Source organism: Heloderma suspectum, chromosome 2 (genome assembly GCF_057233095.1).
Source record: "Heloderma suspectum isolate Gila_16-S chromosome 2, 16-S_ref, whole genome shotgun sequence".
Taxonomy (NCBI): domain Eukaryota; kingdom Metazoa; phylum Chordata; class Lepidosauria; order Squamata; family Helodermatidae; genus Heloderma; species Heloderma suspectum.
In genome coordinates this window covers 348,639,190-348,923,075 of record NC_139459.1, presented here as the reverse complement: position 1 = coordinate 348,923,075, position 283,886 = coordinate 348,639,190, and the positions used below count along the sequence as shown (strand labels likewise).

Genomic DNA, 283,886 nt, shown 5'->3' with positions numbered 1-283,886 from the left:
TGTCCCTCCCACCGGCAGGTCCGGCCGGCGGTTCGGCGGGTGTTCGAGCGGGGCGGGAGCGGCAGCCGGTCTTTCGACCGGCTGCCACCGCCGCCATTCCAATAAAAGAAAAAAAAAAAAGTCCCCTGATAGGCTACGTGATGATTCACGTAGCCTATCACGGCTAGATTTGCAAAGTCAGCCGGGATAGGCTACGTCAATCGTCACGTAGCCTATCACGGGTGACTTTAAAAAAAAAAGTGTGTACGGATAATGGCGGCCCCCATAGGGAGCCGCCATTCGTGTACGCGCTTTTTTTTTTTTTTTTTAAGTCACCCGTGATAGGCTACGTGACGATTGACGTAGCCTATCACGGCTGACTTTGCAGATCTAGCCGTGATAGGCTACGTGAATCGTCACGTAGCCTATCAGGGGGCTTTTTTTTTTTTTTTTAACTTTCGCGTTCGCGGCCGGGCGAGGCGGGAAGCCTCCCCCCCCGGCCTGAACTTCGCAGGGGGAGCAGCGAAGCGCCTCCCCCCCACCGCGAACAAGCTGCGAGAAAAGGTAAGTGACTTTCGTCCACCCCTAGTGATTGTGCCTTGAGAATTTCCTTTTTAAAAAACTCCCACTCATCTTGGACACTTTTTCTCGATAGAGTTGCATGCCATGGGACCTTACTGATCATTGTTCTGAGTTTATTAAAATCAGCTTTCCTAAAATCCAGGGTACGCATTTGGCTACACTCTGCTTTTGCTTCCTTTAGAACCAAGAACTCAAGTACAACACAGTCGCTTTCCCCCAGAGTTCCTGTAACTGCCTCTTTATCCATGAAGTCATCTCTGTTGGTTAGGATCAAGTCAAGGATAGGCAATCCTCTACTTCCTTCCTCTACTTTCTGTAGGAAGAAGTTATCCACCACACCAGTCAGGAATTTCCTGGAGGGGCCATGTTTTGCAGAATTTGTCTCCCAACAAATTGGGGAAATTGAAGTCCCTCATTACTATTACATCATGCATCCTTGAAACGCAAATAGCGTTGCCCTTATTTTCGCCGTAGTCTACGTAATCTTTACGTAGACTACAGCGACCAAATAAGGAACGTGAATGGCGGCTCCCTATGGGGGCCGCCACTAGCCGTACGTGCTTTTTTTTTTTTAAGTCACCCGTGATAGGCTATGTGACGATTTACGTAGCCTATCACGGCTGATTTTGCAAATCTAGCTGGGATAGGCTACGTTAATCGTCACGTAGCCTATCACGGGGGCGTTTTTGTTTTTTTTTACTTGTATTGGAATGGCGGCAGCGGCAGCCGGTCGAAAGATCAGCTGCCGCCCCCGCCCCTGACAAAGACCCAATGAACCGCCGCCGGGAGGGACATTCGGGAAAGGTAAGTCCCGTCCCGGGGGGGGGCAGGGGGGCGGAGAATTTCTCCCCGAAACTTCTTCGGGGGGCCGAACACATTGGCGCTCGGCCCCCCAAAGTTTCAGGGAGAAATTCTCCACCAACCCTAGCTGTTGCTCTTCTAGCTCCTGTACTTCGCTTTGCTGCTGTAGTTCCACCGTTCTGTCCAAGAACTCTTCGTGTTCTCTTATTCCCTGGAGGGTCGACAGTCGCCACTCCAGTCCTCTTATTTTTGCTTCCAGCAGTGTGATCAACTTGCAGTTGTTGCAAGTGTAGGCCATGTTGATTTCAGGCAAGAAAACAAACATTGCACACACCTTGCAGGTCACCACCATTGCAGAGTCTTGTCCTTCCATAGTCTGTTTTCCTTTTTGTGTCTAGCTTTCTGATTGTTCTAGAGTAGCCTGTGCCTGGCCCTTTCTCACTGGAGGTTAAAAACAGAGTCCCACTCTTTGCCTTTGTCCCCTTTGTCTCCTTTGTCTCTTCTGCCACAGCAAATCCCCTGGCCAACTCCTGTTTGCTCCCCCTGTTCGCTCGCTCTGATCACTCACTCTCTGGGAGCTTGCTGGCTTGTGTAGTCCCTGGACCAGCTGGAGCAGCTTCCTCTGCTCTGCTCATCTGGGAGGTGGGATACAGACTGAAGCTTCCTGCCCACACAGCTGCTGGGAGTACTCAGGCAACACACTCCCAATTCAGTTGGAGCTCTCAGGAGCACCTGGTGAGCTCACAACCACTCAGAAGGACAAAGGACAGCCCTCTGGGCTTCCTCCAGCTTCCTCCAGCCCACTTACTTCTTTGCCTTCTTTGTCTCCTTTGTCTCTTCTGACACTGCAAATCCCCTGGCCAACTCCTGTTTGCTCCCCCTGTTCGCTCACTCTGATCTCTCGCTCTCTGAGAGCTTGCTTGCTTCTGTAGCCCCTGGACCAGCTGGAGCAGCTTCCTCTGCTCTGCTCTGCTCTGCTCTGCTCAGCTGGGAGGCAGGAAACAGCCTCCCAGCTGAGGTCCCACTTTGGTGCCTCAGGAAGCGGGTCGCTTCCGCTTGGATCTGCCTCACCTCAGAAAATCAGATACTTCCTATAGCCCATAGACTATAATGGAGATATTAAGCCATGGCTACAAATTGAAATTCGCAGTCTTTGTTGCCTTTTCTAATGGGACAAAGCTAGGGATGGCCCAGGTATCCAGTTGGGGCTCAAAGCCTAGTGATTTCTCGCCAGCTCAGCCCCCCAGATGCCAGTCCGCAGATCCCCATGTTTGCCCAACTCGGGTTGTGCTGAGTCGGGCAAGCGCAAGGCTACCTGCTTCATCGCTGAACCACCATTTTGCGTAAAAGTGGTGGCTCGGCCTTTTTCCTAAATCACAATTTACACAAATGGAGGCCAGAAAGGCACCATTTACGCAAAATTACAGGTGTGAGTAGACTGTTTATGCCTGTAACTTTGCATAAGTGGCCTATTTACAGCCATCATTTGCATAAATGATGATTGAGGAAAAGGCCAAGCTGCCATTTTTACACACAGTGGTGGCTTAGCAAGGGAGTGGACAGCCACACGCTGCTCACCAGGTGCCTGTGGACCACCTGGTGGCCTTCCCTCGCCTGGCAAGCAGGGTCGGGCAGCCAGTGGCGGTCCCGGCGAGCAGCAACCTCATCTGCAAGTTACAGGAAAAGGAGAGTTTGGCATTGAGCTAGTTCATGCATGGAGATTTGGGGGTGTAGCTAACCTTGGCATTGCCACAGCCTACACGTGGCTTCCTGTTTCCTCTGCCCTGCTCTGCCTCCCTTTCTTTCTCTCTCTGCCTTCCTCCGTTGCCGGGAGCATGTGCGTGCTCTCTCTCCTAACTGAACACAAAGAAACGGACAGAACATACTCCTTTTGAAACTGCAAGCTGTGCCTGCATTATATGCAAGATTACTTGTGCGTAAAGCTGTTTTCTTTCTTAACTAAAAGAAGAGTGTTTTGTTGTTTTTAAGGTAGCCTCAGTGTGGATGTGGGGCTGGTAAACTGCTCATTCTGCTTGGCCTTCCTTTGCTAAACTGACTTTTGAATAAAAGGCTGCAATACCTTGGACTCGATGGTCTTATCGGCCCCTTCCAACCCCACTATTCTATGATTCTATGAATACGATATGAACCCAACACAGACCACTCTGCATCAATGAGAACTCTCCGATACCCATATGGGGCTATCACATGGGGCAGTAACGCACACCGTCCACTGATATATGACGGAATTTGTCTGTTGCTGTGGGAATGGGCCTATCTCTCAGTCCATCTGCAAAACAATGGTGCTGTCTTGGGTTGTCCTGAACTTCTCCCTTCCAGAAGACAGTGAACGATTCTGTGACAGTTTTCTTAGTGCTTAGCCAAGATGAGATATGCCCTGACCCTGGCACCAGCTTGTCTGGCAAAAGGGGGTTGTTGCGGGCGGATGGGGAGAGAAGAGGTGGCTCTGTGCCATTGGGCACCCCCCCCCCAGTGGCACCACCTGGCAGGGGAAGGGCCGGCAGAGCCCTCTTAAGCTCTGCGCCCCTCCCAACAGAAGCTTTCTCACTCTTGCGGCTGTCCTGGGCGAGAGAGACTCCACGGACGACAGCTCCTCAGTGACCTGCCTGCCTACCTCCTCCGGTGCTTAGGGCATGGCCTGCCTGGGACCTGCTCGTCCAGGCTCCCTTCCCGCAGCCGCCTGCCCTCAGGATGCCGTGGACGGCCCTGGCTGGCCCCGTCTTCGCTTGCTCCGGGGCTCGCCTCCCGCGCCCCTTCTCGTTCTCGTTGCTGCGCTGCGGAGGACACGGCAATCAGCTCCACCCGGTGCCTGGCAGCGGTGGCAGCTGGCGCTTGCCATGCCTCTTGGGGCGGCAGCACTCCCACCAGGCGGCGTGTGCAGCCCACAGCTTCTCCTGTGGCCGTCGCTTGCCCCTGGGCCGCGGCAGACGCAGCTACCGATTTGAGGCTCTGGCGGTCTCGGGTGCAAGCCCCTCGTTGACACCCAGCCCTGCCCAGGTCCGGACACACCAGCACTCTATTTCGGGCCTCTAAGCCTCGCCTGGGCCAGTTCCTTCAGGCCCCCGACCAAAGGTTTGGAGTTGGGTAGGGGGAGGGCGATTCCTGGTCAGCGCCCCTTGTAAGGCTTTTGGGCCTCTGAGGCCTCCTCTCCGGCCTGCGCGCCACCAGGGCACCAACCTCAAATTAGGGCCCAGGGTTCCCCTCCCTGTTCGGAGTGGTTCCATCTGGTTGCCGTTTTGACACACACACACTTCTTTTCAGTCAACGTCATGCCCCCATGGGACAGGGGGGTGGAAAGGGGAAGGTAAAGCTCCACGACCCCCCACAAAAAGGCCACAACATAGGCACGACTCTTGAGTCAGAGGATGATGCGAGCCCAGTCTTGGCTTCAATTCTTGCACGCCTGGAAGCAGCAGAACGTACTTCTGGCATCGTGCCCCCTCCCCCGGCCGGGCCTAGCAACACCACGGCAGTCCAGCCTAAACGGATGCATCAGCAGACGCAACATTCACTGTTGCTTTCCATGGCAGCGCGTCTGGACTCCATCGAGGCCTCCACCTCGTCTCTGCCGGCAGTGACGCAAGTAACATCGTCCGCCTTGTCGGCAGGGGACCTGGGTGCAGCTGCCCCAGATCCAGGTGAGGCGACCACAGCACCTCGCTTCACATGGCCAGGCGGCAGACCTATGGGGCCTTGGGGTTGGATGCCTTGGTTTACCCCGCAGGGATGGCCGTCCCCTCCACCTACTGCATGCCCGACCACCTCAGCCTCCGCAGCTAGTGTGGCCCAGCCAGGGGCTCCTGTCGGGGGTCCCAGTTCAATTCCTCATGCGGGCAGTTCCCCTCCCGCAGTGGGGCTTGGCACCGCCCCACACCGGTTACTGCAGGAGACACCTCCCTCACATCCACATCCACATCTCTACAGCAGCCCCATCCACTTAACTCCGCTTGTGCCAGCATCTAGCAAGGGCCTTTCGGATTAACCCAGGACCTCTTGCCCCGCCCGCCCGCTCAGACGCTACTGCAGGTGGCTGCAACAGATCCGTACGCTAATCTGGGCAGGGGAGCAATGCCCACTGGGGCAACTACTTCACCTATTGGCTTTCACCTGACGTTAGCCACCAAGGAGAAGATTTTGCAGGGGGAATTTATAGATGTTTTTTCCCTGTTATTTCGGGAGCCCGATTCCAGTGACAGGGAAAAGCCTCGCGATAAAGAACCCAAGCGTAGCAAAGGGCGGAAGGTGCCACGCACCTGGGCAAATTGGTTGCCCAGTTTCTTGATTTATGCCGGCATCCTCCAGCAGAGAGTCCCTGAGAGGGGGTGGGTCCTCACCAAATACTTGGATATAATCTATAGGGCCTACACGGAGTATGAAGGAGGCACATGGCTGGCCTATGAGGCCTTCCTCTGGAGGACCACCATTGACCCTTCCATGCGCTGGGACCTGAAGGACCAGGACCTTTGGCTCCAATTTATGACCCCTTCCAGACCGGGCTTCAGCGACAGATCTGACAGCGACCACATTCTTGCCAAGCTGTCTCCCACAATGGCCCCCAGGCCTATTGCGGGTCCAGGGGTTCAACACTGCTGGCTGTGCTGGGAATATAGCTCCAAGGGCTCCTGCTCCCGGAACCCATGCCATTTCCGCCACAAGTGCTCCCTTTGCGGCGGTCAGCACTCCTACACATCTTGCCCTAGAGCCAGGGGATGGAGGGGTCCCCTGAAGGAAGGCCAAGGCGGTAGGAAGCCCGGTGGCAGGCAACAACCCCCTCCTAAAGGGCACCAGCCTAGTTATGGTTGGGCCGCTCCTTCGGCTTTTAGGACGCGACCCTAACAGGGAGGACGCGATCTACTTGGAATGTGGCTTCACACTGGGTTTCAGGATCACTTTTCTGAGTCAGCGCAGGCCATATTTCACGAGCAATCAAAAATCCGTCTTTGCCATGCATCAAGAGAAAATCGACAAGGAGGTACTAGCGGGTCGGGTTATAGGCCCCTTTTCCACGCCCCCAATACCCAACCTTCGGATTTCCCCTCTGGGAATAGTGCCTAAAAAATCCCCCGGGCAGTTTAGGTTAATTCATAACCTCTCTTTCCCCAAAGGCCAGTCCATTATTGATGAGATTCCCGATTATCTGTGCTCTGTGTGGTATACCTGTTTCAATGAGGCGGTTGCCATGATCCGGGATCTTGGCCACGGGGTACTGACAGGCAAGTGCAATATAAAGTCCGCCTTTCGCATTCTGCCTATCAACCCAGCGGACTTCTATTTATTGGGATTTTGTTTTCAGGATAGGTTTTATATCAACCACGCCCTCCCAATGGGATGCTTCCTCTCTTGCTCCATGTTCGAGAGGTTCAGCACCTTTCTGGACTGGGCCGTGAGGGACAGGTCGGGTTTACAGAGTGTGGTCCATTATTTAGACGACTTCCTGTTCGCCGGGCGTAAAGACGGCAGTCAATGTTCTGACTTAATGCAAGCCTTTGTATCCCTTTCCTCTGACCTTGGTGTCCCTTTGGCTCACGAGAAGACAGAGGGCCCATCTGTTACTATAACATTCTTAGGGATTGAATTGGATACCCTTACAATGGGAGGCAGTGTTCACGCCTCCCTCGGGACAAACTTCTGGTCCTTCAGGCTAAGCTCCAGGCCATTTTACAGCTTCGTAAAGTCTCCCTCAGGGCCCTGCAAGAAGTGGTGGGGCATTTAAATTTTGTGTGTAGGGTCGTGGTCCCTGGCCGTGCCTTCCTGCACCGGCTATGTTGAGCAATGCGGGGCCTTTGGCTGCCACACCATCGAACCAGGGTCACTTCTGCCATGCACGTGGATCTGCGGGTATGGCTTAAATTTCTGCAGGATTTTAATGGTGTCTCCTTCTGGAGGCGGGAGCTGCTCCTCAAAGCCGACCTGCAGATTCATTCGGATGCCACCGGTGCCCTGGGTTTCGGACTCATATGGCAGGATCGGTGGTGCCTCGGGCAATGGCCAGAGAGTTGGGCTGCTGCTGGGATTTGTCAGGACCTCACCTTTCTGGAGTTCTTCCCTGTTTACATAGCTGTGTATATCTGGGCCGACCTAATGGCCAATTCGGTAGCCCTCTTTTGGTGCGACAACATGGCCACTGTGCACGTTATTAATTCACTGTCCTCCAGAAACCAAAGGGTCGTGACGTTGGTCAGAGCATTTATGCTGCAGTGTCTACATCACAACATCTGGTTCTGCGCACACCATGTACCGGGTTTGAGGAACCCAATTGCCGATGCTTTGTCGCGAAACCAGATCGACAGGTTCCAGGTATTAGCCCCGTGGGCACGTCCGCTACCAGACTCCATGCCTGCATGACTATGGGAGACTGGCATTCTGAAGCCAAGCACGCTATCCTGAATTCTATAGCTCCCAGCACTAGAGCTGCCTATGACAGAGCAGGTAGGGAGTTCCGCGCCTTCAGGAGCGGACTTCAGTTACAGGCAGCCATGGCAGCCGCTGTAAGTTTTTCACACAGGCACGTGATGGCTGTGGGGAGATGGCGCTCCAGAGCTTTCCGGTCGTACGTTCGCAATTTGTCTGCTCCTTCATGATGCTTTTTTTCTCTTCGCTTCCCCTAATGTTCTTATTCTTTAGATCATTGGATTCGACGTACGCCGGTACAGGTGCTCATATGTGGGCACAGTATGGTGTTTGGGTCTGCTAGAAGGGCTTCTGCGTTGGCCTTCGGATGCCAGCTTCAGTTACCCTGACAAGTTTCGATCCGTGGCTTGGCAGACAGGATATGCGGTGGGACACCCTCCTCCCCACCCTGTTTCACCAAGGTTTGGTCAGGTTTCCTGCGCAAGTCCTGGGGCTGCACCTGGGGGGGAACGACTTGGGCTGCAAGTTAGGAGAAGATCTGATCAAGCAGGCATTGGTCGATTTGCAGGTGATCCAGCATTGTTGGCCGGAGGTGAACATATTGTGGTCCTTGATGCTCCCACGGATCAATTAGAAGGCTCGGAATAACACTGCCATTGACCGGGCATGTCGGAAAGTTAACAGAGAAATGGCTCAGGGGCTATCTGAACATGCTGATGGGTTCATCACCTACCAGGAAATTCTTTGGACAAGGAGGGAGCTCTACAGGCAGGATGGTGTCCACCTGTCTAATGCAGGGAATGACATATTTCTGTCTCATCTGCAAAGGGGCCTGCAAGAAGTCCTTCAACGCAGGAGGGGAGAGTTTCAAAAGCAATAGGCTTGTTACTTCTGGTGGCAGCTCGGACGGGTAAAAGCAGAAAGAGATTAGGGATGGTGTGCATGCAGAGGCACCTTATGGTGACAGGTGATGCCTGAGGCCCACCGAACGGGTTGTGCAGCTTGGCCGGGGGAGAAGGGTTGCCTGGAAGACCAACTCTCCTCGCTCACCCAGGTGTTTGGGCGGCGGGAGGGGGTGACAGGGGAAGGTCTACCTCCCCCAGAAGGGGCAGTCTGGAAGGGTGGCAACATCGACGCCACCCCTCAGGCTGGGTGTGTTTTCGCCCAAGAAGTGCCAGCTAGTCGCTGGCACAGTCAGGTGCCCATCCTAGGTACCCCTTTGCAGATATTTTCAATAAATGTGGCCCAATTTTCAACCCAAGCCTTATTGTTTGTCTCTTCTTTAACCCACCTCCGCTTGCAAATGGCCTCCCTGATGAGGGCACTCTGTGGCGTTAGACATGAATTTGGGAAGATGAAGGTCTCCTCCACACCAAAAGTGCAGGGTGAGGAGGAATTATCCATGGAGTTCCCAGTTTCTTGTTAAGAACCCTTCAGCATATAGTAACTTTTAACAGCTAAGTTGAACTTTGCTGAACTGCTCCCTTGCTGATCCATGAAATAGGTCTGCACTGCTGAATTGCACAAACATGTTTGTTCCAGCAGCACAGAGAGCCACAGTGAGAGTCAATTATGTTGTAGGCGTCATTTTTGCCCCTTATGATTACCAAAACCATGGTGATTTCTTACAAAAGCTCAAGGGTTTTTTCCCCTAAGGATCACCCATGAAACAAATGCGAGAAACCTCAAATCAAGAGCAATACTTGGTAATTCTTCATACATGATGCCGGAAAAGCTAGTGCATAAATACCTCCTGTGTCCCTGAGAGCCTGGGGTAGGATTTAGGGAAGGTGGGGGGCTGCGCCAGCATGAGGTTTGATATCATCCCCTCCAGCTCTGAGGCCATGGCTGGACTCCACCTTCATTAGTAAAACTGTGCAGTCGTGCTCTTGTGAGAGAGTCTGGCTTCTAATGTGCTTGCTCTGAGACCAGTCTCAGCCTGTTGGTGTGTGCATGTGGGGGCAAGGAGACTGACAGATACAATAGCCGGCATTTCCAGCATGCTGTTGCTGCTGTGTCATTTTCTGCTGTCCCCTGTGGCCCATGGGTCTTCGAAGACAAAATGCCCACCATACCTGATAAGTGAGCGAAGAAGCCCATTGAATTATTACAAGCCAGGAGACTACCTGATTAGTGGGATCATATCTACAACAAATACTGTATTTCAACCATATGCTTTCTTCATGCCTCCTTCTAGCAGATTTGTAGTGTAAGTGATCACATGCCCAAATCTGAATTTATACTCTCCAGATTTTTATTTTTGGCAAGGATAGTGAGGCTCTCTCTCTCTCTCTCTCTCTCTCTCTTTCTCAAGTACTTGCCCCTGCTAATCCATCTTTCTATTATCCAGTTTTGTTTTGGTGAAAATTTTTTTGGGAGGATGCACAAATGCTCAGGCACCAAGTACAGGTGCCTTTGCAACAAGTGCAGCTTTTGAGGCTCCTTTTGATCTCTTCAGCCAGTACTGGCATCAGCACCTGACAGCCTTGGGCAGCTGCCCGCAGTGGTACCGCTAGGCTGGATCTCGGGACCAAAGTCCAGGGCCCTGCAGCCCAAAGGACTACCCAGAGAACAGCAGTCAACTGTGCATTACTGATACTGATTTTATTATTTTTACTGTCAAAATATATCATCTTTTCCCACAACACAATAGTGCTTACTCCCAACTAGATATGTTCAAAACAAGGGGAGCAGAAGAAAAACCCATTTTATTCCTGTAGTAATAATGATTCTACAGTTAAGGGAGTTTAAAATGTGAAACTGCACATGCCCAGAGTGTGTGTGTGTGTGTGTGTGTGTGTGTGTGTGTCTACACCAGCCTAACATCCTGCATTTAAAATGGGGCTTTCTGCTTCCATTTTAAATGCAGGATCACTCCTTCTCCCCCACCCCTTCCCCACTCCTTCTCCCCCGTAGCTGAGTCTTCCATTATCTTTCATTGATCTCACTCCTCTTCTTGCCGCTTTAGTTCTTTTGACAGAGGAAACTGAAGCGGAACACAACGGGGTAATTTGATAGCTCATTTTCTGCGATCTGTTTAAAAATGGGATAAAAGGCATTTAGTGCAGGAGATGCCTGGGACGAGCACTGCGTCATGTAAACAGCCCGCAAACCTCCATGAAGGAGCCATCTCAATCACAGGATAAGAGCCGGGTGTGAAGGAGCCCAGTGTGTGTGTGTTTAATCAGGATTCTGTTGTGAACTTAAACTTTCTATTTTTTATTTTTATTTTGCTTTTAAATATTCATGCACGTGCTAACATATCAATCAAATATACAAATTACTTTATTTATTTAAAATATTTTTTGTCCACCTTTCAGAGCAGAAGCCCTCCCAAGGCAGCTTACAACAATAAACAATAATATAAAAGTCTCCTTTCCACTGATTTAGTATAACTAAGAGGTATTAGAACATTAAACATATGTCTACATTTGGGACTATCTGATTTCACACCATTTCGTAAAGGGATTTCAGTAATTAAGAAACATACTCCACTTGTGTCTTTTCCTCCCTTCACATTCATAGCATTTGTTAGTTTTACCATAAGAGTTCTTTCTTCTTTTTTTTTTTTTTAATCTTTCTGCAATTTTCCAGAATAGGGCAGAATGTACGAGTCTGTTTTCCAGTGCATGTTTGGGAGGATTTGTGGAACAGAGGATATGCCTTCTCTCTTAGCAGCATTCACAGGGGTGGCCGCCACAGACTGCGGCAGGGAGCAAAAACCACCAAGATGTTGGCATCAGCATCTGATGAAGTGCTGCCATTGTCCACCAAAGCTTATGCAATAAAATACGTCTGTTAGTCTTGGCCTAGCTGGCTGGGGATTCTGGAAGTTGTACTCCGACACACATGAAGGGCACCTGGTGGGGGAAGGGTGCTTTAAGGCACTGCAAGACCCTTTGCTGTCCTCTCCCTTAACGTGAGCATCTGAGAAGACTGTCTTAAAAAGACACCTCGGTGGTAGGCTTGTTTGTTTGTTTGTAGCACTTATATCCTGCCCCTCAGCCAAAGAGGCTCCCGGATAACTTCCAAAGGTCAGTGGCGTGACAGCCCCTGATCTCGGACTTCCAATCTGAAGTTCAGACATGACACCCGAGGAATAAGGGGGGGGGAGGGCAAACCGAAGCTGTCTCCAGATGAGACGGAGCAGCAGTTAGCAGGTGGTTTGTCTGCTCGGCTGAGGGGCTTTCAACCTGCCCTGGAGGGGGTCGCACTCCCCTCGAAATATCAGGCGCGCAGTTTGGGATGCTCCTGGGTCCATCACGGTCACTTGAGGCCTTGGTGGCCAGGAGTGCTTTTTCTATCAGCTCAGATTGATACACCAGCTGCGACCTTATCTGGACTGAGAGAGCCGGGAGACAGTTACCCACACTCTGGTAACCTCCCAATTGGATTACTGCAACGTGTTGTACATGGAGCTACCTTTGAAGACTGTTCAGAAACATCAGGCCATCTTCAGGGGCCCTCCTCCAGGTGCCCCCACCAAATAAAGTGAGGCAGGTGGTACAGGAGAGAGGACCTTCCCAGTGGTGGCACCCCGCCTGTGGAATAAACTCACCAAAGAGGTTTGCCTGGCACCTACACTGTCATCTTTCCAGCACTAGGCAAATCACTTTCTTTCCTCCCAGGCATTTTAGGAGACGTAGTGCTAGGCTATTGTGGCTGTTTTATCGATTCCTGTGCTGTTGTATTTCATTCTTTTAATTACCTATATTGTATTTCATATTTTCAACTGTTTTAAAATGGCATTTTGGTGTTTTAACTGGTTGTAATCCAGCCAGAGAACATTAGTTATTGGGCAGATTAGAAACGTACTAAATAAAATTAAATCAATCAATAAATACAGGTACAATCCTGTGTGGATCAGCGGTCGCCTCTTGAGCCTGCGGGTGACCGCCTATCCAGTGCAGGGCAGGAGAAGTGGTGAGGAGCGAATCTCCTCCTCACACCCTCCGTCCTGCTTTCGTGGCTAGACAGATGATTTCGGGTGTCTAGCCACGGGACCTCAGGGCACAGGAAGCGGCAGCCAGATGACACATCGGATGTGTGGTACTGGCATTTCTGAGCTCCAGGAACACCCCATTTCTGCTGCTCTTACAAGCGCGGAGGATGGGGCCGATGCGCACTGCCTATGAGGCAGCGTGGGAGGGCGTGGGGGGTCAGTTCCCAGGAACCGGCCTATCCTATGGCCATCTAGCCGCTGACTAGCAGCCATAGGATTGTGCCCTAAATGTATATAAACACATTTTAAAGAGTATTTAAAGAAATGGTGAGGGTGAGTTTACTTCCTCTTCCTCTCCTGCTCACAGGGCAGTTGGATGGAATGGCCTCTGTGAGGAGAAGAGGGACAGAGTCCCTGCTTCATGAAGCAGTGGCAGCACCATGTGCAGAAGGCGATGATCCAATAATGCCAATTATTTTAAATAAGATCGAGTGGGACCTGCCACAAAACGTTGCAGTCTCTCCGCACTGCTTCTCAGGAGTTCTCCTGTCCAAAGTCCCAGGCGGCTTTGCTCTCCTCCAGGATACTCCACTCCACACACACACCCCACGCAACCTTTTCCCTTTTTCTTTTGAAACCAACGCGCAACATTATTTGCAGCTGAACATGCTCAGTCACCATTGGGCTGTTGTTTTCTGAGGGGTTGTCCTCTTGGGCTGCTAAAGAAAAGAGAAGAGATTTGTGGTAGTTTTGCAAACCTCTGTGTTTCTCCGAGCAGATGCACACCTCTTGTTTCTCAGTGGCCCTGTCTTGACCCTGCTGACGCTCACTGCCTGAGAGGGGTGCAGCCAGGTAACGGTCTCACTCCCCGCTCTGCTTTGGACAGACACACAACTGACGTTTCTTTCCCCACACCCTCCCAGCTGCCATTGCATGATTTGCAACTGCTTCAACATTGCTGATATGTTAGAACAACACTGATCTTAATTTTAAAAAAAATACTCCAAGCATGTGGACTTTCACCTTCTGAACTCTCTTAAACCACAGCACCATCATGAATTTTGGAATAAAGTATGGATTGCCTTTGCTAGCCTCATGCTGAACACATTGACTTGTGGATATGTGCAACGTTGTTGTAGAAAGGGATTGTTGTTGTTGTTCAGTCGTTCAGTCGTGTCCGACTCTTCATGACCACATGGACCATAGCACGCCAGGCCTTCCTGTCCTCCGCTCTCTCCCGGAGTGTGCTCAAGTCCATATTCATTGCATCAGTGATGCTATCTAGCCATCTCATCCTCTGCCGTCCCCTTCACCTTTTGCCTTCAGTCTTTCCCAGCATCAGGGTCTTTTCCAGAGAATTTTCTCTTCGCATTAGGTGGCCAAAATATTGGAGCTTCAGCTTCAGTATCTGTCCTTCCAATGAGCACTCAGGGTTGATTTCCTTTAGGATGGACTGATTTGACCTCCTTGCAGTCCAGGGAACTCGCAAGAGTCTTCTCCAGCACCACAGTTCGAAAGCATCAATTCTTCGGCACTCAGCCTTCCTTATAGTCCAGCTCTCACAGCCATACATTACTACTAGGAAAACCATAGCTTTGATTAGACGGACCTTTGTCGGCAAGGTGATGTCTCTGCTTCTTACTATGCTGTCTAGGTTTGCCATAGCTTTCCTCCCAAGGAGCAAACGTCTTTTAATTTCATGGCTACAGTCACCGTCTGCAGTGATCTTGGAGCCCAAGAAAATAAAATCTGTCACTGCTTCCATTTCTTCCCCTTCTTCCCCTTCCATATGCCAGGATGTGATGGGGCCAGATGCTATGATCTTACTTTTTTTAATGTTGAGTTTCAAACCAGCTTTTCCACTCTCCTCTTTCACCCTCAACAAGAGGCTCTTTAGATCCTCTTCACTTTCTGCCATTAGGGTGGTGTCATCTGCGTATCTGAGGTTGTTGATAATTCTCCTGGCAATCTTAATTCCAAGCTGTGATTCATCCAACCCGGCGTTTCTCATGATGTACTCTGCGTATAAGTTAAATAAGCAGGGCGACAATATGCAGCCTTGTCATACTCCTTTCCCAATTTTGAACCAATTGGTTGTTCCATGTCTGGTTCTTACTGTTGCTTCTTGACCCTCGTAGGATTTTGATCACCTTGCTGGCATGTGAAATGAGCGCAATTGTACGGTAGTTTGAACACTCTTTGGCGTTGCCGTTCTTTGGAACTGAATGCTTCCTAAGGCCCACTTGACTTCACTCTCTAGGATGTCCGGCTCAAGTTCAGTGACCACACTATCATGGCTATCAGGGACATTCAGATCTTTCCTGTATAGTTCTTCTGTGTATTCTTTCCACCTCTTCTCATCTGCTTCTGTTAGGTCCCTGCTTTCTTTGTCCTTTATCATGCCCGTCTTTGCACAAAACGTTCCCTTGAGATCTCCGATTTTCTTGAAGAAATCTCTAGTCTTTCCCATTCTGTTGTTTTCCTCGATTTCTTTGCACTGTTCATTTAAGAAGGCCTTCTTGTCCAGCTTACCTTGATTCATTGGTCTGACATTCCATGTTCCTAAACAATATTGTTCTTTACAGCATCGGATTTTCTTTTCACCACCAGACACATCCACAGCTGAGTGTCCTTTTGGCTTTGGCCCAGCTGCTTCACTCTTTCTGGCGCTACTTGGAAATTCCCTCTGCTCTTCCCCAGTAGTATATTGGACACCTTCCGACCTGAGGGGCTCATCTTCCGGCGTCATATCTTTTAGCCTTGTGATACGTTCCATGGGGTTTTCTTGGCAAGAATACTGGATTGGGTTGCCATTTCCTTCTCCAGTGGACCACATTTTGTCAGAACTCTCTGCCATGACCTGCCCGTCTTGGGTGGCCCTGCATGGCATAGCTTATGGCTTCACTGAGTTACGCAAGCCTGGGGATGTATGAAAGGCGGATTATGTTTATGGTTGGGGGAGAGGCGCTCCGTTCCTCCCCCCCCCCGAATCCTGGCCGGCCGGCTGTGCTCCGCAGGGATTCTGCGGAGCCGCTAGCCAGCTCCACCAGCAGCCAGACATCCGGCCGCTGGCTAGCAGGGACACAAATGGCGGCCGCCGTAGCCGCCGCCGTTTGCGTCCCTGCAGTCAGCCGTGATAGGCTACGTAAATGTTTATGTAGCCTATCACGGCTGACTTAAAAAAAAAAAAAACATGCGTACACAAATGGTGGCGGCCACAGATGCCACCATTTGCGTTCCTTATTTTGGCACGTCTTAGTCTACGTAAACATTTACGTAGACTAAGACAGCGAAAATAAGGAAAGCAAATAGCGTAGCGGATTAGTCTACATAAATGTTTACGTAGACTAAGACGTGCCAAAATAAGGAATGCAATTGGCGGCGGCCATGGCCGCCGCCATTTGCATACATGCGTTTTGTTTTGTTTTTTAAGTCAGCCATGATAGGCTACGTAAACATTTACGTAGCCTATCACAGTTTTTTTTTAAAAATCTAGCCGTGATAGGCTATGTAAATCTTTACATAGCCTATCACGTTTTGGGGGGGGGGTTAACTGGAAATGGCGGTGGCGGCAGCCGGTCAGAAGACCGGCCGCCACCACCGCCAAACCGCCGCCAGAGCCACTGCCGGAGCTGCCACCGCCAGGAAGATCCGCCCAAGGTAAGTCTCGTCCGGGAGGGGCAGGCCGTTCTGCCACCGATTTCGGGGGGCCGAATGCGCTGGCATTTGGCCTCCCCGAGATCCATGGCGGAATTTTCGTACATCCCTACGCAAGCCCCTTCGCCACAACAAGGCAGTGATCCATGAAGGGGGTAGAAAGGGATAACATATGCTTAAAGTAAACATAATAAAATTATTATTTCTAAAAAGTAATAAGAAATCAAGGCTGTTGCAGTGAACAGGGTAGCCCTGGTGCACCCCAGCCTGCTACTGCTCCCCTCAAGTGCTGTCCATTGGCAGCCCCTCAGTTGCAGGGCCCTGTACTTTGCCCTGCAGTCAGGCCCTGCTGTCACCATTGCCACCAGAGTTTGCTCGTAGAGGGAATTCTCTAGCTGCAGTTCAGTGTTCTGGGAATGCCAGGAGAAAGGGAGGTAATTCACCTGTGAAGGTTTGCAGCCTACAGAGGCAAAGGGGGGAAAGGCCAGGCTTGGAGACCAGAGCCTGAAGAGGGAGCAGGAAGAAAGAGCCTGGAGAAGTCTAAGAACAGCTAGGGTAAGGGAACTTGCGTCTTGCAGCTTTTATTTTCTTTTAAGGCCTTTTGCTCTAGAGATGGCGGAGAAATCCGCCACAAACTCCAATGAGGCCGGATTCTTTAAAATCCGCCCACCTGGAGTCCGTGGCAGAACAGACTACCCCCTGCCACCCCTCAAAATCCCCCCCAGACAGACTCTACCTGCCGCCGGCCGATCCGGTACATCTGCTGCTCCGCTCTGCGGCCGCAAATGGCATCCCATTAAATATTTACGTAAATATTTAATATTATTTACTTTATTATTTATATTATTAAATATTTATGTAAATATTTACATAGCCTATCATGGCTAAAGCAGGGACGCAAATGTGCCCTACGCCGGACACCATTTGTGGCCACAGCCCGGCAGCAAACAGAAGTCCAGCTGTGGACAGGCCCGGCCGGCAGCTCCGCGGACTCACCGCAGAGCGGAGCTGGCCAGGGAAGATTCCAGAGGGCGGGACGGATTGCCTCCCCCCCACCGCAGATGCCCCCCAGAACCTGGAGGTAAGTATTTCGTACATTCCTACTCAGCTCTATTGTGTAAATACCTTTAGTTGTGATTTGCTACCTTTAAATTTACCAGTTAACTCTTGTGGTTAAACCCTGTGTCTGGTGTGTCAGTCACTCCACACGTGCAGCCTAAACCCCACGTTACTGGAAAGCGGAAGGTAAAGGAAGGAAGGTGGGACTCTTGAAGCCAGAGATCCTTAAGGAGTTGCTCACGAGGTCCAGGTCATAAGGGGAACCCTGACACCATCACGTAACCACCATCACGTAACCACCAGGAGCAGTCCTGTAACATCTTCCTCTTTGTACATGAAGGAACGTTTTCCAGTCGGTTTACTGACAACCTTTTCAGGAGCGAGCAAGTGCAAGGAGGCTATTGCAGGACAACTGAATTTGGCAGATGGAGCATGCAGAGAAGAGCCTTCAGTGTTACGTTGACAGAGGGAGTGGAGGAGGATCCACGCTCAGGCAGTGATCCTTGTCCTGAGAATGGTGATGTGTTTTGGGGGGAGGTGAAGGGTCTCTGGTTCAGGTACTTCCTTGACGCTGCCAAACACATGGTGTATTTATCTATCTTTGGAGAGCTGGTCTGTTGTAGTAGGGTGTGGTGGCAGTGCTGGGACTAGGACTGAGAGACCCAGGTTCAAATCCTCACTCAGCCATGAAGTTCACTGGGTGACCTTGAGCCACTCATCCTCTCTTGGCCTAACCTACCGCACAGGATTATTGTGAGGATAACATGGGGCAGAGGGGGGACTCCCTGGAGTAAGGGTGGTGATATAAATGCAATTGAATAAATAAATGTCAGAGAGCACAGTGTGTTATATGGTGTAACTCCTGGTAGGTATCAGAGGAATTAGTTTCCCAGTTGCAATGCACCTTGGAAGAACAGAGTTTGCCCAAAGACAGAAACAAATTTCCTGGCTACTCCCCCTCTGTACTTTTTTTCTAGTTCAGAGGCTGACTGCTTCTTCTCATCTATGCTCCCACTCTTAAGTTACAAACCAACCAAAAGGGATGTCTCTCCTCCTCCACTGCCCCTCTTCATCCACTGAAGCTCTTCAACATACATTTTGATTGGATTTACAGTGCAATTATCCTCTGCATGCTTACTCAGATGTTAATCCCGCTCTGCCCATTCGGACTTACTGCCTAGCAAGTATGTTTAGGATTGCAAACCAGGATCTTGGAGCGCTTCTTTTGCACAGCATTCTCTTGCAGCGTAATACACATTTGCCCTGTTCTTCTTAAGAGACAAATGGTTGAGCACCTTGTCACAAGGAGATCTTTCTTTTGTACACAAAGGTTAGGAGCAGCTCTGGTGGTTTAGGCTCTAGAGATGAGTTAGCACAAGGGCCAAAAGAAACATGATGTGAAATATGTTGTGTTATTTGGCATTTAACGTGCACATTTTTAAAATATATAAATCACTGTGGAGTGCAATTAGCCTCAAGACTTATTGAATATGATGGGGACTGTAACCTTTCCACGATGTTGACAAAAGTTAACAAATGGAAGTATACTTTTAAGTGTAAAATCAAGGAAGTTGTATTTTAATAAATGATGCAGGAATTTGATATGTTATCACTGAAGAGAGGATTAAAATCAGGTGACGTCCATTTTGATTGCAGTATAGCAGGTATGAGTTACTGGCACCTCCTTCCCTTCTTGTTTGCCATTCGTGAGATCAACCAGAATCCGAGGCTCTTGTCCAATGTCACCCTGGGCTACAACGTCTACGAGAACTATTTCAGTGAAAGAATGACTTACGAGGCCATGGTAGACCTGCTGTCTGTCGGGCAGTATGTTCCAAACTTCAGCTGTGGAAGACAGAATAACCTGTTGGCAGTCCTTGAAGGGGCTGACTCTGAAGCCTCCAACAAGATTTCAACCATGCTGGGCATCTACAACATCCCACAGGTATGAATGGGGGTTAATGATGAAGGATGAGTCTGCTTCCACATTACAATCTCTCCAGAGAAGTCCAGAAAGGAACGCTGGGCTGGGCATCAGCAAGTAAGGCTGAAAAAAGGTAGTGGTTATTAAAAGAGCTCGCTGACCTGAGAGGGTTCCACCCTTAAAGGCGGCCTAGAAATAATTTGAGAGAGAGAGAGGGAGAGAGAGAGAATGGTTTGAGAGAGGTTACACTTGAGTCCCATTGCAATCACAACAAAATTTTCAGTGGGATCTAAGTCTGTATCCAACCTCAAAGGTTTAAGATTGTTGCAAAACATATATATATAATGATTCATTTAAAAACGTGCCAGTTTAAGACCAGAGTTAAAGCTCTCTCAAGTTGGCTGAAATGCCACACAGCCAGGAAATTAGACAATGAGTCTGATGCGTTACCCAAAGATGCCCCGTGATCAGAGATGATGTTGTGCAATGTCACAAATTGCATTTCTGCTTTCAGAAAGATGAGTAGCCCCTGTTTTTTTTCCTCCCACCACCTCTGCATTCCATCCTCACTCCTCCCAAATTATCTGAGAGTCAAACTGCTTGTTACTTTAAAGATGTAGCTAGTTTTTGTTTCTACTCAAGAGTAGCTCATGGAACTCATATGGATCTGTGCTGCCCCCAGCTCTGTATGGTATTGAAGTATGAGAAATGCATATGTTTATACTGTGGGTGGAGAGATCACAGATCTGCTAGCCCGGCCTGCTGTAGCTGGATCCTAGCAGCCTGAGATGAACTAATAGGGACTTTGCTTTAGGCAGGAGTCTTTCTTTACCTTTTGGCCCAGCCAGCAAAGAAACAGGAGGCTCAGAAGACCTGGGAGAGGAGACTCTGTTTTTACCAGGCTTCACCCCTTTTTATCCAGCATCCACCAACAATGCCCCACTGGACCCAGCCTTCATTTGTGGCAGCCTCCTTGTTTCCTATGGACTGAGAGTTATTGTTTCTTTCTGTGGACTTTTCTGTGTTGTTCCATTCAAAGAAACTGTTCAATAAAGAATTGTTTGTTGGATTTAAGGAGAGGCTTGAGTTGAACAGGCTGAAAAGTGTCTATATGCAGGGCACATAGGCATGGAGACAGCACAGGATCAGAACCCTAGAGTGGTAGGTAGGGAGCTTTAAGACTTTGCCCTATGCCTGCAATTTACCTTAAAACTGGATGCCTTTTTGGCCCTGTAAGTTGGAGGCATGGAGGGCTGATCCAGATTGGGAACACATTGGGAATGGGGAGGAGGATTAAAGTCTCAAGGGGGAGGGAGGATTAAAGTCTCCCTCCACCCCCAATGTTAGGGCCCAACCCTTGAAGTAATGTATATTCTTACCTTGAGAGGTCATATTCCAGAATGAAAGGAATAGGCCTTGCACATAGAAGTGCTCTGTAATGAAAACCTTGAAGTACTTGCAGCATTCTAGCTTCGGATGTGCATCACCAGGAAATCCCGCCCTTCTTGGGCTCACCCAAGTTCTGCGGCATACCCGACTTGGCTCGCATTTGCAGACTGAACTGCAAGTTTCCCCCCAAATCCGGAAACGTTTCTGGTACTTTTCGTATTTGTGCAAATAGAGATTTGCGCAAATGTCAGCCACAATTTCTCTCGTTTGCACAAATTGCAGCTGCAATTCATGCAAATTACACAAATCGTGGTTGATATTTGTGCAAATTACACGAATTGCAAGTGCAATTTGTGCGCCTCTCTCTTTGCACAATTTTTTTAAAAATACAGAAAATCCTCTTGCTGGCCTGACGTGTTGCAGATCAAGTTGGGCCAGCTAGCAGAAGACGAGCCGAAGTCCATGGGGCCTAGCTGATGAAATCTCGTCGACCTCCATCCCTCAAACAGATTCCTCCAGCATCCCTAATTCTAGCTTTGGAGTAGAACACAGCATGACCAACATAACTTTGCTCGCAGTTGCTGACAGCCTGACATAGGCTTTCATGGGGCCAAAAAACAATAATAAACTTTGAGCTGCTGCTCAAAACTTCAACAATCCAAGGAAAGCCACACCTGCTCAACAAGCCTGAATAACATATATCAGACATTTTCACCAAAATTGGAAAGAAATATATGCTATGCCAAGCCACATTTTGGAGTAAAAAAGGACAAATGTTTAGATCATGGATGCCCAATTTCACCTTATTTTTATAAGGAGTAGAATTCTGAAGCCTTAACTAAAGGGACAGTCCAGTGCCCATTTTATACAGGTCCTATATGTTATAATCTGGCCCCCAGTGCTCTCTAATGCAGTCGCAAAGCCTTTTCTGGTTGACATGGCCCCTTTTAAAAACTGCCCCCTTTTACCCTTGATCAGTCATTTCACCTCCACCCCCACTCCCATTTTTCCACAGTGTTTTTGCAGCTTTTTAAAATAAAACTGCTGGAACACATTTTCCCTGCTGAGACCTGAAAAGGGCTCCCATTCTCAGTGGGGAATTGCTCTTTTCTCCAGTCTGCTGCTGGTCAGAAGTAAGGAAATTTCTCTGCAGAGCACATGGGGTGGGCCCCAAGGAAGAATCTACAGAGTGATGTAGTCCTGCTTACTTCACACACCTGTCCTGCTTATCTCTGGGCAGACAGGCAGAAGCTTGTCTACTCTTGAGTAAGCTTTAAATGGGTAAGAAACTCATTTTGGCCCTGCCCACTCTGCCTTTGGCCCAGCAAAGTGGCTGTCTAATAAGGCTTTACAAGTAGCTGAGGAAAGAAGGGAAGTGAAAGCAAGGGAGAAAGGGGAAGATATACCCAACTGAATGCAGAGTTCCAGAGAATAACAAGGAGAGACAAGAAGGCCTTCTTAAATGAACAATGCAAAGAAATCAAGGAAAACAACAGAATGGGAAAGACTAGAGATCTCTTCAAGAAAATTGGAGATATCAAGGGAACATTTTGTGCAAAGATGGGCAGGATAAAGGACAAAGAAGGCAGGGAACTAACAGAAGCAGATGAGATTAAGAAGAGGTGGAAAGAATACACAGAAGAACTATACAGGAAAGATCTTAATGTCCCTGATAGCCATGATAGTGCGGTCACTGAACTTGAGCTGGACATCCTAGAGAGTGAAGTCAAGTGGGCCTTAGGAAGCATTACTAACAACAAAGCTAGCGGAGATGACAGTATTGCAGCTGAGCTATTTAAAATCCTAAAAGATGATGCTGTTAAAGTGCTGCACTCAATATGCCAACAAATTTGGAACACTCAACAATGGCCACAAGACTGGAAAAGGTCAGTTTACATTCCAATTACGAAGAAGGGCAATGCCAAAGAGTGTTCAAACTACTGTGCAATTGCGCTCATTTCACATGCCAGCAAGGTTATGCTCAAAATCCTACAAGCTAAGTTTCAGCAGTATGCGAACTGAGAACTACTGGAAGTACAAGCTGGGTTTTGAAGAGGCAGAGGAACTAGAGATCAAATGGCCAACATTCGCTGGATCATGGAGAAACCAAGAGAATTCCAGAAAAACGTCTATTTCTGCTTCATTGACTACGCTAAAGCCTTGGATTGTGTGGATCACAACAAACTGTGGCAAATTCTTAAAGAGATGGGAGTACCAGACCACCTTACCTGTCTCCTGAGAAACCTGTATGAGGGTCAAGAAGCAACAGTAAGAACCGGACATGGAACAACCGAGTGGTTCAAAATTGGGAAAGGAGTACGACAAGGCTGCATATTGTCGCCCTGCTTATTTAACTTAAATGCAGAGAACATCATGAGAAATGCCGGGTTGGATGAATCACAGCTCGGAATTAAGATTGCCGGGACAATTATCAACAACCTCAGATACGCAGATGATACCACCCTAATGGCAGAAAGCGAAGAGGATCTAAAGAGCCTCTTGTTGAGGGTGAAAGAGGAGAGTGCAAAAGCTGGTTTGAAATTCAACATTAAAAAAACGAAGATCATGGCATCTGGCCCCATCACTTCCTGGCATATAGAAGGGGAAGAAATGGAAGCAGTGACAGATTTTATTTTCTTGGGCTCCAAGATCACTGCAGACGGTGACTGTAGCCATGAAATTAAAAGACGCTTGCTCCTTGGGAGGAAAGCTATGGCAAACCTAGACAGCATAGTAAGAAGCAGAAACATCACCTTGCCGACAAAGGTCCGTCTAATCAAAGCTATGGTTTTCCCAGTAGTAATGTATGGCTGTGAGAGCGGGACTATCAGGAAGGCTGAGTGCCGAAGAATTGATGCTTTCGAACTGTGGTGCTGGAGAAGACTCTTGCGAGTCCCCTGGACTGCAAGGAGGTCAAATCAGTCAATCCTAAAGGAAATCAACCCTGAGTGCTCATTGGAAGGACAGATACTGAAGCTGAAGCTCCAATATTTTGGCCACCTAATGCGAAGAGAAAATTCTCTGGAAAAGACCCTGATGCTGGGAAAGACTGAAGGCAAAAGGAGAAGGGGACGGCAGAGGATGAGATGGCTAGATAGCATCACTGATGCAATGAATATGGACTTGAGCACGCTCCGGGAGAGAGCACAGGACAAGAAGGCCTGGCATGCTATGGTCCATGGGGTCACGAAGAGTCGGACACGACTGAACGACTGAACAACAATGATGGAATACGAGAACTTTCCCAGATTGGAATTCCGCCCTGAGACTAGGGATGTCAGAGAATTTCGCCACAAATCTCGGGGAGGCCGAATGCCAGTGCATTCAGCCACCCGAAATCGGTGGCAAAACGGTCTGCCCCCCCCCCTCCGGGGCGGGACTTACCTTGGGCAAATCTTCCTGGCAGCAGCAGCTCCGGCGGCGGTTCGGCGGCAGCGGCAGCTGCGGCGGCCAGTCTTCCAACCGGCTGCCGCCGCCGCCATTTCCAGTAAAACAAAAAACAAAAACAAAACGTGATAGGCTACATAAAGATTTACATACCCTATCACGGCTAGATTTTTAAAAAATACCGTGATAGGCTATGTAAATGTTTACGTAGCCTATCACGGCTGAGTGCGTTCCCCTTATTTTCGCTATTTGCGTTCCCCTTATTTTCGCCGTAGTCTACATAAATGTTTACGTAGACAAGACGTGTCAAAATAAGGAACGCAAATGGTGGCGCCCATGGGCGCCGCCATTTGCATACGCACGGTTTTGGTTTTGGTTTTTTACTCAGCCGTGATAGGCTACGTAAACATTTATGTAGCCTATCACGACTGACTGCAGGGATGCAAACGGCGGCGGCTATGGCCGCCGCCATTTGCAGACCCAGCCAGCCAGGATTCGCGGCGGGAGGGATGGGGCGCCTCCCCCCCCAGCCAGAATTTTGGGGGGAGGGACGGGGCGCCTCCCCCCTACCTCGAATCACATTTCGTCAAAAGGTAAGTGACTTTTGTACATCCCTACCTGAGACTGAAAAGGATTCTCTTCCTCTGATACAGGACAACACCTCTACAGGGTGTCCAAGGACTGCCATAGTTATAGTGCATATGAATATGTCACTTGGTATTGTGATTTTAGGGTACCTCATATGAATTATATCCATACATCCCATATCTCTTTTAATTTGGAAGGTGTAATCCTGTGTAAATTACTCAGATATCCAGACTTAGATATGGATATCTAAATAAAGGGGCTGGTGTTGCAAGGGAATGGAAGTAGAAACAGGCGTGAGCAGAGAGACAGAGTGTTTGCTAAATGTCATACAACAGGCCAAAAAGTGACTCTCAGCCTGAGAGAAAGAAACATTTGAAGTATTTTAAAATGTTTTATGATAGCAAAGTCACAGGAAATGGATGAGTTATTAATATTTTTTACATTAACAAATACCTTTTTCTCTTCCTTAAACTAGAACATGAAATACCAATCTCGTCCTCTTCTTATAGGTCAGTTATGGGTTTGTCAGTCAAGTTCCTAAGGATAAACATAAGTTCCCATTTTCCTACCGGATGATACCAAAACAAGAACCTCCTTACCTGGGGATTGTCAAACTGCTCCTGCATTTCAGATGGACATGGATCGGTCTCATTGCTGCAGACAATGACAGTGGAGAAAGGTTCATGAGCTCTTTTGCACCTGTACTCGTAAAGAATGGAATTTGCATTGCCTTCTCCGAAAGCATTGTCATGCAGAACTTGGACAGAAGTTTCAACTTGATTTTGGCCTTAGTGGTCACTCAGGTCAATGTAGTTGTTTGTCAAGTGGACTCTCATTCTGTATTCGTGCTAGCAACACAGATAACAGTAGTTGAAAAGTACAAAAAATCAACTGTGGGGAAGGTCTGGATTGCAACAGCTCTGCAGGACCTCAGTGTGAGATTGCTTTACAGAATGGTGGATCTCCAGCACACTCATGTTTCTTTGTCCTTCACAGTCAAGACTAAAGAAAGCACACGCTATGACAATTTTGATGATTTTTTCTCTGCTATCGATCAGTTTGGGGAGACAGCATTTCATTGTTTCTCTTCCAGGCATGTGCTGTCTGTGAAAGTCTGGGAAAGATGCACAGAAAAAGAGGACAGGGAGAACCTGCCCCAGGAGGTGATTGAAAGTATCCTGTCTCAAGACACCTATAGTATTTACAACTCCATCCAGGCTGTGGCACAGAGTTTAGATGCTGCATATTCATCCCGACCGAATGGAATGGGGATGATGGGTGGAAACAGGCTGGGACTCCAAGGGCCACAGTCATGGCAGGTACTCCTTCTCCTTCACATTGAAAACATGTCATTTATTTATTACATTAACAGAACACCTTTCCCTAAGGAGCTCAAAACACATGGTTCTCCTCCCCATTTTTATCCTTACAAGAACCCTGTGAGGTAGGTTAGGCTGAGAGCTGGTGACTGGCCCAAAGCCACCAAGTGGATCACTGCAGATTTGAATGCAGGTTGGGGCAGGGATTTGTGGTCCAACAGGTGTCCCAATCAGCAATCCTCCCATTGTGAGTGTTTGCCCTTGAGAAAAGGTGGTCAGGACCAAATGGCAGTTCTGCTCCTCAATAATCCATCTACCAGAGCTAGCCAGGGGAATTTCAGATGTAGTGTTGGAATCCTCTAAGCTGATTGTGTTGGCTCACTTTGACATTCATACAGTAGCTGTCCTTTGGGGAGCGGTTTAGGACTTTTTGGCTGTCTTAGATGATATCAGGATTACTCATGTAGGAGGATACATTCTGGATCTCATTTCTGGACTAGATGGGATGATGGTCATGTGGGGATGGAGGTACAGAATGTGGTCTGTTTGTCATGCCTGTTTGGGTTTTGAAACTTCACAAAGAACTTCGAAGACTGACAAGACTTACAATTGCCCAACTTTGCCTAATAATAAGACCACCTTCTGCTGTCAGAATTCTCTTTGGGATGCAAAATTGAGCTTATATGACCCATACTCTTGTGTTTCTCCACAATGGCAAAACAGAAAAGGGAAACCCAAGAGACTATTGTGAATGTAAACAATGAAAATATTCATAGCCACAATGAGCCTGGAAGAATCACTGGAAATTAGAGCTCCAAGTGGGCAGAGCCAAGATGGAGAGCAGGATTTCCTGTTTCCTAAATCTGTGTGTGTTTTCTATATCATTTTAGCTTCACCCTTTCCTGAGAAACTTCCGCCTTCACAATATTTCCACAAATGGAGCTTATTTGGATGAGGATGGGGAGCTGGCAGCCGACTTTGATATTGTGAACTGGGTGATGTTTCCCAACAAGTCCAGTGCTGGCGTGAAAGCTGGGAGTATAGAGAGAGAGGCTTCCCCAAATCTAATGTTCTCCGTTGATCAGAATGCCATTGTGTGGCCCAAGTCGTTCAATCAGGTAGGAGAAACCACTAGTTCCCTTTGGTTCCCTTTAATACCTCTTTCTAGGCAATCCTGCTCAGTGATGTATTGGGTTTAATGGACGTGTCTCCCAGGTAGGTGAGTACAGTATTGCAGATCTAACCTCTATTCGTTTGTTGAGTTTTATGCATAATACTTAAAGAATGTGATTCCTATCCAGTTAGCTGATAGTGATATCATAGGGAATGTGCATAGAAACAGGATTTCTGTCCCATTACTTTACAAATAGAAAGGGGAATGGCTTCATTTTAAGGACCTCCAAAGATAGACAGAGGTTCAGAGTTATCTTTCTCTGGATTGGATGGCCAGTTCCTATAGCTGAAGAGTGGGGTGCGGTGAAACTCTTGGGTCTCAGCAGCAACAGGACAAATGCGCATTATTAAACGGAGGCTTTTGCAGTCTGTCGCCAATGGCAAGGCATGGACCTAAGCAGCCAGCTGGACCAGTTTGGGCTGGGCAAAATAAGCAGTAGATAAGCTAGAGAGCCACAGTATCCTGCACCGTTTAGGACCCATCTTTTCTTGGTTTGTGTGAGGATGAGCAAGATCCTAAGGTTTGTCTCTCCCCGTGAGAGATCAGCTGGATCTCTTGTCATTGAACCTGGATTGACTAAGGCTGGATCTACACAGAAGCGGTATGAGAAGCACTTTCCGGCTATATTCAGATTTTCATGAAATCGGTGTTGGCCAGCAGTGGCACATGAAGCAAGACAAGCAGAGTACACAGTACCTAAAAACCCACTTTCATAGGTCAAACTGCACTTTAATCCCCCTTATTTGGGGGTTAGATGGGTGGAGTTCAGTGAGTAGAACTGAACGTTATTAACTGTGTAAGTGCTGCTCAGAGAATGAGAGAGGTTTGTTCCCTGCCCCTCTCCATGCTCCCCTGCTCAGGGAAGTTCAATGGAAGCACTGAATTCAGCCCACACCTTTCCCCTTTCATCCACCACTGGGAAATTGTGAAAGATTTAAGCAGAGCTCCTGCCTTGTTCTGAATGGGGAAAACAGGTTACCTTTGTGAATTGGTAAAGCAAACTAATTTGCTATTGTGAACACTTGAAACACTGCTACAGCGCTATTCTGAATGGGGAAAACAGGCTATTTTTGTGAATGGGTAAAGCAGACTAATTTGCTATTGTGAATGCTTGAAACACTGCTTCTACGCTATTCTGAATGGGGAAAACAGGCTATTTTTGTGAATGGGTAAAGCAAACTAATTTGCTATTGTGAATGCTTGAAACACTGCTTCTGCGCTATTCTGAATGGGGAAAACAGGCTATTTTTGTGAATGGGTAAAGCAAACTAATTTGCTATTGTGAATGCTTGAAACACTGCTTCTGCGCTATTCTGAATGGGGAAAACAGGCTATTTTTGTGAATGGGTAAAGCAGACTAATTTGCTATTGTGAACACTTGAAACACTGCTACTGCGCTATTCTGAATGGGGAAAACAGGCTATTTTTGTGAATGGGTAAAGCAAACTAATTTGCTATTGTGAATGCTTGAAACACTGCTTCTGCGCTATTCTGAATGGGGAAAACAGGCTATTTTTGTGAATGGGTAAAGCAAACTAATTTGCTATTGTGAATGCTTGAAACACCGCCTCTGTGCTATTCTGAATGGGGAAAACAGGCTATTTTTGTGTATGGGTAAAGCAGGGGTGAAATGGGTGAAAGAGTGCTACTTTATTTATTTATTTATTTATTTATTAAATTTATTAATCGCCCATCTGACTGGTCACCCAGCCACTCTGGGCGATGTACAACTCACCATAAAACAATTTAAAACAATAAAATTTTACCATAATTTTTTTTTTTTTTAAATACCCTAACCCACCCCAAATGCCTGCCTGAACAACCACGTTTTTAATGCACGACGGAAGCTCATTAAAGAGGGGGCATGAATACTGCGCTATTCTAGGAGGCCGAGTCTCTCTCTCCCCCCTTGCCCAGGTGGCTTTGGATAGGCTGCTCACCCCCCCCACACACACACACACACATTTCCAAGCCAGCAGATGTAACAGGTGGTGATGAAGCAGCAGCTGTGATAGCAGCCAAAGGCTTGGCACCAGAGGAAGCAGGAAGGCAAGGACAGCAGGAGGAAAAGGGAGAAGCCAAGGACACACAAAAGCTTTGTTCTTAGGCAGCCGCTTGCTGGGGCGAGGCTGGAGCCTAAAACACAGAAGATTTAAAATCTCCTGTAATCCAAGGTTAAAACGTCTCCTGCTAGAAATTAGGGGAGGCTCCACAAACACACGAGCACATGCGCGCGCGCGCACATACATGCACACACAGACACGGACACAGAGAGGAGGTCCTGTTCTCTTTCATTATCACCCTTTTATAAAAAATAACACCTCTGATAAAACATAATGAAGAGATATTAGAAGTATTAAGAATATATTTAAAATGAGTCATGCAGTAAGAAAAAACCCATGGCCAGCACTGTCTTAAAAAGTCTAATTGTTCTTTAAGTTTAGGGCCTAGAAGCCCATGGGACCAAAAGCCCATCTGAAGTGGCACACATGATTCTCTTCAAAAGGCTCTCTCTTTCATTCTCCTTCTAGACCCCATCTTCAACTCTTTTCCCACACCATCCAAAAACTTACCAATCTCCTGGTTTTTCATAACTACAAAATATTACCTCTACAGTCTGAGAGTAGTTGTATATGATGGCTTCCTTGTTTTGGCTTCCTATTTTGGTTCCATCTTCTCTAGGCACCAACTGAAGGAAAACATGTCCTTAGCCATGCAAGCCAAATATACAAGCAGACATGTTTTGAGAAACACAAAGCAGGAGAAAGTTCAAATCATTCAATTCATGACTCATCATGGCATCACATAGGCCAACGTCCACTGGTATGAAGCATGTACCACTTATATTTATCCATTCAGGATGCAGTCCTATGGAGACAGACATCAGCCTCCAAACATCTATGCCAATGCAGGGCAACCAGAGCCCAGAGGGGATCCTCTCCTACGTGCTCCAGCCACCCTGCATTTTCTGCTAGATGTTCGATTTTCCACGTCTAGCTGGGGTCATCACAGCAGGAGGGGGGGAGGCTGTGTTGCACATTAGAAGCCGTGAAAAGAGGCTTCCACGGTCTCCTCCCCTCCCTGCCCCCAGCACCGCACCCTTTTTGCCCGTTCTAAATGCAGAGAACATGCCGGCACGGAAAGAACTGCATCTGCTATGTGGGGGAGGGGGAGAGGAGTGCAGTTCCCAGAAAACAAAAAATCCTATGACTCTTCAGACAATGTCTAGTGGCCATAGGACTGCTCCCTTACTGATTTCCATCCTTCCCCATGCGGGAGGGTAAGGTGACGCCTCAGTGTCAGTTTTCTGAATCTAATCACTTATTCAACCTATTAGTGGGACGAGACTTTGCCATGAGTTCTGCACTGCTTATTTGAGCGGTGTGACTCAAGCTTCAGCACCAATTCATTATCTGACGATGGTCCAATGCATTTGACCAGTGGCCTTCTTTGGGGCAATGTGGACATGGGTGTCAGGGTGGACACTGAGCCCATAGAATCCCAGAGTAGTTCTGATTCGGAGGAAGAGCAGTCGCTCCTGGGAGAGGAGCGCGCCCCTTTTTTCCAGGGCCTGCAGCTGACAGAGATTCCTCCCACCAACATTCCTAGATTAGAAGCAGTCCAGGGAGTGACCCAGCACCAATAGCAGACTGGTTGGATGCGCGGCGCAGATGCAGAGAGCAGCGCCAAATGGAGAGCGCGGAAAGGAGGCGTAGCGCCCGGTTGGCGCTCAAAGAACGGTTGCGCCCAGAGGATCCAAGGGAAAAGGGGAGGGATTCTCCCTAGTCCTTATATTCAGGGGTCTGCCAGTAATTGCCTTTCAAAAGGGGACCAACTGTTCCAAATTAGGGCATAGGGATGCTGCTGCTCAGATCTAGTTGCTACCTGTAGAGTTGTAAGTTGTAAAAGAAGAATAAAGCTTTGAAAAAAATCCCTTTGTCTGCGTCTGGACTTGGCTACTGGATTAGACTGAGAGAGCCCTCCAAGGAGCCCTTGCCAATGGGTGACCTGGCAGACATTATTTACTTTAACTTCTAAAATCCCTCATCCAAGGCTCCTGAGAAAATTTAGCAGTCACAAAATGTTAAGTGGAGAGGTCCGCTTATGGATTTGTAACTGCAGAGTAGGAATGAATAGTCAATTCTCGCAATGGAGAATGTAAAAAGCGGTGTCCCACAAAGACCTGTACAGTCCAGTGCTTTTAACTCATGAATAAATGATCTGGAACTAGGAGCAAGCAGTGAGGTGGCCAAGTTTGCTGAGGACACCAAATTCTTAAAGATGGTTAAAACCAACAGGGATGCTTGTTTTAGCAAACATCCCTGTTTTTTAAAAGGATCTCTCCAAACCAGGAGAATTGGCATTAAAATGGCAAATGCAGTTCCATGTGATGAACAAATGTAAAGTGATGCACAGCAAATGATCCCAACTTTACATATGCTGTGATGGGATCTGAACTAGTTGTCCTTCTATGGCTGGTTCAGGCTCAGCTTAGGTCAAATTATGGGGCAACTACAAGTTAGCAGACAGGCAAAAGGGTCTAAATCAGGTGATTCCTAACTGACAGATTTTGCTTGATGTGCCTTCTCTTTATGGTTAGACCATGCCCTTTTCTAGATGCACTGAAAGTTGCTGGCCTGGATACACCAAGCTGATTAAGGAAGGAGAGCTGGTCTGCTGCTACGATTGTGTCCCATGTACAGAAGGAACGATCTCCACTCGGGAAGGTTGGTGATTCCATAGCAAGAAGCTGCCCTTATGGAATAAAACAAACATCCACTGACACATGTTCTGGGAAGATTTGAGAGGAGTGGTTCAGCAGTTATTAAGCTTTCCCTGCCGCATGAAAGCCTCTGGCAGCAACTGCTGACAAAGTTATGTCGGGCATTCTCAGTCTCACTCTGAAGCTAGAATGCTGCCCATGTTTTCAGAGGCATTCTATTACAAAGGGCTACTGTGTGCCATGATTATTTCTGTAGTTTGGGAATGTGACCTCTCAAGGTGAGACTACTCATTACTACATGGATTGGGACCCTAGCTGGTGGAGGGGGTAGGGAGACTAACCCTATCCCCCCTGCTCTTGTCCCAATCTGGATCAGCACCCTCCCTGATGTCTCCAATTTAGATTGCAAAAATGGCATCCATTTGTAAGGTAAATTGCAGACGTAGGGCAAAAGTTAGACCCCTACCCACCACTCTAGGATCCTGATCCAGATGTGGTCCCATGAGCTTGATTTTGAGTTAAGAAAAAGGGGGGGGGGAAACCCTACCTACTTCTTTAAAGTAACGTGCAGTTAGAGCCTCGGGGAATTTAGTGGGGCAGGGCATGTGTAGAATAAACTGGGGAGCGGGGGGGAAGGATCAGGGCCTCACACCACTTTCTGAAAGCAGAAACGCAACACAGGGACCCTAATCCTTGCTCTTATTTCAGAGTGGTGAGAAAAGGACAAGCAAGGATCACGTCTCACACTACAGGTAAATTCACACATTACACTGAATGTGCATTCACATTCTGTGCACACTTATAAGAATGGTTATGAAAATCTAGCCCCGCTCAGTCATTCTTGTCATGTGTAAGCTCTACACATGAGGAAATCATTTATGTTGCCTCAGGCCGCATGGAGGAATGGCAGGATAGGAATACAAAATTAATAAGAAGGTCATTAAGATTTTTAATAAGAACCAAATTTCACCAGACCCTGTGCACAACAGCCACATTGTATTCTGGGGACAAAGGTAATAGGAATATTTATCTGAACTAATCCACAATTCAGTTTTTAATCTTCTGTTAACTGAGGCTGCCTTATGCTGAGCAAGACCATTGGACTGTCATTGGACCAACATTGTCTATATTGACTGGCAGAGACTCTCCATTGCCCCAGTCCTTCTATCTGGGATCCTTCTAAAGTGGTGATGCTCAGACTGAACCTGCAACCTTCAGAAGGAAGGACATATCCCCTTCCACTGCATGCAAGGAAAGTCCTGCTGGTTCCCATCAATGGGCCATTTTGTCTACCTTCCCATTTCCCACAGTGGCCAACCAGGCACCTCTCAGAAACCCATAAGTAGGACATGAAGGCAAGAGTCCTTTTCTGTTGTTGCTTCCAGCAGCCAACATTCAATGGCTCTGTACCTGAAGGTTGCATGCAGCCATTCTAATTACAAGCCACTGACAGACCTACCCTCCATCCATTTATCTAATTCCTTTTTTAAAGCTAGAACCATCACCTCATATTGTGGCACTGAATTTGGAAATGTGGCCTTCTTCGATCCCTAATACTAGGGATGTACGAAAGTCACTTACCGTTTCGCGGATCTGCTTCGCGGTGGGTGGGGAGGCACTCCGTCCCTCCCTCCAGAATCCTCGACGGGGGGGGACGCGCTCCGTCCCTCCCCCCGGAGTCATGCCCGGCCAGCTCTGCTCCGCAGGGATTCCGCGGAGCCTCCGGCAGGCTCTGCCCACAGCTGACATCCGGCCGCTGGGCAGCAGGGACGCAAATGGCAGTGGCCGTAGCCGCCGCCGTTTGCATCCCTGTACTTAACTGTGATAAGCTACGTAAATATTTACCTAGCCTATCACGGCAAAGTAAAAAAAAACATGTACGCAAATGGCGGCGGCTACAGCAGGCGCCATTTGCGTTCGCTATTTTTCGCCGTTCTAGCCTACGTAAATATTTACAGACTACAACGGCTAAAAATAGCGAATGCAAAAGGCGGCTGCCGTAGTCGCCGCCATTTGCGTACGCTGTGCCCAGCCGTGGCTGGCCAGGAGACCAGCCGCACCGCTGCCACCACGCCGCCTCCGCTGCCGCACCCGCCACCCACTCGCCGCCGCACCCGCCACCCCCCCGCCGCCGCACCCGCCACGCCCACCACCACACGTGCTGCCCCCACCGCCGCTAATTTGCTATTGTGAATGCTTGAAACACTGCTTCTGCGCTATTCTGAATGGGGAAAACAGGCTATTTTTGTGAATGGGTAAAGCAGACTAATTTGCTATTGTGAACACTTGAAACACTGCTACTGCGCTATTCTGAATGGGGAAAACAGGCTATTTTTGTGAATGGGTAAAGCAAACTAATTTGCTATTGTGAATGCTTGAAACACTGCTTCTGCGCTATTCTGAATGGGGAAAACAGGCTATTTTTGTGAATGGGTAAAGCAAACTAATTTGCTATTGTGAATGCTTGAAACACCGCCTCTGTGCTATTCTGAATGGGGAAAACAGGCTATTTTTGTGTATGGGTAAAGCAGGGGTGAAATGGGTGAAAGAGTGCTACTTTATTTATTTATTTATTTATTAAATTTATTAATCGCCCATCTGACTGGTCACCCAGCCACTCTGGGCGATGTACAACTCACCATAAAACAATTTAAAACAATAAAATTTTACCATAATTTTTTTTTTTTTTAAATACCCTAACCCACCCCAAATGCCTGCCTGAACAACCACGTTTTTAATGCACGACGGAAGCTCATTAAAGAGGGGGCATGAATACTGCGCTATTCTAGGAGGCCGAGTCTCTCTCTCCCCCCTTGCCCAGGTGGCTTTGGATAGGCTGCTCACCCCCCCCACACACACACACACACATTTCCAAGCCAGCAGATGTAACAGGTGGTGATGAAGCAGCAGCTGTGATAGCAGCCAAAGGCTTGGCACCAGAGGAAGCAGGAAGGCAAGGACAGCAGGAGGAAAAGGGAGAAGCCAAGGACACACAAAAGCTTTGTTCTTAGGCAGCCGCTTGCTGGGGCGAGGCTGGAGCCTAAAACACAGAAGATTTAAAATCTCCTGTAATCCAAGGTTAAAACGTCTCCTGCTAGAAATTAGGGGAGGCTCCACAAACACACGAGCACATGCGCGCGCGCGCACATACATGCACACACAGACACGGACACAGAGAGGAGGTCCTGTTCTCTTTCATTATCACCCTTTTATAAAAAATAACACCTCTGATAAAACATAATGAAGAGATATTAGAAGTATTAAGAATATATTTAAAATGAGTCATGCAGTAAGAAAAAACCCATGGCCAGCACTGTCTTAAAAAGTCTAATTGTTCTTTAAGTTTAGGGCCTAGAAGCCCATGGGACCAAAAGCCCATCTGAAGTGGCACACATGATTCTCTTCAAAAGGCTCTCTCTTTCATTCTCCTTCTAGACCCCATCTTCAACTCTTTTCCCACACCATCCAAAAACTTACCAATCTCCTGGTTTTTCATAACTACAAAATATTACCTCTACAGTCTGAGAGTAGTTGTATATGATGGCTTCCTTGTTTTGGCTTCCTATTTTGGTTCCATCTTCTCTAGGCACCAACTGAAGGAAAACATGTCCTTAGCCATGCAAGCCAAATATACAAGCAGACATGTTTTGAGAAACACAAAGCAGGAGAAAGTTCAAATCATTCAATTCATGACTCATCATGGCATCACATAGGCCAACGTCCACTGGTATGAAGCATGTACCACTTATATTTATCCATTCAGGGTGCAGTCCTATGGAGACAGACATCAGCCTCCAAACATCTATGCCAATGCAGGGCAACCAGAGCCCAGAGGGGATCCTCTCCTACGTGCTCCAGCCACCCTGCATTTTCTGCTAGATGTTCGATTTTCCACGTCTAGCTGGGGTCATCACAGCAGGAGGGGGGGAGGCTGTGTTGCACATTAGAAGCCGTGAAAAGAGGCTTCCACGGTCTCCTCCCCTCCCTGCCCCCAGCACCGCACCCTTTTTGCCCGTTCTAAATGCAGAGAACATGCCGGCACGGAAAGAACTGCATCTGCTATGTGGGGGAGGGGGAGAGGAGTGCAGTTCCCAGAAAACAAAAAATCCTATGACTCTTCAGACAATGTCTAGTGGCCATAGGACTGCTCCCTTACTGATTTCCATCCTTCCCCATGCGGGAGGGTAAGGTGACGCCTCAGTGTCAGTTTTCTGAATCTAATCACTTATTCAACCTATTAGTGGGACGAGACTTTGCCATGAGTTCTGCACTGCTTATTTGAGCGGTGTGACTCAAGCTTCAGCACCAATTCATTATCTGACGATGGTCCAATGCATTTGACCAGTGGCCTTCTTTGGGGCAATGTGGACATGGGTGTCAGGGTGGACACTGAGCCCATAGAATCCCAGAGTAGTTCTGATTCGGAGGAAGAGCAGTCGCTCCTGGGAGAGGAGCGCGCCCCTTTTTTCCAGGGCCTGCAGCTGACAGAGATTCCTCCCACCAACATTCCTAGATTAGAAGCAGTCCAGGGAGTGACCCAGCACCAATAGCAGACTGGTTGGATGCGCGGCGCAGATGCAGAGAGCAGCGCCAAATGGAGAGCGCGGAAAGGAGGCGTAGCGCCCGGTTGGCGCTCAAAGAACGGTTGCGCCCAGAGGATCCAAGGGAAAAGGGGAGGGATTCTCCCTAGTACTTATATTCAGGGGTCTGCCAGTAATTGCCTTTCAAAAGGGGACCAACTGTTCCAAATTAGGGCATAGGGATGCTGCTGCTCAGATCTAGTTGCTACCTGTAGAGTTGTAAGTTGTAAAAGAAGAATAAAGCTTTGAAAAAAATCCCTTTGTCTGCGTCTGGACTTGGCTACTGGATTAGACTGAGAGAGCCCTCCAAGGAGCCCTTGCCAATGGGTGACCTGGCAGACATTATTTACTTTAACTTCTAAAATCCCTCATCCAAGGCTCCTGAGAAAATTTAGCAGTCACAAAATGTTAAGTGGAGAGGTCCGCTTATGGATTTGTAACTGCAGAGTAGGAATGAATAGTCAATTCTCGCAATGGAGAATGTAAAAAGCGGTGTCCCACAAAGACCTGTACAGTCCAGTGCTTTTAACTCATGAATAAATGATCTGGAACTAGGAGCAAGCAGTGAGGTGGCCAAGTTTGCTGAGGACACCAAATTCTTAAAGATGGTTAAAACCAACAGGGATGCTTGTTTTAGCAAACATCCCTGTTTTTTAAAAGGATCTCTCCAAACCAGGAGAATTGGCATTAAAATGGCAAATGCAGTTCCATGTGATGAACAAATGTAAAGTGATGCACAGCAAATGATCCCAACTTTACATATGCTGTGATGGGATCTGAACTAGTTGTCCTTCTATGGCTGGTTCAGGCTCAGCTTAGGTCAAATTATGGGGCAACTACAAGTTAGCAGACAGGCAAAAGGGTCTAAATCAGGTGATTCCTAACTGACAGATTTTGCTTGATGTGCCTTCTCTTTATGGTTAGACCATGCCCTTTTCTAGATGCACTGAAAGTTGCTGGCCTGGATACACCAAGCTGATTAAGGAAGGAGAGCTGGTCTGCTGCTACGATTGTGTCCCATGTACAGAAGGAACGATCTCCACTCGGGAAGGTTGGTGATTCCATAGCAAGAAGCTGCCCTTATGGAATAAAACAAACATCCACTGACACATGTTCTGGGAAGATTTGAGAGGAGTGGTTCAGCAGTTATTAAGCTTTCCCTGCCGCATGAAAGCCTCTGGCAGCAACTGCTGACAAAGTTATGTCGGGCATTCTCAGTCTCACTCTGAAGCTAGAATGCTGCCCATGTTTTCAGAGGCATTCTATTACAAAGGGCTACTGTGTGCCATGATTATTTCTGTAGTTTGGGAATGTGACCTCTCAAGGTGAGACTACTCATTACTACATGGATTGGGACCCTAGCTGGTGGAGGGGGTAGGGAGACTAACCCTATCCCCCCTGCTCTTGTCCCAATCTGGATCAGCACCCTCCCTGATGTCTCCAATTTAGATTGCAAAAATGGCATCCATTTGTAAGGTAAATTGCAGACGTAGGGCAAAAGTTAGACCCCTACCCACCACTCTAGGATCCTGATCCAGATGTGGTCCCATGAGCTTGATTTTGAGTTAAGAAAAAGGGGGGGGGGAAACCCTACCTACTTCTTTAAAGTAACGTGCAGTTAGAGCCTCGGGGAATTTAGTGGGGCAGGGCATGTGTAGAATAAACTGGGGAGCGGGGGGGAAGGATCAGGGCCTCACACCACTTTCTGAAAGCAGAAACGCAACACAGGGACCCTAATCCTTGCTCTTATTTCAGAGTGGTGAGAAAAGGACAAGCAAGGATCACGTCTCACACTACAGGTAAATTCACACATTACACTGAATGTGCATTCACATTCTGTGCACACTTATAAGAATGGTTATGAAAATCTAGCCCCGCTCAGTCATTCTTGTCATGTGTAAGCTCTACACATGAGGAAATCATTTATGTTGCCTCAGGCCGCATGGAGGAATGGCAGGATAGGAATACAAAATTAATAAGAAGGTCATTAAGATTTTTAATAAGAACCAAATTTCACCAGACCCTGTGCACAACAGCCACATTGTATTCTGGGGACAAAGGTAATAGGAATATTTATCTGAACTAATCCACAATTCAGTTTTTAATCTTCTGTTAACTGAGGCTGCCTTATGCTGAGCAAGACCATTGGACTGTCATTGGACCAACATTGTCTATATTGACTTGCAGAGACTCTCCATTGCCCCAGTCCTTCTATCTGGGATCCTTCTAAAGTGGTGATGCTCAGACTGAACCTGCAACCTTCAGAAGGAAGGACATATCCCCTTCCACTGCATGCAAGGAAAGTCCTGCTGGTTCCCATCAATGGGCCATTTTGTCTACCTTCCCATTTCCCACAGTGGCCAACCAGGCACCTCTCAGAAACCCATAAGTAGGACATGAAGGCAAGAGTCCTTTTCTGTTGTTGCTTCCAGCAGCCAACATTCAATGGCTCTGTACCTGAAGGTTGCATGCAGCCATTCTAATTACAAGCCACTGACAGACCTACCCTCCATCCATTTATCTAATTCCTTTTTTAAAGCTAGAACCATCACCTCATATTGTGGCACTGAATTTGGAAATGTGGCCTTCTTCGATCCCTAATACTAGGGATGTACGAAAGTCACTTACCGTTTCGCGGATCTGCTTCGCGGTGGGTGGGGAGGCACTCCGTCCCTCCCTCCAGAATCCTCGACGGGGGGGGACGCGCTCCGTCCCTCCCCCCGGAGTCATGCCCGGCCAGCTCTGCTCCGCAGGGATTCCGCGGAGCCTCCGGCAGGCTCTGCCCACAGCTGACATCCGGCCGCTGGGCAGCAGGGACGCAAATGGCAGTGGCCGTAGCCGCCGCCGTTTGCATCCCTGTACTTAACTGTGATAAGCTACGTAAATATTTACCTAGCCTATCACGGCAAAGTAAAAAAAAACATGTACGCAAATGGCGGCGGCTACAGCAGGCGCCATTTGCGTTCGCTATTTTTCGCCGTTCTAGCCTACGTAAATATTTACAGACTACAACGGCTAAAAATAGCGAATGCAAAAGGCGGCTGCCGTAGTCGCCGCCATTTGCGTACGCTGTGCCCAGCCGTGGCTGGCCAGGAGACCAGCCGCACCGCTGCCACCACGCCGCCTCCGCTGCCGCACCCGCCACCCACTCGCCGCCGCACCCGCCACCCCCCCGCCGCCGCACCCGCCACGCCCACCACCACACGTGCTGCCCCCACCGCCGCACCTTCTGCCGCCGCCCCCGCTGCACCTTCCGCTGCCGCCGCTGCCCCCACTGCCACCCCCACTGCCTCAGCCGCCGCACCTGCTGCCGCCGCACCTGCCGCCACCGCCCCACTGCCACCCCAGCCGCCGCCGCACCTTCCGCCGCCACCCTCACCGCCACAGCCGCTGCACCTTCCACCGCCGCACCTGCCGCTCCCGCCGCCACACCTTCCGCCGCCGCGCCGCCGCATCCGCCCCAGGTAAGTGCCATCCCGGGGGATTCCACGGGGCGGGAGGGGGGGCAAGAGGCCATTCCGCCACAGATTCCAGGGGGCCAAGTGCCAGTGCATTCGGCCTCACTGGAATCGGTGGCGGAATTCTCCGCCATCCCTACCTAGTAGATCCCTACCTAGTAGAACCTCAGCTACAAATGTTAACTAACTGCAAGCTTAGAAAGGGAGAATTAAAGCAATTCATAGCTCTGTATTGACAAGAACCATTGTACAGGACTAACTACTGGAAGAGTCTGCTTAGAAATAGGGATGTATGAAAGTCACTCACCTTTTAACGAAATTGATTCGCGGTGGGGGGGAGGCGCTCTGTCCCTCCCCCCAAAATTCTGGCCGGGGGGGATGCGCTCCGTCCCTCCCCCCCCGAATCCTGGCCGGCCGGGTCCGCAAATGGTGGCGGTCATAGCTGCTGCCGTTTGCGTCCCTGCAGTCAGCCGTGATAGGCTACGTAAATGTTTACGTAGCCCATCACGGCTGAGTAAAAAAAAAAAATGCGCGTATGCAAATGGCGGCGTCCATGGGCGCCGCCATTTGTGTTCCTTATTTTGGCACGTTTTAGTCTACGTAAACATTTATGTAGACTACGGCAAAAATAAGGGGAACGCAACTAGCATAGCATCTACTCTATTTGCGTTCCCCTTATTTTCGCCATAGTCTACGTAAATGTTTACGTAGACTAAGACGTGACAAAATAAGGAACGCAAATGGCGGCACCCATGGGCGCCACCATTTGCGTACGCGCGTTTTTGTTTTGTTTTTTAGTCAGCCGTGATAGGCTACCGAAACATTTACGTAGCCTATCATGGTGTTTTTTAAAATTTAGCCGTGATAGGCTACGTAAATCTTTATGTAGCCTATCACGTTTTTTTGTTTTATTTTTTTTTAAACTTGGAAATGGCTGTGGCGGCAGCCGGTGGGAAGACCGGCAGCCGCCGCCACCGAACTGCCGCTGGAGCCACCACCGGAGCCTCCGCCGCCAGGAAGATTCGCCGAAGGTAAGTCCCGTCCCGGGAGGGGCGGGAGGGGCAGACCATTTTGCCACCGATTTCAGGGGGCCGAATGCGCTGGCATTCAGCCTCCCCGAGATTCGTGGTGAAATTCTCTGACATTCCTACTTAGAAACAGAAAAAAGTGCACACTAGCTTCCCTTTGGGCTCAGTTCAGGCTCAAGTTTTAGCAATAAAGAGCAGTTCATTAAATAAAGCAAGTTTAAGAGTTCAGCTTATCATTCAGTTTTTTAAAAGAAACACACTGAAAAAAGACTCAGTCCAAGCCGCATCCTTCCCAAATCACCTACCCTTTGTCTGCTGTCCCCTCCAAAGACCCACTGAATGGAGCATCTCCCCTAAATAGGTCCCCCATTCACTATTCTCTGTAGTCCTCCTTCCGAAATATGAATCTCCATTCCCTGGGGGGCCAACTGACCTACATTCCCTGCCACTGGAAGCTAGTGCTCATCAGGAGTTCACACACAGCCTCCCTTGCTTTTCAAATGAGGCCCTCCAATCAGATTGGCTGCAGCAGCAGTTGGGCCTATCTGTATAAGGAGGCAGGCTTGCAAGGGACACAGCTCTCCAAGCGCTAGGAGCCGCAGTGGCAAAGTGTCTCAGCCCCAGTGACAAAGCATCAGCAAACAAGCGAGTTAAACACACATGTTTAACTGTTTAACCTGTTTAACAAGTTTAGCAACAGAGCGAGGAAGACAACGTAGTCGACTTTCCTCTCTCTATGCATAGTAAGTAACTGTAAATCAATAATTATAAATAAATTCCTGACCTCCTAGTAACAACTCATAACTGGTCTTTTATTTGGGTGTGTTTTCCAGGTAAAACACACCCAGATAAAAGACCAGTTATGAAGGCAGAAAGCCAGCAGGGCTGTGCGGGCTATCCAGTGTATTGCACTGAGTGTTACATGTACAAGTATCTGGCTGCTGGACAGAAGTCATGGGTGTGTGCCAGTGTAATGAGTGCCTGGCTCTCAGTGAACAACTTCGTTCCCTTGAGGTCAAGGTTGTTGACCTGTAGAAGCTAAGAGAGGCAGAGAGGTTGGTGGATGAGACCTTCAGGGACGTGTTAGCAGTGTCCACTTCCAGGGTGACAACTCCTCTGCTGTCACGGAGAATGTGGGTCTCAGGGAAGGAGGGCGTCATTCTGAGGAAGAGGGAAATGATCCCTTAGAAGGGGCCCATTCTTCGGAAGATGAACAAACATCCTCTCACACCGAGGATGTGCCTCCGGGGGGAGGGGGCTTGAGGTAATGGGAGATTTGATCATTAGACACTTAGACAGCTGCATTTGTGATGGGCGTGTAGACCACATGGTGAATCACCTGCCTGGTGCGAAGGTTGCAGATATCACACGCCATCTAGATAGCCTAGTAAATAGTGCCGGGGTGGAGTCAGCGGTCATGGTCCCTGTTGGTACCAATGATGTGGGAAAATGTGGTCGTGAGGTCCAAGAAGCCAAATTTAGGTTGTTAGGTAGCGGGCTGAAATCCAGGACCACCAAGCTGACTTTCTCTGAAATGCTACATGTTCCACGCACAGGGCCAGACAGACAGGTGAAGCTGAGGAGTCTCAATGCGTGGGTGAGACAGTGGTGCAGGGAGAAAGGGCTCAGATTGGTTAGGCACCAGGGAACCCTTTGGGAAAAGCTGGGACTGTACAAGAGGGGGCTCCATTTGAACCAAAATGAGAATTTTGCTGGTGCTGAACATAAAACAGGTGGCAGAGCAGCTTTTAAACTAAACACTGGGAGAAAGCCGGCAGGAGCTGGGAAGCATCTGGTTCACATTAAATCATCCCAAAGGGATGAAGAGGAAAATGCTCTTGATTGCCCAAATGTAGAAGGGGAGAAAATAGGCCATGAGTACATGGTAGAACAGACATCTGGGGAGGGACAACGTGAAGGCGTTTCTATGCAAATGCTAGATGCCTCCGAGCTAAAATGGGAGATTGGAGTGCCTGGTTTTAAATGAGAACCTGCATATTGTGGACACTACAGAAACAGGGTGGAACAGAGAGAACCAGTGGGATATGGTCATTGAAGATGAACTCTACAGGAAGGACAGGGAAGGTTATACTGAGGGAGTTGTTGCTCTCTGCATCAAAGAGGGCATAGTGTTGAGCAGACTAGAACACCTAAAAGGGGTAGACTCTTCCACAGAAGCACTGTGGGTGACAAGACTGGACTCTAAAATTGATTTAGTGCTAAGAATGTGCTATCGTCCCCCAGAGCAGAATGCTCAGAGAGACCTTGAGATGGAAAAAGAAACCAGGGCGTCCTCCAAACGAGGAAGTGTTGTAATAATGGGGGACTTCAATTACCACCAAATTGACTGGATAAATACATGTACCAGTCACAACAAAGAGGTTAAATTTCTCGATGCCCTAAAGAACTGTGACCTAGAACAGTTGGTCATAGAACCAATCAGAGAGGAGGTGACCTTGGATTTAATCTTAAGTGGTGTCACCCAAGACCTAGAATGAGATGTAAATGTCGTTCAACCATCTGGAAGCAGTGACCACAGTGCGATCAGATTTAATATACATTTAAGTGGAAAATTGCCCAGGAATACCAACAGTCACATTTGACTTCAAAAGAGGAAACTTCTCTAAAATAAGGTAACTGGTGAAAAGGAAGTTGAAAGGGGGAGTCAAGAGGGTTAAATCCCTTCAAAATGCTTGGACATTACTGAAAACCAGCATAACAGACGCTCAGCTAAAATGTATACCACAGGTTAGGAAAGGTAACACCAAGTCCAAGAGATCATCGGCATGGTAAATGAGCAGTGTCAAGGAAGATATTAGAGAAAAGAGGGCTTCCTACGGAAAATGGAAGTCTTGCCCAAGTGAGGAAAATGAAAGGGAGCACAAGCTTGCACAAAGGCGATGCAAGCAGACAATAAGGGAAGCAAAAAAGCAGTTTGAAGAGCATATTGCTAACAATATCAAGGCCAACAATAAAGGATCCCTTAAATATATCAGAAGCAGGAAACCAGTTAGGGAGGCAGTTGGATCACTGGATGACAATGCAGCTAAAGGAGAACTGAAGGAGGACAAGGAGATTGCAGAGGAGGTGAATGGATTCTTCTCATTGGTCTTCACTGCAGAAGATATAGGACAGATACCTGTACCTGAACTGATGTTTTCAGGGACTCTGAGGAACTGAGGCAAATAGTGGTGACAAAAGATGACGTGCTCAACCTTACTGATAAACTGAAAGCAAATAAATCACGGGGCCCAGACGGTATCCATCCTAGAGTTCTCAAAGAACTCAAATGTGAAATTGCTAATCTTGTAACCAAAATATGCCCTGATATGCCTAAGATCAGCCTCTGTACCAGAGGACTCAAAGATGGCCAATGTAACACTATTTTTTTAAAAAATGGATACAGGGGGATCCAGGAAATTACAGGCCAGTTACCTTAATGTCTGTTCTGGGTAAATTGGATGAAAGCACTATTAAAGATAAAATTAGAAAGCATATAGAAGGACAAGCCCTGCTGGAAAAGACTCAGCACAGCTTCTGCAAAGGTAAGTCCTGTTTCACTATCCTTTTAGAGTTCCTGGAGAGTGTCAATAGACTTGTGGACAGGGTGATCTGGGACACATTGTCTACTTGGACTTCCAAAAGGCTTTTGTCAAGGTCCCTCATTGAAGACTCCTGAGCAAAGTTAGCAGTCATGGAATAAGAGGCGAGGTCCTCTTATGGATCAGTAACTGGTTAAAGAACAGAAAGCAGAGAGTAGGAATAAATGATAAATTCTCTCAATGGAGGGATGTAAATAATGGCGTCCCACAAGGATCTGTAGTGGGCCCAATGCTTTTCAACTTGTTCATAAAAGATCTGGAATTAGGAGTGAGCAGGGAAGTGGCCAAGTTTGCTGATGACACCTGATTATTTAGGGTGGTTAAAACAAAAAGTAATTGTGCAGAGCTCCAAAAGGATCTCTCCAAACTGGGGGAATGGGTATCCAAATGGGTATCCAAATCTCTCCAAACTGGGGGAATGGGAATCCAAATGGCAAATGTGGCTCAGTGTAAACAAGTATAAAGTGATGCATGGTGGGGCACAAAAACAAAAAACAACTTCCAGTATAGCCTGATGGGATCTGAGCTAGCAGTGTTCATGAAACAGATCTTGCGGTTGTGGTGGGCAACTCAATGAAGATGTGAAACCAGTGTGCAGCTGCTATAAAAAAGGCAAACTCGGTGTTAGGCATAATAAAGGAAGGAATTGAGAATAAAACTGCCAATATCATACTTGGAATACTCCATACAGTTCTGGCCCCAAAACCTAAAAAAAAGATATTCTAGAGCTGGGAAAAGGGCATAAAAGGGCAACAAAAAGAATCAAGGGGCTGGAGCATCTCCCCTCTGAGGGAAGGTTACAACTGATAGGGTTGTTCAGGTTGGAAAAAATAAGGGGAAGGGGAGACATGATAGAGGTCTACAGAATTATGCATGGTGTGGAGAATGTAGATAGGGAGACATTTTTCTCTCAAAATACTACAACCTCGGGTCATCTCATGAAGATGATGGGTGGGAGATTCAGCATAGATAAAAGAAAATACTTCTTCAGAAAGCGCATAGTTAAACTATGGTATTCGCTACCACAATGTGTAGTGATGGCCAACAACTTGGATGGCTTTAAAAGGGGGGTACATAAATTCCTGGAGGAAAAGACTATCAGAGGCTACTAGTCCTGATGGCTCTTTGCTTCCTCCAGAATCAGAGTCAGTAAGCCTATGTACACCAGTTTCTGGGGAACATGGGCAGGACAGTGCTATTGTACTCGTGGCCTGCTTATTGCTTCCTGGTTGACACCTGGTTGGTCCCTGTGTGAACAGAATGCTCAACTAGATGGAACCTTTGTCTTATCCAGCATTGCCCTTATTATGTTCTTACGTTGGTGGTTCATGCACCCCACTGCCCTCACCTTGCTCCTTTCGCATATAAGCTCTCAAAAATATCAACATACATTTTACAAAATGTAATAGACCACAGACTATTATGGGGGTAAGGTAGATGCTAGTCACACTGAAGTCCCTCTTGTTCTTTTCAGATGCCGACCAATGCAACAAGTGTCCAGATGATCAGCATCCAAACAAAGACCGAGATCAGTGTGTTCCTAAGCTTATCAACTTCCTCTCCTACAAAGAAACTCTGGGAATCATCCTAGCTCTCTTTGCCCTATTCTTCTCCATAACCACGGGTCTTCTCTTAGGCATCTTCATTAAATACCAAGAAACTCCAGTAGTCAAAGCCAACAACCGTGACCTCACCTACATGCTCCTTGTCTCCCTCCTGCTTTCCTTCTTGTCTGCCTTTCTATTCGTTGGTCGGCCCCAGAAGGTGGCCTGTCTTCTCCGACAAACTGCCTTCAGTATCATCTTCTCAGTTGCTGTCTCTTCTTTGTTGGCAAAAACTGTCACGGTGGTAATAGCATTTATGGCTACAAAGCCAGGGAACAGGATGAGGAGGTGGTTGGGGAAGAGTTTGGCAAACTCCATTATAATTTCTTGCTCTAGTGTTCAAGTGGGCATCTGCATGATCTGGCTGGGAATCTTTCCCCCATTTCCAGACTCTGACATGCACTCCCAGCCTGGGCAGATCATCCTGCAATGTAATGAAGGGTCTGTTGTCATGTTTTATACTGCCCTTGGCTACATGGGCTTTCTGGCTACCGTCTGTTTCACGGTGGCTTTCCTAGCCAGGAAGCTGCCTGGGGCATTCAACGAAGCCAAGTTGATAACTTTTAGCATGTTGGTGTTTTGCAGTGTGTGGGTGTCCTTTGTGCCAGCCTACCTGAGCACTAAGGGGAAATACATGGTGGCCGTGCAGGTCTTCTCCATCTTGGCTTCCAGTGTAGGGTTACTGGGTTGCATCTTCATCCCCAAATGTTACATTATTGTACTGAGGCCCGATCTGAATAAAAAACAGCATCTCAGGATGGAAGCTGAAGATGGCATCTGATTGTACAAACCATTTTTATACAGCATGGTGATAATAAACCCATTATACCAACCTTGTGAGTGAACGCCTTTTGAAAACTCTTCTAATAAATCTCTCTTCCCTCCAAATGCGTCACAAAAGAAGCTAGTCTTGAATGACCATGACAACTGCTTGACATGACAACAACCAGCACAAGCCATTTTCTTTTAAAGATTTACATGCAGTATTTTAACACCACCTGAGTCCTGAGTAGAATCATGCTAACAATCATATCAATATTAATTACGGATGTGCACCAAATAAAATATTTCCTTCAGGTCCCACTTTGGTGCCTCAGGAAGCAGGTTGCTTGCACTTGGATCTGCCTCACTTCATACAATCGAGACTTCATATGGCCCATAGACTATAATGGAGATATTAAGACATGGCTACAAATTGAAAGTTGCAGACCTTGTTCCCTTTTCTAATGGGACAAAGCTAGGGATGGTGCGGGCGACCAGTTGGAGCTCAACGTTCACTAATTTCTTGCTGGCTCAGCCTCCCAGGTGCCAATCCATGGCTCCCCATGCTTGCCCAACTCAGGTCGTCCTGAGTCGGGCAAGCACAAGGCCACCTGCTCCCTTGCCGAGCCGTCAGTTTGCATAAAAATGGCCTTTTTCGTAAATTCCATTTACACAAATAGAAGCCATAAATAGACCATTTATGCCTGTAATATTGCATAGGGATGTCGGAGAAATCTGCTGTGGATACAAATGAGGCCAGATTCTTTGGAATCCTGCCTCAGGAATCCGCAGCGGATCGGGACCACTTACCTCCACTCCAGGAGGACTGGAAGCGGAACGGCACTCGGCTGCTTCTTCCAGCCAGAGCCATTCGCCTCCTCCCTGTCCCTGCTAATTGCCATGTCTTAAAAAAAAAAAAAATGGCGATTGAGAGGATGTGCCCATAGACTTATACACAAATAGAGTCATGAATCTTGCATATAAGTCTATGTGTCCATAGGCTTATACGCAAGATTCATGGCTATATTTTGCGTATAAGTCTATGGGCACATGCGATCAGCAGGATGTGATCTCCTTTATTTTTTTTTTAAAGACATGGCAATCAGCAGGGACAGGGAGCAGGCGAACGGCTCTGGCTGGCAGGAGGGAAGGTAAGCGCCCCTAAGCCAGTTCCCCCCACGGAACCCAAGTGGAACAGAACCACTCTGGAGGATTCCAGGGGGGAGGAATGGATCACCTCCCCCCCCCCTCAGATTCCCCACCGGAACGGACGGTGGGGAATCCGTACATCCCTAATGTTGCATAAATGGCCCACTTACAGCTGCCATTTGTGTAGTTATTTATGAAAAAGGCTAAGCTGCCATTTTTATGCAAAATGGCAGCTCGGTGAGGGAGCAGGCAGCCGCGTGCCATGCACCGGGTGGCCACGGACTGCCCAGCAGCTTTCTGTGCATGGCAAGCAGGGTTGGGCAGCCAGCAGGGGTCCAGCGAGAAGCGCGTGGAGTGAGCTATGGTGAGTTCACTCATGCTTAAGCAAAGCATACTACATGGGGGGGTGCAGGGAGAGTATTAAACATTTGGGTGGAGCATAGAAAGGGATTCACTTCCACTCCTGCAGTTTTGGGGGTCAATGTATATGGAAATAGCATACATCACAGAGGTGTCCCATGGTAAATAAAATGCAAAATTTCAGATAGGCACAGGGTTAAGGATTTATGAGAGCAAAACAATTTCTGGTTTTTCTTTTGGTTTTCTACTCAGTTGACATCTACATACCTGCCAAAATCACTCTGAATGGAAGTAAAACGGAGAGCTCTAGAAAAGCTTTTCCCTGCTTGGTAGTGGGAGGTGTTAGTCACAAAAGTACACATCCTCTTCTTCTCCCCACCACCTCCTTAATTGGGGAGTTCGGATAGATACTCTGGATATATGCTATTGTTTTAAAGAGTCGGCCAGCCTGGATTTGTCAGAGTTCTCTCAGCCCTCTGAAGCTCTCCTGAATTTTCAGGATAAACCCAGTTCAATTTGGAATGCCTCAGAGAATACTTGCTTTGCCTTTGCTGTTGTTGTTTATTCGGTCAGTCACTTCCAACTCTTCGTGACTTCATGGACCAGCCCACGCCAGAGCTTCCGGTCGGCCGTCGCCACCCCCAGCTCCCCCAAGGTCAAGTCCGTCACCTCCAGAATATCATCCATCCATCTTGCCCTTGGTCAGCCCCTCTTTCCTTTGCCTTCTACTTTCCCTAGCATCAGCATCTTCTCCAGGGTGTCCTGTCTTCTCATGATGTGGCCAAAGTACTTCAGTTTTGCCTTTAATATCATTCTCCCAAGAGAGCAGTCTGGCTTTATTTCCTGGAGTATGGACTGGTTTGATCTTCTTGCAGTCCAAGGCACTCTCAGAATTTTCCTCCAGCACCACAGTTCAAAAGCATCTATCTTCCTTCTCTCAGCCTTCCTTATGGTCCAGTTCTCGCAGCCATAGGTTACTATGGGGAATACCATTGCTTGAACTATGTGGACCTTTGTTGTCAGTGTGATGTCTCTGCTCTTCACTTTTTATCACATTTTATCAAGATTTGTTACCACTCTCCTCCCAAGAAGTAAACGTCTTCTGATTTCCTGGCTGCAGTCAGCATCTGCAGTCATCTTTGCGCCTAGAAAGACGAAGTCTGTCACTGCCTCCATGTTTTCTCCCTCTATTTGCCAGTTATCAATCAAGCTGGTTGCCATAATCTTGGTTTTTTTGACGTTTAACTGCAACCCAGCTTTTGCACTTTCTTCTTTCACCTTTGTCATGAGGTTCCTCAGCTCCTCCTCGCTTTCAGCCATCGAAGTGGTATCATCTGCATATCTGAGATTGTTAATGTTTCTTCCAGCAATTTTAACTCCAGCCTTGGCTTCATCAAGCCCAGCACGTCGCATGATGTGTTCTGCGTACAGGTTGAATAGGTGGGGTGAGAGTATACAACCCTGCTGTACTCCTTTCCCAATCTTAAACCAGTCCGTTGTTCCGTGGTCTGTTCTTACCGTTGCTACTTGGTCGTTATACAGATTCCTCAGGAAGCAGACAAGATGACTTGGTATCCCCATACCACCGAGAACTTGCCACAATTTGTTATGATCCACACAGTCAAAGGCTTTAGAATAGTCAATAAAACAGAAATAGATGTTTTTCTGAAACTCCCTGGCTTTCTCCATTATCCAGCGGATATTGGCAATTTGGTCTCTTGTTCTTCTGCCTTTTCTAAACCCAGCTTGTACATCTGGCAATTCTCGTTCCGTGAATTGCTGGAGTCTACCTTGCAAGATCTTGAGCATTACCTTACTGACGTGTGAAATAAGTGCCACTGTTGGATAGGGATGGACAAAAGTCCCTTACCTGATCCCGAAGCTTGCTTCGCGGTGGGGGAGAGGTGCTCCGTCCCTCCCCCCGAAATTCTGGCCGGGGGGGAGGTGCCCCGTCCCTCCGGCCACGAAACCTCCTCTCCTGCCGGGACGCAAATGGCGGCGGCCATAGCCGCCGCCATTTGCGTCCCTGCAGTCAGCCGTGATAGGCTACGTAAATGTTTATGTAGCCTATCACGGCTGACTTTTTTTTAAAAAGCGCGTACGCAAATGGCGGCACCCATGGGCACTGCCATTTCCGTTCCTTATTTTGGCACGTGTAGTCTACGTAAACATTTACGTAGACTACGGCGAAAATAAGGGGAACGCTATTTGCCTTCTTGGTTTTCTTTTTCTTTGGGACGTTTTTTGTTGCTGCCTCCTGAACAATGTTGCGAACTTCTGTCCATAGTTGTTCCGGGGCCCTATCTACTAAATCTAGTCCCTTAAAACTATTCTTCACCTTCACTGCATATTCATTAGGAATACTAGTGAGCTCATATCTAACTGATCTGTGGGTCTTCCCTATTCTCTTTAGTCTGTTTCTAAATTGTGCAATAAGAAGTTCATGATCTGAACTACAATCAGCTCCAGGTCTTGTTTTTACTAGGCATGTACGAAACCCCACTTACCTGGCTCTGCCGGGTTCTGCTGGGGGGGGCAGGCACTCCGTCCCTCCCCCTGGAATCCTGGGCGACCAGCTCTGTTCCGCAGGGATTCTGCAGAGCCGCCGGCCGGCTCTGCCAGCAGCCGGCCATCCAGCCGCTGGCTAGCAGGGATGCAAATGGCGGCGGCTGTAGCCGTCGCCGTTTGCATCCCTGAATTCAGCTGTGATAGGCTACATAAAGACTTACGTAGCCTATCACGTCTGGGTTAAAAAAAAAACGCATATGCAAATGGCGGCGGCCATTGCCATTTGTGTTCCTTATTTTTGGCTGTCTTAGTCTACGTAAATATTTACGTAGACTAAGACGAAGACAAGAAAGGGGAACGCAAATAGTGTAGCGGACGCTATTTGCGTTCCCCTTTATTTTCACCATCTTACTCTACGTAAATATTTATGTAGACTAAGACGGCGAAAATAAGGGGGAACGCAAATAGCGTCCGCTACGCTATTTGCGTTCCCCCTTATTTTCGCCGTCTTAGTCTACGTAAATATTTACGTAGACTAAGACGGCCAAAAATAAGGAACGCAAATGGCGGTGACCATAGCCGCCGCCATTTGCGTACGCATTTTTTTTAACCCAGATGTGATAGGCTACGTAAGTCTTTACATAGCCTATCATGAATGGGGGGGGAAACAGACTGCAAATGGCAGCAGCAGCAGCAGGTCGGTAGACCAGCCACCACCGGAGCCGCCGCCGTCTGGAACATCCGCCCCAGGTAATTTCGTCCTGGGAGGAATCCGCGGGGGGGCGGAGGGGTGGCAGGCCGTTCTGCCACAGAGTTCGGGGGGCTGAATGCACTGGCATTCGGCCTCACCGAGATTCATGGCGGAATTCTCTGACATCCCTAGTTTTTACCAACTGCATAGATGTCCGCCACCTTTGGCTTCAAAGGATGTAGTCAATCTGATTTCTGTGTCGACCATTTGGTGAAGTCCATGTATAAAGTCGTCTCTTAGGTTGTTGGAAGAGAGTGTTTGTTATGCACAGTGAGTTGTCTTGGCATAATTCTATCAGCCTATGTCTTGCTTCATTTTGTTCTCCCAGACCATGCTTGCCTGTAATTCCAGGTGTCGTTTGACTACCCACCTTAGCATTCCAGTCTCCTGTAATGAAAATAACATCTTTGTTTGGCGTACTATCCAGTAGGTGCTGCAGATCCTCATAGAACTGATCTACTTCTGCTTCTTCAGCATCTGTGGTTGGGGCGTATATTTGGATCACTGTGATGTTAAATGGCTTACCCTGAATTCAAATTGAGATCATTCTGTCATTTTTTGGATGGTATCCAAGCACTGCTTTAGCCACTTTATTATTAATTATGAAGGCTACTCCATTTCTTCTGTGGTCCTCTTGTCCACAGTAGTAGATCTGGTGGTCATTTGATGTGAAGTGGCCCATTCCAGTCCATTTCAGTTCACTGACACCCAAAATGTCTATATTTAATCTTGACATCTCCCCAGTAACCACATCCAATTTGCCCTGGCTCATAGATCTTACATTCCAGGTTCCTATGTGTGTTGATCTTTAGAACATCAGATTCGTCGTTCACCACCAGCACCATCAGCTGCTAGCCGTCATTTTGGCTTTGAGCTAGCTGCGTCATCACATCTGGGGCTAGTTGAACTTATCCTCTGTTCCTCCCCAGTAGCATTTTGACCATCTTCTGACCTGGGAGTCCCATCATCCGATGGTATACTGACATATCTCTGGTTGTACTGATCCATTTAGTTTTCACGGCAAGAATGATGGGGTGGGTTGTGGTTACCTTCCCCAGAGATTGTATTTAGTCTGACCTCTCTGCCATTACCTTCCCGTCTTGGGTGTCCCTTCACGGTTTAGCTCATGACATCACTGAGGTGCTCAAGCTCCAGCACCACGACAAGGTAACCATCTCCTTTGCTGGAGTTGCTTTGCCTACAAAGCACTCAAAATCACTCAAAATTGGACCTATTTGGGTCAGGACAAGATGCACCTAATATTAATTAACAACACAGGTTTTTCTGCAGCTAATGCCCATCTGGTATCATCAGACCATTTGGGCATCTTCTAAAACAATGAATGTGAAAGTGATGGATTTGTGCAGCCCATCTTCCACACATAGTTTTCAAAGAGCCAATTTTTGTGGGTTATGGTGTGTGTGCGTTTTAAAGGTCCTACATTATGTGCTGCAGAAATGAGTTTTCGCCCACCATAAGCTAGGGATGTCAGAGAATTCTGCCACAGATCTCGGTGAAGCCGAATGCCAGTGCATTCGGCCCCCTGAAATCTATGGCGGAATGAAGCCCCCGCCCCCCCAACCCACGAAAGGTGTGCGGGACGGAGCCCCCAACCCCTGAAAGGCGCGCAAAACAGAGCACTTACCTGCTGCCGTCCGCACCGACGAGCGAATGGCAGCCAAATTCGCTTCTTCATCATAGCTGTGATAGGCTACGTAAATATTTACGTAGCCTATCACGGCTAATGCAGGGACGCCTTTTGCATCTCTGCGGAGGCCGTGATAGGTTACGTAAGTATTTATGTAGCTTATCACGGCAAAGAAAAAAAAACCGCATACGCAAATGGTGGTGGCTATGGCGGCTGCCATTTGCGTTCCCTTTTTTTCAGTTTTAGCTTACGTAAATAGTTACATAAACTATAACGGCGAAAAAAAGGGAACATAAATAGCATAGTGGGTGCTATTTGCGTTCCTTTATTTTTCGCCGTAATAGCCTACGTAAATTTTTACGTAAGATAAAACTGCGAAAAAAAGGGAATGCAAATGGCGGCCACCATAGCCACCGCCATTTGCATATGTGGTTTGCTTTTGTTTTTTGCTTTGCCGTGATAGGCTACGTAAATATTTACATAGCTGCCGCCATTTGCATCCCAGCTGGCCAGCAGCCAGATGTCCGGCTGCGGGTGGAGCCGGCAGGCGGCTTCGCGGAATCCCCGCGGAGCAGAGCCAGCCGGTGAGGATTCCTGGGGAGGGACGGAGCGCCTCCCCCCCCTTTGTGAAAGATTCCGCAAAATGGTAAGTGACTTTCGTACATCCCTACCGTAAGCATGCCAGAGTTCTTTGTGAACAGATGGCTTGCTATTTTTCATTCTCAGGATTATTTCATTTTCCTTATTAGCATGTGCTCCCCTTTTGAAAATATTTGATCCCCAAGACGTTATGGAGGAGAGAGCCATTTTCTTTTTATTTCCCCACCACCACCATGCCCTGAGGCTCTGAATCTTTGATTCAGCATTGTTGCACTAATCCTCTAGCTCTTTGGTTGGCCATATGTCCAACAGCTGGTTGGCCACTGTGTGAACCAAATGCTGGACTAGATGGACCCCTGGTCTGATCCAGCAGGGCTCTTCTGATGCTGCTGTGTTCTAGAGGCCGTTATGGGGTCATGTTCATTGCTGATCTTATCTCAGAAAGGAATGATGCTGGGGTTCCCAGTGGCAGAAGGGACGTATGCTTTATGATCTTGCTTCATCGTTTCTTCTCACTATAATTTCTTCTTCTTGTAGTTTTTAGGGTTGCTTTTAACCCTTCACTGTGGCTATATTTGCTTATATTTGTTTCTTGAATCAGAACGCTGCATCCTGGTGCCAAACTTCCCGTTCTGCATTGCTAGCACAGGAAACTGCTGGATTGACCTTCAATGTGCTGCAGCACCACCACTTCGGATGGCCAGAGGGTGGCACTGCAGCATTCAGCCCAGCGGTGATCAGGCGACAGAAGGAGCCAGTGGGGTTGCTCTGCTTTGACTGGTGGCTTGTCCTTCTAGTCTGAGGAAGCTCTATGGCTGCTCCAGAGCCCCTGCAGAATCAGTGATGTGCCTCCAGGCTGCATGCCCTCTTCCAAATGAGACTTCCTCACTTTTCTGGGAGCTTGTGATCCTGATCTCAAAGGGAGCCCTCCTTTGATTTCACTCTGATGCTTGTTATTTGTTTAAAATAGTTCTAGGCCGCCTCTCATAGTCAGGGGAAGGCTAGAGTAAAGAAGTAAGTCATCAGGGCTATCCTAAAAGTCTGCAACGATGGGGCCTGACACGATCCCCAAAGGCAACATGTTCTAGAAGTGTGGGGCCACTGCAAGAAAGGCCCTCTCTTGTGTACTTGTGCACCGCATTCCTTTCAAAGGTGGGCAGATTAGAAGGGCCTCTCTCGCTTTTCTTACATTGCAGGCAGGGTAAAGGCAGGCCTTCAAATAATTCCATTACAAACCATTTAAGGCTTTGAAGTTCAAAGCTGGTGCTTTCAGCTGGGCTCAGAAATGCACCAGTAAGCAGTGCAGCTGGCTCAGTATAGGTGTTATATGATTTGACTGCCTCAGTCAACCTCACCAATGCTCGGGTGGCCACATTCTGCATAGGTTAAATTATCCGGACTGTCTTCAAAGGCAGCCCCACTTACAGCACATTACAGTAGTCCATGCAGCCCATCACTAGTGCATGGATAACTGAGCCAAGGTCTGTTTTCTCCAGACAGGCCACAGCTTCTCATTTGCCCACCTGTGAGAGCAGTCAGGTGGGTACTTCTCAAACGTGAGAGGACCTTCTCTGCAGTGGCCCTACACCTTTGGAACAAGTTGCCATTGGAGGTCTGCCATGCTCCGTCATTGCAGGCTTTTAAGAAGGCCTTGAAAACATATTAGTTCACTGTGGCCTTCTCTTGATATGACTGCTATTTATTTATTTATCTATTAGATTTATTAGCCACCCATCTGGCCAGCTTCCCAGTCCTGCTGTTATCATTGTTGCTGGTTTTATTGTTGGCTGTTATAGTTTTTATTGTTTTTATGTTGTTATCACTTGTAATATGCCTTGGGAGGGCTTCTGCCCTGAAAGGCGTCCAATATATGTTTTAAATAAATTAAATTAAATAAGCTGCTGTATCAGCCTAAGCTGGTAAAACACATTCCTGGACACTGCAGTAACCTGGGCTTCCCAGCTGGCACAGAATCCAGGAGGACTCCCACCTACATACATGGTCTTTTAGGGGGAGTGCAACCCCATCTAAACCCAGTCGTAAACCTCCATCCAGATTAGTTGGTTTCCCAACCCACAGTGCCCCCATCTGAATTAAGTCTCAGCTTGTTCACCCTCATCCCTTGCAAAAGAGCCTCCAGACACTGGTTCCAGAGTTCCACAGCCTCCCTGGGACTGGAGCGCCGACTGGCTTCACAGCCCTCTCCCTGGGAAGGCGCCAACATTGCGATTGTTTAACCGCTCCTCACCAGGCTTTTCTGCCTTCGCTGCCTGCCTGTGCGCCCTCTTGCCTTCCTGCCTACCAGCAGGTTCATAGGATCTTTCTCCTTACAGCCTTTGCTGTGCTTTCTTGCAAACACCTTTGGCTCCAGTTTTAAGGGGATCTCTCAGCAAAATGCCCCCTGGTGGATGTCCTCCCATGTCGGTGGTTGGGCCCTGGCAGCCTTCTCTGGCAGCAGTGGCAGAAACAGTATGCAAGATTACTTGTACGTAAAGCTGTTTTCTTTCTTAACTAAAAGAAGAGTGTTCTGTTGTTGTTTTTTAAGGTAGCCTCAGTGTGGATGTGGGGCTGGTAAACTGCTCGTTCTGCTTGGCCTTCCTTTGCTAAACTGACTTTTGAATTAAAAAAGGCTGCAGTACGTTGGACTCGATGGTCTTATCGGCCCCTTCCAACCCTACTGTTCTATGATTCTATGAATACCATATAAAACCAACACAGACTGCTCTGCATCAACAAAAAAATCTCTGATACCCGTATGGGGCTATCACATGGGGCAGTAACGCACACCATCCACTGATATATGACGGAATTCGTCTGTTGCTGTGGGAATGGGCCTACCTCTCAGTCCAACTGCAAAGCAATGGTGCTGTCTTGGGTTGCCTTGAACCTCTCCCTTCCAGAAGACAGTGAAAGATTTTGTGACAGTTCCTTAGTGGTTAGCCAAGATGAGATATGGCCTCCCCGATGAGGGCACTCTGTGGTGTTAGATGTGAATTTGGGAAGGTGAAGGTCTCCTCCACACCAAAAGTGCAGGGTGAGGAGGAATTATCCATGGAGTTCCCAGTTTCTTGTTAAGAACTCTTCAGCATATAGTAACTTTTAACAGCTAAGTCGAACTTTGCTGAACTGCTCCCTTGCTGATCCATGAAATAGGTCTACACTGGTGAGTTGCACAAACATGTTTATTCCAGCCCAGCAGCACATAGAGCCACAGACACAGTCAAAGATGTTGCAGGCATCATTTTTGCCCCCTTTGATTACCAAAATCATGGTGATTTCTTACAAAAGCTCAAGGGTTTTTTCCCCTAAGGATCACCTATAAAACAAATGTGAGAAACCTGAAATCAAGAGCAATACTTGGTAACTCTTCAGATATGATGCCAGAAAAGCTAGTGCATAAATACCTCCTGTGCCACTGAGAGCCTGGGGTGGATTAGGGAAGGCGGGGGGCTATGCCAGTATGAGGTTTGATATCATCCCCTCCAGATCTGAGGCCGCGGCTGGACTCCACCTTCATTAGTAAAACTGTGCAGCTGTGCTGTTGTGAGAGGGTCTGGCTTCTAATGTGCTGGCTATGAGACCAGTCTCAGCCTGTTGGTGTGTGTGTGGGGGAGCGAGGAGACTGACAGATACGATCGCTGGCATTTCCAGCATGCTGTTGCTGCTGTGGCATTTTCTGCTGCCCCCTGTGGCCCTTGGGTCTCCAACGACAAAATGCCCACTGTACCTGATAAGGGATGGAAAAAGCCCATTGAATTATTACAAGCCAGGAGACTACCTGATTAGTGGGATCATATCTACAACAAATACTGTATTTCGACCATATGCTTTCTTCATCCCGCCCACTAACAGATTTGTATTGTAAGTGATCACATGCCCAAATCTGAATTTATACTCTCCAGATTTATATTATTGGCAAGGACAGTGAGTCTTTCTCTCTCTCTCTCTCTCTCTCTCTCCCTCTCTCTCTCCCTCTCTCTCTCTCTCTCAGGTACTTGCCCCTGCTAATCCGTCTTTCTATTATCTAGTTCCGTTTTGGTGAAAAGTTTTTTGGGAGGATGCTCAGGCACCAACAGCTTAATGCACAGGTGCCGTTGCAACAAGTGCAGCTTTTGAGGCTCCTTTTGATCTCTTCAGCCAGTACTGGCATCAGCACCTGACAGCCTTGGGCAGCTGCCCGCAGTGGTACCGCTAGGCTGGATCTCGGGACCAAAGTCCAGGGCCCTGCAGCCCAAAGGACTACCCAGAGAACAGCAGTCAACTGTGCATTACCGATACTGATTTTATTATTTTTACTGTCAAAATATATCACCTTTTCCCACAACGCAATAGTGCTTCCTCCCAACTACATATGTTCAGCAGAAGGGGAGCAGAAGAAAACCCTATGTTATTCCTGTAGTCATGATGATTCTACAATGAAGGGAGTTTAAAATGTGAAACTGCACATGGCCAGACTGGGGGGCGGGTGGGGGGGGAATCTCTACACCAGCCTAAAATCCTGCATTTAAAACAGGGCTTTCTGCTTCCTCCCTCCTTCTCCCCGTATCTGAGTCTTCCATTCTCTTTCATTGATCTCGCTCCCCTTCTTGCCGCTTTAACTCTTTTGACGGAGGGAACTGAAGCCTGGTGGGAGAAGGGTGCTTTAAGGCACAGCAAGACTCTTTGCTGCCCTCTCCCTTAAGGTGAGCATCTAAAAGACTGTCTTAAAAAGACAGCTCAGTGGTAGGCTTGTTTGTTTGTTTTTTTGTAGCACTTATATCTTGCCCTTTAGCCAAAGAGGCTCCCGGATAACTTCCAAAGGACAGTAGCATCACAGCCCTGCCCTCGGACTTCCAATCTAAAGTTCAGACATGGTACACAAGGAATAAGGGGGAGGGAGGGAGGGCAAAAAGAACTTCAGGCCATCTTCAGGGGCCCTCCTCCAGGTGCCCCCACCAAATGAAGCAAGGCAGGTGGTACAGGAGGGAGGACCTTCCCAGTGGTGGCACCCCGCCTGTGGAATAAACTCACCAAAGAGGTTTGCCTGGCACCTACACAGTCATCTTTCCAGCACCAGGCAAATAGCTTTCTTTCCTCCCGGGCATTTTAGGAGACGTAGCGCTAGGCTATTGTGGCTGTTTTATTGATTCCTGTGCTGTTGTATTTCATTCCTTTAATTACCTATACTGTATTTTATATTTTTAACTCTTTTAAAATGGCATTTTAGTGTTTTAATTGGTTGTGATCCTGCCAGAGAACATTAGTTATTGGGCAGATTAGAAATGTACTAAGTAAAATTAAATCAATCAATAAATACGGGCGCAATCCTGTGTGGATCAACGGTTGCCTCTGAGCCTGGCGATGACCACCTATCCAGTGCAGGGAGGGACAAGAGGTGAGGAGCGAATCTCCTCCTCATTTCCTCCACCCTGCTTTCGCAGCTAAACAGATGATTTCATCTGTCTAGCCACGGGACCTTGGGGCACAGGAAGCGGCGGCTGGATGACACATAGGATGCGTCGTACTGGCATTTCCGACCTCCAGGAACACCCCATTTTTGCTGCTCTTACAAGTGCAGAGGATGGGGCTGATCCGCACTGCCTTTGAGGCAGAGTGGGAGGGGGTGGGGGGTCAGTTCCCAGGAACCAGCCTATCCAATAGCCATCTAGCTGCTGACTAGCAGCCATAGGATTGTGCCCTAAATTTATATAAACACATTTTAAAGACTATTTAAAGAAATGGGGATGGTGAGTTTAATTCTGTTGCACAAAATGCTAGTTTCGCCCCCTGGAGGCTAGTCCAATTTGCCCCAAAGAGGAGAGTCAACTTCAGGCTGCGTCCAACTCAATTTTATTGTTTGCAAACAGTTTGACAAAGGAGCTCACGCTCAAAAGCAGAGTCGACCCTGGGCAACTCCCACGCTACAGTTTTATCACCTCAGCTTGCATTCCTTAGCCAGCATGTCACTTTGATTGGTTGCCAGCAGTTTGCCTAGCTACCTTATCTTAGGGTTACTGCTCACTCATTCCAGGCATGTGCAACTTTTACAATACTACATGCTGCTTAAGGCACATACAATGGCTTTTAGCTTACATTTTTAGTACAATTCCCCCCTCAAAAGGCTTTTCTCAAATTTATACTCTCTTTGGTCCAGCGGTGGACTACGCACTTAAAGGCGCAAACTATTATTGCTGTGGCATTGATGGTTTTCTCTAATCAGCAAGTGAGGCCTAGTATGCCTTTGTTCTAGCTACTAGAATGTTGACAACAAAAACACATTTCGGGGTGTAAGTCTGGAATTTGAACTTTTGGAACTCAGTTTTGTTCAGTTCATCAGGACCCCTTAAAACGAGAGTGCCCTCTTTCTGTAGAGCTACCTGTGTTTTTCTAATTAAGGCAGGCAACAAAGTAAAATTTCTGACAGTTGATGGGTGCTTGTAATAGAGAGCAGAATTATCTCTATTCTGCTTAAATATAAGCTCAACATGCCTCTTAAACTAATGTTTTTTGTTGTTGTTTTTACTTGAGTGGGGAGTGTTGAGGCAACTAAACTTAAGAAGGAGAGAATAATGCACATGAGTAAGCGTTAGGAGAAAGCTCTCTCATGAACAAATACTTGAGTCCCTCCAGGGGTTCATTATTTCAATGGCTGCCTTCAGGTGGGTCAGCTTCCGGTGTGACCCTCTCTGGTGCAGGTGATGCCTTTATTCAGTGTGATGAATCCACTTCTTCCCTTTAGCAACTTTTATAGCAATGGGAGTGGTAAGTAGGATCTGAAACGGACCCTTCCGCATCTCGGTAGGTGGTTCATCTTTCTAGGACTGGATTAGCACCCAATCACTGGGATTGAGATTATGCACTGGAGCGTCTAAAGGCCAGGATTGGTGCAGTGTCGCAAACCTGTGAAAACAAAACAAACTGCAAGGCAGTAACATAATCTTTAATCTTAAAACTCTTACTTCTAAATTCACATTTAAGCTATGAGCCATAGGTAATATCTGAGGTGGGCACTTATAAAACGTTTAAGGGATGTCAATTTAATACGTCCCTTGGGGGTGCACCGTACTCGAGTCAAGGTGATTGGCAAGGCCTGTGGCCTTTCAACTTAATCTTTAAACAAATTCTAGTGAGTATTGTCTTTAAGGTGCGGTTCATCTTCTCAACTTGACTTGTGGATTGAGGTTTCCAAGGGGGGGGTGTAGCTTCTAGTTAGTTTGTTATGCCTGGGCCACTAGTCACTCTCTTTAGGTAACAAGAGCCTAGGGATTACTTTTTAACAGGATCTTGGCTACTGTCTGTGCGGTGCAGTCAATTGGTTTTATTATTACTAGCAGGTAGTGATAGCCATGAGTCTGGGGCAACTCTGAAAAGTCAATTTGAAATCTCTGAAAAGGATAGTAAGCCCATGGGTGACTTCTCATTTGAGCTGGGGGCTCAAACATCTTTGAATCATTTTTGAGGTACAAAGGGCAGTTAGCCACTGCTCTCAGGTCTTGCAGCAACCTGAAGGAGGTGCTATCTGCCTCGGGCACACCCAAAATCGGGGTGTTAAAAGGGGTTGATCCCTTTATTAGCTAGCCATAATTTTTTGAACTTTGGCTTCAAGCCTGCATGGGTGGCTTTCTTCAGAGGATACTGCCTCACACACACAGGGCTCTCTCCCTTTTTAAAGAGGATTTTAACTGGTGTTATGCATTTGCTCAGGCAGGGGTTCTGTCTGCCCACACATTCATGGATCAATAAAGCCCTGCTTTATTGGCAGCTGTACTACAATCTAGGGATGGCGGAGAATTCCGCCACGGATTCCAGTGAGGCCGAATGCATTGGCATTCGGCCCCCCAGAATCCGTGGCGGAACGGCCTCCTGCCCCCCTCCCACCCCGCGGAATCCCCCGGGACGGCACTTGCCTGGGGCAGATGCAGCGGCACAGCAGCAGCGGAAGGTGCGGCACAGCGGAAGGTGCGGCGGCGGAGGCAGCAGGTGCAGCGGCAGAGGGGGCAGCAGTGCGGTGGGGCGGCAGCGGGGGCAGCAGACGTGGCAGCGGTGGTGGGGGGGGCGGCGGCAGGGGCAGCAGGTACGGTGGCAGAAGGTGCGGCGGCTGAAGGTGTGGCGGCAGCGGCGGAAGGTGCAGCGGCGGGGGCAGCAGTTGCAGCAGCGGTGGGTGAGGCAGCGGGGGCGGCAGGTGTGGTATGGCAGAAGGTGTGGCAGCGGAGGCGGCAGGTACCGTGGCGGAGGGGGCGGCGGTGCGGCGGGGGCGGCGGCTGGTCTGGCCGTCGCCGTCGCTGTTTGCGTCCCTGTACTTAACCGTGATAGGCTGCGCAAATATTTACGTAGCCTATCACAGCAAAGTAAAAAAAAAAACGCGTACGCAAACGGCGGCGGCTACGGCGGCCGCCATTTGCATTCAGTATTTTTCACCGTTCTAGCCTATGTAAATATTTACATAGGTTAGAACGGCGAAAAATAGCAAACGCAAATGGCGGCCGCCGTAGCCGCCGCCGTTTGCGTATGCATTTTTTTTTTTTACTTTGCTGTGATAGGCTACGTAAATATTTGCGTAGCCTATCGCGGTTAAGTACAGGGATGCAAACGACGACAGCGACGGCCGCCGCCATTTGCGTCCCTGCTGCCCAGAGGCCAGATGTCTGGCTGCAGGCGGAGCCGGCTGGCGGCTCTGCGGAATCCCCGCGGAGCGGAGCCGGCCACACAGGACTCCGGAGGGTGGGACGAAGCGCCTCCCCTCCACCATGAAGCAGATCCACGAAATGCTAAGTGACTTTCGTACATCCCTACTACAATCTGATTATCACGGAAGAAGATTTTAGCTTGACGTTTTGTTAACAAACTGCCAAGAGGGCAGCCGGGCATGCAGATGAAACTATAAAGGCATGTTCCAGTATGTTATTTCCAATCTTCGTGAGGAGAGGCTTACACACGGGCAATTTAGTTTTTTTCCCTTTAATTCCTTTTGCAGTTACATGCTTTCCACTTTCTCTGGCCGGGGGGGCTTCACAGGGATCATAGAAAATGTGGCTCCAGTATCTACTAGGGCCTCACAGTCCCTGCCACCAACCCTTACTTTTACCTTGGGATTCTCCCAAGCATTTGTTCGTAGGGTGGTGGCCCTTCAGCTAGACTCCCCCCCCCCCGCCCCCAGAGGACCCTGCCCGCATTTGGCAGCCTTCAGGGTGAGTCTCTTTTCTCTTCTCTTTCAACTCTGGACAATCTTTCTTCCAGTGTCTCTTCTCTCGACAATACGCACATTTATCGTGCCTCGGTCGGCCCTTTCCTTTTCTGCCCCCCCCCCCCGGTCGCTTCTGTGCTCTCAAGCCACGGTTTATATCTCTGCCCATGGTGGCTGCCAGCATTGCCTTTTCCTTTTTCAGGAATGACACTCTTTTCATGTGCTCTCATGTGCACCATAGCTCTAAAAACTTCATGATCTGGGGTCTGATAAGGCTAAAGCAGGCGGTGATATTAAGGCTTGCTTCAATTTAAGAAAAGCCTTTTTTATTTTAATTGTCCTCTTCTAGTGGGTAATATTTTTGTTAAAGCTTCATACGGGGGCTTCACCCCTTTTTATGGCTACTATAGCCTCCCTCTTTTAACAGACACACTTATCTTTTGGCTTGCCTGTTCTGCAGCTCATGTTTCAAATTCTCTGTACCATGCACCAGTTTTAACTCTTTGCCTTCTCTGCAAGTTAGGCTGTTTGCCATTGCTTCGACAGAGACTCAGTTGCTTAGACCTTCTTACTAATCTCAACGACACACATTTGGGATAAGCTCTCTTTCTTTTTAAGCCTTTTTGTCTGCTACTTTCTTCTGCCTTCTTTTATACCTTTTTCATATCATTAAAATCTAACACCATGACTGGAAAACATTTGTTTTGCATCGTAGGGCATGGTGGAGCAGATCTAATGATTATACCACTCCTCTGACTGCATGGTCAGGGCCCATTAAGATCAAGGGAAGGGCATTCTCCTACATGCAAAGAGTTCCAAGCCACCATTTTTGCATCGGCAACTCCACACTGCATGAGTTTTGGCAGACTGTCAGGTTTGCCTCTGAGCAAATGGAAAGTCAGATAGGGTGTACGAAACCCCGCTTACCTGGCTCCGCCGGGTCCCGCAGGTGGGGGGAGGCGCTCCGTCCCTCCCCCCGGAATCCGCAATGGGGGGAGCTGCTCCGTGCCTCCCCCGGAATCCTGGCCAGCCGGCTCCGCTCCGCGGCCAAGCAGCGGAGCCGCCAGCCGGCTCCGGCCACCTGCAGCCAGACATCCAGCCACTGGGCAGCCCTGCAGGGACACAAATGGCGGCTGCCGTAGCCACCATCATTTGCATCCCTGTAGTGAGCCGTGATAGGCTACGTAAATATTTATGTAGCCTATCACGGCAGGGGGAAAACCTCAGCATATGCAAATGGCGGTAGCCACCGCCATTTGCGTACGCTGGGGTTTCTCCCCCCCCCCCCGCGCCGCAGGGATGCAAATGGATGTTCAGCCGCGGATTTCCGGCTGCGGAGGGCTCTGGGTTAAAAAAAAAAACGTGTACGCAAATGGTGGCAGCTATGGCCGCCGCCATTTGCGTTCCTTATTTTTCGCCGTCTTAGTCTACGTCAATATTTACATAGACGAAGACAAAGAAAAGAAAAGAAAAGAAAAGAGAACGCAAATAGCGTAGTGGGTACTATTTGCATTCCCCTTTCTTTTCTTCATCTTAGTCTACGTAAATATTGACATAGACTAAGACGGCGAAAAATAAGGAACGCAAATGGTGGCAGCTGTAGCCACTGCCATTTGCATACGCATTTTTTTTTTTTAACCCAGACGTGATAGGCTACATAAGTCTTTATGTAGCCTATCACGTCTATGCGGGGGGGGGGGGAGAAAAAAACACAGACTGCAAATGGCGGCGGCGGCAGCCAATCGGAAGACCAGCCGCCGCTGCTGCCGCTGCTGAAGTCGCCACCGTCCGGAACATCCGCCCCAGGTAAGTCTCATCCCGGGGGGGATCTGCGGTGGGCGGGGGGATGGCAGGCCATTCCGCGATGGATTTCAGGGGGCCGAATGCACTGGTTTTCAGCCTCACCGAGATCCGTCGCGGAATTCTCTGACATCCCTAGGTAAATGAAATGAAAGCCTTGGAAATCATAGAATCATAGAATAGTAGGGTTGGAAGGGGCTTACAAGGCCATCAAGTCTAACCCCCTGCTCAGTGCAGGAATCCAAGTCAGAGCATCCCTGACAGATGGCTGTCCAGCCTTGTCTTGAATGCCTCCAGTGTGGGAGAGCCCACCACCTCCCTAGGTAACTGGTTCCATTGTCGTATTGCTCTCACGGTCAGGACGTTTTTCCTGATGTTCAGCTGGAATCTGGCTTCCTGTAACTTGAGCCCATTATTCCATGTCCTGCACTCTGGGATGATCAAGAAGAGATCCTGGTCTTCCTCTCTGTGACAACCTTCCAAGTACTTGAAGAGCGCTATTCTACCTCCCCTCAGTCTTCTCTTCTCAAGGCTAAATATGCCCAGTTCTTTCAGTCAAATGCAGCTTTTTATCTGAGTGTTGAAATCACAAATCAAACTATACACTGAGCTGATCACAAACAAACACACAATCTACAACAACGGGAGTTTAAGGCTATGACAAGCCTCACAGTACTTTTTACAGCAAGTCTTTAACTGTCCAAAGTTCCAGTCCATGTGCAGAGTGCCTCTCAAAAGTCTGAACAATGATAGATGTAAACAAAGAAGGCTTTGGGCCATAAAGAAGGGATGTTTTTAACAAAAGCTTTCTGTCTCTTCATCAGTTCAAATGGGTAGGTGTAACCTTACACCTCTTCTAGATTCCTCCACAGATAAGACAAACTGTCTCTGGAGGGCCCCCTCCCTCCACCAACAACCTCTCCTCCCAACCTAACAGACCGAATAAGATGGGGGGGGTGCTCAGGGCACCTTGGGCAGGGTCTTCCAATCTTCAAACTCCTTCCATGGGGCTTGAATCAGGGAGAACAGGGGCTTTGGGCTTTACCTCGGAGCATACCCTCATGACTTTACAATATTGAACTTTATATTCAACCTTTTCTCGCCTTCAGTGGATTTTGGTCGGCACTTATCCAAATGCCGATAACCTCACTTTCCCTGAGGCAAATCTATCCCACTACTTGATTCAGACAGCACCCGGGGTCTCTTGCCCCTGCGGTCCTTTGCCAGTAACACATTTACAAATTTACACTTCTGTAACTAAGGGGGATTCTTTCCACACCAATTCAACCAACAATCAATATAGGGGAATTGATCCCATTGCCCATTATTCACCACATTTTTATATACAGCATTTACAAGATTTACATCGAAGGATCCTATGTCTGGCCAACTAATTCCAAATGCTGGCCAGTCCAGTTGGCAAAAGAAGGTCAATTTACCCTTGGCCATCTTAATTCTAAAATCTCTTTTGAACTTCCTAAAGTTCCTGAGCATGCATTCCAAGGGAGTGGCAGAGTTTTCTTAACGGAAGCTACCTGACCCCATTGTGCCTACCTCTATTCAAAACCATACATGGAGCCTGACAAACCTCAGATGCTCCGAAGGCAACTCATACAGAAAGACACAAGGGAAATCAAATACTTACTCCACCCAGCACCCTGGCACCATCACTTCGGACCCATTCAGCCTGGTTGACTCAATCAATGGAGTCCACACCTTTAACCTCCTGGGTGTCCCGACCCCCGTTCTCTGGTGCCGTGGCAGACCTCAAAGGCGGTCTGGCACACCCCACAGGCACCTTTGCCGGTCTTGTTGTTCGACCCCAGGGTGGTCCAAAGGGACTCCTAACTACTCACCAGATTGTTGCACAAAATGCTAGTTTCGCCCCCTGGAGGCTAGTCCAATTTGCCCCAAAGAGGAGAGTCAACTTCAGGCTGGGTTCAACTCAATTTTATTGTTTGCAAACAGTTCGACAAAGGAGCTCACGCTCAAAAGCAGAGTCGACCCTGGGCAACCCCCACGCTACAGTTTTATCACCTCAGCTTGCATTCCTTAGTCAGCATGTCACTGTAATTGGTTGCCAGCAGTTTGCCTAGCTACCTTATCTTAGGGTTACTGTCTGCTCATTCCAGGCATGCGCAGCTCTTACAATACTACGTGCTGCTTAAGACACATACAATGGCTTTTAGGTTACATTTTTACTACATTTCCTCTTCCTCTCCTGCTCACAGGGCAGTTGGATGGCATGGCCTCTGTGAGGAGAAGAGGGACAGAGTCTCTGGTTCATGTAGCAGTGGCAGCACCATGTGCAGAAGGCGATGATCCAATGATGCCAATTATTTTAAATAAGATCGAGGGGGTCCTGCCACAAAACGTTGCAGTATCTCCGCATTTCTTCTCAGGAGTTCTCCTGTCCAAAGTCCCAGGCAGCTTTGCTCTCCTCCAGGATACTCCACTCCACACACACATGCAACCTTTCCCCTTTTTCTTTTGAAACGGACGCGCACCATTATTTGCGGCTGAACACGCTCAGTCACCGTTGGGCTGTTGTTTTCTGAGGGGTTGTCCTCTTGGGCTGCTAAAGAAAAGAGAAGAGATTTGTGGTAGTTTTGCAAACCTCTTGTGTTTCTCCGAGCAGATGCACACCTCTTGTTTCTCAGTGGCCCCGTCTTGACCCTGCTGACACTCACTGCCTGACAGGGGTGTGGCTAGTCTCACTCCCCGCTCCACTTTGGACAGACACACAACTAACGTTTCTTTCCCCCCACCCTCCCAGCTACCATTGCATGCTTTGCAACTGCTTCTACATTCCTGATATGTTAGAAGAACACCTATCTTAATTTTTAAAAAAATACTCTGAGCATGTGGAGTTTCACCTTCTGAACTCTTTTAAACCATCATGACTTGGGAATAAAGTGGGGATTGCCTTTGCTGCCCTCATGCTGAACACATTGACTTGTGGAGATGTGCAACGTTGTTGTAGAAAGGGATAACATATGCTTAAAGGAAACATAATAAAATCATTATTTCTAAAAAGTAATAAGAAATAATGTTGCAGTGAACAGGGGTAGCCCGGGTACGCCCCAGCCTGCTACTGCTCCCATCAAGTGCTGTCCATTGGCGGCCCCTCAGTCGCAGGGCCCTGGACTTAGTCCTGAGGTCAGGCCCTGCGGTCACCATTGCCACCTGAGTTTGCTCATAGAGGGAATTCTCTAGCTGCAATTCAGTGTTCTGGGAATGCCAGGAAAAAGGGAGGTGATTCACCTGTGAAGGTTTGCAGCCTACAGAGGCAAGGGGGGGAAAGGGGGAAAAGGCCAGGGTTTTTTTATTGGGAGGGGGTATCCCTGAGAGGAGTAGTTTCATTTTCCCGGCTAAATTTCTGTTTCATTTCCCCAGTTAAGTTTCATTTCTTCATGGATGAAACAGTACTTTCAGTTTTGAGGAAAGAGGGTATATAAAGAGAGCAAGAGAGCCAGTAAGAGCAGACTCGGGGAGACGAGAGCCTGAAGAGGGAGCAGGAAGAAACAGCCTCGAGAAGTCTAAGTACAGCTAGGGTAAGGAAACTTGCATTTTGCAGCTTTTATTTTCTTTAAGGCCTTTTGTATCACTCAGCTCTACTGTGTAAATACCTTTAATTGTGATTTGCTAGATTTAAATTTACATTACTGGAAAGCGGAAGGTAACAGAAGGAAGGCGGGGCTCTTGAGGCCAGAGATCCTTGAGGAGTTGCTCAGGGGGTCCAGGACTAAGAGGAACCACGACACCATCATCTAAGCACCACATAGTTGGTGGAGCAGTCCTGCAGCAGCTTCCTAATTTGTAGATGAAGGAAAGTTTTCCAGTCGGTTTACTGACAACCTTTTCAGGAGCAAGTGCAAGGAGGCTATTGCAGGACAACTGAATTTGGCAGATGGAGCATGCAGAGAAGAGCCTTCAGTGTTATGTTGTCAGAGGGAGTGGAGGAGGATCCACGCTCAGGCAGTGATCCTTGTCCTGAGAATGGTGATGTGTTTGGGGGGAGGTGAAGGGTCTCTGGTTCCTTGACACTGCCTAAGACGCATAAACATGTATTTATGTATCTTTGGAGAGCCAGTCCGTTGTAGTAGGGTGTGGTGGCAGTGCTGGGACTAGGACTGAGAGACCCGGGTTCAAATCCTCACTCAGCCATGAAGTTCACTGCGTGACCTTGAGCCACTCATCCTGTCTCAGCCTAACCTACCTCACAGGATTGTTGTGAGGATAACATAGGGCAGAGGGGGGACTCCCTGGAGTAAGGGTGGTGATATAAATGCAATTGAATAAATAAATGTCAGAGAGCACAGTGTGTTATATGGTGTAACTCCTGGAAGGTATCAGAGGAATTAGTTTCCCAGTTGCAATGCACCTTGGAAGAACAGAGTTTGCCCAAAGACAGAAACAAATTTTCTGGCTACTCTCCTTCTGTACTTTTTTTCTAGTTCAGAGGCTGACTGCTTCCTCTCATCTATGCTCCCACTCTTAAGTTACAAACCAACCAAAAGGGATGTCTCTCCTCTTCCACTGCCCCTCTTCATCCACTGAACCTCTTCAACATACATTTTGATTGGATTTACAGTGCAATATGCTTACTCAGATGTTAATCCCGCTCTCCTCTTTGGGACTCACTGCCTAGCAAGTATGTTTAGGATTGCAAACCTAGATCTTGGAGCGCTTCTTTTGCACAGCATTCTCTGGCAGCGTAATACAAATTTCCCCGGGTTTTCTTAAGAGACAAATGGTTAAGCACCTTGTCACAAGGAGATCTTCCTTTTGTATACAAATGTTAGGAGCAGCTCTGGTGGTTTAGGCTCTAGAGATGAGTTAGCATAAGGGCCAAAATAAACATGACATGAAATATGGTTTTTTGGCATTTAACGTGCACATTTTTAAAATATATAAATCGCTGTAGAGCGCAATTAGGCTCAAGACTCATTGAACATGCTGGGGACTGTTTCCACAGTGTTCACAAAAGTTAACAAATGGGAGTATACTTTTAAGTGTAAAATCAAGGAAGTTGTATTTTAATAAACAATGCAGGAATTTGATATGTTATCACTGAAGAGAGGATTAAAATCAGGTGACGTCCATTTTGATTGCAGTATAGCAGGTATGAGTTACTGGCACCTCCTTCCCTTCTTGTTTGCCATTCGTGAGATCAACCAGAATCCAAGGCTCTTGTCCAATGTCACCCTGGGCTACAATGTCTACGAGAACTATTTCAGTGAAAGAATGACTTACGAGGCCATGGTAGACCTGCTGTCTGTCGGGCAGTATGTTCCAAACTTCAGCTGTGGGAGAAAGAATAACCTGTTGGCAGTCCTTGAAGGAGCTGACTCTGAAATCTCCAACAAGATTTCAACCATGCTGGGCATCTACAACATCCCACAGGTATGAATGGGGGTGAAGGATGTAGGCTGAGTCTGCTTCCACGTTACAATCTCTCCAGAGAAGTCCAGACAGGAATCGTTGGGCTGGGCATCAGCAAGTAAGGCTGGAAACAGGTAGTGGTTATTAAAAGAGCTGAAAGAGCTCACTGACCTGAGAGGGTTCCACCCTTAAAGATGGCCTAGTATAATTTGAGAGAGAGAGAGAATGGTTTGAGAGAGGTCACACTTGAGTCCCATTGCAATCACAACTACATTTTCAGTGGGATCTAAGTCTGTATCCAACCTCATAGGTTTAAGATTGTTGCAAAACATATACAATGATTCATTTAAAAACCTGCCAGGTTAAGACCAGAGTTAAAGCGCTCTCAAGTTGGCTGAAATGCCACACAGCCAGGAAATTAGACAATGAGTCTGATGCATTACCCAAAGATGCACCGTGATGAGAGATGATGTTGTGCAATGTCACAAATTGCATTTCTGCTTTCAGAAAGATGAGCAGGCCCTGGCCCTTCTCCTCCCACCACCCCTGCATTCCATCCTCACCCCTCCCAAATTATCTGAGAGTCAAACTGCTTGTTACTTTAAAGATGTAGCTAGTTTTTGTTTCTACTCAAGAGTAGCTCATGGAACATCATATGGATCTGTGCTGCCCCCAGCTCTGTAGCCCCAGCCTTCTTTTGTGACAACCTCCTTGTTTCCTGTGGACTGAGAGTTATTATTCCTTTGTTGTTTCATTGAAAGAGACTGTTCAATAAAGAATTGTTTGTTAGATTTAAAAAGAGGCTTGAGTTGAACAGGCTATGCAGGGCACATAGGCATGGAGACAGAACAGAATCAGTACCATAGAGTGGTGGGTACAGGGCTTTAAGACTTTGCCCTATGCCTGCAATTTACCTTACAACTGGATGCCTTTTTGGCCCTGTAAATTGGAGGCAAGGAGGGGCTGATCCAGATTGGGAACACAGTGGGGAGGAGGATTAAAGTCTCAAGGGGGAGGGAGGATTAAAGTCTCCCTCCACCCCCAATGTTAGGGTCCCAATCGTTCAAGTAATGTATGATCTTATCTTGAGAGGTCATATTCCAGAATGAAAGGAATAGGCCTTGCACATAAAAGCGCTCTGTAATGAAAACCTTGGCGTACTTGCAGCATTCTAGCTTTGGATGTGCATCACCAGGAAATCCCGCCCTTCTTGGGCTCACCCAAGTTCTGCGGCATGCCCGACTTGTCTCGTGTGGGCAGACTGAACTGCAGGTTTCCCCCCAAATCTGGGAACTTTTTCCTGTATTGTTCATATTTGTGCAAATAGAGATTTGCGCAAATGTCAGCCACAATTTCTCTCGTTTGCACAAATTGCAGCTGCAATTCATGCAAATTACACAAATCGTGGTTGATATTTGTGCAAATTACACAAATTGCAAGTGCAATTTGTGCGCCTCTCTCTTTGTACAATTTTTTTAAAAATACAGAAAATCCTCTTGCTGGCCTGGCTTGCTGCAGATAGAGTCAGGCCAGCTAGCAGCAGACGAGCCAAAGTCCGTTGGGCCGAGCCAATGAAATCTCATCGACCTCCATCCCTCAACCAGATTCCTCCAGTATCCCTAACTCTAGCTTCAGAGTGAAACAGAGCATGGCCAACATAACTTTGCCAGCAGTCGCTGACATTAGCTTTCATGGGGCCGAAAAACATTGATAAACTTTGAGCCCCTGCTCAAAACTTCACCAGTCCAAGGAAAGCCACACCTGTTCAACAAGCCTGAATAACATATATCAGACATTTTCACTGAAATTGGGGGGAAAAATATGATATGCCAAGCCACATCTTGGAGTAAAAAATGACAAATGTGTAGAATATGGATGCCAGATTTCACCTTATTTTTATAAGCAGTAGAATTCTGAAGCCTTAACTAAAGGGACAGTCCAGTGCCCATTTTATACAGGTCCTCTATATTATAATCTGCCCCACAGTGCTCTCTAATGCAGTCGCAAAGCCTTTTCTGGTGGACATGGCCCCTTTTACCTTTGATCAGTCATTTCACCTCCTCCTCCATTCCCATTTTTCCATAGTGTTTTTGCAGCTTTAAAAAAAAAAAAACTGCTGGAACACTTTTTCCCTGCTTGGATCTGAGTCTCCCATTCTCAGTGGGGAATTGCTCTTTTCTCTAATCTGCTCCTGGTCAGAAGTAAGGAAATTTCTCTGCAGAGCACATGGGGTGGGCCCCGAGGAAGAATCTACAGAGTGATGCAGTCCTGCTTACTTCAGAGGCCTGTCCTGCTTACCTCTGGGCAGACAGGCTGAAGCTTGTCTTGTCTACTCTTGAGTAAGCTTTAAATGGGTAAGAAACTCATTTTGGCCCTGCCCACTCTACCTTTGGCCCTGTCCATTGATGGAATATGACACCTTTCCCATATTGGAATTCCGCCCTGAGGCTGAAAAGGATTCTCCTCCTCTGATACAGGACAACGCCGCTGCAGGGCATCTGTTGACTGCCATAGTTATATTGTGCATATGAATATGTCACTTGGAATTGTGAGATTAGGGTACCTCATATGGATTATATCCATACATCCCATATCTCTTTTAATTTGGAAGCTGTAATCCTGTGTAAACTACTCAGTTATCCAGACTTAAAGACGTGGAAGAAAAGGGGCTGGTGTTGCAAGGGAATGGAATTAGAAAAAGGCATGAGCAGAGAACCAGGGTGTTTGCTAAATGTCATACAACAGGACAAAAAGTGACTCTCAGCCTGAGAGAAAGAAACATTTGAAATATTTTAAAATGTTTTATGATAGCAAAGTCACAGGAAATGGATGAGTTATTAATATTTTTTACATTAACAAATACCTTTTTCTCTTCCTTAAACCAGAACACCAAATACCAATCTCTTCCTCTCTTTATAGGTCAGTTATGGTTTTGTCAGTCAGGTTCCTAAGGATAAACATCACTTCCCGTTTTCCTACCGGATGGTCCCAAAACAAGAACCTCCTTACCTGGGGATTGTCAAACTGCTCCTGCATTTCAGATGGACATGGATCGGTCTCATTGCTGCAGACAATGACAGTGGAGAAAGGTTCATGAGCACCTTTGCACCTGTGCTCATAAAGAATGGAATTTGCATTGCCTTCTCCGAAAGCATTGCCATGCAGAACTTGGACAGAAATTTCAACTTGATTTCAGCCTTAATGGACACTCAAGTCAATGTAGTTGTTTGTCAAGTAGACTCTCATGCTGTGCTCACACTAGCAACACAGATAACAATAGTTGAAATGTACAAAAAATCAACTGTGGGGAAGGTCTGGATTGCAACAGCTCTGCAGGACCTCAGTGTGAGATTGCTTTACAGAATGGTGGATCTCCAGCACACTCATGTTTCTTTGTCCTTCGCAATCAAGACTAAAGAAAGCACACGCTATGACAATTTTGATGCTTTTTTGTCTGCTATCGATCAGTTTGGGGAGACAGCATTTCATTGTTTCTCTTCCAGGCATGTGCTGTCTGTGAAAGTCTGGGAAAGATGCACAGAAAAAGAGGACAGGGAGAACCTGCCCCAGGAAGTGGTTGAAAGTATCCTGTCTCAAGACACCTACAGTATTTACAACTCCATCCAGGCTGTGGCACAGAGTTTAGATGCTGCATATTCATCCCGACTGAATGGAATGGGGATAATGGGTGGAAACAGGCTGGGACGCCAAGGGCTACAGTCATGGCAGGTACTCCTTCTCCTTCACATTGAAAACATGTCATTTATTTATTACATTAACAGAACACCTTTCCGTAAGGAGCTCAAAATACATGGTTCTCTTCCCCATTTTTATCCTTACAAGAACCCTGTGAGGTAGGTTAGGCTGAGAGCTGGTGACTGGCCCAAAGCCACCAAGTGGATCACTGCAAATTTGAATGCAGGTTGGGGCAGGGATTTGTGGTCCAACAGGTGTCCCAATCAGCAGTCCTCCCATTGTGAGTGTTTGCCCTTGAGAAAAGGTGGTCAGGACCAAATGGCAGTTCTGCTCCTCAATAATCCATCTACCAGAGCTAGCCAGGGGAGTTTCAGATGTAGCGTTGGAATCTTCTAAGCTGATTGTGTTGGCTCACTTTGACATTCATACAGTAGCTGTCCTTTGGGGAGTGGCCTAGGACTTCCTGGCTGTCTTAGATGATAACAGGCTTATTCATGTAGCAGGATACGTTCTGGATCTCATTTTTATACTGCGTGGGATGATGGTGATGTGGGAATAGAGGTACAGAATGTGGCCTGCTTGTCATGGATAGATCACCATCTGGTCAGGTTTAGACAACAACTGCCCCACTTTGCCTAATAATAGGACCACCTTCTGCTGTCAGAATTCTCTTTGGGATGCAAAATTAAGCTTATATGATACAAACTCTTGTGTTCCTCCAAAATGGTGAAGCAGAAAAGGGAAATCCAAGAATGGGACCTCAAGACTAATGTAAATGTAAACAATGAAAATATTCATAGCCACGATGGGGCTGGAAGAATCACTGGAAATTAGAGCTCCAAGTGGGCAGAGCCAAGATGGACAACAGGGTTTCCCGTTTCCTAAATCTGTGTGTTTTTCTATATCATTCTAGCTTCACCCTTTCCTGAGAAAATTCCAGCTTCACAATGCTTCCATGAATGGTGCTTATTTGGATGACAACAGGGATCCGACATCCGACTTCTACATTGTGAACTGGGTGGTGTTTCCCAACAAGTCCACTGCTGGATTAGAAGTTGGGAGGATTGAGAGACAGGCCTCCTCAGAGATCAAGTTCACCATTGATCAGAATTCTGTTATGTGGCCCAGGTGGTTCAATCAGGTAGGAGAAACCACTAGTTTCCTTTGGTTGCCTTTAATATCTCTTAACAGGCAATCCGAGACATGTCTACTCAGTGATGTATTGGGTTTAATGGACTTGTCTCCCAGGTAAGTGATAATGGAATTGCAGACCTAAGCACTATTAATGTGTTAAATATTATGCATAATACTTAAAGAATGTGATTCCTACTCAGTTAGTTTATAGTCAAATAATGGAGAATATGTATAGAAACAGGATTCCTGTCCCATTACTTTACAAATAGAAAGGGGAATGGCTTCATTTTAAGGAACTGTGATGGAAATTGCATTGTTGATGTCTCTCCCAACATAGATATGGGGTAGTTAGAAAATCTGATGTTGTTGGCTGTCTTTCAGCTACTCAAGCTCAACAGGGGGCTGTTACCCCAGCAAGGGCCTAGAAGAGACTTATAAAAGCTCATCGGCAATTGTGCTGTACAGAGAAATACAATGACATCATCAGGGAAATACAATGACCTCAGCAGTGGAGATATGATAGCACTCTTCAAGTACTTGAAAGATTGTCACAGAGAGGAAGGCCAGGATCTCTTCTCAATCATCCCAGAGTACAGGACACGGAATAATGGGCTCAAGTTACAGGAAGCCAGATTCCGGCTGAACATCAGGGAAAACTTCCTGACTGTTAGAGCAATACAACAATGGAAGCAATTACCTGGGGAGGTGGTGGGCTCTCCCACACTGGAGGCATTCAAGACGAGGCTGGACAGCCATCTGTCAGGGAAGATCTGACTTGGATTCCTGCATTGAGCAGGGGGTTGGACTCGATGGCCTTGTAGGCCCCTTCCAACCCTACTATTCTATGAACTTGGTATTCAGACACTGTTCCTGCACCTAGTGCCTGGAACTGAATGCTTTTAAGCCTGAGCCTTCAGAGCACAGCTGCAGGACATTGGTACCACTTGAGAAAAGGCCTACTCATGAGAAGGACCTTTTTCATGAGGATACCTCTGCTCATAAGCCCTTATTCCTCAGGCAGTCACCTCTGCATCAAGCAGCTGGCCGAGTCTTGACTTTGAGATGCAAGTGCTCTTTGGGGCTTGGTAGCCACTCACTATCTGAGTCTGAGAGGGGCTAACAATGTCATGAGGGTTAGGGTCAATGTCTGTCTCCCCCAGGGGTCCAGGACTGCTTGAGAGAGGGGCTCCAGATCATTCTGAGGAGTCCCCCAGAGGGGGCATGACACCCGTGCTACTTTAACATCTATGTGAAACTGCTGAGTGAGGTTATCCAGAGCTCTGGAGAGAGGTGCCATTCACATTCGGCTGACATCCAGCTCTGCTGCTTCTTTTCACTGAGGCTGTGGACATGCTTGACTTCCATGAGGTTGTAGACATGCTGAATTGGTGACTGGGATTAGTAATGGACTGGATGAAAGTAAAAAAAAAACTGAAGTAAAACCCAGACAAGATGGCAGGGTAATATTGGAAGGTGATGAAATGGACTGGGGAGGTGATGTTCAACCTGTTCTGGGTGAGGTCTCTCCCCAACCCCCAAATGACCGAAATTGTGGCCCAAAGCACCTTCCACCAGAAATGTTTGGTGATGGAGCCATGCCCTCTCCTTCACTTGGGAGGTAACGTTTGGTAGCATCTAAACTGGTGAAAAAAGGGGAGATGAGCTCGGGTGCTCACGAAAACTATATTCACTACACTTGATACATTTCAGACGGTTTCCTTCTTTCATCAGAAGCTGTAAATTAAACCAAACATTTACATTAGGAACACTGTGTTGCAGATATCATCCTGTTCCTATATTTTTGAATTTCATACAACCATTTTTATATGAAAATGTTAAGATTTCACCATCTAAAGCCACTCTGCAAAACAACAATTACCATTTAAACATAATACAGAAAACTCTCACATAATATCTTTTAACTCAAGAGATTACGTTAACATTAACCCTCTCATGGCTGCATGACTTTTTAACAAACACAAGAAAAGTTACATCAGCTTTTAATCTCTCCAACAAACATTGACCTATTGGAAGCTGTTTGTTTTCTTCCTCTGGAGTGAGCGCGTGTCCTTGCTTCTGAATGCTTGTACATGCTGTAGATCACATCTACTGCTCTCGCATCCAGTGTGGAGCCTGCGTGAAGACCACAGCAGCTCAGAGACTGCATCTCACACCTTCTCCCCCTCTTCTTTATGTCTCTGGTCCTCATTCACTCGCTGTGCCCCAGGGTAGCTAGTTCTACAGGTGCGGTGGGCTCCACGTCCTCAGTGATTACATGGCCCTTGCTTTCACAAATCTTGCATAGTATTACACAAGAGGTAATTAGAGATATAACATTCTCCTCCGCAATCGCGAGCCACACTGTCAAGCAGCACCAACAGCTTTTGAGATGTCCAAAGGCACTCTCCGCAACGTTGCGTGCCCTGCTTAGGGAGCGGCTGAAGCACGACTTGCAACGGTCCAAATTCCCCCCACAGGGCTTCATTAACCACTTACAGAGAGGGTACGCCCCATCAGCAACTAGTTGAGGAGTGGTACCTGCACCCCATTTTTATTATTTATTTATTAAATTTATTAATCGCCCATCTGGCTGGTCACCCAGCCACTCTGGGCGATGTACAATAAAATTCTACAGTGAAAACATTTTCTAAAATACCCTTGTTGTTGTTCAGTTGTTAAGTCGTGTCTGACTCTTCGTGACCCCATGGACCATAGCACGCCAGGCCTTCCTGTTCTGCGCTCTCTCCCGGAGCGTGCTCAAGTTCATATTCATTGCATCAGTGATGCTATCTAGCCATCTCATCCTCTGCCGTCCCCTTCTCCTTTTGCCTTCAATCTTTCCCAGCATCAGGGTTTTTTCCAGAGAGTTTTCTCTTCGCATTAGGTGGCCAAAATATTTGAGCTTCAGTTTCAGTATCTGTGCTTCCAATAAGCAGCCACCCCAAATGCCTGCCTGAACAACCATGTTTTTAATGTGCGGCGGAAGCTCATGAAAGAGGGGCCATGGCAGAGTTCCCTAGGGAGGGAGTTCCACAGAGTGGGAGCCACCACAGAGAAGGCCCTCTCCCTCGTCCCCACCAATCTAGCTAGCCTGGCTGAAGGGACAGAGAGAAGGCCATCTGAGGCTGATCTTGTTAAGCGGCCTGTCTGGTGTTGCTGGAGGCGCTCCTTAAGATAGGCTGGGCCGGAACCAATATTCAAGAGGCTGCCAATATTCAAGAGGGCTGCAGGGTCTGCTCTGCAACCAAGAGGTCTGCTAGCAGCTTTGATCCAGCATGATCCTTCTTACATTCATATGCACTGTTGAGTAAGAGGCCTTCACTGGTCTACCAGAATCATGGCACATGCAGACTCTTTGCCACTAAGGTAGACTCCTGCCTGAAACATGTTAGGCAAACTTTAGTCAATAAATTGTTGCTGTCAGGGACTGGCTGGACACCTACCCCTCTCATTGTTCCATCATCACAAATGCTGCCCTCAAAGAAGAGCCAGGAGTCACAGGGTGTGGGACTGATGGGCCCCTGTTCAGCCCTTTCCGTATTAGTATAACTAATTAGTATAACTAATTAGTATAACTAATTGCCATCGGTATAAATAAAACCTCCTAACTAACACACTTTGCTTGATGCACTTTCCCTTTATGGATAGACCGTGCCTTTTTCTAGATGTACTAAAGGTTGTCGGCCTGGATACGCCAAGGTGATTAAGGAAGGAGCACCAACCTGTTGCTTTGACTGTGCCCAGTGTACAGAAGGAACCATCTCCACTCAGGAAGGTGGGTGACTCCAGGCAGCAAAGAGCTGCCCTTCAGAAATATGGCAAACATCCACTGACACATATTCCGGGAAAGGGTTTGTTTGTTTGTTTGTTTGTTTGTTTAGGAACTGGATCCTTTCTGGCTTTGTGTATACTTAACTATTAGTGTTGTTGTTATCGATTTTCACAAAGCAAGTTAAAAGAAACTACCTCAGGTAATGGAGTACAAAGGGTCTGCAGGGGAAATTTGCAGGACGACCGGCCTGTGCTCCTCTTTTGAGCTTCAAATCACACATCCACTGTCCTATTTACACAAGGTGGAAAAGACCTCCATTTGAAGACAGTGTAATGTTCAGTTTGGCCCCAATAAGGGGTGCTCGGCTGGGTTCATGTTGGTTGTTCATGCACCCCGCCTTCCCTCACCTTGTTTCTCTGGCATATAAGCTCTCACAACCCCCAACATATCTTTTGTGGACTGTAATAGACCCCAGACTATTATGGATGTAAGGTCGATATTGTTAATGTTGAAGTTAATGTTCTGTTTTCAGATGCAGAACATTGCAACAAGTGTCCAGATGATCAGTATCCGAACAGGGACAGAACTCAGTGTGTTCCTATGTTTATAACCTTCCTGTCCTATGAAGAACCTTTGGGGATTACCTTGGCTCTCTTTTCCCTTTTCTTGTCCCTAACCACTGGTCTTCTTTTAGGAATCTTCATTAAGTACCGAGGAACTCCAATAGTCAAAGCCAACAACCGTGACCTCACCTACATGCTCCTTGTCTCTCTCCTGCTTTCCTTCTTGTCCTCCTTTCTATTCATTGGTCAGCCCCAGAAGGTGACCTGCCTTCTCCGACAAACTGCCTTCAGCATCATCTTCTCAGTTGCTGTCTCTTCTTTGTTGGCAAAAACTATCATGGTGGTGGTGGCATTTATGGCCACAAAGCCAGGGAACAAGTTGAGGAAATGGCTGGGGAAGAGTTTGGCAAACTCCATCATAATTTCTTGTTCCAGCGTACAAGTGGGCATCTGTATGCTCTGGCTGGGAATCTCTCCTCCATACCCAGACTCTGACATGCACTCCCAGCCTGGGCAGATCATTCTGAAATGCAATGAAGGGTCTGTCACCATGTTTTATACTGCCCTTGGCTACATGGGCTTCCTAGCTGCCATCTGTTTCACGGTCGCTTTCCTAGCCAGAAAGCTGCCTGGGACATTCAATGAAGCCAAGTTGATCACCTTCAGCATGCTGGTGTTTTGCAGTGTTTGGGTGTCCTTTGTGCCAACCTACCTGAGCACCAAAGGGAAATACATGGTGGCCGTGCAGGTCTTCTCCATCTTGGCTTCTAGTTTGGGGTTACTGGGTTGCATCTTCATCCCCAAGTGCTACATTATTGTACTGAGGCCAGATCTGAATAGAAAAGAGCATCTCATGATGAAAACTGAAGATGACATCTGACTATAGAATCCTTCTTTGTACAGCATAGCAGTAATAAACCCAATGTACCTGCCTTGGGAGTGAACTCCTTTTGAATACTCTTCTAATAAATCTCACTTCCCTCCAAACACATCACAAAAGAAGCTAGTCTGGAATGATCATGACAACTGCTTGACGTGACAACAACCATCACAGGCCATTTTCTTTTAAAGATTTACATTCACTATGTTAACACTACCTGAGTCCTAAGTAGAATCATGCTAACGATCGTACTAATATTAACCATCAATGTGCACCAAATAAAAGATTTCAAAGTGAGACCCATTTTCTTTTTATTTGTACCCCCGCTATGCCCTGGTGCGCTGAATCTTGGATTCAATATAGCTGCACTAATCTTTTTGCTGTTAGGTTGGCCATATTATTTATTTATTTCATTTTTATACTGCCCAATAGCCGAAGCTCTCCAACTTTACAATAGACAGCCCTCTATTTGAGCGGCTGTCCACATCAAGTCCAGTTTAATGAGTTAAAAAAAAAAATGAAAAGGGAGAGCAACAGGTGTCAGTGCTGTAGTGGAGACTCGTCAGACCGTTATTAACCCGAGGAGCTAGTGGTGCACAGAATTCCCCTGCCCATGTCAAGAGTGCTGTTTCAACCTATTTATAGAGCTGGCTAGCTATGCCTTTTTATTAGTTCCCCGGGTTAATTCTGTTGGCACTGTAACAGCTCAAGGCTGATAGATAAGCCTTTGGCATAAGCCCAAGGTTAGCTACTTGTTGTTAGCAGGGTAACTGACATGAGAGTTATCTTCTGGGCTGGCTGGCTGCCAGTTGTTAAGGCTAGTACTTTACCACTCTGTCAGAATGATGAAATGCTCTTGAATTCATTGGACTATGTCCAGAATAGGAGGGATCAAAGGGATAGTATATGATATACAGTATATAGAACCTCAGCGCAGGCCAAGCCGGACAGGTGCTGCATAACCAGGGGCCATTATGGGGTCATGTTCGCTGCTGATCTTATCAATAAGATGCTAGGGTTCCAAATGGTAGAAGGGATGTATGCTTTATGATCTGGCTTTATAGTTTCTTCTTGCTATGGTTTCTTCTCGTTATAGTTTTGAAGGTTGTTTTTGACACTTTACTATATCTATATTTGTTTGATATTTGTTTCTAATTTTTAATTGCCTCAGTTGATTTCTCCAAAAAGGAGGTATAGAAGGTTTTAAATATGAAATGATATAAATATATTTATAATTAAATATTGTTATGTGTTATTGCATGAAACTTGTTTTTCTACCCAGAGGCATCGTAGAGCACAACTTGGATTTTTTTTCTCCCTCTTTTCTTAGAGATCACCTACACCAGCATCACTTTGTGCCTCCTTATGCTCCTTAAGTGAGAACAGAAAGATCCACCTTTCTGACACAGATTTGCTAATTAAAAATCAAAACTTGGTGGGGATTAGAGGGTTCTGCAAGGCGCTAGGCATCTTGAATCAGAACTCTGCACCCTGGTGCCAAACTCCCCATTCTGCATTGCTAGCACAGGAAACTGCTGGATTGATCTTAACTGTGCTGCAGCGCCACCACTTCAGATGGCCAGAGGGTGGCACTACAGCGTTCAGCCCAACTGTGATCAGGTGACAGAAGGAGCCAATGGGGTTGCTCTGCTTTGACCTGTAGTAGTGTTGCACAAAATGCTAGTTTCGCCCCCTGGAGGCTAGTCCAATTTGCCCCAAAGAGGAGAGTCAACTGCAGGCTGGGTCCAACTCGATTTTATTGTTTGCAAACAGTTCGACAAAGGAGCTCACGCTCAAAAGCAGAGTCGACCCTGGGCAACCCCCGCGCTACAGTTTTATCACCTCAGCTTGCATTCCTCAGCCAGCGTGTTACTTTTGATTGGTTGCCAGCGGTTTGCTTAGCAACCTTATCTGAGGGTTACTGTCTGCTCATTCCAGGCATGCGCAGCTCTTACAATACTACGTGCTGCTTAAGACACATACAATGGCTTTTAGGTTACATTTTTACTACAATTCCCCCCTCAAAAGGCTTTTCTCAAATTTATACTCTCTTTGGTCCCGCGGTGGACTATGCACTTAAAGGCGCAAACTATTATCGCTGTGGCATTGATGGTTTTCTCTAAACAGCAAGTGAGGCCTAGGACGCCTTTGTTCTAGCTACTAGAATGTTGACAACAAAAACACAGTTTTTTTGAACTTTTGGAATTCAGTTTTGTTCCGTTCATCAGGAACCTTTGAAACGAGAGCGCCCTCTTTCTGTAGAGCTACTTGAGTCCTTTCAGGGGTTCATTATTCCAACAGTGACCTTCAGGTGGGTCAGCTTCCGGTGTGACCCTCTCTGGTGCAGGTGATGCCTTTATTCAGTGTGATGAATCCACTTCTTTTCTTTGGCAACTTTCATAGCAATGGGAGTGGTAAGTAGGATCTGAAACAGACCCTTCTGCTTCTTTGTAGGTGGTTCATCTTTCTAGGACTGGATTAGCACCCAATCGCTGGGACTGAGATTATGCACTGGAGCATCTAAAGGCCAGGATTGGTGCGGTGTCGCAAACCTGTGAAAACAAAACAGACTGCAAGGCAGTAACATAATCTTGAATCTTAAAACTCTTACTTCTAAATTTACATTTAAGTTGTCAGCCACAGGTTATATCCGAGGTGGGCACTTATGGAACGTTTAAAAGGTGTCAATTTAATACTTCCCTTGGGGGCGCACCATACTCGAGTCAAGGTGATTGGCAAGGCCCGTGGCCTTTCAACTTAATCTTTAAACAAATTTTAATGAGCATTGTCTTTAAGGTGCGGTTCATCTTCTCAACTTGACTTGTAGATTGAGGTTTCCAAGGGGGGTGTAGCTTCTAGTTAGTTTGTTATGCCTGGGCCACTACTTGCATCACTTGTCCAACAAAATGGGGCCCCTGATTTGATTCACTCGCTTTAGGTAACAAGAGCTTAGGGATTACTTTTTAACAGGATCTTGGCTACTGTCTGAGCGGTGCAGTCAATTGCTTTTATCATTACTAGCAGGTACCGATAGCCATGAGTCTGGGGCAACTCTGAAAAGTCAATTTGAAATCTCTGAAAAGGATAGTAAGCGCATGGGCGACTTCTCATTTGAGCTGGGGGCTCAAACATCTTTGAATCATTTTTGAGGCACAAAGGGCAGTCAGCCACTGTTCTCAGGTCTTGGTCTAACCTGAAAGAGGTGCTATCTGCCTCGGGCGCACTCAAAATCGGGGTGTTAAAGGGGGATGATCCCTTTATTAACTAACCATAATTTTTGAACTCCTCAATGAGCGGCTTCAAGCCTGCACAGGTGGCTTTCTTCAGAGGATACTGCCTCACGCACACAGGGCTCTCCCTTTTTAAAGAAGATTTTAACTGGTGTTATGCATTTGCTCGGGCAGGGGTTCTGTCTGCCCACACACATGAATCAACATTCTCTAAAATCTCAGTCCCTTTGGCCTCTGACACAATCTCGATTGCTTGAAGGGCCATTTGATAATTTGAGCCCTGCATTGCTGGCAGCTGTACTACAATCTGATTATCACAGAAGAAGATTTTAGCTTGCAGTTTTGTTAACAAGTCCCACCCCAAGAGGGCAACCAGGTATGCAGATGAAACTACAAAGGCATGTTCCAGTATGTTATTTCCAGTCTTCGTGAGGAGGGGCTTACACATGGGCAATTTAGTTTGTTTTTTTTCCTTTAATTCCTTTTATAGTTACATGCTTTCTACTTTCTCTCGCCGGGGGGCTTTACAGAGATCATAGAAAATGTGGCTCTAGTATCTACTAGGGCTTTATAGTCCTTGCCACCAACCCTTATTTTTACCTTGGGATTCTCCCGAGCGTTTGTTCGTAGGGTGGTGGCCTTTCAGCTAGACTCCCCCCCACTGGAGGACCCTGCCAGCATTTGGCAGCCTTCAGGGTGAGTTTCTTTTCTCTTCTCTTTCAACTCTGGAAAATCTTTTTAGTGTCTCTTCTCTTGACAATACGCACATTTATTGAGCCCCGGTCGGCCCTTTCCTTTTCTGCCCCCCCCCCCCCTCTGGTCGCTTCTGTGCTCTCAAGCTGCGGTTTATATCTCCGCCCATGGTGGCTGCCAGCATTGCCTTTTCCTTTTTTCAGAAATGGCACTCTTTTCATGTGCTCTCATGTGCACCATAGCTCTAAAAACTTCATGATCTGGGGTCTGATAAGGCTAAAGCAGGCGGTGATATTAAGGCTTGCTTCAATTTAAGAAAAGCCTTTTTTATTTTAATTGTCCTCTTCTAGTGGGTAATATTTTTGTTAAAGCTTCATACGGGGGCTTCACCCCTTTTTATGGCTACTATAGCCTCCCTCTTGTAACAGGCACACTTATCTTTTGGCTTGCCTGTTCTGCAAATCATGTTTCAAATTCTCTGTGCCATGCACCAATTGTAACTCTTTGTCTTCTCTGTGCCATGCACCAGTTTTAACTCTTTGTTTTCTCATGACTGGAAAACATTTGTTTTGTATAGTAGGGCATGGTGGAGCAGATCTAACCATTATACTGCTCCTCTGACTGCATGGTCAGGGCCCATCAAAATTAAGGGAAGGGCGTTTTCCTACATGCAAAGAGTTCCAAGCCACCATTTTTTCATCGGCAACTCCACACTGCATGAGTTTTGGCAGAGTGTCAGGTTTGCCTCTGAGCAAATGGAACGTCAGAACAGTTCAGATTTTGAGAAAGAGCTGGAACACATGGGGCAGGAACTTTCTTAGGCTTCAGAAACACAGCTGGGCTTAGATGTATCACAGGAGAGTGGGGGACTCTTCCCCTCTCACCTCTTAAGTTAAGAGAATTTGCTGCCCCCCTTTTTAAAGGGAAACTAACTTTCGTAGTTTCTCTTTGAACTTTTTGAAGGCTGTTTCCTTTGTAGTCTGTGAATCTCTAGCAATTTGTATCTGTATGCTTCATTAGGGTAAATGAAATCAAAGCCTTGGAAATCATAGAATCATAGAATAGTAGGGTTGGAAGGGGCTTACAAGGCCATCGAGTCCAACCTCCTGCTCACTGCAGGAATCCAAATCAGAGCATCCCTGACAGATGGCTGTCCAGCCTCGTCTCCAGTGTGGGAGAGCCCACCACCTCCCCAGGTAATGGGTTCCATTGTCGTATTGCTCTAACAGTTAGGACGTTTCTCCTGATGTTCAGCTGGAATCCAGCTTTCTGTCACTTGAGCCCATTATTCCGTGTCCTGCACTCTGGGATGATTGAGAAGAGATCCTGGCCTTCCTCTCTGGGACAACCTTTTAAGTACTTGAAGAGCGCTATCAGATCTCCCCTCAGTCTTCTCTTCTCAAGGCTAAATATACCCAGTTCTTTCAGTCAAATGCAGCTTTTTATCTGAGTGTTGAAATCACAAATCAAACTGTACACTGAGCTGATCACAAACAAACACACAATCTACAACAACGGGAGTTTAAGGCTATGACAAGCCTCACAGTACTTTTTATGGCAAGTCTTTAACTGTCCAAAGTTCCAGTCCATGTGCAGAGTGCCTCTAACAAAGAAGGCTTTGGGCCATAAAGAAGGGATGTTTTTAACAAAAGCTCTGTGTCTCTTCATCAGTTCGAATGGGGAAGGTGTAACCTTACACCTCTTCTAGATTCCTCCACAGATAAGAACAGAGCAGTGCTGCTCAGCTTTCCAGCTGTGATGCTTTTCTTGTTTTTTTTTTTTACAAATCTCACTCTTTTGTCAGGTCCTCACAGACATCTTCCAGCCTCTCTGCTTGCTAAGGCTAAACCAGCCACGGCGAAGGGGGGTTAGGCAAGTCCCCCTTGGCTCTGCTCTGAGTAGGCTGACAGAGATAAGCTTACACAGACCCTGATATTTTAAGAACTTGCTCTGTCTTTGTTTCTTGATTTTGCCACAGTCTTTAAGACGTCAAACAAATCTCTTTCTTCAGAAGTTGCACCGTTTTTCAACTGCTTTTGCTTCTTCTAACAAACTTGGATACGGTGGCAGACAAACTGTCTCTGGAGGGCCCCCTCCCTCCCCCAACAACCTCTCCTCCCAACCTAACAGACCGAATAAGACCAGGGGGAGCTCAGGGCACCTTGGGCAGGGTCTCCCAGTCTTCAAGCTCCTTCCGTGGGGCTTGAATCAGGGAGAACAGGGGCTTTGGGCTTCACCTCGGAGCATACCATCATGACTTTACAATATTGAACTTTATATTCAACCTTTTCTCGCCTTCAGTGGATTTTGGTTGGCACTCATCCAAATGCTGATAACCTCACTTTCCCTGAGGCAAATTTATCTCTTACTACTTGATTCAGACACCACCTGGGGTCTCTTGCCCCTGTGGTCCTTTGCCAGTAACACATTTACACATTTACACTTCTGTAACTAAGGGGGATTCTTTCCGCACCAATTCAACCAACCATCAATATAGGCGAATTGATCCCATTGCCCATTATTCACCACATTTTTATATACAGCATTTACAAGATTTACACCAAAGGATCCTATGTCTGGCCAACTAATTCCAAATGCTGGCCATTCCAATTGACAGAGTGTAACCAGCTTGCCTTTCGACATCTTAGTACACGGAGTCTGACAAACCTCAGACGCTTGACTTTGCTAAAGTTCTTTAGCATGCATCCCAAGGGAGTGGCAGAGCTTTCTAAACGGGAGCTACCCGCCCCCATTGTGCCTACCTCTATTTGAAACCATACACGGAGCCTGACAAACCTCCGACACTTACACGGAGCCTGACAAACCTCAGACGTTTACACAGAGTCTGACAAACCTCAGACGCTCCGAAGGCAACTCAAACAGAAAGACAGAAGGGAAATCAAGTACTTACTCTGCCCAGCACCCTAGTGCCGTCTCTTCAGACCCGTTCAGCCTGGTTGACTCAATCAATGGAGTCCACGCCTTTAACCTCCTGGGTGTCCCGACCCCCGTTCTCTGGTGCCGTGGCAGACCTCAAAGGCGGTCCGGCGCGCCCCACAGGCACCTTCGCCGGTTCTGTCGTTTGACCCCAGGGTGGTCCAAGGGACTCCTGGCTGCTCGCCAATTTGTTGCACAAAATGCTAGTTTCGCCCCCTGGAGGCTAGTCCAATTTGCCCCAAAGAGGAGAGTCAACTGCAGGCTGGGTCCAACTCGATTTTATTGTTTGCAAACAGTTCGACAAAGGAGCTCACGCTCAAAAGCAGAGTCGACCCTGGGCAACCCCCGCGCTACAGTTTTATCACCTCAGCTTGCATTCCTCAGCCAGCGTGTTACTTTTGATTGGTTGCCAGCGGTTTGCTTAGCAACCTTATCTGAGGGTTACTGTCTGCTCATTCCAGGCATGCGCAGCTCTTACAATACTACGTGCTGCTTAAGACACATACAATGGCTTTTAGGTTACATTTTTACTACAGTAGTCTGCCTTTCTAGTCTGAGGAAGCTCTATGGCTGTTCGAGAACCCCTTGCAGAATCAGCTGTGTGCTTCCAGGCTGCATGCCCTTTTCCAAATGAGTCTTCCTCACTATTCTGTGAGCTTGTGATCCTGATCTCAAAGGGAGCCCTCCTTTGATTTCACTCTGATGTTTGTTATTTGTTTAAAATATTTCTAGGCCTCCTCTCATAGTCAGGGGAAGGCCAGGGTAAACAAGTGAGTCAACAGGGCCATCCTGAAAGCCTGCATTGATGGGTACTGACCTCCTGCATTGAGCAGGGGTTGGATTCAATGGTTTTATAGGCCCCTTCCAACCCTACTATTCTGTGATTCTATGATTCTACAATCCCCGAAGGTGACACATTCTAGAGGTGTGGGGCCACTGAAAAAAAGGCCCTTCCTTGTGTACTTGCCCATCTCACTACCTTCAAAGGTGGGGAGGTTAGAAGGGCCTCTCTTGCTTTTCTTACATTGCAGGCAGGGTAAAGGCAGGCCTTCAAATAATTCCATTACAAACCATTTAAGGCTTTGAAGTTAAAAACCAGCACTTTAAACCAGGCTAGGAAATGCATCGGTAACCAGTGAAGCTGGTGCAGTATAGGTGTTATATGATCTGACTGCCTCGCCCCCACCAACACTCAGGTGGCCACATTCTGCAGAGTTAAAGTTTCTGGACTGTCTTCAAAGCCAACCCCACGTACAGCACATTATAGTAGTCCAGCCTGGCCATCATTAGTGCATGGACAATAGAGGCAAGGTCTGTCTTCTCCAGAAAGGGCCACAGCAGTGTACCAGCCTAAGTTGGTAAAACACACTCCTGGGCACTGCAGTAACCTGGGCTTTCCCAATTACAACAGAGTCCAGGAGGACTCCCAGACTATGCACATGGTCTTTTAGGGGGATGGTGCAACCCCATCTAAAACCAGATGTAAATCTTCATCCAGATTAGTTGGGTTTCCCAACTCACATTGCCTCCATCTGGATTAAGACTTAACTTGTTCACCCTCATCCCCTGCAAAAGAGCCTCCAGACACTGGTTCCAGAGTTCCACAGCTTCCCTGGGATGTGTAGATGGCAATGAGAGGTAGAGCTGAGTATCACCTGCATACAGATGACAGTTCAGCCCAACCTTCTGGATGACTTCCCCCAGCGGTTTCATGTAGATGTGGAAGAGCATTAATGCTACATCCTCTATCAATGGCAAACACCAATGATATTAATCTTCATGTATTCATTGTACTAATTTGCAAGGCATTGAGGAATGTCTTGCAGTTCCCTCAAAAATCTATATTACATAAATATGTTGGATTTACAAAAGAAATTCTGACAGAATACTTGGATTATTCCTTTTCTGGGGAAAAGCACTTGTTTACTTTATACAGAAGGGTGGGGGAACAGTCACATCCTGAATTTCCTGTTGGTGTGGGCAGTGCTTAATTTGGTCCAGTTGATGAAGGGAAGAGAACAAATAAGACACACAGACATAGCTGGGATGATCAATTGGCCACAACTTTATTGACTTCCACTTGAATAGGCTTGGCAGTCACATAGGGCGTGGATCCGGTCATCAGCCTGCTGTCTGATTCCCCCTTCCCCCGCCATTTTAAAAGATCAGATAAACATATAAACCACGGCTGGTCATTCAGGGAAAGTCTCTTGGAATAACAACGTCTTCAGGAGGTGCCGAAAGCAACACAATGTTGGCTCCTGCCTGACCTCCAAAGGCAGGGAATTCCACAGGAAGGGGGTCACCACACTGAAGGCTCTCTTCCTGGTGGACTCCAACCGGGCCATAGATCCATGTGGAACCACCAGGAGCAAGCCCTCTGATGACCTCAGAGAATGGGCAGGTTGGTAAGGCAGAAAGCGTTCTCTCCGGTATCCTGGTACCAAGTTGTTTAGGGCTGTGTACACTAGTGCCAAAATTTTAAACCTGGCCTTGTAGCAAATAGGCAGCTGGTGCAGTTGTTTCCCGCTTCATGGATCACTGCCTTGTTGTGGCGAAGTGGCTTGCGTAACTCAGTGAAGCCATAAGCTATGCCGTGCAGGGCCACCCAAGACGGACAGGTCATGGCAGGGAGTCCTGACAAAATGTGGTCCCCTGGAGAAGGAAATGGCAACCCACTCCAGTATTCTTGCCAAGAAAACCCCATGGAACATATCACAAGGCTAAAAGAGATGACGCCGGAAGATGAGCCCCTCAGGTCGGAAGGTGTCCAATATACTACGGGGGAAGAGCAGAGGGAATTTCCAAGTAGCCCCAGAAAGAGTGAAGCGGCTGGGCCAAAGCTGAATGGACATTCAGCTGTGGATGTGTCTGGTGGTGAAAAGAAAATCCAATGCTGTAAAGAACAATATTGTTTAGGAACCTGGAATGTCAGATCAATGAATCAAGGTAAGCTGGAGGTGGTCAAACATAGATGGCAAGACTGAACATCGACATCTTGGGAATCAGCAAACTAAAATGGACAAGCATGGGCGAATTTAATTCAGGTGACCATCATATCTACTACTGTGGGCAACAATCCCTTAGAAGAAATGGAGTAGCACTCATAGTCAACAAAAGGGTGGGAAAAGCAGTATTGGGGTACAATCTTAAAAACGATAGAATGATCTCAGTACGAATCCAAGGCAACCCATTCGACATCACAGTAATTCAAGTCTGTGCCCCAACCACTGATGCTGAAGAAGCTGAGGTTGATCGGTTCTATGAAGACCTACAACACCTTCTAGAACTAACACCAAAAAAGATGTCCTCTTCATCTTAGGGGATTGGAATGCTAAAGTAGGAAGTCAAGAAATCACTGGGATAACAGGCAAGCATGGCCTTGGTGTACAAAATGACGCAGGACAAAGGCTAATAGAGTTTTGCCAAGAGAACACGCTGATCATAGCAAACACTCTTTTCCAACAGCACAAGAGGCGACTCTACACATGGACATCACCAGATGGTCAATATCGAAATCAGATTGATTATGTCCTTTGCAGCCAAAGATGGAGAAGCTCTATACAGTCAGTAAAAACAAGACCTGGAGCTGACTGTGGCTCAGATCATGAGCTGCTTCTTGCAAACTTTTGGCTGAAATTGAAGAACGTAGGGAAAACCACTAAACCATTCAGGTATGACCTAAATCATATCCCTTATGAATATACAGTGGAGGTGAGGAAGAGATTTCAGGGATTAGACCTGATAGACAGAGTGCCTGAGGAACTATGGACGGAGGTCCGTAATATTGTTCAGGAGGCAGCAACTAAATTCATCCCAAAGAAAAAGAAATGCAAGAAAGCAAAGTGGCTGTCTGAGGAGGCTTTACAAGTAGCTGAGGAAAGAAGGGACGCGAAGAGCAAGGGAGAAAGGGGAAGATATATCCAACTGAATGCAGAGTTCCAGAGAATAACAAGGAGAGACAAGAAGGCCTTCTTAAATGAACAATGCAAAGAAATCGAGGAAAACAACAGAATGGGAAAGACTAGAGATCTCTTCAAGAAAATTGGAGATCTCAAGGGAACGTTTTGTGCAAAGACGGGCATGATAAAGGACAAAGAAGGCAGGGACCTAACAGAAGCGGATGAGATTAAGAAGAGGTGGCAAGAATACACGGAATAACTATACAGGAAAGATCTTAATGTCCCTGATAGCCATGATAGTGTGGTCACTGAACCTGAGCCGGACATCCTCGAGTGTGAAGTCAAGTGGGCCTTAGGAAGCATTACTAACAATAAAGCTAGCGGAGATGACAGTCTTCCAGCTGAGCTATTTAAAATCCTAAAAGATGATGCTGTTAAAGTGCTGCACTCAATATGCCAACAAATTTGGAACACTCAACAGTGGCCACAAGACTGGAGAAGTTCAGTTTAAATTCCAGTTCCAAAGAAGGGCAACGCCAAAGAGTGTTCAAACTACCGTACAATTGCGCTCATTTCACATGCCAGCAAGGTGCTCAAAATCCTACAAGCTAGGCTTCAGCAGTATGCGATCCGAGAACTACCGGAAATACAAGCTGGGTTTCGAAGAGGCAGAGGAACTAGAGATCAAATCGCCAACTTTCGCTGGATCATGGAGAAAGCAAAAGAATTCCAGAAAAACGTCTATTTCTGCTTCATTGACTGCGCTAAAGCCTTTGATTGTGTGGATCACAACAAACTGTGGCAAATTCTGAAAGAGATGGGGGTACCAGACCACCTTACCTGTCTCCTGAGAAACCTGTACGAGGGTCAAGAAGCAACAGTAAGAACCAGACATGGAACAACCGATTGGTTCAAAATTGGGAAAGGAGTACGACAAGGCTGCATATTGTCACCCTGCTTATTTAACTTATATGCAGAGTACATCATGAGAAACGCCAGGTTGGATGAATCACAGGTCGGAATTAGGATTGCCGGGACAATTATCAACAACCTCAGATATGCAGATGATACCACCCTAATGGCTGAAAGTGAAGAGGATCTAAAGAGCCTCTTGTTGAGGGTGAAAGAGGAGAGTGCAAAAGCTGGTCTGAAACTCAACATTCAAAAAACGAAGATCATGGCATCTGGCCCCATCACTTCCTGGCATATGGAAGGGGAAGAAATGGAAGCAGTGACAGATTTTATTTTTGGGGGCTCCAGGATCACCGCAGATGGTGACTGTAGCCATTAAATTAAAAGACGCTTGCTCCTGGGGAGGAAAGCTATGGCAAACCTAGACAATATAGTAAGAAGCAGAGACATCACCTTGCCGACAAAGGTCCATATAACCAAAGCTATGGTTTTCCCAGTAGTAACGTATGGCTGTGAGAGCTGGACTACCAGGAAGGCTGAGCACCGAAGAATTGATGCTTTCGAACTGTGGCGCTGGAGAAGACTCTTACGAGTCCCCTGGACTGCAAGGAGGTCAAACCAGTCCATACTAAAGGAAATCAACCCTGAGTGCTCATTGGAAGGACAGATACTGAAGCTGAAGCTCAAATATTTTGGCCACCTAATGCAAAGAGAAAACTCTCTGGAAAAGACCCTGATGCTGGGAAAGACTGAAGGCAAAAGGAGAAAGGGATGGCAGAGGATGAGATGGCTAGATAGCATCACTGATGCAATGAATATAGACTTGAGCATGCTCCTGGAGAGAGCGCAGGACAGGAAGGCCTGGCGTGCTATGGTACATGGGGTCACGAAGAGTCGGACACGACTGAATGACTGAACAACAAGCAGTTGCCTCAGCAAAGGAGTTCCATGCTGAAAAGGGGCAGCTCCTGACAACAGCCGAGCTACTGCACTCTGCACTAGCTCCAGCTTCCAGACCAGTCTCAAGGGCAGCCCCACATAAAGCGCACTGCAGTAATCCAGTCTTGAGGTTTCTAGCACCTGTACCACTGTGGCCAAGCTATTCCTGATCAGGCAAGGCCATAGCTGGCGAACCAGCTGAAGCTGGTAAAGGCACTCCACAGTGGCCACTTGGGCCTCCAGCAACAATGATGGTTCTAGAAGTACCCCCAGACTACAGACCTGATCTTTCAGAGGGAGTGCAACCCCATCCAGAACAGGCAATGAGTCTATCTCCCAGACTCACCGAAAGGGCTTCCATCTTGCCAGGATTCAGCTTCAGTTTATTGGCTCTCATGCAGCCCATTACTGAGTTTAGACGCAGATCCAGGACTTGAACAGCCTCTCCTGATTCAGAGGTCACAGGGAGATAAAGCTGCGTGTCATCAGCATACTGATGGCATTTAGCTCCAAATCCCCTAATGACCACTCCCAGCAGCTTCATATAGATGTTAAACAACATTGGGGACAATATGGTGCCCTGTGGGACCCCATGACTCAATTGCCAAGGGGCCGGGGAAAAGCCACCCAATGTTGATCTCTGAAATCAGCTCCGTAGGTAGGACCAGAACCACTGTAGCACAGCACTTTTGACACCCATCCCACAGAGTCAGTCCAGGAGGATACCATAATCGATGGTATCAAAAGCCGATGAGAGAGCGAGCAGAATTAACAGGGCTGCACTCCCCCTGTCCCTCTCTCAATAAAGGTCATCCGTCAAGGCGACTGATTCAGTCCCATACCCAGATCAAAACCCAGACTGGAATGGGTCTAGATAATCAGTATCCCCCAAGAGTGCCTGCAGTTGCTCTGCAATTCATCCATGCAATCTTACTCGGGAGCGAGTCCCTCTGAGCCCAATCGGGTTGCTCCCTGGCAAGTATGTTCAGAATTGCAGCCATAGTTTTTTGAAGCTTCTGTACAGCCTTCTCCAGCACTGGAGTGCACCTGGTTTTGTTTTGGCTTTTTGGCTAAAGGGGAGTAGGCTATGCACCTTGTTGCAAGGAGACCTCCTTTTTGCACACCCAATACTCTTGGGAACAGCTCTGGTGCTTTAGGCAATAGGACTGAATAAGCGTAAGGGCCATGACATGATGTGTCATTTTGCATTTAAGGTGCACATGTAAAATATATAAACAGAGGCTGTGAAGTACAATTAGGCTCAGGCCTCAGAATATAGAATTCAAATTCAAAAATAGGATTAAAATCTGATGACATCTATTTCTGTTGCAGCATGGGAGGTATGAAGTACTGGTCCATGACCACACTTAGAATACTGTGTGCAGTTCTGGTCACCCCCTCTAAAAAAGATGTTGTAGAGTTGAGGAAAGTGTAGAAAAGGGCAACTAAAAGTGATCAAGGGGCTGGAGCTCCCCTAAGAGAGAAGGGAATTTTTAGCTTGGAATAAAGGAGGGTAAGGGAAGACATGATAGCGGTGTACAAATTATGCATGGTGTGAAGAAAGTGGATAGACAGACATTTTTCTCCCTCTCTCAAAATACTAGAACCCAGGATCATCCTATGAAGCTGATTGGCGGGAGATTTAGGACAGATAAAAGGAAACGCTTCTACACATAGTGCCATAGTTAAACTATGGAATTCACTTCCACAAAATGTAATGATGGCCACCAATTTGGATGGCTAAGGGGGCTGGACACATTCCTGGAGAAGACTCTCAGTGGGTAGTAGTTCTGGTTAAGCATTTTAGTGAAAAACAGCATAAACCAAATGATATCCTTTTCGGAGTGAACGGAAATCATAGAATCATAGGGTTGGAAGGGGCCTACAAGACCATCGCATCCAACCCCCTGCTCACTGCAGGAAGCCTGATTCCCAGGGGGTCTCCCATCCAAGTACTAATCAGGGCTGACCCTGCTTAGCTTCCAAGATCATTTGGGATCAGGTGCATCCAGCCCTTTGTGCTAAGCAAAAGAGACGTATTCTGGATCATCTCCCTAAAGAGCATGTGGCCCAATAGAACTAAATGAGGATCTGGATTTAAATAAAGGTAGCAGAAGATATGGGATCAGTCAAAAGATACATTAAATAATATAATAATACAAAATTAATATAGAAAATTGCACTAACTATTAATATCATGTGCAAAATGTCAACAGTGGGCTCCTTCACATGGAGCTTTTATCCCGCTATTGAGATTGCTCACTTGTGGAAGTTTGAGGGTCCTTTTCATGACGTTGTCAACCTCCAGGGCACATCCAGAGGTATTTCCTGGTTATTCCATCTCAAAAAGATCCGGAACTAATGAACTATCTTTTAAAGTCAGAATGTTATGCAATTAAAACAGGCACTAGATGGCATTGTTTCACTGAATCCTGTGGAACCTTGAAAATTAAAAGCTTCCTCTCTCAGCAATCATGTGGTCGCTGTCTGGGAGCCCGCTATGAAAGTGGAAAGGCTCCAGAACGGGAGGACTGCAGGTGTTTTCTTTAATGTAAAGGCAGCCTGTAAGTTGCAACAGGAGCAGTACATGGCAGAAGGGTAGAAGACACATTGGGGTGTTGCTCAGCTTTAAACCATCCAGGATATATAAGACACATCTCAGGCTCTGTACCTGATGTGAGAGTGATGTGCTTTAGGAGTAGCGGGTACAAGCATCCAGAGGAAAGAATCACTGTTCATTTTAGAACAAGAGACTGAACGACTTTAAACAGATCAGTTTATACCTGTGTATTTGTGGGGAGGGTAAGAGTTGGTATAAGGAGCATTTATGTATTTGTTAAAAGCTATGCAGCTGTTAAAAGGTCAATGTTTTTGTTATCTTTTGAGTCAGAATTTAATATGTGGGAATATTTTATGTTATGTCTAAGTGGGATTTGACTTATAAAGTCGTTTTAGGTTGTGGAATTTTAATATAGAAATGCTTGTTGAACCTCCCTAATATGGAATAGGGTGTTATCCATAAGCTATTATTCTTAATGTAAATGTTTTATTTGATTTATAGCTCCTGAAGGTGACATTTCTGAAATGTGTAGAACACGATAAATTTCCTTTTTCGAGCACCAAAGCCTGCCTCCCCCTCCTTTGTCATTGTCTGTAATTTCGATATAGTTATATATATGCAGAATTCATAATTGTTTTATTATTATTACTGTTATTTTAGTTAATTGTTAAATTTTTTCCATCTTTTTATATGTATAGTACTGTCTGGTCCCTTAGATTAATTTATATTGTTTCTGTAATTATAATTCCACTTTTTTCCATTCAATCCTTTCATGTATCTACTTTTTCCTGTAAGCACTGTTCTCATATATCATTGCTGACTCTGCATTTTTTCATCATTTTGTCACTGAATAAGTCTTTCAAATTTATTTTTTGCCTCTGGTCCTTTCTGGTTACCACCAGTAGCTCACAGCAGCAAGCTCAACAGAGCTAAAATTTGAACCTTCTTTTCAATACCCACCTCCCTTCTCTTGTTTCTCCGTGGCTCCATTTTGGCTCCACTTTTGCTGGCACTCATCACCTCAGGTTAATATTAGATAATAGGCTTCTCTACATGAGGCTTCTATTGCGCACTTGTGATTGGTCACTCATGCAGGTTTGCATGTCTTTTACATGACATCATCAACCTCCAGGGTCTCTCCAGTGCTTTTTAACCTTTATCCCAACCTTTTTCTTAATGGGGAAAATGCAGCAATAAATGTTAATTGCACTTTGAAGCACTCCAAGGGCTGGTGAATTTCCAAAATCCCACTATATCACACTGCCATCTAGTGGCTATATAATGAAACATATAGAACTTGCAGAGAAAGGAAACCCCTAAATAAAAGCACATGAAAGCATGTGTAAAGGAGCCGATCTTAATCCTGGCAAGAATCCAGAAGCAGAAGCCCCAGTAAAGGCCTGAGATAAAAGCCTGGTGTAGTGAAGCCCAATAATATCTGCAGTTCAGTGTGCTGGAAATGCCAAGGGCTATGGAGAGGTCCACCAGCCAACCACCACATCTTTTGAGCTCTCCTGTAATGTTATCTAAATTTTTAACTGAAAGACTAGAGATCTAACATGTCTGGGAGTAATGAAGCCTTGGGGAAAAAATATTTTTAATCCTCTCTGTAAGATTCCCAGCATAGTTAGTTCTTTCATTCCTTATTAGAATTATTGATCTAAAGTATATTTTACTGATAGGCACTTATGCTCATTTTATGCTCACCAACGTATAAGTAGAGTCAGCATTGTGCATTCTTGACAGCAAATGCGCATCTATAGGTTTTGTTCTATAGAGTCCTGTGTTTCTGATGCTGTAGCAGTCATTTAATGCAGTTCTGACAAGAATTACATTAAATGAACTGAGTTTACTGTTTAAAGTTTTAAAATATAATAATAATTTTATGAGCAAACTAAGTCATACCTAAAACAACTTTAGGAACAGAAAGTCTGCTTTATATTCCTAAAGCAGCCCTCCGCAACCTGGTGCCCTCCGGATGTTTTGGACTACAGTGCTCAGCATTCCTTACCATTGGCCATGCTGCTTGAGGCTGATGGGAACTGAAGTCCAAAATATCTGGAGGGCACCACGTTAGGGAAGGATATCTTAAAGCAACAAAGTGACTTTCAATCTGTAAAGAGCACTAAAAAAAAGTATTGTTTATTATTGAATCAGTGAATGAATAAACTTTTTTGAATAAGTCTTCTGACAATTTCAAATATGACAATGAAATAGGAAAAAGGACTTTACATTAGATTTAAAATTTGAAATTTAAAAAATTTACATTAGATTAAAAAAAATAAAAATCTTAAATTTAAAAACATTACATTAGAATTAAACATTACATTAAAAATTAAGCATTACATTAACATTAGCACATTATGTTAAAAAACACTAAAAGACAAAGCTAACGCAGGATGAAAACAATACATAAGGCCCACACATTCATTTGAATCTATCAACCAGACCATTTTTCCTTTTTTCCTTTTTTCCCACACATTCATTTGAATCTATCAACCAGACCATTTTTCCTTTCCAATTCCTTTTTTCATTATACTGGCTGCCTTGATTGCAAACAGAGCAACCCCCTGGGACACAAAGAAATTAGAGCCTCATAAGAGATATAACAATTCATCATTCACTGACCAATCTCTCATGTGGGTCAGGAATAGGGCTAAATAGTGTTCCCTACAACTTGAGTATAGGTGACATTCAAGTAAATAGTGTGCCAGAACTTTAGTTCAGAACTACCACATATACATAGACTGTCATTCAGTGGGATGCCTCTGTATCTTCCCTGTAGCATCATTGTATCCATCGTCTCAAATCGTAGACGTGTAAAAGCTACACGCTGGTCCCTTTTCAGACCAAAAAACAGATATTTCTCTTCTTTGAATTGAGCTTTGACTTTAGCTAACCATATCAATGCCCTTCAGTTCGACAGGGCTGCTATATCTAGCTTATTATTCAATTTTTCCAAATTTCCAATTAAAAAAAACAACAGAAAACAATTTTTCTTTCCAAGGCCTCAAAATTTCCAGAAATTTTACATCTCTACTTATGATACTTATTCATGTTCCTACAGAAATATCCCACCCTTAATCAAGGAAGCTCAGAAAGATGTACATCCTTCCCTCCCTTTATTTGAAAAGGAGAGGACTGAAGTGGGTCATGTTTCTTAATAACTGGAAGATTTTTATTAAATTTAGTAAAACCAGGTTTTTCGCAATTGTACAAGTATGTTCTACAATATTATGACACTTGTTAGTTATGTAGGTCTTCCTTACATTGATGATTTGGGCTAGCTTTGTTTATTTGATCTATTTTACTATCTATATTAATATTTAAAATGAAAATTAAAACATTAGGAAAATGTTAAATTTTGCAATGGATATGGTTGAATGTACTATAGAATAGCTGCAAGTTGCCTGCTCAAACACCTTCAGCAACTTTTAGTACTTGAATTGGCAGGTACATGGGACGCAGAGTGGAAGCAGTATGAATTCAATGTCCCTAGACAACCAGGAAAGAATTCGCTCTAGCTTTGAGGTGGGTTTCTCCTCTGTCAATGGGCCCTGGTGGCCTTATCTGGCTGCTGTAGCAGCCCTCTGAGCAGCTTTATCTGGTTAATCATAGAATCACAGAATAGTAGGGTTGGAAGGGGCCTATAACACCACTGAGTCCAACCCCCTGCTCAATGCAGGAATCCAAGTCAGAGCATCCCTGACAGGTGGCTCTCCAGCCTCGTCTTGAATGCCTCCAGTGTGGGAGAGCCCACCACCTCCCTAGGTAGCTGGTTCCACTGTCATATTGCTCTAACAGTTGCCCTTTCAATTCCTCAGAGTGATGTTAGGTGAGGGGCTGTTGTGAATCCCTGGCTAGCCTAACAAATGAGTGATGGATAGCCCCAAGAGCTATCCTGGCCACTCTCTGGGCAATTCCTTCTCAGCCTGCACATTTATTTATTTATTTATTTATTAATCGCCTGTCTGGCTGGTCACCCAGCCACTTTTATGTTGAGGAGGCCTTCAACGTACCAAACTCAGGGTAGCCAGGGGATTCACAACAGGGGCATTGTGGGAAATTGAAATGCTGGTTAGATCCAGCTGCCTGCTATTACTCAGAAGGCTGGCCTGGGGGGCAGCGGGGGAATGAAGGAGGCCCATCAGCAATGTGAGGCCCTAGCAACTGCCCAAGGAGATCAGGTGCCGATGCCAGACCTGACTGAAGAGAGCAAAATGAACCTTGCAGGGTGCAACATTTGAGGTGGCAGACTGTACCCTAACTGGATGGGGCCTGAGCATTTGTGCATCCTCCGCAATAACCTTTTCCTGAACGCGGAAGAGGATAGGAGACGGTCATGATGGATCAGAGACACATACCGGAAAATGGAGGCCGAAAAGGGACCCTTGGAGAGTATGAAATCAGTCACGCGTACATAATTACTTACGAGAGAAGTCTGGTCAAGGGAAGCTTGAAGAAAACATATGGGAGAAATACAGTAGGTGTTGTAGATGTGATCCCACTGATCTGGTAATCTCCTGGCCTGTAATAGTTAAATGGGCTTGTTCTTTCAGTTATCAAATTCACTGGGCATTTTGTCTTCCGCATCCCACAGATACTGTAGGGCAGCAGCATAAGCATTGGCAGCAGCTGTCGTATCATGCTAGAGATGCTTCCTACGCACACACGCACACACCCTTATAGTCAGCTAATTAGAAGCCAAACCCTCTCAAAAGAGCACTGCCGCAGAGATATCGCTAATACAGTCCAGCCATGGCTTCACATCTGATGGGGATGATAGTAAACCTCACACTGGCATAGTCCCTGCATTCCTTAAATCTCACCCCAGGTTCCCAGAGGCTCAGGGAGTATTTTTGAACCATCATTTCAGGCTTTGTATGTGAGGAGTTACCAAATCTTACTCTTGATTTGAGGTATCTTGCATTGGTTTCAAAGGTGATCTTTGGGGTGGAGGAAATCCCTTGAGTTTTGGTGAGAAGTAGAATATATCACCATGATTTTTATAACTATAAGGGAGCAAATACCACTGACTCTCTCTGTGGTTCCATGTGCAAATGCGCAGCTGGAGAAAATATGTTTGCATGTATGACTCACCAGGATAGGTCTATTTCATGGTCTGCGAGAGGACAGTTTGGCAAAGTTTGGCTGACTTTTAGCGAAGAAACAAATTATTGATGTACTAAAACTTACAAGATGCCAATAAAACTGAATAGTTCTTAACTCGCTCCTGGCCACTCTCTGGGTAATTCCTTCTCACCCTGCACTTTTATGTTGAGGAGGTCTTCAACTTCTCAAACTCAGGTCTATTGTCCTTGAGTGCCCACATCAGGAAGCCAATATCACATCTTGGCTAACCACTGAGGCACCAGTTACAAGTTCAGGGCAGCCAGGCTTGTGGTTGGGCTGAGAGCTATGCCCATTCCCACATGCCTGTCTCTGACAATATACATCTCTGCACATATATTGGATGGCATGAGTTCCTGCTCTGTGCAGGTAGCAGAGATTATGGGCATCTCTACATGACGTTTTTATCATGCGCTCATGCTTGACCACACACAGAAGTTTGCAGGTCCATTACATGACGTCGTCAATCTCCAAGGCCTCTTCCATGCTTTATCAGCTTTATCCTGGTATTTTTAAGATTGCAGCATTTTTTCTAGAAGCGTCATGAAGTGCTGCAATGGCTGTGTGTGCACAATTCCGCTATACCACAGCACCATCTAGTGGCTGTATAATGAAACATATAGAACTTGCAGAGAAAGGAAATCCCCGCCCCAAAGCACATGTAAGTACATGTAAGGGCCGATCTTAATCCCGCAAAGAATCTGGAAGCAGAAGCCCCAGTAAAGGTGGGAGTGAGATTAAGATCGGATAAAACCCTGGTGTAGAGAAGCCCTATGCCACAGTGCACCTAGGGCTGGACCTTAAAGTGGTACTCCAGGGCCCCACAGGTCAGCCTTATGCCAAATGATCGCCCAAAAGGTTGCAGATTGGAGGGGGGGCAATAGCAAATAGGCCCAGTGTGGTAAGGGGAGGCCAGGGCATGCCAGCGTTGATGCCACTCACTGCAGCAGCCTTTCTTATTTTGTGTAAACATGTTATGGTCAGGGGTGGTTGGTGGGGCATATACATGATTACAGATGCTCATTGTATTATTTTTAATTTAAATATATATTATCCTTTTCTTTAAAATATGAAACTGCACATACTCAGAATAACTTCTCAGGAACATAGAAGCAGTTGTAAAGCATGTTATGGTGGTGGATGGAGGGAGAAACTTTAGTTTTGTACTTCACAACTGAAGTAATACACATGGCCATAGAAAGGGGAGCTCCCATAAGACCATTAGGGGAGCTCCCAGAAGTCCACGGTTTAACATTGCCTAGCTGTCCCACGAGTGCATGGTGCCATGTGGAGAGGATGCTGTAATGGGGAGAGTGTTCCCTGCTGCCCTATGGGGGGGGGGCAGCCGCTATTTAAAGTTTCCTGCAATGCCCCAGAACAATGCTACATTGGCGGCATTGTGGGAAATTACATTTGCAGTTCCCAAACACCTGGTGCTGATTCAGGGCATTGCCGCTGCCAACAGTTATCTCCACCAGTGCTGCCAAATAAGCCTGCCAAGGCCCACTGACACATAGGGTGCCCAGCAGGGGCATTTTGCCAAGGCCCCCTCAAGCCTAGAGCTGATTCTGCTTGCAAAAAGGCACACAGGCCAGAAGCAGGGGGGAAAATCAGCTGAACATGTTCAAGAAGAGGCACATACCACCATTGCGCTAGAGAGGGGCTTCTGACCCGGAAGCCCCTCCTTTTATTAGGTTAATTTATTAGGTTCTTTTATTAGGTTCTTCCTGCAGCAAACTAGGATGTGGGAAGGACTTGAACTGTATGGTTACAACAGGGCGGAAAACTAGATTAGAGGGTTGATGCACTTTTTTATTTTCAAACTAGCACCCTACCTAAAATCAATCTCCAGCTCTGTTAGCGTAAACACTTCTTCTGTTTATCTTTACTTCTACTCTCTGCATATCCAGGAATCAGTGTGTTTCAAAAAAGCCAAGAAACAAATGTGGGTTACGCAGCCAGTTTTCAGAAATGAGGGTCAACCGTTTGCTTCTTTGACCCAGAATGCTAGGAGGAAGAGATGCTGTCATGTAAAGGTTTCTCCACATGGAGCTTTTATCTTGCTGTTGAGATGGCTCACTCATGGAAGTTTGCAGGCCCTTTAGATGACATCTTGAGCCTCCAGGGCATGTCCTGCACTAAATGACCTTTATTCCATTTTCTTAATGATCAGAGACAATGAGCTATCAAACTACAGTACTTGAGTTAGCTCCACCACACCAGGCCACAGGAGGAGGTAGACCACAGCGCCATCTAGTGGCTGGATAATGAAACATATGGAAGACTCAGATAAGGGGGGAAGGAGAGTGGAAAGGGGGGGAAGGAAGCACATGTAAAGGGAGTCCCTCGTGATCCTACATTTAAAATGGAAGCAGAAAGCCACATTATAAATGGGATTTCAGGCTGGTGTACAGATGCTCTGTGTCTAATCTTTCCTGAGGCAAAATCCACTATATTCTATGGTCCCTGGGACACTCTAGCAGACACCATATAGCATCTCTCTCTCTTAGGCTGCAATTCTGTACTGCCTTCCCTTTGAGTTAGCTCCATTTAATTCAGTGGGACTTACTTCTGAGTACACCCATATAGGATCGCACTGTAAAGGTCTCTGCTCAAAAGGGGGTGGGTGGGAGAAAACTGCTGAATTTCAGTGCTCAAACTGAAATAAGAGCCTACAACGGTTCTATTAGAGTCATACATTTTTACCACTAATAAAACACTACCTAAATTTCCAGCTGTTCGCAATTACATATTTTAAAGCTCAGACTTGGATCATTTTATTGGCGAAAGCCCGCATAAGCCCTACTTAGAGTAGACTCACTGGAATTAATGGGGCTTGGGTTAATCGCAACTACTTTAAGTCCCTTCGTTTCAGTGGGTCTACTCTAAGTAGGATTTCTGTTGGATTTCACACGTTAGTTGGCGGAAAGCTCCTCTGACCTCAGTGGCGATTACTTCTGCGCAAACTCGCCGAGGTGCAAGGCGTAAAGCACCCTGAGCAGGCGGAGCAGGTTTCTCCGTTTAGTTCTGGCACCGAGTCCGCTGAAATTCAAGGCGGGAGTCTGGTTAATCGTCACCCCAGATCGAGGACGATCGAGCCACGCCCGCTCCGCGCAGCACGGATGTGCGCGGTCCCACAGCGGGGCGGAGTGCGAGCAGCGCTGCTTTCGGTTTCGTTTCCCCGCTGCTGGCGGGACGTGGGGACTTTTCTCCCCCCCGTTCTGGCGGGCGGCCGGGCGGTGCTTTCCAGCCTCATGCTCCTAACTCTGCTCAAGAGCAGTCGGCGCCATGCTGCCCCACGCCTCGAACCCAGCACGACAGATCTTGCCTGGAATTCATCGTGGTCGCTGCCCTGCTGGGTCCGGCAGCGGAGCAGGTAATGCGCCACAAGAAGGCCCCGTAAGGCGCCGCATTTATCAATCGTGAGAACGGGGGGGGGGGGGGCGGCAAGCAGCTCGCTCCGTGCGACATCCTGTGCGTGTTTCGGCCGAGAAAAGCCCGACAGCTCCCAGCCTTGCCCAGCCAGCGCGTCGCAGGACTTTTCTCCGCGTCAAGGCGCACAGGATTGATTCCGAGGAGCGGTGAGAATCGCGTTGCTGGGTCAGGCAGAAGGGCCTTCCTGTTTCCAAACGTGGTCAGCCAGAAGAAGCCGTCAGAATCATTCCAAAATCCATGTAGTGTAATCTGTATTAGGCCAAGTCAAAGATCCTCCCCCCCACCACCCGGTAATGTGCAGGCTCTTGAGATTTTGGGGGGGGGGTCTTTTGAGGCGTCCCAATAAAGGTATTCCAGTGCATGGATTTCGGATTGATTTTTCTTATGGCCCATGGGGCTGCCTGTTTTCTGTATGACTTTAGAAGCAGAAGCCCACCAGCAGTGCATGGAGTTGATGGCCCACGCCTGGTTGCCTGGTTGACCTCATCGTTTGGGGTACAGTCTGCGAAGGGACTGGGTAAAATGAGAATCCATAAAATCAAAAAGGGATCATCATGATTTCATATGATTTTTTAAAGGGAAGACCCACAAAACCACCATCCACGCACAGAGCACATCTGCTTCCGTGGACTGAACCAGAAAAATCATGGCTCTGCCATTCGTGGGCACAGCCACAGCGCAAAAACAGGGATCCGAGGCAGGGATCCTCATGATTTTTACAGCGAAACGCCCCCCAAACACCATCATAACGCAGAACACAACTATGCCCAGGGAAAGAGTGACAAAAAACATAGATTTGGGTGTTTCATAGCACCATCATGTTATAAAATTATGGATAAGACGCACAATTCAATATGGATCCTTTGAATTTTTACATAGGGTCTCCCCTGCCCGCCCGCCCGCCCCCCATCAAAGCACATAACTCCTCTTGTATGCACACTGAGAATCCCAGATCTGCTGCTTCAACTCAGATGGTGTGAACCATTTATGCGAGACATGGACCCTAATGGAGCATCTGGATTTTATATGTAGTGCATCCAAAATCAAAGCTGAATCATAAAAGTCACAAAGCTGAATCACAAAGCAAGTCCATGTCAGTGGCATGGATCCTGTATTTCTCAGGTCCAGGATGACAAGAAAAAAAATGGATTCAAGATGCAGTTCCTTATGGGTCCTCCGGATTTTAATATAATGTCCCCACAACTGCACCATTACATCACAGATCACATCCATGACCACAGAGCAAAGTATTTTAAATTATTGATCCTGTACTTCATGGAGCAAGCAAGATGTAAAAACATGAGTCCGTAACAATCACACTCCCATGCTTCACAGAACCACCATGGCATAAAAACATGGATGGGTCCTATGGACTTTTTTTTTTTACAGAAGATGTCACCAAAATCACCATCAAATCACAGATCATGTCTGTGTCCATGGATTGCATTATGAAAATCATGGATCCACTGATTTGTGGTGCTGCCATGCCACTAAACATGGATCTGAGGCATGGATCCCCTGGATTTTATGGGGATGCCTCCAAAATCACCATCAAATCACAGATCATGTCTGTGTCCAAGGACTGAACCATAGAAATCACTGATCCAGAACTTCATGGGGCAACTATGGTGAAATGTTTGGGTCTGAGTTCTGGATCTTCATGGATGTTCCAGATTTCTACCTGGGATCCCCCACCATCAAATCACAGATCACATCTTTGTCTGTGAAGCTTACCATGAAAATCGTGGATCTTTCATTTCATGGCTCCTCCATAGCATGAAAGCAGGGCTTACGTGATTCTCACGGCGTCACAAATTAACCACATGGTAATTGGTTACATCACTGTCGAAAGATCGTATTGAAAAAAATTATGGATACAATACTTCACTTTAATGTACCGATTCTTCTGATTTTTATAAACCGACCACAAAAATCTTTTCTAAACCTTCTCATTGAACGAAGCCATAAAATTTCCAACTCCCACCATTCTCTCCCTTCCCTATCTTCTCATTCCTGAAACCTCTACTCAATTCCCATTGTCTTTTTTCTATTGCCTAAAGGCCCCTCACGCTTCACAACCATTTCTCTTGCCTGCAGCATGGTGCATGTGCTTTACTATATGCTATGTGATATACTCATCAATGTCTGGCAGTGCTGGTGGGTGGGAAACAGAGTGTGATGACTTGACTTCAGGACATGGGATGGGGTGGAATGCCATGGAATGCATACAGAGGCCTATGCCATAGGGACCAGGATATTGACTTCCTTTTACATTTAGAGGGTTTCTTTTGGTGGCTGCAGTTAAAGATTTTATAGCTGAGGCAGCAGGTGAGGCCTCACTGTAAATGTTATTACAAATTGTGACAGAGAGTTCCATAGACCTGAGCCTCAATGTGTCATAGTAATAATGATAAGGATAATAATAGTAAATATTCATTGCTGTCATAATTGTAGGGTTGAATTGACAAACTGGATCCACCTGGGATCCAGAACAAACTTGTCCTAAGTGATACTTTAAAAATGTTCTGTGTATGTACACAGAAGCCCTTCTTCTCCATTTTATCCTTACAACAACCCTGCGAGGTGGGTTAGGCTGAGAATCAGTGACTAGCCCAAAGTCACCCAGGAGAAGTCCCGTCCTTCAGTGTTATTGATGTGCAGTTTAATTTTGCTGCTTGCTCCTTGTCTGTTAATGGGCTTTCTTCCTTCCCGCTCCTCTCTTTTCTAGGTCTTCGTGGTACTTGAACCAGACACGGAGTCACTTCACTTTGCTTGTTTTAAACTGTGCTGATTCAGCTAAATTTAAGCTGATTCTGAAGAGAAACAAGTAAATCCGTGAGCTGGTTCACTTCTCACTTGTGGGGTGAGTAGTGAGGGCATGTTTGTCCTCACATACACACACTCTGATTTATTTCTCTAAGGATGACATTCTATGCATGTTAAGCCTGAAAAAAAGCCCTACAACTCCCAGCATTCCCCAGCCAGCATGGCTGGCTGGGGAATGCTGGAAGTTGTAGGACTTTTTTCAGGCTAAACATGCATAGGCTTGTGCCCTAAATTGGTATTCTAAAGAAATAGAGGTAGGGATTTTTTTTTACTGGTCCTCTTCCCCCCACCCCACCACCCATTATCCCCCAATTGAAACGTGTGTTTTAAATTGATACTCTTCCACAGTCTTAATGCTCAGGGCGGCTTACAAGGTACTAAGGGCGCAATCCTATGGGGATAGGCAGCCGCCTCCAAACTTGGAGGCGGCCGCCTATCCAATGCAGTGCAGGAGAAGCATGGAGGGGATCGTTCCCTCCGTGCTTCTCCTGCCCTGCATTTGCGGCTAGACAGCCAGTTTCGGCTATCTAGCCGTGGGAAGGCGGAGCAGGGGAGGAGGCTGCCAGACGACACATAGGATGTGTCGTATCGGCATTTCTGCCTTCCCCGCCCCGGAACACCCCGTTTTGGCTGCTCCACACTCCTCTTCTGAGTGCGGGGCTGTTCTGCGCTGCCTGTGAGGTGGTGCAGAATGGGGGGAAGGTCGGTTCCCAGAAAACCACATATCCTATGGCCGTCTAGCCGCTGACTAGCAGCCATAGGCTTGCTCCCTAAAGAGACTATTTGGAGAATGCCTTAAATTGTCTTTTAAAATGCATCTAAGAAATGAAAGTGGGGAAACGAACAGTTCTACTTAGCCATGGCAGTTGATATACAAACATAAATGACAAAACATTTTTGCCCCATATTTCTTTTTAAAAGTGCTCAATGCGGGTTATGAGATGTAAAATAAATAAAAGAAAATTGGCAGGGTCAGCTCTTTAAGGAGGAACCTTCAGGTATCAGACCATTCCCTTTTTGTTTGTTTTCTTTTCCAGTTGTGCCACCCACCACTTTGTTCATCATACTGGCCAAAGAGGCTGCCCAAAAACCCCAAACCTGAACCGAATGATAAAAATCCTGTTCATTCCCCATTTCTCATCCCCACCCCCTGCATGCATATACTTGGTGAAACGTAATAGTTTGAAGATGCCTGTCTCTCTGCTTCTAACGATAGGGTGAAGCCCATTGTATCTATAATTTTTCTGTTTTTTGAGACTCTCTCTTCTTCTTTTTGGGGGCAGTACCTGGAAAAAAAAGCAAGATGGCTGCTGAGAGCCCCAGCAAGAGACGTCAGGATGAAGCAACTTGCACCATCTGCCAGGAATATTTCCTAGGCCCAGTGACTCTAGCTTGTGAGCACAGCTTCTGCCATACCTGTATTGCCCAGTGTTGGGGGCTTTCTCCTGCAAACACCCTCTGCCCTCTGTGTAAACCAACAGTCCAGGCAAAAAAGCTCCAACCAAACAGACAGCTCACCAGCTTTGTCGAGATAACCAAGCAACTGAATGATCGAGCAAGGAAAGAAGCCAAAGGGAGGAAAACCTGTGAAAGACATAAGGAGCCCCTGAAACTCTTTTGCAAAGATGATCGCATCCCCATCTGTCTGGTGTGTGACAGATCCAAGGACCACCGAGAACACAATGTGGTGCCCGTGGAGGAGGCTGCCCAAGAGTACAAGGCACGGGGCTCTATGTTTCACGGGGTTTAAACGGTGCATATTTTGAATCAGAATGGGCTGGGCAAGAAAATTGGCACACTGTTTGGAGAGTAGATTGCCTGTCTTGATATGAAAGAATAGTTTAAAATCTGCTTTTTGCTCTGGGAAGAGGCACAGGCGACAAAATTGGCCACCTGAACCTCCTTCAGACCTTGGCTCAAACTGTTGTCTAAGGGCAACATATGTTAGTGGACTTTCGCTCGCACAACGGAACTTTCCCTTCCTCCCTACAGCCTGTCAATACCTGTTCCAGAGCATCCCGCAACCGCCTGGAGCAGATTTTGGGGCTGAGGTGGAATCCCCTCTACTGACGGATGCCATTCCATTGGCGGATAGACACCTTTGAACTTCTCTCTAAAAACACATAAGCAGGGTCAGGAAAAGTTAGCAAACATAATTCAACCTGAGACCAGGAGCAGAGGACTGAGTTCCATGAAGCACTTCACAGGGGGTCCTGTTTACAGTGAGGGCTGGATGTGCCCGATCTCATCTGATCTCAGAAGCTAAGCAAGGTCAGCCTTGGTTAGGGCTTGGATGGGAGACTGCCTGGGAATCAGGCTTCCTGCACTGAGCAGGGGGTTGGACTCGATGGTCTTGTAGGCCCCTTCCAACTCTAAGATTCTATGATTCTAATGCTATACCAGTTTTAAGGTACAATCCCATGCAAGTTTAGACAGAAAAAAAGTCTTACAACTCCCAGCATTCCCCAGCCAGCATAGGGAAGTTGTAGGACTTTTTCTGTATAAACATACATAGGATTGTGCCCTTAATCATCAATGCTTCTCCCCTCTCAAAGGATCTTGGGAAGTGTTGCTTGGTGCGGCTGCTGAGAACTCTTAGACATCCCTCACCTCCCATCACCAAACAATTCTCTGAGTTCCCAGGAGAAATGGAACAACTAATAAGGCAGTTTGCCTGGAGGGAAGATTCCCAGCCTGCTCCAATATCTAGCAATATCTAGCTGTTGTTGTTGCTGTTGTTGTTATATTTATTATCCCACCTTCTTCCCAATACGGGGACTCAAGGCGGCTTTACAACAATAAAAACTTGTACAGTTAAAACATATAAATAAAAATATACAAAAGTTAAAAATATAATTAAATCATCAATAATATTAAAATTGTATAAAATATCAGAATTTAAAAACAACAACAAAATAAACAATAGTACCAATCCATCATATTCTCACAGGTCCAGACTATCTCTCCCCAAAGGCCTGCCTGCCAGAACAAAAAAATGTTTGCCTGCCTGTGGAAACATACCATGATAGGTGCCACTCTCACCTCCCTGGGAAGGGAGTTCCAGAGCCTTGGGGCAGCCACAGAGAAGGCCCTCTCCCACGTTCCCACCAGGCGAGCCTGTGATGGTGGCAGGACCGCAAGAAGGGCCTCCCCTGAAGATCTCGGGGCACAAGCAGGCTGATAGGGGAGAATACAGTCTTTCAGATAACCTGGACCCGAGCCATACAGGGCTTTATAGGTCATGACCAGCACTTTGAATTGTGCCCGGAAACAGACTGGGAGCCCGTGAAGCTGTTTTAGCAGGGGAGTTGTATGCCCCCTGTAGCCAGCCCCACTCAACAGTCAGGCAGCAGCTCTTTGAACAGCTGAAGTTTCCGAACACTCTTCTGAGGCAGCCCCACGTAGATCGCGTTACAGTAATCCAAATGGGATGTAACTAAGACGTGTGTTACTGTGGCCAAGTCAGACATCTCAAGGAACGGGCGCAGCTGGCGCACTAGCTTTAACAGTGCAAAAGCACTCCTGGCCACCGCTGAAACCTGGACATCCAAGCTCAGGGCCGAATCCAGAAGTGCACCCAAGCTGCAAACCTGTGTGTTCAGGGGGAGCGTTAACCTCATCCAGCACAAGCTGAATCCCTATCCCCTGATCTACCCTTCGACTGACCAGGAGCACCTCTGTCTTGCCTGGATTACGCTTCAGTTTGTTTACCCACATCCAGTCCGTTACTGCCGACAGACACCAGTTTAGCATCCCAACAGCTTCCTTGGAATTAGATGGAAAGTTGGGTGTCGTCAGCATACTGGTGACACCAAACCCCAAAACTCCAGACAACCTCTCCCAATGGTTTTATGTATATGTTAACTAGCATGGGGGATAAAACAGAACCCTAAGGAACCCCACAGGCCAATGGCCAGGGAGTCGAACAGAAGTTCCCCAGCACCACCTTCTGGGTCTGCCCCTCCAAGAAGGAATGGAGCCACTGCAAAACAGTGCCTCCCAAGTCCCATCCCAGCAAGGTGGCCCAGAAGGATACCATGGTTGATGGTATCGAAAGCCGCTGAGGGGTCCAGCAGAACCAACAGGGACATACTCCCCCTGTCTAGTTCCTGGCATAGGTCATCCACCAAGGCGACCAAAGCTGTTTCTGTCCCATAACCGGGTCTGAAGCCAGATTGAAATGGGTCTAGATAATCTCTGTCATTCAGGAATCTCTAGAGTTGGGAGGCCACCACGCACTCCAATATCTTGCCCAGAAACGGCATACTGGAGACTGGCCAATGATGATCCAATACAGTGGGGTTCAAGGAGAGCTTTCTTAACAGAGGTCTCACTACTGCCTTCTTCAGGCAGGCTGAAACTCTGCCTTGACCAAGGAAGGCATTAACCACTCCACTTACCCACTCGGCCAGCCCACCTCTGGCTGCTTTTATGAGCCAGGAAGGGCAAGGATCTAGAACACACATGTTGGCCCTCACCTAGGGATATACGAAAGGCACTTACCTGGTCCCGCAGCTTGCTTTGCAGTGGGGGGGAAGCGCTTCGGTTCTCCCCCCGAAGTTCAGGCCAGGGGGGAGGCACCCTGCCTCACCCGGCCGAAATTCAGGCCCGGGAGAAGCGCCCCGTCTCCCCGGCCGCGAAATACAAAAGTGAGAAGAAGAAAAAAACACACCCGTGATAGGCTACATAACGATTTACGTAGCCTATCACGGCTAGATTTCCAAAGTCAGCCGTGATAGGCTACGTAAATCGTTACGTAGCCTATCACGGGTGACTTTGGAGGGGGGTGGAATGCGTACACAAATAGCGTTGCCCTTATTTTCGCCATAGTCTACGTAAATCTTTACGTAGACTACCCGGGACCAAATAAGGAACGCAAATGGCGGCACCCATGAGCGCCACCATTTGTGTACGCGCTTTTTTTTTCCCCCAAAGTCACCCGTGATAGGCTACGTAACGATTTACGTAGCCTATCATGGCTGACTTTGGAAATCTAACCGTGATAGGCTACGTAAATCGTTACATAGCCTATCACGTTTGTGTTTTTTTACTTTATTTTTTAATGGCAGCGGCGGCAGCTGGTCGGAAGACCGGCTGCCGCCCCCGCCGAACCGCCGCCAGGACCCGCCACCGAGAGGGACATTCGAGGGAGGTAAGTCCCATCCCGGGTGGGGGGGCGGAGAATTTCACCGCCAATTTCGGGGGGCCAAATGCGTTGGCATTCGGCCTCCCCGAGATTCGTGGAGAAATTCTCCGCCATCCCTACCCTCACCTCTCCAAGGATCCTGTCCACATCCTCAGGCTGTACGAATTGAAAAGTATCCGATAACACTAGATAAGCAGGGGCCAACGTTACATCCAGACTGTTCTCCACACTGCCTATGCTGAAGAAATATTTGGATACTGTGTGTAGAGAGGGAGGTGGCAAGCTCCAAGGACCCTTCCCCTCTAGCCCTATTTTTGCCTTTTTCCTCTCTCTTCCTACATCTCAAGTAGGGTGTGGGCCCTGCTCCAGTTTGTCTCAAAATTGCCTGGATCTAGTGACCTATTGGATCTATAGGCAAGCGGCAACGGTGATATTACTTTGAGTGGGTTGAGAGACAACATCTGTGATGCGGGAGACAGACTGTATTATTCAGCTTGGTTTTCTTTCTCAATGAGAGACTGGAGGGTTATTAACTAACCCAAGTGGGAACCTGTTTCCCCTTCAGGAATGGATTTCTGGCTCCATGGAGAAGCTGATGAAGCAGAGAGAAGTGATTCTGGTGCATAAATCGAATGCAGACAAAGAAAGCCACAATCTACTTGTATGTATCTCTGTTTAGTGGGTGGAGAACAAGTAGCGCAAACACCCCCAAAGATTAAAAAGATATGAGGCGGTCCTGCATCTCAGAAAGCCAATTCTGAATCATGATCTTCCTTAAGTGCTTGGGTGGGGGGGAGATTTGGGGAGGGGAAGCTGGTAATCTGTTAAAACTCATTGCAGCAGGACATGGCCTCCTTGCACCATCAGAAGTTAACCTTCCCTAAACTGCCTCCAAAATTTCAGTGATTCCTTATTCCTGACTTTTAACTGCTTGTCTTCTCTCTCCACTTCTTGCAGAAAGAAGTGGAAGGTGAGAGGGAAAAGACAGTGGCCAAGTTCAAAGTCCTGCACCATTTTCTGAAAAAGGAAGAGGGCTTTCTGCTGGCCAGGATAGAATGGGCCAAGAAGGAGATTATGAAGAAGAGAGACGAGCGAGTGGCTAGGCTCTCCCAGGAACTCTCCTCTCTGGATGCTACCATCCAGGAGATGGAGGAGAAATCCCAGCTGCCCATCAGTGATCTTTTGCAGGTAGGAAGGCTGAGTCTGTTTTGCCCACCATATCCATTTGTCTATGAGGCTGCCCAGTACTGAGTCTCTCTAACCCAGTACTGTCTTCTCCAGCTGAAGATTGAGGATAGCTTTTATGGAGCCATCACGGAATTTTATGGGGGAGTCAGGACATTGTTGTCCTCAATCTGTAGCCTTCCTCTCCTTTCCTACCGCTTCTTCCATACTTCCATAAAGGAGAAGGCGCCACAGAGAGCGCCTTCTTCTTTACCAACCTGCCCAGTCACTGAGGTCATCGGAGGGCTTGCTCCTGGTGGTTCCATGTGGACCTATGGCCCGGTTGAAATCCACCAGGCCTTCAGCGGAGTGGCCCCCTTCCTGTGGAATTCCCTGCCTTCGGAGGTCAGGCAGGCACCAACGTTGTGTTGCTTTAAGCACCTGCTGGAGACGTCATTATTCCGAGAGGCTTTCCCTGAGTGACCAGCCACAGTATGTTCAGTATCTGTTCTTTTAAAATGTTTTAATTTCTTTAATTATGGGATTTTATTTTTTTATCTTGCTGTTCACCGCTCTGAAATCTTTGACATAAAGCGCTATATAAATACTGTAAATAAATAAATAAAATATTCCTTCTGAACATGGAAAATCCATTCAGGAGTAAAGATGGACTAGCTGCCTGATGCCTTCTGACAGTGCAAGAGCCCTCCATCTGGATGCACTCTCAGACATGCATCTTTTCCATACTGAGCATGTCCGCTGTTCCTGAGCCTGTAGTTGACCTTAGGGATGTACAGATTCCCCACCGTCCGTTCTGGTGGGGAATCCACCCAGCGGGGGGCAATCCATTCCTCCCCACAGGAATCCTCCGGAGCGGCTCCACTCTGCAAGGATTCCGCGGAGCCACGCGGCTTGAGGGCCGCTTACCTGGAGCTGTTCTCCTCTGCGCCGATCACCATTTTTTAAAAACAAAAAATGGTGATCAGCAGGATGTGCCCATAGACTTATACGCAAAATAGAGCCATGAATCTTGCGTATAAGTCTGTGTGTCCATAGACTTATACGCAAGATTCACGGCTCTCTTTTGCGTATAAGTCTATGGGCACATCCTGCCGATTGCCATTAAAAAAAAAAAAAACGATCAGCGTGGAGGAGAACGGCTCCTGTTAAGGAAGCAGCCGAGTGCCATTCCGCCGACAATCCTCCGGATGCGGAGGTAAGTGCATCCGTTCCGCCACGGATTCTGGATGCCAGCTTCTTTGGAATCCAGCCTTATTTGAATCCACAGCAGATTTCTCTAACATCACTAGCTGACCTTCAGCAGACCATCCTGCTCTACATAGGAAGCTGCCTTGAACCAGAGCAGACCATTTGTCCGTGTAGCCTAGTTTTATCTGGTCTGACTGGCAGCGGGTCTTTGACAGAGATCTTCCCTATCAGCCACTACTACACTGTGGTAGTGATTTCGGTTTGTCAGCTGATACGACCAGCTTAGGAAGAGTTCGTGTTCCCACACCTGTAAAATGGGTGCAAAATCTTGATAGCCTGCTCAATCTTAGACTCAGGATGGCTGTACACTGAGGGATATTCTACACCAGGCATGTATTGTGTGCTCATCATTCCCTACTCACAGTTGTTTATGGGTTCTTTCCTCGACATTGTGACCCTCCGGTTTCGCTTCTGTGTCTAAACCAGCAAGGTTTTTTTTAGAGCAGGGAAAATGTGGCATTTAATTGTGAAAGCAAAGGAAAGCGCAATTTCCTCTTGGGTATTTACACTATTCTATTATACACCACAGTGCCACCTAGAGGTTATGTGGCAGGAAAGGAAAGGTTCCTCGTTTAGTGCTTGGATCAAAATTCTGTGACGAAACAGAAAGTAGATACAGTGGGTTAACAGCCAATTAAGAGCCTCATGTAGAAAAGCTCTTAATAAATTGGATGCACTTGTCCTGGTTGGACACAAGGGGGACCAGCGCAGATCCAGGCTCTGTGGGGTCCCCATCAAGTGGCCCATGGCAAGCCTTGAGCTCCCTCTTCTTTCTCTCCTCCTCTAGGATGTCAGAGGCACCCTGCAGTGGTAAGCGCACCCTGTTGTTTCCTTTTGTGCTCTCTTGTGCTAAATGCTTTGGGTAGCGTGTCAAGAAGAAATCTCTCCAGGGTTTTTTGGTGGTGGTGGGGAGATGGCAGGGGCTCCCTCTTTATGAAGCGGAATATCTCTCCACTTGGATAGAATATATCTACCTCTAGCGCTTGTCCTTAGTACAGCAAGCAAATGACCCCCTGGCAGGGCTGACTTCAGCACCTGACACCTGTGGGCAGCTGCTTGAGCCCCAGCCTCCTGGCACGGCCTACTGCTGATACCTGCTCTGGACCTCCTTCGTGTTTTGTTTTTCCGGTCCACCAACCAGACAGCTGAATATAACCCCCATTTTAAGTCCACACAGTACCTTGAGCTCGCCTCGTCCTGGGGCATTATGGGAAGTTTAGAGGGGGCTGCACCCAGCTGCCCACCGCTCTTGTAGCACTGCCACAGCAGCCAGGTAAGCCAACCAGGGGCCCCTGACAGAAGAGGGGGCTCCCCAGAGGGCCCTGGGCCCAGGGCTCCCTCAAACCTGGAGCCAGCCCTGCCCACTAGAGAAAACGTTTGTGCTCATCGTGGGCTGAGTTTTCTAGGGTTTCCACCAAACGTGTAGATCAGCCTCGAGACCCGGCTCGCCACTGCACATCTGCCAAGCAATGCGGGGAGGACATGAATTTGCGGCGGTTGAATTGACTGCTTACTGCACTGGCTTGCTGTACCTTTCCTGTGGGCTTTCTGGCGGTTAGCTCTCTTTCCGCTTATTTCATTTTGCATCATTCTGCACCTCGATTTGGTGAGATATAGGGATGATTTTCTGTTTCTCTCTTTCTCTAGGAGCGAGGAGAGAACATTTGAGAATCCAGGGATTTCCCCTCCTACGCTAAAATGGAAAATTTGGGAAATCTGGGATAGCAATCATGTTCTGGATAAAGTCCTGAAGGATTTCAAAGGTATTGAAATATCCTTGTGGGAATTTCTGGCTGAGAATTGACTCTTAAAATAGGAGAAGGTGGAACCTCTCTGGGAATGAGGCTGTTTGGCTGAGGCTAATGAGGAGCCCAGATTAGCCTCAGTCAAACAACCCAGATTAGCCTCAGGAGCCTCAAAAAATTATTTGCATACAAACATATAAACAGATTGCACACACACAGACACAACACACATATCTAAGCAATTTTAAACAATCAACAGTAAGAGAACTCTGTGACCTGATTAAAGCCTCATCCATGCTCCCAAATGCCTGAGAGAAGAGGAAGCACCGAACCTGGCATTGAAAAGATAACAATGTTGGTGTCAGGCGGGCCTCGTTGGAGAGATGGTTCCACAATTGAGAAGCCACCACCGAGAAGGCCCTCTCCCTTCTTGCCACCTTCCGAGTCCATCAGAGGAGGCACCTGGAGGAGGGCCTTAGATGATGAGCGTAGTGTACAGGTAGGTTCTTGCCTGGAAAGGCGCTCCGTCAGGCACTGTGGTCCTGAGATGTGGAAGGCTTTCTAGGTTAAAACCAGCACCTTGAATCAGCCTCGAAAACATACAGGGAGCCAGTGCAAGCAGGCCAGAATCAGTCGTATATGCTCAGAACATCTTGTCCCTGTGATCAGTCTGGCTTCCACATTTTGCACAAGCTGCACCTGCCAAACCATCTTCTGAACCCAGCTGGTAAACGGTTGTGTTTGCCAGCTTGCACCCAGAGGCCTGCAGCCCAGGAGGTCCCTAGGTGACCACCCAGAGAGCAGCAGGTGATGGGGGCAGCAGCAAAAGGCCTGCCATCAACACTTAGGCTGACACTGTTTGCCACTCACCCTTTCTATCTTTTAATTTAAAAAAACATTTGATAGGGGTGGCCAGACAGGCATGTACATGGTTACAGATTCACATTTTATTATTTTTTAACCTTAAAAAAAATGACCCTTCAACAAAATGGTGCTTATTCTCTAGTAAATGTGTTCAGCATCAGGGCAGCAGAAGCAAATTCCATTTGATTCCCTTAGCCATCACGGCACTGTGAGCTAAGTGAGTTTAAAATGCAAAACTCTGCACATGCCAAGAGTTTTTCTTTTCTTTCAGTCAGGGCTGGCAGTTTGTTGTTTGTTTTTGATCTAGTTTAACCTATCGGGAATGTAGAAGCAGTTGTACGGCATGGAGTGGTGGCGGGAGGAAAGGAAATCCCTCCTTTGGGTTTTATTTTAAAATAAAGAGCGGGTTATCGATTTTATAAATAAAGAAAAGTTACGTGTTTGCTTCACCACTGAAGTAATATGTATGACCATCTAAAGCTGCCTAGCCCCGTACGATTATTACATCCAGGGTCTTAAATTACCAAGCTGCACCACCGTTTGCAGTAAGTGCATTGATACTGGCTGCCAATTCAGATGTGCAGAAAAAGTAGGTGGTATAGCCCTTCTTGGACAATAAAGTAGGCTATGGTATTTCTGCATGTTCTGAAGCAGTGCTTAATCTCTCTTCCCTTTCCTCCCACAGATGCTTTGACTTCTGGATATTCCCTACGCAAGGGTAAATTTCAGGGACCAAAGGATCCGGAGGGGGCGGGGGTTGCATCTTAATAGCTGGATACCTGCTTATTATCTGTAAGTTTGGAGTTCTGGTGCCCTGGCAAGCACAGCGACATGGAATGGTCTGTTGCTACTGATGGACTACGCATCATTTGCTTTTGGAATAGCCTGTTCCCTCTGAAATGCTTTTAGTGTGACAAAACATCCCTCGGTGGTTGAAGTAGTTATACCTAATAAGTTCATTTGGACCCAATATCTGGGGGGGCTGGACTCGATGGCCTTGTAGACCCCTTCCAACCCTCCTATTCTATGATTCAATAGAACCAGTTCACAAGTCATCTTCAGTTCACAACTACAAATTGCCTGGTTCTACGGGAGATAATTATTTGGGGCAGCTGTTGGGTCATTAGATGCTGCTAAAGCCCTCTTAGGTGCCCCCATACAGGATCCAATGCTGAAGTCCATTTTACACACTCTACAGAATCAGAGCAAACAGTCCCACCCTCCTATGGGTGTGAGCCTTGGCTTTTCTTGGTCTTTTCTGTCATTGGCCAATGAAGACACAAGGGTTCTTTTCCTCCTTAGAATGGAGATTGTGCCTAAAGCCTGGCAGATTTTGGCTGCCTTTACATTAAAGAAAACACCCGCAGTCTTCCCATTGTGCAGCCTTTCCACGTTTATAGTGGTGACCACGTGATTGCTGAGAGGTGAAGCTCTTAGTTTTCAAGGTTCCATAGAACTCAATGAAACAGTGCCACCTAGTGGCTGTTTTCATGGTGCAACATCCCAACTTAAGTAGATAGTTCATTACTTCCAGATTGTTTTGAGATGGAATAACCAGGAAATACCTCTGGATGTGCCCTGGAGGTTCATGACGTCATCTAAAGGACCTCCAAACTTCTGTGAGTGAGCAATCTCAATAGCAGGATAAAAGCTCCATGTGAAGAAGCCCACAGTCGTAAGATGTGGAAGTATTCATTTTTGATGGGTGGAAGTGGTATGCTTCCATGTCCTGTGTCTAGAATCATGGGGGAAAACCCTTGCCTGGGTTCCTACAGCAGGGCGAAATCAACCTACCATGTCTGCCTGTAGCAGCTGTCCATTCTTACAAGACAGTGCAGTTCTTGCTCTCTTGTTGCCACAAGATAGTAACAAAGATACAGCAGAACGTTGACCCACCATTTCTTTGTTCCTCTCTGTCGCTGTGACATTTTTCACACTGCCAGAGGCAACGGGACTTCCTGGCTGGCTGACACTTGCCAGAGCCAATACCTGCTACAGTCAGTTGGAGGTCTCTGGCCATGCCAAACATCTCTGTGAACCAGGGCAGTGTCCCATCTGTGGTAGATCTGGCTTGGGGTTCACTCTCGTTCTTTCTCTCCTACAGCACGTCTGACTCTGGATCCAGACACGGCTCACCCTCAGCTCATCATATCCGAGGACTGGAAAGGCCTGGCGCTGGCAGAGAAAGGGCGGGTTCCTCCGATCGGCTTGGGGAAATGTAATTACTGGCAGTGCGTACAGGGCTGCGAGTCTCTCGGCTCCGGAACAACCTACTGGGAAGTTGACGTGAGGGACGAGGGCACGTGGGCTGTGGGTGTGTCAAAGTCATATATGAGAATGCGGTTGGATGTCCGGCCTGGCCCTCAGGCCGGAGTCTGGGCTATTGGGAGGTGGGATGGTCAGTACTGTGTGCTCATCCCTCCGCATTACCCTCCTCTCCCTCTGAGCGGTGGCCCCAAAAGGATACGGGTGTCTCTGAACTATGTTGCCCAACGGGTGGCATTTTTTGATGTCCGCACAGCAGCCCTGCTCCACGCTTTCTCCTTAGCTGAATCGCCCGCTGCTAGCTTCCGCCCCTTCTTCTGGATATGGGAAAAATCGCATCTCAGGCTCTGTGCGTGAGGCGGGGGCAAGTTCAATGAATCTTCCTCACCTCGCGAAGCACCGACATTGCCGCTGCCACCTTCCTCAAGTCTCTGCTGCTCTTCTGCTTCCCACACCCGCACCCGCACCCTCATTCCATGCTGATATAGACAGCACAGCCCAAGTCTGATTGTCCACGTAAAATGACGATGGGGAACGTGTGGCCCTCCAGGTGTTGTTGGACTGCATCTCCCATCAGCCCTAGCCAGCATGACCAATAGTGGGGGATGATGGGTGTTGCAGTCCAATAACATCGAGACAGCTACACGTTCCCTGTCCGTGCTCTAATGCAACCTTCCCTAACCTGGTGCCCTCCAGATGTTTTGGTTGACAACTCCCAGAATTCCTGCCCATTAGCCATGTTGGCTAAGGCTGATGGGAGTTGAAATCCAAAACAACTGCAGGGCATCTAGTTGGGGAAGGCTGTTCTAGTGGATCACGAAGAGCTGGAGGGGGGGCTTTATGAATGGGAGGTGGGCTAGAGATGCAGCCAGTCCTGGTAGCAGGATGAATAGTGGTTATCAACTGAACAGATCTTGTCCTAATATCCCTATTTTGTGTGTGAGAGAGAGAGAAAACCAACTTGATTTTTTTGAAGTGTTAATTTGCTGAGAGTTGTTTTTTGATCTGTTGCTATACCCTCTTTGTGCTGTTCTGTAAGTTTTAATGTTGGGGTGGGGAAGCTTTTTTCCATCAAGGGCCACATTTCCCCCAGGGGGAATGTTGGGGTGGCATGTGAGAAGTGGGTGGGGCCAGGACTGGCAGCGGATGGGGACACACACTCCTTCCAACCATCTACACTCCCCCAGTCACACACACACCTCCCTACCCCACTCTTAGCTCCCTTGTCTGCATCTGGGCTGTCTCTGAGGCTCCCTTTTCACCACAGCAATAGAAACCCTTACTAGGCCACATCCCTACATACTTGGTGGCTGATATCTAGAGTTGGGATAACACCATGCCTTGTCCTGAGTGTGTCTGTAAAAGGCATTTTTTTAGGTCTGGTCAGACTTGCTCAACCCACCCTGTTCCTATTGCACCTGGGCCTAGATGAGGGCCAGCATGTAGGACTGCAGGTAGGTTGTAGGCATGCACAAAAGCTGAAAGAACAGAGCAATGGGTGCAGAATTCAGGTTCCTGCGACTGCCTTTGATTTAAGAATCAAACAACTTTCTAGTCCGGATAGTTGTGTCGACAGAAAACTGAGGAACAATTTTACTATGGTACTACAGCTCAACTTCGAACATGCATCTTACTAGAATTTTGTATTCTCTCAGGTAGTAATAAAATGGTCCCTCAGTTTTCAGCATACTGAGACTTACATATACAAAATGGTTCTTTGTCTTACTGTTCATTTTAGATGCTGAAAATAAAAGCAGAACTTTAACAGTAATGTCTACTTCACTTGGGGGGAAGGTTATACACAGTGGTGTAGTGGAGGCAGGGCTCGCAGGGACGCAGCCCCAGCACTTTTTCATTAGCAGGGACTCTGATGTCATCTGCCACCCCCCTCAGAATGTCCTGTTCCTGCTGAGCTTAGCTGCACTGTAGCTGTGGGGGGAATGAAATTTCCAGGCAACACTATATTGTTCCATGTTGGAATGCAAAGTATTTGGGATGACTTGATCTGGTATGGGCAATTAACGCCTATTCACTTTACCAAAGACATGCTCCTGGTGGAGATGACAACTCCTAGAACTGGTTTGTTGATGTGGATCGACACAGCTGCCTGAAATTTTTGGATTGCCCTTGGAGCTCACAATGAGCTCCTGCATTTCCAAATTTACCAATACACCGCTCTGTGTGTGTGTGTGTGCGCACACGCGCACGTGTGTGTGTAGTTCAATCGAACTGAGTGAGTGGACGTTTCTGTTGGAGGGGTAGGGAGGAGATATTATGAAGGAGCTTAGGGTAGGCTAATGGGTAATGTTGGGATACTAAGGGCGTGTGCAAGGGGGCTGTTTAAATGAGAAGGGATCTGTCCATGAGGGCTGAGTTGAGAGGGTGAAGCGTCCATAGAGTATCATATTTTGAAAACCTAAAATGCTTGTGTTTCAGTGAGTGAGTGGGTGAAAAAGATTTTAACAGCCCTGCATTTTTTTTCTCAGACATCCAATTGAAACACCACTGCCTTACTCTCAGCTGCACTGTTTTTGGATCCCAGTTGAAAGCTGTATATTTTACAAGATTGTATAATCTTAGAAGGGGTGTGGCTGTGACTGTCACGAAGAGACCCTGCACTTCTGAATTTGCCACTATTCTACTGGTTATATAGTCATAGAATCATAGAATAGTAGGGTTGGAAGGGGCCTACAAGGCCATTGAGTCTAACCCCCTGCTCGATGCAGGAATCCAAGTCAGAGCATCCCTGACAGATGGCTGTCCAGCCTCGTCTTGAACGCCTCCAGTGTGGCAGAGCCCACCACCTCCCTAGGTAACTGGTTCCATTGTCGTATTGCTCTAACAGTCAGGATGTTTTTCCTGATGTTCAGCCGGAATCTGGCTTCCTATAACTTGAGCCCATTATTCCGTGTCCTGCACTCTGGGATGAGTGCAGGACACTCATCCCAGCACTCTAGTCCAGTGAGCAGAACAGAAAGGTTATATAATCCAGGGCTGAGCTTCACTTTTCAGCAATTCCAGCTGCGGGGGGGGGGGGGGTGTAAATAAATAAATAATGTTTAAAAATCAGAAGGGGTTGGGTGCCTTGGCGAGTGCCAGAGGAGCTGGGCCTGGGCACACTGGCTCTCGTAGGCTCTGTGTTGGCGACCCTCGCTCTATGGAGAGGCCTGAAGAGAAAAGGGTGTTACTGAAAAACTGAAGTGAGGAGATACAGCCAATCCAGAGCGTGTCTTGCTGAGGACGTAAACACATTCCTGCCTGCACAGTTATCTTTATGCAGGATCCACAGTAGTGAGTGAATAAGCAGATCTAGTTTTGATGCCCTCCTGTTGTTTTAAGCAGTGTGCTTATTTTGGAATGTTGTCAGTTTGCAAAGAGATGTTACACTTTTGAAAAAAACCCTCCCCAAATCTGTGGTGCGTTGTGCCTTAGCTTGAAAAGATGCAAGCCTGTCATATTTGCACCACCCTCTCTTCATCTCTTTCACGGGCTGATTTGCTTGGTGCTGAAAGGCCCAGAACCCAATTGCTAAATGGCTATTAACACATTAACATCCTGGCTGTCTCCTGCGCGTACACCAGAGTGGTGTTTTTTTTAAAAAAGACAAGCCTCAGCTGCACACTACATGAGTAGCGTAATATGTAGTTTGGTTCTAAGGGTGAGATTTCAACAGGACCAGAGGACTCTGTCTGCAGAGCAAACGGTTTCAGAAAAAAGAAGCAAGATGAACAAGCAGCATATAGTATCAAAAATGCAAAGAAAACAAAAACACGCAACTTTAAAACAAAAGCATTAAACGAATGGGAACAGCAGCACAAAGCTTATTTTACTCACAGACGTCTTCCTTTTTGCTTTACTCACCTCCAAATGGCCACCACTTCGATCTCTTTTCTCCCCTCTGCTCCCAGCTATTGCTGCAACAGAATAATGCCTTGCTTTTCTTCCTGGCATTAACAGGTAGTGGCCACCAGGTGGAGGCATTGAGCTATTTATAACTTCTTTATACTAATAAACTAACAAGGATGTACTTTGATCATTTTAATATGATCGAAGCTGTATAAAAAAAAAGAAAAAACAATTAGAGAGCAATCCTATGGTCCCTAAATGGCGTCTGAGGAACCATAGGATATTTTGGATTCCCTGATCCAAGGTTAGAGACAGCATTCCGACCTCGGAAGGGAGAATCGGAGTTCTGACCCACCCCCCGCAGCCGGTGCAGAAAGAACCAGGCTGGCTGCTCTCTGAGGTCAGGAACTTGACATCGGAGAAGGGGGCATTTTGGTAGGTGGGGAGGGGAGGAGACTGGAGAGGCCAGGATACGAGCTTTCCTGAGGCCCCTCCAGCCTCCTTCACTCCCCCTTCAACTCACCCCAGCTAGACAGGCAAAAAAAAAAAAACCCATCCAGTGGAAAATACAGGGCAGGAGAACAGAGAGGCAAAGATCACCTCCGCTGGTCCTCCCACCGTGCATAGGATGCTCATAAACCTCCAAGTTTGGGGTCTTATGATCATCGAGGGCACAACCCATAGAATTACACCCTTAATTGTTGTGAACCGTCCTGAGAGCTTCGGCTATTGGGCAGTATAGAAATGTAATGAATAAATATTTTGGTATTGAATTGGTCTCCATCAATTTCCTTTTAAAAGAACAGATGCAAAATAACAAATTATACTGCTGCTTTGTTAAGTCTGAAGATAGATGGAGGTCCTTGTGCTGGAGGGGGCTGACAGAATAGTAGAGACTGGGGTTCCCCCCCCCCAAAAAAAATCTCTGCCTGGTTTTAAACAGCCCTTTCAACCTGTAGACTAAATAGCAATAGCAGCTGGTGACAACGGCAGTGAGAAGAGAGACTCATTCATTCACTGAGGGAGAAGTGCAAACAACATTTTTATCCTGCTTGCCTTTTAATGCTGTTTTAAACTTGAGATTAAAGTTTTGACTCTGCTCTTTGTAGGCTGTGTACACTGTTTACATTCTGTTGCTGTTTTAATTGTTGTTTGTGTAAACCGCCTTCATTATTTAGGCCAAAAGGCAGTGTAGAAATGCTATTGTAAAACAATATTTCCAGGAATGATCAGCATTTGTTAATACTTCCATAAGCCCAAAGGGTTTTGTTTCAAAATGAAACTTGAGTATGAGCACAAGAGCTCTTGGTCTGTCCTATGCTTTGCCAGGCAGAGCTGGAGCAAACACTTTTACAGTCATTCTCGCTAGGGGAGAAATAATACGGGGCAATCATGGCGCTCCATTTGCGCATATTTGGAAAAATACCACATTTTTCCATTTGAGGAAAACACGGGATAGGTGGGTGTAAATGGTGGGATAATGACTGGACGATGACGAAGTCATGTAATGGACCTGCACAATTCAGTGAGTCGACAAAGGCTGCAATCCTATACTGACATTACTTTGAGTTAGCCCCATTTAATTCAGTGGGCCCCTTCATGGATCACTGCCTTGTTGTGGCGAAGGGGCTTACGTAACTCAGTGAAGCCATAAGCTATGCCATGCAGGGCCACCCAAGACGGACAGGTCATGGCAGAGAGTTCTGACAAAATGTGGTCCACTGGAGAAGGAAATGGCAACACACTCCAGTATTCTTGTCAAGAAAACCCCATGGAACGTATCACAAGGCTAAAAGATATGACGCCGGAAGATGAGACCCTCAGGTCGGAAGGTGTCCAATATACTACTGGGGAAATGCAGAGGGTATTTCCAAGTAGCGCCAGAAAGAGTGAAGCAGCTGGGCCAAAGCCAAAAGGACACTCAGCTGTGGATGTGTCTGGTGGTGAAAAGAAAATCCGATGCTGTAAAGAACAATATTGTTTAGGAACCTGAAATGTCAGATCAGTGAATCAAGGTAAAAGCTGGAGGTGGTCAAACATGAGATGGCAAGATTGAACATCGACATCTTGGGAATCAGCGAACTAAAATGGACAGGCATGGGTGAATTTAATTCAGGTGACCATCATATCTACTATTGTGGGCAAGAATCCCTTAGAAGAAAGGGAGTAGCACTCATAGTCAACAAAAGGGTGGGAAAAGCAGTACTGGGCTACAATCTTAAAAACGATAGAATGATCTCAGTACGAATCCAAGGCAAACCATTCAACATCACAGTAATTCAAGTCTATGCCCCAACCACTGATGCCGAAGAAGCTGAGGTTGATCGGTTCTATGAAGACCTACAACACCTTCTAGAACTAACACCAAAAAAAGATGTCCTCTTCATCACGGGGGATTGGAATGCTAAAGTAGGAAGTCAAGAAATCACCGGGATAACAGGCAGGCATGGCCTTGGTGTACAAAATGAAGCAGGACAAAGGCTAATAGAGTTTTGCCAAGAGAACACGCTGATCATAGCAAACACTCTTTTCCAACAGCACAAGAGGCGACTTTACACATGGACATCACCAGATGGTCAATATCGAAATCAGATTGATTATGTCCTTTGCAGCCAAAGGTGGAGAAGCTCTATACAGTCAGTCAAAACAAGACCTGGAGCTGACTGTGGCTCAGATCATGAGCTTCTTGTTGCAAAATTTCAGCTTAAATTGAAGAACGTAGGAAAAACCACTAAACCAATCAGGTATGACCTAAATCATATCCCTTATGAATATACAGTGGAGGTGAGGAAAAGATTTCAGGGATTAGACCCAATAGACAGAGTGCCTGAAAAACTATGGACGGAGGTCCGTAACATTGTTCAGGAGGCAGCAACTCAATCCATCCCAAAGAAAAAGAAAAGCAAGAAAGCAAAGTGGCTGTCTGATGAGGCTTTACACGTAGCTGAGGAAAGAAGGGAAGCGAAAAGCAAGGGAGAAAGGGAAGATATACCCAACTGAATGCAGAGTTCCAGAGAATAGCAAGGAGAGACAAGAAGGCCTTCTTAAATGAACAATGCAAAGAAATCGAGGAAAACAACAGAATGGGAAAGACTAGAGATCTCTTCAAGAAAATCGGAGATATCAAGGGAACGTTTTGTGCAAAGATGGGCATAATAAAGGACAAAGAAGGCAAGGACCTAACAGAAGCAGATGAGATTAAGAAGAGGTGGAAAGAATACACAGAAGAACTATACAGGAAAGATCTGAATGTCCCTGATAGCCATGATAGTGTGGTCACTGAACTTGAGCCGGACATCCTAGAGAGTGAAGTCAAGTGGGCCTTAGGAAGCATTACTAACAACAAAGCTAGCGGAGATGACAGTATTCCAGCTGAGATATTTAAGATCCTAAAAGATGATGCTGTTAAAGTGCTGCACTCAATATGCCAACAAATTTGGAACACTCAACAGTGGCCACAAGACTGGAAAAGGTCAGTTTACATTCCAATTCCAAAGATGGGCAATGCCAAAGAGTGTTCAAATTACCGTACAATTGCGCTCATTTCACATGCCAGAAAGGTGATGCTAAAAATCCTACAAGCTAGGCTTCAGCAGTATGTGAACCGAGAACTACCGGAAGTACAAGCTGGGTTTCGAAGAGGCAGAGGAACTAGAGATCAAATCGCCAACATTCGCTGGATCATGGAGAAAGCAAGAGAATTCCAGAAACACATCTATTTCTGCTTCATTGACTGCGCTAAAGCCTTTGATTGTGTGGATCACAACAAACTGTGGCAAATTCTTAGAGAGATGGGAGTACCAGATCACCTTACATGCCTCCTGAGAAACCTGTACGAGGGTCAAGAAGCAATAGTAAGAACCAGACATGGAACAACCGATTGGTTCAAAATTGGGAAAGGAGTACGACAAGGCTACATATTGTCGCCCTGCTTATTTAACTTATATGCAGAGTACATCATGAGAAATGCTGGGTTAGATGAATCACGGGTCGGAATTACGACTGCCAGGAGAATTATCAACAACCTCAGATACGCAGACGATACCACCCTAATGGCAGAAAGCGAAGAGGATCTAAGCAGCCTCTTGTTGAGGGTGAAAGTGGAGAGTGCAAAAGCTGGTCTGAAACTCAACATTAAAAAAACGAAGATCATGGCATCTGGCCCCATCACTTCCTGGCATATGGAAGGGGAAGAAATGGAAGCAGTGACAGATTTTATTTTCTTGGGCTCCAAGATCACCGCAGACAGTGACTGTAGCCATGAAATTCAAAGACACTTGCTCCTGGGGAGGAAAGCTATGGCCAACCTAGACAGCATAGTAAGAAGCAGAGACATCACCTTGCCGACAAAGGTCCGTCAAATCAAAGCTATGGTTTTCCCAGTAGCAACGTATGTCTGTGAGAGCTGGACTGTCAGGAAGGCTGAGCGCCGAAGAATTGATGCTTTCGAACTGTGGTGCTAGAGAAGACTTTCACGAGTCCCCTGGACTGCAAGGAGGTCAAATCAGTCAATCCTAAAGGAAATCAACCCTGACTGCTCATTGGAAGGACAGATACTGAAGCTGAAGCTCAAATATTTTGGCCACCTAATGAGAAAAGTCACCGGAAAAGACCCAGATGCTGGGAAAGACTGAAGGCAAAAGGAGAAGGGGACGGCAGAGGATGAGATGGCTAGATAGCATCACCGATGCAATGAATATGAACTTGAGCACACTCTGGGAGAGAGCGGAGGACAGGAAGGCCTGCTATGCGTGCTATGGTCCATGGGGTCACGAAGAGTCGGACACGACTTAACGACTTAACAACAATTCAGTGGGACTTACTTTATTTATTTATTAAATTTCTTAATCGCCCGTCTGGCCAGTCACCTGGCCACTCTGGGCGATGTACAATAATACAAACACTTTAAAACAATAAAATTACACATTAAAACATTTTCTAAAATTTCCCTAGCCCACCGCAAATGCCCGCCTGAACAACCAAGTTTTCAACCCGTGGCAGAAGCTCATTAAAGAGGGGGCATGGTGGAGTTCCCTGGGGAGGGAGTTCCACAGAGTGAGGGCCACCACAGAGAAGGCCCTCTCCCTCATCCTCACCAGCCTAGCTGTCCTGGCTGATGCGACAGAGAGAAGGCCATCCGAGGCTGATCTTGTAAAGCAGCCTGTCTGGTGTTGCTGGAGGCGCTCCTTAAGACCGGCTTCTGAGTACACCCGTGTAGGATCGCACTGTAAAGGTCTCTGCTCAAAAGGGGGTGGGTGGGAGAAAACTGCTGAATTTCAGTGCTCAAACTGAAATAAGAGACTACAACGGTTCTATTAGAGTCATACATTTTTACCACTAATAAAACACTACCTAAATTTCCAGCTGTTCGCAATTACATATTTTAAAGCTCAGACTTGGATCATTTTATTGGCGAAAGCCCGCATAAGCCCTACTTAGAGTAGACTCACTGGAATTAATGGGGCTTGGGTTAATCGCAACTACTTTAAGTCCCTTCGTTTCAGTGGGTCTACTCTAAGTAGGATTTCTGTTGGATTTCACACGTTAGTTGGCGGAAAGCTCCTCTGACCTCAGTGGCGATTACTTCTGCGCAAACTCGCCGAGGTGCAAGGCGTAAAGCACCCTGAGCAGGCGGAGCAGGTTTCTCCGTTTAGTTCTGGCACCGAGTCCGCTGAAATTCAAGGCGGGAGTCTGGTTAATCGTCACCCCAGATCGAGGACGATCGAGCCACGCCCGCTCCGCGCAGCACGGATGTGCGCGGTCCCACAGCGGGGCGGAGTGCGAGCAGCGCTGCTTTCGGTTTCGTTTCCCCGCTGCTGGCGGGACGTGGGGACTTTTCTCCCCCCCGTTCTGGCGGGCGGCCGGGCGGTGCTTTCCAGCCTCATGCTCCTAACTCTGCTCAAGAGCAGTCGGCGCCATGCTGCCCCACGCCTCGAACCCAGCACGACAGATCTTGCCTGGAATTCATCGTGGTCGCTGCCCTGCTGGGTCCGGCAGCGGAGCAGGTAATGCGCCACAAGAAGGCCCCGTAAGGCGCCGCATTTATCAATCGTGAGAACGGGGGGGGGGGGGCGGCAAGCAGCTCGCTCCGTGCGACATCCTGTGCGTGTTTCGGCCGAGAAAAGCCCGACAGCTCCCAGCCTTGCCCAGCCAGCGCGTCGCAGGACTTTTCTCCGCGTCAAGGCGCACAGGATTGATTCCGAGGAGCGGTGAGAATCGCGTTGCTGGGTCAGGCAGAAGGGCCTTCCTGTTTCCAAACGCTTCTGTGGCTTTATCCTCAAGCCAGCTCCCACCCACCCCTTTAGCATTCAGCCTTAGGATGGAAAACTCAGAAGCCTGCTCAAGATTTGGTGAGATTTCGATTTAAGCTATTGCCTGACCAACTGCGGAAGCTCAATCCTGGCAGCCATTTCCTCTCGCTTCAGATCATGCGGTAATATATTTGGGCTTGTTTACAGTGGTGCAGTGAAGGAATTTAGCTTGTAGTCCTATGCGTGCTTAGACAGGAAAGGGCCTACAACTCCCATTGTTCTGGCTGGGGAATGCTGGGAGTTGTAGGACCTTTTCCTGTCTAAGCACGCATAGGATTGCGCCGTTAGACGTTGAACCTACAGTACAAACCTATGCATGCCTTCTCAGGACTAAGTCCCATTAAACGGGACTTACTCCCAGCTAAGTGTGTGTACTGTTGCAGCCTTAATGGTCCTTAATGGATTCATCACACGGAAATTTTATCCAGCTCTCGAAATAGCTCTCTCTCAGAAGTTTGCGGGCTCTTTAGATGACGCTGTCACCCTCCAGGGTGTCTCCTGCAATTTCCCCCAGCCTATCTCCTGTTTTCCTCAAACGCAATAAATGTATTTTTCCCAGCCCCGGAACAGGAGCGCCATGGCCTCCCCATGAAATTCTCCAATAGCAGGAGAAAGCACTGTGTCTGCCTGCTGTGGGCATTTGTTTGCTGGGGGCACGGTCAGGATGAAGAAGGCATTGAGGATGGGAGCGGGGCCTACAGGAGCAGATTTGACAGGGGCGACAGCGAGAATCATCCACCAGTTGCAACTCCTGCCTCCGCTCAATGCTCAAGTCTTGCTGAGGAAGGACTTTCCTCGATTCCCAGGCATCTGCCATGTAAATGCTTGAGCACATTTCTCAGTTGGAAGGAGAAGAGGGTAAAATGCCTCCCTGCAACGAAGGGAGACACATCTGATCCCCCACCCCACCAAGCTCAGAAGCGGCGTCCTCTGTTGATTCAGAGCACCCCATTAAGTTCAGTGGGGTTTACTCCCAAGTAAGTGTGCCGAGGGTTGCAGAGTTACAGGGCGATCTTATGTCTACTCAGAAGTAAGGCCCATTGAGTTCAATGGGGTTTACTCCCACATAAAGTGTGCTGAGGGTCTCAGGCTTACGGCACAATCTTACATTTTATGTCTACTCAGAAGTAAGTCAGAGGTTTCCTGGGGGCTGCGAGAAAAGAGTACAGCAGAAGTTAGGCTACGAAAACAAGACCACCACCCCACTCCTTTGCACGCATGCTAGGGAGGGAGGGGGGCACTCCCTCAGTTCAAACTGGGTGTCTGCCGTGTAAAGGAGCCCTTCCTATCCTACTGCCTTCTGCTGCAGTCTTATGGCAGGGGAGCACAGCCTGCCATTCCACGTGCAGCCCCCCAAACCAGCAGGACCCGACCCACTTTTCTTTGCAGGGGGAAAAAACTATTGCTGCGCTGAAGATTTCTCCGACATTTTTTTCGACCATTCTCATTCAATTTGATAGAAGAGAAATTGCTTTTGAAAAGAAATTCAGTGGTGAACAAATTCTGGAGAAATTCTCGAGAGTTAGGTTTGGGTTTCTTGGGCTTACCTTACTGGAAGAGGTGGCTAAGAAATGAGCACAAGTGTCCTGTCTTTCATTGTGCAGTCATTTCTTTGGCAGCCTGTAGCCTCCTCAGCTTCCTAAACTTCAATTAAAGCCCAGTTTAAGGCACCATGAGGTAATTCCTCCCATGGGGCGTTTTCAGATCAGGATGTGCAGGCAGCCTGGGAGGCTGGCTGTGATTAGGTCAGCTCAAAAACACCACTAAAAGGAATTATAGACTGTCCTGAGAATGAGGCAGTACGATGGAAGCCCCTTTCATGGGGGAATACAATTTTCTGGAAATTGGAAGACAGATTTTGGCAAAGCACTAACTCCACCTCATCCCTGGAGCTGGACACAACACTGCCCTCCGCCCCCCTCACACCTGCATTGTGGTAGATGCAAAATGGCGGCCAGCCTGCCAACATGGTTGATGCTGTTGCAGTTTTTGCTGTTGGGGAAAATTTATTTATTCATTTCATTTCTAAACCACCCAGTAGCCAAAGCTCTCTGGGCGGTTCACAAAAATTAAAACCAAAGAGCACACAATAAAACCCCAAAACCCTAACCAAAAACAAAAGAAGCTGTGTTACCAGCTGGGGAGCCCTACCTGGGAGAAACTCTGGAGAATTTCTCCTTCCCCTAGAGAAATGCGGTGAGATTATCTCTCAGATTTCTCTGCCCACAAATCAGCTGGAGAATTTTGGGAGGCCGTCCGCGCTCAGCTCTAGAAAAAACGCTGTTCCCTTGCATCTAAGATCGCTGTTTTCCTGCTGCTGGTAGAGGCGGAGAAGCCACAATCTTGGTGGCAAATGCTAGGGTGTTGGAGAGGCTTTGCCACCACACCGCCCACCCCAGCAATCCCTAGATCTTGGCAAGGCGGGGGAGATGTGTGTGGGTGGGTGTTTCTTTGGCCTGGTATCAACAACTGCCTCTTCCAACAGGGGCAGAAGGTAATGAAACAAAAGGAGCAGCAGAGACTCCACCTACCATGGCCTCGGCCCCAGCACACGCAGACGTGGAACAGGAAGCCAAGTGTTCCATCTGCCTGAATTATTTGACAGACCCGGTGACCCTGGACTGTGGCCACAACTTCTGCCAGGTGTGCATCGCCTTCTACAGTGAGATATGGGAAGAAATAGGGCCCTTGGAGTGCCCGCTTTGCAGAGTTCCGATGCAGAAGGAGAGTCTCCGGACCAACTGGCAGCTGGGAAATTTAATAGAAAAAATTATGCTGCTACTAAATCCAGGAAAGCAGGATCTGTGTGTGAAGCACAAGAAAAAACTCCAGTTATTTTGCAAAGAGGAGGAAGAATTGGTGTGTCTGTTTTGTAGGTGCACCCCTGAGCACAGAACACACACTGTAGTTACCCTGGAGGAGGCTTCTCAGGAATATAAGGCAAGTAATACATCATCTGGCTTTGGGGTAGCGGAATCCTTTAACTTGTCATGGAAGATTAATATTCATCCTAAAATGGCAGGGAAGTAATGTAATGGGTTTTGCTATCAGATTTGTTTACAGAGGACTGTCACCGGGCATCTCTACCCCAGCCTAAAATCCTACATTTAAAACAGGGCTTTCTGCTTCTGTTTTAAATGCAGGATCACAACGACTCCCTTTTTCACCCGCTTCCTTCCCCCCTCCCCTTCCCCCCTCCTTCGCCCCGTATCTGAGTCGTCCATCATCTTTCACTGATCTCGCTCCTCTTCTTGCCGCTTCTACTCTTTTCACAGAGGAAACTGAAGCGGAACACAATGGGGTAATTTGATAGCTCCTTATCTGCAATCGATTTAAAAACGGAACAAAGGGCATTTAGTTCAGGAGATGCCCTGGAGGGACATGGCATCATGTAAAGAGCCCGCAGACTTCCGTGAAGGAGCAATCTCAATCGCAGGATAAAAGCTCTGTGTGAAGAAGCCACTGCAGGTTGGTTTTCGCCTAAAGCAGGGGCGTGCAACCATTTCACCTCCGAGGGCTGCAGTTCATGGTAGCTTGAGGACCACACGCACACATGATCTGAATGAGGATCTCTGGGGATGGTGAGAGCGAAGAGTACAGGTGGTGGGGAAATAGGTGGGAGGGGATTCATTGGCGGCAGGGGAGGGGTCAGGGTACCCCTGGGGGCTGCATTAAAGGCTAGGGGGGAGCACAGGTTGTGCACCCCTGGCCTAATGTAATACCTGGTCAGAGTCTTGGACTTGACAAAGGAGTGTTCTGACTAGCCCAGGATATTCAGATCGGAGCTGTGCCGAACATTTCGAGCCTGTCATTTTCGGCAGTATGATGGGGGGCAAAATGAATACTTGAAAAAGAGAAGCTGGGGAGGGTGAAAATTTAAAAGAATTTTTGGGCGGGGGGCTTCCATTTACCTTTTAAGTGTAGGAGGTGGCTGAGGGGTCTTCCTGGGATATTTTACTTTTAAAAAGCCCTGCGGTGCTGCGATAGCATGCTGGGCTTTTTAAAAGTAAAACAAAAACCAGAAAGAAGTCCCCCCAGCCACCTCCTGCATCTAAAAAGTAAATGGAAGCTTTTTCCAATGAGAAATGTCATTGAAATTCTTCCCCTCCCTGTGAAATAAGCACAAAAAATGATTCTGCTTTCACAGGGAGGGGAGAATTTTGCAAAAGTAGCAGGCAGGGATAGGCATAGCGCTAATTCGGATGATGTTCTCATAATGCGAGCTAATGGTTAGACTACCTTCCTTAAGTCTTTTGAGTGGGGCAAAAGCAGTACATCCCCCACCTCCCCCACTAAGGATGACGTAGTCTAGTTGTCTGTGGATGAAGAGAAACAATAAAAGCCACAATTTAAGTTGAGGGGTGAGACAGACCAAGGATGCTGCCAATGCTAGGGGCTCTTCCAGGCGAGGATTTATTGTGGAATTGCCCTGCCTCATTCACTCACATTTCACTGGGCATCCAGACAACGTTGTCATCCATTTGTCACCTGCCCACATTTTTGCAGCAATTCCTCCGGCCTTTTTACTCAGTGTGGAAAAGTGGTTAAAGAGGGAAAGAGCAGAACCAGCTGCACAATTTCATTGGTGACATGGACAGGAAAATACAGAACGGAGGCAGGATAGGAGGAGTTGACCCTGGGTAAAGTGGATGACCTGCTGTAAATACCCCTTCTTCCCCAATTGGCTCATCGTATATTTCTTGCTGCACAGCCATTTTGTGTCCTGCTGCAGTTCCTCTGAGCTCTTCAAAACAGCATTAGCACCCCTTTGCTGCTTTACTCCCAGAACAATGCATTTAGCATTAGTGTTGAAATCGCCTGCTTAACTTCGTAGTTCGCTTTGGTGCTTGTTTTGGTTTTTAAAATGAATGTATATTAGTGGTTTTCTAGAAAAAACACTTGCACAATAACTATAAATAAAAATTAAATATTTTAAATGGTGTGAGACAGTTTCGCCAAGATGGTGGTGGAGTGAGGGCCAGGGGCACTGAAGCGTCCCTTTTATATAACTGCAATGATCATGTTGCCTGAGGGAGGGAGATCTGCTCAGTCCTTTGAAAAGTAAACCAGTGCGATCTCCTTCAAGCGCTTCAAAATGACACAGGGCTTCTTCACTCAGGGCTTTTATCCTGCTATTGAGATTGGCTCCTCACAGAAGTTTGCGGATCCATTACATGAGGTTCTCAACCTCCAGGGCATCTCCTGTGCTAAATGAATTTTATCCCATTTTTTTAAAGATCAGAGATAATGAGCTATCAGATTATAGTGTGTGGCGCTCCCTCCTGAAAAGAGGAAATCCCGTAATAAGAGGGGCTAGACAGCCATGTAGTGGCTATATAATGAAACATATGGAACAAGGCAGATAAGGGGGGAAATGGGGGGTCGGGGAAACGCATGTAAAGGGAGCCCATCATGATCCTGCATTTAAAACAGAAGCAGAAAGCCCTGGTAAAGTTGCAAGATTTTAGCCTGGTGTAGAAATGCTCTTAATTAATGGTTCGTTTGCTGCTTTACTCCCAGAATGTAATGTGTTTAGCACCTGTACTGAAATCATCTGCTTAACTTTGTAGTTTGTTCCCCCTTCAATAAATATGTATGTGATATTCCAGTAAAACAGACTTGCGCAAGGCCTATAAATAAATTAAAACATTAAGTTGTGTGTGACAACTTTGCAAGGGGGGCGAAGGGCACTGAGGCTTTCTTTCTACAAAGAAGGGATTGTGCTATGGAGTGGGAGCTATAACTGAGTTTTCTCCCTGTTCGCAAGCACATTAGAGAAAAGAGGAGGGGAAGAGAGGGAGGAGAAATTGTCCTTTGCCCATCTATGCAGTTAAGTCCCATCCCATTGGTGTGGATGAAATATAGCAGGATGCATACACGCACAAAAAGCAGGAACGTGTGGACAACCCGTTGCAATTCCAGTTGTAGCTTAGGTCAGAAAAGCAATGATTTTGCAGTGCTAGGAGCCTTCCCTCTGGAAATGCCCTAGGGGGTTGGTATGGAATTGTCATGTTTATTCGCCACTTTGTACAGGGCATCCACGCTACACCGTCAGTCATTCACTCTGTATTTTCTCTGTGGTTCTTCCATCTTCTCTAGCCTGCAGAGGGTGCTTCCAGACAGAGCTCCTACTGCTTATATATCAGTGCTCTTCCAGTGTAAGTTACAAGCAGAATCACAATTGACTTTCAGTGCTATTGTACATTTTCTGTGAGTGCATCCTACAATGATCTGTCCACACTGATGTCCTTTGTCCTAGTTCTTCCATCTTTTTAAGGACTGCAGTTTTGACGTGGATAGTGACATACTGGGCAGCTGAACCTATCACAGCTCAGCACATATTGGGCCTGTTCACACACCACAGCTGGCTAATCATAGGTTATTTAACCCTCAATGAGCTGCAGCATGTGCCAAGCACATGCGGCCACCATTTTGATTGCGCAGCGCCCAATCGGGCCGATCGGGAGTTGGGGTGTGTTGTCCGAACCCAGTCGTTGTGAGTTATTGAAGGATTAAACAACTCTGTCTTAAACCCTCCTGGAAATCATGGGTTAAGCAAGGGCTGTTTAACCCTTGAATAATCCACAGTGACCACATTCAGATGACACAACATCAGCCCAATCGGGTGTTGTGCAATCAAAATGGCTGTGGCACACACCACAGCTCATTGTGCGTTAAATAACCCATGATGAGCTAGCCGTATTGTGTGAACTGGGTCATTAACTGTACCTTTTGCAGTGGGCACTATTTTTATCACCTATTTGTTGGGTGTTAATTGATCTTTTAAGTAGTGCTAAAATACTTGTAGTTATTTTTAAAAAATGATGAAATGCCACTTATAGCCCTTACAATACACTATATACATACTTAAAAAATAATTTAAAAAAACACTTTCTATTCACTGCACTTTGGAAGAGTATGGAAAAACAGCCCATCTCTCCAGGTATGCTCTTCATAATTACGTTTGCATCTTTTTTTAAAGGGTGGGATTTTGACATGGGCAGTAGTGATATTGGCCTGCATTAATAGAAGTATAGCTTCCAAATCACATGAAGTACTAGTTCCCCTCTACTCGGCACTGGTTAGGCCTCATCTTGAGTACTGTGTCCAGTTCTGGGCACCACACCTTAAGAAGGACGCAAACTGGAAAAGGTTCAGAGGAGGGCAACAAAGATGATCAGGGGACTGGAAACAAAGCCCTATGATGAGAGACTGGAAGAACTGGGCATGTTTTGCCTTGAGAAGAGAAGACTGAGGGGAGATACAATAGCTGTCTTCAACTACTTGAAAGGTTGTCACAGAGAGGAAGGCCAGGATCTCTTCTCGATCATCCCAGAGTGCAGGACACGAAATAATGGGCTCAAGTTACAGGAAGCCAGATTCTGGCTGAACATCAGGAAAAACTTCCTGACTGTTAGAGCAACACAACAACAGAACCAATGACCTAGGGAGGTGGTGGGCTCTCCCACACTGGGGTCATTCAAGATGAGGCTGGACAGCCATCTGTCAGGGATGCTCTGACTTGGATTCCTGCATTGAGCAGGGGGTTGGACTCGATGGTCTTACAGGCCCCTTCCAACCCTACTATTCTACTATACTATGATATATTGGACAGGTAAACGTCTGACAACTCAGGACATTCATTATAATCTTTGTGGTGGGCACCATTTTATCTCCCCATTAATTTTTAATCGATCTTTTAATTAAGGCTAAAATGGCTTGTTTAATGAAAGTGTGTCATAGCACTATCACACCTTAATGCTATAATGTTTTTGTTTTATGATTTCTTAAAAAAAAAAAAAACTTTCTAGTCACCACAATTAACCACAATGGCTGTAACCTGAATGGTTTGTTTCATCATAAACACATAATATAGTACTATCATGCAATCATGCTGTTGCACAAATTGCTAGTGTCGCCCCCTGGAGGCTAGTCCAATTTGCCCCAAAGAGGAGAGTCAACTTCAGGCTCAGGGCCCAACTCAGTTTTATCGTTTGCAAACAGTTCAACAAAGGAGCTCACGCTCAAAAGCAGAGTCGACCCTGGGCAACGCCCGCATTACAGTTTTATCACTTCGGCTTGCATTCCTTAGCTAGCGTGTCACTTCTGATTGGTTGCCAGTAGTTCCCTAGCTACCTTATCTTAGGGTTACTGCTCACTCATTCCAGGCATGCGCAACTCTTACAATACTATGTGCTGCTGAAGGCACATACAATGGCTTTTAGGTTACATTTTTACTACAATGCTAATCATAACATTATAGTGTTTTGATGGTACAGCATGATAACACTGTTTCATTGGTGGTGAGGTGGGGAGTGGAGACAGTATAATATTTTTTATTCCAGGGCTTGTGCTACTTATTTTATTGTATTTATGTACAAATGTTTCAGCCCTAAAAGAGCTTCCAGACTGGCTACCAATTAAAAACCAGCAATCGAAAATGACAGTCATCTCATTGAAGCAATACAACAACAGAACATTACACAGCATTAACAATAGCGCATATGGGTTACTGTAAGCAAGCGCTTACCCCCTCCACCATTTTCAGAATGAAATCTTTGCTTTAAACACTCTTTTTAACCCGTGCTAACCTGCCATGAGTAACTACAAGTGTACTCTTGAGTCTTCTTGTTGACCAGGCAGAACCTTCCTCTTCTTTTTTCCTATTTGCCATACCCTTCCTGATTCTACCACAAAGTTATATCTGAGGGTCAAATTAGTGTTTTGGTAGAAACCCAGGTGAGTTTCTATCTTAGGAGAGGAACCATAGCTCAGAGGTAAAGCACCGGCTTTGCCTCTAGAAGGTCCCAGGTTCAATCCCAGGCATCTCCAGGAAAGGCTGGGGAAGAATGCTCCCTGAAGCCCTGGAGAACCATTGCCAGTCAGTCTTGAGTTAGATGGGCCAAGAGTCTGATTCAGTGTAAGGCCGCTTCCTGTGTGTTTCTTGGGCCCCATCTACACCAGGCTTTTACTTTGGGGCGAGTATGAGTACCTCAACTCAGAGGTCCCTTGTGATACATGACGTGGTCGTGACCTCGCAGCCATCCATGGTTGGTTTTCACCCGGAAAAAGCGGAGTTCCAAGGAGTCATTTTACTGCGATTTTTTGGGTTTGCTGCAGGTTCTCCTGCAGGTGTGGGCCATCTGTATCTTCCCCAAACTGACTTCGCTTCTTACAGCGGGCGTATTGTAGGCGTGCATAGTGCCTGCATCACTCTGTGATGCCCCTTTGCTCCCACATCCCTTCGCAGCTGCGCAGCTACAGAGGCACAGAGGGACATTATCATTTATTTAATCACACTTTCACACATTTTTGCAGCTTTGTATCTTCGCAACGGTTGTGGACTCAGTACCCAAGGGCTGGGGAGGGGGGTCTTGGGGGAGGAACAGCATCACTCTGGCCACCATTTCAGAGCGATGGCTCACACTTGTGACTGCGAACCATGATGAGAGTCTCAGGCTGGGGAACTGACAAACTGATGCTGCAGAAATGAAGGAGCACAAAATACCCAATTTTTACCGAAAACAGGGTCAAAAAGACACAGCAGAGGCCCTCAAATATAAAACACCCACTGAAGTTTCTCACCCCCATACTCATGGGACTGCACAGCTGTGCGTTTCAGTATAATGGCAAAAAGAAAAAGACGCGGCGCGTCTCTTAGGGAAGTGCGAGGTACGTCGCAAGTGTATCGCAGGTCATAGTGATTCGAAGCCGCATTGCTGCACAGTTGCGACGGGGTGGGGGGCCAAAGCAGTGCCATGTAGATGGGGCCCAGGTCTCTGTCAAACATATAAAATGTAGCAGAGGGGGTGATTTGGAGGGGAAAAGTGGGGTGGGGAGGGGTGCTTAACCCTTCTGCTGCCTGCTGCTTCTGCCCTATACACCCCATCACAAAACTGGTCATTTCCAGCTGGAATTGCCAGACACATGTGACGAAAAGTGACCGAGGGAGTGAAATCCCGGAAGACGTAGCAGCCAACCAAAGTGTGATTTGCATTTCTGGTTGCAGAGTCCTTTCATGAACTGCACAGTAACTCCTCTAAGGAGTGTTTACGCCCTTTCCTGTGTTTCATTTCCTCTTGATTCTTTGCCTTCTAAATCTTTTCTTTACAAAAAATGTACAGGAAAGCATTTCATGTTCCTGTTTCTGCCTTCTGTGCACGGCTGTCAGCAATGCCTGAATTGATTGCTTCCTGATCCTTCCTTATCTCCTCGAATGAATGTCGTAGTACACACACACACACACTGCAATTAGCAACCTGATTAAGGGATTCTACTGTCTTATTTCCTTTTCTTCATTGATCGAGTAGGGAGGTTTCAGGGGGGGGGGCATTATTTCTTTTTCTGAATCATCAGAATTCTCCCCCATCCCTCCATAAACACACACATGCTTATAGCAAAAAAGCACTGAGGATCACAAACCTGAACATTTTAGAGTTTGATAGCATGGTGAGGAAAAGTTTCGGAGGGTAGGAAAGACAAAAAAAATGGACTCCTTTCTCCCTTCCCCTTCCTGCCAAGCCCTGAGTAGCACTACAAGGCTCTTGTTCCAGGCTGGCTACAACCTTGAACAGGAGCATTCCTCTTGAAGGTGTGGGGTGGAATACACTGCAACATTTTGTTGCAGCAGGTTGCCTGTTGTGTACTCTTTGAGCTTCTTAAAAATAACTAGGCCTGATCCTGTGTCTTCCCTTCAGGGTCGGATTTCTGACTGCCTGCGACTTCTGAAGGATCGAAGAGAAGAAATATCAGTATCCATTTCAAATGCAGAAAAGAAAAGTCAAGACCTGCTTGTAGGTGCCATAAGTAAACATATAGGAAGAATGAGTATCAAATGCCAAAGAACCAGAATCCATGAACTGTAACTACCCGTTAAGAATACCGTCATTTGGAATTGCCCGATCAACAGTAAACCATTCATCAAAGCATATTCTTAGGCTGGGCCCCTACAAATATGCTTGAATCTCTTTCACTGCTGATTTTTTGGGATCTCTGCAAAACATCAGAACTTGGGGCCAAACTGAACATGACACCATTCACACAGCAATTAGACGTGCCATTTGGGGCTTGATGCAATTTCTTCCCCTCTGAACTTGACACACAGGCCTGTTTCACACATAACACTAAGCCATGGTGTGGTTTGTTGCAATCTGGCTTGTCGTTGTGTCTGAATCCAGCTACAAGCCATGAAGAGAAGTCATAGTTTGTTGTTGGCATACGAAGTCTGGCTTGTTTAAACCATGGCTGGTCATGAAGTCCAGAATTGTGAACCCAGAATTGTGGCTTATTCCTGACTTCAGGTGTCCAGCAAGAGTAGCCTGAAAGTGAAACCACTCAGAAGGCTGTCAAAGTGGGCGGGAGCGAAACAAACCAGAAATAGGGAAGACAAGCCACGGTTTGTTTGCTCATCTGCAAAACAATGGCTTAAGTAACAAGCCATGGTTAAACCGTGGCGTAGTGTTATGTGCAAACGTAGCCACACACACTTAGAAAACATTTGTTCCAGGGTACTATTCTGAGTGCACATATTAGACCCTGGAGTTCTAGGGGACTTTCTTCCCAAGTACTCATAAATATGCTTAGGATTATGCTTGTAACTGTGTGCCTGTGCTGCCATATTATTAACTACTTCATGTTCTTTACCATCTTTTATCTCAAGACTCCCCTAGAAAGCTAGGACAAGGTTTTCCCAGAATGATTGTCTCAGTCTCTCAACAAGCTCAGAACAAATTGCTTGGGGTGGGTATGCAACTTGTCCCTGTTGGCTCTTCATTGTTGATGGTTTAGTGTATTTTTATTCAGTGTTCATAAGCCACCTTGAATGGCACTATTTAAAAAACTAGATTGGAAAGAATTGTGCAAATGGCTTTTAAAAAGTAAATGGGATCAGACACTTGCTCTCTGCTTTGGAAAAAAAGGTCCTGTTTGCAGCAATGGAAGCTTCTCTTCCAATGCAGAGCTCAGGCCTGAACTGGACTGGGCCCTCCATGCTTGCTGTTTACTTTTTTAAAAAATTCATCACATGATTTCTACTAGCATGAATGGTGTCACATCTAGCTTGGCCCTTAAACTAAATACCTTTCCTGTACCTAGGGAGGTGGTGGGCTCTCCCACACTGGAGGCATTCAGACGAGGCTGGACAGCCATCTGTCGGGGATGCTCTTACTTGGATTCCTGCATTGAGCAGGGGGTTGGACTCGAGGGTCTTGTAGGTCCCTTCCAACCCTACTATTCTGTGATTCTACCATTCTCATAACATGAGCTCCCAACACTCCAGTGACTGATGCTGTTCTTGACTTGGACCTGTCCCCCTCCTTTCCCCACCCCTCTGCTTGTGCTAGAACCAAACAAAAATGGAGTCGCAAAAGGCAATGGCTGAGTTAAGGGAACTACGCCAGTTTCTGGAAGCAGAAGAGAACCTTCTGGTGGCCCAGATTCAAGAGGTGGAGAAGGAGATCGTAAGGAACAGGGATGCGTACATGGCCAGACGCTCTCAGGAGCTCTCCTCTCTGGATGGCCTCATCCAGGAGGTGGAGGGAAAGTGTCAACAGGTGGCAAGTAAATTCCTCCAGGTAAGTTTGGCAGAAACCAGCCAGGTGTGGGGTCCCTCTAGACCTTTATGTTCCTCTTTTTTATGCCATGCAGTGATGCTCGGAGCATTCAGAAGGGACAGAGATCATGGTTAGCACCAGTGGCACCAGCAGGGCTGGATCACGGGGTGCAGATCTGAGACTCTGCAGTCCTGGGAGGGCCCCCAAATGACCCCAATGGGCAGCATGGGTTCCTCCTCTCGACTCACTGGTAAAAGGAGGTGCTGGGGCAGCTGCCTGGTCAAGGGTGCAAGCCTGCGGCGCGTCATTTTAAAGGAAAGGTCTTATTTCGTAATTTTGAGTGGCAGTGGGCCACCCCACTCAGACACTGCTTTTGTGAGGACAGGACAGTGAGGGCCCGGGAGCAGCGAAAAGACTGCCCCTTCGCTCAGTCACATGTGATTACCAGGGTGGAGACGGGGAGCCAGGCATCACGCAAGGCTCATCTAGCACACGCATGGCAACGTTACACCTCACTTTCCAAGGTCAGCTCCGGGGGGGGGGGGGGGGGTTGGGCAGAGGGCCTTCTGAAGGCCCCCCTTCTCTGCCAGTGAGCCCTGGAGGGGGGCCTTCCAGTAAGTAGTGGGCAGCTACACCAGGATATTTCATTATTTCATTATTACATTTATATCCCATCTTCCATCATGGATCTTAAGGCGGCCCCAGGTGGTTCCCAGGTGGTCTCCCCTCCAAGCACTAACCAGACCCAGACCTGCCTAGTTTCAGCAAGGTGGCTGCACCATGTGCCTTCAGACCATGCGCTGGGACCCCTATTTAAATTAATCACAAATGCCTTGGAGTGCAATTATGTTGTGGACCAGATTTATTTTTATTTTTTTAGGGCAGGCTCAGGGCTGGTGTCAGCGGCGGATCCTGGCAGATGCCTGCGGATACCTGATGCTGATGCTGGCCCTGACATGGCGAGTGCAACGTTGCGGCTTGGCCAACCTCCTCTCCTGTCTGCGAACAGCGTTCTGTGAACATGACAGAGGTGTACAAAACGAGGCATGGTGTGGAGAAATGATGCGTGGTGCAGAGATGTTTTCCTCCCTCTCTCACCATGCTCGAACCCAGTGGGTTCGTCCCATGAAGCTGTTCAGTGGGAGATTTAGGACAGATAAAATGAAGGATTTCTTCACACAGCACATAGTTTACCTATGGAATTCACTCCCACAAGATGTAGTGATGGCCACCAATTTGGATGGCTTTGAAAAGGGATTAGACAAATCCCTGGAGGAGAAGGCTGTCCACGGCTACTAGTCCTGATGGCTCTGTGCTACCTCCAGTACCAGAGGCAGTATGCCTGTGTACACCCGTTGCTGGGGAACATGGGCAGGAGGGTGTTGTTGCACTCATGTCATGCTTATGGGTTTCCTGTGGGCAGCTGGTTGGCCACTGTTTGAACAGAATGCTGGACAAGATGGGCCAGGACAAGATGGTCGAGGACAGCTCTTCGCTTGCTCTTTAATTCTCCTTTTTGAATAGCTTCCTTCTCTAACCCCCTCCCCTCCATCTAGTGGCTTCTTACACCAGAGACTGTAAACGGGTGGGGAATGTGTGGCCCTCCAGACGTTGTTGAACTGCAGCTCCCATTAGCCCAAACCAGCATAGCCAATGGTGAGGGACTGTGGGAGTTGTAGTCCAACAGCATCTGGGGGGATGGCAGCACGCTGTCCTCACCGCTGCTACAAAATGTTTCCAAGTTGTATCCCCATTCGGGGACAATTGAGTTCTCCCTAATCTGGCCTAGACTAGGCACTGAGTGAGTTCTCTCTTCTCCCACTCTAGGATATTAAAGGCACCTTGCAGAGGTAAGTGGATCTCACTCGTTCCCTTTCATGCTTGGCGGGATTTCTCTACAGTTCCTTCACCTTCTCCTGTCCAGTGCCTCATAGTCTTTGGAGATCCATTCAGTGTTTCCTCAGGCTGTATCATTTCTTCCCACGTGGATCAGTAAGAGAGGATTTATTTATTTATTTATTTATTAAATTTATTAATCGCCCATCTGACTGGTCACCCAGCCACTCTGGGCGATGTACAACCCACCATAAAACAATTTAAAACAATAAAATTTTACCATAAATTTTTTTTTTTAAATACCCTAACCCACCCCAAATGCCTGCCTGAACAACCACGTTTTTAATGCACGACGGAAGCTCATTAAAGAGGGGGCATGACGGAGTTCCCTAGGGAGGGAGTTCCACAGAGTGGGGGCCACCACAGAGAAGGCCCTCTCCCTCATCCCCACCAGTCTAGTTGTCCTGGCTGATGGGACAGAGAGAAGGCCATCCGAGGCTGATCTTGTTAAGCGGCCTGTCTGGTGTTGCTGGAGGCGCTCCTTAAGATAGGCTGGGCCGGAACCATATAGGGTTTTAAAGGTCAAAACCAACACCTTGAATTTGGCCCGGAAAACAACTGGTAACCAGTGCAACTCCTTCAGCACTGGAGTGATGTGATCTCGCCGGCGGCTGCCTTTAATCAGGCGAGCCGCCGCGTTCTGTACCAGCTGCAGCTTCTGAACCGTCTTCAAGGGTAACCCCACGTAGAGCGCATTACAGTAGTCTATACGAGAGGAGACCAGGGCATGTACTACCGATGGGAGCAGATGGTCGGGAAGGAAGGGGCGCAGCCGCCGTATCAGATGGAGTTGATGCAGCGCTGTCCGGCTCACAGCTGACACCTGAGCCTCCATGGACAGCTGGGAGTCCAAAATGACCCCCAGGCTGCGGTCCTGGTCTTTCAAGGGTAGCCGTACCCCATTCAACACCAGGTCAACATCCCCCAGCCTCCTCTTGTCTCCCACCAAAAGTACCTCGGTCTTGTCAGGGTTCAGCTTCAGCTTATTCCTCCCCATCCAGCCACTCACCGTCTCCAGACATTTGGACAGGGATTCTACGGCCAACCTTGGTGAAGATTTGAATGAGAGGTAGAGCTGCGTGTCATCCGCATATTGATGACACTGCACCCCAAACCTCCTGATGATAGCCCCCAGCGGCTTCATATAGATGTTAAATAGCATCGGGGAGAGGATGGAACCCTGTGGCACCCCACAAGTAAGTGGCCACGGGTCCGAAACCTCCTCTCCCAGTGCTACCCTCTGGTACCTGCCGGAGAGGAAGGACCGGAACCACCACAATACAGTGTCTCCAATGCCCAACCCCTCCAGGCGGTCCAGGAGGATACCGTGGTCAACGGTATCAAAAGCCGCTGAGAGGTCGAGGAGAACAAGGAAGGAGCATTCACCCGTATCCAGAGCCCTCCTCATATCATCCACCAAGGCGACCAAGGCCGTTTCTGTCCCATGCCCAAGCCTGAAGCCCGACTGAAATGGGTCTAGATAATCAGTTTCTTCCAAGTGTGCCTTCAACTGCACCGCCACCACCCGCTCAATCACCTTGCCCAAAAATGGCAGATTTGAGCCTGGGCGAAAGTTGTTCAGAACTTGAGGATCCAAGGAGGGCTTCTTTAAGAGCGGTCTTATCACTGCCTCCTTGAGGGCTGATGGCATCACTCCCTCCTCAAGGGAGGCGTTCACCACCGCCCTGATCCCCTCACCCAGTCTCTCTCTGCAGCCCATAATGAGCCAAGATGGGCAAGGATCAAGTAAGCAGGTGGTCGGCCGTACAGATGAAAGCACCTTGTCCACTTCATCAGGAGGAAGAAGCTGGAACCGATCCCACAAAACCGGTTTGCCACAGGCCGCCTCTTGCTCACTAACTGTATCCACAGTGTGCAGAGTAACACACCTAATCTGATCAATTTTATCTGCAAAGTGCCTTGCCAAAGCCTCACAGGAGGCCTTAGAATGCTCCAGTGGTTCCGGAGCCACAGGACCGACCAGGCTCCGGACCACTTGGAACAGCCTCCTGGGGCAGCACTCTGCAGACGCGATGGAGGCAGCATAATAGTCCTTTTTTGCTGCCTTCACCGCCACGTGATAGGCTGAAGATATAGCTCTAGCCCGTGTCTGATCGTCTTTGGAGCAAGACTTCCGCCACCGGCGCTCTAGCCGTCTCAGGATAGTAGTCGGTTGGTCTGATGAGTCTTAGTAACCTCTCCATCACTTCTTGAATACATGTTCCAGAAAGGCAACACATTTCTCAAGATGACATTCCTGGTCTCCACATGGCTGTCTCCATCCTTCTCAGTAGGGAGCCTCCAGTCGCCACCACGTTCAGACGTCACGTTAAGCCATGGTGGTTAGGGGGGGGGTTTTGCTAACCATGGTGGCTTAGCATGTCATGTGGGGGGAGGGGGACCACATTCTGCCTGGTTACTAAGCCACCCCGGGTAACCACCCCCTGCAAAAGGGTTAAAGGGACCCGGGGTGGCTTACCATTATGTGTGGTGGGCTCCCTGGTGGCTTAAATGGGCTCTGAAGGACCTCCAGGCCACGACCATAGAGTCTGTGAGGTAGCGTGTCCGCCACTGTGGGCCACACTGTAGCGGTGTCTCAATGGTCATATGTGGCCATTTGGTATGATAGAGCAGCCACTGGGAGCCCGTTCACGCCACAGAGGAAATCAGGACAAGCCCTAACCACTCAGGCAATCTCGCCTGTTAATTACAGAGGGGGGGGGGGTTAGTGGAACCATGTGGCGATGCATGGTTCCTGTCTTCTGACGGGCCCGCATATAGTGGTTCTGCTACTCCCCTCTGTACTTACCCTAACCCCGTGCACGTGTGAATAGGCCCAGGTCTTCTTTTCCTCAGGTTGGTGGTTAAATTCCTCTCATCCACTGGGGCCTGAGTATCCTCCTTAGTGGTGTCTCCTCTTCAGATTCCCAGGACTACTGTCCATGGAAAGAGCCTGCTATCAGTTGTGTGTAGTTCCAATGGCACAGAATGTCTCCTGCTTCTCCTTTTCCTGTGCATCAGAATCCCCCAAGAAATGCCCATAAAAATCCACAAACGTACATTGCTGCTTCACTGCCTTTGGGTACCATTAATCAATACAAGAAAGGGCAGGGCCAGCCAATCCTATCATGAAGCAGAGTGAGGCCGTCACCTCAAGCAACAGATTTTAGGTGTCATAAAAAGGCATCACATTGTGAATTATTTACTTTGTTGCTGTTGTTGTATTTTTACTGCCAGGCAGAAGGAAAGTTGCTTTGGAGACTTTCTGCCTCATGTACCAGACTAACTTGGCTGGCTTTCGATGCTTTGCATTTTGGCTTGGATGGGTGGAAGGTGCCATTTGCTACTGTACCTCAGGCAGCAAAACGTGTTAGGCCAGCTGTGTGTGTATCATTCACACTTCTTAAGAAACGATGATGCTGAATAGGGCAATTCTACTCATCCCCAGTAGAAGATTTGTTGTATTTTATTTTGTTTAGTCTCCATAGGGAGGGCTGGGGCAGGGTAAACTTTGGGGCGGCAGGGGAGTGGCTAGGTGGGAAGGTTTAAACCTGCCCTACCTGCACATGGTGGTCTCAATCCAGATTGCTCCACACACACACACACACACACACATTTACATTAAGATAAACAAAATGCTGAGAATCAGCTGCATGCTGCGTATATAACACTATAGCCCTAAATAAGACGATCTGAGGTGGGTGGGACTCAGGGCTCCTTCACACCGGGCTTTTATCGTGCTATGGAAATTGCTTACTCACAGAAGTTTGCGGGTCCTGTACACAACGCAGCCCTCCTCCAGGGAACCTCCTGCTCTTTCTGAGCTCTGTTGCGTTGTTTTCCATAATGACGAAAGTCCAGCATTTTCCCTCCTCCCACCATGGAGCCAATATAAATAAGGGTGTACTGTCTCAAGTAGCTTTTATTGCCAGTAAAACAGCAGTGCCACCTGGTGGCTTTGTAATTAAGCACATAGGAGTTTAGGGTTTTTTTAAAGCCACGTGGAAAGGACCCGATGTCTCCCGCTAATCCCACAAAGATTCCGTAAGCAGAAGCCCCAGTAAATTGCAGGATTTTTAACCTTGTGTGATGAAGCCCTTAATCTGAATCCAAGCAAGAATGTGCACATTTGCATAATTTATAGATTTGGGTGGTGAAGGCAGGGCCAATCCAAGATGTTTGGCTGCCTGAGGTGGAGCCCAAATGAGCACTTTTTAACAGCGTTGCAGTACGGTTCAGACACCAGTCCCCTGCCTTCTCCCATCCTCCCTTCTCAAAAGTGGGGCCACCTGCAGGTAAGTGGCTTAACATGTTCCAGAGAATGCAGCATCGAAGTATCTGGAATCTATAATAATACAATATTTTTTCTTTCTCCAGGTGTATGAAGGAGAAGTGTGAGAATCCTGTGGCTTTTCCTCCTGCGACGAAGTGGAGGATCTCGGAATTCTGTGATATAAATTTCTTTCTGGAAGGTGCCACGAAGGAATTCAAAGGTAAAGGAGACAAAGTGCAAGGACAGTGCAGTGCAGGGCTGGGCAACCTGTCCCCCCCAATCCGCCCCAAGTTGTTGCTGGACTGCAGCTCCCATCATCCCTCACCATTAGCCCTGCTGGTTAGGGCTGATGAGGCTTGCAGTCCAACAATGTCTGGAGGGCCGCAAGCTGCCCCCCCCCCAGTAGAAATGAACGGGGAGCAAACAGGAGTTGGCGGGGGGGGGGCTAACATTTTTTTTTCTTTTTTAACAAACTTTTTTTTCCCATTTATTTGTCTTGTAACACACACTTCCACACCAGTGGGACTCTGCTTTTAACCTCTGCTGAGCAGAGGAGCAGGCACAGGCTAGTGTAGAACAATCACAAAGCTATATACAAAAAGGGAAAAGAGGCTATGGAAGGACAAGACTTTCCAGTGGTGGTGACATGCAAGGTGTGTGCCATGTTTGTTTTCTTGCCTGAGAACAACACGGCCTACACCTGCAACAAGGGCAAGTTGATCACGCTGCTGGAAGAAAAAGTAAGTGGACTGGAGCGGCGACTGTCAACCCTCCAAGGAATAAGAGAACACAAAGAGTTCTTGGACAGAATGGGGGAACTACAGCAGCAAAGGGAAGACCAGAAGCTTGAAGAGCAACAGCAAGATGAGGCAGAACTGGGAAATGCTGAGGTGAGGAAAAATGGAGTAGAGGATACTCCTTGGAAAAGGGTGACAGTTAGGAGAAGAAGAACTAGATGCCACTCTGCACCAGTGGAAGCAGTGGAGCTGTGGAACCAATTCCAGGTACTTGCGGATGAGACTGGAGGACAGCCTGCAGAGGAAGAATCACAGGGGAAGCTGCATGAGAGTGAGCAAGAGGCTGAAGGTCAGTCAAGCAGAGGCAATGAAACCCAGGCTTACAAGAAGAGAATAGTAGTAGTAGTGGGAGACTCCTTGCTACATGGGATGAAGACCCAAGTATGTCGTGAAGACCCGTGGACTCACCAGGTATGTTGTCTCCCAGGAGGACAGATTAGAGACGTGACTGAAAGGTTGCCTGCACTCATAAAGCCCACTGACAGGTATCCCTTTCTTCTCATCCATGTGGGAACAAATGATACCGCCAAGCGAAGCTACGAAGAAATCATGTCAGACTTTGAAGCTTTGGGAAGGAAACTCAAGAACTTTGGGCCCAGATAGTTTTCTCATCCATCCTTCCAGTAGTTAGAAGAGGGATAGAAAGGGAAAGAAAAATGCTCCAGGTGAATGAATGGCTACAAAGGTGGTGCCGACACGAGAGATTTGGATTCTGGGACCACGGCCTATACTTCCTGAAAGATGGGCTGTTGGCAAGGGCCGGGTTGCACTTCACAAAGGATGGGAAGAATGTGTTTGGCCACAGCATGAAGAACTTCATCAGGAGGGCTTTAAACTGAATCCTGCGGGGAAGGGAGATGTAAAGTTGGGGGTAACAGTGTACGTAGGCTCATGCCCTGCAACGGAGAGAACAGCTCTAATAGCGCCCAATAATAGTCTTCAGACACATGTAGGAAGAAAGCCAGACTATGAAGCACATGGTCTTCGATGTCTATATACTAATGCCCAGAGTATGGGAAACAAACAGAACGAGCTTGAACTCTTAATACAAGAGGGAAATTATGACTTGATAGGTATAACTGAGGCTTGGTGGGATGACTCTCATGACTGGAATACAGCAATGGAAGGATATAACTTGTTCAAAAAGAACAGGAGGAACAGAAAGGGAGGTGGGGTTGCACTGTATGTGAAAAATACATATCTCTGCACAGAAATACAGGAGGAGGAGCTTGGTAGCCCCATCGAGAACATGTGGATCAAAATAAATGGAGCAAAGAATAAAAGGAACCTGGTGGTCAGAGTTTACTACCAGCCACCCAACCAAGGAGAAGATGAGGATGAAACTTTTGAAAAGCAAGTTTATTTATTTATTTATTTATTGCATTTATACCTCGCCTTTCTTCCTCTCGCAAGGAACCCAAGGCGGCTTACATTATCCTCTCCATTTTATCCTCACAACAACAACCCTGTGAGGTGGGTTGGGCTGAGAGTCTGTGACTGGCCCAAAGTCACCCAGTGAGCTTTCATGGCCGAGTGGGGACTAGAACCCAGATCTCCCAGCTCCTAGTCCAACACTCTTGCCACTAAGGAAGCATGATGTAGTAGTAATGGGGGACTTCAATTTCCCCAATATTTGTTGGGAGACAAATTCTGCAAAACATGGCCCCTCCAGGAAATTCCTGACTTGTGTGGCAGATAACTTCCTCCTACAGAAAGTCGAGGAAGGAACTAGAGGATCAGCTATCCTTGACCTGATCCTAACCAACAGAGATGACTTAGTGGATCAAGTAGCAGTTACAGGAACTCTGGGGGAAAGCGACCATGTTGTACTTCAGTTCTTGGTTCGAAGGGAAGCAAAAGCCAAGTGTAGTCAAACACGTACCCTGGATTTTAGGAAAGCTGATTTTAATAAACTCAGAACAATGATCAGTCACGTCCCATGGCAAGTGACTCTAATGAGAAAAGGAGTCCAAGATGGGTGGGAGCTTTTAAAAAAGGAAATTCTCAGGGCACAATTACAAACCATTCCAACAAGAAGAAAAGGTGGAAGACAACAGAAGAAGCCAATGTGGCTGCACAAAAAGCTTAGAGATGACCCGAAAACAAAAAAGGACACATATAGGAAGTGGAAAGAAGGTCAAGCAACAAAGGAAGAGTACAGGTAGGTAGCACAGAATTGCAGGGATGGCGTCAGGAAGGCTAATGCTGAGAACGAGATGAGGTTAGCGAGGGATGCTAAAAAAATAAAAAGGCTTTCTTCAGCTACGTGCATAGTAAAAGGCAGAGGAAAGAAATGGTGGTTCAGCTATTAAATAAGGATGGCAAAATGATAACAGATGACAAAGAAAGGGCAGAGGTGCTCAATTCCTACTTTGGTTCAGTCTTCTCCCAAAAGAGGGTCTATGACGCCCCTGGCAAAGGTGAAGTACAGGCTGAAGGGGCAGGATTGCAGCTTGAGATCGATAGGCATATGGTCAAGGAACACCTAAGTACTTTGAATGAGTTCAAATCTCCAGGGCCAGATGAACTGCATCCTAGAGTCATAAAGGAACTGGCAGAAGAACTCTCAGAACCGCTGTCTATTCTCTTTGAGAAATCATGGAGGACAGGTGAAGTGCCAGATGCCTGGAGGAGGGCTAATGTTGTCCCTACCTTCAGAAAGGGTAAAAAGGAGGAACCTGGGAACTACAGACCAGTCAGTCTGACATCAATCCCTGGGAAAATTCTGGAGCAGATGATCAATCCATCTGGAAACACCTTGAACACAATGCAGTGATTACTCGAAGCCAACATGGATTTGTCAAGAACAAATCCTGCCGGATGAATCTGATCTCATTTTTTGATCAAGTAACCTCCCTTGTGGACCATGGGAATGCTGTAGACATCATATACCTCGACTTCAGCAAAGCTTTTGACAAAGTGCCCCATGATATCCTGATGAGCAAACTAGCTCAAAGTGGGCTAGATGAAACAACGATCCGGTGGTTCCACAGTTGGCTACAGAATCGGACTCAAAGAGTGCTTATCAATGGGACCTTCTCAAACTGGGGAGAGGTAACGAGTGGGGTACCGCAGGGCTCGGTCCTGGGCCCAGTGCTCTTCAACATTTTTATTAATGATTTGGAGGAGGAGGTGCAGGGAAAGCTGATAAAATTTTCAGATGACACAAAATTGGGTGAGATAGCTAATACTTTGGAAGACAGAAACAAAATTCAAAGTGAACTTGATAGACTGGAACACTGGGCAGAAAACAACAGAATGACATTTAATGGGGATAAATGCCAAGTTCTGCACCTAGGAAAAAGAAACCAAATGCACACTTACAAGATGGGGGATACGTGGCTCAACAACACTACAAGCAAGAAGGATCTTGGAATTGTTGTCGATCACAAGGTGAATATGAGCCAACAATGTGATGTGGCTGCAAAAAAGGCAAATGCTAGTTTGGGCTGCATTAATAGAAGCAGAGCTTCGAATTCCCAGGAAGTACTAGTTCCCCTCTACTCTGCACTGGTTAGGCCTCATCTGGAGTACTGTGTCCAGTTCCAGGCACCACACTTTTAAGAAGGATGCAGACAAACTGGAGGGGGTTCAGAGGAGGACAACAAAGATGATCAGGGGACTGGAAACAAAGCCCTAATAGGAGAGACTGAAAGAACTGGGCATGTTTAGCCTTGAGAAGAGAAGACTGAGGGGAGATATGATGGCGCTTTTCAAGTACTTGAAAGGTTGTCACAGAGAGGAAGGCCAGTATCTCTTCTTGGTCATCCCAGAGTGCAGGACACGGAATAATGGGCTCAAGTTACAGGAAGCCAAAATCCAGCTGAACATCAGGAAAAACGTCTTGACTGTTAGAGCAACACAACAACGGAACCAATGACCTAGGGAGGTGGTGGGCTCTCCCACACTGGAGGAATTCAAGATGAGGGTGGACAACCCCCTGCTCAATGCAGGAATCCAAGTCAGCGCATCCCCGACAGGTGGCTGTTCAGCTTCATCTTGAATGCCCCCAGTGTGGGAAAGCCTACCACCTCCCTAGGGAATTGGTTCCATTGTCATTGTCAGGAGCGCCTTGGCGGCCTCTCTCAGTAGATTCCAATAGCCACCTCAAGACACAGACAAAAGGATTTCTTTTCAAAGCTTCAATCCTTTTACAACTTAATGACTCTTTCAGATGCTAATCACCAGCGACTAAAGCAAGGAACAGCAGAGTGGCCTAAGCTTTAAGTAGGGATCCCCTACTTAAGCTTTAAGTAGTTGATCTCCGTTTGAAAGAGAGTCACTTGAAGACCCTGAACTTATGGGCTAGGGAGAGATCCTCCCTCTTTCCCATGGGAGGCGGCCATTGCTTGCGCGCCAAACGGGCGCTACGCCTCCTTTCCACGCCCTCCATCGCTCGTCGCTCTTTGCGTCTGCATTGAGCATCTAAGAAGCCCCCCTCCCGCACTCCCTCACTACCAGGGTCACTATCTCTGGAATGCCGGCAGGAGGAATCTCTGCCAGGTGCTGAGCCTGTGAGGGATGAGCTGGCTCCTCTCCCACAGATTGCTGTTCCTCCTCAGAATCAGAACTGCTCTGGGGCTCTCTGGGCTCAGTTTCCACCCTGACAGTCGTATTGCTCTGACAGTCAGGAAGTTTTTCCTGATGTTCAGCCGGAATCTGGCTTCCTGTAACTTGAGCCCATTATTCCGTGTCCTGCACTCTGGGATGATAGAGAAGAGATCATGGCCTTCCTCTCTGTGACAACCTTTCAAGTACCTGAAGAGCGCCATCTTCAGATAATTACAGAAACTGAGACTCTGTTGCTAACCCAGTGCTGTGATGCTTAATCTTTATTACTTTTCCTTCCCCAGACACTTTGGCATCTGGATATCACCTGCAGAAAGGTAAATTTTGGGGACAAGCAAAAGGTCTAATTGCAGGGTGGGTCGGGGACATCTAAGCTGCCAATGAGTATTTCACCAGCCTTAGAACGGTTCTATACTAGGAATTGAGAGCTCATTCTTAAGCTGACCAAGCAACAGGAACGCAAAATGAGCCTTAGCTATGTGTGTGTTTAATTCCTTTGGCAGAACGCTGCTTGCAGAATGCATCATACATTTATTGGTCATAGTATAGCTTGTTTTCCTATAAATATCTGGATTTTTTTCCCCTGCCCTTTCAGAATGTAGGTGGGGTGTGTTTCTGTTAAGAATAAAACAAATGATGCGGTATCTTCCATGTGAATTTGGCCAGCCTTCTCCAACCCAGCACCCTCCAAACTTTCCAAACGACATTTCCCATCATCTGCATCCACTGGGTATATGGGACTTGTAGTCCAGAATGTCTGGAGAGCACGAGATTGGGGAAGGCTGAATGAGACCAAAACAATAGTTCCCTTGGTGTGTTATTCACATAACGGGACTCCAAGGTGTTGAAAGGGAAGCAGGGCCCTGCCTCCTGGCCCCACTCTCGATGTCACGCATGCCGGCCAGCCCTGCCCCATGATGGCCATGCATTGATTGGGGACTTCTATAGTGGGAAAGCCCACTTATGGAGGCTTTCATGTGGTCAGGAACCCCGTATAGTCAGGGTTCCCGATTGCATGGAAGCCTAAACGTATAGAAGTCTTCATGAGCAAGCTTCTCCAGTGCCAAGGATGGGGAAAGTGTGGCCCTCCACTTGTTGCTGGATCGCAGCTCCAGTCAGCCCAGGCCATAACCAGTGGTGAGGCAGTCCAGCAGCATCTGGAGGGCTACACTTTCCCCCTCCTTGCCCAATGCAAGTTCAGCATGGGGACCCTGGGGCCAGGGAGCCTTGTGATTTCAGCAGGACATTTTGCTGCCTGAGGTGAAGAACAAGATGGCGCCCTCTCCCGTTCCATGTACAAAAGCCGACTGGGGTGTTTCTTCTGTGCTGACAATGGAACGGCATCTTCCACCGCACCTGTAGGCCGCCGGTTAGCTTAGGGGGCCCAGGGCAGGCTGCTTGGCACTCAGCGCTCTCCTCCAACACCTTGCTGCCGCTTCCCAGCATCTGCCGCTTGAGGCAACCACCTCGTTCTGCCTAATGGTAGGGCCTGGCCCTGGATTTCAGGGCCAGGCCCTACCACTGCTCCTTCTGCATGTGGAACACTTTCACATGACACACATGAAGGGGGCTATTATGAACAGAAAGTTTTCCCTGCCCAGAGACCCCTTTTTGCTAAAGCACAACTGATGCAAGGGGGCTGAACTATCATTGCTGTTAGACCTAGAACCGAGGGTCATATTACATCAGGGCTGTGGAATCTCTTTCAGCTCGAGGGCCAAATTCCATTTTGGAGAACCACTCGGGGGCCACATTCCAGTAGTGGGTAGGGCCAAAGCCAAAAGGGGACCGGGCCAAAAATACTAGAAATACCCCCCAAATACCAGTATATTTTAGTTTCAAGCTCTTATTGCCCAGTAACTAAGCTTTAGAAGACTCATTAAACCTTTTTGAATGGGGGAGAACAGCAAAAGCTGGGAAACCGTCAAACCCCCTCCCCCCCGGGCGGGAGGAGTGGTCCCTAGGGAAGAGGGGTGGCCTTCCGGGGATCTCCAGAGGGCAAGATCTGGCCCACGGGCCTGAGTTTTGACACCCCTGGTTTACATGCTAGCTTGGAGAGTAGAACCGCTATGCATGGAAAGCAGGAAGTTCTCAGAGGTGTCGAAGTGAAACTTGTTAATTTAAGCCCAACACGTTTTGGAGTATGAGGTTCCTTCATCAGGGGCAATCTTAAGAACATCAGAAGAGCCCTGCTGGATCAGACCAAGGGTCCATCTAGTCCAGCATTCTGTTCACACAGTGGCCAACCAGCTGTCGACCTGGAACCCACTAGCAGGGCATGAGCACAACAGCACCCTCCCCCCCCGATGTTCCCCAGCAACTGGTGCACACAGGCTCACTTCCTCTGGTACTGGAGGTAGCCCATAACCATCAGGACTAGCAACCATTGATAGCCTTTTCCTCCAGGAATTTGTCTAACCCCCTTTTAAAGCCATCCAGATTGGTGGCCATCACTACATGCTGTGGTAGTGAATTCCATAGTTTAACTATGCGCTGTGTGAAGGAGTCCTTTCTTCCTTATAAAATGCAGATGCTGCGAAGAAACGTAACCAGCTGACTCAGATGGTGGCTATCCTTCATCATCTGTGCACAACTGGTCGATAAAATGGTCCCATCTTCTGGATCAGACGTGTGATGTTGTCACCCAGCAAAAGTAGATCCCGTTTATGGTTCGATGCATTTTTTAAATGTCTTCCTTCTTCTGCAGAGAGTGTGATCCTGGATGAAAACACAGCTCATGCCAAACTCATCCTGTCTAAGGATCATAAAAGTGTGAGAGTCGGAGACAGTCCTCAAGTCCTGCCTGAAGACCTTTCACGATTCAATCACTGGCAATGCATCCTGGGATGTGAGGGATTTACGTCCGGCAGACATTGCTGGGAGATCCTTGTGGAAAATCAGGAAAATTGGGCTGTTGGGGTGGCCAGAAGCTCTGTGGTGAGGAAAGGCAGGTTTTCCTTTGGCCCTACAGAAGGGTTCTGGACGGTGGGGAAATGGGGCGGTCAATACTGGGCTCTTGATTATCCTGACCGTCTTCGACTTTCCCCAGATAGAGAGCTGAAGAGGATCCGTGTGTCCCTGAACTACCCTGGGGCCCGGGTGGCATTTTTTGACGCTGACACAGGGGAGCTTTTCTTTGTGTTCTCCTCAGCCTTGTTCTATAGGGAAAAACTTCACCCCCTCATTTGGGTGTGGGGAACGGCCTATCTCAGACTCTGTTCCTGAGACAAAGGCCTAAAATTCAGCCAACAGGCCTTAGGAACCAGTGGGCAGCACTCTACCTCTCTGTCCCTTCAGTTCTGACTTTTCCAGCCTCCCTCCAGGATCCTTCACACTCTGCCAGCAATTGCAGTGTGGACGTGTCCTCAGGGCTGGGCCAAGACACTTTGCTGCCTGAGGCACAGCAGCAAATGCCGCCCCCCATTGACCCAAGTCAAGGTGCACAGTACCCAGAGCCAGCCAAGTGATTTTGCACATGAGGCAGAGAATCCTACAATTCCTGGCAGTAAAAATACAGTAACAGCAAATTAAATAGCTAACAATTATCTGCCCTTTCATTATGCCCCAAACCGATTGTCTGAGGCAGCTGCTTCACTCCATCTAATGGTAGGGCCGGCCCTGCTTGTCCTGTTTGTGTGCTCCCTGTAGGCATCTGTTGGGAAATGGAACGCCGAACCAGATAGGCCTTTGGTCTGATCCAGCAGGGCTTTTCTTAGGTTCTTACAATTCTCCAGCTGTGGATGGTACAAAGCAGGCAGTTCTCAAGGAGCTGAGAAGGGACACTGGCTGGGGTGAATCAGGGGCTTCTTGCTGTCTTCTAACCTCAGCTGGAAGGTGCATTCCGAGCCACCCAAAGGGTCCCCAGACACCATTGCCCCAGCCTCTCCTTTCCAAAGTAGAGGAGAAGAAGAGACCTAGATTGTCAGTGCATGTACTGCCTGCTTGCACCCCAGCTGTTCTCTCCCTTCGCAACAGAGGAGAGAAGGTGGTGGCCACCATGTGGAGCCCCTAGAAGGTTCCCTCTGCACTCCTGTGGAGCCTTCTCAGAAATAGATTTAGGGCATTTCTACACCAGCCTAGAATCCTACATTTAAAACGGGCCTTTCTGCTTCCGTTTTAAATGCAGGATCACGACGACTCCCTTTTTCACACACTTCCTTTCCCCCCACCCGCTTCCCCCTCCTTCCCCTCGTAGCTGAGTCTTCCATTCTCTTTCATTGATCGCACTCCTCTTCTTGCCGCTTTAACTCTTTTCATGGAGGAAACTGAAGCGGAACACAGCGGGGTAATTTGATAGCTCATTATCTGTGATGGATTTAAAAACAGAACAGAGGGCATTTAGTGCAGGAGGGTCACGGCAGGGTCACTGCATCATGAAATTTCCCACAAACTTCCATGAAGACGCAACCTCAGTCGCAGGATAAAAGCCACAAACTTCCGTGAAGGAGCCCTTAGTCCTGCTGCCACATTGCTTACTCCACACACACACGCATGTGTACTCACTCAGCAGGAGGTATAGGGGGCTTCACAGCAAGGAAAGTGGAAATAATTCCTTGGCCGAAGCAGCAGGAGCTTCAAAAAAGATGAGCGTAGCACTAAGGATGATTCATCCACGGAGCTGCTGCTGCAGTATTTAAAATGGGAGGGCAACCTCTGGCCCGCAGAAGCTTGGGCTCCCTCTATGGCCCCCACCATCTACCCCCAAGCCCTGCCTACTCCTTAAGCTCCACCCCCTGGGCTGGAGGCTGCTAGGGGCTTTGTGAGCAGGTGGGGAGAGGAATCCCCTTGTTATCTCCAAGGATCATCCTCCCACTGTCCCCGCCGGAGACCAAAGGATGCCAGGGGCTGTGACACTACCTCCTGAAGCCATTTGGCCCCCACAAGGCTGGGGGGGGTCATCTGGCCACCCCACACAACTCTAGTTGCCCACTCCTGCTTAAAAAAGAAAAAGAGTCAGATCTCCTGTGGTCAGAGAAGACTTAAGGAATTACAAAGGGAAACTATGTAATTGGCTGATTACAGCATTGACTGATCGGCCTTCCCCAATCTGTTGCCCTCCAGATGTTTTGGACTGCAACTCCCAGAATTCCTGCCCATTGGCCATGCTGGCAGGGGCTGATGGGACTTGATGTCCAAAATATCTGGAGAGCACCAGGCTGGGGAAAACTGCTCTAGTCTGTTTCCTATGGATACTTTCAGTTTGTGCAGTTGTGCAAAGAAACCAGCTCTGTCTCAGATGTGCCTTTTTGAGATAAGCTCCCTGAGTTGTTTGTGGCCAATCAGCTGCAGGGGGCAGCCAGTCAGTTACGTAGATGTTTACAGATGCTCAATTTATTCTTTATACATTTAAAATATATTCTCCTTTTCTGCAATAAAATGGTGCTTATTCCCAAATCAGTGTGTTTAGAAGCAATTGTAAATTACAAAATGGCAGTTGTGGGGGGCTGAAGTAATACAAGATGGCTGTCTAAAGGGGGGGGGGGAGTCCATTAGACCCTAAGGTCCAGGGTCTAAAATTACCTACCTGCACTACTGAATGCACTGTATCTGGGGCTGCCCTTTTTTGTGAACCACCCAGAGAGCTTCGGCTATTGGGGTGGTATAGAAATGAAAAAAAAAAAAAGACACTCCGGAAACTTTTAACTGGTTTAGAATGTTGCAGCCAGGCATGTACAGAAGTCTGCTGGGCAGACCATATAGAGCCCATTTTTTTCCCATGTGGCATCTATTTCATTTCTGGGCTCAACTCCTGGATTTGTTTTATGGTTTGGCGGATTGCTGATTGCTCAAAGTCATTTTTAGATATATGTTGTCTCTGTATATACTGTCGTATGATTTTATGTTTTAAAATTCTGCATGTTGTGTTTTTAACATTTTTAATCTTTGTAAACCACCCAGAGAGTTTCAGCAATGGGGTGGTATAAAAATGTAATAAATAATAATCTTAGGTGCTGTTTCGGGCCGTTAAAGACCCAAACAGCCTGGGACCAGCATATCTCAGGCTTTGCCTCCTCCTCTGTGAACCTGCTTGAAGTCTCCACTCTGTTTCTCATGTCCCTTTGCCAACAGAAGTGTGATTAGGAGGGATTGGGCGGCTGGCCTTTTTAGCTGTGGCACCTAGACTGTGGAATAACTGTCCAGGAGAGGTTCATCTTTGGCCAGTGGGGCCAAAGACCCAATGAGGTCTTAAGCCTGCTCTTCCAGTGGGCATTTTTTTTAGTCAGAGCCTTTGATGATGCGTTTTTGTTTAGATTTTGTTATGGTTTATATTTTTTATATGTAAATCATCTTGAATGTAACTGTATCACAGAAATGCCTAAAATAAATTTATAAACAGATCTGTACATTATTGTTCTACAGGGTGATCATTAGATCACAAATAGGTAGCTCCAGGCCTGGATTGTTTGAAAATACCTCGAATTACTGTTGTTATAAATCCGGGTGGGAAATTAGTGGCCTCCCAGATGTTCTGGTTTATCACTCCCATTGGTCCTAGCCAGCATAGCCAGTAGTGCAGCATGATGGGAGTTGTAGGCCAAAATATCTGGAGGGCCACAAATTACCCACTCCTGTTATAAATCCATAGCACTCTTTGGGATGTTGTTAATTTCTTGAGATCTGCTACCTTCGTATTTAGGATCGCCAGGTCAGCATTATTCCAACTCTGTGGCAAAAGCCAAAAGTCTGATTCCAGGGTAGAAGCCAGGTGTGTGAAAGCCCAGAAAAACGGGGGTGGGGGCGGAAATGGAATGTTGGAGAAAAGTTGAAAAACTTCTTCCGCAATATTTTCGTCGTGTTTTGTTATAGCCAACGGCACTTTTGCAAAACTCTGGAACCCAGAATCAAAAGGTAGTAATAATAATTATGTGTAAAGACAGCATTGCTACTGCATTCCTCTCAGTTAGTAAACCAAACCCTCCAATATTTCAGATGAAAGTGGGGACATGTTTGTAACACCCCAGTTTGAATACCAACTACCACTATTTTATTTATTTATTTATTTATTTATTTATTTATTACATTTATATCCCGCCTTTTTTCCTCCAAGGAACTCAAGGCGGCGTACATAATCCTCATCCATTTTATCCTCACAACAACAACCCTGTGAGGTGGGTTGGGCTGAGAGTCTGTGACTGGCCCAAAGTCACCCAGTGAGCTTCCATGGCCGATTGGGGACTAGAACCCGGATCTCCCGACTCTCAGTCCAGCACTCTAGCCACTACACCACACTGGCTCTCACTAACTGAGCGTAAACCCACACACATACTATTGCACTTTGCTGAAGGCTCCTGCTGCGTTGGCAGTAATTATCCCGCACCAATGAAAACTTAAGAGTAGTTTTCTTTTTCCTAAAGATACACTTGAAAAATGTGACACTTCCCTACGACAGCCTTCCCCAACCTGGTGCCCTCCAGATGGATTCGGCTGCAACTCCCAGCATCCCCAGCCACCACACGTCCAGTGTATCTGGAGGGCACCAGGTTGGGGAAGGCTCTCCTACAATACATTATTTTTATTTAAAATATTTCTTGGCCACCTTTCAGGGCAGAAGCCCTCCCAAGGTGGCTTACAGCAATAAAATATATAAAAGCAGTTACCGGGAGTTCAGAACTGACCTCAGCCAGCGTGCGTCATGGCATGCTGTGCCCTGCGTGCTGCTTTAATGACTGTGCGCACCTAATTACATGCATGACTGTGTAAAGCTGCAGGCAGCAAGAAGGCAGCCTAATCTGCTTGCTTGCTTGCTTGCTTGCTTATTAAATTTCTTAATCACGCATCTGGCTAGTCACCTGGCCGCTCTGGGCGATGTACAGCACTACAAACAGTTTAAAATAGTAAAATTAAACATTAAAACATATTTCTAAAAATACCCTAACCCACCCCAAACGCCTTCCTGAACAACCAAGTTTTCAATGTCTGGTGGAAGCTCATTGAAGAGGGGGCAAGGCAGAGTTCCCTAGGGAGGGAGTTCCACAGAGTGGGGGCCACCACAGAGAAGGCCCTCTCCCTCGTCCTCACCAGCCTAGCTGTCCTGGCTGATGGGACAGAGAGAAGGCCACCCAAGGCTGATCTTGTTGAGCAGCCTGTCTGGTACTTTATCCACTAAGTCATCTCTTGGTTAGAATCAAGTCAAGGATAGCCAATCCTCTAGTTCCTTCCTCTACTTTCTGTAGGAGGAAGTTATCTGCCACACAAGTCAGGAATTTCCTGGAGGGGCCGAGTTTTGCAGAATTTGTCTCCCAACAAATATCGGGGAAATTGAAGTCCCCCATTACTACTACATCATGCTTCCTTGAAACGTTGGCAATTTGCTTTTCAGAAGTTTTATCCTCGTCTTCTCCTTGATTGGGTGGCTGGTAGTAGACTCCGACCACCATGTTCCTTTTATTCTTTGCTCCATTTATTTTAACCCAGATGTTCTCGATGGGGCTACCAAGCTCATCCTCCCGTATTTCTGTGCAGCTATGTATTTTCAACATACAGTGCAACCGCACCTCCCTTTCTGTTCCTCCTGTTCTGTTTGAACAAGTTCTATCCTTCCATTGCTGTATTCCAGTCATGGGAGTCATCCCACCAAGTTTCAGTTATACCTATCAAGTCATAATGTCCCTCCTGTATTAAGAGTTCAAGTTCATTCTGTTTGTTTCCCATACTCTGGGCATTAGTACATAGACATCAAAGACCATGTGCTTCATAGTCTGGCTTTCTTCCTACATATTTTTGAAGACTATTATTGGGTACTATAAGAGCTGTTCTCTCTGTCATGGTGCATGAGCCTTCGTCCATTGTTACCCCCAACTTTACATCTCCCTTCCTCGTAGGATTCAGCTTAAAGCCCTCCTGATGAAGTTCTTCATGCTGTGGCCAAACACATCCTTCCCAACCTTTATGAGGTGCAACCCATTTCTTGCCTACAGTCCATCTTCCAGGAAGTATAGCCCGTGGTCCCAGAATCCAAATCTCTCATGCCAGCACCACCTTTGTAGCCAGTAATTCGCTCAGAGTATTTTTCTTTCCCTTTGTATCCCTCTTCTAACTACTGGAAGGATGGATGAGAAAACTATCTGGGCCCCAAAGTAGATGCATCTTGTCTCTAGTGTATGTGCATATAAGGGTGTAATCTTATGCATGTTTAGACAGGAAAACGTCCAAGCATGCCCCTGACTTTTTTTCTGACTAAACATGCATAGGATTGCACCCTAAATGTATATAATGTATATAAGATAGGAGACCTATCACCAGCAGCAGCTAATCCAGTAGGTTGTACGAGAGGGAGATGAGAGAGGAAGTAGGGCCATTCCACCAGCCCTACTGAAAGACTTTTTTTTCCCCCTCTTCCCTCCCCTTCTCATTTTCCTTTTGTGTCATGTCTTTATAGGTTCTGCCCCTGCAGGCAGGAAATGTCTTGTTTTATTGATCGTATATAAACCACTCTGGAAGCCTTTCTGGCTGAGGAGAGGGATAAAAAATACTTGGGGAGAGCAATTCTATGGCCCCTAGACAGAGTCTTGGGGGCCATAGAATACTTCAGATTACTGGATCCAAGGTCGGAGATGGCACTCTGGCCTCAGACCCAGGAGTCCAAGCTCCCCACCCCTGCCCCCTCACAGCTGGCATGGAGAGAACTTGTGCCCACTGCCTCTCTGAGGTCGCAAAGGTGACCTCAAAGAGGACAGAAGGGGGGCATGCTGGTGGGAGGTGAGGGGACCGCCGTATCCCCAGGCCTCCCCAGCCTCCTTCCCTCCCCCTCCCCGATGCCTCAGCTAGATGGGAGGGGAAATGCAGCTAAAATGTCCACTCGGCCACTCCTGCTCGGCACTGGATGGTCCTGAGCTTCTGAGTTCGAAGACTTACAGCCATCCCCATAGGATTGCGCCCTGAATAAACAAATGAATGCATTTGAACATTAAGGTAATGTGTAATACATAGCCTGCTATTTCATACCTTGCAGATGCTGAGGTATAGTTTAGAATATCGTCAGGCAGTTATCGTCAAGAGCGCTTCTGCCAAGGTAGATTCAGTGGATGGCAACAAAGGAGAGGGCCTTCTTGGAGGTGCCCCCCGCTCCCCGTATTGTGAAATAGTCTCTCCAGGGAGGTCTGCTTGGCACCAACACTGTCATCTTTGCAACACCAGGTTAAGACTCTCCTCTACTCCCAGGCATTTGAAGGCATATGATGGGGGTTCTTAATTGATTTGGTTTACTTGATCTTGGCATTTTAAGTGGTTTTTAGCTGTTTAAAATTGTTTTAACTTTTTGTATGTTTTAGCCCTTGCTGTAAAATGCCTGGAGAGAAGGCATCTTTTTTTTAGAGAAAGGTGTCTAATAAATTTAAATAATAATGGGAAATGAAGAGGAAGATGAAGAAGAAGAAGACAGAGGAGGAGGAGGAGGAGGAGGCAACAACTAACATGTTTAACCAACAAAAAACCTCCAGACACGGTCTTGGCTTTAAAATCAGCCGAGAACAAGCTATAAACACGACAGAGGACAGACAGAGCAGAGCCTTGAGCAATGCATTTTAAGGGCAGTGGCCTTTGCTGTAAGAAATTGATGTGTTCCACACACATGTCCCTATTTTTGTCTGTAAAGTATTGCAGGCCCTGTGGATTCTTCGGCTGCAAAAAAAAGCTGCCTTATCCTAGTTGAAGAAGAACATGCATTCCAGAGGAGAGACTACAATTCCCAGAACCCTCTGTGGCTCCCTAAAGGGAAAAGAAAGGACCACATTTCCCAGCAGCCCAGGGCTACCTGGGTGCTTGTCATCACAGCCTCTCTGTAGTTACAAGGAGGAGTGATGGGCTTAAGATGGGAGACTGACTGGCTGATTGGCTGTTTTGGTCTTGTGAAATAAAGACACTGCAGACCCGGGACAAAGACAGCTGACTTCGGGGTGGGGGTCGGGGGGAAGAATTGCATCAGCCTGCAAAAGCATCTGAATCTCACTTTGCAAATGCTGGTAAGTGGGAAGAAGGGACCAAATTCGGGGTGGGGTGTTTGTTCTCAGATCATGGAGAGAGAGCACTCTTGGCTTGGTCTGAAGATGCCTTAGCTTTGAGGAGGGGGATAGTGATAATTTCATGATACCATTACAATGGGGAAAGGCATTTGGGGGGAGCACCCCACCCCTTTGTCCTTGTGGAAGGGGGGAAGGAAAGGAAGATGAACAGGGAAGGCGGAAATGAAGTGATGAGGCCTTTTGAAATGGTCCGGGGGGGGGCAAAAGGGGAGGGGAAAGAGAAGAGCAGGGACTGAAGGTCCAGAGAAGAGTCTCTTGTTAACACGGGGAAGACAGGATAAGGCAGATAGTAATGCTGGTTTTATGATGTGATATTTCTGTGTCCCTTCGGAGGGTGCAAGGTGCAGAGCGTGTGCATCACAACGTTGAAAGGCACCAAAAACAGGCCGGTCCCCACCGCTGCCCTATTCCTTCGCCCCTGAGGTCAAGCGGGGGCCTTTGGGCATCACAACACAACATGACGTAAAGAGCGTAATATGGCCTGCTGCACACGAAGCTGCAGATGACTTTGCCACACACTGTGAGGAAGGAAAAGAGGCCAGCCAAACTGTGTAGCCAGCTTGAGGTTGGAGGAAGGAACAGAGGAACATAGAGTGCTGCCGTCTACTGAGTCAGAACCTAGGTCCATCTAGCCCAGTATTGTCGACACTGACTGGCAGCGGCTCTCCGGGGTTTCAGGCAGTTTTTTTCCCGCCCTACCTGGAGGTGCTGGGGATTGAACCCGGGACCTTCTGCATGCAAAGCAGGGGCTCTACCACTAAACCCAAATATAACTTCAATTCCCATCAACCCCAGTTAGCATGGCCCGTGATCAGGGATGCTGGGAGTTGTAGTCCCAAATATCTGGAGGGCACCAGATTGGGGGAGGCTGATCAGAAAGGTATTCACTTGATCGTGTTAGTCGCCCATGTTCACCTTCCATGCGCCTCCCGTCCAGGTGTGCATGAGTCCAAAGTGTTGGTTTTGACCTTTAAAACCCCATACAGTTCAGGCCCAGCCTATCTCAAGGAGCACCTCCAGCAACACCAGACAGGCCGTTCAACAAGATCAGCCTCGGATGGCCTTCTCTCTGTCCCATCAGCCAGGACAGCTAGGCTGGTGAGGACGAGGGAGAGGGCCTTCTCTGTCGTGGCCCCCACTCTGTGGAACTCCCTCCCTAGGGAACTCCGCCATGCCCCCTCTTTAATGAGCTTCCGCCACGCATTGAAAACTTGGTTGTTCAGGCAGGCATTTGGGGTGGGTATGGGTATTTTTAAACAATGTTTTAATGTATAATTTTACTGTTTTAAATTGTACTGTTGTACATCGCCCAGAGTGGCCGGATGACCGGCCAGATGGGCGATTAAGAAATTTAATAAATAAATAAATAAAAGTAATTGCAGGGAGGCTGCCCCTGACTTTGTGGTCTATCCCTGTGTGTGTTTATGTGTCTAAGGGACAAGCCATTCAGTGATATTCTTACAAAAGGACCTTTGTGGGGGAGAGGCACCACTCTGCACCATTGAAAATCCTGGCTCCAGTTGTTTAAGATAACTTGGTGCTCCAAGAGAAAGGGGATCATGCGAATATGAAGAACAAAGTCCAACATGCCAGTAATGAAGCACCTGAATAAATTGCACAATTTAACATTAGATTTCATACCTTTTGTCGGTTTATGGAGGATCCTGTGAGACGAACACGCCTCCTAATTTGACCCCTCCATTCACTCTTTCAGCAGATTATAAAAACACCCTCAGAATAATGTAGCCAGTACTTTTTTGTCCTTGTCAATGCATAGAATTGGGCAGGACAAAAAACTGCAACACTACATTGCTTACAGTTCAGTAAAGCACTTTTGGTAGTCACTGGGCCTTTCCAGATGAACACTGCACGATAAATATGAAGTCATGACTCTGTTGTTCAGGGCAGCCTTCTCAGAAGCACTCCTGTTGTGGGGTCATCACATTGTACCAGCCTTCAAGAAGGAATGTTTTGAGCTGGTTCGTGCCTAAGGACAACGAAAGGGGTTTTTTTAGACCTTGGGTTGACATGAAGGAGCCAGCATGCTAGCTGATGATGCTCATGGGGACTCTCCATCCCTGACTTGGTTAGCATGATGGCTAGAATCCAGAACTCTGGCTTGTTTCCCCAGTCTATGGGAACCCATCACCCAGGCTGCTTAGAATCAGAATGATTGTGCAGCTCCTCCCAAGACAAAAGAACCTTGGCTTATTATCTCCTGAAATCAGAATTGATCATCCGCTGCCAGGAAAACCCTTTGTTGCCAGCTTCCCTCCAAACTGATTTAGTTATTCTAGCCGTCATTCTGCCTGAGCCAGGTAGTCATCAGGGACCATTACTGGAGTGTGCTTTAAAACGATGTCTTTGTCATCACCGTTCATATGCAGACCATTTGGCGTACAGGGCCTGGCTCTGCTTCCTAGTACTTGGCATTTGACAACTAACACCTTGGGGCTGGGGGTGTATAGGAAATATAAGGGGAGCCAGGAAGCTTCCAAACTGTGCAAGTGGGTTCTCTGAGTATTCTTCCCCCCACCCACCCCCAGTCCTTCGCAAGTGTGTGCAGATTAGCATCTGTGCAGTCTCGCCACGTCCATTTCCTTGTATGTTACCTACTCCACTTCCTTGGGTAGTTGTAACATACAAGGGAATTGACAAGGCGAGATTACACACAGTGGACAGGTGATTCTGTGCTCTTGTGCACTTGTGAAAGACTGGAGGGGGGGAATATGAACCCAGTTGCATACTCCTGAAGCACCACAGGGTTTTTTTTTAAGATGGCAAACGAGTGCCAGTCCTTCCAAGGTGCCATTTTGGTGTCAGTGGAGGGGCAGTCTTTGGCGACGGTGGCTGGAGGTAGCACTGGTGAGATAACAAAGAGGGGCATGGTCCTTGTTGCCACTCTTGCCAAGCAGCTTTGTAGCGCTTGGGACAACTCGTGTTGCCTGGTTCGGATGTCACAACAAACCACCCTGAGGACAAGCTGTCCTCAACAACCCTACTAAAAGCCACGGGTTCTCAGGGTGGCTTATTTGCAAAAAACAATCCACACTGAATCACCTACACCGGGTTCAGATGTCACAGTAAGCCGCACCAACACTAAAATGGCTCACAACCCACCATGGCTTATCATGTTGTGTGAACCCAGTCAGAATATGCTACATTAATTCTTCCATTCCTCATTGGCTGGGTTCACACAACAAGATAACCCACACTCAAACATTGAATATGGGTTGTCATTGAACTGTGGGTTGTTGAAATGTGGGTTGCTGTGTTGCCTGAACCCAGCTGAGCTAACAAACCATGATTTGTTAACCATGAACAACCCATGAAGAGAAACCATGGTTTGTTGTTGGGTTGTGAACTGTGGGTTGTCCATGATTAACAAACCATGATTTGTTAGCACAGCTGGATTCAGACAACACAACTATCCATGGTTCAACAACAACATATGGTTCAACGACAACCCATAGTCAACCTTCATGTGTGAATTATTGTGTTGTGTGAACCCAGTCATTGACTGCGCTCAGACAATGTGGTAACTCACACTCAGAGGTTGAGTGTGGGTTGTCATTGAACTATGTGGGTTATCGTATTGTCTGAACCCAGCCACGACAACAAACCATGGTGGACACCCCACAGTTCATAACCCAGCAACAAACCATGGCTTCTCTTCATGGGTTGTTCATGGTTAACAACCCATGGTTTGTTAGCACAGCCAGGTTCAGACAACATGATAACCCACAGTTCAACAACAACCCACACTCAGCCCATATTCAACCCCTGAGTGTGGGTTATCATGTTGTCTGAACCCCATCATTGTGTCTTGCCCTCCAAAATATCACTTCTTTAGATGCAAGGTAGTATTGGGGAAATGCATTTCTCTGATACTCTCCCAACTGCCTTTCTTACTCCCACAGAGTGCAGCATGACATCCATATCTCAATCCAGATTGTCCTCTCCTTCCAGATGCTGTAAAGCGACTTCAGCAGAGCCAGCAAAGGTAAGAGGTGCTTCAGATCCACATGTGAATTTTGCTGGGGGAAGGAAAGCGCAAGAGAAGACTAGGTGCGCAATCCTATGCATTTTCAGACAGAAAAAAAGCCATACAACTCCCAGCATTCCCAGCCATCATGGGCGGGGGGGAGATTAAAGCAAGAGGAGACACTGACTGCATTTGGATGATCAAATCTTAGCTGAATAAACTGAGATGAACAGGTCTTTTCCCTGCCACACAGCAGCTTTGTGCGAATTGGCAAACAACCCAAGATAAAGCTTCCCGTAGTTTCTTCATAGTTTAATATCCAGGCTCGTTCCGAAGCTGTCAAGCATAGTTTCCCATTCAGATGAAATGGGAAATAATAGTTAATGTAAGACTTCCTGCTTTCTTTGTTGGGTCATGCAAAGGGGCTGCATGTGTGAATCCCAAAATTTTGTTCACATGTCAGATTATGAAGCCAAGGTACAATCGTTAGATGCATCTGTTGCCCTTTTCTGGACCATTTAAAAAAATGTAAATTCTCTTTTTAAGTTGAATGGTTGGAAGAAATACGCCCTTCCCATTTCAGATATTGTGCAATATTTTAGTTATCTTGCATTTAGTTTAGTTTATTGTTTTGTTTAATACAAAAAGAGAACCAAAAATGGTTTTGAATTTACATTGTTACTTTTTGCTGTTAAATTTAGTAATGTTACTTTAAAAAAGACAACAAATAAGAATAAGATAAGCGGGGGGAAGCAAAACTTTAAAAAACAGGGTTATAAGCAGTTATAATAATGGGTGACCTCGCTGGTTATTGTTCCAGCATTGACAAAACCTGAAAAAGTATAGGTGTTAAGCCTAAACTAAAATGCTTGTAATATCTTAGTTCATATGTTTCAACGAGACATCACATTTTTTAAAAGCCATGTTTATTTCTTTAAAGCAAGAATGCCTTCCAGATGTTGTTGGACTGCAACTCCCATCATCCATCACCATTGGCTAGGGCTGATGGAAGTTGCAGTCCATCAACATCTGGAGGGTCACATGTTCCCTTCCCTTAGGCTCACAATCTGAAAAGACACTACACAGAAAGAACAAGCCTCAAAAAAACCTAGTTTAAAGCTGGTTTATGATCCTGGCTTGTTTGGACACAATAAACCATAATCCGAGGTTCAGAGGGAATGTGAGGTTATCACCTTCTTGGTTTGTTTACCTGCTCACATAATGGGTAGAGTGAAGGGCTGCATGCACCCACATACTGCTTATTCACATGGTGAGTTTATTAAACCAGGATTCCTGGCTTAGGATGTGCGAACACAGCCAGTGTCAAGGATTCTGGGGAAATGGGGATTAAGTCAGTCTTCTTTTTTCTGTTTTGTTTTTGTAGAGTCAACCGACCTTTAATGATGTGGCTGTGTATTTCACAGAGGGGGAGGCTACTCTGCTCGATCCAAACCAAAGAGCCTTGTATAGGGATGTCATGGTGGAAAACTATGAGAACGTGGCCTCACTGGGTAAGGAATGAGACACTGGAAGCCTTTATCAGTGCCGTTGTCATTGGTCTTTCATCTTTTGAGGAGGACGAGTTGGGGGGGGTAGATTCTTGCATAATCCAAAGGTTCACAGATACATTATGTGAGAGTCAAGTGACACAAGGATCTCTCAACAACCCTGTCAAGCAGGTGACAAGTTTTTAGGGAGTTTGACTTGTCAAGATGGCTATGTACACCAGTTGCTGGGCAACATGGGCAGGATGGTGCTGTCACCCTCATGTCCTGCTTGTGGGTTTCCCGTGGGCCGCTGGTTGGACTTTCTGTGTGAACAGAAGGTTGGACTGCATGGACCCTTGGTCTGATGCAGCACACCTCTTCTTATGTTCTTATCATAGAATCATAGAATAGTAGGGTTGGAAGGGGCCTACAAGGCCATCGAGTCCAACCCCCTCCTCAATGCAGGAATCCAAGTCAGAGCATCCCTGACAGATGGCTGTCCAGCCTCGTCTTGAACGCCTCCAGTGTGGGAGAGGCCCACCACCTCCCTAGGTAATTGGTTCCATTGTCGTATTGCTCTAACAGTCAGGAATTTTTTCCTGATGATCAGCCGGAATCTGGCTTCCTGTAACTTGAGCCCATTATTCTGTGTCCTGCACTCTGGGATGATCAAGAAGAGATCCTGGCCTTCTTCTCTGTGACAACCTTTCAAGTACTTGAAGAGCGCTATCATATCTCCCCTCACTCTTCTCTTCTCAAGGCTAAACATGCCCAGTTCTTTCAGTCTCTCTTCATAGGGCTTTGTTTCCAGTCCTCCGATCATCTTTGTTGCCCTCCTCTGAACCCCCTCCAGTTTGTCTGCATCCTTCTTAAAGTGTGGTGCCCAGTACTCCAGATGAGGCCTAACCAGTGCAGAGTAGTACTTCCAGGGATTTGGAAGCTATGCTTCTATGAATGCAGCCCAAAATAGCATTTGCCTTTTTTGCAGCCACATCACATTGTTGGCTCATATTCTGCTTGTGATCGACAACAATTCCAAGATCCTTCTTGCTTGTAGTATTGTTGAGCCAAGTATCCCCCATTTTGTAACTGTGCATTTGGTTTCTTTTTCCTAGGTGCAGAACTTGGCATTTATCCCTTTTAAATGTCCTTCTGTTGTTTTCTGCCCAGCGCTCCAGTCTACCCAGATCACTTTGAATTTTGTTTCTGTCTTCCAAAGTATTAGCTATCCCGCCCAATTTGGTGTCATCTGCAAATTTGATCAGATTCTTATGTTCCTAAGATGACAGTACTTTTATCATCTGAGGCCAGGCTTCCCCAATCTGGCGCCTCCAGGCATGTTGGACTACAAATCCCATCACACCAGCTAGCATAGCCTGGTGGTGGTGATGGGACTTGTAGTCCAACACACCTGGAGGGCGCCAGGTTACCATTGTGCATTATTTGCAGGGCTGCCTTTGAAAATGGGCTGGAAACTTCAGCTGGTCCAAAATTGGGCAGCATGATTGTTAACAGGCTGACTGCAGTCTTGTTAGGCCAGCATGTTGTGATCTGCACTGACTTCCAATCTGTTTCCAGGCCCAGTTCAATGTGTTCATATTAACTTTTTTTAAGCAGGGACAGGGAACCTCTGGCCTTCCAGATGTTGTTGGATTGCAACTCCCGTCATCCCTCATCATTGGCTATGCTTGCTTGGGCTGATGGGAGTTGCAGTCCAACAACATCTGGAGGGCCACTGGTTTCCCCATCCTTGAATTAAACCCTAAAGGGCTTGGGGACACATGATCTGAAGGATAGTCTCCTCTCCTCCCACATATTCCTGCCTGAGCCCTAAGATCATCTTCAGAGAGCCATCTCCTGGTTTCTCTGCCAAATGAGATGAAGCAGGTGGCTATGAAGGAGAGGGACTTTTCAGTAGTGGCGCCCCTGTTGTGGAGTGCACTCCCCAGAGGGGCTCACCCAGTGCTGCATTGTAGTCATTTCAGTGCCAGGTGAAAATCTTCATATTTTCCCAGGTTTAAAGCATAAGAAGAGCCCTGCTGGATCAGACCAAGGGTCCATCTAATCCAGCATTCTGTTCACACAGAATGCTGGACAAGGAACCCACAAGCAGGTTTCTGACCAGGAACCCACAAGCAGGACACAAGTGCAACAGCACCCTCCCGCCCATGATCCCCAGCAACTGGTGTACATAGGCTCACTGCCTCTGATCCTGGAGTTAGCACATAGCCATCAGGACTAGTAGCCATTGACATCCTTCTCCTCCATAAATTTGCCTAAACCCCTTTTAAAGCCACCCACATTAGTGCCCATCACCACATCCTGTGGTAGTGAATTCCATAGTTTGACTCTGCACAGTGTGAAGTCCTTCCTTTGAACTGTCCTGAATCTCCCACTAATCAGCTTCCTGGGATGACCCCTTTGGGTTCTAGCCTTCTTCTCCATGAATTTGTCCAATCCTCTTTTAAAGGCTTTTCTGTTTTAAAAACATGTTTTAGTACTTTTTCGACATTGGGCACAACTAATGCTGATTTTATTGTAATACTGTTTTTATTTGTTTTAATTTTATATTGTTTCCCTATTTTTCCTATTTTGTAGTTTAAAATTTTCTCTCTACACCATCAAGAGAACTCGTTGTTAATGGGTGGAATAAATTAAATCCAACTGGATTCAATGAGTGGCTGTATTTCTCCAGCCTGGTGCCCTCCAGATGTTTTGCACTACAGCTCCCATCAGCCCCAGCCCGCATGGCCCATGATCAGGGTGAAGGGAGTTGTACTCCTTGGGAAAGACTGCCATACACTCAGACATATTCCCATGAATGTTTGTGTGTTAATTAAAAGTTTTCTTCCCTAATCGGAGCCCAAGGGATAGTCTGAGCTACAATTCTAAATTTAGTTATAATATCAGAAATAAGTACCATAAACATTCAGTATCTTCTGATGAGCCTGTTCTTTTCTTTCCTGAGAAGGATTTCTTTCCCCTAAACCTGATCTCATTGCCCAACTGGAACAAGGAGAAGAGCCGTGGGTTCCAGATTCCAAAGAAACGAAGGTCTGTGACACCAGTTTAGGTAAGGGGTTGTAAAGGGCCTGTTCTGCTTTTGCAACAACTACTGCAGGACTCAGAACAGTAACTGGAAGAAGTTGGAATTGGTGAAGATACATTTACACAGGGTTTTTACAGATACAACCCTTTAAAATTGCCATGTTCCCTTGAAGTTACAAATATGTAGGAATCCCATTACAAGAAATCATTAAGGGATAAGTAGGATATAATAATCACAGATTGAGAGCCGAGGTCAAGAAAGAGACTTTAAAAAAAACCTTTGGTCTATACAACAACTGGCTTGGATGAGTATCTTGTCCTAATCTTGACAAGAGTCCCCGGGGGAAGGCAGGCCAGTATAATCATAGAATAGTAGGGTTGGAAGGGGCCTACAAGGCCATCAAGTCCAACCCCCTGCTGAATGCAGGAATCCAAGTCAGAGCATCCCTGACAGATGGCTGTCCAGCCTCATCTTGAATGCCTCCAGTGTGGGAGAACCCACCACCTCCCTAGGTAAGTGGTTGCATTGTCATATTGCTCTAACAGTCAGGAGGTTTTTCCTGAAGTTCAGCCAGAATCTGGCTTCCTGTCACTTGAGCCCATTATTCCATGTCCTGCAGTCTGGGATGATTGAGAAGAGATCCTGGCCTTCCTCTCAGTAGTTGCAGCACCTCTGAAAGCAACAAGTAGGGACGTATGGATTGTGTAAAATCCGTTCTGTCAGTGTTTCGTAGATTGTCAGGTGCCTTTCATGTCGTCTTCCATCCATTTGCAGAATCAGGGTTTTTTTTAAGTTTCTGAATTTGTGCAAATTTGCAATTGCGCGAATATACATTTGTGCAAAGTCTCACATGCAGATATGCGCAAGTTCCCCCCAAATGTGCAAATTCCCCCCAAATGTGTATTTTCACGCTTTAGCTTATGGGGGAAATGTGCATTTTTGGCTGGGTTTTTTTATTTTGCATATTTTTCTACAGACAAAATTTGTGCAAAATTCGGGAAAGTTAGAAAAACGGTCTGTAAGTCCACAGAATCCACCCGACGGGAAAAGTCAGTCCGCTGCAGAATCTGTGGGCCGGTTTCATAAAAATCCAAATTCATTTGGTACCTTTGCGGATTTCTCCAGCAACCCTAGCAACAAGTAGGCAATTTGCTGCCACAAAGTCTATGAGTGGACTGAAGCCATCTATGCCTGCAGGGCCAAATCACCCCTCCCACACTCCACCCCCTTTCATGAGGAGTGGAAGGCCTTAAAAACAGGGGCATTAAACCTCATTCGTCCCAAGAGCCAAATTCAATTTCAGAAAAGATCTTGAGACATGCATTCTAGTGGTGGGTGGGGCCAAAGACAAAGGGGTGGGGCAAAAGGAGCAGGAGCAAAAATACCAGCATATTTTAACTTAAAGCTCTTGCTGCGAATAACTAAGCCTTAGAACCTTCTAGAATGGGGTAGGGAAGCACACAAAAGCCAGGAAACCACCAAAGGCTTGGGCCAAATCCAGCTCTCCTGTTGTCCCAGTCTGGATGGCCACACCCACTTTCCCCCAACCTCCGATCATATGGTGGTTTCCCGGCTTTTTGGCAGTTTTTTTCCCCATTCAGAAATGCCTCTCCTAAGGCTTAATGACCGGCAAGAAGAGCTGTCAGCTAAAATATGCTGGTGTTTGGCCCCACCCCTTTTGCCTTAGCCCCACACACCACTGGAATACAGCCCCCAAGAGCTTCTCCAAAATGGAATTTGGCCGTCAGGCTGAAAGAGGTTCTGCACCCCTGTAATATATCACTGAAAGATCATTATATAAATGCCCTGATTCCACATATGGATTGGGAAGCAGACTTCTACCTTCATATCCCTGGCCCCATAAAGAACTTCATGCTCAGATGTGGCCACCTACCCCTCCCCATACCCATATGAGACCCTATTTAATTAATTCTTAATGTTTATACTTTGTCCGTTAAGCTTATGTTCCTGGACATTGAATTTACTTGTTTACACATGTGTTGCCATGTTGCCCCAAGGCATTTGAGTGTCACGTGAGTCTCAGTTCCAAATTTAAAGATGTAAAAATGAAAAGACCACAAACAACAACAGCAGATTCCTTGTGACGCTGTTCTCTCCTTTCCCCAAGAAGCACGTCTTGCCACAAAACCGGAGCCTGTGGCCCTGCCGGAACGAGACACAGCCCTGCAGGTGCCCGATTCACAGGCTGCTGAGGAAGCAAAGGTTGTGGATGTCAGCTCAGGTGAAGAGGCCTCAGGGATTCCTCCAGTTAGCAGGCAGGATGATAAAAATCGGGGTGGTGTAGACATCTCCCCGCAAAACCCGAACCTATCGGTGGACTAAATAGAACAAGTGGAACCTGCAACAACATTAGAATGGAATGGAATGGAATGGAATGGAATGGAATGGAATGGAATGGAATGGAATAGAATAGAATAGAATAGAATAGAATAGAATAGAATAGAATAGAATAGAATAGAATAGAATAGAATAGAATAGAAGGGTTGGAAGGGGCCTACAAGGCCATCGAGTCCAACCCCCTGCTCAATGCAGGAATCCAAGTCAGAGCATCCCTGACAGATGGCTGTCCAGGCTCGTCTTGAATGCCTCCAGTGTGGGAGAGCCCACCACCTCTCTAGGTCATTGGTTCCGTTGTCATGTTGCTCTAACAGTCAGGAAGTTTTTCCTGATGTTCAGCCGGAATCTGGCTTCCTGTAACTTGAGCCCATTATTCCATGTCCTGCACTCCGGGATGATCGAGAAGAGATCCTGGCCTTCCTCTCTGTGACAACCTTTCAAGTAGTTGAAGAGCGCTATCGTATCTCCCCTCAGTCTTCTCTTCTCAAGGCTAAACATGCCCAGTTCTTTCAGTCTCTCCTCATAGGACTTTGTTTCCAGTCCCCTGATCATCTTTGTTGCCCTCCTCTGAACCCTCTCCACATGTTGCAGCGTGAAGATTTCTTGTTCAGTGCCCTCTTCCAGGACACTCCAGTCCATTCCCCAACCCATCCAGCTTTCTTCTCCCCCCATCCCAGCAGTCAGTCACCATTCTGTCCCAATCATTGGGATGCCCCCCCTTCAGTTGTTTTTCCTCTTGAGTGATTGCACTTCTTCCCCCCAGCCTGCTGATACCGCACTTCTGTGCATGGGTGGTGCCATTTTGGCTACAACGGCACTCATGCCTGAACTTTGGATATAGAGGGAATGATGCGAAACTCGTAAGCAGTGGAGGGTGGTGGCTCCAATTTCGGTGGGACTGTGAATCCGCTCTAGGTTTCAGGCAGAACCAGGCAGAACTCTAAAGGAGCTGTCCAAGGTGCTGAACCAAATCCCCAAACTAGGTTCAGCACCTTGGCTAGCTCCTTTAGAGTTCTGCCTGGTTCTGACTGAAACCCAGAGCGAATTTGCAGCCCCACTGAAATCGGAGCCACCAGCCTCCACTGCTCTTAAGAGATGCCGGGCAGTGCAGCGTTGATTCAGAAGTAAGTCCCATTAAACCCAATGGGGCTAATTCCCTACTAAATGTGATTTAGGATTTATTCAGGACAGGACTAGTTTTCCAGGAGGGGGCAACTTCAGGCCTTTCAGGTGTTTTGGCCTACAGCTTCCATCATCCCTCATCATTGGCTATATTGGCTAGGGTTGATGGGAGTTGTAGGCCAAAACATTGCCCACCCCTGCTATCAGGATTGCATTGTAATGGCAGCTGTTTCTCATAACTTCCCTCCTACTCAGCCATCCAAATATCTGGAGGTTAATACTTTCCTTCATACCAAGGGCCGGGAACCTTGGCCCTCCAGATGTTGTTGGACTCCTACTTCTGTCAGCCCAGCCAACAGGGCAAATGGTCAGGGATGATGAGAGTTGTGTCCCTCCAGAAGTTTTTGGACTACCTACCCTCTTTTAAAGCCATCTAAACTAGCTTTAACATCATCACCATATATTTTAATCCAATCCTGGGTTTTCCTATTGCTGATTATTATAACTGGCGGGGGTGGGGGGATGGATGGATGGATGGATGGATGGATGGAGATAAAGATAGACAGACAGACAGACAGACAGAGTGTGTGTGTGTGTGTGTGTGTGTGTGAGAGAGAGAGAGAGAGATTATATGTTTGTATGTAACTGGTTTTTAAATTATGTACAATATCGTATTTTTACGATAGAGACAGAGAGAGAGAGAGAGAGAGATGAGGGAGGGGGTGATTACGTGTTTGTATGTAACTGGTTTTTATATTATGTACAATATCTTTTTTCTTTTTTTTACAGTTTTTAATCTTTCTAAACCACCCATAGAGCTTTGGCTATTGCTCAATATAGAAATGTAATTAATTAATTAATTGTTTATGAATTAGCTATGTTTATGAAATTTGCTGTCTCGAGAGAATTAATTAATTAATTACATTTCTATATTGACCAAAAGCCAAAGCTCTATGGGTGATTTAGAAAGATTAAATTATCTTGAGACAGTCAATTTCATAAACAAAGTTTGGAAACATTCGATGTTGAGGGCCTCTTTTCTGTTTTGCCTTTTATCCCAGGAGATGACTTTAGGAAAAAGAACAAGTGTCGTGTGTGTGGGAAGTGTTTTAGTCAGAAACTTCCTCTCGCCAGACACCGGCGAGCCCACGTGGGACAGAAACCGTACAAATGCCTGAGGTGCGGGAAAAGGTTTGCTCGCCAGTCGCATCTTTTAAGTCACCACAGAGTCCACACTGGGGAGAAACCTTACAAATGTTCAGAATGTGGGAAACGGTTTTCTCAGCAGCCTCATCTAGTGAGCCACAAGAGAATCCACACAGGAGAGAAACCCTATACATGCCCAGAGTGTGGGAAATGCTTTGCTCACCACTCAGGTTTTGTAAAACACCAGACTGTCCATGCAGAAGCAAAACCCTATCAGTGCTCGAAATGCAAGAAGTGCTTTGCCCGCCCGTCATACCTTGTGAACCACCAAAGAATCCACACAGGAGAGAAACCGTATCAATGCTTGGAGTGCAGGAAATGTTTTTCTCAGCAGGCTCACCTCATGAACCACCAGAGACTTCACACAGGAGAGAAACCTTATAAATGCGTGGAGTGTGGGAAATGTTTTGCTGACTCCTCCACCTTGGCAAAACACCAGAGAGTCCACACAGGTGAGAAACCCTACAAATGCTTGGAGTGTGGAAAATGTTTTGCTTACAGCTCAGCCTTCTTGATACACAAGAGAATCCACACTGGAGAGAAGCCCTATGCATGTTCAGAGTGTGGGAAATGTTTCGGCCGCCAGTCACACCTTGTGAAACACCAGAGGATTCATACGGGGGAGAGAAGCTATAAATGCTCAGAGTGTGGGAAGTGTTTTGCTGACAAATCTACCTTGGTGATCCACCAGAGAGTCCACACAGGCGAGAAACCCTATAAATGCACCGACTGTGGGAAGTGTTTTGCTTATCGCTCAGTTTGTTTGAAACACCAGAGAATTCACACTGGAGAGAAACCTTATAAATGCCCCGAGTGCGGGAAGTGTTTTTCTCACCGGCCAGATCTTAAGATCCATAAACGAGTCCACACCGGAGAGAAACCCTATCAGTGTTTGGAGTGTGGGAAATGTTTTGGTTATAAATCGTATCTTGTGGACCATCACAGACTCCACACAGGGGAGAAACCTTACGAATGCATGGAGTGTGGGAAGTGTTTTGTTCAGCAATCAAACTTCGTGACGCACCAGAGAGTCCACACAGGGGAGAAACCTTACGAATGCACTGAGTGTGGGAAATGTTTTACTCAGCAGTCGAACTTAGTGATACACCAGAGAGTGCACACAGGAGAAAAACCATACGAATGCCCCAAGTGTGGGAAATCTTTTTCTCGTTGCTCAAGCTTTGTGAAACACCAAAGATCCCACACCGGAGAGAGACCCTATGAGTGTGTACAGTGTAGGAAATGCTTTGCGCACCATTCAGACCTTATGCAGCACCACAGAGTGCACACTGGAGAAAAACCTTACAAATGCTCAGAGTGCGAGAAGTGTTTTGCTCACCGCTCAGCGTTTGTGAAACATCAGAGAGTTCACACGGGGGAGAAGCCATATAAGTGCTTGGAGTGTGGGAAAAGTTTTGCTCGCCAGTCTAGTTTTACAACACACCAGAGAGTCCACACGGGAGAGAAACCCTATAAATGTGTGGACTGTGGGAAGTGTTTTGCTCAACACTCAAACCTGGCAACACACAAGAGAGTCCACACGGGGGAGAAGCCTTACGAATGTCCTGACTGCAGGAAATGCTTTGCTCAACGCCCCCACCTTGTGATTCACCAGACGATCCACTCAGGAGAAAAACAGTGCAAGTGCTTGGTGTGTGGGAAGTGTTTTGCTCACAGGTCACTTTTGGTCAGCCATCACAGAGTGCATACAGGAGAGAAACCCTATAAATGCCTCGAGTGTGGGAAATGTTTTGCACAGCGCCCACACCTTGTGACTCATCGGAGGGTGCATACAGGAGAGAAGCCGTATCAGTGCCCGGAGTGTGGGAAACGGTTCAGTCAGCGCCCACATCTTGTGATTCACCAGAAGGTCCACATAGGAGGCAAACGAAACCAGGCTAAGCCACAAAACTCCCATACAGGTGAGAGATGCTCAGGTAAGCTGGTTGCATATATAACAGAGACTTGGAGCGGGGAGAGTGTCAAAGTGTCGCTGTGTACTCTCTCCACATGGACACGATGCACCTCATTGAGGGTTCTGTGTCACTTGAGAACAGGGCCCGCAACTGTCTGGGATAATGGACAGGTTTTTGTCCTCCATGCAATGTGCAGTGCCTTATTTTTCCCCATAGAAATGAATGAGGAGAAGGGGGAGCAATTGGGGATAGCATTGGAGTGGGGCTAAACCTGCTACTGTTGACATCTGTGTTTGGGGATCCTCTTTCAACTTTTGTTCCCAGTTAGAACTCCTTTACTTTGTCCCATAGAACAGGGGCCATTGAGAACTGGCTGAGCCCCGTATGTGCATAGTCCAACCCTTGAGTCCAGTTTCTGGTTTGTTGCAAGAGTACAGGTAGACATCTGGAGGTCCGTGGGGCATGACCCCCTCAAAGACTTTCCATAGGTCCATAGTAGAGACTTCTTGTGTGTACACACACACACAAACTACTATGCAGCTCAGCAACTTCCTCCCAAACTGAGACACAGGCAAATGGACCACTAACCACATTTCATTTAATCTCCATGAACCAGAGGCTTGGTGGATGGGAGACCGGAGGGACTTAAGCAGTGGGTGGGGGGAGGGTTCAGGGCCTGTTTTCATAAATCAAATGGGATGCCTCCACTTTGCCCACCCCTGGTGCATAACATTTTTTCTGTCAAGGGTTTCATTCCCCCGCAGATAATTTGTCAGAGGCTGCATATCACTGATTGGTGGGTCACCCCTCTTCTCTCTCCTCTCTCTCTCTGCCACCCCATTTCTCTCTCTTTCTACAATTCCTGGGTGCCCCTTAGCAATGTGCATTACACGCCTCTGGGGGAGGCATTTCACTCCCTGTATTGAGCCCGCCCGCGCTGGTGCAGCCTGATGCTGTTGGGGATCATTTCCCCAGGATGCCCTCCAGGAAAACAGCCATCTTGTGTGCTGTGATGTGCGTGCGCTCACACACACACACAGTACACAAAATGAAGTATTAGCTGAGCCCACACCAGAGAGCTCGCACAGGCTGATTCTAGAAGACCATGGCAGCATCACACTGCACTAGAAAGATAGAGGCGAGAGGAGTATGGAAATCATTATAATGGGGAGCCGTGGGGGTTGACGGGGTGGGGTTGGGCAGGCTGGGGGTGGCAGGACAATACCCAGAATGCGCTTTGGCTGGCACTGCCAAAGGGCTGGATGCGCCCAATCTCATCTGATCTCGGAAGCTAAGCAGGGTCAGCCCTGGTTAGTACTTGGATGGGAGACCGCCTGGGAATCAGGCTTCCTGCATTGAGCAGGGGGTTGGACTCGATGGTCTTGTAGGCCCCTTCCAACCCTATGATTCGATGATTCCTTCCTGCCCAGCAGGCTGCCAGGGAAGGGACAGATTGCTCTTGCCAGCAGTCTGAACTGATCACATGCAGAGGGCTTTTGTAATGAGGCTGAGGGCCACATGAAATTAGGCCTAGGGCTGCAGGTTGCCCACCTCTGTTAGTCACCATTGGGGGCAGACCCACATTTAAAGGGACAGGTCTCCTTCCACCAACTTTGGCCCTAACAGTCTGTCTTGTAATTCTTTCCCCACACTGTGGCGCTCCTTCGTCACAGGCAAACAGGAAGAGCACCCTCTCGTGGTGCCACAGCGCCATTTCCGTCTCTCCGGGGTTCTCTGAGATTTGTTATTTCCCCCTGCTCCCCAACCCTTCTCCAGGCCCTGAGTTGGTCATTCTCTGGCATTTCTTTAAATTATTCCTCCTAGGACGAAAGCTGAGGATGGGGCATTCCTCCCCCAAGACCGGAAAGCATCAAAGCCACCGCACAGGCAAGAAAACTGTGTGAACAGCTTTCACGTGGGAAAAGATGGCACCGGAAAGAAGCGCTGTTTCGTAAGAGAAGCCGTGCGGAACAGATGCCGCCTGGACAGCAGAAGGGTCACTTGAAGAGAGAGCCTTCGATTCACGACAGGGTTCTGATAGGGCATCCGAAGAAATCGCATGCAGGGGTTCGACACTTTCAAAATACTTTGCAAATTGGGGGAAGAGACATACATAATAAATACAGCATCCCCGCATCTTTTGCGAGCTGCCTTTCGGCACCAATCTGGGCATTACCCCGTAATGAAAGAAGTATAAGCAAGGCCTGCATTGGCTGTAATAGCTTTTGTTGTTCCGGTAGCCAATACAGTAGCTTCCGCACCTTGGATAGCTCCTTTAGAGTTCTGACTGGTTCTGACTGAAACCTGGAGCAGATTCACCACCCGACTGACGCTGGAGCCACCAGCCTCCACTGCATCTAACCTTTGACTTGTCTCATGTTCCTCTCAGGGAGAGATCTCCGGGTGTATGCCAACAGGGAGCCGAGCCCTTTTCCGCAGCAGCGGCAGCTTGCTCGCTCTAGCGGTAGTTCCTCTGGAGCATGTGGCTCCGTGGGCTTCCCCAGCTGCCCCTCAGAAGCCATTCGGACAGGGCCGGCCCTTCAGGGGTCCCACTCCAGCCCTCCAGGCTTCCGCAGAAGGCCACATACCCCTTCCTCAGGCCCCACCCATTTCCCAGCTTTCATGCCGTTTTTCTTCCCGCCCTAACTGCTGAAATAGCCGTCTTGGGGCTTAGTGACTGGCTGTAAGAGATTTAAGCTAAAAGAGCCTGGCGTTCTCACCCCTCCCCTTCTGCCTTTGCCCCCTTCCACCACTGGGATGCGGCCCCCAAGTGCTTCACTGAGATGGAATTTGGCCCTTGGGCTGAAAGAGGCCCTGCACCCCTGCATTAGGAGGCGAGGAGCCTATGCACTTGTGCGCTCCATGTAGAACAGCAGCTGCCAGACTAGACAAGGTAGTGGCGGGATGCTGAAGTGACACATAGACCTTTTTCCATACTGGGAGGGTGGGGCAAGGCAAGGAATAGCCCAACAGCAGGCAACCTTTTTTCTATTGAGGGTTGTAGTCCCTCAGAGGAAATCTGTTGTGGGCCGCCTGTTGGCGGTGGGCAGGACCAAAACCAGCAGTGGACACAGCAAACCTTTTCACTCTCTCACTGCCATTCCCTTCTCTCTCTCTCTCTCTCTCTCTCTGGGCAGTATCCAATGGTGTCGTTCCATTAGTGCAAATGACGTTGCAATAGCAGAAACTAGGTCCTGAACTATGCACAAGAGAAGAATCCAACTGAAGTTACGTTTGTGCAAGCGGTTTTGCGTAACTCTTGTGCAACGTGTCGTACAACTGGTTGCACAGCAGCTTTGCACCCATTGTGCAATCGGTCGTGCATTCTGCTTGTGTAACTGGTTGCACTGGTTGTGTAACTGGTTGCTCACACAACTACTCACACAACCGGTTGTGCAAGCATAATGGGCAACCGCTTACGCACTGGATTAGCAGAGCTCTGCTAGCGCTATCTGGGTTTGCAGAATGTCACCATTGGATAATGCCGTGTGTGTGTGTGTGTGCGCGTGTGTGTGTGAGAGAGAGAGAGAGACCCCCACTTCTCTTCCTGCTAACCCCTTTCTCTCTGCTAACCCCCTTTTTATCTCCCTCTTTTCTTCTTATCCCCACCCTGTGGACTATCAGGGGAAGAGCAGATCAAATCTTGATGGGCATCTCTGGTTGCCACCACCTGCACTTTCTGCTAGAACCAGAATGGGCAACCTTTCTGTTGAGGGCCATATTCCATCGGGGGTATCTGTCAGGCTGCATGCTGGCGGTGGTGGGCTGCCTGGGTGGGATGAGCCCTTTTCTCGCTCTCTGCCTTTCTGCCACACCCCCACCTTTTTTTTCTCACTGTCCACCAGGCTGCCAGGGGAGGGACAAATTGCTCTTGCCATAGGTCTGAACAGATTGCTGGCAGAGGTCTTTTGAAATTAGGCGAAGGGCCTCATGCACCCATCAACCCCTGGGCAGGAAGAATAGAGCCTGCTACCCATCAGCATGAGTTAAGTTCCACTGAATGCAGCAGTCTAAACTTTTATGAGGCCAAGACAATTATCTCTGTATTGTTCAATGTACATGAAGGGATTGGTGGGCGCCCTTCTGTTCTCTCGCATGCTCTGCATCTTCCCCCAACCTCGTAGAATTTGAAATGTCATTCCAGTCCATTGCTGGAGAAGTCTGGAAACAGGAGGTTTCCAGACAGGCAACTGAATTGCCGGCCTGAAATCTGAAAGGGGTGAGTGGGTGGGGAGAGAGAACAAGCCATATTATTGCAACCAATACAGTTTTAAGACAGTAGGGAGGTTAATATATTTTTGTATTTTACGACCTCCTTGGGTATTTTGAGTTTGTTTGTGAGACTCATCCCTGTGGGAAAGGACTGAGGTGTGCACAAGGTTTTGGTATCTACTGCTTCTGGGTATTAGGGTAGGATTTAACAATGCACCATCCTGAAGGTGAAGCCAACAAAGAAGTGAGTGAAGAATAGAAAGGAAGCGCTTTGGGGGCAGTATTAAAAGACTGTGAAGATCTGTTTTGTTTTTTCCTTTTACTTTATGACAACTGACAAAATGGGGATCTACAATGAATGGGCATTTTGTTGAGGACACTACAGCTGATTAAATCTGGATGAACTAAAAATAAGATGCGTGTTTGATATATAGTATTCCTGTATGCTGAGTGCTGTATAGTGTGATTTGATGAGTGAATTATATTGAATGTGTTTGTTGTCCTGTAAATATTTTATGTCATACAAAGATTGTAACTCGGAGAAAGAGATGGCAAATTAGAGTCATCCAATCATTTTTTCGTGATTGTCATGGACTAATTGCATGAAAGTAGTTTCTTTTATTGTTGCTTCATTAAAGTACAAGGATTGCACTGTTAATTGTACTGAAGTAACTGTTTCGATTTGGCTGATAACCTCTGCTATGTAAATTAGTAATTGTCGGTTTTATCACTGGAATTACTTTGTACAAAATATGTACAAAGATCTGTAGGAAAAGTAATATCTTATAGGGAATTCGAAGCCCTAGATCAAGGGTGGGCAACTTGTAGGGAAGACATTTGGAGGACCACAACTCCCATCACCTCTAGCCAGCATAGCCAATGGCAAGGTATGATGGGTGTTGTAGGCCAAATCTGGAGGGCCACAAGTTGCCCACCCCTGTCCTAGATTATTGAAATTGTTAGAACAAGAAGTTAAAATCTGCTTTTAGGTTACAGCCAATACCAGGATTCTGATAAAAGACCAAAAGGTGTTTGGCTTAAAATATAATAGGGTGGGGAGATCTGGTGCATAATATGGCAAAAAGACTGTTCTCGGACATGAGCCAGCCTTTAAGCATCAGAACTGGTTCAGATGGATTCATATCCCATGTGCCATGCCAGCCCATGGGAAATAAGTTCCTAAAGTCCTTACTAAGGTTCCTTCCCATACTGGGAGGGAAGAAGAATAGGGTGTTCAAGTTGCTTTACTCTGTTCACCTGGCCTGTATAGTGGGTCATTCATTCTCTCTCCTAGACTGGTAAGTACAGGAAGCCTGGTTGGGGGTTTGATGACCACCACCCCTCTCCTTGCATCTGGCATTCTGTGGTTTTCAAGAATTCTTTGTAATATTAATTTTTTATTGTAAATTTCAACAAAACAAAACAGATCATAAAAAAGAACACACACACACATATATATATGTATGTATGTGTGTGTGTGTGTGTGTGTGTGTGTATATATATATATATATATATATATATATAGCATTTTATTGTTGTTGTTCAGTCGTTAAGTCATGTCCGACTCTTTGTGACCCCATGGACCATAGCATGCCAGGCCTTCCTGTCCTCCGCTCTCTCCCGGAGTGTGCTCAGGTTCATATTCATTGCATCGGTGATGCTATCTAGCCATCTCATCCTCTGCCGTCCCCTTCTTTTGCCTTCAATCTTTCCCAGCATCAGGGTCTTTTCCAGTGAGTTTTCTCTTCACATTAGGTGGTCAAAATATTTGAGCTTCAGCTTCAGTATATATATTTATAGCATAACTACATGCATTAAAAGTATCAATTTCAATTGGCTACAACATTCTAGAAAAAGTGAATTATATACAAAAACATCAAGAAAAGCAGACCAAATATCCATATATATGTCCATTCACGAGCAGTGCCTATATACAACCCGTTTGAATGTTGATAGCATTGTTAGGTCCTCAATCCATTGCATTATAGGACATGAGCATTTATCCTTCCAATGTTGTAGTATCAACCTTTTGGCTGTCAAAGGGGCATGGAAAATCCTTTTACACTGACCATTAACTTCCAGGAAACAGGTAAATAATTTAAGAGAACATGTATACCAGTAAATATTAAAGAGTGTTCCAGTACAAAGTTTATCCATATAATAACTTGCTCCCATAAGGAGGCAACTATTGGGCATTTCCAAGAATGTGTAGCCCCAGGAGGGCTTTTCAAGAATGTGTAGTCCCAAGGGGGGCTACTCAGGCTGCCATTTATGTCCGCAAACAGGGATCTGGATTGTGGCCATTGTGACAAATTGCAATTGAATTTAACTTCTCTATTATCTATCTTCTGAAATGATTTGAAAAATAATAATTGTAACTATTGTTTGCAACAGGAAAATAAGGCAAGTATTTTATATTCACACTGTAAAAGAAGGTCAATTAGCTCTTCTTCCCCAGAATTAAAAGCAAACAAAAGGGAATTAATATAGAGGCTCAATTGACTGGTGCTATTCAAGAAACAGAGGAGCTGAATCAGTAATGCTGATCATCATGGTATATGTTTTATCCTAACTATAAGCTATAAAATGAATGCATTACAATGTAACTTCAGGTAACATCTAGGATTTGCATAGGAGTGCAATTAAAATGATTCTGTTTGATTGGGCAGAGGAAATGAACCAGGTATATGTAAAACAATGTGATCTGACTGCTTTGAGTTTTGGATTGATAGTTTTTTATCTAGATCTGGAGTTTGTGATATGCTGCCCATGAGCACCAATATGCCTGCAGACACCTCTATTGGTGCCTGCCAGGTTCCCTGCCTCTCCTGATTGTTATTGTATCTACTATCTGTCTGTCTGTCTGTCTATCTATCTATCTATCTGGGAGTCTGGCATGCTGCAATGCAAAGGGCTGTCAACCAGCTCTATCTTTATCTGGATTCAAAAGAGTGGCTTTATGTTTTGGAGCTTAGACCCTAACTCTGCCTTGAGCTTAAGTTCAAATTACTTTTCTTTTAGTCTCAACAGCTTACCTTCTGGGAAATGGGTGTTTTGTGACCAGCCACGCCCACCATGGCAACCATTTTGTGAATGGCCAAGGCACCCCCCAAGGCAGCCATTTTGTGAGTGCCCATGACACACGTTCAAAATTCCAAATGTACCCACTGACCCAGAAAGGTTGGGCACCCTTGATCTAAATCCATGAATTAAAAACCTGAAAAATACACATATAAATACCATTAATCAATTTTTAAACCTTCCAGTTAACATAAATCAATCCTCCTTGTGTCCATTGTGGTACCAGATTTTAATTAACCTTTCTGGACTTTCTGAAGTTAATTCTTGAAGAACACTGGGGAGCCAAGCCCACCAGCCAAGTGGAGTCTCCTAACTTAGGGTGACCTTGTATCCTACTTTACAGGGGACAGTCTGAATATATTTGAGAGTCTCCAATAAAATTGACTGGTGATCAGGGCCAGCCCCATCATTAGGTAGAGTGAGGCAGCTGCCTCATGCAGCAGATGCTAAGGGGTGGGGAAGCAAAACTTTGTATGTCACACAGCCTGCTCTGTGGCCCTCTGTGCTATACTTAGGTTCAGTGAAGGATACTACCCCCACTGCCGGTGTTAAAGTAAGATTCAACTGCCAGACAACTACATCAAGAAGCCCACAAATGTGTGGGAGCAGAGGCAAGTCTTCACCTGGCACCAAAAATATGCCGGTGTTGGTGCCAGGTGGACTTTACTGGGGCAGACATTTCACAGTTGGGGATGGGGCGGGGGGGCACATTTCCAAGAAGACCATCTCCTTTGTTGCCATCCTCTGAACCTCCCTCACAGGAGGCACTTGGAGGAAGGCCCCAGATGATGATTCATACCAGGAGAAGCTCTCCGTCAGGTATTGCAGTCCAAAGCTGTGTACGGCATTATAGGTGAAAGCCAAAACCTTGAATAGGGCTTGGAAATGTAACACACAGCCAGTGCAAAGCCAGAATCAAGTGTCCATCTAGTCCAGCATTCAGTTCACATAGTGGCCAACAAGCTGCCCATGGGAAACCCATAAGCAGGACATGAGTGCAAGAGCACCGTCCCACCCAGGTTCCCCAGCACTGATGTACATAGGCATACTGGAGGTAGCATATAGCCATCAAGACTAGTAGCCATTGATAGCACTTTCCTCCAGGAATTTGTCTAACCCCCTTTGAAAGCCATCCAAATTGCTGGCCATCACTACATCCTGTGGTAGTGAATTCCATAGTTTAACTCTGCGCTGTGCAAAGAAGTCCTTCCTTTTGCCTGTTCTGAATCTCCCACCCATCAGTTCATGGCATGACACCAGGTTCTAGTATTATGAGAGAGAAAAAATGTGTCCCTCTCCATATTCTCTACACCATGCATAATTTTGTACATCTCTATCAAGTCTCCCCTTACTCACCTTTTCTCCAAGCTAAACAATCCCAGCTGTTGTAACTTTCCCTCATAGTAGAGGTGCTCCATCCTCTTTATCATTTTAGTTTACCTTTTCCACAGTTTTCCCAACTCTACAATATCTTTTTTTAGGTGCGGTGACCAGAAATGTACACAGTATTCCAAGTGTGATCGTGCTGTGGATTTGTATAAGGGGAATTGCAGAATTGCAGGGATGGTATCAGGAAGGCTAAAGCTGAGAATGAGATAGTGAGGGATGCTAAAAGCAACAAAAAGGCTTTCTTCAGCTACATGCATAGTTAAAGCCAGAGGAAATAAATAGTTGTTCAGCTATTAAATAAGGATGGCAAAATGATAACAGAGGACAAAGAAAAGGCAGAGGTGCTCAATTCCTACTTTGGCTCAGTCTTCTCCCAAAAGAGGGTCTATGACCCCCCTGGCAAAGGCGAAGTACAGGCTGAAGGGGCAGGATTGCAGCTTGAGATCGACAGGCATATGGTCAAGGAACACCTCATTACTTTGAATGAGTTCAAATCTCCAGGGCCAGATGAACTGCATCCTAGAGTCATAAAGGAACTGGCAGAAGAGCTCTCAGAACCGCTGTCTATTCTCTTTGAGAAATCATGGAGGACCGGGGAAGTGCCAGATGACTGGAGGAGGGCTAACGTTGTCCCTATCTTCAAAAAGGGTAAAAAGGAGGAACCTGGGAACTACAGACCAGTCAGTCTGACATCAATCCCTGGGAAAATTCTGGAGCAGATCATAAAGCAATCCATCTGGAAGCACCTTGACAACAATGCCGTGATTACTCGAAGCCAACATGGATTTGTCAAAAACAAGTCCTGCCAGACAAATCTGATCTCATTTTTTGATCAAGTCACCTCCCTTGTAGACCGTGGGAATGCTGTAGACATCATATACCTCGACTTCAGCAAAGCTTTCGACAAAGTGCCCCATGATATCCTGATGAGCAAACTAGCTCGAAGTGGGCTAGATGAAACAACGATCCAGTGGATCCACAGTTGGCTACAGAATCGGACTCAAAGAGTGCTTATCAATGGGACCTTCTCAAGCTGGGGAGAGGTAACGAGTGGGGTACCGCAGGGCTCAGTCCTGGGCCCAGTGCTCTTCAATATTTTTATTAATGACTTGGAGGAGGAGGTGCAGGGAATGCTGATCAAATTTGCAGATGACACAAAATTGGGAGGGATAGCTAATACTTTGGAAGACAGAAACAAAATTCAAAGTGATCTGGATAGACTGGAGTGCTGGGCAGAAAACAACAGAATGGCATTTAATAGGGACAAATGCCAAGTTCTGCACCTAGGAAAAAGAAACCAAATGCACAGTTACAAGATGGGGGATACGTGGCTCAACCACACTACGAGCGAGAAGGATCTTGGAATTGTCGTCGATCACAAGCTGAATATGAGCCAACAATGTGATGTGGCTGCAAAAAAGGCAAATGCTATTTTGGGCTGCATTCATAGAAGCATCGCTTCCAAATCCTGGGAAGTACTAGTTCCCCTCTACTCAGCACTGGTTAGGCCTCATCTGGAGTACTGTGTCCAGTTCTGGGCACCGCACTTTAAGAAGGATGCAGACAAGCTGGAGAGGGTTCAAAGGAGGGCAACAAAGATGATCAGGGGACTGGAAACAAAGCCCTATGAAGAGAGACTGAAAGAACTGGGCATGTTTAGCCTTGAGAAGAGAAGACTGAGGGGAGATATGATAGCGCTCTTCAAGTACTTGAAAGGTTGTCACAGAGAAGAAGGCCAGGATCTCTTCTTGATCATCCCAGAGTGCAGGACACGGAATAATGGGCTCAAGTTACAGGAAGCCAGATTCCGACTGAACATCAGGAAAAACTTCCTGAGTGTCAGAGCAATACGGCAATGGAACCAATTACCTGGGGAGGTGGTGGGCTCTCCCACACTGGAGGCCTTCAAGACGAGGCTGGACAGCCATTTGTCAGGGATGCTCTGACTTGGATTCCTGCATTGAGCAGGGGGTTGGACTCGATGGCCTTGTAGGCCCCTTCCAACCCTACTATTCTATGATTCTATGAATATGATACTGGTAGTTTTATTCTCACTTCCTTTGCTAAATATGCCTAATGTGGAGTTTGCCTTTTTTTTTTTCTTTCTTTTTTTACAGCGGCTGCACATGGGGACAATATTTTCATCAAGCTGTCCACCACAACCTCAAGATCTCTTTCTTTGTCAGTCACTGCTAGCTCAGATCCCATCAGCTTATACTTGAAGCTGGGATTTTTTTGCTCACTTGCATCACTTTACACATGCTTACATTGAACCACATTTGCCATTTGAATGCCCATTCTCCCAGTTTGGAGAGATCCTTTTGGAGCTCCTCGCAATCCCTTCTTGTTTTAACCACCCTAAATAATTTGGTGTCATCAGCAAACCTGGCCACTTCACTGCTCACTCCTAATTCCAGATCATTTATGAACAAGTTGAAAAGCTATATTGGTCCCAATACAGATCCCTGTGGTATCCCACTATTTACACCCCGCCATTGGGAGGATTTACCATGTATTCCTACTCTCTGCTTTCTGTTCTTTCACCAGTTACTGATCTATAAGAAGATCCATAAGCAGACTGTGATAGTTACATTAAATCTTAAATGTATGTAAATATATGTGAAATCATTACAACAGCCATTCACAAAGCAGTGTTGATGATAATACAAACATCCTGGCATTGGTAAGCTAATTAACACCTGTAGTAGGACCAAAACCCACTGTCTTGATTGGTGATAGAATGGAACTTCTTGTTAAGTTGTAATTCAGTGATTTCTGGCTGGAATCACCCTTTGAAATTCCAAGGTTGAAATGTCTTAAGAACATAAGAGCCCTGCTGGCTCAAACCAAGGGTCCATCTAGTCCAGCATTCTGTTCACACAGTGGCTGACCAGCTGTTGACCAGGAACCCACAAGCAGGGCATGAGGGCAACAGCACCTTCCCATCCATATTCCCCAGCAACTGGTGTACAGAGGCTCACTGCCTCTGGTACTGGAGGTAGCGCATAGCCATTGACTAGTAGCCATTGACTAGTAGTCTTCCCACTGTTTTCTGAATATTGCCCTTTCTGATGTCCCGTTTGTGTCCATTTATTCATTTGCATAGAGGCTGCCCTGATGGAAATGTTTGTTCCATCTTTTTGGATGAGGTTCGCTTTATTTCCTGGAGTAAGCCCCACTGAATACAGTGAGACTTGCGTCCAAGTGAACTGCACAGGAATGTATTCTTAGGATCCTGCACAGACACACACACACACGCACACATATTCTGAGCCATGTGGGAGCCAGGTCCACACTGGCTGTGGCTGTGATTTGTATGTGAATGCTGCATCTGCATAGGTGGAACTGCTCATGTGGGCCTTTCACACCCAGCTGGCATGCTACCAAGAAGATAGGAAAGTTTGTTTACCGCATCATTTATAGGGTTCTCAAGCATTCTCCCATCCAGCTGCTGACCCGGCCCAGACCTGCCTAGCTCCAGTAAGGTTGCTGCACCATGTGTTTTCAGACCACACCCTGGGACCTCAGAGCACAGGCTCAACCACTCTTTCCTAGTTCTTTGTCCTATTTATTTGTATATGAGGATTCTATAGTGAGCCTATTGGATCCTCCAATCTCTCTGCTAGGCTACGTCTTGGGTGCTCCACCCATGACTAGCTGCTCTCCAAAGGCATTGGCCCTGGGACAACTGGCCCCACCCACCCGGTGGCAGTGTTTATTTATTTAAAAGATTTTTAACCTCCTTTTCAGGGCACACTGCCCTCACAAGGCAGCTTACAAAAGCATAAACCTACTAGGGCGCAATCCTATGCATGTTTAGACAGGGGGGAAAGTCCTACAAATCCCAGCATTCCCCAGCCAGCCCTGCTGGCTGGGGAATGCTGGGAGTTGGACTTTTTTTCTGTCTAAATATGCATAGGATTGCTCTTCAAACACACAAAAGGAGCAGCCACAGCAGCTAATGACTTCTAAGTACCAAATGCAGACTGGAATAAATGCGTCTTCTGGGTTTTTTAAAAAGCCAGCAGTGATGAGACCATATGTATCTCCCTGGGGCGGAAGTTCCAAAGGTATGGGAAAGCCCTGTTCCTAGTAACCGCCAACCTAATGGTTCCTGCTGGTGGGGAAGAGAGTATGCATTTATAAACATATAGGGAAGCAGATTGTGTGTGTGTGTGAGTGTGAGAGAGACACAGACAGACAGACAGAGACAGAGAGCATCTCTACACCAGCCTAAAATCCTGCATTTAAAACGTGGCTTTCTGCTTCCGTTTTAAATGCAGGATCATAACGGACTCCCTTTACATGTGCTTCCTTCCCCCTGCTTTCCCCCTTATCTGAGTCTTCAATATGCTTAATTATACAGCCGCTAGATGGTGCTGTGGTCCAGCTCCTCTTACTGCAGGCTTTCCTTTTTCATGAGGGAACTCAAGTGGAACTCAAACGCTGTAATTTGATAGCTCATTATCTCTGATCTTTTTTAAAAAATGGAATAAAGATCATTTAGCACAGAGACGCCCTGGAACTTAATGACGTCATCTAAAGAACCCACCAACTTCCATGAGTAACCAATCTCAATAGCTCCTTAGGGTTGATTCTAAGGCTGAAGTGAAAGGCCCACCCCACAATTCTTGGGGGACAACCAAACCCACTGTTTGGCCCCTGAACTATCTTCTGATGGTTCAGGGAGTGCATACCATGGTGGTGCGGTGGAGGCTAGCATCCCCAAAGAGAAGCACTGGGGCGGCGGGGGGGTTGTACATGAAAAATGGTGCATGGAGCTGTGCTCAACACAGTTTTTGGTTGCTGTTTCTAAAGAGCTGCCTCCACCCCTGAACTGTTACAGAAGAGTTCAGGGGGCCACCCCCATGCCCCAAAATCACACACCTGATTGCCAGGGGGCCGAAATGTCCTCCCTCGAATTCCGCCAAGCAGACTCGGCTGCATTCAGTTCAGCCCTAGTTGACTCACATATGCATGGCCATCGTTTGAGAACTCTCTGCTAAACATGTGAAATGACTTCACTGAGAAGCACTGGGTTCAAGGCTACATTGAGTAATACGTAAGCCCAACCTGCAGACTTTGGGGCCTGCCAAGCCAAAGGCGTCCCACTGGCCAAGTGTTGCGGCCTACCAGGGGCTCAACGTCCTGTCGCTTTTGTGGCAAAAATACAAACATTCTTTGGTTCCTGGTGGGCCTCCATCTTCAGCGGGTGGGCTGCATTCAGCCTGATGAGGATCTGCTTGTGGGGGCAAATCTATGGCCACTGTTCTTTTCATAAAAGCTGTCCCTTGGTGTGGTGGCCATAGATGTGTGAATTGGCCTTTAGACCAGGGGTGTTGAATCTCTTTAAGCCTGAGGGCCAAATTCCATTTTGGAGACGCTCTCGGGAGCTGTGTTCCAAGGGAGGGTGGGGCTGAAGTCGAAAGGGTCAGGGTCAAAATACCAACAGTACCAGCATATTTTAGCTTGCAGCTCTCACTGCCAGTAACTGAGCCTCAGGAGAGGCACTTCAACCTTTTAGAGGGGGGGGGGGATGCACAAAAGTTGGGAAACCACCAAACGAACAGTGGTCAGGAAAGGGGCGGAGCAAGAGAAGGGGCGTTGCCATCTGGGGAACTCTGGAGAGCTGGATTTGCTCATTTCAAAACAATTTCAGCAAAATGTTGTGTAGGTAGAAGGAATGACTGCAGAAGCAGCAGGCCTCAAACACAACCGTACTTTAATTCAGCACACGCAGAAGGTCTGAAGTTTGACACCCCTGCTTTGGATTAGACCTTCTTCACAGACAGGGCCTGGCCTTTGGAGCAAAGACACAGAAAGCCTGGTGTAGAGTATCCTTCCTCAACCTGGAACCCTCAAGATAGGTTGGACTACAACTCCCATTATCCCCAGCTAATTAACCCCAGTTCCGCTTACAACTGGGGGGCTCTGCAGCGGCTTTTAAGTTAAAATCAAAATGTCAACGGAATCAATCATGTATCTCATGTGGGTGCCAATCACAGATGTCTGCATCTTTTACCTTGATATCCAAGCCTAGAAAGAAAGCCATTTTGACAAGCGACACTCCTAAAAGGTGTGGGGGAGGCAGGTTTTCCTCGGAATAATTCTGCCATTCTCAAGACATTCATAAAGCTTGCTTTTCACACAGATTCTTTTATTGTAAACAAGGATACCTTGGGTAGTCAGTGCCTTTCCTTACATGTAAACCATTCACTGCATTTTCTTTCCTGCGTGGCTTCTCTGATATCCTACAAGGCTTCGTTTTCCTTTCCATGCTATGGGCTGGAGTGTCCTTTCCTCACAAGATATGCTGAAATTAATAACAACAACAACAATAGAAGCACAGAAAGAATTACTAATTCAGACCTTTGGAAAAGATAAGGACATTTTGTTCGTTTGTTTGATTTAACATATGAGTTGCCTCACGGTCTACTCTCTTGGGGCAACATACACAATAAAAACAAAACAGCAAGGTCAATAAAATCAAAGGTATGATTCCAGATTTTGTTTTGCTTAGAGCAGACCCATTAAAATCAAGAGGTCTTAAGTTAGTCCCACTGATCTGAATAGGTGATGGACTCGACCTTGGGGGAGGTGGGGGTGGCGACGGCTGACAGGAAGCTCTGGCGTGGGCTGGTCCATGAAGTCACGAAAAGTCGGAAGTGACTGACTGAATAAACAACAAATTTTAAGCAGGGCACCACTCCATCAGGTTACAACAGAGAGCGGGATGGGGGACACAGGGAAAATACTCTCAAGGTAATACCCTGCATTCTTGGCATGTTAAGCTGCGGCTTCAGGGAGCAGGAGGGAAGGGGCCTGGAGACCAGATAGGAAGCTGTTTAAAACAGCTTCCGCAGTCTCCTCCCCTCCCCGCCCCTGGGAACGCCCTGTTTTTGCCCTCTCCGCGCTCCGTTTAGGAGCATGGAGACAGCAGCAGCATGGAAAGAACCATGATGGCTGGGAGGTGGAGTGGCTGGGAAGCGCGGTTTCCAGAAACCAAAAAATCCTATGGCCGTCTAGACAGTGTCTAGTGGCCATAGGATTGCTCTCCCCATTATTCCAGGTCAAAAGTGTACTTAAAGTTTTCGCTTATCAATTAATGAGCAAAAAGTACTGTGCAAGGTATACACATCACAAAGGTTGATATACAGGTGTCTAGAAAAATGTAAAGTTTTAATTGGCAAATTTTGAGTAAGGAGTTATCTTTTCAAAGATGTAATTCAAAATTGAACATATCTAACCTGAAAGGTGTACGTGTAAGCCTTTTTAGTACGTTCTAGTTTTTTAGGAACGTTTAATAAAAATGAGATAATTAAGACGGTGAACCCTAATTTATGGGACAGTAGATATTAGCTATGAAGCAATTTCTACACAAAAAGTATAAATATGTGCTGATTTTAGAATGCAGGAGCTTCTTATTAGAAACTCACCAGGCCTGTGTATCCGTCAGCTGAATAGCCTATTCGTTATTGAATGGGGAACTTGGTATTTACAATGAGATTTCTCCTCTTTAACCTGTTACAACTAGAAGTCTAAGAACAAGAAATGTTTAGGAAATTCTATATCCTGTTTAGCTATTAAGATCTAAGAATCTTTAGCAAACCTCTGCTTAACAACCAGAAATGTTTTATGTTATTTTATGGAAGTTATATTTTGATGTGATGCTACAAGTATATTTCTAATAAAAATAAAAAATGGATGAAAAAGACTTTTTCCTAATTATTATTAGTACAAAACCAAAATTGAATCCACCTAAAACTGTTTTTGGTGTACACTTTGTTTGAAGTGAATTGATCGGCTGTGGGTGGTTAACTGGCAGCCAAAGGCTTCCTAAATACTGGAACTATAGACTGAAAACACTCAACAAAGACCAAATCCATAACACAAAAACAGGCCAATGAATTGGCATGGAATGTTGATCATTGGGTGTAGAATGGAAAAACCAATTAAGAGGGAAAATGGAATGGAGTGTCATGGAGAAGGGCACACAGCTGGCTGGCACTCTGAATAAGAGCACTCTACACTGCAAAATTCTGTTGCAGGTCCCACTTCTTACTGCAAATAATAACAATAACAACATCAACAACAATAATAAATCATCTTGTTTGAAGTGACAGCAGAAATCTGTAGGAGGCTAAATCCTGAACCCAATACAACATTCTCTGCCTTTTCTACATTTGCATGGAATCACAGCTTATAACTTGGGGATAAAGAGGGTTCTTACTGGCACATGTTCTTTGATGTCTGATTAGGGTAGATCGCTCGCTATACCTCTTCCCACACTCGAAGCACTGATAGGGCTTTTCTCCTGTGTGGACTCTCTGGTGGCTCACAGAGGCTGAATGGTGTGCAAAGCATTTCCCACACTTCAAGCACTGATAGGGCTTCTCACCCGTGTGGACTCTCTGGTGGGTGATGAGATTTGAATGGCAAGCAAAAGAGTTCCCACACTCCGAACAGCTATAGGGTTTCTCTCCCGTGTGGATTCTCTGGTGTTTCACCAGATGAGTTTTTTGAGCAAAACGTTTCCCACACGCCAAACATTTGTGGGGTTTCTCTCCCGTGTGGACTCTCCGGTGGTTCACAAAGTTTGAGTGGTGAGAAAAACACTTCCCACATTCCAAGCAGTTATAGGGTTTCTCCCCTGTGTGGACTCTCTGGTGTTTCACAAAGGCTTGGCGGTTAGTAAAACATTCCCCACACACCAAGCATTTATAAGGCTTCTCTCCAGTGTGGACTCTCTGGTGGGTCACAAAGTTTGACTGTTGACTGAAACATTTTCCACACTCCAGACACTTATATGGCTTTTCTCCTGTGTGAACTCGCTTATGTCTGACAAGGTTTGTTTTCTGTGTAAAACACATCCCACACTCTGGGCACGAGTGTTTTGTGTTGACTTCATCTGCTGGGAAGAAAAACACATTATTTATTCATTTATTATTTATGTGTTACATTAATATCCCACCTTTCCTCCAAGGAGCCCAAGGCAGCATACATGATCCTCTTCCCCTCCATTTTACCCTCACACCAACCCTGTGAGGTAGGTTAGGCTGAGAGTCACCCAGTGAGGTTCATAGCAGAGTGGGGAGTATAACTGGGATCTCCTGAGTCCCAGTCCAACACTCTAACCACTACACCACACTGGCTCACAATTAAACATTCACTGCAGAGCTGGGGGGGGGGGGGGCTAAAAAAAAGCATGGAAAGACAATGGTGCCCAGGAATTTGGAGGCCCAAGAACAAGAAACCCTCTGCTGGCTCTCAATTGGTAGTGACAAATCAGGAAAATGATATTGGGGTGATAGTGGATAGCTAAATGAAAATATCCATTCCGTGTGAATGATTTGAAAAAGGCAATCACAATGCTGGGAATTGAAAATAAAACTTGCCATTATCATAATGCCTTTACATAAATCTATGGTGTCCACATTTGGAATACCGCATATGGTCGTGGTCAACCCAGGGCTCCTTCACACAGAGCTTTTATCCTGCGACTGAGATTGCTCCTTCACGGAAGTTTGCGGGCTCTTTACGTGATGCCATGACCCTGTCGTGACCCTCCAGGGTTTCTCCTGCGCTAAATGCCCTTTGTTCCATTTTTAAATAGATCACAGATAATAAGCTATCAAATTACCCCGCTGTGTTCCGCTTTAGTTTCCTCTGTGAAAAGAGTTAAAGCGGCAAGAAGAGGAGCAAGATCAATGATAGATAACGGAAGACTCGGATATTTTATTTATTTATTTATTCATTCATTCATTCATTTCATTTCTATACCGCCCAATAGCTGAAGCTCTCTGGGCGGTTCACAAAAATTAAAACCAAACAACACACAATAAAACCATTTAAAATATATAGAACATTAAAACCACAATATAACAATACAACCACAATAAAACCTAGCAGCAGTGCAGGAGTTTAAAATACAGATTTAAAACAGCAAAGATAAAAATTTAGAAAGCTAAAATGCTAAAATGCCTGGGAAAATAAAAAGGTCTTCACCTGGTGCCGAAAGGAATACAATGTAGGTGCCAGGCGAACCTCACTAGGGAGCTCATTCCAGAGCCGGGGTGCCACAGCAGAAAAAGCCCTCCTCCTAGTAGGCACCCGCCTCACTTCCTTTGGCAGGGGCTCATGGAGAAGGGACGCTGATGATGATCTTAAGGTCCGGGCAGGCACATATGGGAGGAGGCGATCCTTCAGGTAACCTGGCCCCAAGCCAATAAGGGCTTTGAATGTTAACACCAGCACTTTGAATCGGGCCTGGAAATGGACTGGCAGCCAGTGAAGTTGGAAAAGCACTGGCGTAATATGAGCTCGCAGGCCAGTCCCTGTTAACAATCTTGCCGCCCTATTTTGGACCAGCTGAAGTTTCCGGACCGTTTTCAAAGGCAGCCCCACGTATAACGCACTGCAGTAATCCAGACGAGATGTTATCAGAGCATGGATAACTGTAGCAAGGCTATCTCTGTCCAGATAAGGGCGTAGTTGGTATACCAGCCTAAGCTGATAAAAAGTGCTCCGTGCCACTGAGTTCACCTGGGCCTCAAGTGACAGTTCTGGGTTATAGGGAGAAGGAAGGGGAGGGGGGCAAGGAAGCATGTGTAAAGGGACTCAGTTGTAATCCTGCATTTAGAACGGAAGCAGAAAGCCCCGTTTTAAATGCAGGATATTAGGCTGGTGTAGAGATGCCCCCAATCTCAAAAAGGATATCAAAGAACTGAAAAGGTGTAGAAAAGGGCAAGCAAAATGATCCAAGAAACGTCTTATAGATGAATCATGCAAGCAAGCCTAGCCACATGCCAAATTATTTTAGGGAAAAAAACCATTCCATCTCTGCAGGACAATGAGGGGACAGCTTCACCATTTCCCATCCCAGAGCTGCCCATCAATTACATGTTTCTAATTAAGACTATCCTGCCAACCTAGCAGTTCGAAAGCAAGAAATTGCAAGTAGATAAATAGGTACCGCCTTGGCGGGAAAGGTAACAGCGTTCCGTGCACCTCGGTGTTCAGTCATGCTGGCCACATGACCACGGAAGCGTCTTCGGACAGCGCTGGCTCTTCGGCTTAGAAACGGGGATGAGCACCGCACCCTAGAGTCGGACACGACTGGTTGGGGACACCTTTACCTTTTTTTAATTAAGACTATAGGAGAAAAGAAATGTCCTTGTGGTGCTGATTTTCTTCTGAGATTTGAAAGGGATGGTAAAAGTGGTTTTAAATTCTCTGCTGGCTGCTTGGAATGTTGGCTTAAGGTGGGGCGGGGCGATGTGCAGCCCTCCAGATGTTTTGGCCTAGAACTCCCATCAGCCCTAGCCAGAATAGACAATGGTGAGGGATCATGGGAGCTGTAGGCCAAAAGATCTGAAGGGCCAGAAGCTGCCCATCCTTGGCTTAAGGGTTATTCTGTTGGATGGGCTTCAAGATGGTTGGTTTTGGTTTTTTGTATTAGAAAGTTTTGTTGTTGGCCGTCATTTTGAAAGCCCGGTGGGATGTTGCTTGGTCACTATGTAGCAAGGCCCAGTGGCCTCTGCCTCTTGACTTGACTGGAGGTCTGAGCCTGGCAGACAGGATTAGAACCCTTCTTTGGTCCCTGACAGCTGTCTCACCCCAAACCTCCCTTTTATATCCTTTAACCAGCCCTGACTACACCCATCATCTGAGGAAAAGTTGAAGACCGGGCACATTTAGCTTAGAGAAGAGACATTTTAGAGACAATATGACATCCATCTAATATATGAGGGGCTGTCACATAACATACATGGGGCAAATTGGTTTTCTGTTGCTCCAGGGCATAGGACCCAAACCAGTGGGTTCAAAACAAGGAAGGGAATTTTGACTAAGCATTAAGATGAACCTCCTGGCAGTACAAGCTATTTGACAGCGAAACAGACTACCTCAGAAAGTGGTGGACTCTCCTTTCTTAAAGGTTTTTAAGCAAAGGTTAGATGGTCACGCCCAACAGGGACGCTATAGCTGCAGATTCCCTGCATCAGCAAGGGGTGGACTAGATGACCTTTGAGGTCACTTCCAGCTCTAGGATTCTGGGATGGATCCAGATTTCAGCTTGATCCACTGTGCTGTGGACTTCCCCACCCCCTCCTTTCTATGACAACCCCTCCAGCCCACTGAAAATGCTACACAGAGGGTCAGGAGACCCTGTTGAATGGAGTGAGATGTGGTGTGTGTGTTGGGGGAGGGGGATCCCCAATAATCAGGCAGAGACTTTCCTCTCTAGGAAGGCCGATCCAGGATCCAACCCACACTGTCTACTCAGAAGTAAGCCCTATTGAGTTCAACAGTGCTTGCTCCCAGGTAAGTGGGAATAGGATGGAACCCTCTTCCGCCACTATGACTTTACCCACAAAGTGCTGATGTGGTCAGGTGAAACACTCATCATTCGGGCTAGCACTTCTGGAGTCCCCAGATATCCCTGTTGGTCACCTACCCACATGACCATATCATGGCTAGTTTAAGATAAATATAACAGGACCTTTTTTATTGCATCACCCACACTATGCAACTCTTTTAAGCTTCAGGAGAACTGCTTTCACCTTTTATTTCACCAAGGTTTTAGTGTGGGTTAAAGTTCTGTCTTCCTGTTTTTATCCGGAATTGTTTTATCCTGTTCTCTGTTCCCATGTATGACTTTGAGTTTAGTAATTTAGGGCGCAACCCTATGCATGTTTAGCCAGAAAAAAGTTCTACAACTCCCAGCATACCCCAGCGAGCATGACTGACTGGGGCATGCTGGGAGTTGTAAATAGTACAATTGTAAATAGTACAATTGGACCAGATTTGCAGGACCTCTTATTCTGCAGAATTTATTCAAGGTTTAGGGATCATGATAGACAACCATCCCATTCCCAATCATGGGGAATTTGATTCAGCCATTGCCCTGCCTTTTGAGATTCTAAGCAGGCATCGCCCACATACATAGCCTTAAGGACTAGAAACGTGCATTAAAACACACACACAGAAAAGCTGGGATCCTCAGAGAGCTGATTCCTACACCCATTCTGTAGGAATGTGCTTTTTATTTTGTATTTTTTTGGCATTCCCGAAGAATTATAGCACATATGCAATAGTCCTGAAAACAGGGTCCTATCAAAAGGATGGTGTTCAATGAACACGTGTTGGACATCACAGCAGCAAGCTCCGCCCACTGCCCTACACATTTAGGCGCATCAGACATGTGTTGGAATGCACATAGGGTGGAGCCTGCAAATGTGTTGGATGCATGTTACAGTTGGATGCATGGGGGGGCCAGGCACATTTTTGAAACAGCTAATAGCTCACCCCACATCTGTGGGTTTTCAAGGCTTTCTGAGACCTAATTCAGCCTTTCTAATAAGCCTTTGGGTCTCAAAATGTGGCAACAGGACACCCGATGGACCCGCAGGGATGCTATGAAAGCTGGGACTGAGCCACGGCTGCTCACAGACAAGTAACAGCTACAGATACGCCCTCTCCATGGGTTGAAGGAAGGGCTAGGAGAAGGAAGTAGTGTCCCTGCTAGGATATCAATTTACCCCAATCCAGATTCTTGTGTGCTGCAGTGAGATGCACACTACTGTGTGTGAGAATCTCCCCATGCTCCTCACCAAATTGATCAGGGGTGCTAAATCTCAACCCCATGGGCCAACTCTGGCCAGCCTGAGAGCCAAATCCATCCCTCCAAGGTTCCCCATATGATCACACCCATTCATCCCCTGACTCCAACCCCTTTCTCCGACAGCCAATTGCCTGGTGGCTTCCCAGCTCAGTGTGCACAGAAGTGTTTGTTTTTTTTCCAAACATGGTTAAGTGTTTGTGTCTGCACTGGGCCACTGTAATAAGCACAGCACAGGCATCATCTAAAACCAAAGAAAATATGCTCTCTTCCCCCCACCCCCATCAGAACAATTTTATTCAGAAGTGTGGACTGCAACAAAATGTTCTGGGTTGCAGCCAGTCAGGCATTCCTTCTGCCAGGATACTCTATCCCACTCCATTCCCCCTGCCCCTGGTCTTTTGTCCCACACCCACCCACCCAGACAGAATTATATGCCCACTGAGCATTCCCCATCCTCATCGGGGTGGTTTTGGTCCCCTTCCTTAGGACTTTTCTTCCTAAAGAGTTTTGCACATCTGCAAACCCTGGATTCCCCTGAGCCTGCCCGGGGCCGCTTGTATGTATGTGGGTGCTGCCAAGTTGGCTACATAAGGATCCACACTCAGAGAACTCCTAGTCCTGATGGCTCTAGGCTATCTCTGGTATCAGAGGCAACATGCTTATTTACACCAGATGCTGGGGAACATGGGTGGGAGGGTGCTGTTGCCCTCATATCCACCTTGCGGGCTTCCTGTGGGCAGCTGATTGGCCACTGTGTGAACAGAATGCTGGACTAGATGGACCCTTGGTCTGCTCCATCATGGCTCTTCTCATGTTCTTAAATGAGTTTGTTAAATGAGTATACATAATGTGCAGATTTAACCAACTGATTAAAACTCAATTAAAGTTTAATTGTACAACTGCTCTAAATGCCCCCCCCCCCCAAACCCATGTATTTGACTAGTATGCCAATATGATAACAAAAATGGAATTTTTATTAAGGATAACTGATTAGAGCACAGGAACAGTTATGCAGAGAGGGAATCTGGAGTCTCTATGCAATGACCCCTTTGTTAAAAATGCACACACACTGCCACACCAAAAAGGGACTTGGAAGCCCATCCAACTCCATATTCCAGGAAATGTAGAGAGGCATCGAAATGATTTGCAATAAAAATACTGCAAAAATCATATTAACATGTTTGTTGTGTATTGATTAAGGGGAAACCATTTATTAAAAAATAGCAGAACCCAACAAGTAAAAGAATGTCACTTACGTTATTATTTATTTTAATTTTTTTATTACATTGCCTTCCTGCCCAAAAAGGTATCCAAGGCAATGTACAGTCCACGAAACCTAAAGCTAACATGATAAACAAACAGAACAATGCAAAAACAAACAGCAAGATATCACATCATCTTAAAAGCACATGCGAGCACAGAAGCAGTTTTTCCTCTACACCCAAGCGCCATTGACAGAATAGTCCGAGAGACCCTAATGTAGAATCCAGTGCTGTGGTGTCACAGCAGAGAAGGCCCTGCCCATAGCCCCACATGGCCTTACTTCAGATGATAGACAGATGCCTTACTCTGCCCGCTCATGGATCCCCTTCGCTTTATCCTCACAACAATCCTGTGATCTTCAACCATCTGAAGATGGGACTGAACTTTTAGGGCTTCCAACTCCCTGAACTAGGTAATACCACACAATTCGGCTTCTATGGACTCTTTGCCAAGTGTGATACTCAAAAGGAACCTCCAGCTTTGCTAATATAATGACTACACTGTTTCTCTGGACTTCTGCTCTCTGCATCACAAGGGATCTATGTGTTCCACTTAGTGCCTGGACACACAACCGTAACTGCTAGATTTATAGGGGGGGTGGAGACACACCCATTTTTGTTTGGTTTTACACCAACAGCCCTCAGTAGAATCTGAAATCTGTTTTGCTCCTATCAAAGACCAATCTAATTAGGCATGCCCAACAACCCCTATATTCCATCATATGGTTACAAACTCTAGCCTACTGATGGGCAGACTTCAGGCTGGCAGGATCTACTTTGTTGGGTTTTTTCTACTAGAACCCCAAGGTCCACTAGAACCCCAGGGAGCCAAGTCAAAATAGCGGCTACGGGCACAATCCTATGCATGTTGAGAAAGAAAAAAAAAGCCCTACAACTCCCAGCATTCCATAACAAGCACGGGGCATGCTGGGAGTTGGAGGATTTTTTTCTGTCTGAACATGCATAGGATTTCACCTTTAGAGGGGTGCATACACTTAGAATTAAGGAACAGGGTGCCTCTGAGCGCATGCTCAGCCCAGGAATATGTCTGCAGAACCAGAAATGAGCTCACAGTGCTTTCACATGAGAATCCAATCTTGGTTCTTCCCCCCCTCCCCCCCGCTCTTTTATTTTAGCAGAGGTGCAAAGGCTGGTAAGCATCCAAAGTAGACCCAAAAAGGAGAGAAATATCTCAGGATGCAAATATTTTATTTGTGGAAAGCCCGGCACATTTCAGCCTCTCTTCTTCTTTTAAGACCTTCTTCAGGAGGTTATAAAAACGTCTGCAAAGCCTGCTGTCATTCACAGGCGACCCAGTGAATGACAGCAGGAGACATTTGAAATAAGAATCTCTGCGACTGGGTTGCTCCTGTCTCTCACCTGACTGGGCAACAGGGAAAGTCAGGCTTCCCTGAGATGCTTGGAATGCCAAGTCATTCCACAGCTCCTCAGCCTGTTCCATCTTTATCTCCACAACAGGGAGCCCTGATGAGAAGCAAGAGACGAGATGAAATGACGAGGACCAACATTCCAAGATAAAGAGAGAAGGGGATGAGAAAGAGATTTGTGCACGCAAACATCCCCTTCAATTTGTACCAGTAAACAAATTGTCCATAGTAAGTTCAGATGGGGTAACTCTCACTCTTGTCTGCTCACATCATTCTGTTCACACAGCTGCCCACAGGAAACCCACGAGCAGGTCATGAGTCCAACAGCACCCTCCCACCCATGTTCCCCAGCAACTGGTGTACAAAGGCATACTGCCTTTGATACTGGAGGTAGCCCATAGCCATCTGAACTAGTAGCCATTGATAGCCTTATCCTCCAGGAATTTGTCCAATCCCCTGTTAAAGCCATCCAAATTGGTGGCCATCACTACGGCTTGTGGTAGTGAATTCCACAGTTTAGCTATTTACTGTATGAAGACGTCCGTCCTTTTATCTGTCCTGAATCTCCCACCAATCAGCTTCATGGGATGAACCCACTGGGTTCTCGTATTTTGAGAGCGGGAGAAAAATGTCTCCCTGTCCACATTCTCCACACTATGCATAATTTTGCACACCTCTATCATGTCTCCCTTTACTTGCCCTTTTTCTAAGCTAACTGGTCCCAGATAACCTTCCCTCGTAGGGGAATTGCTCCAGCTCCTCAATCATTGTGGTTGCCCTTTTCTGCCCTTTTTTCCAACTCTACAATATCCTTTTTTAGGTGCAGCAACCAGAACTGTACACGGTATCCATGTGTGGTCGTATCATCGATGTGTATAAGGGGAGTATGAACTTGGCAGTTTTATCGTCGATTCCTAGATAAAGGAATCCCACTAGATAAAGTAAGCAAACTCTTCTTTCTGAAAATGTAAAGGAGCAGGGGGAGGTACCGGCAGACTGGGTAGTGACAACTGTTTTCGAAGGTGGAAGAACATCCTTTGCACAACAAGGCCACATTACCGAAATTCTCCATTATGACATCATCGTCCAAGGAATCCTCCTCAAAGGCTTCTGAAAGAACAAAGAGCCACCCACTCAATTCCCAGTTCATGAGAAGCCGTCTCATGGGGTTCAGTATCAAACAGGGAACAAAATGCAGTCACCTGAGCTTTCCCCGACATCAGGAGGAGAGGTTCTCTGCCCACCAGCTTCCCATAGGAGGGTTCTGAAAGGGCCTCTCCTCCCTTCCTGAGCCTGTGTCTCTTCCTCTGCACAATGCCACAGAGAATAACCAACAAACAACTGGGGCCTGCAACAAAATGTTGCAGTGTGGCGTACAGCTGTTCATTATTCAAATAGCCAGCCAGCCATGCCCTCCTCTCCAGTACTCCATTCCATGCCTCCTCCCGCCTGGTATTCCATGTCCCCTCCCACCATCAGGCAGCATTCTGTGGCATGCTCAGTCTTCATTGAGCTGTTTTGGGGGGTTCCCCCCTCAGGATGTTTCTTTCTAAAGATGTTTTGTACTTCCAAAAACCTTGGGGTTCCCCTAAGCCTGCTGATACCCCCCTCTCGTGATGCCAATTTGCCAACATAAGTGATGGCACTCACAGCCTAAACACTGGAAATAGAGGGAATGAGAAATGTTTTCATTGCAATTGCAGTGATCTTTAATACATACCAAAAAATAAATAAAAATAAAAACCTGGGTTTGATCCATTGGCTCAACCACATTATATTGAATTCACCCATATAAGTGATTGGAGGCTGCACTCCTTTACACACTTACAAGGGTAAACAAGCATAGGAGTGTGCGGCACATGAATCTCCTCTACTATCCCTCCCCTCTGTACCACATCTTGTGGTAGCAAATTCCATAGCTTAACTATGCACTGTGTGAAGAAGTCCTTCCTTTTATCTGTCCTGAATCTCCCACCAGTCAGCTTCATGGCATGAACCCGGGTTCTAGTATTATTGGGGAGGGGGAATGTCTCCCCATCCACTTTCTCCACACCATGCATCACTTCGTATGCCTCTGCCCTGTCTCCCCTTACTCTACCAGCAGCCACAATTCCGAAATGGATCCTCCATGTGCAGGGGCAGTATACCACTTAGTATCAGTTGCAGGATGGGGCAAAAGCAAAGGAGCTTTGCTGTTTTTATGTCCTGCTGGTGGCCTTACCAGAGGCATCTGACTAGCCGCTGCAGGAAACTGGAATGGATGGACCCTCCCTGTAATCCGGCGAGACATGTCTTACAGCTCTAGAAACGGTCCACCTCCATGCACACCCTCCCTCACCAGCAGTTGCAAAGCACGGGACTCCACGGCCCCTCCAATCGGCTGCCTGGCCTCCTCCATTCTTCCTCCCCTCGGCTCGGCCCGGCCCGGCCCGGCCCAGCAGCGGAACCTTTTCTGCCTCTGTTCAGCGGCTGCATGTGGAGCTCGGAAACAGCCAATCACTCAGCCGCCGCCGAACGGCTCAGCCAATTAGGCACCAGTTAGCCAAGAAGCTCACTAGCTGTTAAGGTGGCTTGCATCCTTTTTCCTTCCTTCCTTTCAGACACGGGGGGGTTCTGGGAGTTGTAGTCTTTTATTCTATTAGATTCTTTGGGATGGATTTCGTTGCTGCCTCCTGAACAATGTTACGGACCTCCGTCCATAGTTCCTCAGGCACTCTATCAGGTCTAATTCCTTAAATCTATTCCTCACCTCCACTGATGGGAAAGACTGAAGGCAAAAGGAGAAGGGGACGGCAGAGGATGAGATGGCTAGACAGCATCACGGATGCAATGAATATGAACTTGAGCACGCTCCGGGAGAGAGCGCAGGACAGGAAGGCCTGGCGTGCTATGGTCCATGGGGGCACGAAGAGTCGGACACGACTGAACGACTGAACAACAACATTCTATTAGATTAGCTCAAGGTGTGTTGGACTGCAACTCCCCGGATTCAAAGCCAGCATGGCCATTGAGGCACCGGGCTGTGCCTTCCCAGGGCCCGTCCTGCTCCTCCGCTTTTAATAGGGAGCTCTTCGGCAAAGATCAGGAGATGAAAAATGTCCGACCATTTAATTTATGTGTGTATGTATGTATGTGCCACCTTTCGGGACACAAATCATTCTAAGGTGGCTAACAAGTAACTTAAATATAATAAAATATATACCAGGCTGGAGCAAAGGCTGCATTAGCTCCTATCTAACCAAATCTAAAATGTGTTAATGTGATTTTATTATGATATTTAGGTTACTTGTAAGCCGCCTTAAGTATGATTTGTATGCTGAAAGGTGGCATATAAATAATGGTAATAAATAAATAAAATGGTCTGACTTTTTTTCATCTCCTGATCTTTGCCAAACAGCCTCCCATTAAACGCAGAGGAGTAAGACAGATTCTAGAAGCTGGCCTTTCCCAGAAAAGTTGCTTTTGTGTGTGTGCAGGGGCAAGTGTGAAGAAAACCAGCTTCTGGTTTTGTTTTGGGGGTTTTTTGAGGGCACAATCCTATGCATGTTTAGAAAGAAAAAGTGCTACAATTGCCAGCATTCCCTAGTGCCTTTTTTCTATGTGGAAGATATACCATTGCTCTATAATCCCTCTTTTTTCATTCCAAATGAGTGGGGGAGTAGGGATGCTGCATTTGGTCAGTGATGACGGAAAATCACCCTGCGTGTGGCTCAAAAGCATCCTATTATTACTTCAGTATCTTTTTTCTCCTAAAAAAACCACATACTAGAGATTCATTGGCTGATCTTGGCCTAGTCACTTATTGCTGCACCAGTTTTCCTCATCTGTAAAATGGGTTCAATGTCCACTGAATGGTTGTTGTTGTTCAATCGTTAAGTCGTGTCCGACTCTTCGTGACCCTATGGACCATAGCACGCCAGGCCTTCCTGTCCTGCGCTCTCTCCCAGAGCGTGCTCAAGTTCATATTCATTGCATCCATGATGCTATCTAGCCATCTCATCCTCTGCCGTCCCCTTCTCCTTTTGCCTTCAGTCTTTCCCAGCATCAGGGTCTTTTCCAGGGAGTTTTCTCTTTGCATTAGGTGGCCAAAATATTTGAGCTTCAGCTTCAGTATCTGTCCTTCCAATAAGCACTCAGGGTTGATTTCCTTTAGGATGGACTGATCTGACCTCCTTGCAGTCCAGGGGACTCACAAGAGTCTTCTCCAGCACCACAGTTGGAAAGCATCAATTCTTCTGCGCTCAGCTTTCCTTATAGTCCAGCTCACAGCCATACGTTACTAATGGGAAAACCATAGCTTTGATTATACGAACCTTTGTCGGCAAGGTGATTCTCTGCTTCTTACTATGCTGTCTAGGTTTGCCATAGCTTTCCTCCCAAGGAGCAAGCGTCTTGAATTTCATGGCTACAGTCACCATCTGCGGTGATCTTGGAGCCCAAGAAAATAAAATCTGTCACTGCTTCCATTTCTTCCCCTTCTATATGCCAGGAAGTGATGGGGCCAGATGCTATGATCTTCGTTTTTTTTTAATGTTGCATTTCAAACCTGCTTTTGCACTCTCCACTTTCACCCTCAACAAGAGGCTCTTTCGATCCTCTCCACTTTCTGCCATTAGGGTGGTATCGTCTGCGTATCTGAGGTTGTTGATAATTCTCCCGGCAATCTTAATTCCGACCTGTGATTCATCCAACCTGGCGTTTCTCATGATGTACTTTGCATATAAGTTAAATAAGCAGGGCGACAGTATACAGCCTTGTCGTACTCCTTTCCCAATTTTGAACCAATCGGTTGTTCCATGTCCAGTTCTTACTGTTGCTTCTTGGCCCTCGTACAGGTTTCTCAGGAGACAGGTAAGGTGGTCTGGTACTCCCATCTCTTTCAGAATTTGCCACAGTTTGTTGTGATCCACAGTCAAAGGCTTTAGCATAGTCAATGAAGCAGAAATAGACGTTTTTCTGGAATTCTCTTGCTTTCTCCATGATGCAGCAAATGTTGGCGACTTGATCTCTAGTTCCTCTGCCCCTTCGAAACCCAGCTTGTACTTCCGGTAGTTCTTGGTTCACATACTGCTGAAGCCTAGCTTGTAGGATTTTGAGCATCACCTTGCTGGCATGTGAAATGAGCGCAATTGTACGGTAGTTTGAACACTCTTTGGCATTGCCCTTCTTTGGAATTGGAATGTAAACTGACCTTTTCCAGTCTTGTGGCCACTGTTGAGTGTTCCAAATTTGTTGGCATAGTGCAGCACTTTAACAGCATCATCTTTTAGGATTTTAAATAGCTCAGCTGGAATACTGTCATCTCCGCTAGCTTTGTTGTTAGTAATGCTTCCTAAGGCCCACTTGACTTCACTCTCTAGGGTGTCGGGCTCAAGTTCAGTGACCTCACTCTCATGGCTATCAGGGACATTAAGATCTTTCCTGTGTAGTTCTGTGTATTCTTTCCACCTCTTCTGAATCTCAGCTGCTTCTCTTAGGTCCCTGCCTTCTTTGTCCTTTATCATGCCCGCCTTTGCACAAAACGTTCCCTTAATATCTCCAATTTTCTTGAAGAGATCTCTAGTCTTTCCCATTCTGTTGTTTTCCTCGATTTCTTTGCATTGTTCATTTAAGAAAGCCTTCTTGTCTCTCCTTGCTATTCTCTGGAACTCTGCATTCAGTTGGATATAACTTCCCCTTTCTCCCTTGCTTTTCGCTTCCTTTCTTTCCTCAGCTACTTGTAAAGCCTCATCAGACAACCACTTTGCTTTCTTGCATTTCTTTTTCTTTGGGATGGATTTCGTTGCTGCCTCCTGAACAATGTTACGGACCTCCATCCATAATTCCTCAGGCACTCTGTCTATCAGGTCTATGTGTTAATAGAGCCAGTGTGGCATAGTGGTTAGACTATTAGACTTGGGAGATCCAGCTTCTAATACCCACTCAGCCATGAAACTCACTGGGGGACTTTGGGTCAGTCACTGACTCTCAGCCTAACTTACCTCACAGGGTTGTTGTGAGGATAAAAATGGAGAGGTGAAGGAAGACTATGTAAGCCACCTTGGGTTCCTTGCAAGAGGAAAAACAGGGATATAAATGGAATAAATGATCATAGAATCATAAAATAGTAGAGTTGGAAGCGGCCTTTAAGTCCATTGAGTCCAACCCTCTGCTCATTGCAGTTATCCAAGTCAAAGCATCCCTGACAGATGGCTGTCCAGCCTCATCTTGAATGCCTCCAGTGTGGGAGAGCCCACCACCTCCCTGGGTAATCGGTTCCATTGCCATATTGCTCTAACAGCCAGGAAGATGATAATCATAGAATCACAGAATCATAGAGTAGTAGGGTTGGAAGGGGCCTACAAGACCATCGAGTCCAGCCCGCTGCTCAATGCAGGAATATCGAACATCATCATCATTATTATTATTATTATTATTAAGCATTGCTGAGGAATGCTGGGAATTGTATGACTTTTTTCCTGTTCAATCCGCCATAGGATTGCGCCGGAAATGAACCCAAAAACAGTGGAGGCTTCTGGATCCAATTTCGGTGAGGCTATGAATCCATTCTGGGTTTCAGTCAGAACCAGCGAGAACCCTCGAGGAGCTATCCGAGGTGCTGAACCTATCTGGGGGGCTGGGATTCAGCACCTTGGATAGCTGCTTCGGAGCTCTGACTGAAAGGCGGAGTGGCTTTCCAGCCCGCTGGAGCCGGAGCCGCCAGGGTCCACTGCGCGAGGGCAGCCCGCTTCGGAGCGGGCGCAGAGCCTCTCCCCTTCGCTCTCGGCGCGGGCGTGAACGCGCCCTCCTCCCTTTCTCCGCCCACAGCACCGCGCGCGGCTCCAAGCGGCCCCATCGAAACGCGGCCCGCCCCGTCCCCGCGGTCGACGCTGGCTGCGCGGGGAGGCTCGCCGGCCCTGAGGCAGTTCCGGGGGAGGAAGCGCCGAGTCATCGCTCGCCCCGCGGCCGGAGCGGGCGGCCGGCGCCGCGATGCTTCGGGGAGGGGCCGCCCTGGGCGCCGGGCGCCACCGGGTCCTGAAGGAGCTGCGCGACGAAGCCGCTTGCGCCATCTGCCTGGAGTACTTCCGAGAGCCCGTGATCCTGGACTGCGGGCACAATTTCTGCCGGGCCTGCCTGGCCCAGTGCTGGGCGGAGGCCGACAAAGGCATTTCGTGCCCCCAGTGCCGAGAGACGGTCCAGCGGAGGAACGCCAGGCCCAACTGGCAGCTGGCGAACATGATCGGCATCCTCCGGAAACTTGAGGAGGGGAGCGGCGCGGAGGGCGGGCTGGGCGTGTGCGAGAGGCACCTGGAGCCCCTGAAGCTCTTCTGCCAGGACGACCAGGCCCCCATCTGCGTGGTGTGCGACAGGTCCCGGGGGCACCGGCAGCACCGCGTGGTTCCCATCGAGGAGGTGCCCAGGCAGGACGAGGTAAAAAATAGTCATCATGGAAAGCCTAAAAGCATAAAACCCATCACAAGAACCACGGCGTCATGACAATCATAATAAAAGCTGCTGTGCTAGTAGAAGGACTATGGCAGCATACACTGGAGGCTGGTGGCTCCGATTTCAGCGGGGCTGTGAATCCACTCTAGGTGTCAGTCAGAACCAGTCGGAACTCTAAAGGAGCTATCCGAGGTGCTGAATCCAAGTCCTCCCCCCCCCCCATGGGTTCAGCTCCTTGGATAGCTTTAGAGGTCTGAGTGGTTCTGACTGAAACCCAGAGGAGATCCCCCCCCCTCCCGTGCCCCGAAATCAGAGCCGTCAGCCTCTGCTGGCATAATAATAACTTTGGTTGTCTTTTGGATATGGGGTGGTAGCCCTTTCTTTCGGAGGCTTCTGTGTAGATTCACTCCCCTAAGAGATTCCATTGTGTCAAGGCATGCAAAGACCTGTCACCGACTGGGAGAGCCAGAAGGGACCTCAAAGGGCATCTAGTCCAACCCCCTGCGTGCTGATGCAAAAAAAAAAAGTTGTGGCACCCCGGCTCTGGAATGAGCTCCCTAGTGAGGCTCGCCTGGCACCTACATTGTACTCCTTTCGGCGCCAGGTGAAGACCTTTTTATTTTCCCAGGCATTTTAGCTTTCTAAATTTTTATCTTTGCTGTTTTAAATCTGTATTTTAAACTCCTGTACTGCTGCTAGGTTTTATTGTGGTTGTATTGTTATACTGTGGTTTTAATGTTCTATATATTTTAAATTGTTTTATTGTGTGTTGTTTGGTTTTAATTTTTGTGAACCGCCCAGAGAGCTTCAGCTATTGGGCGGTATAGAAATGAAATGAAATAAATAAATAAATAAATAAATATCCACTCCTACAGCATCCCGGATAGGCAGTGGAGGCTGGTGGTGCCTCTTCCAGTGGGGTGGTGAATCCGCTCTGGGTTTCAGTCAGAACCAGTCAGACTGCTAAAGGAGCTATCCGAGGTGGGTTCAGCACTTCAGATAGCTTGTTTAGAGTTCTGACTGAAACCCAAAGTGGGTTCACCACCCCACTGAAATAGAAGCCACCAGCTTCCACTGCTGATAGGTAGTCATAGAATCATAGGGTTGGAAGGGGCCTACAAGACCATCAAGTCCAACCCCCTGCTCAGTGCAGAAAGCCTGATTCCCAGGCGGTCGCCCATCCAAGTACAAACCAGGGTTGACCCTGCTTAGCTTCCAATCATGTCTTGAGGACACAATACTTAATACACATTTAGCCTCTTGTTAAAAATCTCTTAGAAAGGATAGTTCTCCACCGCCGCATGCCCCGCCGTCTGAGGCAGTCTGCCCCACTATGGCTTGTACTGTCAGGCTGAACCTAGTGGAGGCTGGTGACTCTGATGTCAGTGGGGCAGGGAATCCGCTCCAGGTTTCAGTCAGAACTCTAAAGGAGTTGGGTATGCCCTTTAGAGTTCTGACTGGCTCTGACTGAAACCTGGAGTGGATTCACCACCCCACTGACATCAGAGCCACCAGCCTCCACTGGCTGAACCTGTTGGTCTGGGTCCTCCCTCTGGAACAAAAGAAAAGAAATTTACTCCCTCACCTGCATGACAGCCCTCCAGATAGTTAGTTGGCTAACGTGTCAGCTCTAAATAGTCTCTTCTCCAGACTAAACCTACCCTATGCAAACCCAATACATTACATTTATACCCTGCCCTCCCTCCAAGGAGCTTGAAGCGGCCCCACACTTTTATCCTCACAACAACCCTGTGAGGTGGGTTGGGCTAGGAGATAGTCCAAGGTCACCCAGTAAGCTGAAGGCTGAGTGGGAATTTGAACCTGAATATCTCCAGCCCTAGTCCAATGCTCCAACCCTGGCTTCTCCTATGTGGTGCTTGTGGACACCTCCAAATGACACCTGCCAGGCCACCTCCCCCCTCATTTTAAAATTTCTTTTAGAATAAAAAAAAAAAATTAAGTGGCTGGCTGGCGTGCTATAAAGCAAAGCACCAGGCTCCAGCATTATCATTCTTAGCAATAATGCCTCTGGGCCACAGGTAGTGCTTTGCCTGGGGGGGGGGGGGCTTTGTCTTTGTCTGGGTGTCTTTGTCTGGGCGTGTCTTTGTGTTTCTCTGAGCATCACCAGTTAGCCTTCTGTGAAATGCAATGGAGGCTGGTGGCTCCGATTTCGATGAGGCTGTGCATACATTCTGGATTTCAGTCAGAACCAGCCAGAACTCTAAAGGAGCTATCCAAGGTGCTGAATCTAGTTTGGGGGGTGAGGTTCAGCACCTTGGATAGCTCCTTTAGCATTCTGCCTGGTTCTGACAGAAACCTGGAAGGGATTTAGAGCCCCACCGAAATCGGAGCCGCCAGCCTCCACTGGTGAAATACCTGTTGGAGCAGAAAACTGTGGGTTCAAAAGAGACGTTTTGTCTTTTGGAGCTCAGTCCACACCTCTGCCTTGTACCTGGGTTCTTGGGCAAGTTTGTTTTCTTTTAGCTTCAACAGTTTGAACTTCCTGGCAATGGGTGGGCAGCCATTTTGTGACTAGGCAATTTCCCCTGAGCAGCTGTTTTGTGAGAGCACCCATGACCTCTCAAAATTCCAAATGTTCCCCCAGCCCAAAAAGTCTGGAGACCCCTGAGTCAGGTAGCATGAATATATCATGGGGTGGGGGGGGGGACTAAACACCTGCAAAGGCAACGCTAGGAGAAACTTCCAGACAGTAAGATCTGTCAGCCATGGAACACTCTGCCTTGGGAGCTGGTGGGTTCTCCTTTGCTGGAGGTATTTAAGCAGATGCTGGATGGCCATCTGCCAAGGATGTTGTAGCTGCACCCTGCAGGGCAGAGCCTGCATTGAACAGGGGGTTGGATTAGATGATCTCTAGGGTACCTTCCTACCCTAAAATTCTATGACTCTACATAGAAAGTATATTTGAGAAACTATGCCATTTCCTTCAGCTTCATAAATCTTGGTTAAAGTTTCTCTTATATGCGGTGACATTCTTCAAAGGAAAATGACAGAGAAAATTATGCATATGATGCAAATCCAAAGTATCAAAAATTACCATCCGGTTTTGGTGATTTCACACACACACACATTTAGGGTGCAATCCCATGCATGTATAAACAGGAAAAAAGCCCCACATCTCTCAGCATTCCTCAACCAGCATGGCTGGCTGGGGAATGCTGGGAGTTGTAGGGCTTTTTTCTGCTTCAACAAGTGTAGGATTACGCCCTTACTGCATTTTGTTAACACAGTTCTTCTCTCATTTGCCCTTTTGTGAATATCATTAATGTGGACATTGCAACCCTACTGTCTATAATAGATATATAATTGCAATCTCAATTCATATTGTGCTTCCATCTTAGCATACGTTCCCAAATGTTACCCATCTGACTAGGCAAGATGGGGAAAGGGAAATATCATGGAAGAGCTACCTGATTTACCATCTGAAGGACACTCAGCAAATTGCTAGTCCTTCATGATCAGATCAAACATGGTTTTCTAAGGAAATCAATTATTGGTACTGATAGCCTAACAGAGAAATAGCTTCTTTTTTTTTCCTTCTGTAGGAAAAAGCTGAGCTGAAGTCTTTGGAAAAAGAGAGAGAAATTCTTGTGGATCAGAAACTAGCTGAAGAGCTAAGAAGCCAAGAATGTCTGGTAGGTGTTTATTGCTGTGGCACACATCTTGAGGACAAGTTCACTGGGAGACTCCTTGTGCTTTCGATCATTGAAGCAATACACCTCTTGGTGTTTGACCAATTATATGCAGCTAGTGCAAAACACAGTGGCTAAGATGCTTAGTGGAAGCATCAAGTGCTGAAAGAATGCCATCTCCTGCCTCTTTGCTACCCAGCCAAGCTGAAGGAGTTGTCATCGTTGGAAGCCCTCCCAATCGTGCTCCGTTTAGCGGCCATACATCTTATGGCGAATCAAAAGAGCGCCTTCTCTGTGGTGGCCCCATATTGTGGAACGACCTCGCCTCAGAGATTCAGGGGGCACCTACAGTGCAGGTATTGTTGTTGTTGTTCAGTCGTTAAGTCGTGTCCAACTCTTCGTGACCCCATGGACCATAGCACGCCAGGCCTTCCTGTCCTCCGCTCATACCCATTCATGCAGACGTTTCCAGACACTGATTTTTAGTACCAGCGTTAATCAATTCTGCATATTTTGTAGTATGTTGTAGTGCTGTTTTATTGTACTGGTTTTATTTTATAAACTGCCTTGTCTTTTATGATGAAAGGCAGTCTAGAACAGTGCTGGGGCAAACTCTCCCGCTGGCTGAGGTGGGAAAGCTCACACCCCACTGCTGGCTGCCATTGCCACCACCCCCTTCCGCCCTCCCTCATGTCTGTCTGCCCTCCTCCTGCCTGCCTGGTCCGTCTCCTTCCTACCCTCTACCTACCTGCCGCATTGCTGCTGCTGCCCATTCTATGGGAGGGGGTGTCCCTGGAGATTGCCCGTACTGCTTGCAGTCTCCAGGGACACCCCTCCTTCCACAGTGCCTGATCCCAAGGAAGGAACCCTCAGGCCAGGCATGTGGGTGGGCCACCTCTCTGAAGAGCAGCCACTTTTCCAGCTGACACAGCTCTTCGGAGAGCTCAGCTGTCTGAGCTCTCTCTTCTGAGAGCTCAGCTCGCTCCGAGAGGATCCACAGACCGGCTGGTAGTGGGAATGGGAATGGGGTGGGTGGGAGACATGGCAGTGGTGATGGTGGCAGTGGTGGCAGCAGCAGCAGCAAAGGGAGGGAGCATGGTGGCAGCAGGCCTTCCTGGTTGGCAGGGGAAATGCACAATTCACCGCTCTTCCCACTCTGCCGCCCAAGGCAGAGGATTCATCCTGCTTCATGGGAGGGCTGGACCCGATCTAGAAATAATTTAACTAACTAAATAAATAATGACGTATTCTGTGGTTCAGCAACAACAACAACAACTGCATGAGTCATTTTTGGCCCCCAAGGTAACTTACAGTGAAAACTTGCAACAACTTAAAAACTTTTAACCCTTGTTTAAAAATTAAACCAATTTAGATCTTTAAAAACAAATTTTTAATGAATAGGTTAATTAAGCTGGTTCACACATTCAGGCTCGTCAAATGGTGACGAAAGAACCAAGTGCTGACTTGCGTGGGTGTATTAGCGGTGGGGTACACATTTCTCTCACCACCAGACACAACTAGAAATGGAGAAGCAGAAGGTCACGTCTGCTTTCGAGCGCATGTACAACTTCCTTGAAGAACTAGAGCTCCTCCGGCTGGCCCAGCTGGGAAGTCTGAAAAAAGAGATCGAAGAGAAACAGCAAGAAAATGTCACCAGGTTCTCCCAAGAGATTTCCCATCTCAGCAACCTGATCACAGAAGTGGAAGGGACCTTCCACCAGCCAGAAAGTGAATTGCCACAGGTAAGACCAAGGGTGTCTTACATTACAAGGGTGTCTTACAAACGTACATTAAAAAGAGCCGTTCCATCCTTTTGCCACTGTGGGATCAGCCCAACTTCTGTCTGGTTTTGCTCTTCAGATCACACACACACACACACACCATTTATTATGTGTTTATTGAAACCTTTTTTAATCTGCTTTTCAGGGCATGCTGCCCTCACAAGGTGGCTTACAAAACTCTAAAATAGGAATGGGCACAAGCTAGATTGGGATCTACTGATAGACCTCTGGTAATCTGCAGTAGATCTCCAAGGCTTACTGGGTTGTAACTAATGTTAGTCCTACTTAGAGTAGATCCACTGAAATGAACGGAGCTTAAATTAAACTAACATTGGATGCAGCCCATTGGACACAACCCTCTGACTCCCAGTACTTTAATGAACACAAGTAAAATTGCAAGGGGGAAAAAAGTTTTTATGTACTAAAACCTAGGTTTTTAAATACAACAAAACAAAACAAACAAAACAAAACAAAAACAAAAGTTTTATGTACTAAAACTGAAGACCTTTCGCTGCCTGAGGAGGAAGAGCAAATGGTGGCTCCATCACCAAAATCAAGATACATATTCTCCAAGGCCGGTCGTGTCATTTCAGCACCTGAAACACAAAATCCCACAAGCACTTCTTCCCCCTACCTGGCAGTAAAAATGCAGCAATAATAAATGAAATATATAACCATTTGCTGCCTGTGATAAACTCCCTTACTGATAAGACCCCTCAGGTCCAATTTAGCATCTTCTGCAAGTCCTTGCAAGAGCTAAATATCTTCCAGCTTTCACCTCGGCCTAAGGAGGTCTAACTCATCACAGAAGTCAACGCTTTTACTAAATCTCCTTCCCAGCTCAGTAAATCTATTTCCTAGTCCTGTAACCTCCACCTATCCACAGGAGAAACAAAAAAAAGCTTACTTTGGTCCTCGCCAGTCTCTGCCATTTGAACTTCAAGCTCTGTCTCCCCCCACTGCTTACATAGCAGCCTCTGCAGCTTTGACTCACTGGCATCCTGCCCCACACACATATCTATTTCCAGAAGGCCATAATTGTCTCCAGGTGGAGCAACATTGGGGGCCAGCCCAGGCAGGTCTCTGCCCTGCACACACTGGGCCAGTTCGCATGACAGCCCATCAATTTACCCTTGAGGCGCTGCGGTGCATAACCCTACAACAGACCGAGGGTTATACAAAGGTTGTTTAACCCTCAAATAGCCCCTGCTGGCCTGGTTCTCATGACACAACAACCCCTGACAACCCTGAGTCGCGGTTTGCATATTTCATAATGGTGGTTGGCACATGCTGCAGCTCCTTGAGAGTAAATTAACCCTCGATGGGCTGTCATGTTGTGCAAACCAGGTGAATCTCTCACACTACCCTTTCACAGCACCCAAAATCAGCTGCCTGGGGCAAAATCAGCTGCCTCACTAAGCCTAACAGTAGGGCCAGCTCTTACGAAGATCCTTCCCAGGTCCTTGCAGGAGGAACAGAGGCCTTCCTGAATCATGAGGTGAGGAATAAGGAAGACATAATCCTGGGAATGGCCATTAATATTCCTCAAGGAGTAAATAAGGGGAAATGAATCCCTGGTAGAGTAAGAAGCAGCCCGGTGTGTAGCTGAACACCTCTTTCTCTCTCTCCACTCTCTCTCTCTTCATGCTTTCAGGACATCAGAAATGTCTTGAGCAGGTATGTGGCTCTTTCTCACGCTTCTCTGTGTTTTGTTTCCGGTGAAAAAGTTTTGGTTTTATAACACACACACACTTCTGTAAAATAGAGTCACCAACTTGCATTGGGCACAACGCACTGTTAAAAGCCATTTTCTTCTATATGAAGGATCCAGAAAGGATTCTGCAGGCAGGGTGGGAATTGCCTTCAGATTCCATGGATGGGAGAGGAACCTTGTTGTACCCCAACCACTTGGGCCATGATTCTGTCTGTGTCGTCAGAAATCAAGCACTTGCCTTTGTGAAGAGTGCACACAGAGGAAATTGTCTTATACTGAGTCCATTTGGCCATGCTTTCCCAATCGTGGGACCCCAGATGTTGTTGGACTATGATTCCCATCATCTGGCCATTGGTCATGCTGGCTGGGGATGGTGGGAGTTGTAGTCCAACACCATCTGATGACCCGCTGTTGGGAAAGGCTAATTCTAGCCAGCAGTATATCCTCCAACTGGCAGTCGCTCTCCAAGGCATCAGCCTTGGCCTCTTCTTGCTTTGATACCCAAGGTCCTTGTAACTGAAACACAAAATCCCACAAGCAAACTAGGGCTGGCTCCTAGTTTGAGGGGGTCTTGGGCAGAGTCGCTTTTGACGGGCCATCTCCTCCATTGGAGATTCCGGGCAAGCTTACTTGGCAGCAGAACTCCAAAGAGCACTGAGCAGTTGGGTCTAGGCACCATTTTAATTTCTCATAGTGCCCCGAAGCGATGCCATGTTTCAGTGGAGGCTGGTGTCTCCGATTTCTGTGGAGCTGTGAATCCACTCCAGGTTTCAGTCAGAACCAGCCAGAACTCTAAAGGAGCTATTCAAGAGGCTGAACCATTTTGGGGATATGGTTCCACACCTTGAACTGCTCCTTTAGAGTTCTGCCTGGTTCTGACTGAAACCTGGAGTGGATTTATGGCCCCACCGAAATCAGGGCCACCAGCTTCCACCAATATGTTTGAGATATTATGGAAAATGTAAATGGCAATTATGCCCAGACACCCAGGGCTGCTCGGAGCACCAGGCTAGAATATTTCTTAAATGGGGGGAAAGCAATAGCAGTGGGCCCTGTAAGCAGAGATGACATAGATCTCTAGATGCATAGAGATGCCCCTTCATCAAAATTGATTCCAGGGAAGTTTACATATACTCCCCCTGAACAATGGGCCCCCGGCAACATTGGGGCACTCATTCCATACACAGTCAACCTTCCATGCACAACAGAGCAGCCTTTCCCAACCTGGGGCCCTCCATATATGTTGGACTACAACTCCTAGCATCCCTAGCCAGCATAGGAATGATGGGAGTTGTAGTCCAACACATCTGGAGGACCCCAGGTTGGGCAAGGTTGCACTAGAGGCTTATATTCCAGTCAATTTCATTCTTAAGGTAAAAATAGTCCAGAGGAGGCTTCCCTCCTTCTCTTCCCCCTTAAGGGTGAAATTCACTAGAATAGAACCTTCTTTCGAAAGTGCTCCAGGGTTGACATGCTAGGCTGGGGCAGTGAACCAAGAGTAGATCTACTTTCAACTAGACACCCAACCTGCCGGTTCAGGTGAGACCACTGCAGGGAGGTGGAGGGACAGTTTTCTTAACTATTATTTCCATATTTTCCTCTTCTTCGCTTCCAGGTATGAGAAAGGGCAAATGAGGCAGCTGGTTGAACTTTCTCCAGGACTGGAAGAGAAACTCAGAATTTACTCTCAGACAAATTCCGCTCTAGAAGAGGTGATGGAGAAATATAAAGGTATTGTGGGGAGGACAGCTCAGGGAGGGGAATGGATGCAGACCTTAGAGAGTGCCCCAGCTCTGGGTTGGCTGTAGGGAAGTCCCATGTGAAACAGGAAGCTGTTCAAGATGTCTCAAGAGACGTCTCAAAATTCTTTTGTCCCTTCCATTCCCCTTTCGTGGATCTTTTGAGAAGGAGGGAACACCAGAGGCAAACTGCAGTCTTTCCTTTCAAATGGATCTGCGGGGTGGAGGAAGACTCTCATTCCACATCAATGTAATTTCTACGGAAGGCGGGTGGCCTGCCTTTAATGCAATTGCTCTCCTGTAAGGCACTGAGGGACTTGAACCAGGGACTCAGGCAACAGGTCATAGGTACCACACACCCTACACCACAGGGACAGCTCTTAGGCTGAGAGGATTACCAACCCAGGCTCTGCAGCACCACCCACTGGGTGGCCAGAGCTGGAATTGCAGTTCTACAGTCCAGCCAGAACCATGTGACTGGAAGAACCAATGCAGGCTTGGCTGATACTATATAACTGTTGCTTCGTGGTGTGTTCTTCAGTCTGAGTAACTAAGTTGTGTGAAGGGTTGAGGCCTACAAAGGCAAGGAAAAGAAAAAAGTCAGGCCTGGGGGAGGGAAGTTGGGGTGGGGAGGCATCCCTGAGAGGAGTAGTTTCATTTCCCTGGTAAGTTTCATTTTCCTGAGTTAGGTTTAATTTCTGCAGGTTTGAAGCTGTACTTTCGGTTTGGGGGAAGGAGGGGATATAAAGGGAGAGTGAGCCTGTAAGAGGCAGATATGAGAGAGAGAGAGAGAGAGAGAGAGAAAAACCAGAGCAGGAAGAGAGAGCAGGAAGAAGCAGCCTGGAGAAGTCTAAGTGCAGCTAGGGTAGAGGAACTTGTGTTTTTGCAACCTTTATATTCTCTTAATGCCTTTTGTATCACTCAGCTCTATTCTGTAAATACCTTTGGTTGTAATTTGCTTGTTTTAATTTACCGGTAAACTGTTGTGATTAACACCCAGGTATCTGAAGTGGCCATCACCCCACATCTACAACCTAAACCCCACATTATTGGGAAGGGGAAGTTTAAAGAAGGAAGCGGGGACTCTTAAGGAGGCAAGAGATCCTTAAGGAGTTGCTCAGCGGGAGCAGGTCATAAGGGGAACCCTGACACCTTTTCTTCCTATTTCTCATCTGTCCAACCTGACTTTTGACTAGGTTTCTATCTCAGGTCCTTGGTCACCTGATCTGGTGCCTGACCTCCAACTTTTCCTTGACCATACCTTCCACCTTTGTCCTGTTTGACCCTCAGATACAGCCTTCCTCAAAGCTAACTCTCAGACCTGCCCTCTCCTCATCAAAAGATTCACCAACCAGAAAACATCCCCTAGCAAGGGGAGTGACTCCTCTTTCCTCCCCCTTTCTTGACAGTTGATCTAGTTGTAAATGCCTCGTTGAGTGCTTTACTCACATGTAACTCCTTCTTTTTGGCTTTCCTTCCCTATCATCTCATTGCTATTTACTCCTAACGTGGACTCTAAATTTAAACAAGAAACACTAATCAATGCAAAATAGTCCTACATTTAAATATCAATTTTAATTAGAAGTTTTGTGTAGGTAAAATCTTTGGGAGATTTTTGGTTCATTTTTATATGCAATGCAATGTATCATATCTTTATGACAGTCTGAGTAAATTTATCACCCTTTTCTTCACATAACAGAATCTCTGGAGGAAGCACTGAACAAAGGTAGCTTTCTGGGACTGAAGGGGAAGGGAAAACTTAATGAAAGTTGGTGCTTGAGATAGGGGTTGCTTCCACACTAGAAAGCATGGTTGAGGTCATGTTTTTCTACAATTAAAAGTTATTCCACACAGCACTTAGTAGACACTATTACCCAGCAATGCCTTCTCCGAGGCCAAGATCTCTATAATAAGTCCAGTTCAGCAAAGGTCCCTTGCAACATTAATTTAAAGATTCCTGTTCATAGCTTCTTCCTGTTTTATTGCTTCCTGTTATGTGTGGCAGGGAGATTACAGATTAATTGCTGCATAGTTTATGTTCCCCATTGGGGGGCAAATTTCCTTCCATTACTTTATCTGCTCTTGCTTTGATAGTGGAATAGCACTGTTCCTCTATTAAAGAAAAGACAAAAATAACTAACACCATACACACAGAGAGAGAGAACAGAACAGAACAGAAACTGACTAAATAAGGTCATTTGGTAATTAATTCTCCAACTGTCCTGGACAGAGATCAATAAAACAGGAAGAACTGTGAACAGGAGTATTTTAATTAAAGGCACATGAGATCTTAAAAGCTGCAATAGTGCTTCGCCTGTCCAAACTTGATGGGCTGGTGCTGCAACTCTCTTTTATTGCAACAAAACAAAACAGGAGGAAATGGATGGACAACACAGAAAACACTGCAATGTAATTATGTGGTAACAACATTTTGATTCACCATAGAAAATTAGTGAACAGGGGCAATTTCAGGCTGAAAAGAGCTAGTGTGGAAGCAACTGGGGTTACAGAGGGGGTCTCTCTGTTAACTCTTGGAGACCACATTTGATAATCCAAAAAATAATCCAGAAATTAGTAATCATTCAATCTAGTACTAATTTTAATCTGATCTTTAGCATGAGAGGGTTTTTCCCCTCTCAAAACATGACATGACACACTGCTACATGTAGGATGGTCTAACTCTAAATTTCTCACTCTTTCCCCTGCATGACAGAGTCCCTGAATCAAGAATTGTACAGAGGTAACTATCTACATGGAACTTACAAAAATGGTGGTGTGTGTGTGGGGGGGAATTGACAGGGGTTGGAGGCTCAACAACAACACCTCATTGAAGTATTTAATCAGGTTGTATTAGGCAGATGTTTCAACAACCTCACTTCTGACAATTGCAGTGAATTTCTCTTTTTCTCCTCACACAAGAATCCAGCAGCGACTGGGGTAAAAAGAGAGGGCAGTATGGTTAGGATGACCCTGGGAGCAAAGGTGGCTCTATATTGGGGGCAAACGGGGCAGCGGTCCCCTGCCTGTCCCTCACCCACTTGTAGCAAAGGGAAGTCCCAACAAACAGCTGCACGCTGCAGCAAATGTATCTAAGTGCCACGCACGGTCTTCTACTGTCCTCCACCAGCCCCAAGGGGCACCATCCGCCAGTGCCTGGGAAGTAGGAGCTGGTATAGTTTTGTGATAGGCAGAGCAACCTTAATTATTTTTTACTAAGTAAATCCCATGCTGTTCAGTGGAGCTTGGTCTTAGGTAGAGAGAGATGTTCTTAAATCCGTTCCGGTTGTGCTTCATGGATTCCACTCCACTCCGGGTTTCAGTCAGAACTCTAAAGGAGCTATCCAAGGTGCAAAGGCCCTTGGATAGCTGCTTTAGAGTTCTGCCTGAAACCCGGAGCGGACTCATCACCCCACTGACTTCGGAGTGTCCACTGATCCTCCGCTCATTGAGGGAATTGGATTTTATGTACAAGAATTTCATTCCTGTTTGCAAATGCGCAGTTGCACGAATCTCCCTGCCCCAAGCAAAAAACCCATCCATAAGTCCGTGCAACTTGGAAAAAGCTGATCTGCTGTGGAATCAGAATTTTGTAGAAATCTGAACTCATTTGAATCTGTTGCAGATTTCTTTGACATCCCTAGTTTTAATCAACCCAACAGTTCTTAGACTCACCAATACACCTGCAACATGGGGATAATGACATGGGGATACTTGCTAGGAGAGTAGACCCATTGAAATCAATGGAACTTAAGTAAGCCTCTGACTTTAAGTTCTCTTGATGTCAATGAATCTATCCTAAATATGACTAAGTCAGGGCCGGCCCTGCCATTGGGAAAAGCAAGGCAACTGCCTCAGGTGACAGTTATGGGGGAGGGCAGCAGCCATTCCTCTTGAGCCCCTCCAGCCATTTCCCTCTGTTGGGGGACAGAGCTGTGCCACATGGCCTGTTCTGCATCGCCCAAACTAGCCTGCTGCCCTCAAGTGCGATGGAGGACACTGTCTGATTGGCAGTGGCTGAAGTGAAATTCAGCTACGGGTCAAGGCAGCTTCCAGATGTGGGATGGGGGTGCCATTTTGCCCTTTTCCTCAGGCAGCAAAACATCTTGGCCAGGCCCTGAACTTAGCCTGGATCCAACCCATAATATCTGTGAAATGCGTTGAACTCTAAAGTTGAGGACAGGACAGGTGTGGCTTCTCCGACAGAGGGACATGGCTGGAGGCACTCAGGAGGAATGACTGCTGCTGCCGCCCCCCTAATATTTGCCACCTGAGGCAGTTGCCTTGCTTTGCCTAATGACAGAGCCGGCCCTGATGCGGTCATACTTAGAACAGATTCCAGCTGTGTGAAGAATGGAACACCTGAAGAGGGCTGTTGCATCTGCTGTATTTGGGATGTGGGACTCCAATAGCCAGTTGCTTTCTCTCTGTCCCCAGCCTGCTTCCTCCTTGGTGATACGACTTTTTCTGCTCTCTGCTAGGCTTCCTGACCAGATTCAGGGAAAGCCTAGAGAAGTACCTGGTGCTTTCGTGGTGTCAAACTACCATCACCACCAGCCAGTATGCCAATGCTTGTTTGGAATGATGGGAGTTGTAGTCTGACACATCTGGAAGGCACACCAGGTTGGGGAAGGCTGTCCTTAGAGAAGGGATGTTTTATGAGTCACTGTAGATGAGGCTGATCTTCCTACTCACACCATCCAACCTCCTTTCCCTTCTTTCTTTCTGCAGTGAATTTTACTCTGGATCCTGACACTGCAAATCCCTTCCTCATTCTGTCCGAGGATCTGAAGAGCGTGAGAAGAGGAAGTAGATACCAAGTCCTGCCTGACAACCCGGAGAGATTTGATATCATGATGAGCGTGCTGGGCCGTGAGAATTTCACTTCAGGCAGACATTGGTGGGAGGTGGAGGTGGAGGAAAATTTGGGCAGGTGGGCCGTGGGGGTTGCCCGAGAGTCTGTCCGGAGGAAGGGGGTGGTCCGCATTAGTCCCGACGAGGGGTTCTGGGCAGTGGGAAAGTCATTCCGCGACCCATTGTCACCTTTTCAGGTCTTGGCTTTCACTTCCCCTAAGCCAGTCCCTTTGATCTTGAGACGGAAGCTCCGGAAAATCCGGGTGTCCCTGTGCTATGAAGCACATTGTGTGGAATTTTTTGATGTTGATTCAGATGACCTGATCTTCACTTTCCATTCAGTCCGTTTCTCTGGGGAGAAGGTCCGCCCCTTTTTCCGGGTGTGGAGGGGGGTCAGGTTGAAGTGCTGAAGGGGAGATTCTTCACTACCACGATCACTTCTACCATCGTAAGCGGGTGGTAACATTCTAGCACATTCTCTATCGCTGCATGAGAGAGCCCAGCAAGGGGCTATAGTCTTAAATCTTTTTAATAGTAACTCTGGTTCCCAGTCACATCTTTAAAAATCTACCCTATGTGGTGGAAGTAAACAGAATCCATGTAAATATCTCAGAGAAAACAAGCAGGTTTAGGGTGCAAAGCTATGCATGCTTAGACAGAAAAATGTCCTACAACTTCCAGCATGCCCCAGCCAGCGATGCTGGGAATTGTGGGACTTTTTTTCTATCTAAACATGCATAGGGTTGAGCCCTTAGATACTTCCTTCTGTTTCAGGCCTTTCAAAAATCATACATTCTACTAAAAAAAAAGGTTTGATTTTAAAGCTACAAGGGTCAAAAATATTTTTGGCAGGGCTTTAGAAGCTACACAATAGGCACTCATTCAACAACTGTAGACTTTTATTTCTTTGCTAATTAGTCCACATTTTTCCTATGAAACTCAAGGTGGCTTACATAGGATTCCCAGCTGTCTGTCTCCCATGCAGGCACTGACCTGCTTAGCTTCTGCATGGTCCCTGTACCTTCGGACTTCAGATAATGCCACTGTCCCAATCACTGCACCTCCATCAATGAATTTTTGCCGTTCATGAGACTTTTAAAGGCACAACAGCCTTCTTAGGGAAACATGGCAGAAAAAAGTCATCCTTATCTAGCTCTCTGCCCCTCACCCTCTGCCGCTGCCTTTTAAGAACGTAAGAATTCCTATGTTGGATCAAACTAAGCATCCGTCTAGTCCAACATTCTGAATTTGCCCAACCCCTTTTAAAGCCATCCAAATCAGTGGCCATCCCTACAGCTTGTAGTAGTGAATTCCATAGTTGAACTCTGCGCTGTACGAAGAAGCCCTTCCTTTTATCTGTCTTGAATCTCTCACCAGTCAGCTTCATAGGATTGAAGTTGGGTTCTAGTATTATGAGAGAGGGAGAAAAATATATCCCTGCCATTCTCCACACCATGCATAATTTGTACGCCTCTATCATGTCTCCCCTTACTTGCCTTTCCTCTAAGGTGAACAGTCTCAGACATTGTAACCGTTCCTCATAGGAGAGTTTCTCCAGCCCCTTGATCATTTTAGTTCCCCTTTTGGTTATAGGTTAGAGATTCTAACCTTGCCTGTGAAATTGATTCCCAATTATTTCCACCATACATGCCCTACAAATAGAGGGTTTTAAGGCCTGAGACAGGCAGACCGCTGGTGAGCCAGCTGTAGATCTGCACTCACCAGTTTTAGGACAAGAGAGGTACAAAGTCGCAATCTCAATCAAGCCTGGGAGCAAGAGTTCTTTCAGCTTACAGGAGAAATCGGCTGTACAGAATGCTGATTGGCTGCCCTTGTGACCACAACTGCCACTCCCTGTGCAGCTGTGCAGATTGCCAACTAATTGGCCCTTGTGGCAATCATGAAAGACTGGGCTTCCCCCCACCTCAATTTTTGTAGGTCTTAAAAAAAGGAAAACCCCACCCTCAACTAGCTTGGGCGTGGGGGGTGGAGTGCTGAATAAAAGTGTAAATGGTTAAACCTGCTAGGCACTTAAAAAAAGAAGGTAGCATTGGCCAAAAAAACTTCCCAGATCATGGAGGAACATAAAATATGTGCTTGGTGTTCCAGTAGACTCAAGGAGCAAAAGAAGGTGGGGGGGGCGGTTGTAGAAGGACCCACCACAGCAAAAAAAACCAGGCTCTACTCCCAGAAGGAGCTACCCTTGTCTCAGTCCCAAGAACTACAACATGAAAGCAGAAGTGACAGCTGTGTGGAAACTTTTGCAGTATCTCTTTGGAGCCAGGTGATGTGCTAGATGGCTTCATTCCTGGAGACCACAGCCACCACTCTTTCAGTGGCAATTAGCGTAGCAGCCCAGTGGGAATAGAAGAAAAGCTCAAGGACATTGACAAGGACATTCATAGGGAATGGGAAGAAAATGTCCACCAGAGAAATCACAACAGTTCTCATTTTATATTTGAGACAATCCTTTAGTTAGGAAAGGCCTTCCTCTTTGCAAGCATTGAAGCTTCTTCTGTTCATACTGGCATATCTTCAATACTATCGGCATGCTGTTCACATTACCAAACTCCTTTTGCAAACCATCAATAAAATCTGCTTGGGAAACACTTTTTCACTTCCACTGATCTTTTGTTTTGTCACTTTCTGGGTGCGCTTATTGTGGGGACTGAGCATGGCTATCCAGAAAAGTTTTATTTCCAAATCACATCATTTGGGAGACTGCGGGGGAGTATATGACCCAGTTCACCTGATCGCTTCCGTCTTCAATCAACATTATTGTCATGGTGTCCAAACCTAGACCTCTTGGTCATTTAAGGGTTAAACAACCCAGAGTTTACCCAGCAATAACCCATGGTTAAACAACCCAGGAATTGCCCCTAGGTCTAAATAGGCGCTTAACAGGAGAATATATGATAGCTGTACAAGGCCAACACATTTGGGTGTCTTGAGGTCCAAAATCCCACCAATGGCCTCCCACCATTGCCTGATCCACCAAGAATTGATCCTCTCCAAACCTCACTTCCCATTCATTGCAGTGGAACTTTGATACTATTGTATTCGATTTTAAATGGCTTATTTTAAAATTGTTGAAATTTAAGGTGGTTTTATTATTTGTTGTCGAAAATAAATATACGTTCACAGGAGAATTTTCCAGTACAACATACCCTTGTGAGTCCAGTCAGTTTGCCTGCCTCTCCATTGCCCCCAGTACCAGGGCTGGGCAACTTGTAGCCCTCTAAAAGTTGTTGGCCTGCAACTCCCATCAGCCCTAGCCAGCACAGCCAATGGTTAGAGATGATGGGAGTCGGGGCTGGCCGAGCTGGGCCGTCGCCCAGGGACCAAGCAGGGTGAGGGGGCCAAGCTGAGCTCAGTGGCTTTTTTTTTTTTTTTTTAAGGCTCTGTCTGCAGTGAGCTAGGATGGCAAACTACAAGTGTCTGCAGGCTTTCTTCCAAGGTTCTACAGGATGTTTGGGTACTTGATACAAAAATGGTCTTCCTTCAGTTAGCTTTAAACTATGTTTCTTTTTCAATTTTCACTTCAATGCCATTTGTGCCAGGTAAAAATCAGTGGAACCCAGCTTTACTTTCAGGCAAGTTACCAAGCATTGAGCAGTTCAAATACTGTAAACACTGTATCAATAATAATAAAGTCGTAAGCTGTAAGAGGCTGGCTGGATACCCTTTTGTATTTATAACGGTTCTTTATTCTTTTTAAAGATAAAATTTTGTCCAGTTCTGGGCACCACACTTTAAGAAGGATGCAGACAAACTGGAGAGGGTTCAGAGGAGGGCAACAAAGATGATCAGGGGACTGGAAACAAAGCCCTATGAAGAGAGACTGAAAGAAATGGGCATGTTTAGCCTTAAGAAGACTGAGGGGAGATATGATAGCACTCTTCAAGTACTTGAAAGGTTGTCACAGAGAAGAAGGACAGGATCTCTTCTTGATCATCCCAGAGTGCAGGACACAGAATAATGGGCTCAAGTGACAGGAAGCCAGATTCCGGCTGAACATCAGGAAAACTTCCTGACTGTAAGAGCAATATGACAATGGAACCAATTACCTGGGGAGGTGGTGGGCTCTCCCACACTGGAGGCGTTCAAGACGAGGCTGGACAGCCATTTGTCAGGGATGCTCTGACTTGGATTCCAGCATTGAGCAGGGGGTTGGACTTGATGGCCTTGTAGGCCCCTTCCAACCCTACTATTCTATGATTCTATTACATTCTAAAATAAAGAATGCTTGTCAAAATATAGGTACTGCTACAAAACCAAAAAATATGGCAAGTGAAACATGTGGTGGCCCTGCTGTGTTGCATACTGCCCCTGCTCGGAATGTGGCTTTTCGAACTTTGGCTTGTGCAAAATGTAGCAGTGGCTGGGGTCAAGGTTTTGAGCAATGTCATGCTTGCTGGACGTCACACCTGCACCAGGCTCCATAAATCCTTTGGGTGGCCCTGCAAAACTGACTACCAGGAGGGGGGGGGGGGTGTCCCAAAGGCAGTCCTCTCCCAGGGCGCTCTTTATCCTAGGGCCAGCCCTGATGGGAGCTGTAGGCCAAAAGCCACAAGTTGCCTGCCTCCGATCAATAATAACCGGGCCTCTTATCTCATGTTTGGAGACACCAGACTTCCCGCAGAGATAACATGATACTTTATCCATTCTTAACATCCGCTTGCAAATGACCATGACTATTCTGTTCCATCTCAGGCAAGGATTTTTGCCAGCAGCTGTGCATTCATGATTTCCCAACAATCAAGGAACTGAAGGTAACCCAGAGGGCTATTTTATCCAAAGTCTTTGCATCTTGCATGTGCGACCTGCCTCCTCCTCAGTTCCCCTGGACAGGGAACTCTCCCCACTATTTATTAATTGCATTTTTAACCCACTGTCCTTCCAAGATGCCTATATGGCTCTCCCCGCTTGTGAGGTAGGTTTTTATTTAGTACATTTATATCCCACCTTTCTTCCATCATGGAACTCAAGGCACCTTAGAAGGGATGCCCAGGCAGCCTCCCATCCAAACACTGACCAGGCCCAGACCTGCTTAGCTTCAGCAAGGTGGCTGCATCCTGTACCTTCAGACTACAGCCTGGTTAGGAGTACTGATGGTGGCTAGCTCATCTGCAGATGAGTGAGGACTTGAATTTGGGTTTCCCCAGTTCCTGCCCAGCATGGCGACCCCTCTTCTACCCCTCAGCTTTTCTAAAACACAGGCAGAAGCTTGTCTGCTTCGAGATGTGAAGGCTTAGCGGAGTAAAAACGGAGAAAAAAATAGTTGTGGTAATTTTAGGGGTGCAATCCTATCTGGATGCCCGTCAGCTTCCAGAGGCTGAAGGGCATCCTATGCAGGGCAGGAGGAGTGCAAAGGTGAGCGTCGCCACCATGCTCCTCTCACCCTGCATTTTTGCTAGACAGGCGATTATACCCGTCCAGCTGGGGCTCTGCGGAGTGGGAGGGAAGGAGGCTGGGGGAGCCAGAGGATTCGCCGTAAACCGGCCACCCCGGTCTACACCCCCCCCCCACCAGAGCTGCCTCCTTTCCCTCCTCTTCGAGTCATAGAGGCAGCCAATCCCAAGGGAGAGGGGGTAGAGACCTCGGACTCCTGGGTCCGAGGTTGGAGCGCTCTCTCCGTCCTCTGATCCAGGAATTCGGAGTATCTTATGGTTCCTGCAGGCTCTATCTAGGGGCCATAGGACTGCTCTCTAAGAGCATTTTTCCCAGGGCCCAGGCACTTCTTTATTAGCAGGGAGGCTGAGGTCATCTGCAACGCCCCTCAGAATTCCCTGTTCCCTCTGAATTTAGCTGCAAGAGTCACAGCACAGCAGCTGAAGGGAAATTAATTTTCCCAGCAAAAACATATTTTCCCCTGCTGTAATGCAAAGTATTTTGAGGTGGCTGAGTCTTGAACAGGCAATCAAAACCCATTTGCTTTACAAAAGGCCTGCTACTAGCAGATGAAAACTCCTAGAACTGGTTTATTGACATGGATCAATGCAGCAATTTTGGACTATTCTTGGGGCAAGGCTATAGGGAATGTCATGATGCGGGCTTGCACTTCAAATTTTACCACTTCATCACTGCCGGGGACTTTTTTGTTTGTTCTTTGAACAAAATTTTATGTATTTATTACATTTCTGATCCACCCAATAACTAATGTGCTCTGGGCAAATGACAACTTTTTGCCCAGAGACAACTTTTTCTAGGATTTTATCAGGGCCTTCACATCTCTATTTCTGCTGCTCGCATTTCTCCGAGAATATTTTGGACACTGGCTGTTTTGACATCCCCCACCCCACCCCTTCCTCACACATAACAGAGGAACAAGAGAAATTAAACTAAAGCTGTTCTTGTGCGGTGGGGCAGGAAGCTGTAGCAGGTAGGGAGGCTACGCCTTCTCATGGAGTTCTGTGATGAAGTTACTTGCCCCACCTGCCCGGAAAACTTCAAAACTCCAGGGATTATTGCAGAGTGCGGGCCCAATTTCCACCTAGCCTGCCTCTCCAGGTGCTGAGAAGCCAACACAGATGCTTCCTGCCCTCAGATAAACTGTTCAGCAAAGGAAGTTCAGGCCAAGCCAGAAATCAGCAAACGTAGAAATTGTCAAGGAAGGTCAGGCGGGAGAAGGAAGAGGATTGGGAAGGGTAGGAGATGCACCAGGAGCCCCTGAAACTCTCCTGTGAGGACGATGAAGCTGCCATCTGTCTGGTGTCTGTGACAGGGCCAAGGAGCGCCGGGTTCCACAAGGTGGTTCCTGTGAAGAAAGCCAGCCAGTCGGCCTTCCGTGGCCACTGAGCACGCCCAGTCCTCATTGGAACGTTTTGGGGGGCATTTTGCTCTGCTTAGGGGTTTCTTTCCTGAAATCGTTTTGTACTTCTGCAATCTCTGGGGTTCCCCAAGCCTGCCAATACCTCCCTCTTGTGCGCAGGCGCTGCCATTTTGGCTACATAAGGATCCACATGCAGAGAATGAATTTGCTATTAACTGCACACAAGCAGTTTCGCATTCCTGGGCTTGGTTTTGTTACAACTGGTGCCCTTTGTACTAGTCAGTTTGCTATTAACTGGCCATGCTGGCTATGGAATGATGGGAGTTGTATTCCAACACATCTCGAGGGCATCAGATCAGGAAAGGCTGCCTTACAACTTTGGCTAGGGACGCACTGTTTAACACTTCCTGTTACAGACTCTGCCTGATACAGACTAAGGTGGAGTTCAGCCAGATCCTTGGGGGTTCGCATCAGATGGGGGGCTTTTGGTTGTTTGTAGCAAAATCCATGGAGGGGACGCCACCACATTTGTAGCATTTCTTCCTCAGGTGGGCTTTCCGGTGATATATGAAGTGTGACTGGTAAGCAAAGCATCTTCCGCACTCCAGGCACTCATAGGGTTTCTCTCCTGTGTGCATCCTCCGGTGCATCCAAAGGTTTCCTTCCAAAGCAAAAGGTTTCCCGCACTCCAGGCACTTGTACGGCTTCTCCCCCGTGTGGACTCTCCGATGTCTCACAAGGTCCGATTTCCACGCGAAACACTTCCCACACTCCAGGCATTTGTACAGCTTCTCTCCTGTCACTCCCGTGTGGAGTCTCTGATGTCTTACCATGACCGATTTCCAGGAGAAACTCTTCCCGCACTCCAGGCATTTGTAAGGCTTCTCTCCCGTGTGGATTATCTGGTGATTAACAAGTTCTGACTTCCAAGGGAAACATTTCCCACACTCCAAGCAGTTATACGGCAGCACTCCTCTGTGTATTCTCTGATGTATAAGGAGCTTTGATTTATAGGCAAAATCTTTCCCACACTCGGAGCAACTGTGTTTTTTCCTAAAGTCAGCACCTGGGGAAAAAAGACCAAACATGGAGAACTTCTAACAGCTGAGTACAGAAGAGAAAAATAATCTCAAGTAAGTAGACTGGATAATGGGGGGATACATACCATCAATACATACCTGGAAAAAACAGTAAACTTTAATAATTGAAGGAAGAATTACACCAGCACGCCCTTTTTCCCCCCCTCTCCATCCTGTTAATCCCAAAGAATATGCCAGCCATGTTGTCAACGTGTATGCCTACTCAGAAGTAAGGCCCAGTGAATGAAACATTTCAAGACAGGGTCCAACTGTATGGTTTTCCCCCCTGTATGTTATATTCTCTACTACTACTTATTGGGGATTTTTTCTTATTATTTATTGTCTAACTCTGCTTTAATGTTATTAGGGTGCAATCCCATGTTGTGCTTAAGCAGCAAAATGTCCTACAACTCCCAGCCTTCCCCAGCCAGCCATGCTGGCTGGGGCATCCTGGGAGTTGTAGGACTTTTTCTGTCTAAACATACATAGGATCGCACCCTTAATGTGTTATTGTTTTTTAATATTTATTTATGTGATAGTTACATGATGTTCTTCTGATTTTGGGTAATGTTTATGCTTCAAATGAAAAATTTAAAAATGTAGTGAGTCCCACTGAATTACTTGGGTGTGGGATTTCAGACCAAATTATGCAAATGAAGAAAAATATGCAACTCTGCTCCAGTTGCATATTTTGCTGAACTCAATGGGACTTGCTTCTGAGTAGAAGTGTGTAAGATTGCAACAGTTTCTGAGAGTAACAAAACCGTTAAACAACTTGGAACTGGGCACCGGAGGCTGGTAGCTCCAATGTCAGTGGGGCGGTGAATCCACTCCAGATTTCACTCAGAACTCTAAAGGAGCTATTTAAAGTGCAGAAGCACCCTGGATAGCTCCATTAGAGTTCTGACAGGTTCTGACTGAAACCTGGAGTGGATTCATCACCCCACTGATATCAGAGCCACCAGCTTCCACTGGGACCAGAACATCTAACAGGGAGAGGCCTTGCCAGTCATTCCGCGACCACCAGAACGTTGCGATGTAGTACCTCGATGTTGGGCCTTCTCGGTGGTGGTGCCCACCCCCTGGAAAACCCTCTGTGCCATTTGGGAGGCAGAAAATGTTATATGTTTCAACACCTCCTGAAAATGCACTTGATCACCCAGGTTTTCCCTGGCTTGTAATTAATTGGAATTAATCACATGCTGCTTCATCTTACTGCTCCTTGTATTGTTATTGTAGTTGGAATTGTTTTTAATAGCGTATTTTAAATGTGGGTCTTCATATTTATGTGTGAACCACATGGAGATTGTATTTTTATTTATTTTGTTACATTTCTATACCCCCCAATAGCCAAAGCTCTCTGGGCAGTTCACAACAATTAAAACCATGAAATACAAGACAATAAAATACAGATGATAAAATACAGTATAAAAATTAAAAGCTTAAATCTACAATATGAAAGTGAAAATAGTAACTAAACAATATATATTAACCAGTTTTTTTTAACAAATAAATAAATAAAGCAAGAGAAGAAGAAATTCACCATGTCTTTCAAGGAGATTAGAATTAAAGACAACCCCCATAATAGGTGAGCTGCCCACCTGAGCTAACGGTGGATGTATCAACCACACTTTGACTGTCTGGTACCCACGACTCTTCTCCTCGTTCAAGCCGGATGATGAGCTTGGGCTTTGGGATCTTACATCCTTCATGGGAAAGAAAGAGACAAGAGAGTGTCAGGAAGAATTTTGTATTTCCTTATCTTATGTATCATTATATTTCTATGTTATATATTCTTATTTAGAATTTATATTCAGCTTTTCTTCATTAAAAAAAAACTCATATGTGGCTTACAGCATAAAGGTTCATATAAAAAGACCCCAAACACATCAAATGAAAAAAAATCCAAACTGCAAAACAGCATTTCTAACCATACAAGCTAAAACAATTCAAACATAAGCCATGTAGTTCATGAGTACAAATGTATTTTCTCTGTAATCATTGCATGTTCCACATTTTACTTCAGCATGTGATGTTCTTTTGCATTTTGTTGTTGTTCAGTTGTGTCCGACTCTTCGTGACCCCATGGACCATAGCACGCCAGGCCTTCCTGTCCTGCGCTCTCTCCCGGAGCGTGCTCAAGTCCATGTTCATTGCATCGGTGATGCTATCCAGCCATCTCATCTGCCATCCCCTTCTCTTTTTGCCTTCAATCTTTTTTTGCATTTATCCTTCTGATTGGCTGTGAGCTCACCAGGGGCTTCTGAGAGCTCCAACTGAATTGGGGTTGTGTGGCCTGAGTACTCCCAGCAGCTGGCTGGGCGGGAAGCTTCAGTCTGTTTCCTGCCTCCCAGCTGAGCAGAGCAGAGCAGAGCAGAGCACGCTGGTCCAGGGACTACAGAAGCAGGCAAGCTCCCAGAGAGCGAGCGAACAGAGCGAGCAAACAGGGGGAGCAAACAGGAGTTGGCCAGGGGAGTTGCAGTGGTTGAAGAGACAAAGGAGACAGAGGCTAAGAGGTAAGTGGGCTGCAGGAAGCCCAGGGGGCTGCCCTTTATCCTTCTGATTGGCTGTGAGCTCACCAGGTGCTTCTGAGAGCTCCAACTGAATTGGAGGGGTGTGGCCTGAGTACTCCCAGCAGCTGGCTGGACGGGAAGCTTCAGTCTGTTTCCCGCCTCCCAGCTGAGCAGAGCAGAGCAAGCTGCTCCAGCTGGTCCAGGGACTACAGAAGCAGGCAAGCTCCCAGAGAGCGAGCGAACAGAGCGAGCGAACAGGGGGAGCAAACAGGAGTTGGCCAGGGGAGTTGCAGTGGTTGAAGAGACAAAGGAGACAGAGGCTAAGAGTGGGACTCTGCTTTTAACCTCTACTGAGTAGAGGAGCAGGCACAGGCTAGTCTAGAACAATCACAATGCTAGACACAAAAAGGGAAAAGAGGCTATGGAAGGACAAGATTCTCCAGTGGTGGTGACCTGCAAGCTGTGTGCAATGTTTGTTTTCTTGCCTGAGAACAACATGGCCTACACCTGCAACAAGTGCAAGTTGATCATGCTGCTGGAAGAAAAAGTAAGTGGACTGGAGTGGCGACTGTCGACCCTCCGGGGAATAAGAGAACACGAAGAGTTCTTGGACAGAATGGGGGAACTACAGCAGCAAAAGGAAGACCAGAAGCTTGAAGAGCAACAGCAAAATGAGGCAGTGGGAAATGCTGAGATGAAGAAAAATGGAGTAGAGGATACTCCCTGGAAAAGGGTGACAGTTAGGAGAAGAAGAACTAGACGCCACTCTGCACCAGTGGAAGCAGTGGAGCTGTGGAACCGATTCCAGGTACTTGCAGATGAGACTGGAGGACAGCCTGCAGAGGAAGAATCACAGGGGAACCTGCATGAGAATGAGCAAGAGGCTGAAGGTCAGTCAAACAGAGGCGATGAAACCCAGGCCTACAAGAAGAAGAAGAGTGGTAGTAGTGGGAGACTCCTTGCTGCGTGGGATCGAGACCCAAGTATGTCGCGAAGACCCGTGGACATGCCAGGTATGTTTTCTCCCGGGAGGACAGATTAGAGACGTGACTGAAAGGTTGCCTGCACTCATAAAGCCCACTGACAGGTATCCCTTTCTTCTCATCCATGTGGGAACAAATGATACCGCCAAGCGGAGCTACGAAGAGATCACGTCAGACTTTGAAGCTTTGGGAAGGAAACTCAAGAACTTTGGGGCCCAGATAGTTTTCTCATCCATCCCTCCAGTAGTTAGAAGAGGGATAGAAAGGGAACGAAAAATACTCTGGGTGAATGACTGGCTACGAAGGTGGTGCCGACGAGAGAGATTTGGATTCTGGGACCACGGGCTATACTTCCTGGAAGATGGGCTGTTGGCTAGGGACGGGTTGCACCTCACAAAGGATGGGAAGAATGTGCTTGGCCACAGCATGAAGAACTTCATCAGGAGGGCTTTAAACTGAATCCTACGGGGAAGGGAGATGTAATGTTGGGGGTAACAATGGACGTAGGCGCATGCACTACAATGGAGAGAACAGCTCTGATAGCGCCCAATAATAGTCTTCAGACACATGTAGGAAGAAAGCCAGACTATGAAGCACATGGTCTTCGATGTCTATATACTAATGCCCAGAGTATGGGAAACAAACTGAACGAACTTGAACTCTTAATACAAGAGGGAAATTATGACCTGATAGGTATAACTGAGACTTGGTGGGATGACTCTCATGACTGGAATACAGCAATTGAAGGATATAACTTGTTCAAAAAGAACAGGAGGAACAGAAAGGGAGGTGGGGTTGCACTGTATGTGAAAAATACATATCTCTGCACAGAAATACAGGAGGAGGAGCTTGGTAGCCCCATCGAGAGCATCTGGGTTGAAATAAATGGAGCAAAGAATAAAAGGAACCTGGTGGTCCGAGTCTACTACCGGCCACCCAATCAAGGAGAAGACAAGGATGAAACTTTTGAAAAGCAAATAGCCAATGTTTTAAGGAAACATGATGTAGTAGTAATGGGGGACTTCAATTTCCCCGATACTTGCTGGGAGACAAATTCTGCAAAACATGGCCCCTCCAGGAAATTCCTGACTTATGTGGCGGATAACTTCCTCCTACAGAAAGTCGAGGAAGGAACTAGAGGATCGGCTATCCTTGACTTGATCCTAACCAACAGAGATGACTTAGTGGATCAAGTAGCAGTTACAGGAACTCTGGGGGAAAGCGACCATGTTGTACTTGAGTTCTTGGTTCTAAGGGAAACAAAAGCTGAGTGTAGTCAAACGCGTACCCTGGATTTTAGGAAAGCTGATTTTAATAAACTCAGAGCAATGATCAGTAAGGTCCCATGGCAAGCGACGCTAACAAGAAAAGGAGTCCAAGATAGGTGGGAGCGTTTAAAAAAGGAAATTCTCAAGGCACAATCACAAGCAATTCCAACAAGAAGAAAAGGTGGAAGACAACAGAGGAAGCCAATGTGGCTTCACAAAAAGCTTAGGGATGACCTGAAAACAAAAAAGGACACATATAGGAAGTGGAAAGAAGGCCAAGTAACAAAGGAAGAGTACAGGCAGATAGCACAGAATTGCAGGGATGGCGTCAGGAAGGCTAAAGCGGAGAATGAGCTGAGGTTAGCAAGGGATGCTAAAAACAACAAAAAGGCTTTCTTCAGCTACGTGCATAGTAAAAGGCAGAGGAAAGAAATGGTTGTTCAGTTATTAAATAAGGATGGCAAAACGATAACAGATGACAAAGAAATGGCAGAGGTGCTCAATTCCTACTTTGGCTCAGTCTTCTCCCAAAAGAGGGTCTATGACCCCCCTGGCAAAGACGAAGTACAGGCTGAAGGAGCAGGATTGCAGCTTGAGATCGATAGGCATATGGTCAAGGAACACCTAATTACTTTGAATGAGTTCAAATCTCCAGGGCCAGATGAACTGCACCCTACAGTAATAAAGGAACTGGCAGAAGAACTCTCAGAACCACTGTCTATTCTCTTTGAGAAATCATGGAGGACGGGGGAAGTGCCAGATGACTGGAGGAGGGCTAACGTTGTCCCTATCTTCAAAAGGGGCATAAAGGAGAACCTGGGAACTACAGACCAGTCAGTCTGACATCAATCCCTGGGGAAATTCTGGAGCAGATGATCAAGCAATCCATCTGGAAGCACCTTGACAACAATGCCGTGATTACTCGAAGCCAACATGGATTTGTCAAAAACAAATCCTGCCAGACAAATCTGATCTTATTTTTTGATCAAGTAACCTACCTCCCTTGTAGACCGTGGGAATGCTGTAGACATCATATACCTCGACTTCAGCAAAGCTTTCAACAAAGTGCCCCATGATATCCTGATGAGCAAACTAGCTCGAAGTGGGCTAGATGAAACAACGATCCGGTGGATCCACAGTTGGCTACAGAATCGGATTCAAAGAGTGCTTACCAATGGGACCTTCTCAAGCTGGGGAGAGGTAACGAGTGGGGTACCGCAGGGCTCAGTCCTGGGCCCAGTGCTCTTCAACATTTGCATTAATGACTTGGAGGAGGAGGTGCAGGGAATGCTGATCAAATTTGCAGATGACACAAAATTGGGCAGGACAGCTAATACTTTGGAAGACAGAAACAAAATTCAAAGTGATCTTGATAGACTGGAACGCTGGGCAGAAAACAACAGAATGACATTTAATAGGGATAAATGCCAAGTTCTGCACCTAGGAAAAAGAAAACATATGCACAGTTACAAAATGGGGGATACGTGGCTCAACAATACAACAAGCGAGAAGGATCTTGGAATTGTTGTCGATCACAAGCTGAATATGAGCCAACAATGTGATGTGGCTGCAAAAAAGGCAAATGCTAGTTTGGGCTGAATTAATAGAAGCAGAGCTTCCAAATCCAGGAAAGTACTAGTTCCCCTCTACTCAGCACTGGTTAGGCCTCATCTGGAGTACTGTGTCCAGTTCTGGGCACCGCACTTTAAGAAGGATGCAGACAAGCTGGAGAGGGTTCAGAGGAGGGCAACAAAGATGATCAGGGGACTGGAAACAAAGCCCTATGAAGAGAGACTGAAAGAACTGGGCATGTTTAGCCTTGAGAAGAGAAGACTGAAGGGAGATATGATAGCGCTCTTCAAGTACTTGAAAGGTTGTCACAGAGAAGAAGGCCAGGATCTCTTCTTGATCATTCCAGAGTGCAAGACACGGAATAATGGGCTCAAGTGACAGGAAGCCAGATTCCGGCTGAACATCAGGAAAATCTTCCTGACTGTTAGAGCAATACGACAATGGAACCAATTACCTGGGGAGGTGGCGGGCTCTCCCACACTGGAGGCCTTCAAGACGAGGCTGGACAGCCATTTGTCAGGGATGCTCTGACACGGATTCCTGCATTAAGCAGGGGGTTGGACTCGATGGCCTTGTAGGCCCCTTCCAACCCTACTATTCTATGATTCTAGGGTCTTTTCCAGACAGTTTTCTCTTCGCATTAGGTGACCAAAATATTTGAGCTTCAGCTTCAGTATCTGTCCTTCCAATGAGCACTCAGGATTGATTTCCTTTAGGATGGACTGATTTGATCTCCTTGCAGTCAAGGGGACTCGTAAGAGTCTTCTCCAGCACCGCAGTTCGAAAGCATAAATTCTTCGGTGCTCAGCCTTCCTGATAGTCCATCTCTCACAGCCATACATTACTACTGGGAAAACCATAGCTTTGATTAGACGGACCTTTGTCGGCAAGGTGATGTCTCTGCTTCTTACTATGCTGTCAAGATTTGCCATAGCTTTCCTCTCAAGGAGCAAGCGTCTTTTAATTTCATGGCTACAGTCACCGTCTGCGGTGATCTTGGAGCCCAAGAAAATAAAATCTGTCACTGCTTCCATTTCTTCCCCTTCTATATGCCAGGAAGTGATGGGGCCAGATGCCATGATCTTAGTTTTTTTAATGTTGAGTTTCAAACCAATTTTTGCACTCTCCTCTTTCACTCTCAACAAGAGGCTCTTGAGATCCTCTTCGCTTTCTGCCATTAGGGTGGTATCGTCTGCATATCGGAGGTTGTTGATAATTCTCCCGGCAATCTTAATTCCGACCTCTGATTCATCCAACCCGGCATTTCTCATGATGTACTCTGCATGTAAGTTAAATAAGCAGGGCGACAATATGCAGCCTTGTCGTACTCCTTTCCCAATTTTGAACCAATTGGTTGTTCCATGTCTGGTTCTTACTGTTGCTTCTTGACCCTCGAACAGGTTTCTCAGGAGACAGGTAAGGTGGTCTGGTACTCCCATCACTTTAAGAATTTGCCACAGTTTGTTGTGATCCACACAATCCAAGGCTTTAGCACAGTCAATGAAGCAGAAATATAAACCATTCATATCTCAAAACTTCCTGTGTGGCATGTTTTCATTTGTTTGACAAGTTGAAAGGGCATTCACTGTTTTCCTGCTTAAGTTTTAAAATATATTTTTAAACATACTGAACTTTTAAATAGCCTTAAGTCAGGTCTGGTTACCCTCTCCCGCCCATTCGGGCAAAGTCAGAACCTCATTTTCACAGTACTCCATTGTTGTTCAGTCGTTCAGTCGTGTCCGACTCTTCCTGACCCCATGGGCCATAGCACGCTAGGCCTTCCTGTCCTGCGCTCTCTCCCGGAGCGTGCTCAAGTTCATATTCATTGCATCCGTGATGCTATCTAGCCATCTCATCCTCTGCCGTCCCCTTCTCCTTTTGCCTTCAGTCTTTCCCAGCATCATTTTATCGTAGGCCCTACTTGTATGGATTTATACAAGAATTTATATTGTTATGTCTATCATATACTTATAACAAAAGTATATGTCTTTATATTGGTAGCCCCATCAAGAGCATCTGGGTTAAAATAAATGGAGCAAAGAATAAAAAGAACCTGGTGGTCGGAGAAGATTCCCAATCAAGGAGAAGATGAGGATGAAACTTTTGAAAAGCAAATAGCCAATGTTTCATGGAAGCATGATGCAGTAGTAATGGGGGATTTCAATTTCCCCGATATTTGTTGGGAGACAAATTCTGCAAAACATGGCCCCTCCAGGAAATTCCTGACTATTCCTGACAAAATAATTTCCTGACAAAATTTTGTCAGGAATTTCCTGACAAAATTTTCAGATGGCACAAAATTGGGTGAGATAGCTAATACTCTAGAAGACAGAAACAAAATTCAAAGTGATCTTGATAGACTGGAGCGCTGGGCAGAAAACAACAGAATGACATTTAATAGGGATAAATGCCAAGTTCCGCACCTAGGAAAAAGAAACCAAATGCACAGTTACAAGATGGGGGAATATGTGGCTCAACAACACTACAAGCGAGAAGGATCTTGGAATTATTGTCGATCACAAGCTGAACATGAGCCAACAATGTGATGTGGCTGCAAAAAAGGCAAATGCTAGTTTGGGCTGCATTAATAGAAGCAGAGCTTCCAAATTCCAGGAAGTACTAATTCCCCTCTACTTAGCACTGGTTAGGCCTCATCTGAAGTACTGTGTCCAGTTCTGGGCACCGCACTTTAAGAAGGATGCAGACAAGCTGGAGAGGGTTCAGAGGAGGGCAACAAAGATGATCAGGGGACTGGAAACAAAGCCCTATGAAGAGAGACTAAAAGAACTGGGCATGTTTAGCCTTGAGAAGAGATGACTGAAGGGAGATATGATAGCATTCTTCAAGTACTTGAAAGGTTGTCACAGAGAGGAAGGCCAGGATCAGTTCTCCATCATCCCAGAATGCAGAACACGGAATAATGGGCTCAAGTGACAGGAAGCCAGATTCCAGCTGAACATCAGGAAAAACTTCCTGACTGTTAGAGCAATACGACAATGGAACCACTTACCTAGGGAGGTGGTGGGCTCTCCCACACTGGAGGCATTCAAAACGAGGCTGGACAGCCATCTGTCAGGGATGCTCTGACTTGGATTCCTGTATTGAGCAGGGGGTTGGACTTGATGCTCTTGTAGGCCCCCTCTGACCCTACTATTCTATGATTCTATTATTCTGTGATTCTATATTGGTTATAGCGTTCGTGCATTTCTGTCCTTGGACCCTCAAGGAGGTCACTGAGTAATTCACAGGCTTCTGCACTATATGAGGAAATAAGTTCCTTACCCAGTGAAACCACATTCCTGTAATTCTCCATCATGACATCTCTGTACAAGGCCCTCTGATCAGGGTCCAGCAGAGTTCCCTGTGCCTCTGTGAAATACACAGCTACATCTTCAAATGTCACCGGATCCTGCAAGAACAAATAAACCTCATGAGGGTTCTGCACACAGCAACACCTGTAACATATTCATATGTTTCTGCCTAAAGTTAGGCAGAGGGTAATGGGGTGACGGGAGTAGTCTCACTCCTTGGGGAAGCATGGCCAAATGGGAAGATTAGGTGAGCATTCATTACACAGGTAACTTGGAACACTGAGATAGATTTAGATTTAATTCTATCTGCTGCGGCTTGAATCAGGACAAAGGTGTGGTTTTTTTTAAGCACATCATCCGTGTTAATTAGCTACCCAGTGCCAGGATGTTTGTTATTACCAGCAACAACTTTTTTGCGAATGGTTATTGTTGATAAATGTAACTGCTACTGTCTGTCCTTTCAGCATTTCCCTCACACCTCCCGGTTTACTGCCGCGTGTATATATTACCTGTACCTCAGGATAACACTTCATGCATCTGAAGTAACGGACAATGTCCACAGAAGCCTATGCCATAATATGCTGATGAATATTTAAGGTGCCCCAAGAGTCTTTTGAAAGGTTTAAACTGGTCAGTGGAACTTGTGTGCCTAGTTCGTGAACCGATGCAGCCACACCTGGGCCACAGATGCGTGGCATGCTAGCCCACGCATTGTTGTGCCAAGCTCAAGTGTAAGGCTTTGACACGCCTAGGCCTTGGTAGATCAGATGGGCAGCTGCTTGTCTGCCCGCTGAGCTCCAATGGAATATTCAGACTGATGCTCTGGGTTCCCGTCTGCCGCGAATCTCTTCCCAACCTGCTCTTTCCCTTCTCAACCCAGCAACCAGGACCCACCAGCAGCATCTCCTACCTGAGGTGCTTCCGTGGCGCCCGCTTGCTTCCCTCCGGAAGGAAGGGACAATCCAGTTGGCTTTCTGCATGCTGCGGGAACAAGACGGCCAAGTGAGAGAGGATCTGGCAAGACGGCCCCCTCCGTTAAATTTTATACCTTATTTCAAGAACTGGGAAGCCGCTGGTACTCCTCTCATATGAAAGAGAAAGGAAGTATTTGGGGAGGGGCCATGGCTCAGTGCTAGAGCCCCTGCTTTGCAGGCAGAAGGTCCCTGGTTCAATCCCCATGTTCTCCAGTTAGAGCTGGGAAAAACTCCTGCCTGAAACCCTGCTGCCGGTCAGTGTCGACAATACTGGGTAGATGGACCAAGGATCTGACTCAGTATTATTACTATTATTATATTTATTTATATCCCGCCTTTTTCCCAATACTGGGACTCAAGGCGGCCTTACAACGTTAAAACTGCTACAATTAAAACCTATAAATAGAAATATAAATACAACTGTATAAAAGTTAAAAATATAATTAAATCATCAATATTAAAATTGTAAAGATATTAAAACATTAAAAGAACAACAAAAATGGTATCCATACGTTGCATTTTCCCAGGTCCAGACTAGTTATCCCCAAAGGCCTGCTGGAACAAAAAAGTTTTTGCATGTCTGCGAAAACATATCAAGGAGGGTGCCACTCTCGCCTCCCTGGGAAGGGAGTTCCAGAGCCTTGGGGCAGCCACCGAGAAGGCCCTCTCCCGCATTCCCACCAGGCGTGCCTGTGACGATGGTGGGATGGCAAGAAGGGCTTCCCCTGAAGTATAAGGCAGCTTCCTATGTTCTTATGTCAAAACTGTCAACAAGTCAATATAAAAAGGCTCCCCAATCAAATCCTTAAAAACCTGAAGGCTACTCCCCCAAAATCCTTAAAGGAACACTAGGATCAAACACAGCTGAAGACGTTTTGGTCCCTGAGACACAAAATCTCCTCCCACTCCCACCCCCTGGTTTCTTGGCAGAGACACTACAAATACAATATGTTAAACAACAGACAATTTGCTGCCCTTAGTCTGAGCAGCACAGGCCTCTCTACCCAACATGAGGGGTGGCCCGACTAAGTTAAGTCACCCGGAAATAGGGCAACTAGTAAGTTAGTTATATCTGAGGGAGCTCCTCCTCCCATATCAACCTGCCCGAGCATCCAGATGGTGAGAGAAGGCCCTTCTCTGCACTCCTTCTATGAGGGAAGTATATTTATCTGCTACAAAAGAGAGTGACTTCTCTGTGGTGTATTTGCCCAGGTAAATCTTAAACCTAGGTCTGTATTACCATTTTTTTAACTGGTTGAAATAGTTTTTATTTATTTAATTTTTATACCACCCAATAGCTGAAGCTCTCTGGGTGGTTCACAAAATTAAAACCACAAAAATTCAACAGAAAATACAATATAAAATATAATAGATTAAAACTACAGAATAAAAATACAACCAGAGTAAAACCTAGCAGCAGTGCAGATATTTAAAATGCAACAGCAGATTTAAGACAGAAGAGCTAAAAAACTGGAATGCTAAAATGCTAAAAATGCCTGGGAAAATAAAAAGGTCTTCACCTGGCACTGGAAAGAGTATGACGTAGGTGCCAGGCGAACGCCTCTATGGAGTTCATTTTTATACCTCTCAAGCTTATGGCACTGATGTTTAGATCACCGTTGTTTCTATTTTACTTAATTTTTCACTGTAACACATGCCACCCTGAAATGCTCTTTGGGAAGAAGATGCAGTTTATACATTTTTAAAATAAATGTAAAAAAAAAACAATAAGCAAGCTGTCAAAAGAGAATCTTGTAGATTCGCTTCCAGCATTCAATCCTGGATGGGGCAGGGAGGGTAATTTTAAAAGGCAGTTATAAAAGAAAACTGAAACATATTCTGAACAAGTCAACAATGCCCCCCAAGAAGGGTCAACCCATCCCTCACCTGACTGGACAGCTGGGAAGGCCTGACTTTCCTGAGATGCCCGAAAACCTGGATCCCACAGCTTCGCTTCTTGTTCCCGCTTGATCTCCACATCAGGAGAGCTTGTCAGAAGCAAGATATAAGAGGAAGTGCCAAGGACTGAGATTCCAATCCAAAGTAGTGGAATTGGAGAGGGAGATAGAGAGAGAAAAAATAAAACTGAGAAGAAAGCAATTGTGTTGGCAAATCACTCCCTCTAACAGCGAAATCAGGTGGTGAGTGCCGACAGGACCGTAGTCAAAATGGGGCCACTGAGAGACTAAAGGGAGGTATTAGCATGCTCAGGGGAACCCAGAGGTTTGCTGTAGTACAAAAACTGTGGAGTCTTTTTTAACCCTAAGTGGGCAAAAACAAAAATCCAGGATGGCCCAGTGAGGACCATGCTCAGTGATCACAGAATACTGACTGAAAGAAAAACAAAAAACTGTTGGGGCTGGGAATGAAATGGCCCACTGAAGAAGGGCTAGCTGGCATCGTTTTACTCCTACTAGAAGGTAGGAGCAGCAACCTGCATTTTTTGCTGCAGGTCCCATTTGTTGCCAACATTTTTGCTGCAGGTCCCAGTTGTCGCACTTGTTTTGGTTTTGCAAATGCAAAAGTGGTAACTTTAGTTCTTTCTCTGCTTGTGCCCCTTTATCTAAATTAGACATAAAATGAATTGGAAATAAGCAAGTCATTTACAGAGTGGAGAGAAGCCCTACTGCAGGCACATTCACACTGCAATTAAATGCAAAGCATTTTTTAAAGCGCAAAAATAATTTTTGATGCTCCCATAAATGAACGGCACAATCCTATGCATGTTTGGACAGAGAAAAGTCCTACAACTCACGGCTGGCTGGGGCATGCTGGGAGTTGTAGGACTTTTTCCTGTCCAAACATGGATAGGATTGCGCCCAAAGCCATAATAGGGGCGTGCCCAGGGCTGGGTGTACCCTGCACAAAGTAAAAATGAAGACTCTCCACCCAGACAGTCCAAATTTTGTGTCCTGTATGAATTATAAATCCAAACAAATCTGTATCAATTCTTTTATTTTGCATCAACTCTTTTATTTTGCATAATTTATTCCGGTTTGAAATTCATGGACAGGGATAAGGAACTACGTAGGGCACTAAAGCCCACTCTGCAAACCACAGGAAACCTTACTCAGGTACCCCTTAGGCTTCTGAGATTCCACCAAGCGTTGCCCACACACTCTGAAGCATATGTGTGCAACCACAAGGACTAGAAACTTGCTTTTCAAAATGAAAGCTGAGACTGTCAGCAAGCTGCCACATTCTGTACTCCTGCAAACTGCAGCACATACAAAGTACGTTCCACATCTATCATCATACTAAGGGGCAGTGGAAATAAAGGCAATTTATGCTGACTTGACCTCTCACCTGAGTTGGTGTCAGAGAGCTCTTTTTGGCTCAAGCCCTGAAAATTGGGCACCCGTGGCAATTTGCCTTCTCGCATCCAGGACACCAGATCAGGCTTGAGAATTAGAAACCCTAGTCAGGAAAGAAGAGATAGGAAAATGTCAGTGCGAATGTTGGTTCACTCTCCTAAACCATCCCCAGCAGAAACACACAAAAGGTCCTCCCAAAAGTCTCCAAAGGAGATTCCAGAAAAAGCGACGTATGAGAGAAGCTGTGTCTCCCTGGTAGAGCATAGGCTTTGCATGCAGGCAACCTCAGGTTCAATCCTTGACATCTCCAGGTAGGACTAGGAAAGAATCCCGCCCGAAACCCACTGCTAGTCAGTGCCAGCGATACTGGGCTAGATGGACCAACGGTCTGACTAGGTGTAAGGCAGCTTCATGTGTTCCTATGACTGAGTGTGCTCAGAAGCCACAGAATGCGGACTAACTGTTGCGCAGGGGAAATGGAAAACTGTGGGGACGAAATGGAGCACCTTGGAAAGAGGTATGGCTGGCTGGCTCGCTCTCTCAACACCTGCAATCCACACTGCAACATTTTGTTGCAGGTCCCACTTTATAATAATTATAATTATAATGGACTCCAACTCTCATCAGCTGCAGTCAGCATGGTCAATGGCCAGGGATGATGGAAGCTGGAATTCAACATCATCCGGAGGGCTACAGTTTCCTGAGCCCAGTTTTAAAACAATCTAACTGAATAAAATAAATGAATTTTTCCTTCCAAAAATGTAATGGACTGAGAGAAGGTACTGAGAGACTCCAGAACCGGTGCCTTCTAGCAAACAAGGAAGCCCTCTCCTTACCCGATAAGGCTGTGTTACCGTAACTCTCCATTATGACATCACTGTTCAAGGAAACTTCTTCCAAAGGTCACAGGCTTCTGCAACAGCAAAGAACATCTTCTGCTCAATGCCCATGACACCAAAAGCCATCTCAAGGGGCTTGTAACAGGCAGGGAATGACAGGCAACATCCTCAGCCTATTCTGGAAGTTAAAAGGACGTATTGGCTGGGTTTGCACAACATGTTAAGCCACACTCCGTGGTTGAGCACGGGCTGTTGCTGAACCATAGGTTAGCGTGTTGTCTGAACCCAGGACATTTCCCACAGGGTAGATTGTTAACCACCCTGAACAACCCAACAACGAACCATGGGGTCTCAAGGCGGCTTGTTCAAGAAAAATAAGCTACACTGCATGGTTAACAAGCCATCCTGCGGAAAATGTTCTGGGTTCAGACAACATGCTAACCCACAGTTCAATGAACAACCTACAGTTCAACAGCCCCATTCTCACACCACTCCCTTTACTTGGAAGAATTGTGAAAGAACCTCTCCTTTTTTCTAGAGTCTGTGGATTAGACAAGCAGTTTATTTAAACAGCACAAACAGAAAATATGACTAAAATGTTCCTATGATACGAGTGCTGGTCTTTAATACTGGGTTGGATCTATCTGCTTGCCAACTGTGTAATCAGACAATCATATTCAGCCTTCCTGGGGTCCCAATCTGAGCACCTAGGTTTCCCCAGCCAGCCCCCAGCCACCAATCAGTTGGTGGTTTCCTGACTTCCGTGCAGTTTCCCCCCATTCTAAAAGGTTAACATGCTTCCCCTAAGGCTGAGTGACTGGGCAGCAAGCACTTTAAGCTAAAATAGGTTGGTGTTTTTGGCCCCACCCCTTTCAGCTTTGGCCCCTCCTCCCTCGCCTTCAGCTCCACCCACCAGTGGAATGTGGCCCCCGAGAGCGTCTCCAAAATTGAATTTGGTTCTGGGGCTGAAAAAGGTTCCCTACCCTTTATATATAGCTGATTAAAAATAAAATCTGTCCCTTGTGCTGACCTGGATTGAAGGTGCTGCAATATCTTCAGAGGAACAGGACCTGATGGGTCATAAGATAAATAAAATAATATTTAAGAGTTAAACATTTGAATGCCCTGCATGTATTCAGTGACTTTTTGGACCAATGTATATTGGGTTCAATATGTCATCTGGGTTCGGATGACATAGCAAGCTGTGGTTAATCAAGAGTAAAAACGAAGGCTCCTGACCCAGGCTGGAAGAGGAAGGCTGTAGGATTGCAACTGGAATTAAGATGAACCACAGTTTCTCCACAATCCTAAACACACCTAGTAGTAAGTCCCGTTGAATTTAGCAAGACTTCTTTCTAAGCAAACATGCATAGCATGATTACAAGTAAGATTACAAGTAAATGGGTCTGGCATTGCCCTTGAAGTATAGAAGTTTATATCGAGATCTGAAAAACCACTTCACAAGTAGCAGAAACGGAAGTGAATTAGGAGAAACTCCATGTCCTTTCTTGTGCTATCTTGGCAACAGTTATCCATGCCTCGGTTACACCATGTTTAGGCTATCACAATGCGCTCTATGTGGGGCTATCCCTGAAGAGCGTCCAGAAGATTCTATTGGTGCAAAACACAACAGCTAGGCTGCTAACCAGTGCACAGTATAAGGACCATATCACACCTGTCCTGAAAGAACTGCACTGGTTGCTGATTGCTTTCCAGGCTCAATGTAAGCTGTTGGTTATAAGCTTTCATGCCCTAAATGGGTCAGGACTGGGCTATCTAAGGGATTGCTTGTCTTGCTAAGAACCTGTCCAGTTATTACAAACTGCAGGAGAGACGATCCACCATTAGCTGCAGTGGCCTGTTCTTCAAGCGTACATGAAAGCTTTCTCCTGTGCCGCTCCCCAACTGTGGAATGCACTCCCCCAAAATCTCCAATTGCGCCCCGCTCTCGTGGCTTTTAGAAAGGGCGTGAAGACACGTCTTTTTAATGTAGCCTTTTAAATTATGTCATTGTTTTACTACTTTACTGATTTTGATGTTCTTGTTCTTCAAAGGGATAAGGTTTAATCATTTAAAACTGTTGTACGCCATCTTGCGGAAGAAGCACCTTGGACAGCTCCTTTAGAGTTCTGACTGGTTCTGACTGAAATCTGAAGCAGATTGACCGCCCCACTGACATCGGAGCCACCAGCCTCCACTGCTGCCTTGAAGTCTTTTTAGCGAATAAGGCAGCATAGAAAAGTTAATAATAACAACAATAAATACCAATTTTTGGAAATACATAAATAGATGGAAGATGCACAGGGTCAAACTGAATGGAATCTTCCTTCACACCTGTGCACATAACTCTCTCCTTTCCTGCATCAATGTTGTATTATAAATAGGATAAAGGCCATACACGTCCTTGTTCTCCCTTCTTGCAAGACAGGGATCCACTCTCTTCTTTCTTTCATGCCATATACACTGATGAGCACTGCTTGAATGCAAGACTGCCTCGGAAGCAGACACACATGCAGGAAGAACGGGGATGTTTTCATAAGCCACCTTGTAAGACGTAATCTTTAAAAGGTGGGGTATCGATATATTAAATAATAAAAATAATTTTAAAATATGTGTGGTCAATTAATTCATAATTTCCCTGTAAGTTGTACATACCCTTCCCCCTTAATGCCTCAATCCATTCCAGGCAGCATACAGAAGGAGGGATGTACTTGCTGATTTGGATTTGCTGATCGATTACTGGGAAAGAGGTGCATGGATGAGACCTTGCAAGTGAGATGCTGAACTTCATATGTATGCAGCGAAGGCTTAAGATGTACCTAGCAAATTTTTAATTCCTTTGGCTTTTGGTGTACTGTAAATTTTTGAAGTGTGGGCATTCATCATCATAGCTCTCATAACACCACCCCCAAGAAGAGTCCAAAAGTTCAGGCAACTGTGTTGATCCACAGCCAGCTCTGTGTGCGTGTGCACGCGTGTCACACACACACATATGTATTCTAAACTCTACATCATATAATACCTATTTGGGGCCAACTCAAAGATCACAAAAGATGTGCAAGCTTCCGAGATCTCCAGATCTCTTTATCAAGTAAAATGTTATGATGTCTTGGGTGGGGAAACCTATGTTCACATCCCTGACCAGCCATGAAGTGCCATGCGGGACCTGTCCTCCCACCACCGCCCAGACTAACCACACTGACAAATACCACTCCAGCAGGTGATGTCATTGCTCCTGCTAAGAAAAACATACACCACCATCACTACCACCCTGCAACCCTTAAGTGTTTCTTAAAGTTATCTTAATCCTGTTCCAGTTTTAAGTAGTGCCTACAAGGACAAAGGTTTACATTTAATGAGTACCACTACAAATACTTTAAAAAACTGTTTTTCAATGAAGTGTGAAGAGGGAGCAGCGTGGCTCTTTCTTTGGGCACATGGTGGGCAGGATAAACTGCGCCCCTGCGTCTACTGTTCTAAAGCATTCTGTACACACTAAAGTGCTGTAAATGGAATGCTCTTCATATGCTCGCCCCATGTGGTTATCATCGATCTCGCCTGGTCTCTTCCTGCTTATTAACTACAGGAATATCCTTTTCCTCCAGCAACCCCAGATCCACCTTTTCTTCTGTTCTTTCTCTCCTTTTTTTTCTCTCCTTGTTATTAGTCCCGTTTGGTAGCCTCCCCCCACCGCGAAAGACAAAGACGCATCTCCAAGTGCAGCCACATCCTTTTCTCCTACAGTTCCATAATGAAATACGCAAACCTAAGGCAGGCTCACGAGAGGAAAAGCCACCATATGCATAAAGGTAAGTAGACACCGCTCCCGCACGCCAGTTCTGCTCTGATGTCCCTCACCAACAAATGCAAACTGCAGGATGTAGATGCTCCTCCAAGCACTTTTCTGATCACTGCCATTCACCCACATCATGGGCCCACGGTACTAAGAGGTGCCCCCTCCCGCGCCTCTCTCGCAGCGGCGTGCAGGGCAAACACTTCCTAATTTTTGCTCCGAAACAGTCGGCCACGCAGCCTCGGCCAACGATCTCAGCCAATCAAACCGCAAGCGCTTCGAATCCTTCTTCCTCTTCCTTCCCTTTTGGCGCAGGGGGATTCTGGGAACTGTAGTCCTCTCTTCCATGCCCGAGAGCTATTCTCTGCCTCCATCTACCGGTGGGCATTGCCTGGGGGGTGGGGGGCGGAAAGAGAGAGGGCTATAGCGAGACAGCGCGGGAGTATTTTAATTAGCTTTGTCCATTTTTATTTTCCAAAATTCTAGGAGCCTGGGCGGAGTGCTTCGGATCACCTGCAAAGCACGTAACCCCTAGAGCAGGGGGTGAGGAACATCTGGCCCGCCCGATGTTCTTGGACTACAACTCCCATCCGCGACAACCCATAGTCAGGGGTGATGGAAGATGTAGTCCAACATCTGGAGGGCACCAGGTTGGAGAAGGCTGCCCTAGAGAGAATCCCACCCTTCAGATATAGGAACCAGACAAGGATAAGACTGATGACTTTTAAACAGGGAACCTTCAAGAGGGGCCATAGCTCAGCTGATAGAGCATCTGCTTTGCATGCAGAAGGGGTCCTAGATTCCGGGGGGGGGGGGATTTAATTTTTTTTATTTTATTTATTGCAATTATACCCCGCCTTTTTTCCTCCTGCAAGGAACCCAAGGCGGCTTACATTATCCTCCTCCTCTCCATTTTATCCTCACAACAACAACCCTGCGAGGTGGGTTGGGCTGAGAGTGTGTGACTGGCCCAAAGTCACCCAGTGAGCTTCCATGGCCGAGTGGGGCCTAGAACCCGGATCTCCCGGCTCCCCATCCAACACTCTCGCCACTACACCACACAGGCTCCTTGCCTGAAAGCCAAGGAGAGCCACTGCCAGTCCGTGCTGACAATACTGGCCTAGATGGACTCAGTATAAGGCGATTTCCTGTGTTCCTGGTCTTTGGACAGTGCAGCTGCATACGCGTTAGTTAGCAGGTGCAGCTGCTAATACTTCTCTCCTGCTTAGATTTGCCTAACAACGTCACATGAAAGGCACAAGAGCAGTCCGGATCAAGGCAGGGAAACAGGCACCGCCTCAAACTGCGGCAGAGATATAGAAACCCTGAATAACAGTACAATTCTTGAACCCTGGTTTGGAAGTCCTTTCTCCTCGGATTGCCCTCTGGCTTTCGTCTCCTTCTGGGTGTGTCTGTTGTGGGGCCGCACAGCGTTGCTATGGCGGAGGACTTAATTGCTTGAGCACTTTCCCTGTTTGCAGCCCCCTCTTCTGTTCACCAAAAGCAATCACTGCTCCTCCTCTGTAGGGGGGGAAACGGAGCAAGGGGAGGGGTGTTTGTGGCAGAGAAGAAGACCACATTGAGATTTCACTGGAAAATTTGAAGTAGGTCTGCCAGTGTTTACTTTCAGTCATGCTGGACTTTTTGCCTTTGATCAAGCACAAAGCATCAAACTGTTAGATTCGAACACGTTACACAAATGAATAGAAAGTTGCCAAATCTGGAACTGGACCCCTGTTGCTCATTGTCCCTTCAACAGCAGTTTGATTTGTGGCAATTACTGCATATCCTCCCAAATTTTCAAAAATGAATGAAAATTTGCAAGAGTAGGGGATGCTGCTATTTGGAGCAGTATTAACACATTTATACTATTCAGTGGACATTGGACCCATTTTACAGATGAGAAAACTGGTACAGCAATAAGTGACTAGGCCGAGATCAGTCAATGAATCCATAGCATCTGTTTTTTAAGGAGAAAAAAATACTGAAGTGATAATAGAATGCCTCTGAGCATTCTATGAGTGATTTTCCTTCACCACTGAGCAAATGTACCCACACACACATTTGGAATGAAGAACGAGGCACTATAAATCAATGGCATATCTTCCACATAGAAGGCTACCTGGGGAATGATGGGAGTTGTAGGACTTTTTTCGGTCCAAACATGCATAGGATTACACCTTATGAAGTGTAGCGGTTACTTTAATGTTGGGTGTTAAGGCCAGGACAAAACCAGAAAGCGTGGCTGAATCAGGGCAGATGTAGGGTGTGTTCATCAGAGATACTGCATAGCTCTAAGCTCTAAAAAGCATTACTGGCTGATTTCTGTATGACACGGCCGTTATTTTTTATGGCAACCTCTATTCATTTCTTTCCAGTGCTTGTATAAACTTTTCAACTGTAGTCACAAAATGGTGAAGCATAAAATACTTCTTAAAACAACAAGTAGGGTGGCCGCTTATGAATCACCAAAAAAGAGGAAATGCATCACCCAAAGAGGGACTGGGGATTTGTAATGGCTAATTTATATAGATGCAAATTTAGTAATAATTATTATAATTTAACAGGAAAAACAGTCCATCTCACCTTACTGCGGAAGGTGGCTAGGGGACCTGTGTACCTGTCTGTTCAGTCAGCTGTTCAGGTGCTAACTCTTTATAGCCAACCTTTCTTATGGTTCTTTATCTGGACAGGACACCCTTCAAGTAGAGGACACCTCCAAACAGAGGAGGGTCCTCTGGCAGCCCTTTGAATATAGGACAGTCCTCTGTAGAAGAGGAGACATGGCCACCCTACAACACACACACACCCACACAAAACAACTCTGAAGAGCTAACTGCTTCTGAGTGGGTTCAAGTTGTTTCTTCTTTGTGAAGGAAACCAGGTTTTGTTTCCAAGAACAGATTTAAGAACAGGCTGCTTCTCACTGGGGGCAGAATTTTTCCTGCTCCCCCAAAGGGTAACCAATTCGCATGGGTCAAAGTACACCCTGCTGTGTGGGTGCAACACACAAAAAGGCTGGGGAGTGGCAAATCAATGCAACACCCTTTTCAGTTGATTTGTGTTCAGTGAGATCCTTCCCTATCCGGAGTCAGTTCCAGGAAAGGAAACACCGTGCCTCGATTTGCAGACAGGAAAACAACAGCCTCAGGCTGCTCTTAGTGCTTCACGGGGAGGCAGCCATGGCAGCTTGGGATCCCATCAGGGAACTCTGGGAGGAAGCTACTTGTCCCCAGCGCTGGGAGTACTTCAACTATCCAGTGATGATTGAGCATGGGCACAATTTCTGCCAATCCTGCCTGGCCCGGTGCCTGGAGGGGGCTAGAGGAGCAGCTTCCTGCCCTCAGTGTGGAGAGGAGTTTCATCAAAGCAGCTTCAGGCCAAACCTGCCTCTGGCAAATATGGCACAAACCGCCAAGAAACTTCAGGAGGGAGAAGGAAGAAAAGAGAAGAGGAACATGTGTGAGGTGCACAAGGAGCCCCTGAAACTCTTCTGCAAAGATGATGAAGCCCTCATCTGCTTGGTGTGTGACAGAGCCAAGGAGCATCGAGAGCACGATGTGGTTCCTGTGGATGAAGCTGCCCAAGAATATCAGGTAAGCGTCCGCCGTGGTGGAAGGCTGAGGGATTAGTAAGGTAGGTTTGCTGTCTGGAGGATCCTGTTAGCTTCTGTAACCATTTCCAGAGGGGGAGCCATGTTAGTCTTTTGCAGCAAAAAGACAAAGAGTCTTGTGGTGCCTTAACATCTAACACATCCGGACTTTTGGCGTGCGTTGCCATCAGTATGCTGATGACACGCAGCTCTGCTTCTCCTTTTCCTCTTCATCAGGGGAGGCTGTGGATGCGCTAGATCCGTGCCTGGATGGGATAATGGACTGGACGAGGGCCAATAAACTGAAGCTCAATCCAGACAAGACTTGAGAGGCTGTTAGTACGTGGTTCTTCTGACCGGATGGAGGGTGCTCAACGTGTTCTGGATGGGGTTGCACTCCCCTTGAAGGAGCAGATTCGTAGCTTGGGGGTTCTCCTGGAGCCTTCCCTTTCACTTGAGGCTCAGGTGGCCTCAGAGGCACAGAGGGCCTTTTACAAGCTTCCACTGGTGGCCCAGCTATGTCCCTATCTAGACAGGGATAACGGCTGTTTTATCCTTCGAAAAAGGGGCTATTTTGCAGGTTTCCCCCCTGCCACCATGCTGCTGAATTTCGGTGGCAAATCTGTGAGTGGGGTTAGGGATGGGGTGGGGCAATGCAGGCCCACAACCCCCAGAAGTTGGTTGCCCATCCCTGATGCAGAACAATAAAAACAGAGCAGCAGCCAATTAAGACCAATTCAAAGCCCCACAAGACAACAGAGTAAAGGATTCAGCACCCAGGCCAAAGGCCCCTCTAAATAAAAACAGTCTTTACCTGAGCAATCACCTGTGGAAGGTGATTGCTCAGAGGCCCAGGTGGGCTTCCCCCAGCTCCACAACAGTATTAATAACTTGTGTTTATTCACAGGATTTAATCACAACACTCTCTGGCAGGCATTTGCTTGTGACCATTTACTTCCTCTTGGCTATCGTTCATTGTTCTAAGCAGGAAAATCAACCCTTTGCTTGAGATACAGAGAACGATATGCAGATGAAAACATAACACCAGTGAGAACATTTACTACCTTAAAGGAACAAGGCAACAATAAATTGGATGGCAGGCTGGCCTATGGACCTTTATTAAATAAGATGACCACCATAATCAATTTATCTTTATTAAATAAGTTGACTGCATACTTTGGGCACCAAATGTCTTTCTGATTTTTAGCACTGCCACTGTAAAGAGAACTAGCTTATGAATAGGGATGGCGGAGAATTTCTCCACGAATCTCCTGGAGGCCGAATGCCAACGCATTCAGCCCCCCGAAATTGCTGGAGAAATTCTCCGCCCCCCCCCCCCCGGAATGGGACTTACCCCTGTCGAATGTCCCTGGCGCTGGCGGCTCCCGGCGGCAGTTCGGCGGCAGTTCGGCGGCTGTTCGGAGGCGGCAGCCGGTCTTCCGACTGGCTGCCGCCGCCACCATTTCCCAGTAAAAAAACAACAACAACAAACGTGATAGGCTACGTAAAGATTTACGTAGCCTATCACGGCTAAATTTTCCAAAAACACCGTGATAGGCTACGTAAATCCTTACGTAGCCTATCACGGCTGACTTTGGGGGGGGGGGAAGCGCGTACGCAAATGGCGGCGCCCATGAGTGCTGCCATTTGTGTTCCTTATTTGGGCACGTGTAGTCTACATAAAGATTTACGTAGACTACGGCGAAAATAAGGGCAACGCAAATAGCTACGTAAATCTTTACATAGACTACATGTGCCCAAATAAGGAACGCAAATGGCGGCGCCCATGGGCGCCGCCATTTGCATACGCTTTTTTTTTCCCCCCCCAAAGTCAGCCATGATAGGCTACTTAAGGATTTACATAGCCTATCACGCGGCTGACTGCAGGGATGCAAACGGCGGCGGCTATGGCCGCCGCCATTTGCGTCCCGGCCGGCCAGGAGAATTCGCGGCCGGAGGGACAGGGCACCTCCCCCCCGGCCAGAATTTCGGCGGGGAGGAACAGAGCGCCTCCACCCCACCCCGAACCAAGCTGCGGGACCAGGTAAGTGACTTTCATCCATCCCTACTTATGAAGCATGTATTTCTCCATATCACCAAGAAGATAATGCATTCTACGGGGCCTGTGTGTCCTTTTTTACAGAGGACAGTCCTCTATTTGAAGGGCAGTCCTGTCAATTCCGGTTTAAAGATAAAGACCCATAAAAACCGTTGCCCATCAATAGTTAGCAGCACCTGGACTGCAGACTAGACAGGCAGGCATAGAGATCACCTGGTCTCAGTCTTCCATACTATGGTCAGATGTGCTGTATTTGTTTAAATTATTATAATAATCTCTAAATTTGCATCTAAACATAAATTAGCATATGCAAGTGTATGCAAATCGCCACCCTCTTTTGTCCTCTTCTGAGGGGATGAATTTCCTCTTTTTTAGCCATTCATAACTGGCAATACTACTCCCCTGTGTCAGGTATTCCAGCTCAATATTCTGTCAAGATACTTTTGTTGCACAAAATGCTAGTTTCGCCCCCTGGAGGCTAGTCCAATTTGCCCTAAGAGGAGAGTCAACTTCAGGCTGGGTCCAACTCGATTTTATTGTTTGCAAACAGTTCGACAAAGGCGCTCACGCTCAAAAGCAGAGTCGACCCTGGGCAACCCCCGCGCTACAGTTTTATCACTCAGCTTGCGTTCCTCAGCCAGCGTGTTACTTTTGATTGGTTGCCAGCGGTTTGCTTAGCAACCTTATCTTAGGGTTACTGTCTGCTCATTCCAGGCATGCGCAGCTCTTACAATACTACTTGCTGCTTAAGACGCATACAATGGCTTTTAGGTTACATTTTTACTACACTTTGATGCAGGGAGACAACAGGAATTTCTTTTGAATGCCAGAACTGAACTGAGCACACAGTCTTTCCACACAGAAGTCCATTCCTGCTTACCTCAGGGACAACCATTTTGGTGTTAGAGTATTTTTTCGCAATTCTTTCCTCCAAATCACCCTGAGAGGCCAATCAGTTCCCACCAGAAATGGTGGAAACTAGGGTCACATGCCAACAGCATATGCGATGGCGTGTGAGGTCATGTCCTGGGGTCCTTTAGGAACGTTTAAAAACATGAATGATATCATTGATATAAAATGTGAACAAAAGAGGGGCAAATAAGCATCTTTGTCTAATCCCTGTGGATCAGTGCCACAGTGCCAGAAAGCTCTCCGTTAAAGCCAGACCTAGTCTTTAAGGGCAGTCTGAATTTCATCAGCATCCAAAGCTTACTTTCTCGTGCAAACTGCCCCAATGGGTTGTTCATTACAGCTGATTGAAAGCAAAAGTGACAAGCACATGGGAGGTAGGATACTCACTCATAGCTATGTGGCCCCACCAATTCCTGGGTTAAACAAACCAGGAATCGGTGTGACGTGTGATCCGGGTCACTCACTGGCAGTGGCTTTCCAGGGTTTCAGGAAGTAGATTTTCCTGCCTTACCTGGAAATTCCAGGGCTTGGGCCTAGGACCTTCTTCATACAAGGCATGTGCTCTACCACTCAGCTATGGCCCCACTGCACCTTTCACTTTAAAAAGGGACATAATCACATTTACCAAAAACTTTCTTGTTGATCTTTTTATCTAACAGTCTCTTGCTGCTAAACTTTTTTTTACTTAAACTTCCTTATCATCAACTGTAATTTTGAGTAGGAGACACACAACTCTAGTGCAAGGAGTAAATCCTTTGGATCACACCCACATATTCCCAAAATATCACTGATTTGAGAAAGCTAAACAGTCAAGAAGTGAAGGGGCGAGTTACAGAGAAGCTGTCTGATTTCTCAGAGGTAATATGGGAAGGTTCTTCAGCAGGTTGTTAGCCTTTTAGTTTCCGATCAGACAATTTTTCTACTGAAGTCATTGTGGGGTATCAAATGGGCTAATATCTTGCCAGAGCAAATATGTTTTTTTCTGTTTGTGCAGGAAGAAATCATGGGCCAGTTGAATCCTCTGGAGAAAAAGAGGGAAAATCTTGTGGACCAGAAACTGGTTGAAGAGCTCAAAAACCAGGAATGCCTGGTAAGTGTTTAGTTTTGAGGCTGTCACGCTGGGGATGATGGGTGCCAATGTGTGTTGTCATGTTGTTCTTCCAGAATAATTCACACATGCAACTCATCAGTCTGCCTCATTCATGGAGTTTTACCAGGGTTCCACATGTCATTGTCATCTTCCGTTTGTAACCCTTCTGTATTTTCCCACTGCTTCTTCTGTCTTTTTCTTGCCTCAGAAAATCCACTAAGGGGAAAGATGGAATAGCTGTACAATGCCTTCTGATTGTTAGTGCTAGGACTCCTCTGTCTGGAAGCGCACACGCCTCCTCTCACCGTTCCTCAGTTGCACATTTTCTTGTCCACACCTGCAAAAAGATTGCACTGCTGTTGTCTTCTTTCCCCCAAAGTCAGATTTTCTCAGTAAGAAACAGCACTGGGAAAACGGGGTAGGGTTTAAGGATGTCTGCATCCCATGTACTCCCATTAAATGTAAGTGAACGGGGCATAGCAATTGCACAAATGTCTCACCTGGAAGTATCTTAACACCTCATAAGGCACAAAGATCATCAGCATAATAAGTACATAGAACTGTGTTGGGTGGGACTGGATAAATTCTAACAACCCCATAATACATAGAAACAAGTATTGCATACCCATTTCATTCAGGGCTTTTATCCCGCCCCCTTATGGGGCCTTCTGCTTCCAGATTCTTTGCAGGATCAGCTCTTTAACTTGTGCTTTTTTTTGAGGATTTCCTTTGTCTGCAAGTTCTATGTTTCATTATACAGCCACTAGATGGTGCTGTGGTATAGCTGTGGTATAGTGGACTTGGGGGAATACACAAGCCATTGGAGCACTATTAAAATTAAACACTGCATTTTCCCCCTTAAGAAAAAAATGTTGCAATAATGGTCAGAAAGCATGGGAGAGGCCCTGGAGGTTGATGACATCGTGGAAAGGACCCACAAACTACCGTAACTGACCAATCACAAATGCACAATAAAAGCCTTGTGTAGAGAAGCCCTCAGTGTTGCAGTTACTGACTACTACCTGCTTTTGGTAGACTTATCATGTTTCATCTCTGCCCCTTCCACAATTTCTGTGTGCTTTTTCCAGACACAGTTAGAAGCAAAGGAGCAGAAGCTCAGGTCTGACTTACGCCAAATGCACAGATTGCTTGAAAAAATGGAAAACCTCAAGCTGGCCCAGCTGGGAGATCTGAAGAAAGTGGTGAAGAAGAGGCAGCAGGAAAACATCTGCAAACTGTCGGGGGAGATTTCCTATTTCAGTAATCTGATTGCAGAGATGGCAGAGAAGTGCCAGCAGCCAGCATGTGAATTGCTGCAGGTGAGATGCAAGACAAAGATGCTGAAGAGCAGTTTCCTGAGTTACCTAATCAGCTATATTTAGGAAGCTCTACTGCAGGGATGGGGAACCGCTGGCCCATGGGCCAGATACAGCCATGGGGGTTCCCCATGTAGCCCACCAGCTTCTTCCCCCGGGAAAAGCTCTCATCTCCAATCAGCAGCTGATTGGAGATAAGAGCATTACCTTGAGCACTGAAAAAGATTCAGTTTCTCAGTATTCAGCAAAGAAAAGCTCAAGTAGAAAAGCTCAATATGAGCTGTTTGACAGTGGGACAGATGGTCTCAGAAGATGGTAGACTCCCTTTCACTGGAGGTTTTTAGAGCAGAGGCTGGATGGCCACTTATCAGGAACACAGTAGCTGCAGATATCCTGCGTTAACAGGAGGTTGGAGTGGATGATCTATGAGGACCCTTCAAACTCTATGAGTCTGTCTACTCAGAAGTACGTCTCAGTGGAATAAGTAGGTCTAATGGAGCTTACTCCCAGGGACATGCATATAGGGTGTGACTCACTTACATGACAGTAAGCCCCATTGATTTAAGTGGGACTTTTTTCTGAACAGACACGTATAGGCTTGCGCTGTGGCATTCGGGAAACCCATGATGCACATTCAGAACATATAGGAAAGAGCAACCCAATAATCGTTCATGGGGGCCCCACCTCTTGGTGAATCCTAAGATTAAGGAATAAATAAGGCACGATCTTCCAAGTGACCATTCTTTCTTCTAGAGAAGGAAGGGAAAAAATAAATCCCCAGTAGAGGAAGAAGCAGCCTGGTGTGTGTTCTGTCTGCATAACTGAGGCCTATTTCTCCCTTTCTGCCTTTCAGGACATCAGAACTGACTTGAGCAGGTACGTGGCTCTTTTTCCACTCTCTTGAAAGAGTTTCAGTGACATTTTTTTAAAAATGAACTTCTGTAGAATTAGGGACACAAGCCCTGTTGGGCACAATCACATGCTAGAGCAGCTTTCCCCAGCTTGGTGCTCTGTGGATGTGTTGGACTGCAATTCCCATCATCCCCAGCTAGCATGGCCTTCTGGGGGGGACAGTTCAAAGGATCCTGAAATTAGATTTGCCAATGAGTGTAAGAACTGGCTGCATCCTCAAGATCTGACAACATCCTTCACATACTGAGCATGGGAGAGAGGCCTTTGAGCTCCACATTATGGCCACAATTCTGTCTGCATCGTCAGGGCACATGAACACAGCAAGCGCCCTTCCCTGAATCCAATTCTTGGTCCCTTTGGCCAAGCTCTGTCTACTTCAGCCTTACCCAGCTTGGCACCCCCCCAGAAGCTTTGGACTACAACTCCCATCATCCTTGGCTATTTGACCCCCATGGCTGGGGTGGTGGGACTTGTAGTCCAACACATATGGAAGGAACCGGCTTGGGGAACTGGCAGCAGCTGTCTTTAAGGCAGGGGGGTTGAACCTCAGGCCTGGGGGCTATGTACCGCCCCGCCTAGGATCCTAATCTGACCCTTTAGGGTTTCCCAGATGGCCATGCCCCCATTCTGATGTCGTCAGGTGGTTCCCGCTTCTCCCCCCCACCCCAAACTGCCAATCTTTTGGTGGTTTCTTGCCTTTTTTACATGTTTTTTTTCCTGGTTCTAAAAGGTGGACATGCCTCTCCTAAGGCTTCGTTATTGGCAGTAAGAGGTTTAAGCTAAAATATGGTGGCATTTTTGGTATTTTGGCCCCACTGCCTTTGCCTTCAGCCCTGACCATATGTGGCTCCCAAGAGGTTCTCTGGAATTGAATTTGGCCCTCATGGTGAAAGGGGTTCAACACTCCTGCTCAAGGGTCTCAGAACGAGGCCTTTCCCGGCCCTGCGATGTAAGATCATTTATGCTAGAGATGCTCACAAATTTGAGACCTTCTATATGAAGAGCATGTATTCCGTCCCTGAGCTAGGGTCTCTTGCCTCGTGTGTGTACCAGCTTTTTTCATGTCATTTCTTTTTGGCCCTCCTTGGGCTTCTTCACACAGAGCTTTTATCATGCTATTGAGATTGGTCATTCACGGATGTTTGCGGGTCTTTTAGATGACGTCATCAACCGCCAGGGCATCTCCTGCACTTTTGTTGTTTATTCATTCAGTCGCTTCCAACTGTTCGTGACTTCATGGACCAGCCCACGCTAGAGCTTCCTGTCGGCCATCACCACCCCCAGCTCCCCTAAGGTCGAGTACATCACCTCCAGAATATCATCCATCCATCTTGCCCTTGGTCGACCCCTCTTCCTTTTGCCTTCCACTTTCCGTAGCATCAGCATCTTCTCCAGGGTATCCTGTCTTCTCATTATGTGGCCAAAGTACTTCAGTTTTGCCTTTACTATCATTCTGTCAAGTGAGCAGTCAGGCTTTATTTCCTGGAGTATGGACTGGTTTGATCTTCTTGCAATTCAAGGCACTCTCAGAATTTTCCTCCAGCACCACAGTTCAAAAGCATCTATCTTCCTTCGCTCAGCCTTCCTTATGGTCCGGCTCTCGCAGCCATAGGTTACTACGGGGAATACCATTGCTTTAACTATGTGGACCTTTGTTGTCAGTGTGATGTCTCTGCTCTTCACTATTTTATCAAGATTTGTCATTGCTCTCCTCCCAAGAAGTAAACATCTTCTGATTTCCTGGCTGCAGTCAGCATCTGCAGTAATCTCCTGCACTAAATGACCTTTATTCCATTTTTTAAAAGATCGGAGATAATGAACGATCAAATTACAGCGCTTAAGATCTGCTTCAGTTCCCTCATGAAAAGAAGAAAAGGTGCAATAAGAGGCACTAGACCACAGCGCCATCTGGTGGTTGTATAATGAAACATATGGAAGACTTAGATAAGGGGGAAAAGGAGGGGGCAAAGAGGGGGAGGAAACACATGTAAAGATAGTCCGTTGTGATCCTGCATTTAAAACGGAAGCAGAAAGCCCTGTTTTAAATGTAGGATTTTAGGCTGGTGTAGAGATCCTCCTTATCTCACAAAGGCTGTGAGACTTTAGAACGTACACTTTGCGACTGGTTGAATGGCAGCCTGTTGCTTGATACAGAAGATAGGGACTAGTAACATGCTTCTACTTCAATCAGTTTCGTTCAGGGTGGGGGGAGGGCAACAATTTAGTTTTCTCATTTTTTTCCATTTAACCATGAAATTGACTAGAGCCGAATTTTGTTGCAAAGGAGTGCTGGGCTCAAATGGCAGGCTGTGGCACCAGCCCATTAGTAGATCTGCCCTCAACTATGTGACTGCCCAACCTGCCATGTCATTCGCTTCCTCAAAATGTGGTGATTTCCACCAACTTGAATGGTTTTAATAGTGGATTAGACAAGTTCATGCAGGATAAGGGTACCAACAGCTACTAGTCCTGATGGCCGTATGCTATCTATATGATCAGAGGAGTATGTCTCTGAACACCAGTTGCTGGGGAACAATCCTACTTGTGGTCTTCACAGAGGTAGCTGGTTGGTCACTGTGTGAACAGGATGCTGGAATAAATAGGCCTTTGGTCTGATCCAACAGGGCTATTCTTATGGGAAGAGGAAGCAATGGGCACCACATTTTAAGAAGGATGCAGACCAACTGGAGAGGGTTCAGAGGAGGGCAACAAAGATGATCAGGGGACTGGAAACAAAGCCCTATGAAGAGAGACTGAAAGAACTGGGCATGTTTAGCCTTGAGAAGAGAAGACTGAGGGGAGATATGATAGCGCTCTTCAAGTACTTGAAATGTTGTCACAGAGAGGAAAGCCAGGATCTCTTCTCGATCATCCCAGAGTGCAGGACACGGAACAATGGGCTCAAGTGACAGGAAGCCAGATTCTGGCTGAACATCAGGAAAAACTTCCTGACTGTTAGAGCAATACGACAATGGAACCAATTACCTAGGGAGGTGGTGGGATCTCCCACACTGGAGGCATTCAAGATGAGGCTGGACAGCCATCTGTCAGGGATGCTCTGACTTGGATTCCTGCATTGAGGAGGGGGTTGGACTCGATGGCCTTGTAGGCCCCTTCCAACCCTACTATTCTATGATTCAATATTCTTCAACTATTTCTTAAATTTAACCCTCTTCTCTTTCAGGTATGCAAAGAAAAAAGTAAGGCAAGCAATTGACCTTTCTCCTGAATTGGAAGAGATACTCGGAACTTACTCAGAGAATAGTTCTGCTCTAAGAAATGCAATGGAGAATTTTAAAGGTATGAGTGACAACTCAGGAAAGCCGAAAGATACAGAACCCTGAGAGCGCTCCACTTCGTTGCACCACTGAAGGTGGTTCTCAGTTCTTTATTTAAACAGAGATGCAAAAACAGCTTGAATAAGAACTGAAGTTTACAAACCTCTGCTCCCTAGAGTAAGCTGTTGGCCGCCCCAGATCATATGCCCAGCCACGGGAATTCGATGGTTAAGAGAGTTTGTCCTTTATATGTCATCTCCTCAAAACATGCTTTTAGTGCAACACCCTTTAACGCACGATGCCATCAAGCAAAACGTATCACCCATCTCAAAGCCATCTCACCCTTCCTACCAGAGGGTGTCCTCCAAGGGCCAAACCAGATGCACCTGTGTTTAAAAAACATGTTCAGGCTGGTTTGCTCTTTAGATTAAAAAGAATGCCCGGGAAAGAGGAGCGAAACCCGCTCCCGCTTTGCCCTTGTGCAAATCTATGATGCAACCACACTTGGAATACTGCGCACTGTTCTGGTCACTCTACCGAAAAAAAAAGATATTGTAGAGTTGGGAAAAGGGCAGAAAAGGGCAACTAAAATGATCGAGAGGATGGAGCAACTCACCTAGTAGGGAAGATTACAATGTCTGGTTTAATTTAGAGAAAAGGCGAGTGAGGGGAGATATGATAGAGGTGTACAAAATTATGCATAGTGTGGAGAAAGTAGATAAGGAGACATTTTTCTCCCTCTCTCATAATGCTAGAACCCAGTGGGATCATCCCATGAAGCTGACTGGTAGAGATTCAGGACAGATAAAAGGAAGGACTCCTTCGCACAGCGCAGAGTTAAACTATGGAATTCGCTACCACAGGATGTGGTGACGGCCCCCAATTTGGATGGCTTTAAAAGGGTTAGACAAATTCCTGGAGGAGAAGGCTATCAATGGCTACTAGTCCTGATGGCTGTGTGTTACCTCAAACACCAGAGGCAATATGCCTGGGTACACCAGTTGCTGGGGAACATGGGTGGGAGGGTGCTCTTGCACTCATGTCCTGCCTGTGGGTTTCCCATGGGCAGCTGTTTGGCCACTGTGTGAACTGAATGCTGGACTAGATGGACCCTTGGTCTGATCCAGCATGGCTCTTCTTATGTTTTACCTCCCCAGACTCCCGTAATTATTTCCAGTATTGCAGCTGGGCTGGGGGCAAAAGTCATAAAGCAACAGACCATGAGGAGGGGAGGTGAAGGAGGAGGCAAGTTTTGTTCCCATCCCCTGCACACTCTTTTGAGTCAAACATGCTTACCTTGTCCCACCTCTACTTCAGAGCTGAACAGGCAAGCACAGGTTTAATAAACTCACCTGTGCCTGGCTTGGCACTTCAAATGACAACCCCCCCGCCCAATCCCAGCCAGCAACAAGACTGCGGTGCCTCCTCTCAAAGCCTCTTTCTGTCTCGGTCTCCCCATCCCCATCTGGTCGCCCTTTAGTCCTAAAGACGGATTTGAGAAAGGAAGATATGCTCATGCAAGATGGCCTTAATGCTGATCCTAATAGGGGCTTCCCTAGTGTTTCATGAAATGAGACAGTGCTCAGGGTTATGATGGTCGTAACAGTTGTCATTCTTTTCTCCACACAACAGAGACTCTGGAGTCTTTGGAGCCACACCTGTACAAAGGTAATTTTCTTGGCTGAATGAGGTGGGAAACTGTAATGGGTGGTGACGTTTAAGGTAGCGATCGAGGTGGTCATTTTTCTGCTGTTGGAGATTGCATCTGACAACCTCAATTAATTTATTCCATAAAGTCACAAGTTCTATTAAATTAAATTGAGTTCTGCAGTGTAAGAGTTTAAAAAATAGGAAATTAAATATTGCCACTTTTAGACACATAGTGGCTGTCCTCCACTGGAGGTATTTAAGCAGAGGCTGGACAGCCATCTATCAGGGATGCTGGAGATGCACGATAACTGCACTGAGCAAGGGGTTGGAATGGATGGCCTCTAAGATCCCTTCCAATTCTAACATTCAATGATTCCATGACTTAAAAATTGTCAGGCTGTGTTCCACATAACAGAGAGTCTTGGGCAAGTAAAAAAGAGAAGTAAATACCAGGAAGGAGCTGGGAAACCTTTGACTAGGTGCTGGAGACTCAACACTAGCCCCACTTCAAGCAGGGCCAGTCCTACCATTAGGCAGGGTAAAGCAGTGACCTCAGGGGGCAGATGCTGGGAGTTAGCAGCAAGGTGTTGGAGGAGAGAGCTGTGTGCTTCATGGCCTGCCCTATGCTCCCTAAGATAGCCTGCTATTTTCAGGTTCGGTGGAGGATGCTGTCCCAACACCAGTGTTGAAGAACAGTCAAGTCAGCTTTTGTAGATAAAATGGGAGAGGGTGCCATCTTGTTCTTCGGCTCAGGCAGCAAAATGACTTGGGCTGGCCCTGCCTTCAGGTATTTAGGCAGGTTGCACTAGGCCGGGGATGGGCAACTTGTGGCAATCCAGATGCCTTGGCCTACAGTGCCCATCAGTCCTAACCAGCATACCCAGTGGTTAGGGCTGATGGGAATTGTAGGCCAAAACACCTGGAGGACCACAAGTTGCCCACCCGTGCACTAGGCAGATGGCTCAACATTTCCCACTTCTAGAACAGTCTTTTTCCTTGGCACAAGGATCTGATCAGTAACTGGGCTGAACAGGCTACACTCTAGAGACTATAGATAGGATAACCTCTGCAGGAGACACCGAGAGCTACCCTACGATGAGAGCTGGTGTAGCATCCTGGTTAACAATGTGATCTCTGAGGTTAACAATGTGATCTGTAAGGTTCCAGCGGCACCTCAGGCACCAACTCACTAGTCTAGGAGGCCCTATACAAGGCAGCATTCTCTCTGCCATACGTACATGTACACACACACGTGTGAGTGCGCACATATTTCCAGCATTGGGGTAATATCACTCATGCATTCTAGAGAGTCAGGTTAAGTTTTACTGAGATGATATGATGTGAAATGCTCTGAACGCTCTAAATCAGGGGTGTTGAACCTCTTTCAGCCCAAGGGCCAAATTCAATGTCAGAGGGCTGCATTCCAGTGGCGGGTGGGGCCAAAGGCAAAAGGGCGGAACCAAAAGTTGAAAAAGATCAGCATATTGTAGCGTGAAGCCCTTTGCTGCCAGTAACTAATGCCTTAGGAGAGGCATTTCAACTATTTCGAATGAGAAAAAGTGCACCAGATGATCAGTGGTTGGAGGAAATGGGGTTTCGCCATCTGGGGAATGCTGGGGAGGCCAGATTGGGAGCCCAAGCAGACTGGATTTGGCCCATGAGGTTCCATATCCGTGCTCTAAAGCACCATATAAACACTTGATATGATGATTGCCGTCCTGATTTTGAGTGGGGAGCGGGATTACGTTTGGCTTTTGGCCCATCTGGTTCTATCATAATTGCAGGATTAAGTGTAGCACCTGCCTCATTAGAGATTTCAGAGTTTAAGGGCTAACTTAACTATATGAATGCCATTAATGTGCACATTTTAAAAAATGTAAATAGTAAGTGCGGGGGGGGGCACAGGAGATGGAGAGAGAGTTTAACTCCTCTAGCTGTTCGTGGTCTCAACTAACATCACCTCTCTGAAGCTGCTATTTGTACAAGGAGGGAAGCCTCCATTGACAACACTGGAAGCTTCCCTCTGTATACAAATGCCAGCTTTAAGGAGGTGATTTTTGTTGGAAGGGATTAAAATCCTCTCTCTGGGCAGGTTCACATGATCACAGAGGGAAAATAAGCCACAGTGCCAGTTGTGAGCCTAGGACCCTAGAACAGGTCACAGTTTTCAGGGTGGTTAGTAAACCACCCCTGCCACCCACCTTTGCTGGATTTGGGTCACAACAACCCACACCCAGTGAGGGTAATTATGCTAATTAGGCAGCTTGCAGCCATCATGTGAGGGGAGCAACACACACCTTCATGTTAATTGCATTCATGCCACTAAAAATAACATATTATTTGCATAAATGCAATTCATGTCCAGTTTGGCCCTCGATGTATCCCGATAACTAGGCCCCAAGAGCTTTCATCAATGGTGGTTTCTCTGCTCTTTCCTGGGCTTACTGAGCAGATTCAGGTGAAGCTTGGAGGAAGGAAGTTGGGCAAGTCCCTCTCCAGAATTGAGCCAAATCATTTTTCCCTGACACGGTTCACCATCCTGTCTCTGTCTCTGTCTCTCTCTCCCTATCCTTGCAGTGAATGTGACTCTGGATCCAGACACAGCCCATCCCTGCCTCATTCTGTCTGAGGATCTGAAGAGTGTGATAAAGAGCGACACCGAGCAGGAGCTGCCAGATAACTCCGGGAGATTTGACGTTAGGCCCTGCGTGCTGGGCCGTGAGAGACTTACCTCAGGAAGACATTGGTGGGAGGTGGAGGTGGGGAGCAATGGCGAAGGGGCAATGTGGGCTGTGGGAGCCGCGCGAGAGTCTGTCAGGAGGAGAGGGAAGTTCAACTTCCGGCTGAATCCCTGTGAGGGCATCTGGGCTGTAGGGATGATCGCCGGAGAACCTGTAGCTTTTACTTCCCCCGAGCGGACCCCTTTGGCTTTGAGACATGTGCCCAGTAATATCCGGGTGACCCTGGACTATGGAGAAGGTCTTGTGGAGTTTTTTAATGTTAACAGAAATGAACTGATCTTCGCTTTCACCGCGTCCTCCTTCAATGGGGAGAGGATCTGCCCCTACTTCTGGCTAGGGTATCGATCCCTAATGAGGTTGTAAGTCACACAAAGCAGAACCTGCACCTCTACTATCGTTTCCACCCCCTGAAAGGTGATATTCCAGCATCTTCTCTCTTGTTCCGTGAGAGACAAACAAGGGTCTGCAGTTGTTAGTATCTTCCAGCTGCAGAGCAAAAATGGTGCATGGAAATCGTATCCAATGGAAACCATTCAAATCATGCCGAAAAGTTGGAGGCTCCCTTTCGTTGCAGTGTTTTGAAGCAGTTGGGCACGCCATATAACTATTACAAATAAATAAAGTAATAACAAATGTACTTTTCAAGCAGGGGTATTCTATCTCACATCTATTCATACGCACACTCACACCCACTTACTTGTTCACACACATTCAGGATCATGGGGGTGGGGTGGGGAGATTAAAGCCTCTTTCACCGCTCCAACAGTCCTGATCAAGATCACTGTTTTCCCCACTACAGCCATTGACCATGCTGACTGTGGGTGATAAGATCTGTAGTCCAACACACCTGGAGATGGCTGAGCTCGTCAGTTTTAATGCTGTTTCTTTAATGTTGCAATTTTCCATTTCTCTGCCTCTCTTTGCCTTTACCCCTTAACAAAACTACTTGAGTTGCATCGCTGGAGTTGATTAACCCCCTTTGCCTAGCCACAGGACCTGGTCTTATGCTGCTTTAGCCATTTTGCCCATACTAAAGATTTTAAGACGTTTTTAATACAGGTTTGGGGAATCTGTAGCCTTCCAGATGTTTCTTGGACTCCAGTTCACATCATCCCTCACTATTGCACATGCTGGTTCAGGCTGAGGGGAGTTGGAGTCAAACAACAACTGCAAGGCCACAGGTTTAAAGGAAGCCTGTAAAAGGTATGTCCATAAGCAATACTGCAACTCAGTCTGAATTGTCCATGTGTTCAGACTACGGTACTAAAGTGTGGATGGTGGCAGCTACTCAGGACTTACTAAGATGAAAAGTGTCTGGCAACCTGTCCTACCTTGAAGTATGGTGGACATGCATGAGCTCCTTGTCACAGTGATCTGGTTCTCACATCACGACAATTCCCGTGTTGTTTAACCCAGGAACTGTCAGGGCCGAACAGCAGCAAGCAAGCGCATGTGCTCAGGGCCTCCACTTTCAATCAATGACCCAGGAACTGGGTTCCTAGTTGTTATCATTATGTCCAAAGCCCGAACTCTGGGTTGTTTAGGGGTTAAACAACCCAGAATTAACCCAACAATCATACGCACTCGCCACTTGGCCCTGACAACCCATGGATTGTCATTAGGTGCAAACCGGGCCACGCACTAAAATCAGAAAAACACACTAAAGCATTCCATTTTCCTGTCGTTCTAGCTCTGTAAGGAATTCCAGCTGGAGACAGGAAGTGGCAGGTAAGGAAACTCTCAGTCATTATTTGCAACCAAAAATGAAACTCGTCTTGTTGTTGCAGTTCAGAGACAGGCAGCCCTGGTAGCCAGGGTTCCCTTCAGGAACCAGTGTTCCAAGACTGTGGGCACAATTTCTGCCAAGCACTGGGGTGAGTCAGATGCAGATGTTTTCTGTCCTCAGGGTGGAGAAATGTTTGAGAAAAAGAACTTCAGGCCAAATTGCCTCTGGCTAATTTGACAGAAATTGTCAAGAAACTTCAGGAGGGAGAAGGAAGACAATTTGGAAGTGTATGAGATGCACCAGTAGCCTTGTTCCATAGAAATTCTATCTCCCTCTCTAGGAGACTTCTGTTGAGGGTGGGTTTTGTGGGTTTATACCTGGTGTTGGGCCAACAAGACAGATTGGGGATGTTGCTGGTATACCATCCACCCCGCTGCCCAGTGGCTTCCCTGGCCAAGCTGACGGATGTGGACTTGGGTGTGGTGCTGCAGAACCATGCAGAACTAACTCTGTTGGGGAAGTCGGCCTATAACTGTCGGCCTGTAACTGTCCCTCAGCCTATTAATTTAATCTCCCCTGGCTTTAAACTGTTGGGGAAGTTGGCCTATAACTCTGTTGGGGAAGTCGGCCTATAACCGTTGGCCTATAATTCTGTCCCTCGGCAGAATTTATTTTTAAATTTAAATATATTTTAAATTTAATCTCCTCTGGCATCAAACTGTTGGGCGAATCTTCCCCTAATGGATGAAGATGTTATTGCAGGCTTCAATCACATGAACACATTAAAATTAATTACGGTGCAATTATATGTATGCTGAGACAGAAAAAAGCCTTACAACTCCTTGCGTCCTCCAGTCAGTATGGATATTTTTTTTCTGTCCAAACATGCATAGGATTGCACTTTTAATGCATTTTTAAAACAAAATGACTCCAAGGTGCACATGTTATATATTTGATATATATCAATTTAATTTAATTAATTAAATTAATTAAATATCAATTTAAGCAGATATGTATCAGTAAACTGGCTGATCTGGCTCCCAAAACTCCCTTTTGGAATCTGGAATCAAAAGATCATTTGACAGAATCAAATGACAAAATAGTAAAAGAATTAAACAGTGAAACAAGGGAGTGAGTTCTATTCTTTCACGTTAAGTCTTTTAGTATAAAAATAGAATAACATCTCTTATAAAAAACAATCAAAGTGTTAAAAGGCTATAAATGAATCATGGAATAAAAACCACTTGTCTCTATGAAGTCTCATTGTCATTAAAAAGTAGCAGGCATTATCTCAATAAAATGGCTCTCCCCTTTTAATGAAAGTCCCCCCATTTCAACTCTTTCTTGATTCTGGGAATTCCTACGTGAGGCTTTTATCCCATATCTTTACCAGGGCTTCTGCTTCTAGGATTAATATTGGCTCCTTTACATCTTTTTTCTGAGGTTTTTCTTTTTCTGCCGTTCTATATGTTTCATTATACAGCCATTAGATGGCACTGTGGTATAGTGGAATTGTGCAAATACACAGAAATCACTCAGCAGCGTTTTCAAATAGCATCCCAAACAGCAGTTTTGTCCTTCGAATCAGACATCCTTCAGATTCTGGGGAGCTGATAGAGCTCTTTAGCCATGATAGTGTTGGTGCAATTCACACGAAGCACTTTCCCCTGTGAAAAGTGTGAACATAGGAAGCCGTCTTATACTGAGTTAATTTATCCTAGCCTGCATTGTCTACTCCAGCTAGCAGAAGTGTATTGAGTCCCAGGGCAAGGCTGGGAAACCTGTGGCTGTCCAGGTGTCGTTGGACTCCAGCTCCTATAATCCCTGTCCATTGGCCATGCTGGCTGGGGCTGATGGGAGTTGGGAGCTCAACAGCACCTGGAGAGCCACAGGTTCCCCAACCCTGGCCTAGGTGAGAACCTTTCCCAGCCCTGTTCCTACCAACCTTTTAAATGGATATACAAGGTGTTGAACCCATGACCTTCTACATGAGAAGCATGTAGTAATATTTATCACTGAGCAATGTGCCCCCGCTACACCAGGGCTCCTCATATTTTTTCTGTTTATCCCTCATCCCACAGCTTCCTTGCGCATGCCCATGGTTCCCTGAAGTTTTAAAAATCCCCACTTTATGGTTGTTTGCTTAGTTCTGTTTGAGCTTTGAACACTGTGAACTTAGACAAAAAGCAGATGAAAATTTAAGGCAGGGCTGATGTCGGCATCTGACTGCAGAGGCCGCATTGTCCACTGAGCCTGCAGTGGGCCCCCATACCAGGTGACTGGGTCTGGGAGTTACCCACCCCTTAAGTTTCCCACGATGTCCTGGGACAATGCCATGTCAGGGGCATTATGGGAAAATTTAATTGGCAGGTGGCTCTCAAAACATAGCAAAGGAATTACTGGGAAAGACTGCGTGATGCTTGATACAGAGGACCAGAACGCTTTGGGCCAAACATTATTTAAATGTCTGGCAGCTATGTCTTCATGTTTACTCTAGAATAGGTACTGGGACCCCAATCCAGATCTTAAAAGCCCCCCTACTCCCACACTAAGGTCCTAATCTAGTCACAAGGAACATGCTTCTACTTCTATTTCGTTCCTGAGCAAAAATAATACTCTAGAGGAGTCATCTGCCTCCCCCCCCCCCGCCCCCTGGTTTCCTTAAGAACAAAATAAGCTAGCATTGAACTTGCTTGTGTGAAACACCCCCAGCCTTGAAATGGCCTAACCTGCCAATTCAGGCTATGAGGTTGTTTTGGGGTAGGGGCAGGGGATGCAACATTCAAGTGTTCCTTCAACATAACCATCTTATCTTCTTTCTCAGGTGTGAGAGAAAACAAGTAGGCTATATGGTGGGCCTTCTTCTCAGGTTGAAAGTGAGACTTGGAATATACTCTGAGAAAACGTTTGCTCTAGAAAGGGATATGGAGAAATACAAAGGTATATCGGGGGCAGCCTAGGAAGGCTCACGGGAGATACGGAATTCTGATAGCACTCTGTTGCTGGGCTGGTTGCAGGGAAAGACAGTCCTTTTTGAAGAACAGTGGTTTCTTCTGCAGGTTCCTCCAGACATCTGAACAAATGTCTTGAGAATGGTTGCCTCTGTTACCCATTGGGGTAAGAATGAGAGCTTCCATCCACTGTGGGTGTGGGGGGGGGGAAGCTTTTTGCCTCACCATACACGAAAAAGGTCACTGCAGTGCAGGGTAGGGGTACATAGAACATAAGCAGAGCCTTACTGGATCAGACCAAAGGACTACCTGGTCCAACATGCTCTTCCCCACATTGGCCAACCAGATTGATTGATTATTACATTTATATCCTACTTTTTTTCTTCCTCCAAAGAACCCAAGTCAGTTTACATGATCTTCCTCTCCATTTTATTCTCATAACAACCCTGTGAGGTAGGTTACGTTGAGGGTCAGTGAACTGGCCCAAAGTCGCCCAGTGAGTTCCGTGGCCTAGTGGGGACTAGAACTCAGAACTCCCGAGCCCCAGTCCAATACTCTAACCACTACACCACACTGGCCCACTTGAGGCAACAGCTCTCCCCCGCTGTTCCCAGTAGGTGGTATTCAGAGCTATGCTCCCACTAATCCTGGAGGAACATATAACTAACAGCTAAAGCATTAAAAACCTTTGCATAAGTAATAGCCTGTTTGGGTTGGGGAGTCTTCGAGCGCTTGGTGAGACAAGCTGAGAGATTACACAGCTCCTGTTCCTCAAAGCTCTGGAACTTCCTGTGCTTGCCCACAGTTCCTTACAGCTGTAAAAATCCCCACTTTGGAGGTGTTTCCTTAAGTCTGTTTGAGCTCTCATCTGTCAGACGTAGATGAAAATTTAAGACAAAGTTGGTATCAGAACTCAGCTCAGTGTCCCAGCAGGGCCCATCACTGACGCCTGCACTGTGCTTTCCCCTCTCCTGCAGCTGGAGACTGGGTCTGGAAGCTACCCACCATTTAAATTTCCCACACTAACCTGGAACAATATAGCATCGGGGGCACTGTGGGAAATTAAAATGGCAGATGGCTCCTAGCTGCCTCATGCAGATCGCAGTGCAGCTACCTGCCTGCTTGGAATAACCCACCAACAAGAAAGCACTTTGCCAAGGGACTCTCAAATCTGAAGCCAGTCCTGATTTAAGGGCATTTGATGTGGTACAACCAATATTCTGAGTCAATTTAGAACTGTTGTGTGTGCAGGGAAAGCAGAATAATTTTGTAAGCATTCTCCAGTGATGGTCAGAATTCCTAACCCAGTTTTGAACTGAGCTAATGTGAGCTCACCCGTCACTAATTTGTTTTAACGTTTTGTTTTTAAAATTTTCAAATTATTTTAAAGTTTTTTAAAAAATTAAAGATCTTTAAATTGTTTTACATTTTAATTGCAAGTTGTGGGTCCTATTTGGGCCAAAAGGTAACTCATAAATTCATAAATAAATAGAAATAAAATAAAAAGAATAATTGACGCAATGTGGTTTTCATTCAAATGATAAAAAATTCTGTGCATTTGGGAGGCCTGGTTGTTGGTGTGTTTTTGTTTTTTTTTAATGTTGCTACGTATATGATGGTCTGCGTAAATTTGTCGCTCTCTTCTCCACATAACAGTGTCTGCAGAGTCTCTGGAGAAAGCACCATCCAAAGGTAATTTTTCTGGGCTGAACAAGAAGGGAAATGTTATTATAATTGTTAATTTCTATACTGCTTTTTGGCTGAGAAGCTGCATTTTGATGGGAATTGGTGATAAGATGGAGTCAAAGAGGAGATCACTCTGCTAACCATGGAAGACAAGGCGCGGGTTCACACATGGGGCTTCTGGTCACCACCTCAACCGCCATTATGAATATGTGAGTTGCACCAGGGTGCACTGTTGCTTGTCGTTATGTGTGAACCTGGTGAGGCTGGGTTGTTGGGGTGCTTGACAAGCCACCCACAACCCTAAAATAGCCCATGGGTTCTGGATGGCTGGTCAAGCACCCCAACAACCCCCCTCACTGGGTTCGCATGTAACAAAAAGCTACAGTGTGCTTTCCCCATGACTCAAATATTCAAAATGGTGTCCGAGGTCGTGACAAGAAGTCCCGTAGGGAAATTTCCCCACAGTGGCTTCTCATTACACGTAAACCTGTTCAGTGGGTTGGATCCTGGATCTGCCTTTTGTGAGAAGCCACCTTCCATGACAGGAAGGGCTATGCTCACAGATGGTGTCCCCTCCATTTTGGGGGAGCCTTCCTCCCCCTCACACCACAGCTCCCCCTATTCTGCAGGATCAGCTGATTCTCTGTGTAGCATTTTCAGGGGGCTGGAGTGGTTGCCAGGGGAACGAGGGGGTGATGAAGTCCACTTCTGCCAGTACAGTTGACCCAGCTTAAATCTGGATCCAGCCCCACAACTGACCATCTTTAATTAATTCAGGGGCAAATAGCTACTTGGGAGGTATGTCTGTCGTTATTTATTTATACATACATGTTGTTGTTCAGTCGTTAAGTCGTGTCCGACTCTTCGTGACCCCATGGACCATAGCACGCCAGGCCTTCCTGTCCTGCGCTCTCTCCCGGAGTGTGCTCAAGTTCATATTCATTGCATCCGTGATGCTATCTAGCCATCTCATCCTCTGCCGTCCCCTTCTCCTTTTGCCTTCAGTCTTTCCCAGCATCAGGGTCTTTTCCAGGGAGTTTTCTCTTCGCATTAGGTGGCCAAAATACCTGAGCTTCAGCTTCAGTATCTGTCCTTCCAATGAGCACTCAGGATTGATTTCCTTTAGGATTGACTGATTTGACCTCCTTCCAGTCCAGGGGACTCGTAAGAGTTTTCTCCAGCACCACAGTTTGAAAGCATCAATTCTTCGGCACTCAGCCTTCCTGATAGTCCAGCTCTCACAGCCATACATTACTACTGGGAAAACCATAGCTTTGATTAGACGGACCTTTGTTGGCAAGGTGATGTCTCTGCTTCTTACTATGCTGTCTAGGTTTCCCATAGCTTTCCTCCCCAGGAGGAAGCGTCTTTTAATTTCATGGCTTCAGTCACCATCTGCAGAGATCTTGGCGCTCAAGAAAATAAAATCTGTCACTGCTTCCATTTCTTCCCCTTTTATATGCCAGGAAGTGATGGGGCCAGATGCCAAGATCTTAGTTTTTTTAATGTTGAGTTTCAAACCAGCTTTTGCACTCTCCACTTTCACCCTCAACAAGAGGCTCTTTAGATCCTCTTCACTTGCTGCCATTAGGGTGGTATCGTCTGCGTATCTGAGGTTGTTGATAATTCTCCCAGCAATCTTAATTCCGACCTGTGATTCATCCAACCCGGCGTTTCTCATGATGTACTCTGCATAGAAGTTAAATAAGCAGGGTGACAATATGCAGCCTTGTCATACTCCTTTCCCAATTTTGAACCAATCGGTTGTTCCATTTATTTTTTTTTATTTATTGCATTTATATCCCGCCTTTCTTCCTCTTTCAAGGAACCTAAGGCGGCTTACATTATCCTCCTCTCTGTTTTATCCTCACAACAACAACCCTGTGAGATAGGTTGGGCTGAGAGTCTGTGACTAGCCCAAAATCACCCAGTGAGCTTCCATGGCCAAGTGGGGACTAGAACCCAGATCTCCCAGTTCCCAGTCTGTCACTCTCACCACTACACTTACTGTTGCTTCTTGACCCTCGTACAAGTTTTCTCAGGAGACGGGTAAGCTGGTCTGGTACTCCCATCTCTTTAAGAATTTGCCACAGTTTGTTGTGATCCACACAATCAAAGGCTTTAGCGCAGTCAATGAAGCAGAAAGAGACGCTTTTCTGGAATTCTCTTGCTTTTGCCATGATCCAGCGAATGTTGGCAATTTGATCTCTAGTTCCTCTGCCTCTTCGGAACCCAGCTTGTATTTCTGGTAGTTCTCAGTTCACATACTGCTGAAGCCTAGCTTGTAGGATTTTGAGCATAACCTTGCTGGCATGTGAAATGAGCGCAATTGTACGGTAGTTTGAACACTCTTTGGCATTGCCCTTCTTTGGAATTGGAATGTAAACCGACCTTTTCCAGTCTTGTGGCCACTGTTGAGTGTTCCAAATTTGTTACTGTATTGAGTGCAGCACTTTAACAGCATCATCTTTTAGGATTTTAAATAGCTCAGCTGGAATACTGTCATCTCCACTAGCTTTGTTGTTAGTAATGCTTCCTAAGGCTCACTTGACTTCACTCTCTAGGATGTCCGGCTCAAGTTCAGTGACCGCACTCTCGTGGCTATCAGGGACATTCAGATCTTTCCTGTATAGTTCTTCAGTGTATTCTTTCCACCTCTTCTGAATCTCATCTGCTTCTGTTAGGTCCCTGCCTTCTTTGTCCTTTATCATGGCTGTCTTTGCACAAAAGGTTCCCTTGATATCTATATGGGGGAGCAGCTCTCCAGGGTTTTAGACAGGAGTATTTCCCAGTTCTATCTGGATTTGTCAGCAATTAAACCTGGGCCTCTTGCATGCAGAGCATGTGCTCTACCCACTGAGCTACAGCCTTTCCCTTCCTGTTGGTAGGCAGCTTTTCCCTCAAAACAAAAATGGACAGCTTAAGTAGGCTTGTTTACACTTGACGTAACTGTGTTGTTTGGCTGTAAGGTAGATCTTTTCCCTGAGATCTCCCGCCATCTTTCTCTAACGAGACACCACCCATCCTCCATTTTCTCTCTCTGTCCTGCAGTGAATGTGACTCTGGATCAAGACACTGCCCATCCCTCATTGATCCTGTCCAAAGACCTGAAGAGTGTGGAAATGGGAGACACTGAGCAAGTGCTGCCTGACAACCCCGAGAGATTTGATTTTATGCACTGCGTGTTGGGCTGTGAGGCATTCGCTTCAGGAAGACTTTTCTGGGAGGTGGAGGTACATCTGCGGCTGAAGAAGACAGCAATGTGGGCCGTGGGTGTTGCTAGGGAGTCTGTCAGGAGGAAGGCACTCTTCATCCCTAGTCCTGAGGAAGGGATCTGGGCTGTGGGCAAGCCAATGGATGTCTCACCTTGTCAGCTTCTGGCTTTTACCTCCCCTAAGCTGCACCCTTTGCCGGTGAGGGATAACCTCTGTAAGATCCGGGTGTACCTCAACTGTGAAGAGAAATGTGTGGAATTTTTTGATGCTGATACGAACGGCAGGATCTTCACTTTCCCTTCAGCCTCCTTTTGCGGGAAGAGGATCCAACCTTTCTTCTGGCTGTGGCGGGGAGTCAAACTGGACTGTTGAATCTGGACCAGAATTCCCACCACTTCTATCATCCTGAGAGGAAGTGAGACTCTAAGGGCACAATCCTATGTATGTTTAGACAGAAAAGAAGGCCTACAACTCCCAGCATGCCCCAGCCAGCAATGCTGGCTGGGGATGCTGGGAGTTGTAGGCCTTTTCTCTGTCTAAACATGCATAGGATTGCACCCTAAGTCAAGGACAGGCAACCTGGCGCCCACCAGATGTTTTGGATTACAAGCCCCATAATCCCTGACCATTGGCTGAGGTTTGTGGGAGCTGTAGTCCAAAACATCTGGAAGGCACCAAGTTGCCAAGCCCTGCTCTAAGCACTTGCTTGCTCTCTAGCTATATGCAGCCCAGGCAAGGGGCTACAGTCTTAATGGTTTTCTATCGAGTCTTCCATTTTAGGATCACAGATTCAAGAATCTCCCATTTGTGGGTCAAGAGCAGTGTAAGTAAACAGAATCAGTGCAAAAGCTCAAATAAAAGAGGTATGTTTAGAGTCTCCTTTCATTTCAGTGCTTTGAAATAATGCTTTCTACCCCATAAAAATGGTTAAAAAAAAAAAAACTACATAAAATGGGCTTTTTTACACCCAAAGGAAGAGCAAATGCTTCTCTGGCTTTAAAGCAGGGATGGGTGCTGCCCGCCCATGGTGCCTTTGAATGTAGCCTATGGACTCCACTCCTCAGTCCTATCCCTGTGTGGGAATTAGGGTCACAAATAAAGCTCCCATTCACATAAACGGGATCTTTTTTTTTTCTAAGTACCACGCATGGAGGGGGTTTTCAGTGGGGTGAGAAGATGAAAGAGAGAGAACAGGCAGGGAGGAAAGGGAGAAAGTGGGGAGCCAAAAGAAAATGGGTCACCAACTGGCAGGTCTGGCCCTGCCCACAGCTGACTCCAGCCCAACCCACCTCTGCTATGCAACCTCCGAGATACTTCCCCTAAGGCTGGGGTAGGCAAGATGGTACTCATGGGAAACATGTGCCCTGGACACCTGTCTTGGTGTCCTCCAAGGTGCTTGGCCCCTCCCACTTAAAAAAAATTAACACATTTTCTTGCTGGCAGCTGGGATTGCTGTGAAATGGTTTCTGTTGGTGCTGAAAACTGTTAGTTCAAAGTCCTTTAGTGTGTTGGGGCTCAGAGCCCCCACCTCTGCCTTTTACTCAGTTTTTTGGGGAGGTTACTTGTCCTTAGATATGCCTCCTATAGCAGCCATTTTGTGGTGGTGCCCAGGACATTTTCTCAAACATGCTCATGGCCCAAAAAGGTTGCCCACCTCTGCCCTAAGGGAATGTGGCTGTTGACATAAAAAGGTTTCCTGGTTTAAGGCCTACGTGAGAGGCAGAAATTTAAGAGGTGCAGGCTTTCCCACCAGTAGATCTCCAGCGATTGTTTGTTGCCTGTTGTAAGGCTAAGTTACTGGGGCAGGGCAGAGGGGAGGCTTGTGCCAGAAAAAAGATGTAGATTTGGGAAGAAAATTGCTATCCTCATCTAGGTTTCCTCTCTCCTTTCTTACTCCTTTTTGGGGCAGATGATATGATTATTTCACAAAAGTACAAAGAAAAGAAACTAATAATCCTGCCTGTGTTGTTACACTGATGTCTATTTATTTCCATCACTCTTGCTGTGCACATGGAGGGATCAAAGATCTGCAACTGGGAACTCGAAATAACAGTTGTGTGGAACCATTTTTAATATATAAATATATCTTGAAACCAGCGATAATTCAGGAGGTGTGTTTATGTTCCTGGAAGCCATCTTTCTTCTGATCATAGTCAAGGCAGGAGCTCCCTGTGAGAGTGGAAGACACAACAAGAAAGGATACAAAAGGGAGATCCAGCTAGAAGGGGGGGGGAGTTCAAAAAGCAAAGAAGTAAAGCCATCCAGTGTGACGTCATCCAAATTAAACAAAATGTCAAAGATCTGTGACTGGGTCTTCTGTCTCAAAATTTTAGCTAGTAGCAGTCACAAGTAGGGGGAGAAATTTTTATTAGGACTACGGTGTTGAGGAGGATTTAACACTTCCCTTAGCATCACTTTCCCAAAACGAAAATGGCGGAATATGCAAGTTTCCTCTAATGGGACAAATAGCAGCTCTTGTTCATCTGTTTCATTGGGGAAATGGTTCTGGGGGGAAGAGTTTAACCCTACTCCATCGCCATGGTCCTGCTCCAGGTCCTCAACCCAGCTAACATTTGCTGAATTTTAAGGCGACAGGAAATCTGATAATGGACCTCCATCGTCTTTTCTTTAGGTAGGTCCTGAGCATCACATTTCCAATTTGTGAAGTCAGTATAGTTTTTCTTTAATCTTTGAGATGATCTATAATTAGGAAATTTGCAGGTTAGACCTTCTTCCTTACAAACATTTTTTTCCTCTTGATGCTTGCATGCCTTGAACCTGGCTGGCTCATTGTTAACAATGCTGAGTACTTTAACAAAATATGAAGTGCGCTTTGGAAATATTTTTCATCCCGTTGTTCTCTACACTTGTCACCTGCCTGGTTTGTTGTGGGGGTCAAGGTCATAGAATCATAGAATAGTAGGGTTGGAAGGGGCCTACAAGACCATCGAGTCCAACCCCCTGCTCAATGCAGGAATGAGATATTGCTCTCCAGACTGATTGGGCAATTTCCCTGTTTATGAACTTTCCAAATCACGTTTTTTGTTTCAAAGAACATGGCAGCAAAAACCTGGCAGGAGAAAATACTATCATCGTTGAATGCAGAAGTTGGGTTAAGGAGACTCTATGCAGTCTTGGATGCTTTTTTTGTAATTGTAACCATCTGTCAGTTAATCAAGATGAAAATAAAAGTGTAAAGGAGTGCTGGTTGTAAGGTGGACTGCTCTGTTTCTCCCATGCCTTGAGCGTGAGTTAAGGGCTAATAGTAAGGCATTTTATTTAGTTACGATTTTATTATTTGAAGACTGAAGACCTGGCTGAGAAAGATTTGCAACCCTTGGACACCTGAGGGAAAGAAGGGGGTGATTTCTCTCCAGACCCTCGCACCAGCTAAGATGCTTATCTCGATTCAAGGCCATAAACCATCTTAGCCTGCCAGGGAGGTAGCTGCAACTGGAGAGGTGTGAAAAGTGCTGTCTCCTTACCCCTTGGAGAAGGGGGTGGGAAATAGGCTGAAGAGATTGGTTCAAAAAGGTATAAAGACAGAGAGAACCTCCAACCCTTTGTCTTTGGTTTCCCTGCGGTTCGGTGGAAGACGTCTGGATGCTGGCTAGAACTGAGACTCTACTTGGTGTAACTAGATAGACTAGCTAAGTTTTATTGTTCTATCCTGTTGGTTTCCATGCAAGGGATTGGTTCTGGTTAATTCTTTCTGTAATTTCTTTTTATTAGTCTCTCCATTCCCTTATCCCTAAACTTGTAAATAAACTTTCTACCCCATATATTTTGTGCTGCTAATTTCTCTCTGTTGGGCCCACTGTTAAATCCAGGGGCTACTGCTCCAGAATTCCTGGAGGCTTTCCTCCAATTCTTGGGTATAAGGAGACCTGCGGAGGTGGTGGGAACAGAGAAGAATGGTGGATTAGGCCACTGTACTCCTGTCTCCCTTTACAGAAAGTTGTGATCTTTGGCTGAAAACCTCCTAGGCACAAGTGGTGGATTGACTTGGACAATATTAGACATTAAATTAACGAACATGTTGTTTTAGGGCTGTTGCCTTTTTTTATCCTATTCTGGTAATGAGCCCAAATATCTCCAAGCTTAAATTAGGATGGGGTACAGAAAGAGGCCTCTACTCTGGGACATTATAAATTTGCCCATTTTGGACACTCTAGAGAAAAATCTTGATCCTCAGGCTTTCTAGGGTGCTGAAATGCGGGGAGGTAGCCAACAGCCAATTTTTCAAAGTAAGGTTCTTAGAACAATTTGGGGGAACTCTACAAGGGTTTCCAGCAGCCTTTCTGAGGGGCAAGAGCCATACTGGATCTGACCAAAGGCTTATCTAGTCCAGCAACCTGTTTCCCCACAATAGCCAATCAGATGGATACCTCTGAGAAGCCCACAAGCAGGACATGCATGCAACAGCAGTGCACCCTCCTGCTCATATTCCCCAGCTGCTGCTACTAACAGACATCCTGCCTCTG

General features: G+C 46.7%; 10 protein-coding genes and 2 long non-coding RNA genes across 36 annotated transcripts; 8 read left to right on the top strand and 4 right to left on the bottom strand.

The window, feature by feature from the left end:
• Positions 1 to 26,916: 26,916 nt before the first annotated feature.
• On the top strand, positions 26,917 to 46,998 carry LOC146355473 (vomeronasal type-2 receptor 26-like). The gene is made up of 4 exons (XM_084832556.1): positions 26,917 to 27,117; positions 31,774 to 31,900; positions 32,605 to 32,648; positions 46,039 to 46,998. Exons 2-4 carry the CDS (start codon positions 31,869 to 31,871, stop codon positions 46,947 to 46,949), a joined length of 987 nt encoding a protein of 328 aa, XP_084688682.1. The 5' UTR covers positions 26,917 to 27,117; positions 31,774 to 31,868; the 3' UTR covers positions 46,950 to 46,998.
• Positions 46,999 to 68,305: 21,307 nt separating this feature from the next.
• Positions 68,306 to 96,373, top strand: LOC146355471 (vomeronasal type-2 receptor 26-like). 2 transcript variants are annotated; one of them, XM_084840931.1, is made up of 5 exons: positions 68,306 to 68,463; positions 70,027 to 70,315; positions 73,214 to 74,023; positions 74,904 to 75,131; positions 96,014 to 96,373. In XM_084840931.1, exons 2-5 carry the CDS (start codon positions 70,037 to 70,039, stop codon positions 96,107 to 96,109), a joined length of 1,413 nt encoding a protein of 470 aa, XP_084697057.1. In that variant the 5' UTR covers positions 68,306 to 68,463; positions 70,027 to 70,036; the 3' UTR covers positions 96,110 to 96,373. The 2 variants fall into 2 exon arrangements, with proteins under 2 accessions (XP_084697057.1, XP_084697056.1); XM_084840930.1 differs by lacking the exon at positions 96,014 to 96,373 and adding an exon at positions 78,773 to 80,629.
• Positions 79,099 to 80,339, top strand: LOC146355472 (vomeronasal type-2 receptor 26-like). Its single transcript, XM_084834733.1, has 2 exons — positions 79,099 to 79,197; positions 79,365 to 80,339. Exons 1-2 carry the CDS (start codon positions 79,099 to 79,101, stop codon positions 80,337 to 80,339), a joined length of 1,074 nt encoding a protein of 357 aa, XP_084690859.1.
• LOC146355470 (uncharacterized) lies at positions 82,081 to 103,744 on the bottom strand. Its single transcript, XR_014788634.1, has 3 exons — positions 103,583 to 103,744; positions 99,945 to 100,040; positions 82,081 to 82,891 (listed from the first exon to the last, which is right to left on the bottom strand). It is a non-coding gene; the product is annotated as an uncharacterized LOC146355470 (long non-coding RNA).
• Positions 103,602 to 119,962, top strand: LOC146355469 (zinc finger protein RFP-like). 3 transcript variants are annotated; one of them, XM_084840927.1, is made up of 8 exons: positions 103,602 to 104,018; positions 108,187 to 108,623; positions 112,615 to 112,710; positions 113,007 to 113,237; positions 115,270 to 115,292; positions 116,130 to 116,245; positions 117,777 to 117,809; positions 119,196 to 119,962. In XM_084840927.1, the coding sequence occupies exons 1-8, from the start codon at positions 103,931 to 103,933 to the stop codon at positions 119,711 to 119,713; spliced, it is 1,542 nt and encodes a 513-aa protein (XP_084697053.1). In that variant the 5' UTR covers positions 103,602 to 103,930; the 3' UTR covers positions 119,714 to 119,962. The 3 variants fall into 3 exon arrangements, with proteins under 3 accessions (XP_084697053.1, XP_084697055.1, XP_084697054.1); XM_084840928.1 differs by having other exon boundaries at positions 103,808 to 104,223; XM_084840929.1 differs by lacking the exon at positions 113,007 to 113,237 and having other exon boundaries at positions 103,781 to 104,018.
• LOC146355468 (uncharacterized) lies at positions 105,845 to 128,861 on the bottom strand. Its single transcript, XR_014788635.1, has 3 exons — positions 128,772 to 128,861; positions 123,218 to 123,270; positions 105,845 to 105,919 (listed from the first exon to the last, which is right to left on the bottom strand). It is a non-coding gene; the product is annotated as an uncharacterized LOC146355468 (long non-coding RNA).
• LOC146355467 (tripartite motif-containing protein 10-like) lies at positions 128,804 to 164,469 on the top strand. Of its 5 annotated transcripts, none has more exons than XM_084840923.1 (10): positions 128,804 to 129,207; positions 131,999 to 132,453; positions 140,211 to 140,306; positions 141,855 to 142,085; positions 143,892 to 143,914; positions 148,338 to 148,453; positions 150,242 to 150,383; positions 153,884 to 153,916; positions 162,422 to 162,493; positions 164,194 to 164,469. In XM_084840923.1, the coding sequence occupies exons 1-10, from the start codon at positions 129,120 to 129,122 to the stop codon at positions 164,381 to 164,383; spliced, it is 1,446 nt and encodes a 481-aa protein (XP_084697049.1). In that variant the 5' UTR covers positions 128,804 to 129,119; the 3' UTR covers positions 164,384 to 164,469. The 5 variants fall into 5 exon arrangements, with proteins under 5 accessions (XP_084697049.1, XP_084697052.1, XP_084697048.1 ...); XM_084840926.1 differs by lacking the exon at positions 164,194 to 164,469 and adding an exon at positions 163,552 to 163,573; XM_084840922.1 differs by lacking the exons at positions 150,242 to 150,383; positions 162,422 to 162,493; positions 164,194 to 164,469 and adding an exon at positions 156,307 to 159,943.
• On the top strand, positions 164,380 to 184,611 carry LOC146355466 (uncharacterized). Of its 5 annotated transcripts, none has more exons than XM_084840903.1 (7): positions 164,380 to 164,560; positions 168,541 to 168,623; positions 169,990 to 170,116; positions 173,064 to 173,165; positions 175,270 to 175,383; positions 177,683 to 179,749; positions 181,568 to 184,611. In XM_084840903.1, the coding sequence occupies exons 2-7, from the start codon at positions 168,549 to 168,551 to the stop codon at positions 181,645 to 181,647; spliced, it is 2,565 nt and encodes an 854-aa protein (XP_084697029.1). In that variant the 5' UTR covers positions 164,380 to 164,560; positions 168,541 to 168,548; the 3' UTR covers positions 181,648 to 184,611. The 5 variants fall into 5 exon arrangements, with proteins under 5 accessions (XP_084697029.1, XP_084697030.1, XP_084697028.1 ...); XM_084840904.1 differs by having other exon boundaries at positions 164,478 to 164,560; positions 175,273 to 175,383; positions 177,686 to 179,749; XM_084840902.1 differs by lacking the exon at positions 164,380 to 164,560 and having other exon boundaries at positions 168,404 to 168,623; positions 175,273 to 175,383.
• Positions 184,612 to 194,128: 9,517 nt separating this feature from the next.
• On the bottom strand, positions 194,129 to 207,171 carry LOC146355465 (uncharacterized). 11 transcript variants are annotated; one of them, XM_084840956.1, is made up of 5 exons: positions 206,918 to 207,171; positions 205,756 to 205,806; positions 197,821 to 198,091; positions 196,656 to 197,336; positions 194,129 to 194,738 (listed from the first exon to the last, which is right to left on the bottom strand). In XM_084840956.1, exons 4-5 carry the CDS (start codon positions 197,293 to 197,295, stop codon positions 194,704 to 194,706), a joined length of 675 nt encoding a protein of 224 aa, XP_084697082.1. In that variant the 5' UTR covers positions 197,296 to 197,336; positions 197,821 to 198,091; positions 205,756 to 205,806; positions 206,918 to 207,171; the 3' UTR covers positions 194,129 to 194,703. The 11 variants fall into 11 exon arrangements, with proteins under 11 accessions (XP_084697082.1, XP_084697077.1, XP_084697076.1 ...); XM_084840957.1 differs by having other exon boundaries at positions 194,570 to 194,738; positions 196,656 to 197,333; positions 207,035 to 207,171; XM_084840951.1 differs by lacking the exon at positions 197,821 to 198,091 and having other exon boundaries at positions 194,554 to 194,738; positions 207,035 to 207,171.
• Positions 207,172 to 211,586: 4,415 nt separating this feature from the next.
• Positions 211,587 to 228,458, top strand: LOC146355464 (zinc finger protein RFP-like). The gene is made up of 8 exons (XM_084840959.1): positions 211,587 to 212,106; positions 215,685 to 215,774; positions 217,283 to 217,513; positions 219,207 to 219,229; positions 220,882 to 220,997; positions 222,705 to 222,731; positions 223,719 to 223,745; positions 225,734 to 228,458. Exons 1-8 carry the CDS (start codon positions 211,666 to 211,668, stop codon positions 226,264 to 226,266), a joined length of 1,488 nt encoding a protein of 495 aa, XP_084697085.1. The 5' UTR covers positions 211,587 to 211,665; the 3' UTR covers positions 226,267 to 228,458.
• A 1,085-nt stretch (positions 228,459 to 229,543) lies between these two features.
• Positions 229,544 to 252,570, bottom strand: LOC146355463 (uncharacterized). 4 transcript variants are annotated; one of them, XM_084840941.1, is made up of 9 exons: positions 252,340 to 252,570; positions 249,512 to 249,551; positions 248,479 to 248,555; positions 247,635 to 247,745; positions 246,216 to 246,353; positions 244,265 to 244,335; positions 243,326 to 243,452; positions 235,309 to 235,413; positions 229,544 to 233,694 (listed from the first exon to the last, which is right to left on the bottom strand). In XM_084840941.1, the coding sequence occupies exons 3-9, from the start codon at positions 248,507 to 248,509 to the stop codon at positions 233,099 to 233,101; spliced, it is 1,179 nt and encodes a 392-aa protein (XP_084697067.1). In that variant the 5' UTR covers positions 248,510 to 248,555; positions 249,512 to 249,551; positions 252,340 to 252,570; the 3' UTR covers positions 229,544 to 233,098. The 4 variants fall into 4 exon arrangements, with proteins under 4 accessions (XP_084697067.1, XP_084697068.1, XP_084697069.1 ...); XM_084840942.1 differs by having other exon boundaries at positions 248,479 to 248,659; positions 252,340 to 252,543; XM_084840943.1 differs by lacking the exon at positions 247,635 to 247,745 and having other exon boundaries at positions 252,340 to 252,503.
• Positions 252,571 to 255,402: 2,832 nt separating this feature from the next.
• Positions 255,403 to 280,331, top strand: LOC146355462 (zinc finger protein RFP-like). Its single transcript, XM_084829893.1, has 12 exons — positions 255,403 to 255,870; positions 259,832 to 259,927; positions 261,016 to 261,246; positions 262,097 to 262,119; positions 265,340 to 265,455; positions 267,066 to 267,101; positions 269,661 to 270,183; positions 271,241 to 271,370; positions 271,515 to 271,552; positions 274,375 to 274,490; positions 276,158 to 276,193; positions 279,239 to 280,331. Exons 1-12 carry the CDS (start codon positions 255,457 to 255,459, stop codon positions 279,772 to 279,774), a joined length of 2,295 nt encoding a protein of 764 aa, XP_084686019.1. The 5' UTR covers positions 255,403 to 255,456; the 3' UTR covers positions 279,775 to 280,331.
• Positions 280,332 to 283,886: the final 3,555 nt, after the last annotated feature.

Coding starts and splice junctions, on each gene's coding strand:
- LOC146355469 (XM_084840927.1), top strand. CDS start 103,931: ATGCTGCCCCACGCCTCGAACCCAGCACGACAGATCTTGCCTGGAATT. Junction 108,624..112,614: donor AGGCTGCCCAAGAGTACAAG/GCACGGGGCTCT, acceptor TTTCCCCTTCAG/GAATGGATTTCTGGCTCCAT. Junction 113,238..115,269: donor CCATCAGTGATCTTTTGCAG/GTAGGAAGGCTG, acceptor CTCCTCCTCTAG/GATGTCAGAGGCACCCTGCA.
- LOC146355463 (XM_084840941.1), bottom strand. CDS start 248,509: ATGGAGAGTTACGGTAACACAGCCTTATCGG. Junction 244,336..246,215: donor CTTCCCAGCTGTCCAGTCAG/GTGAGGGATGGG, acceptor TTGTTCCCGCAG/CATGCAGAAAGCCAACTGGA. Junction 233,695..235,308: donor TACATCCACCGTTAGCTCAG/GTGGGCAGCTCA, acceptor TTTTTTCCCCAG/GTGCTGACTTTAGGAAAAAA.
- LOC146355466 (XM_084840899.1), top strand. CDS start 168,474: ATGCAAGGTAGTATTGGGGAAATGCATTTCTCTGATACTCTCCCAACT. Junction 173,166..175,269: donor GGTCTGTGACACCAGTTTAG/GTAAGGGGTTGT, acceptor CCTTTCCCCAAG/AAGCACGTCTTGCCACAAAA. Junction 175,384..177,682: donor GGTTGTGGATGTCAGCTCAG/GTGAAGAGGCCT, acceptor CTTTTATCCCAG/GAGATGACTTTAGGAAAAAG.
- LOC146355471 (XM_084840930.1), top strand. CDS start 70,037: ATGAGTTACTGGCACCTCCTTCCCTTCTTGTTTGCCATTCGTGAGATC. Junction 70,316..73,213: donor GCATCTACAACATCCCACAG/GTATGAATGGGG, acceptor CTCTCTTTATAG/GTCAGTTATGGTTTTGTCAG. Junction 74,024..74,903: donor AAGGGCTACAGTCATGGCAG/GTACTCCTTCTC, acceptor ATATCATTCTAG/CTTCACCCTTTCCTGAGAAA.
- LOC146355467 (XM_084840922.1), top strand. CDS start 129,120: ATGCTGCCCCACGCCTCGAACCCAGCACGACAGATCTTGCCTGGAATT. Junction 132,454..140,210: donor AGGCTTCTCAGGAATATAAG/GCAAGTAATACA, acceptor TCTTCCCTTCAG/GGTCGGATTTCTGACTGCCT. Junction 140,307..141,854: donor AGAAAAGTCAAGACCTGCTT/GTAGGTGCCATA, acceptor TGCTTGTGCTAG/AACCAAACAAAAATGGAGTC.
- LOC146355473 (XM_084832556.1), top strand. CDS start 31,869: ATGTACAGAAGGAACGATCTCCACTCGGGAAG. Junction 31,901..32,604: donor AACGATCTCCACTCGGGAAG/GTTGGTGATTCC, acceptor CTCTTATTTCAG/AGTGGTGAGAAAAGGACAAG. Junction 32,649..46,038: donor GATCACGTCTCACACTACAG/GTAAATTCACAC, acceptor TGTTCTTTTCAG/ATGCCGACCAATGCAACAAG.
- LOC146355462 (XM_084829893.1), top strand. CDS start 255,457: ATGGCAGCTTGGGATCCCATCAGGGAACTCTGGGAGGAAGCTACTTGT. Junction 270,184..271,240: donor TATCGATCCCTAATGAGGTT/GTAAGTCACACA, acceptor TGTTTAACCCAG/GAACTGTCAGGGCCGAACAG. Junction 271,553..274,374: donor CTGGAGACAGGAAGTGGCAG/GTAAGGAAACTC, acceptor CTTCTTTCTCAG/GTGTGAGAGAAAACAAGTAG.
- LOC146355472 (XM_084834733.1), top strand. CDS start 79,099: ATGGAGTACAAAGGGTCTGCAGGGGAAATTTGCAGGACGACCGGCCTG. Junction 79,198..79,364: donor CACTGTCCTATTTACACAAG/GTGGAAAAGACC, acceptor GGACTGTAATAG/ACCCCAGACTATTATGGATG.
- LOC146355465 (XM_084840947.1), bottom strand. CDS start 205,752: ATGTGGCCTTGTTGTGCAAAGGATGTTCTTCCACCTTCGAAAACAGTT. Junction 197,337..205,685: donor TGTCACTACCCAGTCTGCCG/GTACCTCCCCCT, acceptor TTTTCTTCCCAG/CAGATGAAGTCAACACAAAA. Junction 194,739..196,655: donor ACATCAAAGAACATGTGCCA/GTAAGAACCCTC, acceptor TATTAATTTCAG/CATATCTTGTGAGGAAAGGA.
- LOC146355464 (XM_084840959.1), top strand. CDS start 211,666: ATGCTTCGGGGAGGGGCCGCCCTGGGCGCCGGGCGCCACCGGGTCCTG. Junction 217,514..219,206: donor CAGAAAGTGAATTGCCACAG/GTAAGACCAAGG, acceptor TCATGCTTTCAG/GACATCAGAAATGTCTTGAG. Junction 220,998..222,704: donor GGTGATGGAGAAATATAAAG/GTATTGTGGGGA, acceptor TTCACATAACAG/AATCTCTGGAGGAAGCACTG.